We start from the raw sequence: 225,282 nt of genomic DNA on the forward strand, positions 1-225,282 counted from the left end.
TCCTCCCCCTCCAGGTGTTTTTAGGCAATTGCTCTTATTATCAGTTCGCGTCAAACCGTCTGCCCTGTAATGCGTCACTAAGATGCTTGTCGGCTATTGGTCGGCGTCACGATGTCACTTTCCTGCTTCTGTGTTAAAGAGTCACGGGAAATGAAGTCAAGCTAACATTTTTACAGCGGTTAGGACCACAAGATATGTTATGCCGCTTGATTTTAAGTTTCGGTCCGTGTCCTTGCGCACATTTCAGGGAGTTCATGAAAACATTGGATTTTTTTTCAACAACCCAAAATGAAAACAGCTGCATATCAACTCAAGTTGCCAGGGGAAGCCAATACAAATTTTCCACAACAAGGTTGAATAATGCGTGAGTGCATGGACTTGTTTAGCGCTGGAATTCTCATCCAATGTAACATTTAGCATTTATCTTAAGTAATAACACAAGCACCGGCAGATTGCTCGGCAATTAAATGTAATAATTAGTCCCTGGGGAGAATCTTTTGCATTTTCGGTGCAATTGTCGTCTCTAAGCTTTTAATTTGGAAAATCTAGTACTGGACACGTCACTCATTCTTGTTAACTACGTGAAGGCAATTTGTATATTGTAATACATTCAGCAATGTTGCCTTTACGGAATGACCCTCTGACTTAAAAAAAAAAAAAGTCATTAAAAAGGAATAATCATGTTTTGCCTTGGGCCCGCCGCTAGAAAAATGCTTACAAGTAGAATCAGTGCTGAAGAATCCAAGGTTTTTTTTCCATGTTGTCTACATGCCTTAAAGCAGTGGTTTTAATGTTGAGAGGAAATGAAACCCATGTGCTCGTTTTGATCCCGCACCAGGTCCGCGCGGCGTGTGGTGGGTTCCCACGTTTAGGAGGGAGGGGATAGGCTACCTACTAGCCCGAAGACGCAATGAAGTCTGATTATTTTGCCAAGATAGTCCTTGTATGATATTAAAAATAAATGAGATCAAAATAACAAATAAAAAATGATTGTGTCTCCGAAATGACAACTCTTCCCTCGCTAAACACTCAACTGTTGCTCAGACTTTCATTTCTTCTGGAAGGAAAGCGGTCTACATGTTTGAAATGAGCATGTTTTCCCATCCGATTAAATTTTGGACTGTGGCTGGATGGAAAACTGGATTATGCGTAGACCTAGCTGGTTTGTGCTGGTTGTCAAATGGGCGTACATGAGGCACTTCAGGTGTGATTTGAACAAGTTTTCTGCAGGTATGAGCAAATGAAATTATATGTTGTTTTTTTTAATGCTGACAAGAACAGTACAGCTTTCTTTTCAAATTGAGGGTAAATTAATTGAAACATGAAACAATTTATTGCTAGATTGCGTTATAATGAGCATTTTCCAAAACATAGGCTTTATTTTGTGAAGTTTTACTTAAATGCTGCAACTTTCTGATAAAAAAAAAAAAAGCCATAAATAAAACAGACACAAGATCCATCTTCTGGAGTAAATAAATCTTGAGATGCTTCGACAAATGTCGTTAAACATTTTATTAACTCAGATAGCGCAGCTCTCCGTTTTAGGTCCTTTTTTTTCGAATTCGATTTGCTCTGATTGAAAAAAATATTTGGCACTGGGTTCATCGTGGAAAAAATGTTGAGGACCACTGTTAAAAAGCAGCGTTCCTCAAACGGGGGTACATGAAGGCTCTTCGAGCGTATGTGAGATTTAACGGGTTTCTGCAGGTATCAGCAAATCCAAATGAATGCTTTATAATGCTATGAAAGGAACTGTATGGCTTCTTTTCAAATCGATCGCAAATTAATTGGAACATGAAGCACCATATTTCTAAATCCTGTTTTGTGAACCCCTTTATAATGTCACACTATCTATTTTCGGAAGAATAAATCAAATAAGATGAGAGATATCACTAGAAAATGTCATTTGTGCTGGCTAGGCTGAAAAAAATAATCTCAGGGGTACATCATTGCAAAATAATCTACAAGAATCCATATTTTAAGTAAGCAAAACAGGACAGCTCCAAAAGTCATCTTGTAAATAAAACCGTTAGTGCAGGGAGCTTTATGGTCTTCTTGCTGCAGCTTTTGCCGCATGTGGCGCACGTTTGAGCTAACAACGTCTAATTTGACACCCTTTTTGGAGAGGGCCCCAATTTGGAGCTTCCTTAAGCCGGCGTTTAAGTAAACAGCCGTCGACAATGTGACTAATCAGAGAAGCAGGAGGCGAGCGCGGGCGGGCAGATGCGCCTCCGCATTGCAGATGAAGACGTGCCGGCGTCCAATCAATCGGTAATTAGCGCCATTTCACCAGCAGCTGTTATGGAGACACGCTGCCGTTTAACCCCACCAACTCCTTCCTTAAAACGACGTCACGCGCGTGTTTTGGAGAGCCTCTGTCATGATTTGACTTTCTATACCTTTTTGACGGCAAAAAAACTGTCAGAAATGTTCACATTTTAGCATAACACTGTTAGCATGGTTGCCTTTTAGTATGGACACAATTAGCATGGTTGTGTTCAGAATTACTATTGGTAGAATTCGCTTCCCGTGATTATGTTTAGCATGGTCACATTTTAGCATAACTGTTAGCTTGTTACATTTAGCATGGAGGCGGTATGGTCATGTTTAGCATGATCGTTATTAATACCTTTGCAAATAGCATGATGTTTGCCCTGGTCACATTTTAGCACACCATCGTTAGCATGGTCAAATTCTTGCATGGTCATGTTTAGCATTATTACTATTATTATTATCATTTCTGCATTCAGCATGATAATGTCTAGCATGTTGCATTTTAGCATAACTCTGTTAGCTTGTTACATTTAGCATGGAGGTCGTATGGTCATGTTTAGCATGATAATTAGTAATACTCTTGCAGTGATGTTTGCCCTTGTCACATTTTAGCACAACACTGTTAGCATGGTCAAATTCTAGCATGGTCATGTTTAGCATTATTATAATTATAACAGCTTGCATTTAGCGTGATGATATTTAGTATTGTCATGATTAGCATAACACTGTAATCAAGGTTTCATTTAAGCATTGTTACTATTAATATGCTTGTGTATAGCATGATCATCTTTAGAATGGTCAGCTTTAGGCTAATACTATTAGCACGGTTGCCTTTTAGCACATTTAGCATGGTCCAGTTCAGCATCATAATTATTACTAATAATCTTGCTTTTATCACAATAAAGATGTTAGCTTGGCTGCATTTTAGCATAGACAGTTAGCATGGTTGTGTTCATTATTATTATTATTAATATTATTGTTGTTATTGCATTTAGCATTTTGCAACATGGTCATATTCTAGCAATGTTGCATTTAGCATTGTCTGGAAATGAGCTTTTACAGTTTTTACTGAATATATACTATATATGTGTACGTGTATATCTGAGTGTAGAATGGTGGCAAATAAGATGTGATTTTATTTTATTTTTTGCTGTCATCTATTTCCCGTCCTCGTCTCTCCCGTTCGTTGTCTCTTCTGATCGTGGAGGAATCTTTGAAATGCAATTCCTTATCAGGCTCGCCGAGAAAAAGTATCAAATGAAAAGTACAGCGTCAGCTGACTGCTGACGCTCCGCTGATTTGAAGATTAGGCCCTCTGGATCAACGGAAAACATTTGAAGATTAGGCCCTCTGGATCGACGGAAAATAGAGCTGGTCGGACCCAAGAGCTGTTTTCAGCTTGGTTCTGTTTTACGCTTTTCGGCGGCTATGAATTTGTGATAAAAATGCGTGTGTTAAATGTCTACTTTGACACGATAAGTGTCAAATAGTTTTGGGTCAGACGAGTCCACCTGTTCCGGAGGCCTATCCGTCTCCAGATTCCAAGGACTAGAGTTTGAATGAATTTTAGTTGTTATAACTAAAATTCCAGAGACACGGATGAGTTTGAACCTTCATTGGCTATTTAGTTAGCAAATCCATAATCTGAGTTGTATCCACGTGCAAAAGTGGCTGAAGAGTGGCATTAAAAATACATAGACGAAAATACAAACGCTGTAAAAAAAAAAAAAGTTGTTTTTGTTTAATTGCAACAAAATAAGAATTTTCATCTTTATTTTCAGACACTTTGCTGCACTTTATTTTTTTCTGTTTTAGACTAAGCTGTAACCTGTATAAACGCTGTAAAAAATAATTAACCATTGTTGAAAGTTGATTTATATTGCTTTTTTTTGTTAATACTAAAAAAGATACAGGTTTAGGAATATGTATACAATTTTTCTAGATAATAATCTTATTTATGGTCGGCAGGCCAAATGTGTTTTTGCGTTTTCTAGATTGAGTGAGTGTACCTGGCGTCTTTACGGCAATGTTACACCCAGCCTAGCGGAACTGAGATATAACGTGCGTGCTCCCCGTCCGTACCAACACCACCAGAAACAGGCCCGTGAAACTAAAAGTATTGAACAAAAACAGCAGCTTTTATTGTCTTCAGAGGGAAAGCAAACAAACAAAATAATAAAAGATCTTCTGAATCCCTCACTAACTAGCCAAACAAAAAGGAAGCGAATGACAATTGGCTCACTATCTACCTAACGCAAAAACAGGAGAAAAAGGGTTCAACAAAAACGGCGTCTCCCTCCTACTACTGCTCGATCCCCATCAACTCCTTCCTTAAAATGGCGTCACGTGCGTTTTTTTGGAGAGCCTCTGTCATGATTTGACTTTCTATACCTTTTTGACGGCAAAAAAAACTGTCAGAAATGTACACATTTTAGCATAACACTGTTAGCATGGTTGCGTTTTAGTATGGACACAATTAGCATGATTGTGTTCAGAATTATTATCAGTAGAATTCTCTTCTCGTGATTATGATTAGCATGGTCACATTTTAGCATAACTGTTAGCTTGTTACATTTAGCATGGAGGCGGTATGGTCATGTTTAGCATGATCGTTATTAATACCTTTGCAAATAGCATGATGTTTGCCCTGGTCACATTTTAGCACACCGTCGTTAGCATGGACAAATTCTTGCATGGTCATGTTTAGCATTATTATTATTATTATTATCAATAGATGGGAGACAGCGAACAACATCGATGCACACTATTTCGAACAGTCTCTGAAGTGGCGTTTTCTGGCGGTGGGATGACTGGAGAGCGAGAGAAAGAACTCGGTCCGTGGGCTGATTAAATAGGGCGGCAAATCAGGAGAGCCAGCCAATGGGATGACACCACCTGCAAACAATTGACACACTCCAACCAAAAGGCACTCACACACACACACCAAGGAGAAAACACAGCAGAACGCATACAAAAACTACAAATGAGCCACGGGTCATAACAGGCAAAGATGGCCGAAGGTGACATTAGCCGCTGATGTGCCAAACATGTAACAAAAAGGAGGCGAAAGAAAAAAATCGGGAGCCGGTGTCGAATGCGAAACGCGCGAAGCTTCACAGCCCAGCGGCTTCCATCAGGGCTGGCGATTCATAATGAGCCATTGTTTGCTGGTTGCTGTTTGCGGGCTCATCAAATTAAATCGCAAGGCTCACTGATTCCGCCGACCGTTTTTTTCCCTCTGATTTTTCTCATAGCAACACTGGGAGGAAACTAAAAAAAAAAACAAAAAAACATACAAATGAGAAAAACGGTCATATTTACAATGCCAGCATTTAGTAAAAATACAATCAAACTAGTTCACATTATGTTTATTTATTATTGATTCAGATATACAATATGGCGCTCCTTGAATATTAGGGGTGGGGTTGCATTTTTCTCATAAAAACACCCACAATTATTGGGCAAGGGCCAATAGAATGGAACCTTTGGGTGAATTTTTTTGATTGTCGTACTTTTGTGTGTTTTTTTGTTGTGATTGTTGTACATCAATCAATCAGTCAATCACTCAAATGCAAAACAAACTTTTGCAGCGCAATATTCATCATAGCGAACTATGACCCAATGTATCAAATATGATACAAATTAAAACATGTATTTGGACATTGATATTTCAAAAAATGTTTTGTTTGTTTGTTAAGAAGGGCCAATATAGGCTCCAGTTTCAAAGAATCAGAATTTTCTGTCAATTATTTATTGGTGTGGGCTTTATAGGGTTAATGCATTACCACGTTTTCACATCTCTGTTTGACAAGTTGACCAAATAAAGAAAAATGCACCAAAAACAAACCAAAAAAATCTGTGACACAAGGAGTCGTAAACAAGGAACCACAGTATAAGGAACAACGTAATCAAATGTAAAGAAAGGCGCTGCGCCCACGGGAATTTATCGAGCCGGGGAGTCCACAGTTAAGTAAGAGGCTTCAATCGACAGCGCATTAACCTTTAAGCCTGTCGATAGACAACACGCACGCGCTAGCTAGTTTACTCCGCATCACCATTTGCGCTTGATTTCATCGGGGTCCTTTCACACCGTACCCCGCGTGCGGTCAAAGGGCGCTCCGATCTAGATGTATCCCACGCGGCAGAACGCCGTACGATCTCCTAAATCCATTCCGACGTCTTTGCTCTTTGGTCCCGCCGCACTTTTCGATTTTTGCTGACTTTCCGTTATTTCCAAGAAAGGAGGGGGGAAAAAATGACGAGCAATGCGGCGTTGTCGTCGCGTCGCGTCGCGTCGCGTCGCGGCGGCCAATCTCGACGTGTCATCACGTTGTTTAATTTCACACTCGAATTGAGACCTCGTGATGTAACGCCGTCGCCGCATTGCCACGTCCGGTCTAATCACGCTCACGCCGGCGTCGACAATACAGAAATATATTTGGGAATCATTTGAAGGTTTCAGGGTGATATTTCTGCTAGCATCGGGGACCGCGGATTATGATTATTTCTGTAATAGAGACGCCGAAGATAGTCCGCCTGCATCCCGAGTCTGAATGTGTTGCCATTTGCGAGATTTACCGCATCTGCAGTTTTGAATGAGGAAAAAAAATCCTTTCCCCAGGAAAAAAAAAGGGGGGAAGCGTTAGGAATGTCGTCCGCACTCATGGACCATAAACACGAGAGCAAACGCAGATCAATGAGATTCTATTACCGTCCTATCTCATTTCCCCGCCGCTGAATTGGAAATGGCCTGGAGATGGATCGCGTCATTAACAATTCCTGCCGATCCACGGGAGCTGCGGACGATTGCGCGCGTGTGAAGGTTTGTGGCTTTTAGCGGCACGCGAGGAGGTGAGTGGGAGTTCAGACCGCTATCGCAAATGCTGCCCATCCCGTACGCCGTGCGGGCTGAGAGAAGGTTGATTGTCGTGCCGGATAGGGCTGAAAACGGAAGGAGGCTGACACTATTCGAAAAAAAAGCCGACAATTGCCACCATAAGCAGGAATGTCAAACATTTCTTCATGAAGTACAAGACGAAATAATGATCAGAAGTGGGCGGGTTATAACCAAGACTTATAACCGGTATAACAATCATGAACCATTTTTTCGCGCCAGATGAAACTGTAATTAACTCTCCGTCAGTCCGACGTTTGATTTTACGCGTATTTTTACTGGTACGTCATTCGTTGTCCGGAAAACAGGTGCCAGTCCCGATGAACTACCTACATCTGCTGGTGAGTGACAAATATAGTGATGGATCAAACCCGCTTTCCGTCACTAAGTTTGTCTTTTTTTGTGGGTGTGTGTGGTGTTAATTTTATGTACTACTAACTTCTAGCTTCATATATCATGTTCAAGGCAATTAAGTGTAGAATTGGAATATATCAAAATCCTAATTGATATTATCAGAGACCAAACCGGCCATCGGTCAGCACGTCCGCCTCAGGGTTCAGGAACCAGAGGGTTACGCGGTCCTCGGTTTTGACTTTACCGCGTCTTTCCCGCCGTTTTCTCTAGAGTAAGACAGCAGTGTAAGCGTGACTGTTTCTGCTCTGTAATTTTTTCGGTATTCTCGCCGTTTTTACCCTCCTTTTTCACACCATGCCCCCAAAAAAGAAAGCGGAATCCTCGTCCGGTCGAGAGGAAAGCCATTACGGTGGAAATGAAGGCGAATATTGTCAAAGTTTCGGAGAAAAGCGAGACGCCGACGTCTATTTGGATACTTGGACATTTAAGGGAATTTAGGGGTATTAATTCGGACTAACACGGAAATTCGGGTCACGTCGCCAGAGTGGAACTCTTTTGTAAAGACCCCGTCAAAAGTCAGTTAGGTTTTCAAATATGGCGGCAATGATTTCATAGATAAGCGTCCGATAAGTGGCAGACATACATCTGACCACCAGATGGCGCCTAAAAACGAAAATCCATAAATTGCGAATTTTAAAAGCGTCATCAGTAAGGTTTTTTCGATTGTAGGAATCCCTTAGGAAAGACCGTGACTAGGATAGGCTGGGAAGTGTCAGTACAGTCGACACAACTCTTTTTGGGCGAAACATACTTTGGTGACATCAGTCGAGCAAATGTATTGTCATTTAACGTCAGTGAAATTTCAGGAGCCTGATAACGGCCGCGCTGAAAAACGAAGAAAAATCAGGCGGCGAGAAGGACCCAAGTTGAAAACGCGCAGCGCCATACATTACCCCCATCAAGTTTCGTTTGCGCCATTGTTAAGCCGGGCCGCCTAATGACGGGAAACTGATAAGCGACTGTAGCGTGTCATCGGCCATGTACAACCGCAAGAGATTCAATTAATCATTTGAATGGGCAGGATAGAAGAAAGGGAGAATATGGGAGGGGCCTAATGAAGAAGGATGATGGCTGAATTATTAGTTCTTGGAATGAATACGGCGGCCAGCTTCACAACTGCTACGCTTTGTGGCGTGTGCTGCAACGTGCTAAGGCACCTTTACCTTTGATTAAGGTGTGAATGCTGAATCCATACCTACAGTTTGCGCACCGTGTAATATTTTAGACTGGAAGGTTCAAGTTTCAAAAGTGGGTTTGGCCTTCAAAGTAGGCTTTCAAACTCAGTTTAGGGTTTCATTTTTGAATTACGGTTTAGGTGTCTCCAAACTGCCAAAGAAGGTTTTTAAACTCCTAAGGCTTTCAAAGTAGGGCTTCAAACTAGGCTTAGGTTTTTAAAGTAAGGATTCAAACAACTTTTAGGTTCAAAGTAAGATGTTAAACATTACTGTAGGGTTTTAACGTCATGGTTCAAACATGCGTGAGGAATTCAAAGTATGGATTTCAATTGACGTTGGGGTTTCAAACTCGGGATATGGTTTCAAAGTGGGATTTTAAACTAGGATTCAATATGAAAAATCAGTCATTAGAAATCATTTACATACATGTGTGTATATATATATATATGTATAAAAGGCTGATTACTGTAGTCCGACCCCATTATCATTTTCGGTAAAGATTTCACGCGCAAACGTTCTCCATCACGGTTGCGCTCCGCCCACTCGAAGTCGGCTTTTGTTGTGTGGGTTGGCTGGGGTTAACACGTCGCTGCGCAAGCTCATTTGAGTCCCTGCAGCATTGCTCTTTTGCTTTTCACGGGTGCTATCTTGCTTCTACAGAGGCCAAATAGAAAACGCCGTCGCGGGGCCGGCTTCCAAGCCTCGCGCCATGCCAAGCGGCCGACGCGCTTGCTGCCGCAACTTCCAGTCTACTTTTTGACACGTTCGGCGCCCGCCGGCGGCCGCTTAACCGCGAACGACTCTTGCGCGCCGCCAAAATGAAGCCCGCGTCAAATGTGAAGTTGTCAAAGAGAACACGCACGCAAAAGGCACCTTCGCCTTCCGCTCCTCACCCTCCTACTTGTTCATTTCACAGACGGTTAATCGTTACGAAGATTATTTCATTAAATAACCTCCTGTACGGCCCGATGACGGCAAACCCCCGATGCGACGGACGGAGAGCAGCTCAATGACTTGGCCGATGACCACGCGGCGTCGTTAATAAAAGCATACGACAACGAGATGTGTCTCTTTGTCAAACGTTCCGGATTTTTCCAACCTTGAGGCGCCCGTAAGCTTTTAAAGTAAGGTGGTCTCATTGAATATATCTATTTTGGGAAATTATGATAGCATACATCGGATACTTTGGGTAACAAAGTGTGCGGGGTTATAGAGCGCACCGGGTTTTAAGGGGTAGAAAAGAACCGAGAGAAATTTCCCACGTCAAAGTTGTAGTAGTGGCAAAGTTTCACCTTCACATCCGGTTATTATACACTTTGGGGGGATGTGGTCTCACTGAGGAATGCGTGTGTGCGTGCGTACGTGTGTGTGTCTGTGTTGGGGCGGGGGGCGCTGTCTTCAGAGTCTTTCATTCGCAGAAGATTCTCGTTGAGGGCGAAGAAGTCAAAGAGCCATCAATCCTGATTGACAGCGTCTTCTGATAGCAGCGGCCGGCCTTTTGTTCACAGTCGGATGCTAATTCTCTGTCGGAGGAAGCCTTTTGTTTCTTTTGTAGGAGACAACCGGTCTCGACGTCTCCGTTTTCCTGATACGTTTCATTTATGAAAAACACATATTTTCATTCGTGTGCACAGGATTGCAAGGTGCAGCGGCATCATAAAGTGCACCGTGTTGTAAGGCGCAGCGGGTTATAAGCTATGCCAGGTTGTAAAGCACATCTGGTTAGAAGGTGCACCGGGTTGTAAAGCACAGAGGGTTACAAGGTGCGTGGCGTTATAAATCGTATCACGTTGTAAGGCATGCCGGGTTATAAGGCGCACCAAGGTATAAGGCACGCTGGGTTATAAGGTGGACGCGGCACCGGTGGGCTTGGTCAAGCGTAGGTGTTACTGTATAAGGAAGACTGGGTTATAACGCACACCCGGTTATCAAGTGCACAGGGTTATATAGCGCAGCTTTAATCAAAGGTCTCCTTTTGGACATTTCCATATATGGGCATACTGAGTTATATAGTGCAGCTGGTTATAATGCGTCATCATTAGGGTGCACCGTGTAATAAGGGTATTAAGGCATGCCAGATTATAAGGCGCACCATGTTATAAGGCTCACCGGCTTGTAAGTAGGATGCGGTTATCAAGTACACGGGGTTATAAGTTTTACTAGGTTATAAAGCGCACCGGCTTATAAAGGTGCACAACCTTAACGAAAAGGTATATTTTTGGACTTTTCCATACATATGGCACACTGAGTTTTAAAGCGCACCCGGTTATAAAGTATATTGGGTCATAAGGCACAGGGTTATATTAAGCACAACGGATTATAAAAAGCAACAGATTCAAGGCACCGTCTCAACTAACAGAAAAAAAAAATCCACATACAGGGTGACTGGGTTATCAGGTACGTAGTTATAAGTTGCACCGTCAAATAAAAAAAATAAAGCGCGCCTTACAGTGAAAAAAAAGTGAGGTGGTATGAGCTGGATTGCGTCTAATCTGTTTCATATAGCCCTCTTAAATTTTCTTCTTCTATGGCCGCCATGTCACCATTTCTCAACCGGAAGACGCGGGTCCATTGTTGGGGCGTCATGAGGCCGCACGCTCGAAAGGAGCCAAATCCCCGCCGGCCGTCACGGCGTTCCCGTTGCGCGGCGTTCGTCTCCGTGTCGAGGAGTGGCGTTAATGCTGACAAACACTGCAGAGTGAGCATCATTTAACTTCACATCCATTAAAGAGCGCGCCAATCGCGCTCCCCGACAGGGTCACTCGCCGTCAGCGCTAATAAGAAGAAGTTAAAAGCTTTGGTCGCTGAATACTAAACAGTATTCCGCGGCATCCGGGGTCAAAACTGGGCCCGGAGTAACGGCCGAGGTTTCGTCTTATACCGCAAAGCAAATTACGCCTGGTTGATGTTGCTGGAGGCCGCCGCCTCGTTTGATTTCCAATTTACGGATTGAAATGATTTCACGCCCCTTTTCAAGTCAGGTATGAGGAACCTGATTTCCTCGTCGCAGCCAATAAGTAAACCGACACTAAATTAGAGGAAGTCCGACGGACGGTCGGGACGTTGGATCGCGGACATGAAATATAAATCCCGGGAAAGTGACACTTGCCGACCCCTTCTCATGTGCGGAGCATTAAAGCTTCTCTTTGAATAGACAGCTCGGCCCTCATAAATATGTCATTGGCGCAACCTATGACCAATCCCGAGAGCGAGGCGGGGGCATCGATAAAACTAACACAGCTAATCTGCACATTTTCATGCATCATTTAAACATGGGTCCAGAGGTGCGGGGAGAAGGTCATTGCAAAGTAGCGTGACGTCAGCGTACGCTAACGGCAGATTTCCCTCCGCTCGCGAGTCTGGCTGCTAGCGCTCGGTATTGTTAAAATCCCGACGACATTTGGCTCATATTCACGTTTATTGCGGTAACGCGCTCAGACGGAGACGCCGGCACGGTAGCCAAGTACATTGCGAGGATAAACAAAGTCTTAAATTTCAGCTGGAGGCAAGCGCATGCGGTCGTGAAAAGGAAATGAAGCTACAGTGGAAGCATTTGCATTTAATGATATGCATGTGAGAATTCCTCTGGCAAACCTTCCACGGACCCGACAATTGATGACACGCCTAAACGATCCCACGATTAATCACGGCTTGGGATACGTGTTGAAATTGTCCGCCTACCAAGACGTTTGCGATGTGTTTCTTCGGCCAACTTTTTGGAAAAAGCTCAAGGAGGCCCCACGCGGCAAATAAAAGGTCAAAAAAGGGCGAAAATACCTTGTCTATCAGAAGGTTTTTTTGTCAATGCACGTGTACAAGTACAAGGGAACTAAATTTCACTGAATAAGCTAACGGCATCCACGTAACATACAATGGTATCGGTGACTACTCTTTTGTCATGCAGGTATCGGTCTGAACAACAAAGTGGTATCAAATATCTCTAAATGATTCGGATATTTGTGCCCATGTGGATATAAATTTTTTTGACAAATGGTCGTGTTTTTGTCCATCAAGGTGCGTAATGTCTAAATGTTCTGATATTTCCAAAGATGATGTATTTTTTTTACAGACGGGCTTCAAAAATCTCTGGTACAACTGTCCACAGTCAAATGTGGACAAATACCCCATTTGGTCAAAGTTTTTAGAAACCTTGATGTTTAAGGAAACAAAATCCAGGAATGTGGATATGACCGCGCAAACTCCAGAAAAATATTTCCCATTTGTAACATAAAATATGTGTAAAACGTGCCAAATAAAGAAGGCTTCAGCACTCAGTATCTACAGCAAAATTTAAAACATAAAAGAATGTTGGAGGTTAAAGTTTGCAATACCTGTCTAAATACTTGAAATAGACATTTCCCCCCACGTGGGCGAGCAACGCCGAGGTGGGCTTCTGTAAAGCTAACAATTAAAACTAGCGTGGAAAATTAGCACCGCGTAAGCATGTCATTAACTGGCAGGGACGCGGAAACAATGTGGGCCTCCAAGGTGGCATCCAAAGATAGGCCTGAAATCCCTCCCTCCCCACCACATCCGCGTAGGTGGCTGCCCTTCACCGCAGCTCCTCGGGGATAATAATCCACAAAGATTTGGCGCCTTCTTGAGATGGGGTTGACACTTGCACAATTTAAAGCTTTGGATGGATTTGGAGTCACAAAGTTAGCGCGCTGAATTTTCAGTCAATCGGGAGCAGGCGTTCGGAAGGCATGGCCGGAAGAATTTGGACATTCTTAGCAAAATGGCGTGCTGCTGCCTTTCCTTTGAACCGCTGCATCTAAGGAACTACTGGCTCGATCTTCACAAATGATGTATCGTTGTACAGGAACGTCAACAGGGATTCCAGATGATCAAATAGAAGATCGGTGCATAGTTAAGCAACTTGAACTTTAGAGCAATGTCAAACGACCTTCCGTTTGACCTTGTGGATCATGCGATTCTTCAAGAAAATGTTATTGAACTTGTTTAATGCCCATCGTACTTCACTGTACTCCTTGAAAAGAAGTTGTACAACCGCATATTTTCATTCCATTGGATATTTGCGGTTGATGGAATTTCTTGATTTATTTCTTGATTCCAGCCCACTTGAGAAGAGATCATCCTCTATGTGTCTCCTGAGCTAAAATTAGCTTGACACTCCTGCTTTAGAACTAGCTAGCAACACTTTGGAATATTGTGTTTTTTGTGACTCCATATATAGTCAACCAAAAAGCAAGTTTCTATGCCTTTACCTTTATTTCTTTATTTTTAGAAATGAATAATATTCAACAATATGTTTACAGTTAGCCACTGCTATTTCCTGGTAACTGGGACCGGGCCAGCACACATAGCAAAAATCTACCTAAAAGTGACACTAATCCTTTTAAAGTTTAATCCGGTGATTTTTCAAGTCTGCCATCGAATAAAACGTGTTTGAAAGCCCCGCTTCAGAGCTAGCTAGCTAGCGACACATTCCGATGTTTGATGTGAGTCCGCAGGGGTAGTTATACATGAATTAGCCCTCAGAGGCGGTGTAATGGCAGTACAATAATTATTCCCCGCTCTCATAGCAAAGTCAGACACTTCTGAGACGTTTGAGGGGAGGTCGGTGCTGTACGTCTTTGCGGTCCAAACCACATTGTTAGCTCCCCTCATGTATGCGATTATTAAGTAATATCACAGGTCTGACGCAAAGCGCTTTGCGCTACTCACTAAATCTTAATAAGGGTTTCAAATTAAAAGACCAACGGATATCTCATTTGCGCTTCATTAGTCTAGAACTCCGCATACAGAACAATCGCCGGCACATAAACGCTACTCGCATTATAGCCATTCTCCTGAGATGCGGCGGGAAGAACCTCCGTCATAATTAGGATCGTTGTCTTGCGCGCATAGCATGAGCCAAAGTGGTCGCAAAGCCATTTTCGCAGTTAGCGTTGGTACGCACGCGTACTTAAGCACTTTGCGGCTCTTGTTTTGGCCGCGCGCTCGGATGGGGAATGCGGGGGAAAAAAAAAAAAAGATCTCAATTTTGCTCCTGACTCTCACGCGCGGCCTAACAATATTTCACCCGAGTCGAAGCGCGTGGGAAGACGATGGGGTGAGTCACACACGGTAGCCCGGCGAGCGCCGTCAAGTGAGTACTTTTGCGGTATGACGGCATCCGGAAACCGTGCGTCTGGAAGCGTGAGAAGTGGAAAACCGCTTTGATTACGCTTATACAAACTGATACGGTCACATATGAAGGGGCAAGGTATCAAAGCGTCGTAATTACCTGACAATTTTGCTGTCAGAAAAGACTCAAACTTTCCCCTGCGGGTTTTTCCAAACAGGAAATTAGTCAACTGACTTCACCACTATTTATCATCCGGTGCCGCAGTTACATGCCTTTAATCGCAACTCCAAGTCAGAGTTCATTTCTGTCCCCGGAGGAACGGCTGGAACCGCCAGTTCTGTTGCGGCAATATTTTGGAGACCGCGCTAAACGCGTGGGAAAGCGTTCTCGAAAGACGGCTGATTTACACGGCCGGCCGATGTCACGCGTACGGAACGTGAGCCGCCTCGTGACCGCTGAGAAAACAGCCGAACGAAAACGGCCCCGGGCCAGGAGCCGCATGCTGCTACACCAGGCTAAAAAAAAATGCCTATAAAGCAGGCCGTTCTGATACAATTCCTCCAAGTACCCCAGAAAAAATTAGATTAATCGCGATTAATTAAGAACATAAAATCGGATCGATCATGATTAACTTTTTGTGATTAATTAGATTAAATAAAATTAATCATTTCAAAGCACTGGTTTTTAGAAATATTATTTGTATTCAAACTTATCCCAATTCAAGTCCTCAACCGTCCCCCCACCCAAAGACAAAAAAATGACAGTTAATCCTTTAAGCGCCAAAGAGCGAAATTGTTATAATTTTTTTTGCTATGTCGCATCTCGCCTCCTGGCCATGATTCAGGTTCGTTGGCAGAGATATTTGATCATTCTCGTCGATGACAACAACTCTAGCGATAAGTTCATTCATGTTCCAATTCATTTGCTCTTAATTTGGAAAACAAAACATACTGATTCTTTCATGGCATTTAAAAGCCTTCTGTCTGAAGAAGGCCCTTTAAAATCTCACACACACTGAGAAATGCCGTTTCGTACCCCCCGGGGGTACTCGTACCCCCATTTGAGAACCGCTGCACTGCTGGTAGCGGAAACAACATTAAGTGCGAAGCCACTCAAGGCCACGGTGAATCCTTCTACTTTCGGCCTCATTTGACAACGGAAGCACCCTCGACTCCATCAAAACAAACCGTTTTACGTTTTAAGGAAAACTACGGAAGGTAAATAGCATAGTCACAGGAAGTTATTTGATTATTTGAGGAGACTTCAAAGGCAGGGCAGGTGGAACAAAATAGACACGGCTGTTTGACAAAGATAAATTCTGTTTTACCCGACTAACCGGAGGCGACAATGCAAAAAAAATAATAGGGCTATTTGCGAGATGGAAGGTTGCCAGATTCGGTGGTGAACAGATGCCGAGTGGGGGAAAAAAATAAAAATATAAATAAAAGGACTTGCAGATGCCAGCGTGGTGCCTCCTGTCATTGACAAATAGCAGCTTATTTTACTGCGAGCCGCAATGAGCAGCGCTCTCGCAAAGCGATCGATAAATCTATGGTCTCCACTCTGTTCGGCCACCGTTCCTGATTGATTTCCCCGCCGGACTTATTGATTCACACACACCTCCGTAGCCATAACTTCTTTTTCCTAATTGCGTGGGGAAAAAAAGCACGTTGATGGTTCCAAAGTCCGAGGCGGATCTTGCGGAAAAGTAGCTCACGGAAATATGACGTCACCAGATTCGCATCATGAAAAACCGGGACCGGGCTGTTTCACGGAAAAAGAAATAGGCAATAAATTCTCACCGGGAACTATTTATGACAAATTTAATTGCTAGTCACTCTGCTGACAGGCGGTGTGTTATTAGTCGGGTCTTCATATAAATCGCCGTGACAACTGTGTTGTCATTGTGCAGACTACAAATAAGATTGCAATTTAAAAAAATAGATCATTATACCGAAAGGTGTATACTTTTATAATTAACATAAGTGATATAAAAGTGATATCAATCAACCTTCAACAAGTAACTACTTTGTTTACAGACTTAATACATGTTACACGTTAGTCTAAAACTGAAAAAAAGTAGATCAAAGATGCCAATCCTTATTTTATTGCAATTACACTTCCCATGGCAAAAACAAAGGGGTCGTCTAGTTACAGGTTGGTCTAAGACTGAAAAAAATTACAAGTGCAGCAAAGCGCCTGAAATAAATAAATGAATATGTGCCAATTATTTCTTTGCATATATGGCACCGGGGACCAGGATTTGCTTTAGCTCTGTATAGTGTAATTGCACATCTATAACACTAGATGGTGGAGTGGCACTTTCATTGTCATGGTCTGAAGGAATTACACATTTTTTTCAAATTTTTTTTATGAATGTCATCAATGGTGAATGTGATTTAGAAAAAAAAAAAACAGCACAATGTTTTCCACATTTTTTTCACGTCAAAATATATAAGATACTACAGCTGCTGTATTAGTGTTCCAGATCAATGTACTTTTATTATTTATTGATTTAATCTTTTTTTTAATCAGTTTCAAACAGTTAAGCTGGCCAAAAATGTTTCGTTTGAATGAGGATCGACATATTTTTCATATATCTGAGGCACTTTGATGCACTTTATCAATTTTTTTCACTTTCAGACTAGCCCGTAACCTGTACAACCCCGTAAAGTTGATCGCTAATGCTTTTGCATTTGTTGATGTTAAAAAGGATACGTTTTTAGGTATACTTGTACAATATTTATGGATAAGTTTTTATTTACAATGAGTGGGGGGTGCGAAATAATTTCCTTTTGCTGGGTGGGGGGGGAGTAATTGAGAAACAACTGGCCTAAATGAGCGCAACTCCAAGGCATCCTTTTGAGCCTCCCTCGGCCACTAGGATAGCGTCGGAAGCCGCAAAAGGTGACCACCTGGGTTGAAAATCGTCCTCACGGAACGAATGACTATTTTGTCTGGGTCCAGCGTCACGTTACGAGGGACTTTTGGGCGGCGAACGGCACGATTGGAGACCATTAGCCGAAAAATGTACCTGGCAGCTAACGAATGGCGATTTAACGGCCGTCTCGGGAGTTTCTGCGTACACTCATTCCGGGTAAACCCGCAAGAAAGAGCCTGATGGAAATCCGGACCGACAGCGAGGACCCAACAGGCGGGGGGAAATCAGGAGACAAAAGGGGATGAAGCAGCCCAGATAAAAGGAGCGCGAGGGTGGCTTGCGGGGGCCGGGTAGAGCGAGGAGATCTCTAAGGCTCATTACTTCCCTCCTGGCACGCCAAGTGCTGAGCCAGCAGCATCGCGGCCCTCCATCCTTCCCCGCGCCCTTCAACCTTGTCCCCCGGCAGGTGAGGCAGGCCCGTAAAGCCGGCCGGGACAGTCGTTCTCCCGGAGCTTTTAAAAGGCCGCCGCTGAATGGCGACGTTACCAGATGACTAGCTTCATTCAAGCGCTGTTTAGGTTTTACTCCGAGGATTTGACCCCTCTTTGGCTAAATGACGGTCCCCCGCCGGCGGGTCGGTCGGGGCCAATCGGCGGCGGCGCTTCGGCATCGGCCGACGCCTGAACCGAGATTACGCTTAGCGCTTATTAAAGCGGGCAGCGTTGACTAGAGGCTGACGACGAGGCGTGAAAGCAAAAGAGAAAAGGGGCAAAATTAACACAGTCAAAACAAAAAGAGCGGGGAGGCTAAATGTGACAGACTTTGCAATATTAAAAAAAAAAATCAACATTCGCGCTTGGTTCAGCCTGAAATTAATCTGACATCATACTGCACTCTAACACACACTCGGATGCTGCTCTATCCTTCGCAAACATCATCATAGCCTTTGGAAAATAAAATATAGACTTTCAATGGGGTCCTTGGAGCTAATGCCAGAAGGCGGCCATCTTGCGTTGCCACTAGCCTGGTTTAGATGGAGCCACGAAATAAACTGAATCTGTATGATCAACTGGAATAAAAATGCTCCATATAAACACCTCCATTGAAATGACCGATTCCAAATGGAATTTTATTCCGAAAAGTAGATTTTTACATGGATACTTTTTTAATGCGGTACGCCTCATGCAACGCATAAATCATGAGTTTTCTTTTTTGTTTTTTAAATCAACTAACCAATATATTTTAAGGTTTTTGGTTGCAATTTGATTTCAAAAATGAAGTTTGATATATAATTGAGTCACAGTTATACTCTTAAATGCTTCATTTTGGCATTGATCTAAACACTTTTAATGTAATCAAAAGGTATTTTTCATCATTCTTCAAATATTTTTTTCCACTAATAATTTGTCTTTTTAATTTCTGACTATCCATTAATTAGGTTTGACTGACTTAACTGATTTTTTTGTTGACATTCCCTCTATCGTCTAGTGCATGCATTTTGCAGGCCCAGTCACTACTGTAGCTTCTATTCTATGCGCTTTAAAATGCGGTGCGCCTTATATGTGAAAAGGGTTTTCAAATCGGCCAATTGTTGAAGGGTTAGGGTTAGTTACAGTGCTAAAATACTGCTAGAATGATGTGGGGGGGGGGTGATCCAAAATTGGTCAAAATACTGCACAAGGGTTAACGTTTTTATATCGATGGCGATTGTTTTCTCGTGTAGATGTTTGGGAAGCGTTGGAGTTTAGCACGGATCGTCCGTTCCGACTTTAAGACGCCTTGAGGGTTTGCCGCAAGGAAGGGTCTGAAGAAAGTGTAGCGGCATGAATATTTGAAGAGATTAAGCTTTGAAAGTTCATTATAGGGGGCAGGTGTGATACAAAGGATTCGGCGCGTGGCAAAGAGCAGGACAGCCCAAGGACACCAGAAGAATTTTGACAAAGTGCGGCCGGCTTTATGGAGTTGAAAAACGCCAATTACTACAGAGGAAATTCTTTTGAACGGAAAAAGCCAAATTGGATTAAAAAGCATCACCAAATTTGGGCCATACTATTAAATGTGGGGGCTAAGACCTGTAAAAGCTTAAACGGGAAGCCATTACGGCTGATTACGCGCCACTCATTAGCTCTGACATTATAACGCACTCACCCCGAGGGCGGGCGACGGCGTCCCCTCCGAGCGGCCCGGGGTGCCATCGGCGAGGGGCGTCGCGGTCTGACGTCCGGCCTCCATCTGCATATTCCCAGAGTGACACAACTAGTTAGCCGGGTAATAAATCAAAGCCCGGCTGCCCAATTTGCCCGCCTAATGTAATTAATAAGTGCTAAAAGCGTTTAAGTGGCCCGTGATTTGCAGATGCCGCTTTGAGGTGAACTTTTTTTACTTTACAAGTGAAACAGATAGAAGAAGCAAAATATACACGTAAAATAAAACTGTGAAATCACGGCAGCTTTCAAATATTTGTAAATCAATCATATTACAAAGTCATTCTACTTGTTTAGACATTTTCGGCAGTAAAAGATTAAAAAAAAATGGATGATTTCAATAGTCAATAAATACCTTTAAAAACACCTTTTTCCACCTGCTGTCGACTCATTGCCTTGGGCAATGACCAATCACAGCTCAGCTGGTGGTCATGTGACATTGGCAAGCTGATCTGTGAATGATCGTTACGAACATTCTACACCTGGGACGTCGTTTTTACTTGACGGCAAGTGACGGAAAGTATTCTTTATAATAGAAAAATAATGGAGTGATGAAACATAGACTTAATAACTTTTATTGCAGAAAATGGCTAAATAAGTGGACTTTCCCTTTAATGCGCCGATCAAAATACTAAATTATAGCAATATTTCCAGTTGAAGCTGAAATTGGAGAATTTGTCATTTGTAATTTTTGCTGATGACGCAGGGTCAGGAGATACCGGGGGTTCGGCGTCTCGCTCAAGGACGCTCGGACGCGGTCGCGGCGGTCGGGGGATGGAACCCACGGCCTCTCGGCTGGGAAACGACCACCGAGCCATGCCGCCCGGCAAGTGAAGGCGCGCTTGCCAGAATGAAGCGGTTCCCGTCAACGCTCGGATTTATGACCAGGGAGGCGGACGAATTGACGGGTGAGGCATAATCAGGACACCGGATCACATCCGAAGGATTGCCATCCCGTCCGGATTTGCCTAACGTCCCGCCCGGTCCTCTTGCGGCTCAGACTCCGTCGACGGCCGTAAAAAATCGTCACGGTTGTCCATCCCGGACCTCCGTCAGGTGCGGCTGCAAGACGAGAGCGGGTCTGGAGGAGCGGCTCCCAATTTGGCGGGGGATTTCCTCGGCTACGATAACAAGCAAGAAGATGGCGACGGCAGATATGGATGCGGCTAAAATGAGTTTGAGAGCTGAGCTTTTTGGAGATAGGCCGAGGCTTAGGCGGAGGAGTCCGCCGAGGCGATGGCGCCGCCACCCGGGATGCCTTTTGTCAGTGAGCGGCACATCAGAAATTTATGACCCTACAACACAAGCGTGGACGTACATCTTCATCAATGAATCAGTCATTCGGGAATGGTGCGGCTGTGGAACCAATTGGTAATCTTCATTCATCTTAGCGAGCATTTTCACTCTTTACGCTGAGAAAGTCATCCTGTGGTACCTCTACTTGCGAAATTAATTCATTCCCGAAGTAATCTTTCTTCATGTAAATAGCCTAATACGTTCCAAGCCCTCCAAAACCCGTTTCATGAATATTAATGAATTATATGAATGCATCAAAAACTGTAACAAATCCATTATAGAATTACAGTAGTGCATCATAATATAAAAGAAAATGTAAATAAACCCTTTAAATGTATCATATTAATTGTAGCAGTTGACAATATGAATGCAGTTCACTTGTCTGCCTTGAGATGGTGCTGGTGTGTTGGTGATGTCTGCAGAGAAACACCTTTTTAGGATGTTTCATTTGTATGTTATTATTTTACATTCACGGAGACCCAGGAATCATTTACAAATCCACATTAGCAATAATATTTATTTTCGTTTTATTTTAAGCATGTTACTTAAGTTGGGGTCATGCAAAGTGCTTCCTGTGTGAAGTCTTTGCTAAAGTGCTAATGACGAGCTAACAACGCTAACATCAGACGAGACACCAAAGTGGTATGTTACATATGTGTTTTCATGTTAATATCTATAATGTTAGCCCTAGCTCATGCCAATTTTAGGTTAGCTAGTTCGTTCTTTGCTGTAAATTGTTGGTGGGAAGTGTGGATGAAATAAGTCAAGTGGAAGACTACAGTAAACATTGGTGCGAAAAACTAGTGTCTCGTTTGCGGGCAAGCCCACATATTAATAAATGAAATAAAATCAAAAACTATAACAAATACGGTAGAAATCACGAGTTGTGACAACATATTTCATAATAGCCTTGTTAGAGCGTCTGTCATAGCATGATATTCCAACAATGTCGCCTTTCTTTTGAATTTTCTCTCGTTACTCGAGACAAAGCGTTTTGTAACTTACAAATGCGCATGAAATCATTTTATCGCCAAATACTGTCAAAAATAATATTTGTATTGCCAGGTTTTCACTCGGATGGGACGCTACATCCTTTTTTGGAATGAGATCGACTCATACAACGCTGTCCGTTTTTGGACCGCAAACTTGTTCACGAATGATGCTAAAATGACAGATAGCTTCCCGGTGTCAAGTATTTTGATGGTATTTGACGGATTCGGTTTGATGCTAATTTGCAAAAAGGAAAGTTTTGTGTTTTTAATGTGAGTTTCTCTCATTCTGAGGAGTGTTTTATAAAAGTATTAGCATACCAACTAGCATGGTTAGATTAAAAAAAAGATTCTCTTTACTTACCATTTTTGCCTGTTGTTGCTAGTTTTCATCACACCTAAATTTTCTATCTCTCTCACGCAGTATCGTCAAAGCAACATTCTCATTTCATATCTAATTAAAATTCAATTCGGGTACCAAAGGGCTCAAATCAGGACTCTCGGTTCTTCATGTCCCTGAGAAAATAGAGGGCATGGAATTTTCCGGAATCTCAAACGCAGACTAAAACACGGGCAGTTTTGTTGTTGTGACTTTCTGGCCAATACTCCCAAATGCAGCTTAACATTCAGACAAGCAAAGTGGAACGCGACCTGGCACTTGCGGACCCACCGGCGCGTGCAAAGGCTTTGGACGGCCAAGTTCAGACGGATTTCGCTGGCAGCGCGCGGCTTCTCACGTATAACTTGTGTAAATTGGCTTGCGCGGGTGAAACGCAGCTGGCAGGCAAGCGGATTCAAAACATGTTCCGTGCCACTCCGGTGAACCCGCACCTCGTTAATGACAATTAGACGAGATCCGGGGAGTTAACGAATTTTTTTATTTTTTTTACAACACCGGCAAATAAGTCTTGAAATTTATTACCTTTGCCAATATTGCCAAGATCGCATTTCCTCACAGTCTTTCGGGAGACTGAATCAGTCAGAAAGTAAAAGTAATTCGATCTGGGATGTTAAATGTGTTAAACAAAATTAATGGGGATTTTGAAATGTAGATCATTTGGAAAGGTATGAATTTTTGGACGGAGAAACAAAAATCTTGAAGGTCTGAATTGTTGGAATGTTGACCTAACCCGGTAAATCATGCCCTCGGGTGACACGTAATACACATATGGGGTATGTATAAATGGAGGTAGTGTTGAAAATTAATCACAAAATTAAATGACTTGTGCTGAACATTTGGAATTTCGAATGGGAACGAGTTTTTGAATTCCCCGGTGGGAGAGAATGGGCCTGTTTGAGCTGAAAAATGTTGAATTGTGGGAAAACTTTGAAGGTTAAGAATGTAAAAAAAAAAATAAAATAGCCTGAGAAATGTGAAATTTTGGAAATAGTTGAATGCTAGAATCGGTCAAAAATGTTGAAATGTTGTAGAATGTCGGAATAGAGTGGAATAAAAACACTACTGACAATAATAATAATAAGAAGAAGAATCAAGTTGTTAAGGACTATGTACATAAAATTATACATGATTATAGCGACTAAATTATTATTCATTATTCATGAAGAAGAAGAATCTAGTTAGTAAGGGCTAATGTATATCCATAAATTTGGCTTTTGACTTGACTAATAACAATCGTAATACACATTAAATCAGAGGTTTCAAACTTATTTTAGCTTGCGAGCCGGACCAATAAAATAATGGTATATATTTATATAACTTTGAAACAACTTCTTTTTAAATGTTGTCCTAAATAGTGCAAGCACAACATCACTATTAATCATTAAGCATAAACATTATTATTATATTCATATATTGAAAAACATTCAGCTCATTTGTATTCTTTAAAAATCGTCTCGCGGGCCGGATTATACTTGTATGCGGGCCAGAAAGGCCCCGCATGCCGTATGTTTGACACCTCGGCATTAAATTAAATGCAATAATTACAGTGATTAACTTTTTTTTGAATGACCTTCGTTGAAAAAATACGGGCGTTATCTTGTGTTGTGTTTGTTGGGGAACGCAAGTTTTTGAGACGGAATGCTAAGGTTTTTTTTTTTTTTTTTTGGATGCTTGGAGAAGACGTAGTTTGCTCACATCATTTAGCATCTCGAGCCACGTGTATCAGCGTCAGCCACATCATAACGTCCACACGCGGCGTGAAGCTTTCAAAACAAGCCGGGCGCGTGTCAAGCGTCCTCGGGGAGGCGGCGGTGAAAAGAGGCCATTTGCGGGAGCTTGCTTTGTGTTTTTATGCGTCTCATCCCCTCTTGATAGGCCGCAATTTGCCGGCGACGCCTTGGCGGAATGACAAATGGCTGCTTCAAAAAGATTAGCGTCCAACGCCTGTCGCTGTGCAAAAAAGAACGGCGAAATGAAAGAAAGGTCCGTTCAAATCGCAACATCGGCCAGCTATTACCGATTTCATTGTTTGGAGTCCCTCGTGGGAAAATCGGAGCACCCTTAATTGAACTAGATAGCTATAGTTTATTAACTATAAGCCGCTGGTTTTCTCAGTTTATAGTTCAGTGCAGCTTATCTGCAGCTTTCTTACTAGCCAACAGAGGGCAATTTCCTTGTAAACAAAAGGTGTATTGATTTTGAGGTTAAACTGTGATATCGCTCACCATCGGGGGCACTTTCCACTAGTGATTGCTATCAGGCATGTCACTGTTGTATTGGTACAGTATTCTAACAAACACAGTCAGCGTTATGTTGGAAATATGTTGGTGTCAGGTGATGGGGTGATGTTGCTGGAAGCAGGCAGTTTGTTCAAAAAGTTGAACAGAAATGGACAAATCTCTTTCTGCGTAAATATTTGACGTTACAACCTGTGGATTATAGTCCGCTCGTGCGTGACAAAAAAACAATTTTCGGTGAAATTTTTGTTGGTGCGGGTTCCAATACGTATATAAAATAGTCTGAAAAATACGGTGTGATTTATTCTTGGTGATTTAGCTGTGTGACCCTAAAAGTACTTTCTTTGAGCGAAATAATTTTTACTGCTTTCCAATCGTGTTTGGGTATTGTTATGGAGGACGTATGCTAGGTGGCGTGGGAATTCTGGCTGACAACATTTAGCGGGGTTGAAAGAAAATATATACAGAATTTCAATATGACGATGTTATGAGCCTTTAAATGTTAGCCCAAGTTGAGTGATGATAATGCCATGATTAATGGGGATCCAGGAAAACATTATTAAACGTTTTTGGTGCAAATATTTCAAATAAACAGTTTATAACAAAATTCATCATGAAATACTTTGACTTGTTGCTCTAATACTTCGAAACGGGTCGGATCGACCCAACGAAAACAAAGTCGTGATAATGAATGATAGTTTCTGATAAAATTCAGTTTTCAACGTTTAACGCAAAATGAACAATTTTATGCCCCCTCGCCCCCACCTCGGCGGTCACCCTGTCAACGGCGGTGGACGAATTGAGCATCCTGGTGTAGGTCAACATGTGCGAAGCTTTGTTGTCATTTTTTCCCTCGTAGGATTAGATGACGGAAGTTCAGTTACAAACTTCAATCGGCACATACCGTTTTACTTTCAATCGAAGAGCAATTTAACTTATCAAAACATATCGATTAGCAGCTTTGTGCTAGCAAATGAAGCTATCTGGGCGTCTGGCTGGATAACAAAAGACTGAACAACTTTTTCCACTTTTTGCATGGAATACCTTTGATCTCGGCCATCTCTGAACGCGGTACATCTCAGATAAATGAAACGCATTCTCGTATAGACAATGCCGGTTTAAAAAAAGAAAAAAAAGTGGTCTGCGGTAATCCGGCGACGTCTACACAAACATGAACATTTTCATTCCGCTCTCATCGCTAACAGCCCCAGGGAAAGCCAACCATGCGTATTCTATTAACAAAACGGCACGCCCAGTGCTCCCAAAGTCTCGCTTTTGATTCATACACATCCGCAAATCCCTTGGCGAAAGCTGTTTGTGTTCACCAGAGCCTGCAAGGGGGGGGGGGGGGGGGGGGGGGGGGCAACACATTTCACTTCAGAACACACATCACAAACGTGACTTTTCACTATGTTAATATTTCATTGCAAAGGCATTTTGTAACTATTCTGGTGGCTGAAGACAACACCCGAAACGTTCAACGACACGCTTCTTCTTTCACATTTTTTGACCGATTCCAACCACTTTAATGTCAAAATATTCCAAGAGGTCATGGCAGGTGTGCTTATATTTTTCTCATTCTAAAAACTACAAAAACTCCAAACTAAAAAAAAATCACCATCAAAATTCTTCTTTCATTCCAAATGAGACCCAAATACCCCCATTAGTTTTCTACTAGTGCTGGGTATTGTCTTAAAAGTGCATTGCGGTATATTGCGATACAGCGAGGGCGTATTATTGGGCAATGTTTGTCCCCACCGCAAAACATTTGTGGATGGAAAAAATAGAAAAAAAAAAAAACCTTTGAGTGCTGTGCCAGCCATATCTGATTTATTATACTTTGGAACAACATTTCTAGTGGTATCTCTAATTGTATGTTATTCACCAAATCCAGAAGACAGCTTGTGCGAGACGGTGTTTGATTTCTGACTCGTCTTCCAGAAAATTGCGACACTAATGACAATGCAGACGCGTGTAAAACTGAATAAAGGCATACAAATATATTTGCAACTTCAACGCGATTTAGCAACATGTTCCAGTTCATTTGCTCTCGATTTGAAAAGAAATATGTACTCGTCGTGCCAGCACATGAAACGCTTTAAATTAGATTTGCTGATACCCTGTTGAAACAAACATATCAACCAAAATGCCATTTTTCGAAGGCGCCACTAGAACACAATTCAGCAATAATTTGCTTCATGTTCCAATTATTTTGCTCTTAATTTGAAAGGGGAAAAAAACTAATGTTCCTATCACGGCATTAAAAAGCATTACAGTTTAGTAAATTGTCACGGCCCGTCTAAATTGTCTTCATGTAGCCCCATTTGAACACAACAGCTGTTTTAATTGCGGTTCGAACAAAGCTTTAATTAGCCACAAATGACGGCAGTACAATATTAGTTTTGTTCTCATGTCATTTTTCAACATTTCTTTCGGACCGTTGCGGCACTACAGTACCTGGAAAGTAACTGCAGAGCGGTGACATCATCGCAAAGTTTGGCGCCATAAAAGTACAAGAAGCGTTTCTCTTTTGGCACCAAGCAACACCGGCTTGGATTTAAGAAAAAAAAAATAGTAGCCTGAGGTGTTTGCATATCCTGAATTTCAAACTTGTATAATGAGCATCAACGCTCATGCAGTGTTTTATTATTCAGTCATTTTCTACCGCATCGTTCTCGCAGTATTTAAGGCAAAGGATGGCGCACTCCTGGTTGTGTCATAACTAAGTGGCCGTGCCATGTTTAACTCTGGCATGTTGTCGCCATCTGGGTGAAATTTCAGCTCCTGAGTCTTTTTTTTTTTTTTTTATCTTTTTGCGTCGCGTCAGATATTTCCACAGCATTCTTGTAATATTTTATCCAAAATATGGCATACTCCTGGTAATGTGGTTGTGCCATTTTGAACTTTGACATGTTGTCTCCATCTGGGTGAAATTTCAGGATTCAAGTGTTTTCCTTTCTACCGTTATTGAGTCAGATATTTCCACATCATTCTGGTAGTATTTTAACAAACAAATGGCACACTCCTGGACATCTGATAAGTAAGTGATCGTGTCATGTTGAACTTTGACATGCCATCATCCGAGTGAAATTTCAGCTCCATAGTGCTTTTTTTTTTTTTTAATCTTTTTTGAGTCAGATTGTTCCACATCAATCTGGTAGTATTTTAAGCACACTCCTGGCAGTGAGTACTAATGAAGCGCTCGTGTCATGTTGAACTTTGACACTTCAACAGCTGGAGCAAATTTCAGCTCCCAGGTGTATTCTTTCAATGCAAAGCATTAGATGTAAAGGTAAAAGGATTGGACAAAATACCGCGCAAGGGTTAAGAAGACCTCATTCCACCCCGTTATGGAGTGCCCGGTGTTTATTACGCTGAAGAAAGTGCCACGGTGTCACAAAGAAAGTCAAATGAAGTGAAGCGTTTGCATCTCTGCAAACCTTTGCAAGATTCCCGCAATCAAAACAGCAGCCAACCGCAGGAAGCACTTTCCGGCATGATGGAAATTGGATGCATAGTTAATTTCGCAGCGGGTACATGTCGAGCCGCTCAGGCGTTGCCGTCGCCGGGGGCTGTTTGCCCAGCAGGTAAGGGAAAACATGGCCGACGGGCGCTCCGGCCCGCTGTGAGCCGCGCCGGGCGGGAGGCGAGCGAGCGGGCAAAGTTGAATAGCCAATCACATTAAAGAGATGGCTTCTCCGGAGGGAGGGTTAGGGTTAGCGTTGGGAGAAACAACACGTATTTGGGAATGGCCTCGCTACCGCCGGGTTTCGCTTTTACCATTTGCAACGTCTACATCGGAATGACCGCCCAAACGCAAACACGAGGAAAAAAGAAGAAATCCTTTTTGCTTTCGGACACCGGAACCACCAAAAAGGAAAAGTCTGATTTCTAAAATGTAGGATCCAAGGAAGAGTACTGCTCATGCACGCAGAGAAAAAGACAGCAGTGCCCCCTATGCGCCGAGAAGGTTATTACGTGCAAACTGGCCGTCTCCCGCAAAAGGGGCCACGCATCCTCATCCAAAGTGAGGAGAACGCTGCCTGTAAAAAAAATAAATAATAACAAATGACTTTTTAAGTAATCCCCATGAAATTAAAGCCAAACTTCAACGATCCACCCGCAGCCACCGAAACCCGCGAACCGAAAACGCCGTCTCTTTTTATCATTTCACGTTAGCATCAGCATCGTGCCTTGTCATGCTACCGCTCAGCACAATTAAAACCTTCGATCCCCCCCGGAGAGATTCGCGACGGGGGGGGCGGGGGGGTTCATCTGCGCCATTACCAGACATTTGGCTTCTCCCCGTGTAGCATTGCAAACGATCGGTCTTGTATTACTTTTTAAATGGATTTTATTTGCAGCTCAGCAGCTAGAGCGTAGCCTTTCTCTATTGGACGTGACATCGGGACTTCTTTGTGACTTTTCAAGCTCTAATACGTCTTATTGTCCAGAATGAGACACTAGCGCACCATTTTATTACTGTCAATTTTCTTTGCACTTCACACTACTCCTTGAAAATGAGGTTTTACAACCACATGTTTTGATTGGAGCCTTTTATTTCCACTGCATAGTTCTGTTTTATTTCATTTATTTATTTTTTTTTACAGTTCATCTTATGTGGTTTATACAAAATATGTATTTTATGAAGAAATGGCTAAACGATCATAGAAAATATGAATTCCTTTCCTGCAATTTGAGGCAAAATGTTATGTTAGGATGTATAGGGGAAATGGAATGTATTTGACTTTAATTATTTTTATCTTATCTTATTATGTGTCCTGTACAAAATGTGTTAAATGAACAAATGGTTAAAATATCAGAGATATATACCAGATTTTCATTTATTTCATACAATTTAAGGGAAAATGTTAAGTTGGGATGCATAGGGGACCAAAATAGAAGTTTTTGTGCTTAATTTATCTTTGTCTTTTTTCTTTAATTATTTGCTTGTTCATTTTGAGTTCATCTTATGTGTTCTATACAGAATGTGTGTTTTGTGAACTATTTTAAAACTATCATAGGGAAATGTCCATTTATTTTATGCAATTTAAGGGAAAATGTAATGCTGGGATTTATAGGGGACCAAAAACGAAGTTATTTTAATCAATCAATCTCTCCCCCCCTCTCTCTCTATATTGATTTATTTTTAGTTCATCATATTTTATGTGTTTTATGATGCACGTGGTATAAATATAGGAAAATCTCCATTTATTTCATACATTTTAAAGACCAGAAAGGAAGTTATTTTACTTGATTTATTTAATTGTTTTTAAGTGCTATACCATGATTTTGGCAGTCTTTTGAACTCAAGAATAGATGTCCTGATCTAAGTTTGCTGTACCCGTACCTCTGCACCACAACTTTGGCCCTATTTGCAAACGTTAAAACCATCCGTCGGCGCACAGCGAGAATCTCAGTCGGGGCAAAAGCGTATGAGGGAAAATGGGAAAAGGCGACAACGGCAGCGTTTCAAAGAAAGGCCGGCTTCCGACGACGGAGGTCGCGAGCGGCAGCTGGCTGCGTTTATGTCAAATAGCACGTCACTGTCAACACGCTCATCGGAGCAGAACAGAAGGAGTGCAACGCACTTGCCAAATGGTGCGGATAAATTAGAGTTCCATCAAGCTGACAGACCCCTCAGCGGCTTTTCTGAAAGGTGTCATCTGCTATAATTTGATTGTTTTTAGCTGACCAATAATATGGCTTTTATTCGGCCCACCTGCGGATCCTTCGGCGAACGGCCACCTGCATGTAAATCACTTCGCCGCTCCGAGTCATCTTCGCGACAAGCTGAAAAACTTTGCCTTTTCCCGCTCCTTCCATCCCACACCTGCATCTGGGTCCAAGCGGAAGCTTTTTACGTGCCATTTGTCTTGTGGAAATCTTCCAAGTCCCGCTTAGTCGCTGTCAAGGAGGCAGGAAGCATGTCACGCACTTTCAAGATTTGTGTAGCACCTGCAAAGACAAAAGACGCCATCAGGGGCTTTTTTTTCTAGTCAAGGAAAAAGCATATTTATAAAAACATCGCTTCTGCGCTTAATGGCGCAATTTTGCCCTGAAGGGCCTTCACCAATCTGTTCTCAAAAAGTCAACTAAATTATAATAAACTTATTTAGCCATTTTCAAAGGTAAAAAGTTCGTATTTGTGATATTTTTCCCGTTTTCCGGATTTGATCCTGTGACTTTTCGCAAGCTATGCCGTGATTGGTCACTACTACAGCAAATGGCAAAATGTGTTTCTGAAGGTAAGATAAGAATTCGATTTCTATTCTATTCTGTTTTCTTTATATACTGGGGTCCTAGAAAAATGCTGTAAAAGGGGGACAAAAAAAAACCCTGAATATTCCACTTAGTAACGTGAAAAAAAACACCTAAGCGAGGGACGACCTAACCCGGGGGTCCACTGTATTATTTTGTCGTTTAAGTTTTAGTTTGAGTTCAGTTTCGGAACTGAAACTAGCAAAGGACATTCGAGCTGATATGTTTTGAATTCACGGGCCGCATAAAATGAAGCGGGGGCCAAATTCTGGCCCCCGGGCCTTGAGTTTGACATCAGTGATCTCAAGGATGAAAAAAATTGAATCACAGCTATCACAGGGTGGGCAAAAGTGTGGGCGTGGTAACCCCGGGCCATCATTTAGCTCCGCCTCTGCTTGTACATGAAAATTAATGACAGGAAGTTATCAAATCCAGACACAACGTTCACTTTTTTACTGCTGAAAAACGCTAAGGAAGTTTATTATCCCTTCAGGTCGACCCACCCCAATAAAATTGGTAATTCTTAAGTATTTCTGGAGTCCTTTGTCAATAAAGTGTATTCCGAAAGTTTCCGTATCCCTGACCTTTCTCCGTAAAATAAATCCAGGAAAAAAAACAGTGAATAATGTGCAGCTTTATGGCCACTGTTTAGCAGCTGGTTTAACGCAATGCCCCCTAATTGCATTCATTATCTAAAGCTGCAGGGCCGGGCCAAGGTTATGACGGGGGAAAAAAAAAGATTGGGGATTTCAGTTATCTCTTGTTTACTGCAAAAAAAAGAATATACCTTTATCTAAGACTAACTGCCAGTAGTGTTTATGATAAGTAATGAGCACATATTGCCGCCGCCCCCCCCCAAAAAAAATAATAATGGAAAAAGACGAGCGAAGGGATTTCCTCCACGTTTTTATCGGAGCTATTTTCCATACAGAAAGGCAAGAAGAACGTTTAGGCCGTCGTGGTTGGAGTCGCATTAAAAACGGAAGGCAAATGGAAGTTTCTTTGTGTGGGCGGGAACACGTGCTGCACTGCATTCTGGGAGGTGAAACGGTGTGATTCTTGTTTCCCTATAAAGTACCGTAGTTGCTAGTTTCACACCTCAAACGTGAGCAAAAGTTGACCTTGTTGATGTTCATAGCGATCAACGTGAACACACACACGCACACACACACACACACACACGCACGTTCAATCAGCACCGTGGCTCTGGTCCCAATTTCCATACGAAGCCATATGCAGGAGCCAGATGGGGAGGCTTGTTCACATCTATTTGTCGGGGACGCCAAAAACAAAAGCACCTGATTGATGAAAGCTGCTGCGACGGAGCCTCACCTGACTTTGAAAATGATGACAATATGTTTGTTCATTCACATTCAAATGGAAGCTTAAGTATTTTTTTAAACACTTGGTTCGAAACAGCCTTTTAATTTAGAGTCGTTCATTCATTTTGGGAGTGAACTTGTTTGTGAGAACGTTGGTTTGTATTCTAACTCATTCAGTGCCATGGATGAGAATTCTCGTCTTTTAAAATAGCAATAACAATGACAAATAGTAAAATTCTGGTCTAATGCGTTGTTTTTTTTAATAGAGGGTAGCTGACACCCTTGACTAATGCTTACCTAATATAAGCATATGGAGGACTGCAGTGATAACTGTGACCATTGGACGGCGTTGGATTCCGACCTCGGTTCAGTATGCTCACTTCTTTTATTGAAATATGTTGTGACAACTTAGATAACATGAGCTGCTTTTAGCTACAACAGACACTTGTTGTCCCGTATTGTAAATAAGAATATGGCCGAACTGTGTGTCAAAAGTGGGCTTATGTTCCTCTTTACAGGATGCACCCATACTTTTGGGAAAAGAGTTATGTCTTATATTTGGGGAATACGGTAAACATTTAGGTGGCGACAGCGGGCAAAAAAAGGTACAGAAAAAAATGCTTTGTTCCAATATCAGATATGCTGTACTGTAAAAAACACTCCAATGAACTATAAAAACAGGGATGTCTCAATCACGTATTCTTGATTTCAAGTAGATGCTAAATTAAGTATAGAACGTTCATGTGACTAATTTATTTCGTTATCAATTTAGGTGTGACGCAAATTTGCAGGCAGGCAGCAATGGCGCAGAAAAAAAAAAATCATCTGGCATTAGTGTTCACATGCTGGTCGCGTTTATTTGGAAATGGAAACATCCTCACCAAAAAAAGAAATCAATAAACGGGATTGCAAAAGCGGCGTTGGTAAGCATGCCTAAATTCTCAGCAAACACACACGGCCGTGTGGGTTGATTCTGGCCGAGTCTACCGAAGTAATAAGAAAAAGGCGGAAAAATGGCATTCAACTTATCGACTTGCCACCTGCTTGAGTTTATAAGTCCTTTGATATGACAGGAAGGGCAGCGGATGAGGGTGGCGGGGGTGGATTTTTATCGCTGGGGAAGAGTGACATTTCCATTAACTGACAATCCGGGACGCCTCGCCTGATCCGAGACTTCCCCAGCCCACCCCTACCCTGGCGCGGGTCTACCCATACACAGGGCGCCCCAATTTTGCTCTATCAAGGCAAGCAGGGGCCCAAATTCATCACGACGCACAAAAATGCATCACGGAGGACTTTTTTTTGTCTCCCTATTCATTATTTTAAATAATAGAAGGCATTGTGTTTATATGGCCAATATATCAACTCAAAATAACAAGAAAAACACACGTTATAAGCACCTGACTGGACACAAGCGAGTACTAAGTAATTATCTTCCGGGAGAACATAAAGTTAAGTAAACACTGTACTTTATTTACAGTATGCGCATATTAGTCACGTTTATATTATAACGTTAGCGCCATAAAATCCGTTTTCACGTCCCCCTCAACCGTAAAGCTAATATCACTGAAGGCTAACAACCTTTATTTCTAGAAGAGCCAGTACAGTTAAACTTTAATATCTATGAATAATTAAAGTTCTTGCGAGGGAGAGGGGACGTCCATTTAACTCGTAAAGATAAAACGGCGGCGGCAGGGAGATTTGGAGTGGGGCTTAAACGTCCGTCCTTTTGCCGCTCTTAAATTACAACCAAGCTTATGAATATTGACAATAAAAGTTTACAGTCGGTCTACTCAATTCCAGGAGGAGATAAATCTAGCACTAAAAAAAATAACACGTAACGCCGACATACTGTACATGATATAACGGCGTGTTCGGCGGCGTAGCGGAGGTTATACGGCATTTATTTAGAGTAAGCATTGCGTACGCCCGCTTCTAACCCCCCATGGGCACCTTTCGCTAATATCCAACTCCCTGATAGCTTCTTATTCCTCATAAGCCGAGTTTTGATATCGCCCGTATTCTTACTTACCATAATGGGCGGAGCCAGAGGCGTGGGATGTCGGTTCGCTGTTAGAATCACGTGCCTGTTGCGGGGAACGGCCGAGGTTGCTACGGCATTATTTTCAATAAAAGAAGCGGGCAGACCTAACCAACATCCGAGTCCATCCTTTTTCGCACAGAGGGAAAACAAAAAGGATTATGTAAGAGTTATGAGGGCTCCAGCTGATCCCATTAAGAGTGTGCCGGTTAGAGCACACGGATCGCCATTCCGGCATCGGCATATACAAACAATCGTAAACTTGGAGAAACACGGACGCTGCTCAACTTCATGTATTTATGTTAAAATGAACACGCTTAACACGCTGATCTGAACATGCTTAACACAGAACAAATACATACCGTATTTTCCGGATTATAAGGCGCACCCTCAATTAATGACATATTTGAAAACTTTTTCAATCACAATATCGTAATACTCAAAGTAATAACAATAATAACTCAAATAATAACTTTAAAAGTAATAGCATAATAACTCAACGTCAATATGAGCAACTTTGTTCAACTGTAAACACACAAAAGAAACTGGTAAAGCTTACTTTATCGCTTCGTTCTCCATCTACCAATCCCAATCTCAATATTCATCCATATGTAAGGCGCACCTGATTATAAGACGCACATATCAGCTTTTAAAAAAATATTAAGGCTTTTAGGTGCACCTTATAGTGCGGAAAATACGGTAATTTAGGGATATGAACAAGAAAATATGAAGGGTTTACATAAGATGATATAAATTCTGTTTTGCTATCGTTTTTACATCGTTGTCAAAGTGTTGATGCATCTACAATAACTTTTACATCCATGCATTCTGCTTGTGTGACCTGTATAAGGCCATAAATATAAACAGCTCCTAATTAAGTCACCATAATCTTATAATAGTTAGTAGAGATGTCAGATTTTTGGTTAGAGTTGTCTTACATGTCACTGGTTCTAAAACTCTCCGTTTTTTTCTTTACTATTTAAAAAAAAGGGTGAAATGTGGAGTATAGCCACTTTTCAAGGGAGCGCACTGGCCGCGTTCAAATCCGACGCAGCGCTTGAATCACCTTCGCCTTATCTCCATTTGCCAATCGCCGCTACGGACAATGTCCCTAGCTTGAAGGCACACGAGCGGGAACCGGAGCCCCCGCCCGAGTTGCCATAAACCGCTCGAGGTGGCGTCCGCGTCCGAGGGCCCGAGACACTCCCCCCCGGGGAGAAAAACCTCCGTTCGGATTTGAAAGCACTCTTACGACTTAATAAAGATTCCTATCACCGCGGGCGAATAAGTGACCCGGTCGGGGCACCGGGCGGGCGGGCGGGCGGGCGGGCGCCATCGTCGGCGAGGCAAATCAATCACGCGTAAACAAGGCGACAAGACGAACCGGCCTACAACAACAATTCCGGAGGAATATTGCTGCATAAAAATCGGACGGTGAAAGCGGAGAAGCCGAGCCAGTAATAGCATCAAGCTAATAAAAGAGATAAGCAATCAAATGGGGAGCCCGAGCGCAGTAAAAGGAATAATATCAGCGGTTCATTCTTTTGGAGCTTTGGGCGGGTGGCTGCCGACAAAGATTCAAAGACATTTTGCTCTCCCAACTTCCAAACGGGATCTAATTAAAAATCCCAAACGCGGTCCGGGACAAACCACGGAATCGTCGAAGGCCACAATAGCCATTGTGAGCAGGCATTAGTCATTTGGATATTTTCAACTAATGGGTCGTTTTTTTCTCCAAACCTTGTGCGGTATTCGGACCGTTTCTCCGACGTTTTCTTCCACATTATTCTCGCGGTATTTTAGCCGAGGGATGGCACGCTCTCGGCGGTGTGATAGCTAAGCGGTCGGGGCCGTGTTGAACTTTGAGACGCCGTCGCCACCAGGGTGAAATTTCAGCTTCCTGTTGTCTATTTGCAATGCTTTCCCCTTGACGTGAAATACATCAGGTGTAAAGGTCAAAATTGTGCACAAGGGGTACGTTTAATGAAAGTGATATGGATATAGCTGGGAAGACAACAAGCTAGGGAAGAGAGACACCAGTCCGGTCCGGTCCAGTCCAGTCCAGTCCAGTCCAGGGGTTAGAAAAAATACTGCAAGAAAGAAATGAAAGCTGTTTGGCATTTGCCATTTGAGAATTCCTGAATTATTTCACAAGAAAAAGGAAGATACGCAAAAGACGGCTAGACTGACGTGTTGCTATCGCTTGTGCCAACAAACCCTCGGACCACCCTGCCATGCAACAGCATAAAAAAAGGCAGAAAAATCAATAACAATTTCCAAACACAATGAATCATCAAATAAATGAAGGCAGGGGAACCGTGACGGCTATTACAGTACTTTTACCAGGAATGGCCTCTGTAAAGTGCACTACCTGATTTCATCATTACACCTCATTGCATCAAATTTCTTTTGGTTTTTTAGTTGAAACCCAAGTGCTGCTGGTTCTATTCACAAGCTTATTGTTTGGAAATCAAACAATCCCGTTAGAAAGATACTTAAAAGTAGGCCTGGCACAAATTTTTATGAACGATATTTTCCCAAATCGTCGCTATGAATCATAGTGCCGTTTTTGTGAGTGTTATTTCCTGGCTCTGTTTTGGTGACAATGTTAGAGCAAAAATAATGGAAGTTCATGTTGGTCAAGTACATTTAAGTATGTTTCAAACGAAAAATAGACCAGCAGGTTTTTTGAAGCATGTTTCTTGAATGATAATTTGGATTTGCATAAATGTTGTTTTTTTTCCAATTTATTTATAGATCTTTGTTGTAAGATTCAAACTGTAAAATTTCAGGGAAATTCCTTTGGACCTCAGAGCGTCTTAAGAAATTAAATCATAACGTAAACAATAGCTTCCTATGTTTGGATGCAGCATTTTCACACTAACAAAATGTTAAACTTCTAAAAAAAAATATTTTGATTAAAAAAAAAAAGATGAAGCGTGTTTGCAGGGTAGGCATGGGACGATATCAGAATCTGATATTTATCATATGATAACCTTGAGCAAAATATCGGTATCAAAATATTGAAATTACATCTCTAAAATAAATGATTTTATCAAAAATGGGGGGTGGCTAAATAGCCATTTTTTTAGATTATATAAACACTTATAGCCGTAAACAAAATATATAATACGGCATTTGATACAATAACAAACATTTACCATGCAAAATAATCCATATAATCTGACATCCGTAAAAGCATTTTAGCCACGTTAGCCAAGGAAGTTAGCTGCAGTAGCTAACTTACAGTGCTACTGAAGATGACAAATCAGGAAGTGGACGTGATTGGCTGCGGCAGCCAGTCACATCGAGATCAGGCTCCCGCTGTGGGCTGCAAATTGCCCGTTAATTCAGACGATGCGGGAGGGGGGAAAAAAAAATGCCGGTTTTGTCAGATTTGGACAGTTTTAAATAACCACCACTTTCAAAATTGCGATATATTTCCATTACGGTTATCGGCCCATGCCTATTCCAGGGTCAGCACAATTTCTTGTAAACTTAACTGAAAATGCAAATAAATAATTGCCTGAACACAGTTTTAAATTGATTTATGATTGAGCATCAGGGTTTCAACGAAACAAAAGCCACTGCCGTCAAAATGGCGCTAATAATTAAATAATTAATAATAATACAAACACAATATTTGATCAATTCTTAATACTAATCGTAACTCATTTAAGAGTAACAAAGTTCCTTCACAATACCTTAAACAAATGCTGGTTGCACAAGAAATTCTTGCATCCAAAAAACAAACAAAAATAAATATGTATGACCATCGGAAAAATTTAAACTCGAAGCGGGTATGTGGTATCGTTCCCCAATCTCTTTAAGTTCCTGGTGGGCGTAACAAGTTTTCTGGAAAGCCATAGCGCATAACAAGCGATGAAACTGGAAGGCAGCAGACTAAATGCCGATGACGTATGTAAACAAACACGCATTCAAATCACCATTCATCAAGACTGAAAAAAAAAAACCTATTATGTTCATTTAAGCTGACTGAGTGTTAAATCGATATAGTAATTATCGTGACAGTCCTTTTGTGAAATAAAAAAAAAAAGAAGTCTATTTTTAGCCATGTAATTTTCCCTTTTCAGGCCATTTGTTGGGAGCACCATGTTGTGGCAGGGCCAGGTGGGGGACATTTAATTGCACGCCCGCGGCTAGCGTGCGCGTCTCACAGCAGGAAAGGGACAATCGCACAAATAGCTGTCAAAGTTGCTTTTGGACATGTGACAAGACACATTTGCAGTTTGAGAGCCTCCAAACACCACTTCCTTTTGCCGTTCCAATCAATTGTTCACATTTGTCATATTTCTGGTTTGCTTGGAAAGTTGAAATTGTGCTCCACCTGGAGGAAATTACTTTTATTCGCTAAAAATTAATTCATGTCTCCTTCCTTCTGGTGGACTCTGTTGGATTCGGGTTAGAAAACGTAGTCTAAGCCAAACCCCTGCTGATTATTGCTTTCTGTTTCTCGGACAGACTGCTGGGAAGTTCTTTCCTTTATTTCGGGAAGCGTAATGTGCTAATATTGTAACACGCTATGGTAACTTTTTCTATCGCAGGTTCACCGGACTATTTTTCTTGCGATTTTTCTTCCTTTTGAGTAGGACTAGACAAAAAATAGTGATTATTTGTATTCGCAAAAATAAAAAAAAACCTCACGATCATGAGTTACATTTTTTAGCTGGTCTGATATTTGTCAGTACATCCGTAAGCGTTTTTAAGCATACATATAGCATACCTATTCGGCCACCATGTGGTGCACCAAGAAAAGCAACGGAGCCGTATGTCAAGACAGTCTTTGCATAGCATGCACCTTTGGAAAAAAAAGGTTGACGACCACTGCCATAACGCACGGCATTATCCGTCGGAATACTTCACTGGCTACTACCAAACGTCCGCAAAACAGTCTTTGTTTTATCGAGCCGAAGGAGGCGCGCGATCCGTCCGTGTCAAAAATCCATTTATCTGCGCCGACAGGGTGGCAGGAGCCCGGGCGGGATTAAAGAAGCGGCCTCCGCGCTCGGCTCTCACCTTCAGCGCTCTGTCTCCAGTCGGAATGAGAGCGCTCCATCATGTGACACCTCGCCTGACGCGGGCCGGGGCAACGGGGCGGAAAGAGCAATGGGGTGTCGCCCTCTCCGCGAGCCTCCTTCCCTCACGGCGTGGCGCTGCCTTTTTTGGGCCGCAACCTCAAAAGACTCACCTTGCCCGATGAAAAAAAACACAGTCGACGTGTTGAGTAATAGCCGGGCACACTACGGAAATGACTACATACAGAATACGACAGTGGAAGATCCGAATTAAACGCAAACCGTTTGGCGCCAGGAAATAATATAATTACATGCGGTCCTCGGGTAACAAACGAGTTCCGTTCCCGCGCTGGCGACGTAACGGAATTTTCACGTAAGTCGAAATCAACCCTTTAATATCCCTAAATACCCCATAAATGTCTAAATAATTATCCAAATATACGTCGGCGTCTCGCCTTTATCCGACCTTTTGATGATTTTCAACTTGGTTTCCATCGTAATGGCTTTGTATTGCTGGAAGGTTCCGCTTTCATTTTTTAGGGCCACGATGTGAAAAATGAGGGTAAAAACGTCGAGGATTCCGAGAAAATTACAGAGCGGAGACGGTCCGCCCCGGTGGGCTACTGAAGACAAAACGGCGTAGGAGACTCAGGTGTCGTAGAGTGGAAACGGTGTAGGTTGAGTATTGCGGATCCCGGGGACTGCCTGTGCAGTATTTTTGGACAATAAGGTGCACTTATATTCTATTACTCTTCTCAAAAATTGACGCTGCTCTTTATAAACAGGTAGGCCTTATGGATGGATGTGAGTCGAAGATGAATAAAGTTGGACTCATTTTGTGTACGGTTTGATCCTCTAATTTGCAGGAATACGCTTGCCGTATGACACGGTGTGCCTTATAATCACCTAAATGGTAAATGGTAAACGGACTTGACGTATATGGCACTTTTCAACCTTGGGTACTCAAAGCGCTTTCCACTAACTAGTCATTTACCTACTGGACGTGTACCCCACACACCACTGTGTGTTTTTGGATTGAGAATTCCTCCCGATTGACAAGCTCACGGCGATATGACGGTCATGAACAAACAGAGTCCGTTGAACGGTTCTGTGGCACTGTGAATGATGGGACTCCGGTCTGCGTAAGGAGTCGTTCATCCCCCACTCTCACCTTTCAAATCCCACCCCACCCTCCGCGCAACTTCTGCCTCACCCCCAGTCACCTTTGTAGAGCACGTTATCTTAGCCTTTTAGAATTAAAGCGAGTAACGGGAGTGAACGAAAAAGAAAGCCGTTTCAGTTCCAGCGTGCCTGCAAACCTGAATCTGAAGACGTTGGGAATTTCACGTTACTATAGCGACACACAGAAGCTGCTTAATATGACACAATGTGTTATTTTTGGCACTTGGTATCTAGAGTAACCTATTGAGCCTGGAAGGGGGCTCCTTCCACCTGCGGTCCCTTCTCAAGGTTTCTTATTTTCCCCGGATGGGGTTTTGGTGTTTTTCCTTCCTCTTCTGGGAGCTGTGGCGATTCCTGGCTTTACGCATACACTTGACTTGAAATTTTTTGGGATAAACAGTAATAAAAATAATGATGGTAATAATAGTAATGAAATATTACCCACAAACAACTGCACGTTTGAGCCAATTCACACTCTATCAAACGAAGACTCGAGGCTGTTGGAAATAAATATACTGTATATGACATTCATTTTTACACATTTTTAATTGCAGTTTAATGGGTAAGGTTTTCAAAGAAGGAATTTATGGCACATCACTGTTAAAAAATATATTTGCTCCGAGTTATAGCGTAGGATGAACTAGTTTTGATATTTAGAAAACAAGAACCTAGATGCTTTGTTTTTTTTTCCCCAATGTTAAAAATTTTACGCGCTTTCAATGTCACCCAGTAGAACAAAATACATTTTAAATCTGGGTTTATTAGAGGAAAGCACTGTTTTTTTTTAATCATAAGATTCTTTGACAATGGACACAAACTAAAGTAGAAGAGCTTAAATCCCTCAAGTAATACTTACACTGTTTTAGGGATTAGTAAGGGAAGGCGGGAAAAAAAAGATAAAGATATAAAAAGCATCGTTTTAAGTCGAGGAGAGACGAATGCCTGCACAGTGTACGTTGGCGCACTCTAAATATATAGAGAAATATGTGCGGGGAGTTCTTTCACACTTGCCCCCAAACAGTCATGTTGAAAATCTACGCCAAATTTTCATTTTACGGCCCGTCAGCTCCGTGATACAGAGCAAATGAATGTGGCGGCAAACAAATCTATCAAATCCTACATCAAATAACCGCACGGTGCCGGCTGCCGTGACTTAAGGACACACCCGGGGGGGCTCGGGGGGGGGGGGGGGGGGGGGGGGGGGGTGAAGGTGAGAAAGGAGGGAGTTGATGAAAAGAAAAGGTATGCAGCGTGGCCGGGCTGCAAGAATGCACACGAAACCGGCTGACTTTAGCAACGCTGACATACATGAATGCTACATGTTCCTCAGACGTCAAAACGTCTGCCTCCACAATATTCCAATTGCGCATTTGCTCATCACTCCTTCATACCGAGTAAAAAGACTTCATGTATGAGAGGCAGCATTATGAAAATACTTGAAAAAATGAAGAGTAGTGCAAGAGGATGGAATCAAAATGCTAGGCTAAAAGCTAACTTGCTTGCTAACTACTGTAGCTGCATGCGTTTCTCATTGTCATGTCAATTGCGGTAAATGACTTAATAATATATACTAACTACTAATAATTCATTTATATATCAACTAAATAATATCATAAAAGTATATGAAGGAAAAATGATATTTTATTTACCTTTGAGTGACGTGACGAGCTTGTTTTGGCATATTCCCTAATGAGAGTAGCCTAGCCTAGCCTAGCCTAGCCTAGCCTAGCCTAGCCTAGCCTAGCTTAGTCTTGCCTTCTTGGTATTTCTTGAATATATCCCGCTTGGTTTCCATATAAATCATTTTCTTTCTTCTCTCTTTAACATCACTAGCAATCTTGGGACCAATTGCAAATCAACTTAAGTTTGAATTTAATAAATAATACAATATTGTAAACACTCACACAAGATCAAGTCTTTACCATATTGGCATTTCAGGGGTGCCGGTATCAGCCAGAATGCGCAGATGCATGACGCCCAATAAGCCGCGCGTGCAGTCGCGGGAAGTTTGACGCGAACTTAAAATAAGAGCAATTACCTAAAAACGCCTGAAGAGGGAGGCAAAACTACAAAAACACAGCCAATCCCACAGGTCATGGCAGAATTGTTGATGCCGCAAAGCAGGAAAAATGCCGTAAAGAGGGGATGAAAAAACTTCGTCACGGGAATAAAACGTAAGCCCCGAAATGCGAACCCAGGGGTCCACTGTACTTAAATCAACCTTAACTAAATTCATAATTAACATTTTTTTCATGTTTTTGTTCAATTTGGCGGAAACAAATTCCGCCATCAACGGGTTGAAACTGTCCAGACGCGCGCTCTCCGTTTCACCCGACTATATCGCTGGTCTCCATCTGAAGAAGTCTTTTTGAGAGCGCTCAGTCATAGCGAGCGGGCCACCGCGCTCAAAATGGTGACTTTGGAGAAATGAATGTGCTGCCAGGTTACTTTGAAAAGGCTCGACGAGGGGCGAGAAATGCAATCAGTCATCAATGGCTGTAAATTTCACAGTGGAGAGAGGAAGGCGACATTTGCGCTGATGCAGCCAAATAGTTTGACATAGAGCACGCCGCTTTTACTATTTTTTTCCCCCCTACTCACAATGAGTTTTCCAATAGATTGCTTGTGTGAATGTACTTGAAGTTTATGGATGTTTATGATATGCATACTGTACATCATTGCCACACTGGCAGGAAGTGGATGGCTGAGGTCATTCCCCGCCTTTTGGAGAAGTGCCCCGGCGCCGTTTAATTTGATTAGCCGTAACTCATTACACTAGAGGGAATGTATAGCGCTTGAAAAAAGGCAAATCAACGCTGTCAGGAGTCCTTCTTTTTAATGGGCTTGTAACCTAAATCACAGCCGCTGCCGCCTTGAGGACAACAATGGATGCCGAAAGCCATCCGAGGCCAGCTCGGGTTCCCTTTAACATAGCTAAATGTCGGACAATGAGCCGCAACTTTTTTTCTCATGATTTGAGCCCTAAAAGCCCCATATAGTCTGCTGCCGTTCTTTTTCTTTGCCATCAGGGAGCGATCCAACAACAAAGCAAACGTGTGTATCTGTTCAAAGTATCAATTTTTGGAACGACAATGAAATAGAGCTTAAAATCTGTCATCAATAGCTGTGCCCAAAAAGAGTTTTAAAAATTCTGTCCAAGTTGAGTAAGAGCTAGTTTAAAAGTCACATTTTTATTGAGAAAAACAAGACTGAGGAGTGACTAATGTAGAATATATGAATATGAATTATGTGCAATGTGCCTATATGAACAAAGAAACAAAGGGACAAAAAAAATAACGATCTACAATTAGCAAGGGAACCCCAGGCCAAATGGAGGAAGAGCGATTCCCAAATGAGCTGGACCATGGTATATATTTATCTAACATTAACTCCTTCAGTGCCGTGGACGAGCATTCTCGTCTTTTAAAATAGTAATTAAAAATACATAAAATTCTGGTGAAAAACGTTTTTTTGTTTTTTTTTTTCAATAAAGGGTAGCTGACACCCTTGATTAGTGCTTATCTAATATGCCAATTGAGGACCGTAGTGATAACTGTGACCATTGGATGGCAGTTTTGCCATATGTACAACATAACTTTATCTACATGCAATTCAAAGTAAGGAATGGAAGTCAATCTTTCATATGATAACACCCACGCTTATATACACATAGCAAACAATATTTTGCCGGCCTTCGAGCGCTTTCCTTTTCCAGTAACGCTTGGCGCTGAAAGACTTAAAACAACAATTTCAAATGTATTATTTTTTTACATCTAAATTTTTTCAGCACCCTTTGATGTTTTAGGTAAAAAAAATCATCTCGCGGACCGGATTAAACCCGTTTGCGGGCCAGAGCCGGCCCGCGGGCCGTATGTTTGACACCCCGGCCGTAATGTAATGATTCTTCCAGAAAACATAGCTCCACCCCATCCAAACAAACACTTTAATCATTTAGATTTCCATTAGGGCTGCTTCCTCGTCTCATTACTCAGCCTGGTTCCCCGGCCCGCGGAGCCGCCAGGCAAATTTTAACCCCGTGCCTTCCGATCGATGCCACGCGGACGGGGCTCCGCTTGCGTATCTTTTGCTTCTCTGTTAAATACATATTCACCGAATCCAGGCAAAATGAAATGGAAATTGGAAAGAGCGGGACTGGATTCAACGCGGCAAAAAAAGGAGAGCGGCGCTATATGACTAAAGCAATTTCACCGGGGCGGGAATGTGTCAACGGGAACTCCAAACCGCCTGTCAGTCAGACAAAGCTGCGGCGGCCCGTTCCCCCGCCCCCCGCTTCGGCAAATTCCGCATCTACCGAGGTGGGGGGAAAAACAAACAAACAACGGCGTGGTCCCTGCGCCGCTCTCTGGATGGGGAGCCATTTTGAAACTTGCGGAATGAGGGAGACAAACTCGCCCGCTGTGAACGCCCACGCAACATCTTCTCTTCCAGTGGTTATTCAATGTCATTATTTTTAAAGCCAAATACTACAACGGTTGGACCCAACTTGTCAGGGGCCACCTCTCGTTACCTGTCAACTTCATGATTTATTTTTGTCAACACATCTACACTGTGATCCCAAAAGTTTTGTTTGTGGATAAATATTTATTCAGAATGATTTCTTTTTGAGAACAGGCCTGACACTTTATGTTGATTATTTTTTTATTTGTGGACAAATATTTATTAATAATGAAGTTAATGATTTATTTTTGGATGCAAATCATTCCCGATGTGATTTGATTGAGTTGCATGTTTCGAATTTCAAATTAAACATGTACTGTTACATGTGACATTGACATGATAATGAATAACAAATGAGGGACGTTCCACTTGAATTGGAATGAATTGGGAATTTGGAGGTAAAAATCTTCCATTTTTGGAAGATATTGGAGGCAAAATGCTGTGAAATGCTTGAAAAAATGAGAAAGGAATGCGAATGGAATATAATATATTTAGCTGCTAAATAATGCAATTTCATAACATTTAATCATTGAAGTACTTTCTTACCATTTGACCACAGCTTTACTGTTTCAATTATTGCCGAGTTTAAGTTCTCCAAGTACATTTCACGGAATCTTACATGTATAAAAAGTGATTGTGTCTCATGTGCGCACTTCTTTGCAGTTTGAATTATGGTTGCGACCGTGTTCAGCATCTTGGAGGAGAGTTCAAGTCAATTTGATGACTCAGTCTGAAGTGCTTCAATTTGAGTGCGAAGATAAATGTAGTGGGATACCTAATCCATTTCTAATGCACAAAAATTACAGCCTTTTTTTTTTAAATCATTGAAATGTTTTTTTTTAATAAAAAATTGAAAGTTTTAGCCAGGATGGTTATTACGGCCAGATAACCAAGATTACTATAACAGAAAAGACATTTTTTGAGAGTTTCAGCTTATTATTGTAGCAAATGTACATTCGTTATTAAACACAAAACAAGCAAACAGGAAATTGTGAAAAGATGGGCTGAGAATTCCAAGCGTGAGTGAGCTTGTTTGCTCCTCTCTATCAAAAATTGTCACGGCATAATAGTGAAATAGGATTATCATTTTTTTTCTCTCCTCCCCTTGGGGCTAACATTTTTTTTTTTTAAAATGATGCTTTAGCATATAAATCTAGAAAGAGTCTCCAGAGGGGTCAAGACGGCGGCGCAGGGGGGAAAAAGATAATTGGGAAACTCTGGGCTACATTGTGTGATTGTGACTTTCATCAATGACTGAGGAAACTCATTAGCGGCGCGGGAGGCGGACCCTAATTGCGTGCCACTTTGTAATTGGGTGCGGTAATTGACAGCTGGATGAAGCAGGTGTGCTGGGAGATACGCTGGCACCCAGTGGCCGCAAAAGGAGAAAAAGGTGGCATGGCGGTGGAAACGGGGGTGGGAAAAAGCTCTTTTTGATATACCGTCATTTACACAACATATGGGATTATAAGACGCACTTTCAATGAATGACCATGAATTTAAAACTGTTGTCACGTATAAGCATTACAAGGCGCATAGAATAGAAGCTACAGTAGTAGTTATGCATCCACTACCGTTAATCTATCAGATGGCTTTTATTTCTAAACATGAAAAACCTTAGGAAGTTACCGGCAATTTTCAGGAATAAAAACATAGTTGAGTCAGTCCAACTATGTACCGCATTCTCCATACCATAAGGTGTAAATAAAAGCTTTTACATTTCCCAAATATTAATAGTGCACCCTATAATCCATTGAATCTCATGTGTGCACTGAGTCTCAAAAACTGTAAAAATGTGACTATGGCTTTGGTAAACCCTGTGACACGGTATGTACGCACAGTACCGTACACCAGCAGCAATAAACCAATCAGAGATCGTGACCTAATACGTGCGGTACGCACACTGGTAGTGATAAACCAATCAGAGGAGGGTAGGTAATATGTGCAATTCTTACAGTATGCTAGCAGCGATAAACCAATCAGAGAACATTGTGTGATCCGTACAGTACGTATGCTGGCAGCGATAAACCAATCAGAGAACGTTACGTAATACGGGCAGTTTGTATGCCGGCAGTGATTACCTAATCAGGGATGCTTATGTATCACATGCAGTACATACGTGACGAAAATCAAGACCGATTCATATGTTGCCTTTTTCCGTTTTCGCCGTCTTAATACGATGCGCCCTATGTATGGGTAAGTAGACCCTATGATCGAGACTGAGCCCAATAATGCGGTGCGCCATACGATGCGGAAAATACGATATTTTATTCTGTCGGATGACAGCGCGTCCGAGTCGAGTCCGGGACAGCAAAAAAACCTGTCGTCCATGTCTGGATTTGAGTACTACGACCCTTGATTTTCAATCATTCGGCGGCAGTGGCCGAAATAGGATCAAAAGCTTTGACGTTTCGAAAACGGGCCGACGGCCTAGAACGCCGCGCGCCACCGTATTCAGATGCACGACCGTTTTGGCTTTTAGACGTTTTCCACCGTGACCGAAAGTAATGGCGACAACTCCGAGCCAGCCCGCAAAGGCAGCATGCATGAAGTCCATTAGCATTAATTCAAGTCGTAGGAGATTAGGCTCGGGCCTGTGAGTAAGCGCGATGAAGCTTGTCATGTGGATATATAGAAAGTAAACAAAGCCTTTGCACTCACTCAAGCAACAAAACGAGGTCTACGTGCGCTTCTAGCCCTTCGGCGAACACTTGTCGGCCAGGGGCAAACATGTTGAACTCAATCAGGCGGGCCGTAACTCCTCGCGCTCTACTCCAGGCGGCGTCGCCAGCTTCTAATGGCCGCTCGTAATCAAGCACTGCGATTACGCACTCGAGAAGTGGGCGCGCGCGCGGCAAGTGGCCCTTTTTGGAGACGTCCTTTCCCTCTGAGCCAAGTGCACTAGCGACTGAGTGAGAGGACGCGGCGACGGGTGCTTCATTAGCTTTTATGCGCGCGTACTCGTCTTTGCTGTAAGACTTCCTGATTTCCGTAGAGAGAAAAGAGCCCCCGAAGAGCCCTCGATTGTTAGCGTTAGCGGGCGGTTGGGCCGCCTTTCGCGGCACAGAGGACGCCTGCGGCGATTGCTTATTTTGTCTTTTCACTGGAACGTAGGGATGTGGCGGTTCACGTAGGGTGAAAACAGACACAAAAATTCTAATGAAATGTGCAATCAATCTTACTATTTCTTACAAAGTGAAACCCATGCCAATCTGGTGACCGGTGCTTGTGTTATTACGCCAGTTAATCCCTTGGGGAAATGTTGACCCAATTTGCTCCTTTAGATGTTTTTGATATGTGATATCAAAGGAAAAGTATACAAAAACAAAACCAAAGGAAGATGAAATACTGCGCGGATTGTCAAAACGTCGACTTTCAATATGGCGCACTGTCGTCCTTTCTACATTTTTTTTCCTTCATGTCTTTTGTTTATCATCAGCTGTTAAAATGATAAAGGCGCCACACCACCACAGTGGGCCCCCGTGTTACGAGAATAATTCGTTCCGCGGTTGCGCTCGTAAGGCGATTCACCGTATGGCGGGCGATCTAAATGTTAAATAGCTAATGCGTTGTTAGCTATGTTAAATAGCTAATGCGTTTAGAACCCCAAGTAAAAATATCAACATTGTACATACATATTAAAAATTGCAACCAAAGTAGTATGGTAAGAACTACGTATCTATAACATACATGTATGCAATCAGAATACATCATAAATAAAATAAAATAGAAAGGATTTATTTACCTTTGAGTGGAGCTTGTTATGCCCATATTCCCTAGTAAGGGTAGCCTAGGCTAGGCTAGCCTTCTTTGTATTTCTTGATTATCTCCAGCTTGGTTTCCTTATAAATCATCATCTTACTTCTCTCTTTAACATCACGAGCAATCTTGGGACCCATGGCTAACCCATTCAACTTTGAATTAGGCGGTAAAATGCACTAGAAATACGCTTTTGTATCCACTCGCGATAGAACAAACCTTTACCATTCCGCCATTTTGAAACGAGTGAGGCCGAACAATAGCAGACCAGCATCTCCGTGAGGAAACGCCGACCAATAGCAGACCAAAATTGTAGTGACGCATTGCATGGAAGCAGTTTGACGGCAACGAAAATAAGTGCAATTACCTAAAAACGCCAGAAACACAAATTCAGCCAAGCCCCTAGGGTCATGACAGTTGTTTTTTTTCCCCCCAAAGCTGGGAAAATACTGTATAGAGGGGATGAAAAAAACTCAGTATTCCACATCGCAACATGAAAAAAACGTAAACCAGGGGCGCTGTAACACGGGGGTCCACTGTACCTGGTTTGGTATCGCAATTAATTCGTGTATCGTGTGACTGTATGCACGGTGAAAAAAAAAGTTACAAGTCCAACCACAAAAGAAAAGAAGTTAAGGCATACTGTGCTTTCCTACAAAGGCATGATGGAGGATTCATTGAAAACATTCTCCAGGCTGTCAAAAAGAGCAGACGGCATGCGGCGCCCTCCGCATGGCGAGTGACATCGGATGAGCAAGACAGATGCTTGGCCACAGCCACTCATTAGAGAAGGCCGCAGAGGTTCTGACCGGCTACGACGACTGTGACTATGCTGCCATCTGCCAGCTAAAAATCATCATACATGCTCCGGAGGGTATTAGGGAGTACAAATTAGAAACACCTGCACTTTAGTAAACACGGAAGGAGTGCCTGTTATCAGACTGCCAAAAATTGAGATGAACCCCAAAAAGACATTCTGGTTCGAAGGGGCCATTTAAAAGTATATCTTTAGATTGCAATGAGACCTTCTGAAAGGAACTTTTTGTGGCTAAAAGCCATTTTAGAAGTATTACAACGAGGTGGATGATGCCAAATAGTGAACATCGGGTATGGGACCGATTCGGTGAATCGTTTGTGAAGGTTTATGTCGCTATTTTTCTTGCAATTTTGTTTCATATGTTGTCAGACCAGTCCAAAAAAAAAAGATTTTTCAAAGCAAAAAAAACCTTTGCTACGTGGATTTTCATTTACAACCATATCTATTGCAGGTTTACCTTGCTGTTTTTCTTGACTATTTTCTCCTTCTATGCCAGACTAAGATTTTTGTGTGTGTGTTTTGTGTGTTTTAACAAAAGAAGAAAAACAACTAAAAAATTGGACTAAAAGAATAAAAATAATACTCTCTCCTTAGCAAAGTTTGGTTACCACGGTTAATTTTATGAATATACCGCCTGAAATAAACGAGGGAACAATATATAGTTACATAAAGTATAGTGACATAAAGTATAAATAGCTATATTTTACGCAATCTATGAATGTGAAGTTCATGGTAAAAAAGGAATAAAATTAGTATTCATTTTGGAAAAATAAATACTAATTGTATTAGTAAACCTAGTACAGCACATGTAAATTAACTGGGGTTTTTTTGTGTGGGGGCGTGCCTTTTCAGAGAATATTTTGTCTGATATCTGCAGCACTACGACGATTTCTCAACATATCTCTTTAGTTTTATCTGCTACTCGGGGATGCCTTTGTCTGATTGGCAGACGGGTGAGCCCGGAAGGGTGGACCTCCCACCTGCGGTCCCTTCTCAATGTTTCTTATTTTCCCCAGATGGGGTTTGGAGATTTTCCTTCCCCTTGTGGGAGCTTTGTTCAGGGGAGCTGTTGTGTATTTATGATGTTGTGTATGACTTCTTTTTCACCAGCGAAGCCCTTGGACACTGCGCTGATTCAGGGCTATACAAAAAAAAAAAACTCGACTTAAAAAATATCCATCAATGATCTCCTACGGGCCAAAGTCACAAAGTTGACATCAAATTGTTTGTGTCAGTTTAAATAGCGTATCCCGCTCTAATACTCCACTTAGATAGCGCAAATGAAAATTTATTGATGAGAAAAGCAATGTGGGAAGTAAACTTTTGTTTGTTTTTTGGGGCCAATGTTTTATAGAGGCTTTTAGAAGCCGACAAATTCACCGGCAGCCACTCATCACTTTGCTACTTTCGTCTCTAATTTTCGTTCTAAGTCAACGATGCAACTTTGTCATGAAACCGCAGTCATCTTACAAACGTGAGCTCGGATGCGATACGCTCATCAGTTTGCCTTTTTTTATTTAATCGCTCGCAAACGCGTCCGCGCGCGCAAGGCGGGCCGGGAGGCGCGAGGGAAGATGAATTGGCGCTAAGTGCTTGGCCAATCACATTACAGTCCATAGATTATAACTATTTGAGGTAAACCCCGCCGGCAACAAAACGGGTGTGATGATTCGGCTCTTGGGCTGTGCCCGTCTCTGCTTGGACACCTCGCTGATGCATGGCCTCTTTAAGAAAAACGGGGCGAAGCGAGCGGCGCGCCGCCCGCCTTAATAGAGTGCTTGCGTCTTTCAATCTGTTTATCCTTGTCATCGTAATGAGACTGGAAACGCTAAAAACATGCTCCCAAACCCTTCGCTTAGCATGAGCGTACGACGCTCCACGGCACGAAGGACCAAAATCGCCAAAAGAAAATTTTGAATATAAATACATTTTTAAAAAGTTAAAGGAAAAATAAATATAAATAAAAATTGGGGGGAAAAAAAGCTGGAAAATTACATGAGTAATTAAATATGAGTAAAATAAATACGAAAACAAAAAATACTTGAAAATTTTTAAAAAATTTACAAATAAATGTGGAAATAAATGCAATAAAATGCAAAACCATGAATACAAATCAATGAAAACTTAAAAGTAAAATTGTCTAATGTCAATAAAAACTAAAACCTCAAACTCCATATATATATATATATATATATATATATATATATATATATATATATATATATATATATGCAGACATGAAGCACGCACGTGAGCGCGCGCAAGTCATCCAGCGTGTGGGACGAATCCAATCTATTATCCGGCAGCGCCGAGGCCAGCCCAATCGATGGCGCCCTCAGCGGCCGCTGACGAACTTCCCCACGCGACAAGGTGTATCGCTCAAAGGCGTCACAAAGCAGCCCCGCGCTCTGCATTCCAAAACACTCGGGCAGAAGAAAAGCATAAAAAAGTCAAGGCCCCTGCAGCTAACACAAGTCCAGAAGCGCTTATAGCGAGTAGCCCGTTGAGTAAGTTAATAGTTGCAGACGCCATTTAAATGCTAACGGGGTCGAAGCCGAGGAGAAAAACATTTCGCTTGTGTTTTTCTTGTCACATGTCACTTGAGGCCAGCAGCTAAATGCGCATTTGAAGCAGCGTTGAGCTGTAACAGCCGCCATACATTACAGACCATTAAAAGGGGTGATCTTGTGTTGCCGTGGCAACAACAGAGCAGCACTTTGCTTCATTAGAGCCCACTTCACCCCATGTCGTCGTTATTCCAAAGGTCAATCCGTTTTCGCGCCGTTGTTTAGCTTTATGATGATTGAAAAATCTATATTGTTACCGGACCCGCGAGTTTAATTTGTTGGGTGATTTTCATCGTTCATTTTACGCTCATGAAAAAAGAATATTTCCCAGTGAAATTTTTTGCGTGTTGTGCAACAACAGACACATTCGCATCAAACCAAATGCAGTCAAAAATATGTTACGCCAATGACTGTTTGATACATTATTAATGCACATATTAATTTCTATAATTTCTACATGGATCGGACATCGTATCAGGGACACAATACCGTTTTTATTTTTAACCGCTAAGACCGCTAAATGTGTGACCAGATCAGAAGGAGATCTGAGAAGGTCAAGGTCCTGTCTGCTCTCCTCGTGAGAAAAAGAACCTCGTTGCCTTCCTTCCTTATTGTTGTTTATGAAACGTTCTCGGTTGCCTGAACCTGACAACTTTTATTGTTCGTTGGAGTTTTACAACAGTGTTGCTGTTATAAGAATTCTAACTTCTGGAAATAACTTATAACATCAATAATATAATCTCCTGAGATACCTGATATGGATATAGGTGTTTTTAAAAATATCTTTTACCATTGTTGTTTCTACTTTGCATCATACCCAAATTCAAATTTAATTTATGTGCTAAATTTCAATTAACATTAATTACCTCAATCTGTGTCAGCATTTTCTTGAATTGTGGCCCTTCTTGCCCACATGAGTTGGCGTGAACAGAATTTGAGCCGCTTCTGAGGCGTCGTCTATACCGTAGGACTCCCGCCGTCGAGGACCAGTAACCTGCATGTTTTCAGGTTTTCTCTCCTCAACGCGCCTGATTGAAATAATTAGCTTATTAGCAAACTCTGCGGGAGCTTAAGAATCATCCTAATCATTTGAATCAGCTGTGTTTGAAAGAGAGGGTTAGAAAACATGCAGTATGTCGGCCCTCCGGTCCCGAGTTCAACACCTGTTGTGTACACGTGGTCGGGGTTCTTGCGGAAGCATCTACCGCCCATCTGCTATATGCGCCATTTTCTTATGTTTTGATTTCATTAAAACCGAATGTCTCACAGGGAAGATTTGCCAAATTCTCTTTTAACAATCATAAACCAGAGTTTTATGTCATCGCTCTTCTCTATTTCCCGCCAAAGTCGGCAACGACGTCATGAGACGGACATTCTTTCTGATCGGACAGAATTTGGCGAAACTACTGCCACCTAATGGTTTGGCATGCATGTCGATGGATAAAGCAAACTACGCGCATTCGTGCGCGGGGGAATTAAAATAATGCATTTGCAAATCCAATATGGCGACATTAGTTGGTAAAGAGGCAAAGTTGAATAGGCTCCAAAACGTGTGGGGCAACACACTCAATTAAACAAGGTAATTGTTTGACATCATCCCGTATAGGATTTCTTCATGCGAAATTAGGAATGCGGCGTCGATTCAAGCGTGAAGAGCCGTTACACGAAAGGGGGCCAAACACGGCGGAAGGCCTCGGAGCCCAAGAAGCGAGAGGGATGACGGCGAAGGGGATCAAAGTGGCAGGACGCTTATGAGATGCCTTTTGAAAACGGGGCTGTTTTGCCCGCCGCGCCAGTCAATCACAATTACAATGGCGGGGGAGAGACGGGAGCGGCGGCGCAGAAAGAGCATCGGCGATAATTACAACGCCGGGGACAAGATAATGGCGAGGCGCCTCGCTCGTCCAATTGCTTAACGTACGGCGACCCGCGCAAAAACCCCGCCCGTGACAACCCGCAATCACGGCTCATATCGGCGGGATCCGAAATGAATTGATGCGACCGACGCGCTCGCTGGGTTGCGCCGTCGTTCGGGGAGGGTCAGAGAAGATTCCTTTGTACTTTGTCAACGCCGGACGTCAACAGCAAGACAAATATCGCCTTTGACGACCAAGCGCAGTAACGTTTCTATTTGAATACCAAACGGAACTCCAACCAATATTCACATTTGACCACGGCATCTGTCACATACACGACCAGTAAAACCAGCTATGCTGATGTGTGTTTATATGTATGTCTGTTTTAACGCTGTTGTGGTCAAAGTACTTTTGCCCAAGACAAATTTCCCCCTGGGGAAAATAAAGTTGATCTTATCTGATCTAATCTTATCTTATAACAAAGTTTTGCTGATCTTAATGTACGAGACGATGCCTTTAAAAACTTCTATCTTGCATTTCCTGGGTAAGAGCCAATCAGGGTGAGTGAGTCACTTTGCAATGTGCCCACTAGATACTTAAATGGAAAGACCTCCCCAAACGTTTGCCTAGCTATGTGCAAGCGATTTATTCATTCAAATAATATTATCAAACGCAAAATAAGACAAAAATCTCTTCAAACACAATTTTTGATTTTAGGTCTGTACATTAAATGCGCAATCAATATTGTGTGCAGTTAATGAAATCGTAACTCTGCAAGCCAGTGCAAAAAGGATGCTTTCCCTCTGCTGCATGTTCAGTATTCAGTCAGTTATTTCTGGGTGCAAGTATGTATGCTCGCTGCCTATTTAGACTGTAGCTACAGCAGAAGAAAACTCACCCGAGCGCACCTTATTTAAAGCAATAACGTATGTTTGCGCATGATTGAGTACCTGTGCACACTTTGCTTGAACGCTTGGCGGCGGTCCCCAAGGCTCCCATCGCTCATCTTCGGCAAGGAAAGCCACCCTGGTAATCAAGCGCATCATAAACAACTTCGTTTTCATTAAGCCTCCTTTTAATGCTTTATTTCACCGAGATTAATAATCAGACCAAAAGGGACGACGTGCTCATAATATAAAAATACATTTACCGTTGCGATGCTACGTTCAAATAAACTACGTATTTTTATATAACTGAGAGTGAATGGTTTTGCTGAGGACCAAAACGTTTCTGCATTAGTTTTGTTTACCTCCAGCAGATGGGGCTGTTGTGACAAAAATTCTGTTACCCTCCTCGGGAGGTTCATATTGTCCCTTCGTTTTTTAAATGCAAAAAAAAAAAAAAAAAAAACAGCGACAAAAGGAATTGCCTTGTTCTCTTCTATTACATCATATTATACTATGTATATTAACGTGACCTGGTTTAGAAAAAAATACTACCTCCATTCATTTGGTGGGATAATATATACATATCTACATTTATACACGCTAAAAACTCACTTTTGCTTTCAATCATACTGTGAGTCATACTAACGGAATCAACTGTTCAACAAGACGTGTTTTTAACTTCTTTTGAATGCTGTTCCAAATGCTGTGTTCTCTCGCTACATTGCAGTTGGGTTTTCATTTATGACCATAACTCATTACAGGTTTACGTCGATATTTTTATTGCAATTTTTCTTTCCTTTAAGTCCGACCATTCAAAAAAAGCAATTATTATTTTTTAAAGGCAACCTCTATTACATGGATTTTTTTTAGCATATCTATTGCAGGTGTAGCACGCGATTTTTCTTGATTTTCACACAAATGTGAAACATAGGAACGAAAGCTAAAAAAAAAAAAAAAAGGTTATTGAATCTTTTTGGAATGTAACCCGTGATAAACGAGGCAACACCGTATGCGTGACGTCTGTTGCAAACTACACTAGCTTAAGCACAATTTAACTTAAAAAGAAAGAAAAAAAAGGCAACAACAACAAAAAAACCCTGTAAAGCCATTATTACTTTTCTCCTGGCTGAGACAAAAAAAATTAAAACAATTTCTTTAAAATGACAAAAAGAATCAGGCGATATGTCACGAAAGAAGAAATAATTGTCCAGTTACACATAGAGGGTGAGTGAAAAAATGCATTATAATAATTAGTATTTAAAAAAAAAAAAAAACAAAGATGTAATTTTGAGATTCAAAACTCACCTCAGGCAAAACAAAATAGCGGCAGAAGGTGGCCAATTTCCGCAAAGCACCCCTAAAACACAAAGGAAGGCTCCAGTTTTAAACTAAACTCTAATGAGCCAAATTCTCCAAACAAAAAGCTCTCAAAGTATGCAAAGGACTATGCACAACTTACTTAAAAATGGCTTTGGTAGCGTTGTTACATTTCATATGTTTCCAGCTGGAAGTAGAAACAAACTAAATGAGCACAAAAGAAAAAACATATCACAGACTTTTAAAAATAATTAGTTACGCACCTGTATTGACTTTTACCTTACGCTGTGGCAAGGTGACGCACCGGTGCTTTTACGTGTCCTGGGAAATTCTGGCATTCAAGGTTCAAGTAATTGGTCCAAAGCTGGGCTGTATGGATTGCGGACGTGTTATTTTGTATTATTTTTGTTGAATACTCTATATATTTTCTGTCGTGTAACTCGTTTTGATTTTTGTAAATATTGAAAACGAATGAAAATTTAACGTATAAATAAATTAATAAATTCTACTTTAGATTAAAGGCGACTTCAACCACAAGGGTGTAATTGTGTGCACCAAACAGCAGATGGGAGCAGCACATTGCGAACGCTTTAAATCAGTTCGTGACAACTGTATCTTGGGAAAAATGCACCAAAAAAAAAAACGTATAAACAAGGTTAATTAAAACTGTTTATTTTTACTCAAAGACTTGTGATCAATACAAATAAAATAAAAAATCTCTGGAATTTAAACAAAATACAACTGATTCAAACCTTGCTTTGGCACAAAAAAAAAAATACAAAAAGGCACTGCGTCACTTACTAACCATGAACAAATACTACATAAATTTAAAACATTTTATTATGACTTGTACCCAGAACAAAAAGCTTGCGTGTCTTTCTACAAAAAAAGTTTGTACAGATAAGAGTGTCATCCAGTGCTAAGACTTTTGTGCCACATACTTGCCGCCAATAAGAATGAGCCATCGCCGAAGGGGGGCGGGGTCGATCCGCCCGACCCCTGCTTATTATTAACACAAAAGAGACGGGGAAGACATTCACAGAGGATTTCACCTCGGCCCCCAAGTTAGGGAAACCCTGCTCGCCGGTGTGGCGGTACGCACGCATACCTTTGCGGGAGTACCCATGTATCCGGATCCCTAGGATCCATTAAAGTACCGGGAAAGGACAAAACTTGCTCGGTAGTCGCCGCAGCCTCGACTTGATAACCCTGAAAAGAGGACGGTTCTTTTTTTTTGTACCATTCTGGTTGTGCAAATGACATTTTCATCCCATGGCGTCCCGAGGAGCGACCCGCTTGGCTGCCGCGTTGGTCTTCCAGAAATTCAAACAGTGCAACAATTGTAATGCATAGTGATTTTTGTGTTATCCCGACAAAAGCTTGTTTTCGCTTGGACTCCACCTATAGGAAACCGTGCTCGTCCAGTCCTTTCGGGGTCACTGGATTCCACTTGGCAACGGGCTTGGGGGAAGACGAGTAGCCTGAAAAAAAAGAATGTATTTCAACACTGATTGCCGTCGACGTGAAAGGAAGTCAAATGGAACCCAACCAAAGCGTGCCAATGACGTAAATTCACGTTTTGTTTTGTTTTTTTTTCCCAAAAATGAGAGTGGGCAGTAGGTTTGTAAGCATTGATTTAATCATCCATTTATTTTCTAGAGGCGCTTATCCTCACTAGTGTCTCACTAGTCCCAGCTGTCAGTAGGCGGGGACACCGAACTGGTTGCCAGCCAATCACAAGGCCCACTTATACAAACGACCACCGACCCTTACAAATACACCGAAGGGCAATTCAGAGTGTCCAATTCACCTGCAGTACCGTGCATGTTTTTGGGATTGTGGGAGGGAACCAACGTATCCGGAGAAAACCCATGCAGGCATGGGGAGAACATGTAAACTCCATACAAGAAGGCGAGAGCTGGAATCGAACCCGGGACCTCAGAGCTGAGAGGCGGACGTGCAAACTAGTCTCCCGCTGTGCCGCTGATATAATCATTTAACAGGGAAATTTTTTTAAAATGACGCACATAAGCTAGCCAGTTCTCACTTTAACTCTTTAGTGCCACGGATAACAATAATATCTCCTAAATAAGACAGCCCTGTAATAAAGGCTCGCTTGGTTTCTGGCCTCCGTGATAATCGCCATCGAAACGGCAGTTCTAGAGGTACCTGTTTGAGGGCGGTCGGCGGGGAGTTCCGCAACGGGAAGCCCTCTGGCGTCCACGTCGCTCTCCCCCCCCGAAGACGCGTGCTCGTCGGCTCTCAAGTACAAGGCGGGCCTTTTGTGGTATTTGGCCCGATAGGTGTCAGTCATGCAGTTGTCCACGGAGAAGAAAGTGGTGGGCAGAACCACGTCGGGGGAGTCGGCGCCTTCCCGGTCGCGGTCGGGAAGCCCGTCTTCGGCCTCGCCGGCCGACAGGTCGTTGCGGTCCCGGTCCGAGGATTTGTTGGAGCCGGCGTCCGACGGCGGCCCGCGCTCGGCGGGCGTCTCGATCCAGCGGATCAGGGTGTTGTGCGAGAGGGCGGGCGCGGCGCCGAAGGGCCGGCGGGCCGGTATTTCCGGCGGCTCCGACGGGTCGACGCGATTTCCGGGAAAGGGTTTAGGGGGTCGAGGGGGCGGGGGGTCGTGCGGTCGGGTATCGCGGCGGGTCTCCTCGTGTTCAGAGAAGGGGCCGGCGAGGTCGTCTGAGCTGATCCACTCGGAACTGCTAGTTTTTGTCAAATAAGACGGGACCGGGCTCACCGGACTATCCGGATTGTCTTCTCTGTCGGTGTCCGGGCCGCCGTATTCCAAGACTCCGGGGGTGTATCGAAAGGCTCGTTTCCTATTTCAAAAACAAAAGTCCGACTGTGAAATTCAGTACAGAATATGCGTCCTTGTATAATACGCTGCCTCAAATTGACCTCTGAAGTGAGTTTTCTTTAGTTTACGTGTAAATTATGGCCCCCTGATTTGCTGGCGTCCATTATGACAGTGGGGGGAACTTGAAGGAACTTCAGGGGGCACTCATTTGAAATAAAACAAGCAAACATGATCCTTCAAAAATTATTAGTGAATTAATTACATGTTTCAGGAAACTATAAGTTCATAAGACAATGTTTATGTCATTCTTTTGAACAGATATCTAATGTTATCCCCCGCTTTATGTTAAATATTTTTCAGTGGACAAATATTTATTTATAATTATTTCTTTTTGGGCACGGGTCTGACACTTTATATTAATTATGTTTGTGGAGAAATATTTATTAATAATGAAGTTATTTCTTTAAGATAACAGATCTTTTCCATTATCCAAAAGAGGACACTTTATCTTGATTATTGTTATTATTATATACATTGACGGCATGTTTTAAATGTTTTTTTTCTTTTTACACTAAGTTTTTTTAATGCCAAAGATATTTTAATGATTGAGTCACAGTGCACCATTAGTGGTGACCTATGTTTAAGACCTCCTTATCCTCAATGGAGGCCAAAAAAAACCAACCTCAAATTGTCATGTCATTAATTTCAGAGGGGCTTACTGAGTCAACTCTGCAAGCACTAGTGATACCATATCACCAAACTGCACCAAGTTTCAAATGTCCTGTAAAACGCTGATTTATCAAAAAACAAAACTTCAACTGTTATCGCTTGTAATCCTTCAAATGAGATAGAAAGCAACTTTGTTTGTCTTTGATGAAAACAAAGAGCATTTATGTGTGCCTTTTTTGAAGTCTCTTTTTGAGAGCCGTCTTGTCAGATCGAAAAAGAGGATGAGGGCGTGCTAAGCACCACGACTTGATTCTGATTGGTAAAGCTTCGTCTAATCATCTCTCAGAAGTGAGAGACCGTCAAAATTCTGCGTATTTATTGGTTTGGATGTCCTCAGGAATGCTGCTTGGGTCCGAAGGGGTTAAGGCAAAGACCTCCCATTTATCCTCTGTGTGCTGCCAAGGTTTTTGTTGTTTTTTGGTTTTTTACATCTTGGTATCAGTGCAATAAAATGTAATTTTCTTTTATTTTTTTAATGTATTTGTGTATGATTCGGGTACCATTTTGCACCATTGTATCGTAAAAAATAGTAACAGCATTTGACAGTATTCAAGTGCCGCATATTTAAATGAATGCATTGCGATGGGATTTACCTCTGTAAGAGTTTGTTAGAGTCACGCAGATCCGGAGACCTTTTGCCTTGGTCACCTAGATAAAAAAAAAAGAGAAAAAAATGTTAATTCCAGCACAGAACAGTCCAAAATCAAGCTAGCAAACATCTGTCACAGCTTTAGCTCCGGACAGGAAATATGACGCGTTATCTAACAGGGGTCACCGCGAGGCCCTGTGACGAGAACGGAAGTATCAGCCTCGTGTGGCCGCGGGGAGGGGAGGGGGGGAGCGAGGGCTCTGTTCTAGTGAACCGGCGCAGACCGAGGGGATCTGGCACCTTACCCGGAGCCCGTTAGCTTGGAGCTAATAAAGAACTCCGGCAGATTTACAAGTTGGAGGCAGTAATGAAAAGAGATTGAATCAAAGCATGAATCCATCAGGGGTTGGCTAACACCATTTTATTTTGGCCCCAACCAAATAGGTTGAAGTCCGCAGAGTGCAATTTTGTCTGACAGCGACCAAATTTGAAACCACGTACACCGAAGCAGATATACGTCCGTCGATCGGGGCGAGTACAAACGATCCTCCTATGTCCGTGAATTTTTCGAGGCTTCTTGCAGAACGTGCTGGCCGAAAATGTGGACATGTTTGTTGAAGGTGGGCGCTCAGTCGACGGCGGCTGATGCAATGACCGTTTTGCCCAGATCCGTTCATTTGAAATTGTTCGGTGAAATCAGTTGCACCCATACACATATGTAGGTTAAATTGACGCAAAAAATTTTGAAAAATGGTAGGGTTTGTCTGTGTAGTCTGTGTCGTGATGATGACTCTAAGACATAGCCATTAACTGATCTGTACCGCCACCTACTGTCTCAGATAAAACACAAGTCAAAGAATTTTTTGTTTGCTGACATAGTTTGACCGCCGCCCAACGGAATGTTGCAAAAATCGCAGGAACATCAATGTCATAAAACCTATTCAAATGCATCTCAAAGATTGTAATTATAATGGATTTATATGGTCCAAAATTTGGACGATGATTATTTTTGCACACAATTTTGGGATCCGTACTTTTCGGTCGAAATTGCACCGGTCTAATATGCATCGGATTATAAATTGCAGTCTCAATGAACAAGTCAATTGAGGTAAATAAGGTGCACTGTTGATTTGCGATGAAATGACACAATGTTAACAGCTCAATGTCAGTTTCGACCCAAATTGGGCCGTTGATCTAAGTTCCTTATAGTCCGAAAAATACAGCAACTCCACTCAAACAAACATCCTCTATCTAAAGCACTCAAATGCCAAAGTTGGATGGATTTGGCTTTTAAGCATTAGATTATCCGTTGCAGAATCCCGAGACACGGTTTCACATTTTTTGTCTCGCCGTCACGTCTCCGGCTGCATCGGCGATGTAAGTTCGAAAAGGTGAGAGCAAGAGTAGCTGAGCAAACCAAGGAGATGAAGGGAGAGCGTTGCCATCTGCGATGCATCAGCACACTCTCTCCAAAGCATTAGAGGCTAAATCCTTTGTGATGGCATGCAATTACACCGGGGTCAGCCCCACCCACCCAACAACGCTATTGCGGTTTTAAGCCGCTAAGTCCATGAGGCAATTCACAATTTTTCTTGATCTGTCATCCTTCAAATTAAAGACACACCCCTTTGCCTTCAAAATAAATAGATGCCGACACACCTCTTTGCTTCAGGCTAAATATTGCCATAATAAACACAAAAACTAAAGAATCAAAGAGAAGAAAGAAATAAACATCTCAAGCGTTGACGTGGTGAGAAAAAGCTTGGGGACCATTGCTATACATGGTAACATCAAAAATTTGAGCAGAATTTGACCGTAAAATTAAGGGTGCGCTTGTTGACTTGAAAGAAAGTATTCGATGTGTTTATTTTGAAGGTGGCAGCAGCCTCAAACATGGTGACCGTTCAGTACGACTCGCACATTAAGTAAGGAAACCGGCGCCCTTAAAAACAATTTGGGACTGTTGGCTTGATTCTCAGTTTAGCAAGTCCATCTCTTTACATGAGGCGCAAAATCCAAAATGTACAAGTCAAGGAGCAGTATTTGGAGCCTTGTAATTTCTCGTCATTTGTAGCTTCTCTTCTACATCTCAATGATGCGCACTAAAACGTCTGCCCGGGCGAGCGCCAACGATAATTCGAGCTCGGCCTCGGTTTGCAAACTCAAGGGCAGACGATTATGCAAACAACGCGGCGAGGGAATCCATTAGATTGGCCCGTAGGTTCAAACTCATTCCAACAATATTTGTGTCACGCACGAGGGCTGGCGGGTCACGCGGTCAAGTGCATCCACCGGCGTTAACGGCCTCTCCGCCGCGTTCCCATGAGACGTTGCTGGAGCGGCCAAGGATGATTTAGCGGCGACGGCGGCGGCATTAAGAGTCCACGCCGCACCCGATGTCTGTCCCACCGTGTTGGAGCCCCCGGTAGCCATCAATTTCAATGTTTTGCACATTCCAATGCAAATGCCGCCATCTCTCTGTCTGTGTCTTAAAAGGGCTTTCATTGTTAAGCTTGTCAGGAGCACGCTGGCTTTTAAAGTAACAAATGCACAGGACACAACTTGTCTCTTTCCAAATCAAACAGGCAGTAGCTCTGTCTCTTACCAGCTGAAATTTTCTGAGAACTGGGCAACTTCAAAAATGTCCTCTCCAGAAATCCAACAACACAAACAGCAAGTTACTCTTAAATGCAGCAACAACAAAACTAGGAAGTGTCATGATAATTGTAGAGATGTAAGCAAAGTTTATTTCATTAATAGATTCATATGGTGATAATTTGCCAGATTTTAGGAATCTGAAATAACTAACTTTAGTACTAAAGTAACGAGCTAATCAATTGCTTTACCGTATTTTCCGCACTATGAGGTGCGCCGGATTATAAAGCGCGCCTTCAATTATTTGCCTTTTAAAACCTTTCATATATAGGGTGCACAGCGTTATAAGGCACATGGAATAGAAGCTACAGTAGTGGCTGGTGTTGCGTTATGCATGCACTAGATGGAGCTGCACTAAAGGGAATGGCAACAAAACTAGCAGTCAAACTTTTCAATCAGAAGTTAAGAATAAAGATGATTTGTGGAAGGTACTATCTGAAGAATGGGGAAAAAAATGCCCCTTGATTACATTAAAACAAATGCTTATACCAATCAAGACTTTAAAATAGACACATAAAAAGATTTTGTAAATGAAAGTGATTTTATTTAAAAAAAAAAATCCAGAAACTGTTTTTAAATCAACAAAACAATTTATTTTAAGGTTTTAGGATGCACTTTGTTTAAAAAAATAAGTTTAATATGTATTTGCATCATAATTATATTCATTTAAACTCTTGATTTGTCTTGGCATTGATCTAAACACTCTTAATTTAATCAAGAGGTATTTTTCCCCCCATTGTTCAAATAGTTCTTTCCGCAAACCTTCTATATTCTTACCTTATTGAAAAGTTTGACTGACTTATCTGATTGTTTTGTTGACGTTCCCTTTAGCGTAGCACCATTTGGTGGCTGCGTAACGGAACCCAAGCTACTACTGTAGCTTCTATTCTATGCTCCATATAATGCGGTGCACCTTGTATATGAAAACAATGTAAAAATAGGCCATTCTTTGAAGGTGCGCCTTATAGTGCGGAAAATGCAGGGCCTGGGATTCAATGTCTGGACTATTAAAAAAATAATAAACATAAAAAATATCTTTGGAACTGAATGAGTTCAAAGCTCATGTTACCCCCTAAAGAGCTGCTCTGGTAATAGCGTTGTTATTGCTTAGTTGTACTACATATACTCGTTGAAGCAAGGTACACCAAAATGTTATAGCATTTGAAGGGGGTGAATTGCTGTGTGCCGGTGGAAGAAGGGCGGAAACGTTTTCAAGCTTGCTGAAATTTAGCCATGCTAAAATGTCATTTAGGTGCGCGAACAAACAGCGAAGCCCCACGCGCTCCAAATTTTCCACAAGTGGAAAGTGGCTGGGGGAGGTCTATTTGCTGCGGCGTGAAGGGGGGCGAGGCCAACATATGGAATAATCCATCCATCTATTTTTCTATACCGCTTATCCTCAGGAAGGTCACAAGTGAGCGACGGCCTATCCAAACGGACTTTGGGCAGGATGCGCAGCGGACCCCGAATTGGTTGGCAGTCAATCAGGAGGCAGAAACACAAAGGCGGCCGCCTAGTTCAAGATCTTATTCTGGCGCGGGTAGCGCGCACGCCTTGCACCTTCCCAAACAAGTCGGACGAGTTTGGAGAGGGTAGGTCGAAGCTTCCCGTCTCGCTGCATGTCTCCAATCCACCCCGGATTTGAAACAAAGCGAGACTACCACCGGTATGCTGACCTCCACCAAAGGCCTGGAAAATGACGATACTCCTCGACCCAACCCAGATGGAAACATTCCTGTGTTTGTGCTTCATTTTGGAACTCGCCATGACCTGGCAAGAAACGCGCCTGCAGTTTGTTGGCTTCCCGTCTGAATACCACCTTCTGACAGGCCCGGCCGTGGCATTTTCTACCCGGCTGAGCACAGCTGGGTGGCCCTCACAAGCTCGCTCATCATCATCATCATCATCATCATCACCCGCCTCTTACTCAAGATAAACTCAGTGTTTCCTGTTGACTGTTTTTACGTCCGGGAGCTCAAAAGTTGGATCCCTCCCTGAACTTATGTATTAAATAAAGATTTATTCCCGCTAAAATCAGGCACAACTTATGAAATGAATGAATGAATTAGGGAAATGAATGGGTTGCTCTCTTTATAGATTTAAACCATGAGGACAAAAACGAGAGCTTGTTTCCTCAGATTGTTGAGAAGATAAAATGCAAATATTCTCAAATGCTTTTTTGCAATGAAGGTGACTTACCGCTTGAAAAGCTGGCTTGCAATTTCTCATCATCACTTGCCCTTGGAGGGAATACATCCCTAGAACAAAAAAAAACAAAGTGAATAAAATAATCTTCAGTGGCACGTTACGCAATTACCAATAATAGTTTACGATAATATGATGCCATGAGTGTAGCAACGGGGTGGCATTTTGTGCTAAGGCTTGAAGTAAAATCTTTAGGAGAATAAATAGATTAGTGCCAGGTTAAGAAAGAGTCGCGCGGCCTTTGTATAGTTTAAAAAAATAAAATAAAATTCTAGCAAACTCAAAATAAATGTAAGCTCTAGGCTTAAAAACATTTTTTTCCCCAAAAATTGACTTAAGCATTTGCATACCCGGTGGCATTATTTAAAAAATAACAGCGATCATAATGAAACCATAAAAAGGACTAATACGTAATATTTACATACTACAATTTTGAACACGTTGGTAAAATGTAGGCCAAAGCGTAATTGCAAATAACGCAAAAGTGTATACCGATAAACACGCTCGAAAGTATTGAAATGAATTTTGCTAGCCCCCTCAAACAAATTTCCAAATGTGTTTTTTGCAATTATTTGCAAATGGTTGGCCTATATTTACAATAAATGCATTCAAACATACAGTAAATGCATTTGAATGCATTTCCAAGTACGCGTGAACGTTACGTGAAAATAGGCTTAAAAACTTGCAATTGCGCTTGAACATACAGTAAATGCATTTGATTGCATTTCCAAGTACGCGTAAACGTTATGTGAAAATAGGCTTAAACACTTGCAATTACGCTTGGCAAATGACGTCATTGTGAAAATAGGCTTAAACACTTGCAATTACACTTGGCAAACGACGTCATCCGTATTGAGCGCCCTTGCGTTCTTACGACACTAAGAGCATGGCTCCTGCATTTATTTACCGGGTGAGATGCAGCTCGGGGATGGGCCGTAGTTCTTTGGGGGGAAAGTTCTCCACAACGGGCGAGTCCATATTCGCGGAGCTGTTGCTGATTCTGTCGCTGCTCTCGTAGCCAGATTCCGTTCGCTGGATCTTCCAGTTGTCGTTATAGACTTTAAGCGTCGCCGTGCCCTTCGACCCGTCTTTGTCCCCGCAGCCGCCCCGGCCAAGCGAATCCAGCGAGCCGCGGCTGCCGTTTTCCTGCTTCTGCTCGTCCTCGTAAATGGTCATGAGGCTCTTGAGCCTGCGCTCCTCCCGGCCTCCCGCGGCGGGCTCCCAATCTCGCTCCCGCGTGGGCGACTTGCTGCCGGGCCACCTTCGCGGGTTTTGCCGCCGTTCTGGACCGGCCGCTTCGCCGCCGTCGCCGCCGCTTAAGACGCTGTCCACATTCAGCACCTCCCGCATGGGCTTCCAAGGGCGACCGGATCTGCTGCGGCCGTCCCCCGCGCCGCCGGGACGCCCGCGGGAGTCTTGGCTGCTGTCGGTGTCGTAGCCGTTGGCGTCCGGCCTCCTGCCGTCGTGAGCGCTCCTCACGCTGGGCAACACCTGCACCCTGGAGTTGGAGCGAAAGGAGTCCAGAGGCCTGCTGCTAAGTTGGGGCGGGCGCTCATTCCGCGTGGGACCTTTCCCCTGGCTGCCGTACAGACGAGTCTCCACGTGTTGCTTGAAGTTGTTTTCCGGGGGGGAGATGGAACGGGAGTAGACGCGGTCTTGACCCGGATCTGTGTGAATAAAGTTCATATTGTCAATGTGGGGCTGGGCCATAACGACAAAAGATGAAATCTTGATTTTTCTTTCATCGTCCTGGATATGATTTTGACCGATTTCAATCCGTTAACAATCCGGGTTTAAATCCTGTGGAAAATATGGAAAAAAACAATGAATACTAATTAAAAATCAGTTTTAATGTAACCTCAGCATTAATAGTTCGTGCATAAATTGCTCGAAGGGCTAATGCATTTATGTTCCCATTTTTAGCAGTTAATTTGATAAGTATTTTTCAAGTACAATTAATGCTTTTAAAAACACATTTTTCTCATTTATTTGAATGTCTTGGTCTAAGCTAGCGACTTGTGTCTTGACTACAACACTATAGTATATACTATATGTGCAGGTGTGCATCATGTTCGAAGTACAGAGGCAATAGGATATCGTGTTATTATACATGGGATGTTCTAACAAAGAACACAGCAGGTTGACAAGGAAAAAACGGAACGGCAAAAAAGGAGGCAAACAAAAAAAGTGTTAATTACAGCCTACAGGAGTCCAGTCCCCAGTTTTTTTCCTCTATAAACATCTCAGCTTGAACAGGACAAAAAGTGCAGCCACTTTTGAGGCAATACGGCATGTAATAGATAAACTTTACTGCAGCGGCGATGTCCAGCAAAAAAATAAATAAAATCCGCAATATAAGTGTATTTTTTTTCATTGATTTGTTTTTATGCGTGGTTGTTTTTTGTATATTATACTGTTTTTGTTATTTTATTTTTAGCACTATAAAGAAAAAAAAAAACATAAAAAAGATCAATAAACGATGATACGCAAAAACCAAATCACGTTGTTGCGAAGGAACTCTGTACACCAGTGGCTGTCAAATGGGGGCACGTGTACAGTACGTGTACATAAAGGTATTTTAGGAGGTATGTGAATTTTAACAGGGTTTCTGCAGCCATTAGCAATTTTAATGTAATGCTTTAAAACCCCTGGCGGAAACAGCATATCTCTTTTCAAAAAAAGAGCAAACTGATTGGAACATAAAGCAAATTATTGCAAAAATGTGTTCTAATGACTCCTTTGCAAAAAAAGTTTTCTTTGTTCAATTTTATGCAGATGCGTTTTGCCATTAGCAGAATCTAAACCGGATTGCTGGTGATGGACCGATATCTGTCACTTTTTTGCAAGTTTGGCAATCGTCTATAATGTCTGATTTCAGTGACCAGTTACGCAAATGTTATCTGAAAGTTTTGAGGTGCAAGCACCCTCAAACAAATTTCCAGCTTATCCGTAGAAGCATGGTTATTAATGTTAAACTATGGCAAACAAACTTTATTTTATGAATATATTAGGGCTGTTGATGCAGGAAAGTGGCAACTGAAATCTTGGCCCAGCCTTAGGATTAGATCAGCCGTGCCCGGCCGGCTTTTTGTTATGCCTTGTATCGCGTAATGCTTTGCTGAATAAAAAAAGCCAGCGAGGGCGACTGAGCTCTGACGGCTCTGAGGCGAACGCGAGAGCGGGAGCTTCGTCGTCCCTCGCTCGCAAGAACAGTCAATCTAAGCTGGTCTAAGTTACTATTTTACAGCCTAGTCTGGGCCTGTCTTAGTCTTCTTTATAGATTTCTCTGACAACAGTATAATAAGTAAATAAACAAGTTATTGAAATAGACATACTCCTACATCTCGTGATCGGATTGGTGATTGGTTTTGTGTGTTTTAAAAAAAAAAACGCTTTGTACTTGTTAGGGGGAAAAATATATTTGCATTAATGAAAATAAAAAGTTTCCAGACCATAATACTACAAGAGATACGTACACTACGCGTCGCGTGTTTTGTTTGTCGGCTGCGAAGAGGTGAATGGGAGAATTCCAGCTCGAAGAGAGCTGGATGAAAGAAAGCTCGGATGGACGTCAGCAGTTAATCCCCTTTCTGACACGTTGCTCCCTAACCGACGCTTACATAAGGCTCGCGGGGAAGGGAGACGAGGGCCGCTCTCATATGTCATAAAAGCCCGGGAATTCTCTCATGTTTTATGCGGCGAGTCACATGTGCAGGCTGAACGCGAGAGTGTGAGCGACCTCTGTAGCGTGATTCCGCCCGCCGCTGACCGCTTCGATCAGACTCTCTTCCGAGCGGATGCGCCTCTCCGCCGGCTCTCTGCGCGACTTCCCTGAAGATCTCTCGGAATTGACGCCTTGTTTCGCCGCCGCCAATTTTTACTATAGAAAAAAAAACATACAACGACAATTCATGCGCCGGCAACCGCGACATTGGATATTTTACGGGAATGATAAAACAGAAACGACAGGGCGATGAAACAGGTGTGATTAGTTAGCTAACTCTCGGCAGGTTCCAACGATGCGCACTGATGTGGACACGTTACTCCTAATTTTTGTTGCTCACAATTTTTTGACGCGGATCTCCACATAATTCATCTCATCTGATTCACATCTTTGTCATTTCAACCTATTCCAAAAATGTGTGCCTATAGTTCTCATTTCAAATCTTCATGGTTTTCACACCATTCAATATTTTTCAGCCCCAAATTTCCCATTCACTCCTAATGAGGCTGCGTTTCCCGCAACGGCTGTTTGTCATTCATTCCGGTGGTACAAGAAACATCAAATATCATTCTCATTTGAAACTTAAATAATCAACTTCATTCCATTTTGCCATGGATGTTTGTTGGCAAAAAAAAAAAAAATTGAAAAAAAATTTTTTTGAAAGATTTTGAAAAAAAATTCACATTCAACAAAACAAATTCTAAATCTGTTGTTTTCTTCTTTATCAGACAGTAAAGGCTTTAAAATTGAAAAGTGACATGTTTTCTTTCCCCTCCTTCAGAAGAAGTCGAAAGAAAACGCCGAAACCTGTCAGGTAAAAACTCTTAGAAATGTTAAGATTTTAAAGTTTTTTACTTTCGAATTTTAAAGTTTTTAAGCCTTGCTACTGTCTGATGAAGAAGAAAACAACAACGGATTTTAAACTATAGAAAGAATGAAGGTTGTTCAAGTACAAATTCTAAATATTCATCTTATTCAAGTCACGGTGGAAATAATTGAACGTGGAAAAACTTCAAAGCCTTCAAAAACCAAAGCGAGTCAAATATTTTCTAGCGTACCTGGCCCACGCCCTCCGCTAGTTTGGGCACTGTTGCGGCTAAAGGCGGAAGGGCTTTTCCGATTTAAGGAGCGCTGAAGACCCAACAGAGCGTTCAGGTTCTCCTTGGTCAGCTCCAGCTTCTTCGGGGACGGGAGCGGAGATGTCGCAGCTAAGCGGGGAAAGGGAAAAGACGCCATTTAGATAAACATCAAGCGCTTCTGCCAAATATGAGAGCACGGGTGTTGCTTCCATCACTCCGGCTGCCACCCGGTTTGGACCTGGGCGGCGGCCAGCCCGGAGGGTTTGAGGAGGATTCTTAAACGGGGATAAAATCTCCCGCAAATCCTGGGGTGTATAATCCAGGAGGGAGATGTCCATGTCGCTCGCTCGCTGCCTGCGCGAGCTGCTTAGCGTGCGTGCAAAATAGTATTTTGGAGCTTGACTTCAGTATGTCAACAATTCCATCGATAACGCTCGTGCTGAAATATTTTTTTAGCCAAGCACAAAGCATTTGTGCATTTAAAAACAATAAATGAAAATGTGCATCTCTAGGTGCATTTTATGATGATGAAGAGTATTCTTATTATTATTCAGCATCTCTAGAAGAGAGATGGTGTAACCATCTTTCTTTACTTCTGGCTCTGCTGCTAGAAAATTGCCACGAATGACAACTCACATTTCTATAAACCTTAATTGAATAAAGGAATAAATCATTTTGCACAATTTAGGGATTATTTGATTCATGTTCCAATTAATTTGCTCTTAATTGGAAGAAGAAAAGTAGATAGTGTAACCATCTTTTTTTATTTCTGGTGCAACTGCTAAAAAAAATGGTCACAAGTGACAATTCACATCTGTACAAACCTTGACAGAATAAAGGGTTAAAACATCTTGCACAATTTAGGAATCATTTGTTTCATGTTCCAATCAATTTGCTCTTAATTTGTAAAAGAACTAGAAGGTGTTTCATCACAAATGAAAATTCTGTATGAATCCATACAAATCCTGACAGAATAAAGGGCCAAATGTTTGGCACAATTTAGCAATATTTGCTTCATGTTCCAATTAATTTGCTCTTCATATTTGCTTATACCTGTAGAAACCCCATTAAAGTCTCACGTTCCCCTATTTGAGAACTTAACATGACTTGCCTTCTCCATTCTCAAGGTTCTTATACTGGGATTGGCTCAAGTTCTGCTGTGACGCATCCTCTGCCGTGATGGCGCTGCCATTCGGGTTGGCGTAAAACAGCAGAAGAGGCTGGAAGTGACCTTTTATACATTTGCTGACCACATCTTTCCACCTGGAGCCCACCTAAAATAAAAACAGCGGAAGAAAGGCCAGCGCTTGATTGTTCACCGTGAAACGAAGCACGAGAAATCCTCTCACCCCCTCATTTAAATTAAACCTACGAGCACCGGCAGATGTTGTAACAGAAGCCAAAACGTAACTTGGGAAAAAAAAATAAAAAACGAGGGTGAACCGCATCTCGCCGCCCGATTGGCAAGCGCGTGGAACAATCACATTAGCTGGGCTTCGTCAGGTGCCGCCGCAGAGACGCCACAAAGGCAAGCTGTGGGCTAACAGATGCCCCTGCGTTTCTTCATTAAGCAAATGAAGATTGCAGCTGAGAGATAAGCAGAGATGAACAAATAGAAATACTGTACAGCAAAATCAATGGGGGGGGGGGGGGGGGGGGGGGGCATTTTCAAAACTTCAGTAGTTTTACTTCATTTCAGATACATTGAAATTTATGTGTGCCGTTAATCTAAATTGTCACTATAAAGGTCAAAGATCAATTTTTACTGGGCTGGCGGGGAATGATTTAAATGAAAACCGCTTGAAAGTAAAGCAGCATCTCAGAACGAGTTCAACTCTTATGGTCCTGCTGTATCTATGGACGATTTGGCGTCCGTCCAAATTAGGATTGCGCGGACTTGGCAGCGGCCCGAGCTCTGCGCAGTTTCGACTTGAAGTGAACATAAAATGTTGAGCTACCGTTTTCAAGATGTGACTGTTTTTGCTACACGGGAAGGGCAAAATCAAACGCTGATTGAGTGTAGCGCCGTGGTCACCTCTTTGACGGTGGCGTCATCGAAGAAGACCCATTTGGAGGACTTGGTGTGGTAGGCGAAGGCACAGTAGTGGCGGCTGGAGTAGCAGATCATCCCCACGAGCAACAGCTCGCCCTTTTTGGCGTGCTCGTCCGTCACCCTGTAGAAAAGCTGCACGCGCAATAACAGCTGCTTTATTGGAGTCTCATTATGATTAATATGGCGTTTGTGCTACATGAAATTCACGTTTTTGACCCATCTCTAGTGGCGGCTATTTTGTCACTTGCCGTTGACTGAAAATGACATGACCCGTCACCGCTCACATTTTTTGGGGGAGATTGGTCATATGATGCTTGAAAGCTGAGCAGTAATTGGTTGTTTTCTTTGTTCTCTGCATACCAAGTCAGAAACTATCAAAACGTCAAAAGAAGAGCCTCCAACTTCCCAGATCGGATGACATAGTGCAACATTCACAAAAATAAAGGTCCAATAAAGTGTACTTTTAATTTCACCAAAAGCACTTCTGTTATTGAGTTGCTATTTATATTAAGAATACATTTTTGTTTATCATTTATACCTGTGCATTTGTGGCGGGAGAGCTGGTGTGCACGCCGGCTGGACGATTGCACGGTGAGGTCATGCTAGCTATGTGCACATGCCTCCGCTATAGCTCTTTTGCTAAGATGTTTTTGTTGTCATTTCAATAATTAGAGCAATAAATGTCAAGTTTCAAATATGTTGCATGGTTTTGGACTTATGTTGTAGCCGTTAGGTGACATTTTGGAGCCGCTGTTGATGCAAGGACTAAGCTAATATTGCTAACGCCGATTAGCGTGCGTTCTACTCATTTGTGGTGCCGAGCTGTATGGCGCAGCCCGTAGTTTCAGTCGTGTTAAGAGACATGGCCACTTTGCCGCGGGCTGAAAAAAAATGTTGCGGACCAACTTGACCAAAACATGAGGCAAAACATTTCCAGATGAGAACGGCAGCAGCATGGCAACAAAGAGGTTTTGTTCCTCCCTCGTGCGCTTCCCGCTCCAGCCGGTTCTCACCCTCGCCAACAATAGATTGCAAACAATTGGGGCGGTGGTGGTGGATCTGCCTTTAACACCCAATAATGTCACATTAAACACTCTCAAGTGAATCGAGGCTTTTGTGGCGGGAGCCGGAGAAACATGTGAGAGGGCGGGCTGTCAAATCAACACGCTGAACGCTTTCGCTGCGGAAGTTATGTAACGTGTGAGGAGCCCACCCCGGTTTGATTTCCAGCAGCGCCGCGCTACTCGCCGGTGGCTCTAAAGCTCGTCTGGCGGGGGAGGGGGATTTGAACCGGTTGACACTGACTGGTGTGGTGTTTTTTTTTTTTTTTTTTAATAATAAGCGGGCCAGGGAGACCCCGACGGGTTGCTGACTGCTTACGCAACGGGCGCATCCGACAATAGACCCGAGCACCTCGCGGCCGTGGCGCGCGCGGTGTCGGCTGCTCTCACCGACGACAGGCTGAGGTGAGGTCCCAGTGAGCGGATCACATCCTCCGTCAGGTCCGACTGGTCCGAATCCCACACAAAGCCGATGGTGACAATCTCCGGGGAGTTCATGAGCACGCGCCGGATTCGAATCCTCTGACCGCATTTGCTCTAGAACGGGAAAGGGGAGAAACCGGGGTAGAACCTGACATTATTTTGCACTTACTAAGACTGTTTTCCTACTTTATTAAGAACAGAAGCATGGAGCGACTACTAACATGCAAGCAGGTACAAATGTATTCAAAAACACATCTGAACCCTGAGTATTTATATTATAGCTAAATCCTAGAAATCAAGTATCGGGCAGGGTACTCCGAATATCCGAACATAGCGTGTGTGTTCAAGGAGTCGGTTTATGGAAAAACTATGAGATAGAACTGAAAAGATGCCATTAGTTTGTCACAGCGGATCACTGCGAGAAATATCGCTAAGTCTATACTGCGTACTGACACGACCGATGAACCCGTATCAAATCGCTCCTCTGACTTGCTGAACGAAGGTGACACCACCACTTACGGGACAGTTGCGAAGATCTCCCACCGTACACGCCGCTTGTAACAGCTCACCAAAGGAATCGTCCTTGCGCTGAAGCATCTGTTGGCTGAGGGAGAGTGAGGGCGGGGGGCCCGAAAAAGATAAGCGAGGCAGACGAAAAGGGGCGAACTCGGGGCGTTTGTGTTGCCGTGGTTTTACCAGAGTGCGGTGGTGGAGACATAATGGACCAGCTCTATAAACGGCAGCGGGTCAGAGGACGCCCCACAGCTACGGCACACGGACTGCGGGCAGAGGGAATAGCAAAAATGTTTAGCATATTCACGCTAGGTTCAATGCGAACAGGCGAAGTGGGAGTTTGAAATCGGAAAATTGCTGAGGTATGATTGGTGGTTACCTGAGCCACATTTTTTTTATTTTTTTTTAACTTGATGTCCCTTTTCATTAAGTGTGCTTTTCCATCTGTGTGTGATTTATTAAAGAACTATAAATGTTGTGGTATCTCTATGCAATTTTTTTCAGTAACAGCAGAACATATAAAACATCCATATGAAAATATACAGGCAAATAAAGGCAGACAACGTTTTGCAAAGGAGTCACTATAACCCAATTTAGTTATAGCGGGTTTTATGTTCCAGTTAATTTGCTCTCAATTTGAAAAGTATTGCACTGTTGAATATTCAATGTACCGCAAATGCTTTTTCTGTAAAAATAAAATATATTCTTGCCTTTGTTCCTTTTATCCATATGTTTTGTTTTTATCTAAACTTGTTTTGATATGTAATAAATAAATACATAAATAAAAACATATTTTAACAGGTGGGCCGTTCAGTAAACACTGACTTTTGTTTTTGATGCGTCAGTCTTATCATTCCTCGTCTTTCATTGTGAGGTCGAACTGGTTTGGGAACGCGAGTCAGCATCACACAAGGCCCAGTGGTGTGTGTGTGTGGTTGTGTCCAGTTACACTCAAAGACACACACACACACACACCATCTGTGATTTACTGGCTTCTGCTGATGCTGCATGGAAGAACCTGAGTACAATCAAATCTGCCTTATTCCACTGAGGCTTTCTGAACGTGACGGATTGGACTGGCAAATCCGGGGACGTGGATTCATACGTGTGCGTTGCGAGCACGGGTTCCGGCAAGTGCGGTGACGTCCCACTGACCTGCTCGTAAAGCGACATGGCAAACTTCTGATGGGTGATGCATGATCTTGAGGTGCACGCATCGGTCTCCTCAGGCACGATGTGCAAGTGGATCCTCTCCAATATATTTTCCTGGCACAAAATATCACATTAAAATCAACAACAACGTGCCACTGACGTCTCATTTCTCACTTGCGCAGCTCAGAACGGGACAGGGCGAGCTCAATTTTAGGCGTTAGGTTTCAAAGCTGGGAAGACTAGCACCTAGCGACTCGGGTGTTGTCAGGCCTCCTTGTGATAAAATATTAAAGACCGCATGCCTGCCTTCAGAGGTTACAGCATCACAGCCAGTTAATCTGATACTAAATGTGCATAAATTCTCTAGCGGCCTGCACCTGCTACCGAGAGCTCAAGGGTAAAGATCTGTGGGTAATTAAGAATATTCTGAAGACAGCAACTACGGGTGTTAAGCTAGCAGGAGATAATTACCTTATGTGATCAAAAAGTGTTTGGTAGTACTTTTTGAATCCTTAACATTTTGTGAGGTTACTGGGAATTTTTGGTTCTTCTAATCTATGGTCTATAATCCTGAAACCGCTCCAAGAGAGTGGCTGACACGAGTACCGGCTTTGCTCGCGGGTACCGATGCATTGAAATAAAGTCGGGTATCGGCATGATACTCAGCCATCCGAATTCACGTGATGTTCTTTTAGGGTAAAAAAGGATCCTATAGCTCAAAAAGTTGATGTGACAGCAAAATATTGAGACCGGTTTTGGATTCGGCACGACAAAATTAGGAACAGTCTCCAATATTCTGAATTTTTTACACACATCAGCACAGACCTTGTAGGTCTCGCAGCCAATAAGACATCCATTGCAAACAGCTGATGCAGCCACATCTCTGTCGAAACAGAGCTACTGAAAATTGGCACTGAAGAAGAACATATTGGATAATCTCCATGGTGAATTTTTTTCTAAATCTCCTTTTTAGATGGTTGAACACCAGCACCAGCGAGTCACATTGACCCCATCCATTTTTGGTTAGATAAGTAGGTGTAACTCAAACAGACGCCAAAGGGGAAATAGCAGTGAAAAAAAAAAAAAAACTGTAGTTCCCACAATTCAAACAGGTAACATTTGGCTCACGAACGAGCGCTTAGAAGCCGGGCCCGGTTTGCTCGGGTTCCCGCTGTTTCCCCGCATTCCTCCAAAAGGAGTCATTTCTATTTAGTCGGAAACAAACACATTCAGAGCAGCGCAGAAATGATGCAATCCCCGGCGCTTACATAATCCGTCATCCTGATATTTAGCAACAACCTGCTAGGGGTTGATGGGAAGGGAAAGAAGGCACAGAAGCTCTTTTCTGTGACCTCGCCAAACAGTTTGTTGCAGTACACGCAAACACGCTCTCCGGTTACGCCCGCCTCCCTCCCCAGGGGGGCGACTTACAAAGCACTCTGCGGCATCATCCATGAAGCCCAGCTGGAAGCGCTGCTCGTCCTTAAAGGTCTCCGCCAAGGCGTTGCGCAGGTTGTCTGATGGCAGCGCCCGCTCCCGACTGTGCTGGAACTGGGAGAAGATGGCCTGAGGTGAAGGAAGGGACAAAAAGTGAGGGGGCGCTGCGCGGACGAATTGAGCAAAGGTTGTTCAGCGACAAGCACGCTTACCTTTAATGCGCAAAAAATGCAGGACTCGCCTAAACAGAAGTGGCCGGGTAGCTGCCTCAAGCTGCGTCTGAAAATGTCCAGCTGCCACAGAACCTACGCAAACGGACAAAAGCAAAACTTATTTGAGCTGTGAGCAACCATAAAGGGCCTTCAAAACTCCAACCCGTTAAAACGTATATTTACATATTTGGCAGGCCTTATGACAGCAAAGTTTCGTGAGAATTCAGCTCAAACTTTTTGACACCGAAAGCTACTTTGGTACCGAGTAATACGAATGGCTACCAGTTTACGTTAAGCTACAGACAACGTTAATCATTTCTCACATTAATTAAGGAACCGCTATAGCAAATACATGTATGTCTATCAAATGCCATACGGGGGTCCTCGACTTACGACGTGGATCGTTCTGAAGACGAGGTGTATCCCGAATTTCAGTGTAAGTCGGAACACCGTACAAATAAGAACTAAAAATAAATAAATAAAATAAACAGATTACCGTATTTTCTATTTTCAAACTTTTTCCATATATAAGGCGCACCGGATTATAAGGCGCAGCCTCAATTAATGACATATTTTAAAACTTTTACAATCACAATATAGTAATACTCAAAGTAATAACAATAATAACTCAAATAATAACTCTTAACTCTTAATAGTAGAATAACTCAGTCAATATGAGCAACCTTGTTAAAGTGTAAATACAAAAGAAACAGGTAAAGCTTATTTCATCAGTTCATTCCCCATCTACCAATCCCAGTCTCAATATTGATCCATATATAAGGCTCACCTGATTATAAGGCGCAACATCAGCTTTTTCAAACAATTAAGGCTTTTAAGTGCGCCTTATAATGCGGAAAATACGGTACTCTATATGTACTGTACTGTATTGTACTATTGTTCTGCTCCTTTCTGCCCCCGCTTTGTCGGATAAACTTTGTTGATGCACTGCATTTTATTTTGTAGAGAACTCTTGTTTTGAAGGGCCATACAACCAATGCCAGCGGGGGCGTGTATGTCCCTTGGGAAAAGGATTTTTTTTTTTTTTTTTTGCAATGTGAAGTGTAATTGTGATAATAAGGATCGCCTATTTTTTTCAGACACTTTAATACACAAGTTTTTTTCGGCTTGAATAAACCTTTAACCTGAAAAAAAGTAGTGAACAGTTGTTAAAAGGTGCACTGGTAGCTTACGAGAAAATTGAACGCTTTTAGGTGCCCCTTACAAATACGATATCACGTTTTTATTCAAGTTTGGTGAATTTTATTTCATGTTTAGTTCCTCAAAATTCAGATTATTTACAAAGAATATTAATAATAATAGTATCCTACAAAACCAATAGGGACCTTGCGGCGTTTGCTGTTCAGGTCCTAAAAAAAACAAATTGTTTTGCTTTTTCAAGGTCCTCCAGAAGAGAAACAATGCCAGAGGGGAAGGGTGCTCATCTGCCGCCTCACCCAGTGAGTCACACGGAGCCGGAGGGTGACCTCACCGCGGGTCGTTGACTGGAAACCACGGGGCAAGTCGGCGGCCAACACCCCACCAGTCACACAACCTTCAAGTGGATTATTACGTGGCTCAAGTAAGGGACTGACTAAGATGTAAAACTGGGGGGCTTAGTGTACAGCTTTGGCATGAAGACACAAACGAACATGCACATAAAAATGCTACTTTTGAGCATTTCCGGAGTGGAGTATTAGAGGGAGTATCAGAATTGAAGGGAATGGCTAATTCTGGCACGGACCGTCACGCTGGGTTTGACACCCAAGTATCACTTTGCTGATGTCATCTGATTCAGAAATTCCCATCTGTTTCGGAGCCAAGATACATATTTGGGATTAGAAAAATTTCTCGGCGCGACACACTGCACAAATGCTACAACATTATATGTCATTTTTTCACTAATCACAGGGGGTACATTCCAGGTAAGACTCAATATTTGAAGACATACATTTTGCAAAGAAGCCAATTTAAAAAAAAAAAAAAAAAATCTTCATAATTTGTTCTTAATTTGAAAAGAAAATTCAGTGTTCCAGTCGCGGCATTAGAAAGTGTTTAATTTGATTTGATGATACCTGCAGAAACCGTGCTAAAGTCTCACGTACCCGTCATGAGGTGCATTTAAATGTTTTTTGCACATTTCAAAATTTATTGATGAATTTATTTCGTGTGTGCGTTCATGTGAAAACTGGGCTTACGTCGTGAAGACTAGTTTTGAGTAATTGACGAAAATGTGAATTTTCAACAGAGATGTCCCTTATATTTCCACAAAACTTTCCTTAAGGTCTCAAATTGAATTTCCCGGCAGCCAAAAGGTTCAAACTGTAACCCAAGTGTCTGAAAATAAGAAATAAGACGACGACGCGCACCATTGAGAGATGAATGAATCAAATTGGTGTATTTTGGTCAATTTCTAAACTACCTCCATGGATTATATCATTTAAAGGGTATTACACCCATTACGGATTTATCTATCAACTAATGCACCTAATGATCTGCTAGTAGTCACTGCCTAATTCAGTTGGTAACAGTTGAATAAGGGGGGTACCGGCACCCCACCACCACCACCACTTACAGCACGGATCAAGAGTCCCATACATGTAGGTGCACTTAAGATGCTTTATCTGCCGTCAATCGGTACTTTGAAATAAAACGGGAGGCTCTCTCGTCGCGCAATAATATGCTACCGCTCAACAGTTGGGAATGACCGATCTAATCAAGCAGGAAAGTTTCTACTTATGCGGCGAGAAGAACTAAAGTAGTACCTGCACAGCGCTGTTGAGAAAGCAGCTGTTCTGGCCCGGTTCGTTGAGCAGTCCTTTGGTGGGGGCCAAAGACATCATGCTTCCCGGCTGGTAGCCCTTCCCCAAATTGCTCCCCGGTTTCCGGAACAACCTGAGCAACGCCATTGTGTCGTGGGGGTAAACAACTTGGAGCGGGTGCTCCTTTTGCCCCTTGGAGGAGAAAAGTAACCCCCCCCAAAAAAAAAAGTCTGGGATTATGTGATCCCGCAGGCTGATGATGCCCTGCTACACATGGGCCACTAGTCCATGTCTTGCGTGCAGGAGGAAGGTTTCAAATATCCAGTGAGGGGAAAAAAAATGATTATAATCCACGTAACAAGTCCGTGAGGTTTACTGGTCCACAGGTCAGATGCCTTCTAAGCACAGGTGACTCTTCTTGCCACATTTTTGTGACGCTGCGCAGGACATTCAGCGGTCAGTCCAAGACGCGTAAAATCCACCCGGTTCCACGTTCGGCTTCTGTCCAAGACACAACAACAATGAGGTCATTTGAGTTTCGCAACCTGACCTGGAATGTAGTAGATCTACACAAGTGTGGATTTGCCAATGTGGGTTCAACATTTTTCAATGTCAATTGCGTATTTGCAAGTACGTTCCAGGGCTAAATACCTTAAACGTAACATTTGTTTCCCATAATGCCAAAGGTAGCAAAAAAAAAAAAAAAAAAATCCTTTTTAGACTGATTTGAGATTGACTTGCGCATGCGAAGTTAAAAAAAAATACATATATATGGCATATATTTTGCCAATACATTTGAAAATTGAATAGACAGTTTATTAATAATTTTCATGGTATATTTTTTAAAATAACACCAGAGTACGATGTTAGGTTTTTAACATTTAGTCGTTGATGCTAAAAACATAGCATTGTTTTCACAAAATGCCACAGGGTAAGCATAAGTTAAAAGTCCGTAGCATTATGGGGAAAAAAAAAAGTTTTTAGAATGTAGTCTAATAAGTTATAACATACTTGCAGAATCTATTCACAGGCTAAATACCAAAAATAGTTTGTTTGTTTTTTCTGCTAATGGTAAGGGGTATGCAAACGCTTGAGTCTATAACCCGTGGCAATGAGGGAAAAAATTGCTACGCGATTAGCATTTAGCCTATAAATACATTCAACTGTACTTGTCCATCTTCATTTTTTAAAGCTTTTATTAGCATTTTGCTTACATTACAACAATATACTTGAATCTTAAGCAAATATTTTTTATGTGTATTAATCATTTTTATGGATTAGTTGTTATGATGGTTCGGCATTTTTCCTCATAACGCCTGTGGCATAACGGGGGAAATATTTTACTCTCGCCTACAAGTATGTTCAAATGTACTTGTAAGTACATTCAAGCATGTTTGCCTGTCACAGATGTTTATACAAGTTTGCTGGTTACATATATTCATAAATTTAGTATGGCAAGACAAATGCCTTCAAAAAATATCCCCTAACCCTGGCTGAACTTAAGATTTGAAGGAATGTCAACAAAGCTTGCACATTAACTTTTACGAACAGCTCTTAAAACGGAGGCCAAGGTCGAGTTGGGAGCGCGTAGCCGGCAACGGCAGCGCATCCGCGTCCGCTTTGCAATTCCACGGGCATTTCAATGAGCGTTGACAAACAAAACTTCGGCCAACCCAAAACAAAACAAAAAAAAAAAAAGGGGGGGGGGGGGGGGGGGGGGACAAACAGTAGCCAGGACATGTAACCAATTGAATCTCATTAAAGTCATTCATTCACGGTGTATGCAGTATATTTACTAAGCCGAATGAAGAACGAAAACAGGCTTTCATTCCAGGAGTCTGCATTTTTTCTGCCGATCAAATCCCACTTCATTGTTCATTGTTATTGGCAAATGTATTTGGAGCTTGGAATGGAAGGCAATCCACACGGGGCAGGAGAATTGAATCATTCTTTCTGTACGCACCCGAGCATAAGTTCCTCGTCAACGGACGCTACAGATGATTATTTTGAAACTTATTTTTAGCAGACGATGAGCATGCCTTGAACAAAGGAGACATTGAATCTCTCCTCTATTATCTAGGATCTCTTCAAAGAACAATGTGTTTGTAGTAATTGTTATGGATTCCTAGACAGGGCCCTCGAGGGCGAGGCCTCGTCGAGAAAAAGTATAGAGTAGAATTTCTACTCCGGTTCTTGGAAAGTTTTCACCTTTGCAATATTGTGTCCAGATAAATATCTGGTGTACAAAAAATGTCTTCTTATATTTAATGTACGAGAAAGAAAATACAAAATGAAAATAGGCTTCTGATCATTTTTATCCAAAATATCTTTCGGCGAAACACCAAAAATTTGAAGACGATTAGAGGTAAAGAAGAGGCTCAAGGTCAATGGAAAAAAAAAAAGTTGTCAGGATTCCTACTTTTCAGGATTATGACTTTGTCTTCAGGATTCGAAGTAAGACTTGACTAAGAATTATTTTTGACACTGAATACAAAGCCAGAAGTCCGATTGTAAAGTGAGAGATCCGAGTAAAGATTTAAATTTGCGCTAAAAGTGAGAATCCAGCCAGTCTTTTTTTTTTCCTGTGGTCCTAAAACTCTTCTTCTTACAGGAGTTCACAAAAATATGACCTCGATAATAACTCGATGAGAACAAATAATTGCGTGCAGGTCCAAAATGAAGTTTAAAACTGTAGACTTCCCGTTAGGTTTAGCATATCCCGCTGAGCTTTAACCTATTCGTGTCCACTCTCGTGTCCGTTTTGTCTGAGCAAAGCAGCAATCAATTGCATCCTGCCCCAAAAAAAAGGGACAACATTGGCCTCGGATAAAAATAGATTTAAAAAAAAAAAACACAATACTCATGTTCATGCTTGGATGAAGACTTTTTTTGGGGGGGGGGGGCGGTTTGATGAATGAACATGCTAGCACGTTGTGTGCCGGTGGCCGTTCTTATGTTACTCTACGCCCCAAGAGGCACACGCAGTTTGGGTCATGCACATTTCGTTACTCGGCATGACGCAAATAGTCAGGAATGTGCGGAACATAAAGTACTTTTTGGACCAATGGCTACTGTACGTGTTTAGACACAAGCAAACACAAACCTTACCGCAAGGTTTCAACCCAACCAGTCAGACCACATTTGCCAAAGGTGGAATTTGAAGAATCGTGGACAGATGACGACACGGCGCTCTTGGAACGCTTTAGGGGCCATTCGAATTTAGTGCCTAAATGCTGCATTTACAGTCATCATCCTCATGCAATTCAATTAAAGAGCGGCGGGATTGCGGGCCCGTACTTTGCAGCTGGCCTCCATGGCAACAAGGATTCCAGAGCAATCACTTAAGCTCAGAGTTGCTTAAGAGCCGTAAGTTTTTTCAGATTAGTTTCGGGACTGGCGGGAGGAGTGGAAAGTAGCCATGTCCTCTCATTACTGTACACAGACCGCATCACTCTAAGGCCCGAGGGATCCAAAGGGATGTGTGAAAACGCCTGCCAATCATTGTGAGGCTCAAATAAAAAGTGTGCTAGAAGAGAACACAAAAATAGGTTTGAAAACACACTGTAATCCAGTTTGGGTTTTAAAATCCGTGAATTGCAGATCACAACTTCCAACTACTGACATTATCAGGAAATACAGATAGAATTATCAATCAATAATCATCCAGAATGACTGAAGAAAATCAAGATTTTTTTTTTTGGCCATATTGGCCAGCCCCAGCTTCTTACTGAACTGACAAATTGAACTGAACAATTTTCAAATAAAGAGCAAATGAATTGGAACATGACGTAACATATTGCAAAATTAATTTTGTTGTTTCATCCGGATGCACATTGACATTTAAGATAAACACTTTCTGGTCGACAAGCCAGAAATAAATCAGAGGCTATAACATGGTCTATCTTTTGGAGTTGCTGAATAAAATATGACAGATAGCGCTGCAAATATAGAAAAGTTTAATAAATCTGACACAGCGCTTTGTTTATTTTGTTTTTAAACCCAAAAATGCCTTATGCAGATTAACGAGTACTTGGTTGAAGAAAAAAAAATATCACAGGGGGTGCATCACAGAAAAAGGGTTGAGAAACACTACGCTAGGAGACCTAATGAAGTCCACAAATACACTTTACATTTCTTGGAAGTGAGCCTCGACATTTTTCATCCGGCATGGACCACGGGCACACATTTTTTTTTTACTCAGGCAGACCAGGTTACAAGTGCGAGAGGTTAAAGTGACACATTGTGAAAGAGCGACGAGCCAGCATGGGCGTTCTTAAAGCATGCCCGAAGCTGCCATTTTATCTTTGTCTAATAAAACCCAATCTCCATGAGAAAACCGATCCTCTTAAAATCCATTTCAACGACGCGGGACACCCGTTTCAAACGTTTGAAACGACAAATGATCATTTTCTCGACTTTCCGACGACATTTTTCCTGAGTGCAAACTGGCGGGATGCCGGTAGATCGAATGAATACGCACCAAAAAAGAAACCATTGATCCCAGTGTGGAAATTGGGTCACTACATCAGCTGGATCGGAACACACCAAAAACAATGAATAGAAGGCAACGGAACAATCGGGCGAGTATCATGCGTCAAAATTTCAAAGGACATTTTGCAGGACCCGCAGCAAAAAAGATTCAGGCAGGCCTCAAAAGGAAATATCAAGAAAAGGAATCCTCTGAGCTGCTCGCTTTTATAAGCAAATATGATTTGTTCCGTTTCCTTCAAGACAGGAAAGGAAGTCCGGAGGTCCGCAAATAAAACAGTCAGCCGAGACGTGTCAAGCCAAAAAAAGTGCAGAGCTTCTCTCCTCCGCGCTCATTTAGAAAACGTACGAGCTAGCGCCTCGGAGCAATCGCCCGAAGAGGCGCGTCGGCGGGCCCGGACGGGGCCGAGGGAGTTGAGGCTTCGGCGCCGAGTCATCGGCGTTCGATCGACTGGTGGACCCAGCTCGTTAGGAAGCTGTGCTTTTGAATTCCCCATGACTCCAACCGAATCGCAAATATCCACAAAACATCCTCTCAATTTTCAGCAGTCATTCCGGACGGTGATGATTTAAACCGATTTTGATTGCCGTAATGAACCCTAGATCCATATCTTCAACGGTTTGATTTAAAAAATACATAAATCCTGTGGGAAATTTAGACTATGATCCTGTATTTAACTTGCTTATGTCACGCTTACCATTCAATCCCAAAGACAATATATATATATATATATATATATATATATATATATATATATATATATATATATATATATATATATATATATATATATATATATATATATATATATATATATATAATTTGTGATTAATTTGAAATTATTTTATTGTTTTCTGTATTCATAGTTCTTTTGTCAAGCAAAACATATTTTTTATGTTCCTATTTAATTGCTATTTATTTATTGCTTAATTATGGAATGTCGTCTGCTGCTTGGGGAAGTGAACAGAATAAGAATTTCATTGTATGGTACAACTATACATCTGTTGGATCTTGAACCTCTAGAATCATGGAGATTAAAAAAAATCCAACTGGTTTATGAAATGATGTCAAACCAACAGTAGTCATTTTTGTTGTTGTAGCGCATTGAATAGCAACTGTGTCAGATGAGTCATTTACATCTGCAAAACGAGTCAGTGCCATGCATGAACACTTGTTGCAGCACTTAGCTTGACCTTTACCTGACTGTAAACTAAACAAACAAGTACACAAGGCAACAATTAATGCCGTGACCACTTTTTTAACCAAAGATTTCAACCACTCGGTCAAGATTCACTTCTGTTTAAGCATTTTGGACAACAATGCAACATTCGGGCCGGCAAAACACAACGGATCGCCCACAGGCCGCTGACTCACCCGCTAGTCCTCACTGTTGTCCAGCAAAGGAAAGGCGATATCAAAAACAAAAGCCCATGTTCCAAGATTCAACTTCCCACTCCAACAATGCGAAATCAGGCGCACATCTTTGCTTTCCTTTTCCCTCTAGAAAAATCTCTGGCCATTCATGTTTAAAAACAACAACAACAACACATCTGTGAACCAGGCTGTGAAAAATGGACCACGTTGGGCGATGACTTGACTTTTGATCTATACTGGTGACACTCATCTTTATGAAAGATGATATGACTCATGATGGTTGCAGCAGAATGAATTTTGAAATCTATAAAAAAAAACATTTTGGCAATTCACACGAAAAAAATGTACATCCGAACTCATCAGGCAAAGCTTCAAAATGTTTAATAGTGTCATTTTTTCAATGCTTAGTTTATACATCTAGATGTAAACAACACCATGAAATAAAAGCTGGAATTTTGTACTTATCATTGATGTTCTTGAGGACTAAACATTCAAGCTATCTAGTAAACAAAGCTCAAAACAATCCAAAAAGGAACAATAACACAAATGAGAAACTTCTGTTTGACAATTTGACCTGTGCTAACCCCTTCTTTCACGCTGCAGACTTTTCACACTTAAGTGCTCGAGTTAGGTCAAATTCAAAACGAATAAACGAAACAGGTTCTTCGACATGCTTCCAATTGCACAATGAAGGATCGAAAACGGCCAGCGTCACGTCATTCGCGATGAGCCATACAGCTTAGCTCATGGAAACACTATTGGTAAATGAGGCCACTGAGATTTTAAGCTATTTTCAAAACACAAGGCATTGCATCATGACAAACATTCACATTCCAGTTTGGAGTCCTAGCACATTTAACTCCAAACACTAAGGCCAGAGCTGACGGCTTGTGGTTACAGTTATTTAAAATTGTTAGTATAAGAACAATTTGGCCATTATGAGCATCCACTTGTTATATTTATATACTTCTGTTTAACCACTTATTTATATTTAATACAAAATAAACAATAGTCTGTGAATAATCTGGGACAAAATGGTTTTGTAAGACACTATTGCAAAATATAATTTTAAAATACTTTTTTTTTTTTTTTACAATAATTGATGGAATAGTTGGACTTGCCTTCCCAATACAACCCACAGTAACTTAAATCCATTAAGTATAGATTATTTTTTTTTAGTGAGTTAGATTTGTTTACTTTGTTTCGTTTGTCAAAAAAGTGCATTTTTTGTGGTATGACTGGTATGACGAAAAAAAACAAGTTAAATATCGGTAAACCTGCAATAGATACGGTCACAAATGAAATGTATGTGTACAGGTCGAAATGTTGTCATATGTTTTACACTTCTGGCCTATAAGGCTGAAAAACTGCAAGAAAAATAGAGACGTAAACCTGCAATACAACAAGTTATGGTCATAAGTTAAATATATTTTTATAAATAATAAATATAAATAAATTCAATGGAGTGAAAAAGCAATAATCGAACCGCGAGGTAGCGAGGGAACAGTGTACTCACCAACTCAACAGTATTATCATTACCAGTACTCATTGTTTATGTTAGGTAAGAGTCAGCTTACCTTTTTTTTTTTTCTGGCTATGAAAACATGTGCTCAAAAACGGAACCACTCTCCTCTGTTTTAATCGAATTGGGAAAAACTAACCGGATGTCATGTGGTCCAAGCTAACTGGTTGGATTTCCATAAACAAAAAGTGTATCAATAATCTTTTGTAAATGTGGTAATATAATTGTGTTGATATGCGCAAAACCGTTAATTTTATCTTGACTGTTCGAGGGGTTCTGTAACCTTATAAACCCCTGCGTGCGTGTGTGTATTAAAAAATACACTTTATTCATACAAAAATGTTCGTCCATATTTGGTCTTTATTTGCTTACTTTTCCTTCAATCTTGCCAGACGAGCGCACATTTGACTGTGACTGAGATGTGTAAACACGCAACTTTTATTTCTTTACAAGTTTGTTACGCGTTTAATGATGTTCAAAGCGAATTTGTTTCATAAACTGGCAGATTCACACTTCCTGATTCTCGCGCGTACCTGAGCCCAGGTACGTTCCCACTCCGCGGAACTACAATTCAAGAATAAAAGAAATATAATAGAAAAATAAAATAATAGAAAAGACCTTGGAAGAACTTACCTTGGCGAAAGTACGAAATATATCCCCGTGCGCTACAATATCTTGAAAAAACAAGAGTTGCGAAATTGCCAAGTGGGAGGAAAAGTACGAAAACGCCGCAAACTTCCGTCCTTGTTTTCAACTCCGAATGTCGCCCTCCTTGTGACAAATAATCCCCTTCGCGGTGCAATTTGAAGCGCATTTGTGTGGAAGGCTGGCTCGGGGAAGAGGGAGAGACACCCACCACAAACGGACGGCTCGCTGTCGGCACCTGAACTAGATCAGAGATGTTTTTTTTTTTTTTTTTTCAGGGGAGACGTCCACGTCAAGCCACGCCCCTTCCTCCTGGACTCGCTTTACTGCGGCGTGTCACGCACGCGCGCGCGTGCACAAGTTGCACGTTGCTTGCACATTTGCTATTTCTGCCTAGTAGTGTGTCAGCGAATGATTACACGGGACGGGGGGGAAAAGGGGCGAGGGGGGTGTTAAATATTGACTGACCATGGCACAGTTGCGTATTTGTTGTATCTCTTTTTTTCTTTTCCACCAGAGGCGAAATTGATGTCCGCAAGCTCTCGTTAGCCAAACGCCATCTGCGATATCAACGGCCGTTACATAAAAGCAAGCGCATCAGGACGCACATTTAAAGGCCAGCACACTTTGCTCCAGTGTCGTCATTAACTCCCATCTAATTGTTTTCTTGTACTTTCTATGATTCAGCGGCAGTTTATTTATTTATGAGATAACCCTTTTTCAAACCTATACCAGTTCGAGTTCTCGCACTAGATACCGTGTACCGATACCAATATTACTTTTGATACAGGTACTTTTAAAGGGAGACTTATCTATTCCAGCATAGCATTTTCCTTAATATTTCATAAACGTTACTGCATTTTTTTATCATTCAAATTTCTAGTCGGGTCTTTTGGAGCAGTTTTACAATGCGCGCTAGAAATTGCAAATGCCTCGTGTTTAATTCTATTGGGTGTATTTCAAGTCCATTTCAATTGCATTGATCAAATGTATTGTTTATGTCAAAACAAGGTGGAATATACTTTATATATTTACTACCCATATTTTTTGGATATATTTTAATGACTTTAATGTACTGTTAAACAATTAAATCCCAACACACTTTGGTATATTGTAGTTGTTAATGTCTATTTTTTTGTTCTACTTCTCACGAATTAGCCACACTGATGTAATATTCTTACATCATATATATATATATATATATATATATATTTTTTTTTTTTTTTTTCATTGTTTTAATAGCTAGGTGAATCCTAATACATATATCTTACATTAAATGACTTGATATTTTAAGATATTTACTTGTAAAAACATAATCGTTATTGACGCCGCAGAGCAACTTGGAACACTTTTGTGTGTGTTTTTTTAAACTCGACTGCATCCCAGTTCATTTGCAAGTCATGCAAATCGGTTTTCGAGTAAATCAAGGCAAAGGAAACGGCGTGCGATGATTTAACATTTGTGTGGCGAGGGGGTCACAAAGTATCAGCGCAGTCCAGTCTTTCCCCAGGAAGTACTTGAAAGGACCCCATTGAAGTGACCGAGTCATTTCCTTCCATGCTTTTCCCTGAGGGATATATAACAAAATAATTTCAAGTTTGGGAGCGTGGCACTTAAATGACTGAAGTCTTCTTGCAAAGTAGCAAAGAGTTCTTTTTATCAGAATATTGTCTTTTTTCATTATGGTTCTCAACTTATTTTTAATAATGTACCTGCCCCCTGTGAAATATTTTGACAGCCTAGTACACCCTAACGGATTGCAATTTTTGGATGAAAAAGACTTAAAACTGCGTCCATGTCTAATTTTGAAATGACATTTTTGATGGTATTTCAAGGCATATTTTATTTGGATACACCAGATACCATAGATTGTGAAACACTTGTTTTTTTTCTTTGTTTTTTTTTCTGGGACATCACTAATGTGTCATTAATAAAAGTGTGAATCCGTAGAAACTTTGATCAAATAAAGGCATGTAGTGTTGTGGAAAGGACTCGCTATAATTGAGCAATAATTATTTTTTAAATACTGTGTACAAAATATATTTGTGGGAGCTGATGACTGTCAGTTGTAATTTATAATAAGCAAAATAGGCTGTGGAAGACGTCTCGTTTCATGTTCCAATTAATTTGCTCTTAATTAGTAAAAATGCTATTATATTTTGTTGCTGTTTGAATTAGTTGCATGTAACGACAAATTGAAATGCAAGACGAGAAGATTTTTGCTCTTGCCTCTGAAGAAAAACGTTTTCCCTGCTTCCATTTGTGGGCCCTACAAATCATGACAGCACAAAAGCTTGCAATTATGTGGCTGCCATGATGGCTTTGCGGATCATTATTTCCTGACTCACCGAGAGAGCGTGCTGATGATGTGATGTGATGATGTACTATTTCCCTCTTTGTACTCTTGCTGCAGAAAAGTGATGACATCAGCATCACTTCCTTGTTGGCACTTGACCGTCTTACTCTGGAGCTGGACTGCAGCCAAAATGGGAGATGGCCCTGTCTCAGCAATGCTAAGCTGTACACACACACACAGACGTGATTCCGACCGTATTTTTACCTTTCTGTGAAAATATCTGATGTTATGACCTGGTTTATAATCCAGTTTGGTTTTTCCATGACAAAAAGGGTTTCTTTTGCTCAATTTTTGCTGGTGCGGCTTATAGTCAGGAAAATACAGTAAATACATATCGCCAATTATTTTAGACTAGTGTTTGGAAGGGCCATAATCGGCTAATTAAATCGCCCGGTGGAATAATTGGTTGGGCCCAAATTTTTGTTGACTTGACTTTTTGATTTGAATTCCTGAAACGTAACATTCGCCTTCAAAATAAACTTGAAATTTCATTTTAGCATATTCAAAATGGCAATTTTTTTGGTTAAGCTAACCACGAGTGCCAAACTCAACATTATTTTTGTACGTTATAATATTTGATTATGCATAAATTGATTATATTATTTGACGCATCATAATGTTGTCATAGTGACCTGAAAATTGTATCTTTTTTGTCTTTAAAGTTTACTCTTGATTTCATATGGAGTTGAAATTGGACTTGGTATCTATAAAAGTGAAATTGACTGCAGAACTAATGTACCACAATAAAATAAAGATGAAGCCAAAATGCACTGTAACATTTATTTAAGTGATTCTTTTGCTTACCACTAGAGGGTGCCACTAACATCTTTGGAACCACACTGGGAGAATCACTGATTTGTTGGAATGGAAAGTCATTTGCCGGAGTCTCTTGAGTAGTTTGCTGTCATGTCACAAGCCTAATTAACCCCTGGAGCTTCTTCACCAGCAATTCTACAACAACAATTCCAAACGACCTCACCGAGCAGTTACGCCTTTTCGCCTCATTCGGGAGCTTGCACTGACACCAAACACCAGACGGCTGACCCTGCATGGTCTGCGTTGTGTATTTTTAGATATCCCAAAAGGCTTTGCACCTTCCCGCGAGAACTGACACCTGCTGCTACCGTCCATCAGCAGATGTCGTTTAAACCGCGTTGAAAGGGTTCGTCTCCCATCCGGACGCCCTACTAAGATGTCACTCGCAGTGCGCCCTTGCAGCTTTGACTTCGCTTGACTTCGTACGCTCGGGGACGGTGTCGTTTAGCCGCCGTCAGCACGCTAGTTTGGCATCGAGCTGCTGACTGGAACCCGAGGGAGCGGAGATGACGACGGGGAAACTGCTGATGGCGCTGCAGGGAAGGGCGGAGACCGGAGGCGGAACCGTGCTTAGATGCCGCATCTCCAGTACATCCACAAACAAATATGACTCAATTATATCATGCTAAAGACAAAAAAACACAAAAATCAAATCCTGCCTGCAATTTAAGATTGGGTACAGTCCAATGAAATGGAACCTTTTGGGGAAATAAAAGATTTTTGTTCTTTGCGCTTTGAGAATGGAGGCTAAACAATGAGAAATCTCATTTAATCTTTTTTTCCTATGAATTTTTGAACATTGTTCTGGGAAAACCGTTTTAAAAAATAAAAAATCATGGCTTGGGGGCTCGATCTGGCCCGCCAGATGTGTAATATGTAATGATTAATAATTTTGATAACCACTTTTGTTTGAAAAGAAGAATTTTTCAAGTGTGTCGTTAATCATGAATATGTGAATTTTGTGGGGTACTGCTATTCTGTCACTTTTAAAATAATTTTTGAAGAGCTAAACATTAAGAATTCGTCATGGAGATGATGTGATGTGTATTGTCGAATGTGTCATTGAGAAGGAAGAGGGGATTTTTGTGTTGGTAGTGATGATGAAAATGATGAAAGTGTTTGATTGTTGCTCCGGGGGAATTTTTGAGCCGATTGGAAATTGTTCCTACGGTGAACTGAATGAGCTGGATGATTTAAACCAGAATGATGTGAATATGTAATCCCAAATGCACTATTGCAATGGATGATTTAAAAAAAGAAAAACTAATATTGTAGGAATCTCATTGGGAATGCACGGGGACTTTTTGGCTGAATTTGGGGAAATCCGTGACTATTATGAAAGCGAAAAATACTAGCTGCCATGGCATGAACTTTTAGAACATGTCAAAAATGGAATGACGTGAATCGGATGAATTTTGCGGAAGGAGAAGCATGTCGAACAAGAGCGAGGAATAAAAAACAGAAATGACATTTGAAGGCCTCCGGCTCTCACTCAATAAATAAATCTACATTTCTTTGTTCTGGCCCAAAATATATAACATGACCTCAGTGCATAAGTGAGAATCCCGGGTCCGACGGCGACTGCGCTGCCTCCTGCCAAGTGAACCGCGCCTGAGGGGAAAGCAGGCAGACACTAATAATCGAATTGTCTGGCCTCACTCCGCCCTTCTTGACCGGTGCAACTACGCCGCACGCAGCCGGCGCCAACGTTATTTCCCGTTTGCGCCGCCCGATAAGCGCTAAAATCACAGTTCAAGTGGAGTTGACGCATCTGTTTTAATGCAGAGGGAAGCTAAATTTATTTCAAAGGCTAGACTATCTTCCTGAGTGACAACGGTGAGAAGGCTTGAATATTGGACAGCGAGGAGTGAGTGAGTGGAAAAGGGAGCGGCTGCATTCCAAAGCCTCTGTGACTGACATTTGGAATGTGAAATGTACATTTCTGACACAACGGAACACTTTTAAACGAAGAGAAGTTAGACATATAGTTTTGCAATCGTGCCTCACCATAGTGTGAGGTGAGGTACGATTATCGCGCAGGTTTTGAACGGGTTCAAAGGTCGTTCGGCGAGAGCAAAGCCTCGTGGGAGTTTGGGTCCATTTTGTCACCGCGGCAGGACAAAAGATCATAATTTGGATCAGCGCAGACATTAATCGCAATCTCACCATTTTTTGGAAGGTCGGATGTGCGTTTGAGCTGATGGGACCGTTGTCTAAATTTAGTTCCAGGGCCGAATGAAGACCCTGCCAGGCGCTATTACTTCCCACAGGTCCGGGAAGCATTGGAGCCTTTGAGATCCAGGAATTACAAGTTACAAGTTCCGTGACCTTTCAGTAGAAGATTGGGTGTCGTCCTTTGTATGTCCTAAGATAATTGAACCAACCCTTTAAAAAGATGAAAATTTTTCCCCCAAACAACAAACAATTGAAAATACAAAACTGAATTTGATGCAATTTTATTGAGCAAAATTAATTCCAGCAAATTTTGAAACATTTACCATCTATGAACGCTTATTTGTGACTAACTAACAGGTTGTCATACCCTTACTCTAATCTCTAAATCTGATATATCTTGTAATTTGTCATTCTGTAAACGATTCTTAAAGAAAAGAATGGGGCTGAGAAAATGTATTGAATAAATAAAGCATAAAAAATGACCATCAATATTTTTTCGCTCGAAACAATTCAAACGTTTCTCTACTGATTCGTGTGGTGGGAAAGTTATGAATCATCTAGTATAAAGATGCTAAAAGAAAAATAATAATTGAAACTTATCATGAACAGGTTCAAAGGTCATCTGACTCAGGGGGGAGCGTGGCCTCCGGGGTCGCGACGAGGACGGGGGCGGCGGCGCCCCACCCCTGAGCGGCCCTGTTGAAGGAGGGGCGACCTCTGAGCACGGGGAAATCGGGCACGGCCAGCTCCGCCTTCATGTTCCGAACGACCGCGGGTCCGAGGGATCCGAAGCCGCCGAACGGGATGGCCACTCTGCGGGCGGGCGGCGACGGCGTGTTAAGCCAACGGGACACTTGGATACCTGAAGCATCTCACCGATTGAAGCTTTTGTAGCCCGGCGCGTCCGCTGGCGTTTCCGGCTCAAACCGGCAAGCGACGGGCGCGTCCGCCAGGACCGCTTCTCTGACGAGCGCTCGGTCCCACGGCGAGTGGTAGGACTTGGGGATGGCCGTGCTGTTGAACTTCTCTGGAGGGACGTCTTTCAAAGGGCCCCCGTAGCCTGGAAGAAGGGGATTACAAACGTATAAAGCATGGGGAAGCTCCGGGTGATGCCGGGGGGGGGGGGGGGGGGGGGGGGGGGGCACGGATGACCTCAGGTAATTGAAATAAAATAAGGAGTGGCATCTTTTTTTTTTTTTTAATTTCAGGCACAGTAATTCGCTTGTTTTTTTTTCAGTTTTAAACTAAGCTGTAACCTGTACAAATACTATAGAAAACTAGGTAACAGTTGTTGAAATTTGATTTAGCATGCTTTTTTCCTTTGTTAATGTTAAAAAAGATACAGTTTTAGGTATAAATAGGCAATTATTAATAGATGATAGTCGTGGGTGTGAGCCAATCACGTGTCTTACGGAAGTGCCAATCTCCCTCTTGAAATCATGTTTAAGTGCCCTGCAAGACAAGAGATTGGCTCCCGGTGCGACCATCGACCAATAAAGACAGGAGGTGTCATCTACTCCCGCCCCAACTCCCGCTTGTTACACCAAGAGGGAAGTTCGGGTCTCAATTACGTGCATGAAAATGCCATTGAGGGGGGAGGGTTAACGTTACTTTGCGGTTTTTCACTTATCGTGGGGGGGGGTGTTTGTAAATCTCTTCAAATCCCGGTTAAAACCTATTCATATTTTCCATACCCATGGTTAAAATCTAAAAAAAAAAACATTAAAAAACATTAAAGTCATGTCCAAAATATGTTCTTGCACCCAGTCTTTAGCAGCGTCTTTTCATTTTTGAATCACCTTTAAACATCGTTAACTCCTACTCTGTTATGTTTTTTAAACGTTTTTTTTATTTCCTGTACTGTAAAATAAAATCTATCCAGCATCGCTTTGTGTGCAAGAGTTGGGAAGAGAGGGAGTGTAAGGAAGGGCTATCCTAAGCACTATCCCTCAAAGTCTGTGTTGCATGGGGGGGGGGCTTACATAACAAGGAGGGGCTTCGTGTCACGTCCTAAGCACTCACAATGAACAATCCTCCTTCCTGAGTTTATGTTTTGCCCTCAGGGTGGAAGCAGCACAGACCAAACAGACCTGTGGGGAAGTCTGCGGCATTTTGAGGAAGAGGATCTCCGCTCGTGGAATATGCTTCATGGGGGAAGGGGGCGGCTTATCAAACAGGAAATGTATCGCACGCCCTTGGAAGACGACGCAAGTTGATTGCGGTGTAAAAGAGAGGAAACCCTGACAATAAAGATGAAGTAAATGTGGGTGAATTGATTGGGGGTTGGGACTAAATCAAAGGATGATTTAATGAGCCCGATCAACTGCAAACCTCCCCCAAAAACTTTCAGTGTACTAAGTTCTTTATAATTCACAAACAGACACTTGGAGCCTTCGGTTATGACTTCTTGAGACTAGATCAACGTTGAATTTTGACTTCTAGATATGGCAAAAATGATCCAAAATAGCTGACTTGCATTAGCAAAGAATAACCAAATGATGCCAAGTAAACTGACTTTATTATTTTAACTTAACTTAAGTTTATCGTGAGAATCCTCAGAAAATTTCGGATACTGGATTCTAAGAATACCTTCAGAGATTTGAGAATAAAGTCTGAATTCTAAGAATAAAGTCAGATCTATCAGTCAAAATTGTCAGTTTAAAGTCAGTAACTCTGAATTCTGACTATTCTCAAAATAGTCACGAGAATTCTGACCTTAAAGTGTGAATTCTTAGAATAAAGTCATATTTATCGCAGTCTATGTTGTCGATTTAAAGTCGTTATCTCAGAGTTCTGACTAGTGTCACAATCGTCATGAGGAATCTGACTTTATCCCCAGGATTCTCATTTTATTCTCAAAATTTGGGCTTTAAATGAGAATTCTGACTATTCTTATTGAGGGGATCCCGACTTTAAAATGAGAATTATGACTTCGTTCCAATTGAATTTTAAATCAGAATACCGAGAGAGAATGCAGAATTCTGAGAATAAAGTCAGGATTCTGAGATCTTTTTTGACTTCTTCCTAATCTTTTTCCATAGAAACGCCCACGGTTATATTAGCTTTGATTGCATTTGTGCCATTGTCTTTATTTGGGAACATGACGTACCAGGGGCGATGCTGTGCGGATCTGGCACCGCCGCACTTTCTGATGCGCCGGCCCGGGCCACGCCCGAGCCCTTCCCGGCAAGCGCCGTTGCAGATTCGGATGCGCCGGCCGGGCCCACGCCCGAGCCCTTCCCGGCAGGCGCCATTGCAGTTCGCGCTGCACCGGCCCGGTCCATGCCCGAGACCTCCTCAGCAGAGCCGCTCTCCTCTGCGGATTTTCCGTCATCGGCGAGCGAGCCCGCCGTGTTCTAGAAGGACATCAAAACAAAAGTTTTTTTTTTTTTTTTTTCCCCACGTGCTGCGGCCCAGCCATCCCTGTCGAGGATTATTTATGATGATTTACTGCAGAACTTCCTCAGGAAATGTTGACAACTTGAACCTAATTCGCCCCGAGCAATAAACAAAGCAGAAATATGCGAATGCTTCTTCACTTCAAAGATAAGAGGGTGTGCAGTGGAGGGGAGGTGAGGGGGAGGGTGGGGGGGTGCTTCCTTCCACTGAAATCTGAGCCAAAATTGACTCACAGAAAGAAAAACAAACATGCAACGCTCACAAAAATGTAAGCGTAAAATGTCTAGAATTGGTTTTGGGGGGAAAAAAAATGCAGAATCTTTTTAAGGAACTATTGGTGATATGCAAATGCATCAAAATATCAAATTTATGTCACTGTTGCAATGATGATGATATCACGATTTAGTAAACACCCTACGAATGAAAATACACATCTGAACTGTGTCACTCTGTCAAGCACTTCTCCTTTCAGAGAAGTGGGCGGGATTGACACATTTATCGGGCAGTAACTATATATATTTTTTTTTAGCTTGTTGTTAGCTTAGTTAAATGAGACTTCGGCTGCCTTCAAGCCACTCTAATTTCGCCCAGCGGCCACATGTTACAAGGAAGCCAGGCGATTGGCTTATTTAATCTGCTAAAAAGCAAATTTTAACATTAGAAACCTGACGAGATGAAACCCACGCCTACGTTTTGATACGAGCGGATGCCGTCGGACGGGACGTTTTCATAGGTGTACTTGTCCGAGCGTTGCTGGCGTATCTTGAAGAGTCGCGAGGCCCGGTTGGAGTCCAGGGACAGCTCCTCCAGCATGATGTCCTGGGGAACGCTCACCTTCTTGCCCAGGTCCATCTCCACGTCTGCAAACAACAAGCAGAGTCGTTTGGAGGCTGTCATCGCTCTATCAGCTGTCCGTGGCATTCAAAGCCTCTCCGCGCCAGGCGGCAGTTGTCCTCGCCTCAAATAACGTGTTCCAGACCACTGCGACAAAGGCATGGGTTGCACTGGGTCTTAAAAGTCTTCATTTATTTATTTATATCCAGGCTCGGGTTCGATGCGACTATCGCTCAAGAGTATACTGTATGCGGAAATATCTCAGTGAGGTCAAAAATTCCACTTTTGACACCAAAGGCAGACTGCTGTATGAGGACTACAAGGGGGCAGAGGTGGCGCTATACGGTGGCCACCCATGTTCTCTTTATGGCCGTCCAACATCTCGTGCTGAATTTGGATTCCTGTGAAAAGCAGGAAGGAACCTTAGCAAAAAGCAGCATTTGTTTTTTTAGATTTGGCCATCGATTGCAGTATGCTAAAGGGTGTCAGCTCTGATTGATTGTTAGCTGGCGGGTATAAATCAGCGCATGAAATAGAAGTAGACTCGAAGCAAAATAATGGCCTAGAAGATGGCATTATCTACTGAGGTGAAATCGACACTTTACTTCAACTTGATCCTGCTTGTAGGATGTTGAACAAGATTCTGGTTATACGTATCTGCGTTTTATGTCATGGAACCTGAATCGATCGATCAAATTTTATTTGTAGAGCCCTGAATCACCCAAGTCTCAAAGGGTTTCACAGATTAAAAAAATGTCATGTCGAGACTTCTTTCGAAAAAAGAAGTCATACAAGAAATCTTTTCAGCTCCCAGAAGGGGAAGGAAATACTCCAAAACCCCCAATTTGGGGAAAATCAGAAACCTTCACAAGGGACCACAAGTGGGAGGAGCCCCCTCGCAGGCCCACCGGTTCAAGTGGATGCTGCATGGACCAAATACAGACATGTGGATACAAGAATTTATATTAAGATACGATGTGATATTTTTGTATCACATGTTTGATACATGATATGTTTTATCATACATGTATATTGCGATACGATTTGCTATGATATATGATATGCAGGCATTCTATTTCCTATGATCTATATAATATATTATCTTGGCTCATGTCATGGTATAGTATTTTATGACATGTCTTTCAATTATATGATTGATATGACATAATGTAAAATATAGGGCACTATATGAAGTTGGGAATGCCAGATGATATGAATGTGAAATATATGAAAGACAAGTCAAGCCGTGGCATGTACGATACAGTATGGTAGGAATGATTTGGTGTGACCGGATGATATGATAGATATGGTGTATGGGTCACTCCAGAATTGAAGGACATTATACATCCCACCCGTCAAATTTTAAGTAATCTACATACACAATACTCAAACATGCAGTTTCCGATGTAATATTTATGAGAAACGATGGGAAAAAAGTGAGGGTTAGAAGCGTGCGTGCATGCACGCTGCCAGTGAGACCTGTCACCATGGCCACCCCTTGAAAAAGCGCTAGCTACGCCCCCCCGGGAGTACCTTCCAGCCCTTGAATCTCCCTGCAGATCGCCGCCGCCTGAGCTTTCCTCTCTCCGCTCGTCATGGTTGAGAAAAGCGACATGGCTGCCCCTGGGAATCAAGTAGCAAACATTAGCAAGACCTGGACAACCCTGTGCGCGGCATCAAGCTGACTTATCGGGGCAAAGAAAAGGGCAAAGTTAGCACATCTCTTTAAATAACCTCGGGCCGTTAAACTGCAAGCGCATGCTTGTCGGATAGTGCGAAGCCGCCAATCGATGCGTGCGGAGGTGGGCCAAAGACACAACTATTTAATTGACACAATTTGCAAGGGACAGCAGGTGCCCCAACCATTCCCATACATATATATATATATATATATATATATATATATATATGAACCCTAACACTACCCTAACCTTAACCCTAACCCTATCAACACACACACACACATTTATATATATATATATATATATATATATATATATATATATAGTTAAAAAAAGGCATAGTCAGTGGTGGCTTACCTGCCTTGAGGACCCTGCCGGCGCGGGGGATCTCCTGAAAAAGGCGGGTGGCGTGAGCCGAGCGGGCACGGGGACGTCCGGGGTTCACGGCACGACCTCGCCAAGTGACCGAATGAGTGAGTGGGTGGGTGTCGGCGTGTTGTCATGGGTATGTCGCTCACAAGTTAGGGGGCCTAAATTTAGAGCAGTACAGTCTTTTGGTCAGCAGGACGGCTCGTACAAAATCAGTCGGTTTCTTTGCGTGGAGGGACATTTTTCATCCCTTAAAGCAGAGGTTCCCAACCATAACTGAAAAAGAAATACATCAAAAATAAAGGGCATAAATGTAAGACTAAAATAATGATATTATCTTATTGTGGCATATGGCCTGTTTAGTTGAACCCAGCGAAGGTTCCACAGCCAATTTCAAATTTAAGAAGTCAACTTGATTAAAAAACTTTTGAGCATGTGAATGAGCTTTATTTGGTGATAAGAGCTGTATGTTGCCACTCCGGGTTGAATTTTACTTGATAAGTAAACTTAAAAAACACACCATTTTTTTGTCTTAATTTTGCACCTGCTAGCTTAATGCTAATTCACAATGGGACACGCTAACTTTTATATTTATTAAAATTTTATTTATATTACGTCAGACTAAAAATGCTGATCATGTAAGTATTCTTCAAGACTTTATTGTGGTTAGTGTGTTTTAGTTTTATTTTTTTAAGAATGTGACATTCAAATGAACATTTCTAATTAGCTACAAGCGCTAGTTTCATTAGTGTTGGGCAAATTCAATTTCAACTTGCTACTGAATGGATATGTTTTCATTCAATAGTATTTTATTCTTTTGTGTCATTTTTGTATATAAACCTTGATCATGCGCAATCTAATTAAAAATATTTTTGTAGATTGAGTGATATTTATTTATTCATTTTTTAAGAATGCTACATTTAAAGAAACATTTGCAAGCTACAAGCGTTAGCCTGACGAGCACGGGCAAAAATAACCTTTCCAACCCTCTATATAGGTCCATTCGATTGGACTGTTTTATAGGAAATATCCGTGTTTAGATTGTTGTGCAGTTGAAGGTTTTTATGACATTTTATTCTTACTCAAGTTCGAAGAATTCTATTGTTAATTCTAATGTTTTATCAGTTTAAAACTTCCCATGGCACCCCTGCTTGATGCAACAAATATTTCACTACTTTCCTTAAAATAAAATGCTGCGTCTGCAAATTTTGTTCAAGGTGCGCCTAAGATCTGTTTATTGGTTTGTCTGCAATTTAAATTTTATTCCCTTTTCGAAGCAACAGGATGATTTTCTGCAGCATAGCGGTTGGGAAATCTGCTTTAAAGAAGTGAGCAAAATCTGGAACGTGGCTAGTAATTAGCATGCTACGTAGGAACTACCAGTGCAAAAATGAACGCAAGAGTGACAAATATCGGGACGCACACAAAGAAGTGGAAAAATCGTGCTCGCCACAATTACTAAATGATTGACTTCAAAGTCTCTACTGTATGTGGTTGTTACGGCATGCAAAGTTTCTGAGAGTTTTTGCACCCTACTGCTGCCACTTGTAGTTGGTGCCGTATGGAGACGCGGCCTGTCCCAACGGGGGCCTATTTCCCTCAGACCGGGCCCCAGAGTGACTCACAGACCTATGAGGCTGCCACTGTCTGGGTAGGGACCCGTAGCCCACACGCTCACCAGCCCGGCCCCACGGGGCGCCCGCTTTTTGCGGGGACGCCCTGGCCGTCCACTGGGCGGGCGGATCCGGCACCAGCTTGCGCTGGGCCGCCAGGCGAACGCTGGAGGCCAGGTCCTGCTGGAGGTCCCGGAAGGCAAAGGCTTCGTCCACCAGCCCCAAGGGATGGCGTGACGCCGCCTCCCACGGTGTGAGAGCTTTGGGGGTCCTCTCCAGCAAGGAAGGTTGCCTGGACATCCGAGCGGAGGAAAACGGAGACTGATGGCCTCTGGAGGGCGCTCTACCTGGAGGGGAAAGAGAGTAGCTCCTGCCAGTTACCTGGGGAGGGGGGAAAAGACCCAGATGTGTTTATTGGGCTTGTTCCGTTACTAGGAATGCAGATGGTGCAATGCTGCTCTCGTGTGGTAAGAAGTTGAGGTGCAAGGGATACGCTGGTGGAAGCAGGGGGATATAAAAATAAAAAAGAAAGCACAATCTGAAAACTATTATTCACGTCCAATAAATGTGGTACAAGGTAAGAAAGAGGATTAAAACCTTGATCTCAGAATTCCGGTTTTATTCTCAGATTTTTCACCGCGAAAGTTAAATCAATAAATGTCGAATTAATCATTCTGACTTGATGCATACAAGCTTATTCTTGCTTTCAAAAATCAGATTTTTGACTTCATCCTAAGAATCAGGTACATGTAAAACTAAAATTTTCACTTCAAAAGTCAGAATTCTGTTTTAAAGTCATAATTTTAACTTCTGAATGAAAATTCTGACTTTTAAGTCAATTTCGTACTTCATTGTCAGAAATCTCATTTTAAAGCAAAATAATCTGACTCCAAAGTAAAAAAAAAACTTCAGTCTCACCAAATTCAAAATTCTAAATATCTGACTTGAATAGAATTCCCACTTTTAAAGTCAGAATGTTCTTTATCCTCAAAATCCCGACTTTGTCATATTTTTTACTTGAGTCTAGTAAGTCTAGTAAGTCAGAATTCTGAGGGTGAAGTAAAAAAAATCTCACTTTCCTCAGAAAATGTCACTAAATTTCAAATTCTGACTAATTTAAAACATCTGACTTTAAATTTGGAATTCTCACTCAGCCAAAATCATGACTTTATTCTCAAACGTCTGAGCGTAGTTTATGAATGAAGTCAAGAATAACATCAAGAATAAGTGAAAATTCTGAAAATGAAGGCAGAATTCTGAACGTTAAAAAGTGAGAATTATGAGAAATAAAACGGATTCAAAGTCAGCTATCTGAAAATAAAGTCAGAATTGAGGGTTATAACAGAATGGCATATTGCATATCATCTTGTTGAGATTCATTAGTTTGTGAATTTGTGTTTATTTGGAAGATAAAAAATAGAAGAAATTCATAAGGCATGCAGAACATAAAACAAAAGAAAAAGTCAAAGGAGCATAAGAGTTTGTTTTAATGGCACTGCAGTGAATGGTACAGAAAGTGCACTGTGTCAAAAAGAAAACACACAAAGGAGAACAAAAGGGGGGGGGGGGGGGGGGAAGGTGTAAAATATAGCAGCTGAGGAGCAAACAAAGCAAAATAAATGCAAGAACATCATTGATAAATTCAGCTAACATCATCGTTTGAATATAGACGTTATATTTGATATTCATCTGGGTCATAGTGGCTCAAGTTGAAATCCAAGCCGGCGATCTGCACTTTAAATATAACGGCCGGCGTGACGCAACAGCTGAAAAAAAAAAAAAAAAGCTTAAAATAAACGGACTTGACCGAGGCCTTGCGGTTCGGAAGCGTGGAGCCGCGAAACTTTTTCGGACTGACAAACCGGTTTGAATATACTTGCAAACGCATTCGAACGTTTTTGAATACTCAGACAAATACGTTCGAACGTATTTGCAAGTGGGTTCGAACGAGTTTGTCAGTCAATAATTTTCACTCCGCTTTGGCAGCTATGTGCCGGCGTTCTGCAGAAGAAGCTGATTCATTTTTCACCTTTGACTGTGACGGTGGCGCCCATTTTGATTTGCGACCTGAGATTTATGACATCATCTCTCCTCAATGTCCGTCTTCAACAAATCTACTTCCAGACGGATTCGTTAGTGCCCTTAACCCATTCAATCCCAAAGACGTGTTTTTACGTTTTTTTTTTAAATGCAGTTAATCCCAGGTTGTTTTTTTTATTATGAGTATTTTTCTAAACGAGGGTCTATAAACGTATTACTATTTTGCTTGATTAGTACCAGCCATTTTTAGACACTCACTTAGAAAAAATTATAACTTGAATGCTATTTTTTTAGCCGTATATATATTTTTAGCCGGACTCGTTAAAAAACGTAAAAACGTATTTTTGCGATTGAACGAGTTTCTCGCCGTTCAACTGAACTACACTCTTAACAGACCACCACTTTGGCGTTTTAACCCTTCCGTCGCAAATTGAAATAAACATCAAATGTACACGCCGACTATCACTCGGTTTCGGCGAGCGTAGGCTTCCACACCTGAGCGGCGCTTTTTTTGGCCGTAAATTTTGGTTTGGGCGCCGCGCCGGCGCTACCGCCGGTCGTGGAGCCGGGCGGTGAAACTACGGGGAAAGTCGGCGCTACGTTAGCAGGAGGCGGCTGCTGGAAGGCTATTGTTGTGGCTGAGAGATAAGGGGGACTCGCGGCCGCTTGGTAGGGGACCTGAGGGGGCGGGTACTGAGGGTCGGCCAATTGAGGGTTTTGTTGGTTATACGGTTGCCAGTAAGGAGCGCCTGGAGTTTGCCGGTACGAATCGGAGGGGGGATGAGCGTGATCGGTTTGCTGGGCGTACGGCGCGCTAAATGTTGCCGCTGGCTGAACCGGGGTTGTTTGCTCATACGCTTGCTGGTTTTGGGATGAAGCGCTAGGCTCCTTCGCAGCTTCTGCAGCAGGACCGTATGTAAAGAGGGAAGAACTAAGTTGGTAGGGTTGATGCTTCATGACGTCGACTACATCGAGCGGTTTTGGGGGAGGTCCCGCTTTGCCTTTTTTCTTGGTTTTGGACACGGGGCCGCTAGAAGGGGGCTGTTTTATGGCGCCCGGCGGGTAAGAAGGGGACTGGATGGGATTAAAACCGCGTGAGGGCGGAGCACGTACGTTGGGGGTGTACTTCCACTCGTTGGGTAAGGAGGCGGTCGGCGAGGTGGCCCGACTCGCTAAGTTGGCCTGCACGGTCTCTGAGTCCACCACGTACTTCTCCATGCGGGACTGCCGCTTGGCAAACATGTCGGCTCCTTTCCCACGGACGGCCGGCATCTCGTAAGATGAGCTGGCGGGCGAGGGGATCAAAACGGTGGCCAGGGGGTTGATGACAGGGGGGGAACCTTTCTGACCGGAGGCGAAGACGGGAATTCGCTGTGGGCCCCGGCTTTTTTGGCTATTCCAAGGTTTGGGAGGAGGCGGGGTGTTGGCCGCCGGCGTTTGCTGGGACTTTGGCGCCCAGGTGGGGTTTTGAGGTTGAGCCGGGGGCCACGCATTTATCTGCGGCTGCGGCGCCGTCTTCGCAGGTGCTTGTTGCCAGGCTGGCTGTGGCTGAGGATGGACAGAATGGTCCCAGGACTGCTGATGCTGGGCTGGACCTTGCTCAGGCCCCCAGGAATTTATGGGACGGTGTACCTGTTCTGGAGGCTGCTGGGTCCATGAAGGTGGTGGCTGAGATTGGTCGGGAACCGGCGCCCAGGGATTCAGGCCGGCCGAAGGCTGTGTCTGGGGTTGCGATTGGACCGGTTGGGTCCAAGAAGGTTGTGATGGATGCCAGGTATTAGCCGGAGGTTGTGCTGCAGCTTGAGCCCAATGCTGATCCGGTTGCTGTGTTGGCTGAGCCCATGTCGTTTGCGGCTGGGATTCCGGCTGAATCCAAGGAGCTTGCGCTTGGGATTTGGCCAGCGCCCAGGTGGGTTGAGAGTCTGCTTGCGGAGGCTGGGCCCAGGAAGCCTGCGACTGCTGCTGTGGCGGAAGCGGTTCTTGCGGTTGACTCCAGGTGGGCTGCATTTGCTGGATTTGCGGCTCTGGTGCGTGCGTCCAGTTCGGTTGGGGTTGAGACTGTGGTGGATCTTGGGGTTGACACCAAGACGATTGGCCGTGTGGCTCCGCTTGATTCCAGGAGGCCTGATTTTGAGGCGTCCAGGTATTATCAGGGGCCTGAGATTGCACTTGACTGTGAGTGGATTGAGAGGTGGCCCACTGTGGCTGTAGAGAGGCTTGACTAAGGGACGGCTCCTGGGCCTGCGCCTGTGCCGTATAAGAGGAATGGGCCGCTTGTGCAGAATCCCAAATCATTCCGGCACTGGTCTCAGGGTGTGGAGAAGAAGTGGCATAACCGTTTCCCTCGTGGACGACTACTTGTTGTTGTTGTTGGGTTTCTGGCGCTGAAGGAGGCCATGTTTGCTCTTGCTCTGCGGAGGCCCTGGCAGGTGCTTCCAGTTGGGCTTGAGGAGGGGGTGGCCCAGGCACAGGCACGGCAGAGATTAGCTCTTGGTCACTTGAAGGGGTGGTCTCGACAGCAGGTGTGGACACGCTATTTTCGGCATGCTGTGGCATGTCCTGGTTGGTGACTTCCATCTGGGGAGACCAAGGGGCAGCGCCGGGATCGATCATAGGCTTCGGGGCAACCGGCGGCGGAATCTTGTGTTTGGAAAGTGAGGACTGGAGGAAATTACAAGCCTCCGCACCAAGGCTGAGGTAGTCTTCCTCGGGTCCGGACTCAAAGCCCATCCTCTTATTACTCATATTCAGGAGGTTCAGCAGCTCGGGATTCGGTGACATCTTCGGCGTCTCTCTAAAGGTGAACATGGGCTTGGCGACGTTTCTCCTCTTTGAATCCAGAAGACCCGACCTGATCGCAGGTGTGGAAATACGCTCGTCACGGGAAGCGATCTGCTCGCCTTGGCCCGTAGAATATTGATCATTCGCAGTCACCGCCGACGTGTAAGGCGCCGCCGCCATATTCTGAACGGAAAAGGGCTTGGCGGTGCGGTTGCCGAAAGAAGCCTGCGCTTCGTGGATTTGCGAGGCGCGCTGGTCTTGGTGATACGTTTGCTGCTGCTGGAACTGCTGATACTGTTGGTAATGCTGTTGTTGTTGGTACTGCTGCTGCTGCTGCTCGTAGTACCGCTGCTCCTGGTACTGCTGCTGCTGCTGCTGCTGCTGGTGCAGGTTGACATCCATGTAGGCGTGGCCCTCAACGGCGGGCTGCGGGTAAGCCGGTTCTACTTTCCGTTCCGCTTCCGCCGGCATCGCCCGGCGTGGCGTTTCTTCACGCTCGGCGGCGATTTCGTCCATTCGCTGGCGCCTCTGGGCGAACATGAGAGCGCCTTTGCCCTTGGTTTCGGGCAAACACTCCATCTGAGTTAGCTTACGCTCAATGTCGAGGAGACTTCTATCCAAGCAGATGGTCAGCACGCTTTTGCCGCCGCGGGCAAAGTGCGTCTCTAATTCCGACGGGTCTCGATCGGCGAGAGTGAACTCAACCACATGGACTCCCTCCCGGGTACGGTCTTCGTCCTCTTCGGCGCTGTCGTCTGGATCGTCCTCTCCGGTGCCGTAGCTCACCAAGGTGTATTTTTTGGCTCTCTGCCGATGTTTCTTGAACATCAACAGGCCCTTGTTGTTGGGGTTGGGCTGCGCGGCGCTAAGGAGGAGCGCGATCCGCTTACATTTGGACTTGGCCTCCTTCACCTGCTTCTCGGACAGACTCTCGCTGCGCCTGAGCCCTGCGGGGAGACGCGTGACCACGTCAGTCCATCGAGCGTCGTTTAGCTTCATTTAGCCTCGTTTACAAACGAATTAGCGACATAAAATACAACAGGCAAATACCAACGTTATGGAACTGCTGTACTATCTGGTTCTCACTGTTTTTTCAATGAGGCACCCCTTATGAAATATTGCCTCGCAAAGCATTATTTGGATGAAAAAGAAGACCCAAGGGTATCCGTATAAAATCTCTTCACTATCAATACAATCACAATATTTTAGCCTACATTACTGCCCAGTACTTATTTAGATACAATATGGTAAAATAAAATAGAAGATGATACAATATCAGCAAGAATGATGGGTCATTTTTTCGTGTGAAATGTTAAAAGGGACTTAATGAAGTGATACCATTCGAAACAAGAAAAATATTGAGCGATATTAGACAAGAGAAAATGTGATCCATAAATTTCGGTTATTAAAATTCTACCTGAAACGTAATAACGTGCTGCACTTGAATAAACTACTGGATAAAACAAAATAAAGATAAGGACCTTTGTATGTGTATACCAATAGAAATTGAACACAGTATATTTTGGGGGATATCGGACGACATCTGAAATCAATATCGGATCTGAACGACGTTACTTAAACATGAGTGTTGTGCCATCCATTTCTGATTTGTTAATCTTTTGGAACTACATTTGAAGGGCTGTCTCTAGGCGTTATTTTATTTGGCAACTCCAGAAGATAGATGGGGTAACATCATCTGTTTTATTTCTGGCTCATCTATGGGAAAATTGTGTCACGAATGACAATGCACATCCATACAAAACTTAAAATAGAGGCAAACACAGTAATCCCTGCGACACAATAGAGTTGCCCCGTGTTCCAATTAATTTGCTCTTACTTTGAAAAGAAACCTGTATTTTTCCTGGCATGGAATTACAAAGTATCACATTAGATTGACGATGCACATCCATACAAAACTTAAAATAGAGGCAAACACAGTAATCACTGTAACACAATTGCATTGCCCCGTATTCCAATTATTTTGCTCTCACTTTGAAAAGAAACTTGTATTTTTCCCGGCATTGAATAACAAAGTATAATATTAGATTTTCCGATACCAGCCGAAACCCTGTTAAAATCTCACATACAAAGTGCCTTCACGTTCCCCCAGGGGCATTGGTATCTCCGTTTGAGAACCACCGTTCTCAACCATCGCCAGCAACGTACTGGCCCTCATTTATAAGTCATAAAGCCGCAAAGCAATTACAAATCTTTGACCCGTGTCTAAGCCGCGGACAACGCGTTGCATTCAATCAGCATTGGCATAAAGCGGCAGCAAATCTTCTCCCGTTCAAGTATTCCGAATCTAATATCTCCATTTAGCTTGAAAGCGTTTAACAATAAGAGACTCTTTTGAATTTGCTGGACGTGAAGACTAACCTGAAGGTGGCGAGGACAGCACAAGTGAGCGTCCAACTCACTCTTTTTAGCTCGGTTAAAGCACGCCTGGCGGACGGGAGGATCAGGTAACAGTTTCGGGGGCGCACATGCTGGTGTCTGTCAAAGGGCCGCACTTCCACAGGCATCCCGGGGGTATTTATGGCCTATGCGACGACTCCAAAAAACACGCCTAGGTGACTCACATCGGGACTTTTCAAAGCTCCGCTCCGTATGATCAATTTAATTTGTTCACGATTTGGACTGGATTCAAACTTGCAGCGTCATTTAAAGGGTTAGGTTTGGGGTTAGGATTAGGGGTTAGGGTTAGGGCCCAATCTCAAATGGGGCTACGCAAAGGCGCTTAAGTGAGATTTCAACAGGGTGCCTGCAGGCATTACCGTATATAATCAAACGGTATATTTTTTCTTTTCAAACCAAGAGCAAATTACTTGGAACATGAAGCAATCGATTACTGAGCTGTGTTGCAACACATTATATGCTTTTATTTTGTTGTTTTATAGAGAAGGCGCTGTCATTAGTGATGCAATTTTCTTGCACATGAGCAGAAATAAAACAGATGATTTTACAGAATAAAAACACCTACACTTGAAAAAAAAACAGTTGGATCGGAAATAACCCAATTAGAGGTCAAAAAAGGACTGAGCCGATATTTGACCCAATGATGCCAATTTTTTTGATTGCCTTGCACAAAATGACCCATTTTTTTTGTTATTGATTTATGGATTTTTAGGGTGTGCAAAACAATTGGAAAAGTTAGGTCAAATCGACCAAAATATCAAATTGGTCCTTTTTTTTTTTTTTTACCAATAATTATTATCATTGACCCAATTCGACCCATTTTTTTAAGTTGTCTTGCACAACCCATTTTTAGTTTATTGGAGTGTGCAAAACAATCGAGAAAGTTGGATCAAATTGACCCATTTACAAGATTAGCCCTTTTTCTTAACCTATAATTGGGTTATTGATTTTGTTATAATCATCCCAACTTGACTCAATATTTGAGGTTGTCTTGCACGAAATAACACATTTGTATCTTCCTTTGGGGAGCGAAACGACACAGAAAGTTGGTTCAAAATGATCCAAACATCAAGGTTGGTCCTTTTTTTTAATCCATAATTGGGTTATTGACCCAAGTATCCCAACTGAACCAAAATTTGGAGGATGTCTTGTACAAAATGACCCATTTTTGTTTTTTTGTGCGCAAAACAATCCAAATTGTTGGGTCAAATTGACTCAAATATCAGGTTGGTCCTTTTTTGGCCCATTATTGGGTTACTGACCCAACTATCCCAATTTGACCCAATTCTTGAGGTTGACTTTCACAAAATGACACATTTTTGTTTTTTGTCTATTTTGATGAGCAAAACAAGCAGGAAAGTTGGGTCCATCGACCGGAATATAAAATTGATCTTTTTTTTAACCCGTAATTGGGTTATTTGTAGCGCATATATTTTTTGGGGGTGTAAGAGCTCCACTAAAAAACGTTTCAAAGTTCAATAAATCAAACATGGATGTTACAAAACAGTTTTTTTAGATTTTTTTTTTTTTTTGCTTTGTTTGTGGGTACTGAGAAAAGATTTTGTCGGGGTTACCCCACCGTAAAAAGGTTGAGAACCAGCGATTTAAAAGAACGCGTGCCAGCTGCAGCGGGCTAATTTTGGAAACAGCGGACATCATGCTTTGGAATGCGCATATGACGTTGTCAAATAACCTTTGCCACCCCCCCACACGCAAGCACTACTGCAAAAACGGCATATTGAAGCAAGGCTACTCACTGGCGTGCCTGGCCCGGTGCTTGTTGGGTTTCTCCGGATCGGAATCGGAATCCTGCTCCTCGGCGGGCGTCCCCTCGTCCGAGGCGATTTGGAAAGCCGCGCCGAAAGGGAGCTCGGGGGACACTCCTCCCGCGCCCGGGGGTCCGGCGCTCGCCCCGGGGCCCCCCGCCCCGCCCCTTTCCGGGGACGCGTTCCCTCGCGCCGCCCCGCGTCCTTCCTTCCCAGCGGGGGACGCGGCGGGAAAGCTTCGTTCCCCTTTGACGCCGCTTCCCGGCGAGGCCCGGCTCATGTTGTCCGAGGCCTGGCGGGAAAGGGGCGGCGAGGGATCCCCCCCGCGCAGCTCGGCATGGGAAATTTCGCCCGGAGCCTCGGAGATGTAGAGGTGGCGCGGCTTTAAAGGTTCTTTCCATCTGGAGGAGGAGATGGGATGCTGCCATTAAACGGCGCGGAACAAATTTCATTCCATACGTCCGTTCGCGATGGTGCGTGTCCTCATTAGGCTTGAGGAGAAACCCTCGACCGCTCACGTACAGCACACGCACCGACCGGATGCAAAATTGAGGTTTTCAATGACGCTGCCGTGCAAGATCGACGCAAATATCACGCGAGGTATCTAAGGGGCGCGTTACAATGCAGTGCTGAGCATGTTCTGGGACCCGAGTTCAAATCCAACTTGCTCTGGCCTTCCTGCGCGGAGTTTGCATGTTCTCCCCAAGCCTCCATGTTTACAGTTGTTTTTTAATAAATCTTATCTGGCTTGATATTGAGTACCGTATCTTCCGCACTATAAGGCACACCTAAAAGCCTTACTTTTATTTTCATATATTACTTTTTTTCATGATGGTGGTCTTGCACTTCTTTTTTTTTTTTTTAGAGTGGAGTGACCTGTCCCATGTCTATTTTTTCAGATTTATTATCAAATATTCCCAATTTGATTTCCTTTATCTTGGTTTTTTTTTTTGTTTGTTGGGTCGTTTTTTGTCAGCGCAGTGAGAAATTTGGGCAAATTCCCGCTGGACCGTTGAAATCGAGCCAATCACGCAGGTTTAGGTAACAAGCTACACAGAATATTTGGACTTTTTTTAAAGACATTTTATCAAGTATATTTTTTCTGTCTCATAATATTATCACCCCATCCTTATTTTATGACTTTTGTCTTGTTGTAATGTTCTTGTTTTAACTTCTTGCAGCGTACCGCGTGAGTAATCAAGACATTCCGGCGAATTCCCGCCGGGCCCCTGCCAGTGGTTCTGACAAAAAAACGGAGCACGATGCCGTCTAATCGTCTCGGGGCGCTTACCTCTTAAGGAGCAGTCGCAGGCAGGCCCCCGATGCCCCGACGAGGTCACGGGCCTGCCAAAGGCTCATGCCGGCGCAGGGCTCCCCGTTTAGAGACAGCACCTCGTCACCTTCCACTATGCCGGCCCGGGCGGCGCAACCGCCTTCGTCCACCTGCAAATCGCAACGTGTTCACATTACTCGCGCAACTTTCTTCGGTCAATGTTTTTTTTTTTTTTTTTAACTTAAATCTATTCAAGTAAAAAATCATTAACACATTGTCTATATTAACCTGAAATAAGTGATTACTTTAAGAATTAATTCATTAAAACAAGCACTCGCTTCCGGTGTTTTACTACCTCAATTTCTGAAGTCAAGGCTTTTTGTTAAAAGTGATGAGATTTTTTTTTTAATTCACACTTGTAACGGTCTACCATCAAACCTGATCATTTTTTTTTAACACCATTAAGCCACATGCCGCGGGCCGCAAACATGTGGATGGCGGACCGCAAATGGCCCGCGCGCCGACGTTTGGACACCAATCAAAAAATTGTGTTCATCTCTTCAAAAAAGAAAAACGTGTGAATGTGATACATGGGTGAGAGTCGTTATCACAGTGAAAAATGTTTTTGCTCCCTTGTAATTGCTTCCCACACTCCATAAAACGGTTCATTAATAAGACAATTTCAATAAGGGAAGCATGTCATAAATCTTATGAGGCCGCAGGCAGATGTTGGACATGACTCAGATTGGAAAGTGCAGTCTATTAAAAAGTAAATTGGACTATTCTGGCTGCCGCTAACTAATAGCAAGATTTCTAGCTAGGTCTCAAAACATATGGTCCGCGAAGGGGTCCACCAGATGATTTGGTAAAGTATAAAAATCAGTTGATTTAATATCATAAATGAAAAATTCCAAATGTTTTATGGTTAAGAATAATGATTGAAAATAATGACTCATTTTATGATTAATAGTGATGTTGTACTGGTTTTATTTTTGAAAAAAAATACGGCCTTCCCGTAATTTCCACATTTCACACTTCAAAATATTCGGCTCATTCCCAGTCATAGTATAATCATTTAATGTCGTTCAATCTATCTATCTATCTATCTATCTATCTATCTATCTATCTATCTATCTATCTATCTATCTATCTATCGTCTAATCGTTTGCATTTGCAGTGAAATCATTCTGCCACTAGATGTCGTCTTTTCCCCACTTAGCCATGAAGCATTGTAGAGGGCTTGCGCTCAACAGGTCAAATAAATTCAGTGGTTGAGTGTTCGCTCTCCTCCTTCCACTAAGAGAGATCCCACAAGAGCACCTCGTAAATTGAGACAACCCTACCTTGTACGTAAGAACTAATTTTACGGGCAACTTTATAGAGCTGATAAAATCCCCTGCGCGCATCCAGGCCCTACAAGGCATCCCCGTGTGCCTTCTATTTGGATCGGGCTCCAAAAAAGGAGGGGAAACATTTATTGTTGCGACTCTTTCCAAACAGTAGAGCCCAAAGTATAACCAGAAATCCACTTGAAATTCATTTCCAGCTCCTGGCCGTGCCGAACCATGGCAGCTTTAAACAATTATTGCGGTCAAATGTTTCCCAGCACGGCAGCGGCGTTGAAAGTTTGGGGCGGCGTTGAAAGTTTGGGGCCTCCTTGGCATTCTGCTCATTATTACCCTGGCACCGAATAAGGTTACCATGGTGAACTATTGGAAAAGAGTCCTCTTATTAACCCTTGTGCACACATGTTGCAAGCTATACACATTGCATTTTTTTCCTAATTCTGTAAATGCTTTTAAAGGCATGATAATTCAAGTTATTTATGAATATTTTTTTGCCTTCAGCCTCTCAAATCGTTCAGTGCCATCAGTTCTATCCATACATAAGTAGGTTCAAATTATTAACAAGCACAAAAAAGAAAAATGGTATGTTCTCTCTTTGTGGCAACGACACTTTAACTGGTCTCTACCGCCACCTACTGTATCGGGGTGAAACATGTCAACAAAGAATTTTCTGTTTTCGGACATAGTTTGAGCGCCGCTCGACGGAACGTTGCACATATCGCAGGAAAATCACTCTAATAAATCCAGTGAAAATGCATCGCGAAAATGGTAATTTTAATAGTTTTATATGGTCCAAAATTTGGACAATAATTATTTCCGCACACAAAATCTCGCACGTCCAGCTGCAATCACATAGAAATGCCGGAAGTGTTGCATTTTAAATTTGACATGTTTGAGTCAAATTTCAGCTGCCTAGTGTTTTTTCCCATTGATTCTTTTCTGATACCTTCAAAGAAATCCAAGGAATTTCCTTCATTTGTAACTTAACCACAAGGGTTAGTGTGATACAACAATCATCCGCCTGGGTTTCAGTTCGCATTGCGCTTTTCCAAACTCGGCCTCTGTTGCTTTAAAAATAAGGTGACCTCATCAATTTTGTACACAGGTCAGAAGAGGGGAAAACACAAGTTCCCTTATATGGACTGAACTTTTCACAGTGGATCCATCGAGCTCCGATGCCGTGTCAGAATTCATGCTAACAGTCAGGAATGCGGAGTGCACGTTGATGAGAAACAGGACTGAGTTTTTTTTCTCATCTTTCGGTAAAATCCAATTGTTCATGCGTGTTGCGAGAGTTAAAACTGGAAAGATACACACTTGTTGCTTTTTTGTGTTTGCGCAGGAATCCCTGCATAACCTGCATACCTTTCACCCCTTTGCTTCGGTTTGAAGTCTTGGGAGCCATAAGAAATCACGGCACGCTCTCCTGTCTTAGGCCTTGACCATATAAGGGGGTGCTGAGGAATCTCAGGCGCCCAAAACACGGCCCGAAAAGTCACTCTAGCGTTAAAGTGCGTTCCGCTTGATGATATTCTCTAAACGTGCATGAAAATGAGAGTTACCTGAGAAACGAGCAGAGGCGTGTCGGCGTGGCCCCCAGCCCGGTCCAGGGCGAACCCCCGGGGCTCGCCGCCTCGCAAAGTGATGCGGATGCAATCCCCGGTTCTCATGATGTGTACGGATCCGCATCCGGAGCGCTGCGGTGCGGGCGGCGCAACAATCGGGCGGGGAGGCAAGATTTGAGAAGAGCACCCCCGCAATTTAAGAGCCCAGTCCGGCCCGTTACGTGACGTCATCGTGGCTCACGGGAGGTAGGGAAAGGGCTGTGTTTGGTTTTGGGGAGGCAGGGCCTGCTTCGGGAAATGGTGTGTCTGTGTATGCACACACACACACACACACACACACACACACACACTCACACACACACACACGCACGCACGCGCACGCACAAGGTTTTTTTCTATCATAGTGGGGACACCTTATTGACATAATTCATTTTCTGGTCCCAAACCCTAATATCTTAAGCATCACAGCAGATTGCCTAAACCAAATGTCAACCAAAATCCAATGCAAAACTAAATGATAAAAGTAAGTCTTGACCCTCCAAAAAAAACCTCTAAACATGTGGGGTCCACCAAAATGGTTCCCACAAGCAAAAACTAAGGGCACACACACACAAACATTGATACTAAAAAAATTTGAATTTCACCTATCGCTCGAATTTACACTCGCAGTGAGGTCATTTTGCCACTAGATGTCGTCTTTTCTCCACTTTGCCTCGCTTCCAACTCTCGATGGATGGATGGATGGATGGATGGATGGATGGATGGATAGATAGATAGATAGATAGATAGATAGATAGATAGATAGATAGATAGATAGATAGATAGATAGATAGATAGATAGATAGATAGATGCACTGCTTGTATCCATGAGTGACTCCAGAGGGACAGAAAGTGAGAGAGAGAGAGAGAGAGAGAGAGAGAGAGAGAGAGAGAGAGAAAGAGAGAGAGAGAGAGAGAGAGAGAGAGAGAAAGAGAGAGAGAAAGAGAGAGAGAGAGAGAGAGAGAGAGAGAGAGAGAGAGAGAATCTCTGTCATGTAATTTTGTCGTCAAGGTTTTTTTTTACGGTGCTGACGTGTACTGGCATCCTCATCCATGCCTGTGTAGCCGAAGGGGGAAAAAAAAAACCAAGAAAAATATTTATATTTTATCTGGACTAACATTGAGGACCAAACATACAAAAAAAATGTATATTATAATCGCTTTTTATGTTTGTGCTCAGTGTCGCGTTGTCGTGTTTGCGATGTTGACGTCACAAGAACGAGATCGCTGCGTATACGCGCAAGCGCATCATTTGCATAGTCAAGCTAACAGAAAACGACTAAAGCAAGCTTCCGTGTCATGTTCATAAAAATCAATTGCAGTATTTTTTTTTGCTGCGACTCATTTATACACAGTCAAATAAAATAAAAAATACGTTTATGTTTTTTATGAATTTCTTGACGGAATACCGCTTCTAATATTTTGTTATAGTACATTTTGGTTGTCTTTGTGCTATTGTGAAACCGGAAACGGATTGTTCCCCGCCCTCCTCTTGGCACACGTCTTCGCTGACGTCACAAGACCGCCCGGCAGCTTTTGGAGTTTGACGTGGCACTCCGCATTCCGCGAAGCCCCCAGACGAGGCCAGCGCAAACCAAACCGTCCAGGTAAATAAAAAGCGCAACACTTTGACACGCGTGGACACCTCGAACGCCTGCGAGGAAACGACTTTATTCGTGTCGTGATCGCGCGTCTTGCTTTTTTTTTTACATAACGGCAAACTTTACGCTCAAAGGGGCGCGGAGCAGCTAGCAGGATGCGCTCTATGAAAATAAAACAATGTCAATCGAACTGGGATAAACATGTTGATCTGAATATGCAAATGAAACGAAAAGCGTATTCGTCCGCATTTGTATTCGCGAGGAATCATTTGTAAAGGTCCAAGGAGTGTTTGACGTGGCAAGTGTCCGTTGTGCGGATGAGCCGAAAGGGCGTTTTGAACAAAAACGTTGCAATTAGTCTGCTTTTTTGTGGGACTCTCATTTAGTTTTGCTTTCGGTTTTGGGGTGCGATTGTCGAAATGCTCTGCACCCCATGGCCACTTCGTTAGGGACTCCTACAGGCTGCGACCACTGTCAGTTTGCTCAAATGTTCATTACAAGCACCACGGTCCTATAATATTGATTGTTGTTCGTTTTTTTTTTATTATTATTATTTATACTATTTACTAAGTGCACAACGTTACAATACCAAGTAGGGTACTGGGTATCGCTAAAAAAAAATGCAACAGGAAGAACAAGAATCAAAAAACAAATCGAAAAACAAAACAAGCAACAAGAACAATATAATGCTTCAATAATGGCGTAACTGAGCCTATGGAGCCCCAAAACACGACTCGAATTCAATCATTTTGCCATTATTAACTTATTACTATGTCACTACTATGTAGCACAGAACTGTGAAGTCCAAACTATGGCCCGGGGGCCATTTGTGGCCCGTTTTTCATTTGTTAGGGGTCCTCAACATACACTAAAAATAGCATTTACTACCATTTTTTTAATATAATGTAGAGCAGGTGCCACCAACTTTTTAAAAACAGGAAGAACAAGAATCAAAAAACAAATCGAAAAACAAAACAAGCAACAAGAACAATATAATGCTTCAATAATGGCGTAACTGAGCCTATGGAGCCCCAAAACACGACTCGAATTCAATCATTTTGCCATTATTAACTTATTACTATGTCACTACTATGTAGCACAGAACTGTGAAGTCCAAACTATGGCCCGGGGGCCATTTGTGGCCCGTTTTTCATTTGTTAGGGGTCCTCAACATACACTAAAAATAGCATTTACTACCATTTTTTTAATATAATGTAGAGCAGGTGCCACCAACTTTTTAAAAACTTTGGTACTAGTACGACCACCAGGTTCGATATACGCTTCTGAAATGACGAATTTGCTCAAAGTATCTGTCATAATTCCTATTGTTTATAGGTTAATTAATGTTATATCTTTCTATGTGAACACACAGTATTGTTAATGTTTTCTTACAATAATGAAGACGCAGCTGTAGTAAAATATGCAATTTAAAAGTGATAAATGTACGTTTGTAAAATTTCTTCCTGAATATGAAAATATTAAAAGGAGTTATTTAAAACTAATAAACATTTCAGCTTGTTTTCAGAGCACATATTCTCTAGTGGCTTACAGGTTCTTTAATCGCCCCCAAATCTTGTGAAATTCTTAATTATTTTCCTTCCAGAAAGCTGTTCAGTTAGCGATTAAAACATACAAACAATATACAATTGCTTGATGGGCTGATTTTGTGATGCTTTTTGGATTATAGCAACTATATTCCAAAAGTCTGATTTTTCTGTTTGTGGCCCTCGGACAAACATAATGTTAGAGTGTTACCACCAAAGTAGAAAAGTTTCCGTCACAGCTGTAGTTACTTTTAGGGGCTCCTAGTGGTTAAAGTTTGAAATTATGAATGAACTAATGTGTTTCTTACTATATTTCTAAAATGCAGGCGTGTTCCTATGCGTTAGCTCCTCTCATAGATAACAAAAGATAATTTCCACGCAGATACGCGCGCTCGCTTTATCTGCCAACGAAGAAATCTCAAAGGTCTGTGTTGCACATGGACGCACGTGTACTGTAAAGTAACAGATGTTGTTATTGTTGCCGTTGACAAAAAAGCGGATTGGAAGTCATTAAAACTAGACTTTAACCCTTAAGTGATTGTTCTATAATTAGCATAGCATGTCAAAAAAGCAAATCATCATTTCAATGAACCATACCAACCAGCTGTGTTATTTAAACTAAAAGATATTCCTAAAGTCCTTAGAAGTGACAGTTGTTTATTTGTGATGTTTTATTGTTATCTCACTCAAGCAGTGGGAAACTTTAGGGTGTCTGCTGCTATGTGCAAATCTAATCTGATGCTTTTTAATGCCATGACTAGAACAGTTCGGCTTTCTTTTCGAATTAAGAGCAAATTCATCGGAACAAGAGGTAATACTGATTTGCTAAAGTGACTTCTTCGCGTAACATTTTATGCCTTTGTTGAGTTTTATACGTATGTGTATTGTCATTAGTGAGGCAATTTTCTGCCGGATGAAACAGAAATAAAATGCTGAGTAAAATACGCCTGAGAGATCATTAGCTCTTTTAAGTCAAATTTATTTGCGCTAGTTGGGGTTGTTAGTTGGCTTAAAACATATTTCGCAGGGGTTACATCTTTAAAAAAAAGGTGACAAAGATAAAAAAAAAAAGCCGTTATGATGCTGTTCAGAAGCATGCTGGCCATTGGAAAATTCTAGAGTTTCCCGAACGGCTGGTCCTTATACAGGCCCGTTAAACATCCCCCTCCACCTCGTCGATGAATAGTAATAGTATGTCTGTGGTTATACGTCATATTTTCTGCAATATTTTCACATATAACGGACAATTCGCTCTTATTGAGTCTTTGATATTTCTCGGTTTGGTTTCAATTTACGCTTTTACTTTCCGGCAGATTGTAAGAAGCCGATGGTTGGCATGAGAAGAGCGTCCAAATGAGTCAGCAGGGTTACGTCGCCGCACCCCCGTACTCCCAGGCCCAGCCGGGCTTGGGGGGTTACCAAGGCGGATACGGGGCCGCTCCCGCGCAACCCCACTACGGACACTACGGAGGAGCGCCTCAGGCGTACGGGCCGCCTCCCGCAGGTGAGCAAACCTCATGTGGAGCACGTCGAGGAGTGAGAAAAGATGACATGCATGCATTTCTTAAGGGGATGCTAAACTTTGGTCATTTTCATATTTTAAAATAACTGTAATGGCAATATATTGCGATTTTGCAAGTCACGGTTATTTAAAGCCGTCCAAACCTAATAAAACTGGTAAATTCTATTTATATTTTCATTTTTTTGCCCCCCTCATGCCTTGTCTGCCTTAACGGGCAATTGGCCGCTTGTAGCGGGAGGCTCCTCTCGATGTGACTCGTACTCTTTGGCTGCCGCAGCCAATCACGTCCACTTCATGGTTTGTGGGCTTCAGTACAACCGTAAGATAACTAGCGCGGCTAACGTGGCTAACATGTTACTTTTACGGAGCGTTTTATGGCAAGAAGGCGAACCGTCGTCCACATGTAACGATGGTAGCAAATGCCGTATTATAGATTTTGTTTAAAAACAAAACAGATCATATAAAAATGGCTACCAAACAAATAAAAGATTGGAAAATTATACATTTTAAAGCTGTATTTTCAATACCGCGACACCGCAATGTTTTTGCTCAAGGTTATCATACCATTAAATTGTGATATGGTCCCATGCCTATTTGAAAAACTAGAGACATTCAATCCCAGGTACTTCATCTCATCTTTTTCCATTTTTTTTTTTAAGTAGTAAAGTCATTGATTACTTTAGGTGATTAAGTACCAAAGCAATCAATTACTTTATACATTGAAGTGATCGATGACGTTAGTCCACAAGTAATCAATTACTTTAGCACGGTTGGCTAAAGTAATCTGTTAGTAAAAGTATCTAAAGTAACTAACTACCTTAACGCTTAATTCATTAGTTACTTTATCATATGGACTGATGAAACAAAAACAAAAAACATGTCTTGAGGGTTGATTGCGTTATTATTTATTTGTCGTGTACCGTTCATGTTCTCAAAGCTCAGGTCATGGCCAATCGCGGTTGAGCCGTTTTCTGGGTTGGGTCTTGTGACGTTAAAATGAGCTGTGATTGGTTGGAACCTGGTGAATTTTCGGTTGAATGCGTGGGAAAAAAAACTAATTTTAAAGGTATTGACTGGAAAAATAGGGCTGAATAAGTTTAGTATCCCTTTAGGAATAAATAAAGTAGGAAGTGCGACAGATCGGCTTCCCTGTGTGTGCTTAGCTGCGGTGAAGCCCCCGGCGCCTTCAGGTCCTGGCCTGCCTCCGCCTCCCGGGTCGAGTCCTTACAGTCCCAACAGTCAGCAGAACGGGGCTCATCTGCAAAGGTCTGCGCAGTTCCTCCTGAGGAAATCGTAAACGCCGATTACCTTCACGTTCCGATGGAGATTTTTTTTTCAATCGCCGCGTTCAGGTACCCCCCGGCCGCTTACGGGCAACCTCCGCAATCGCCGTACAACAGCATGGCCTCTCCGGCTCCGCCCCCGCCGATGCAGCTCGCCAATCAGATGAGCGCCATGAACTTGGGCAACTACGGTGAGCCGTCCCGGACGCGTCATCGGTCGCCCTCGGGGGGAATTAACACGGGGTCGCTTTGCTTCTCCAGGGCCCGTTCAGAGCCCTCCGTCGGCGACCGGCGCCGCGGCCCAGCAGCAGCTTTTCCGGGGACCCCCTCCTCCAACCGCCGCGCAGCAGCCCATGCAGGCGCAGATGGCGCCTCCCACAAGCATGTCCGTGGGTCAGCCCTTCCCTGGACAGCCTTCTCCCGCAGCTCCCGGAGGCTTCCGTCAGCCTGGACCGGGGGCCGCCGGTCCACCTGGATACCCTCAACAAGCAGGTGCATCGGTTGTGACTTAAAAAAAACACACACACACACACACACACAACAAAAATAACGTTTGTGGACGTTTTTGAACAGGTCCATATATGGGAGGCCCCATGGCAGGACCTCAGCCAGGAGGCTTCCCTCCAGGACTGGGCCCACAACCTGGTCCACCTCAAAAGAAACTCGATCTGGACTCCATCCCCAGCACGGTGAGTGGATTGTTCATGCAGCGTTTTGCTTTGAGTTCATTACCGTCATTTCTCAACGATAAGCTACATCCCTCCCCCGGAAATAAAGACCCAGACGATGAAAGCGTCCTATAAACGGTAACTTTGAGATTAGAATCTGTTTATCCGACAGCACCGAAGGAAGATTGTTCATGTTAGCTGAGGTTGTTACGGCATTATTCTCAATAACAGAAGCGAGCAGACTGAACCACCGTACGAGTCCATCCTCGTTCACACGCAGGAATATTACTAAAAACAAAGAGGATCATGTCGAAGTTCCGACGTCGCCGGCCGATTCGATCCGATCCCTTTTTTTGATATCAGACCCAAGTGATCGAGGACGACCGAGCCAAATACGGCGGACAGGTCTTCGGCACCAACATCCGAGGGCAAGTCCCGCCTCTGGTCACCACCGACTTCACGGTGCAAGACCAAGGTACGATGGCCTTTTCCCTCCACCCTGCGAGAACGGAGATCCTGTTCCCGTTTCCACTTTTGATTTTTCATCCTCGTTAGGCCACGCCAGTCCAAGGTTCATCCGCTGCACCGCTTACACGTTACCGTGCACGGCCGAGCTGGCCAAACAGTGCCAGGTGCCCCTGGCCTGCGTCGTCGCACCGTTTGCTCGTCTGCGCAACAATGAGGTAGGCTCATTCCAATAGTACGTTTTGGGCTGCGGCTTTCGAATATTTTGTCAAATATCCTGTTATTCCCATAAAAAAAAAAACAATTAAACAAAAACATATTTTTTGATTGGTTAAAGAGCTGTTTGCAGTACAGAGGACAACAAAATACATTTCCACTTAACTCATTCAATGCCAGGACGTTTTTTTTCATGTTTTTTAAATCCCAGATACTTAAGTATTGAATCGATACTTAAGTACATCGAATGTCTGGAAAAAAAGTGAAAATAAATCTGGTATTGAATGAATTACAGATAAATTTATGTTTCCTTTTTGGATAACATTTTTTAAATTTATGTTTTAATTATTTATTTATTTATTTTACATATCTTCCGATTTGTTTTATGGAAGGAAGTAACGTCAAAATGACAGTAGCAACTCTTGCTGCCTGAAACAGCATATTAGACAAAGTCAGGTTTGTTAAATATTTTCACTAATTCAGATATTTTTAGCATTAAAAAGTTATCATTTTGATGCAACACAAAGATAATCAGTCTACATTCATACAGGAATCTGACTTCTGATATTTAGACGATTTTGACTTAAAAACGGTAACTCAACAATGATAATCGATTGATAATCGATTCATCGTTGCACATCTGCTCCGTTTCATGAAAGAATAAAGGAAACCGATACTGACACGGTCAAATTCTGAGTTTTTGTACGATTTTTTGAGGTCTCGGCGATTAATAGATTATTAAAAGTAGTTATCGTTGAAATCGATTAGAAATGACTTAGTTCTCAGGCCTTTACCTGTGTTGTGCTTTACAGAGATGTCGCCACATGTTGCATGTATAAGTGCTTCTTGAACACTTTTTCTTTTTCTAAATCTGGAAGCAGTCCATTTTTTGAAACAATACGGGCAAATTAAAAATAATTTTGCGGTCTCTATTGTATCTTGTTTTGGACAAAGCTCTCGTGCCGAGTCTTATTTGGTGCGGACCTGCTTTTCGATCCTATGCGGTCAAAGCGTTCTAAAGGAGACCGCACAGCCCCGCGCGCGCACACACCCGTCTCGAGCTGTCATCGTCCGGAAGCCTTTTTAGGCAACGCTAGAATGACTCAAGCGGGAGAGATGAGGCTGACTTTGGAATATGTCACTTTGCCGTCAGACGCCGTTGTACCTGGTGAACCACGGCGAGAGCGGGCCCATCCGTTGCAACCGATGCAAGGCCTACATGTGTCCCTATATGCAGTTCATCGACGGCGGGCGCCGCTACCAGTGCGCTTTCTGCAGCTGCGTCAATGAAGGTGCCACTCCCCACCCCCCCAAAAAAACAGCGTTCCCTCGTTTTTCGCGGGTAACTCATTCAATCCCAGAGGCGGATTTATATGTCTTTACGGTGCTAATGCCCAATCGCGGTAATTTATAGGGGTTTTTTTTGTATTTAATATTTTATATATTAGGTTAAAAGACGGTCTTAAAATAGATTTTTGGATAAAAATAGATGGATGTGTGATAGATGTTAACATTACTCGCTAGCTAGCTTGATAGATATGTAACTAGCTAGCTAGCTACGTGATGAGAAATTAACATAACTACTCAGAAGATAAACAGAAAAATATACTCTGGATTGAATGTTTAAGACTCTTTACTGATGTACGTAAAACTACGTTTTTGGGATTGGATGATTAACTCTTTCAGTGCCAAGCGTTATTGAAAAAGGAAACCTCTCGAGCGTCAGTATATTGAGCATTTTCAGTCACCTTTCAAGGCCAACAGAATATTTTGTGCTATGTCTATGTAAATATGGGCCTGCCATGAGAAGATTGACTTCCATTCTTCAGTTACACTTGCATGTAGGTAACAGCTGTGTTACACTGCCATCTAATGGTTACGGTTATCACTACAGTGCTCATTTGGCTTATATTAAGTAAGCATTAGTCTCTTCTCCATAAAAACGTATTTGACCAGAATTTTAATGGTTTATCATAGTTATTACTATTTTAAAAAATTGAGAATTCTCCTCAATGGCACTGAATGAGTTAATGGGGACCTAAAACCCCCCAAAAGTGAAATTTGCAAAATATTAGAGCGAGAGTTGTAATCCACGCCTGACCTTATAGGTCTATGTCGCGCCGCGAGCCAATCGTGCATCTTGTAGGAGTGCCCGTGCCATGTACATTAACAGTCAACTTATCTCGCAGGAAACTTTCACAGTGCGTCTTTTTCTAATGAAAAAAAGGCAGAGTGGCGAGGGGAGACTGTAATACAAAAGTAGATCATTTTTGATGCCTTCAAACCAATTGTGTAACTCGCTCCAGTACCCGTCTTCTACTTCCAACATCTGGATCACATGGGGCGGCGGGTGGACTTTTACGAGCGAGCCGAGCTCTCGCTGGGATCCTACGAGATGGCGGCCACGCTGGACTACTGCAAGGTATTTCGAAGGCGGAGCGGGGAGATGTGCGTGACGCGTCCTCACGTCCTCGCGTCCTCACGTCCCCGGCAGAACAACAAGCCTCCCAAGCCGCCAGCTTACATCTTCATGATCGACGTGTCCTACAACAACATCAAGAGCGGGCTGGTCAAGCTCGTCTGCGACGAGCTAAAGACGCTGCTGGATAAACTGCCCAGGTACAAAGTGGATATCAAAATGTACTTTCACGGCCTGCCCGCTAGGTAGTGCTGTTTCACTCAAGCAATTTGAATGGTGACAGGCACTTTTTGAAAAAGTGGTGGACATCAAAAATGTACTCACTTTGTGTATGTAACAGCTTCATCACATTTTATGACTTGACTACAAGTTGCGATGGGGTTTTAAAGCATAAAGAATTTTAAAATAATTTAGTCATGAAATTGATTATAGACAAAAATATATTTTTTTGCTGCTGAAAATGGGGAAAAATAAGAGGACTACTGTATTGCTTTAACGTGGTGGCAGGAACATATATTTTGTTTTCGAAATAAAAGCAAATTAATTGTAACACGAATCAACTGGAAAAGGCGCTATGCTTCAAATATCTTAAGTTTTATACGGATGCATGTTGTCAACAGTGATGCAAATTTCTGGCAGGTGAGCGAGAAATCAGGCAGATGATATTTCATGGTCTGTGGAGATGACTTACACAATCAATTTCCTCAATTGATTGACTAGGGAGGAGGGGGCCGAGAGGTCGGCCATCAAAGTGGGCTTCGCCACCTACAACAAGACGCTCCACTTCTACAACGTCAAGAGCTCCCTGTCGCAGCCGCAGATGATGGTGGTGTCCGACGTGGGCGAGATGTACGTGCCGCTTCCCGACGGCTTCCTGGTCGACTTCCAGGAGTCCAGGGCCATCATTTGCAAGTGAGGAATGCCTCCCGCCTACGGAGAAAGATTTGTATCAAAATTATTCACACCATTACGTTCGCTCATATTTCGCTTCCCAGGCTCGTTTTCCGTTGTTAAATTTCGAATTTTAACCGACGGGAGGCAGCTCATGTTTCTTTTCAATGGGGACAGCAACACTGCCTCCTTGTGGACAGAAGAGGAACGGACCATTAGTCGCATGAATATCCGAGGACCTTTGGGGGGGTGGATGTTTTTCTCGAAAATAAATGCCCGTGCACATCGATCCACAAATGCGCAAGACAACTCGCGAGCCGAATTGGACATTGATTGAAAAGCATACGAAAACCACGGACATATTTGTAAATCTCAAAACATAAAAATAGCAATTTTGGCAACATTTTAGCAAAATTGTGAATATTTTTGTGGGACTCGGACACACGACAAATCGTAAATATATTTGTAGTTACGAAAAACGTGAAAAATCATCAATCTCTAAAAAAACGTGAAAATTGCGGATAGATTTTTGGATCCATAACGGTGAAAATCACCGCTATTTGTCGAGGATCAGAAAAACGCGAAACCGGCTAGTAAATTTGTGGATGTGTAAAATATGCGAACATCCCAAATCCATCGAAAAAATGTAAAAATCAGGAAGGCATTTGTGCAAATGATTTCGAAGCAAACGGCTCCCCATAGCCGCCCTCACAAGAACGGGTACAAAATTTTTCCTGGTGCGCCCCGCAGCCTGCTGAGCCAGATCCCCGATATGTTCGCCGAGACCAACGAGAGCGAAACGGTCTTCGCGCCCGTCATCCAAGCCGGCGTGGAGGCGTTCAAGGTCAGTCGCCGGGCCGGGAAATCTCCGCGTCGGTCCCCGTCCTGAACGGGAGCGTTGGTCCCCGGGCTCCAGGAAGCGGAGTGCGGCGGCAAGCTCTTCGTCTTCCACTCGTCCATGCCCACCGCCGAGGCTCCCGGCAAGCTGAAAAACCGCGACGACAAAAAGCTGCTCAACACGGACAAAGAGAAGACGCTGTTCCAGCCGGCCAAGGGCGCGTACGAGCAGCTGTCCAAGGACTGCGTGGCGCAGGGCTGCTGCGTGGACCTCTTCCTCTTCCCCAACCAGTACGTGGACCTGGCCACCATGGCGGACGTGCCGGCGCACACCGGCGGCTCCGTCTTCAAGTACAACAACTTCCAGGTCCGGCCCCCTCCCGCCGCCGCCGCCGCCCGCCGCCCTTTCGCTTTTTAACGCGCCGGACGGCGTGGCAGATGGAGACGGACGCCGAGCACTTCCTGCGAGACTTGAGGAAGGACGTGCAGAAGAGCGTGGGATTTGACGCCGTCATGCGCGTTCGGACCAGTACGGGTGAGAGAGACATCCGTGTTTTGAATCCATAAAAGCAAACCCGCATTCGTTCCGTTGCAAATGCGCCTACGCATATTTGAATACGTGCGAACGTACTTGGGAATACATTCAAACGTTCTTGCCGATGCGTTCAAACGTGCTCGCCAAGGGGTTCGAATGTACTGGCAAATTTGTTCGAACCTACTTAAAAATATGCCCAAACGAGCTGGAGATGCCATTCAAACACACTTGCGAATGTGTGCGAGTTTATTCGAACGCTCTTAAAATCATGTTCAAACGCGCTGGAGAATACGTTCAAATGTACTCGTGGGTACGATCAAACGTGCTTGCCAATATGTTCGAACATACGTAAAAACATTTTCGAGCGTACTATCAAAGGCGTCCGAACAGATGTAAAACTTTCGGAGGTACTTTCGCACTCGCAAGTATGTTTGCCCATTAAAATACGCTCGAGCGCTTCATGCGTCGATGCACTTGCCAATACGTTCAAACGTACTTGAACACGTTCCAACGTACCGGCAAAAGCATTTGAAAGTACTCGCGCATTCCTGTCGTCAGGCTTCAGAGCCACCGACTTTTTCGGCGCCATCCACATGAACAACACCACCGACGTGGAGATGGCGGCGGTGGACTGCGACAAGGCGGTGACGGTGGAATTCAAGCACGACGACGCGCTGGGCGAGGAGACGGGCGCCTTCATCCAGGTGCGCGCCTCAAACCTCGGCGCCGCAATCGGCCTCGGCGCCGCAATCGGCCTCGGCGCCGCAATCGGCCTCGGCGCCGCTCACGGCGTGCTCCTTTGCAGTGCGCCTTGCTGTACACCACGGTCGGCGGGCAGCGGCGCCTGCGCATCCTCAACCTGGGTCTCAACTGCAGCCCCCACTTGTCCGAGCTTTACAAGAGCTGTGAGACCGACGCGCTCATTAACTTCTTCGCCAAATCTGGTGAGTTGGACGTCCCGTGTAATAGCACTCTTCCGGTTTTAGCTTCTTTTTTTTAATACGTATACTATATACTCTATACAGTATATATATTCGGTAATCCCTCATTTTTCGTGGTTATCGGGGACCGTGACTCGCCTCGCGATAAGCGAAAAACAGCATTGAAGTGATCCACAAATGCGCAAAAAGTAGCATTACTCCCTCCCTTACCTATTTTACATGAATGTTACTCTAGGACACATATTTACCAAAATCTTAAATCCTTATACAGCTACAGACTTGATTCTAATTAGACTTCCGGGCGGCGTTAATATAACCGCGGCTCTACAGCCAAAGGGATGGGAAGGGATAACAGTATAGTTACTGTGTAAGGTTTAATAATATTAAGATTTACCATATTTCTCCATGTACAAGTTGAGTTTTTGTCCCCTCGTTTTCAACCCCCAGTCGGGGGGTGGACTTGTTGAGTTGAAGATTAATAGTGTACTAGTGCTGGTACATGGATCCCAAGCTTGATAGGAAGAATAAGGGGTAAATGTTGAAAGTGCACCGTTGCTTTTCGTGAGCTTGTATGTGCGGTCCACGCAGCCTACCGCGCCATCCTCAACCAGCCCCTGAAGAACGTGCGCGAGATTTTGGTCAACCAGACGGCCCACATGCTGGCCTGCTACAGGAAGAACTGCGCCAGCGCCTCGGTCGCAAGCCAGGTGAGCTTCTGGAGCTTCTGTGTCCGTATGACCCGGGGTCATGCGGAATAATCTCAAAGTTTCAGAAAACATTTCTGCTGTGTAATCCTCCCCCGGTAACAGTAAAAATAAAAATATGCCTGGGTCATTTTGACCCGAATATTTTTATCATAACAAACTTCAACTCTCGAATAGGTCAGTTTGACCCAAAACAGGAGGGTTGAAATGGCTCAAAATGACCCAAATATTACTATATAATATCACTATTCCTTAGGGTAAAAAGGAATTGCAAGTTTGTTCTTTGACTTTACAAAAATGGCATTCCACATCAAAGAAAAAACACTGAAAGAGGACAGCAGGGAGCTGAAATTTCACCCAGATGATGACACGTCACTCGGTTATCACACTAGCGGGAGTGCGCTTTCCGTTATCTAGAACTACCGTGAGAATGATCACCGTATTGGACATGGGTCAAGTTAGATTTGCTGCTTCCTGCAGAAATTCCGCGTACCCCCCGCCGTGTCTTCCAGTAGCCCCATTTGAGTTTTGAAGTTGTCTTGAAAGGAATTTGAGTCGGCAAAAGCACACGTGACGCGTGAGGCCTTGTGCGCAGCTGATCCTGCCGGACGCCATGAAGGTGTTCCCGGTCTACATGAACAGCCTGCTGAAGACGGCGCCCCTGACGGGCAGCGCGGAGCTGCCGACGGACGAGCGCGCCCACCAGAGGCTCGCCGTCATGGCCATGGCGGTGGAGGACACCCAGCTGATGCTCTACCCGCGCCTCATCCCGCTGGTACGCCTCCCCCCCCCCCATTCGCCAGGCCGCGTCAAAATCAAAGCGCCAAACGTTTGCGGCCCTTTCCAGCACAACATGGACGTCGGCAGCGAGGCCCCGCCCTCCCCGGTCCGCTGCTCCGAGGAGCGGCTGGCGGACGACGGCGTGTTCCTGCTGGAGAACGGCCAAGCCTCGTTCGTGTGGCTGGGCCAGGCCAGCCCCCCGGACGTCATCCAGGCTCTCTTCAACGTGCCTTCGCTCGCACACTTGCAAGCGCACATGGTTGGTTGAGCCTCTGTTTTGCTAGCTTCCTTATCCATAGATAGCCTTTTTTAGCATTATACTTGCACAAGGCAAAAAAATTGACACAAAAAGCTCAAAGCATCCAAGAAACATACAATTGATTGGGGGGCAGATGGCAAGGCACGTAGGGTTGTGCTCCGAATCGAGCAGAAAAAGGTTGCATGAGGTGAGAGGAGGAAAAAAAAAAGTCTTCGAACATGCCCCAAACAAGGACATAACATAAGCCTGGAAAAAAAAAAAAGTCAGTCTTTGGACAGGCCCCAAACAAGGGCATAGCATAAGCCTGGAAAAAAAGCCCTCGCACATGTGAACAAAAAAACAATACCACATATTTCAAACAACGTGTAGATGGTTGGGAGAAGGAATGGTGGGGGAAGGGGCAGGGGCTGACACAGCTGGATGGCTCAATTATGAATTTTTGCCAAAAGCTAACAATGCAGGTTCAATTTCTTTATCATTAAAAGGGCAAACAAGGCGAACAAACAGTGACGATTCTCAAGACTTTTTAAAAATAACTAATAGCTTTCTTTTTCAAGATTTTGAAGTGAATTCGCAAGACCAAATAGACTTACCAGTTTATTTTGTCCTCCCTTTTTTAGAGTGTGCTGCCGGAGATCAACAACCCGCTGTCCAAGAAGGTTCGCTCCATCATCAACGACCTTCTGGAAAAGAGGCCCAGATCTATGAAGGTAAGACTCCTGCGTTTGGCTATTCGTGATTTGCAAAAACCAAATTTGCAACGGTGTTTTTCATCCCCAGCTTCACATCGTGAGGCAGAAGGACAAGCCCGAGATGACGTTCCGACAATTCCTGGTGGAGGACAAAGGCCTGCACGGCGGAACCTCCTACTTGGACTTCCTTTGCCACGTTCACCGGGAGATTAGGCAATTGCTCACCTAAAAAAGGAAAAAAGAATCCGCTCGAAACTCAAACAGACTTTTCACATTTCGGGACCAAACGCCGAAAGCCGAGCGACCTTTAACTCCGCAAGCGCCAAAGATGCCTTCCGCTCGATTGACTCCGGACAAACGGGCCGCCATGCTGCAGTGCAGAATTTCACATTATTGTACTTTAGTCAATTTTTGTTACTTTTACCCTAGTCGATCCAGAATAACAAAATAATTTTTTAAGGGGATATCTAAAAACACCTTTCATTTCATTATCTGTACAAGTTGTCCACGTCAACATTCCTAATTGAATAGTGTCACACGTGCTGCCTTCAAATGTTTTTGTTTTTTGTATCAGAGATTTACGACTTTTGCCGTCTGCCTTTATGTTGAAATTTGATTTGACAGCCTATATGGTTTGTATTAAAACATAACCTCAGGTCATTTGAGTGTCTGTACTTAAAAAAAAAGCACAAACTTGTTTGATTTGATTTCGGTAGACTTGTAACCACTTGACCAGGGTCGCAGTCACTTGTTTGCAGGCTCACTTTCATCCATAGAGCAGTTGTAAACAATCGAAATATATATATATACAGTATATATACCTGTATATATATATATTTAATAAAAACGAGAACGCCACAGTATCTTCACCTTGACGTCACTAGAGGGCAGCAGAACACAAAAAAAGATGAAACAAAAACCTTTCAATGAATGACTCAAGTTCTAGCCCGAAATACTCTTCAGGAGATCGTTTAGGAATTAAATCGGAGAAGCATAAGTTCATCAGTTTATTTTCACCTTGTGATATATTTACAGAAATGTAAAAATGTATCATGATGACTGTGAAATGACATGTCAGGATCTGAAAATAAATACAACACTCCTATGTCCTAGACAGGAATACAACAGCATTTTGAGAAAATCAAATAAACATACATAGCTTTTGCCGTAGTTAAAATTCAAATTGGTCTCCTTTAAAATTACAATAAACATACGTCCTAAAAAAATAATAATAATGTTTGAAAGGGAAAAAAGTCTAATTCGAGTGTGTTATTGTCATCTAATATTCTATACATCCATTTAATAGAAACTATGAGTGTGCTTGGGAGGGACTAACGCATTCAGTCCAATCTTCCAGCGTTCCGTATCTACACGTGACCGCAAGCGCATACTGTACATCAGCGATTCCCGAAAGTGCTATGGCAAAGAATGTCAAGTCCATTTCTTATGCACAGTTCATTTGTACTAACTTTTAAAAAAGTTAACCCAAAAATGATCTTCCCATTAATATAGTCTATGCGCTCCCGCTAGTCTAAACACGACATTCTAATTAGTGTATCCATTTGTGACGTGGCCATTTTGATATTTGTCGTTGATGGAATATGACATCGCAGAGCTGAAGCAAGTCCCAATCGCGAGCCGTCCGGTCACGTGACGAGGCTTGAGCGACCGACGCCGTTTTCGGTTGACAGCGGGTATCAAAATGGCCGTCCTCTATTTAATTCATATTCCAAAAACGCAATATTAACCAGAATACTTTGGGCTTAACTTTCATTGAATCACTCTTTAGGTATAGATTTTTATTTTTCTATATTCAAGTTGCCCGCATGATGATTTATTTGAAATGGTAAAAAAAATAAGAACCACCACTATATACAGTTGAAAACAATGCACCAGCCACAGAGGAGCACTCTGGAAATACAAGGACCGGGCGGAAATCGGGTGTAAATCAAGCAGAGGGCAAAAAAAAAAAAAAAAAAAAAAGTGAACGGTAAACATTTCCAGAGTGTTCCTAGAGTCCACATAATAAGTTGCACTCCCCCCAGGGCGGAAAGTTAAAGTACGTTTTCAAACAGGTGCATGGAGCGCATGATGTTTTCATCCTGGCGACAAAACAAAGACAACGCGCCGGTTAGACGCGCGCGAAAAATGAGCAAACGTCACCGGCGCCGTACGCCGCTTACATTTTGGCAGCAGTCGATGAACTCGTCGATGGTCACCACGCCGTCTTTGTTCTTATCCATCTTCTGTTTTGGGAGGAGAAAGAGGCCAACATGACTCAAGTGTTTACAGACACTTTGATTCCATTAGCGGCCAATGTGGTTGAAAAATGTTTCAAGACACGTTCACCATTGTGAATGCAGGCTAGAAGATACTTAGAACTGCAAATAGGTTGTTTTGATCACGGGCCACATTGTAGTTGCACTTTCTGTCAAAGGGACGGACAAACTCAAATCAATTCGAAGTGTGCTTGTCACACACTAACCGAGTTTTGAAATCAGTTCAAACCCGTTCAAAAGCGATTGTGAGCAAAACAATGCTTGTTTTTTCCCCTCATCATTTTTAAAATTTCAAGACAACTTGCAAATTTGGTAGTTTAGCCAGAAACTCAAATCAGTATTTCGCGGGCCACATACAATGATGCGGTGGGCCGGATCTGGACCCCGGGCCTTGAGTTTGACACCCGTGGTTCAGACGTACCGTATTTTCCGCACTATAAGCCGCACTTTTAAAAAGGTGCGCCTTATATATGGATCATAACTGTATCTGCAAATACGTTGGAGCGCATCGCCGAATACGTTGGAGCGTATCGGCGAATAATTTCGAGCGTATCGGCAAATACGTTTGAGCGTGTCGGCAAATATGTTTGAGCGTATCGGCGAATAATTTCGAGCGCATCGGCGAACACATTTGAGCGTATCGGTGAGTACGTTTGAGCGTATCGGCGAGTAATTTCGAGCACATCGGCAAATACGTTTGAGCGTGTCGGCGAATACCTTTGAGCGTATCGGCGAATAATTTCGAGCGCATCGGCGAACGCGTTTGAGCATATCTGCAAATATCTTCGAGCGTATTCGTTCGAGTGTATCTAAGAATACGTTCGAGCGTATCTGCGAATAAGTTCCGGCGTATCTGCAAATACGTTCAAGCGTACCTGAAAACGCGTTTGTGCGTATTCGTTCGAGCGTTTCTGCGAATACGTTCAAGCGTATCTGCAAATACTTTCGAAAATATGTATTTTCAGCAGTAATATCCAAAATATAACCCGACTGTCATGTGACATTCACAGACTGAGCCGTGATTGGCCAATACCCAAGCATCGAACACATGTGATGTCTTTTTCAGATAGCTAGTGGGACAATGTGTTTCTAAAACTAAAAAAACATTTAGTCATAAAATGATACACTAACTTTTTATAGCTGAAAATGGCTAAATAAGTGGACCGTACCTTTAACAATGACAAAAAAAATAAACTTTTGTGAATTTTGGTCTTTTACGCAAATTAAGATTCGCCAATGTGTCAAACTGCTAAAGCAGAGCGCCAACTAGTGGCAAGGATGAATGATTCTACGTGAAAGTATCGCTAGCCCGCGTGATATCCCAAACCCTAAAATAAAGCCGTTATCGGTAACAAAACCGATACCTGGTATCGGTACTCGCCAATTAATTCCTGAAGAAGAGGAAGATGTGAAACTCGCCTGAAAGAAAATTTCTACGTGCTGGCGCGGCGTCTCCTCTTTGAGCACGGGATACGTGCATTTGCCCATCATGTCGTAGATGGCCTTCATGATGTCCAGCATCTCCTGCGGGACAACATTGTCGACCAAGAATCCAGAAAACCCAACCATTTTTTTGGGGGGGGTAAAGTACCTCTTTGGTGATATAACCATCCTTATTGATGTCATAGAGGTTGAAAGCCCAGTTGAGTTTCTCCTGAATGGTGCCCCGAAGAAGGATGGAAAGACCCATCACAAAATCCTCAAAGCTCACAGAGCCGTTGTGATCCGTGTCAAAGGCGTTGAACAGGAAGTGAGCGTACGTCGACGCGTCTGGGAGACAGAAAGGGGGGAAGCGGGGGAATCAGCGGCCGCCCGTGTCCCAATCGGCTTTTCCGGCTCCAAAAGGGATTTAAAACCAAGGAGCACAAACCTCCCTGTGGGAAGAACTGAGCGTAAATGTCTTTGAAGGTGTCCTCGTTGACCACGCCGCTTGGACATTCCTACCGGAAGAGAAGTTACCTTTTATTTTTCATTCATAACCGTGACACAAATCCCATTAACTCATTCTCTGCCATTGACGGCTATTGACGTCAAAGATTCAGCACGCGTTGATATTTATTTGTGTCCACTGTAGTGGACATTTTATACTGGACTTTATTGTTGGACTCATTGGAGCTATCCTAAAATGTCCTGATGTCTTTCCAACGATGTCTCATATATTTGACCCCATCACTTTGCTCTGCGGCTGAGACAAAATGGACACAACAGTGGACTCAAATGAATAGGCCGACTTATTAGCCTTTAAGAGGCGGGGCCTGTTGAGGTAGCACGACAAGTTTGCGTTGAAACCTGGATGTGAGTTGTGGCTATACATACACAGTGGCCCCCCGTGTTACAGCGTCCCTGGCTTACGTTTTTTTCATGTTGCGATGTGGAATACTGGGTTTTTTCGTCCCCTCTTTATGGTATTTTCCTGGATTTGTGACAAAAACAACTGTCATGACCCTAGGGGGTTGGCTGTATTTGTGTTGTTTTGTCTCAATCTGCCAGCGTTTTTAGGTAATTGCACTTATTTTCTGTTACCGTCAATGCATCCATGCAACGCGTGACTACAATGCTGGTCTGCTATTGGTCGGCCTCACTCGTTTCAAAATGGCGGAACGGTAAAGTTTTGTTTGATTGCGAGTGGTTACAAAAGGTTAACGTAGGTTTGGATTGCCCGCCATACGGTGAATTGGCCTTCCGAGCCCAACCGCGGAACGGATTCATCTTGTAACACGGGGGCCCATAGTGTATATATATCTATATATATTTATATGCACACATTGCCCATACATACATACAGTACACACAGTATATGGTGCAGAGTGTGACTCACGTTCTTAAAGCCGCGGTAAAGGATCTGCAGCTCCTTGCGGGAGAAGCGCGTCTGCGCCTCCAGCTGTCCAAGACCTTCGGGGCGGTGGCGCACAGCCGACAGTTCCAGCTCATCTTCAACACTGTCTGCAGGAGGAAAGCTGAGGTCACGACACAACTTTGAGCGGCTACAGTCCTCGGCTAACCTCACGGTTTACGACCATTCTCTTCGGCAATGGCAATTCCGATGCCGCGCCCCGTTAATTTTCCAGGTGAGTCATCCACTTGAATGACTAAAGCTCACAACATAAAATGATTCCTCTTTTTTCCATGCGGGTAACATTTGGCGCCACTAATGCAGCCGGGATTTACCTTCGCTTCCGCAACACGGATTGCTAGCAGAGCACACGTAGCATCTGTAAAGCTGACTTTTACAGTGCAGGGTGAAGCCATGTACATTTTGGACTTTGCGCTTCATGGAAACACATGAACCTGTGAAACTCTTTTTGATTGACAGTTCATTTGTGCTCAAGAGTACCAGTTTTTGCTTAAGTCAGTAAGTACAGAACAATCACCATGGTTCACAAATGTGCTACTTACCAATAGCAGACCAGTACTTTTGTGACGTATGTAGTGACGCATATAGTGCGGCCAAGTTTGAGTTTTGTGATTGTGGTTGATGCCGTAAAGCAGGAAAAGTGCAGTAAAGAGGGGATGAAAAAAACGTAGTATTCCACTTTGTAACGTGAAAAAAAAAAACGTAAACCCGGGACGCCGTAACCCGGGGCTCCACTGTATAAGACAATTGAGCACTGTAGTGCTAACTGGGACCATTGGATGGCAGTGTTTCCACACTTACAACACATCAATTCTAACTGAAGAATGGAAGTCAATCTTTCAAATGGCAGCAACCATATTGACATAGACGAAACAAACAATATTATGTTGGCCATGAAAAGTGAGCGAAAATGCGAAATATACTGGCCCTCGAGAGCTTTCCTTTTCCAATAATTCTTGGCACTGAAAGAGTTAAAACTTAAATATCTGTTCAATCCACATTGGAAGCAAATCACCTCAGGTAACGTTTTCATTTTCACTGACACGTCAGGCATTCAAACCGGACGGCTAAAAAAAATGCATTCAAATACTGTCAAAAGTTCCGCCTTGGTCTTAGTCACATGTGAGGGTCTTGTACGCGGCCTTAAGGATTGTCCACAAACATACGAAGAAGAACCACTTGCTTTCTTGGGCGACCAAGGACGACTTGGCGGCGGCGCACGGGAGCAGCCTCGCGAGGCGAGCCCTCACCCCGCGCCCGCTGACAAGCCACGGGTAACCTAGGGAGCACAAGTACACCGAGCGGTTACCGAGACGACGGGACGGGACGGGACGGGACGGGGATCTTTCTTCAGGGCAACAACACGCCAAGGCCACACCCGTTTGGAAAGAATGCGAGCATCCCGGTGTAAAGCGACACCTGTAAACAAGTTGAGGGGTGCCATGAGCGTGACATCAGCGCTGGCCATGACTTATTTAAACGTCCGCCGGTGGGTCAGTAGAACTCGAGACCGCTGACCTCCTCTCACGTAAAAGGCGCCGCGGCCAGATCTCATTAGGCCGCGCGACAACCGACGACACATCGGGCGCCATTCGCAAACGCTCCGAGTTTGGAGTTAAGCCTGCGCGATTATGGTCAAAATAATCATCATAATTCGGTCAATTTTGAACTCGCGATCATCAATCACGATGATTCGTCATGTTTGGTCAAACATGTCTATTTATTGTCCTTTTTTTTAAACAAACAGATTAAAAACAAGGCTTCAAGGCGTGATACTTACAAATAGCAATCATAAACTAAAATAAATAAAGTAAATAATGATAGAAATAAATTCCCCCAAGACATGGCAAAAACTTGGCACACAGGGCAACACTGCTAACGTGCTTGCTGAGTGCAAACCAATGAAAAACTTGAAGTCTACTTAGAAGCAAGCGCATTATTTGCTTTTAAACAAATTTGAATCAATCAGCGGTCAAATTGTCATTTTCGGTCAATCCTCACTGATTTTACTGCAGAATTTTTCAAAATGGGGCTAGCTTGCACTGTATATATTAGGAACCAGGTGAGAAACTTGACACTGGTAAATATTAGGGTGAGAAAAGCAGAGGCTTTTGTCAAGCAAACTTGTGGGAAACATTGTCCCCTGGTGGTAGGATGACAAAGTGCTTGATTTGACATGTAAGCGTAGCCGGCTTTTTAAATGTTAAAGGATTTAATGTAAGTAACCGAGTTGGGAAAAGTTTTGAAATGATTTGTCACTTTTTTAATTAAAAAAAAGCAGACATTTGAACAAGGGTGTGTAGACTTTTTACACCCGCTGTAATTGATAGTTAAAGTGCGTGAGGCAATTAAAAAGTGTGGCTGCTGCAAGTCCTTTAAAATAGCCTCATAAAAGGGCAAAAACATCAATGTGGTTGTTTAAAAAAAAAAAAAAAATCCCAATCAACTTTTTATTGTTCGTCCTTGGACAGACTGACAAAAGCTACCGTTCCAAAACTATACTGCCAAAAGCATTTACCCCAAGTTAGCGGCGCATGCTAATGGCGGGGGGAAAAAAAATTGTGCTGAAAAATTTGTGCTGCGGCGCATCATTGCCGAGCACAGATGGCGGCCATTACGGCGCATTTCTCACCGATGAGGGAAACATTTCCTTGATGTCTTTGGGCCAATTTGATATATCAATTTTACCTGGCCTTAACCTCCTTGCGCGGCTTTGGCTAGCTTTGCTAGCAGGCGGATGTGAATTTGGAACCTTGCCTCGCACCGTGGGGAGTCTGCCGTTCCGGCGAGCAGCCTGGAAGATAAACTATTTGTGGATAAAGAAATACTTGACAAAGGAGCTTCATCGCACAGTTGTTATTGCGGAGGAATTTAAGGAAATACGCGGGACTTTAACAGGGTTACTTCAGGTATCACCAAATCTAATTTTATTTTCATGTCGTGACACAAACCGTCCGTTATTGTTTATGAATTAAGAGCTAATTAATTGGAACATAAATGAAATTATGGCTGAACAGCGTTATAGTTTGCAAAACGTGGTATGTCTTTATTTAGCAAAGTTTGATATGGTTGCGCAACCACACGAGTGAGGCAAATTTCTGGCAGGGGAACCACAATTTAAACAGGGGATGAAGTTTAGCGTTAAGAAACTGATCGAACAGAACCGCTTTTTTTTTTTTTATCGTTCAAAAATACCCTGAAATCGGGGATACTTTGCAGGAACAATTTTTCCCACGGGGTGTATAATTGCAAAATGGTGGACAGCACCGGCTTATACGAATAGCTGAAATCACACACACAGCAAACGATAACCAATAAAAAACAATATTCAATAATTCAATATCAAACATTCGTAGAGTTGTTGTTTTTTAGTTTTTAAAAGGCGTTTAACATGAAGACACTAGGGAGCTGAAATTTCACCCAGATGGTGATACAACCAACTTAAAAAGTGGCAAAAATACCGATAGTAGTTTGTGGAAGAATTTGTCCAAGAAAAAAATGGACACAAAACTGCACAAGGGTTAAAGTTGTGGCAGGGGAACTGGATTCCGTGTTGTTGTCCTGAAGAATCAAGTAAGTACACAAAACGGGCCATTGAATGGGAGGTTGCGCAACATCCATTCCTCATATACAAGAGAGAATATTCTCACAATTTCCTAGTCCGTAGTCCTGCTGCAACTTTTGCCTTCTTTTCTCTCCCGAAGAAACCTCGCGGTCACGCTCGGCGAGATGATGTCACCCCCCCCACCCGCCGTCTCGCAGCAACACAGAAAGGGATTATTAAGATTGAACGCCGCGGCAGGGTTTATAAGCGCAAGACAAAAAGCTCAGCAAAACGGAATTACCATAGGACGCGCGGGCAATTTTGCAGACCGCAGCACAATGCGTCGGGCGCTTTATCAATTACAAAACGAGTGAACGGAAGGAGCGAGAAAGGATCAAATAACGGGCCGATGGCCTCCGGGTTTGTCATTTATCTGGAAGTAAAGATCAAACCTCGCTGACCCTGAACAAACCGGCTCCCTCAACCTGAAAAGGAGCCGCCGATAAATTTTGGATGAGACCGCGTGACCTAGAAACACGCGCGGTGACCACCGATCGTACTTCGGCGTACCTTGAACTCACTCGATCCCAAAGTTGGATTTTTACTTTTTTTTTCGGATTACTTTAGTAACTGATTCGTTTGACCTATAGTCTTCGAGGACTTCAGTACTTCAGCACCTAAAGTAATGATTACTTTAGTACTTCAGCAGCTAAACGGTTGATTCCCTTGATACGTCATCACCAAAAGTAATTATTTTTAGATCGCCTTTGAGCAAAATATTTGGATAGGCGAAATAGGCGAAAAACATAACTGGGATCGAATGTCTGCACTGAATGACATCAGGGTCATTCCTAAAAAAACCACGTGGCATTTGTAAAACAGACATTTAGTCAGACTCAAATAAAATCAAAAAATGTATTTGAGATTCTTCACAGGTGTCAAACTCCGGTCCTCGAAGGCCGGTATGCTGCATTTTCTTCAGGTTTCTCTCCCCCTAAAAATGATTCTAATAATTAGCTCATTATCAACCTCTGCACGATCTGAAAACGATCCTGATCATTTGAATCAGGTGTGTTTAAGAGGATAGAAAACATGAAGCATACCGGCCCTCGAGGATTTAAGTTTCACACGTTTGAATTAGCTCATCAGCAAGCTCTGCAGGATCTCAAAAAATCATTTGAAACAGGCGTGTTTGAGAGAGAAGCATCGAAAACATGCAGGATACCGGCCCTCGAGGACTGATGATTGACACCTATGAATTAGCTCATCACCAAGTTCTGCAGGATCTTGAAAACAATCCTAATCATTTTAATAAAGTTTGTTTAAGAGAGGACAGAAAACATGAAAGATACCGGCCCTCGAGGACTTCAGTTTCACACTTATGAGTTAGCTCATCAGCAAGCTCTGCGGGATCTTGAAAACGTTCCTAATCATTTTAATACAGGGTGTTTAAGAGAGGATAGAAAACATGAAGGATACCGGCCCGCGAGGACTTAAGTTTCACACTTATGAATTAGCTCATCAGCGTTCTGCGGGATCTTGAAAACGATCCTCATCATTTGAAACGGGTGCGTTTGAGAGAGAAGCATCGAAAGCATGCACGATACCGGCCCCTCAAGGACCAAAGTTTGACACCTATGAATTAGCTCATCACCAAGTTCTGCAGGATCTTGAAATGGATCCTAATTATTTGAAACAGGTGTGTTTGAGAGAGAAGCATCAAAAACATGCAGGATACCGTCCCTCGAGGACTGATGTCTGACACCTATGAATTAACAAATCAGCAAGTTCTGCGGGATCTTATAAACGATCCTAATCATTTGAAAACAGGTGCGTTTGAGAGAGAAGAATCGAAAACATGCATGATACCGGCCTTCGAGGACCAAAATTTGACACCTATGGATGCGCTCATCAGCGAGCTCTGCTTTAGCCAGTGAAAACAGTTACAGGGTGTAACTATGGTATTTTGTTCCGGCCTATTTACCTGACAAAAGTAGGACAGTAAGATGGAGTTACACGTAACCACACCCAACAGCTCAAGTTATTTAATAACCAGAAGCAAGTCGGAATTCCAGTGCACCGCGACTCACAGTCACCGTGCAAGATGTCGCACGGGTAACGACATATTAAGTTCCACCGCGCTCAAATCACAGTTGAAACGCGGCAAGCAAAGCCGGCGAGAGACGCTCGGCACCTGAACGCAACCCGACACTTGATCTTATCTGGACGCCAGCTGTGCAGCAGCGCGTACACTCCTAATATAGGAGCCCGTGTATCAGCCTGCTCATCTCCATGGGAGGAGCGCCGTTATTAACACACTGTCAACGGGCTGTCAACAGGTGTAAAATGAGAAACGTTGGGAACGTCCTTGTGGGAAAACTTACAAGAAACTACGTCCTTCTACGAGTGAACCGTATTGCCTTCGCCACATAACGGATGAGATTTGGACAAGGTGTCGCTCCTGATGCCAGTTGGTCGGTTGTGGGATTATCCTTGTCGCAAAAGTTCCAGGATTGATGCTTCAAAAGTTTAACCAAAGTTGTACCGCATTATTTTCATTAAAAGAAGCAAGCAGACCGAACCGACATCTATTTCCTTCCGATTTCACAAACGGGCATTAAGATGAGAGTTATTCAGTGTGAAGACTTCTTCAAGCGTTCCGGTTTGTATTGTTTACTTGACAGCGTTATCTTATTTTGAAATATCTGCTTTTAATCAGGAAGGCGGCACTGTATTTCCTGTTTACCTTCTCTGTTCGTCATTTAGCATTTAGCGGTGTTAGCCAAGATCGGATTCAAGAAAAGAACGAGCAGACTGACCCAACGTTTGAGACTAAGGATTCTTCTCGCGCTTTAGTTTTGAATGTTCAGTTACCTCTTACTTTGAAATGTGTGCTTTTAATCTGCAAGGCGGCGCTATATTTCCGTTTCCTGTTTTTACCAAAACCGATCGGCTGTCTCGCGTCACATTCGGTGTCCCGCCGCACCCAAATCATCCTATAGATTTCGGCCAATCACGCAAACGCCATTGACTGCAATTCAAAAGCGTCGCTTGTACGCCGCCCACGCAGTTGATCTAAACCTAACTTTCGTTTTTTTTTTCCCAAACCACGGAGGGCCGCAACATAAGGATGAAAGAGCCACACGCGGCTCCCGAGCCGCAGGTTGCTGACCCCTGTGCTAGACAGTAATATCTGGGAGGATTTTTAATGACAGGCTACAACAGAGTTGTTACCATTTAGTTGTTTATTATATTATTTTATTTCTATTATTATTATAATGAATGAATTACTATGATTTTTTTATTTGTATATTATATTATATTATATATTAATATATTATATTATGTTGTTACTTCTATGAAGGAGTATATAACAGTTTTAGGACAAGGACAGCACCGTTCTAGCAGAAGAAATCAGAACTCAGGATCAGTACTATAAGCGATCCATTTCTTTGGGAGGAACTAGAAAGTACAATACGACGAGCAATTCAAAATTCTACGACAGGTACAAGACAAACTGGCGCAGTACAGAATATCGAGTGCGAATATCTGAATGAAAATGATTGATCGCTGCAGCAGCATAAAGAGGACTCGTGCTGATTAGCATCCACGCGAACTCAGTCAATAAAAGCAGAAGAAATCCAAACAAAGTCCCCGCTGTGTAATGAAAAAAGACCCCCCCCCCCCACTCCCCCGCACCCGGACCCAATCAGATAAGGCGCACGGAGGATTCTGGAGGTGCGTGCGCAAACAAGCCCGAGTCGGCATGAGCCATATGTCATCGTCGTTATTTAATAAAAGTGCCTGTCGTCTTTTACGACTGACGGGAAAGCGTACGCGAGGTTTCGCAAATAAACATGCGGCGGTTAATACTGTATATGGCTTGACGGAGACAGACTTGCCAGCTTGAATTATAAAAGTACCCAAACAACATTTCAGTTTTCGTCCCTTCAAAGGATGCTGAACTTATTTTGCCATTTTCAGCAGTAAAACGTTCATATTTTGTCTACCAATAAATCGATTATGGAATTTTTACGATACTATTTTTCACGTACAATTAACTCATTCGCTATCCGCTTTTTTCAAGACCCTCCGTTTCCCTAATGTTTGAAAAACATGCAGTAAATAACCCTGTGAATAAAAATATGTCAATGATTCAATGAGTTAATGCACTTAAAAACAGATTTTCCCACCGCTGTTGACTAAAAATGACATCACTCGTAATCAAGGCTCAGGTAACGACCAATCATAGCTCAGCTAGTGAATGTCACACGATCAAGCCCGGAAAACTGATTCCCCGTGACTGGGAGTTATGTCATATTTCGTCAAAATAACTATAGGCAAAATATTTGCTTTTTACTGCTGAAAATGGCTAAAACTGGTCAGGAACCTTTTAGTCGTATTTTTGTTGTAAAATGTGTCACATGTCAATAGTTTTTATTTATTGAAAAATTAGTCAAATTAAAGTCCATTTTTATTCCAAGATCAATTATGTGCAATAGGCTTACATGCAAAAATCCAAATAAGAAGAGGCCAACAAGCAGTTTGGTTACATTATAGGACCCGTGAGAAACGCCAACACACACAAAGCTCATTTTAATATTGAGATTTTAGAACCCATCAGCAAAAACACTTGCCCTATTTTGCCAGTGGAAAGCCGGCTGTCCGAATACTTTTGTCAATGGGGGTACGTGATGCCACTTCAGTGTCTAGGTGAGATTTTACCAGAGGTTCCGGCAAGAATTAGCAAATATGATTTATAAGGCTGTGAAAAGAACAGTGCATTTTCAAATTAAGAGCTAAATAATTGGAACATGAAACATTGCATTGCTTAATTGTGGCATTATAAGCGAGGTCCGGATTCCGATAAGAAATCGAGTCTGAACACAACGCTTTTTAGCTTATTGGAATCGGGGGAAAAGATCTGGGTTTGGAAAATATATTCTTAATCTTAGTATTTTTCTTTTTGGTCGACAAAATGAAGTAGAAATTGTCCAAATTAAAATTATATTTATGTGCAACACAGGCAGAAACATTAAGTACACACAGCTGGGGGGAAAAAGATCTTTTTTTTTTTCAAATTAAGAGCAAAATAATTAAAACTAAAACATCTTATTGCTTAATTGTGTTATAATTAGTGATGTCCAGATCCCAATTATGTGATCAGAAATCTGACATGTTCAGTTGATTGGAATCAGGGCAAAATATTTGTGTGAGGAAATGTCATCTTATATTTATTATAATTGTTTTCAAGGCCTACAAAATGACGCAGAAATGATCAAAATCTAAAATATATTTAAGTCTAACAGACGGAAATATCCAAAGTATACACAGCAGGTGGGAGCGCGATAAAATATTAGAGAGTTTCAGCAGCTATCACAGAATCCTATTTAATGCTTTTGAATGCAGAGGCCGGAAAAAGAACTTCTTTTTCAAATTAAGTGCAAATCAATTCGAACACTGAGTAACTTATTGCATAATCTCGCTTCTTCACAGAAGGATGAATGCCTTAATTTTGTTAAGTTTAACACAGACGCACAAGAGTAGTTCCAAAGTTTCACCAAGTTTTTTTGGGGCGCAGATTAGGATGTCTTGGAAGAAAAGTTATTTCAAAGGGGGTATATCATCAAAAAAAAAGAGATAGAAGAGTGCCAATCATCCCCTCTTCCTATCTGTCTTCCCTTATTCCCCATCAGCGGCGCTATCGTCTCCATCGCAATCAATTGCCGGTGATGCTTTCATCCAAAGCCATCGTGTCTTACTTTCAATCCGCCGCCGTCTCGCTTGAGCGTAAACACCCCCGAGAGACAGCAGCAAAAAGGTCACGTCAATCACCCCCGTCCCGTTTCAAAAGGCGTTGAGGAAAATAGCCGAAGGGCTAACGCCGCCAAACGCTTTGAATTGATCTCCGAAGCAGATACTTGATTGTAAAAAAAAAAAGAAAAAGGGGGGGAAAAATAATGCACCGACAGAAAAAAAAAAAAGACGGCAATTAAGCGGTGCAACCAAAATGATGGATGGCACTAAAGTGGCCGAGTCAGCGCAAAGTGGAGCACTTCTGCACTACGCGCGCAAAAAGCGACAAGCATGTGATATTTTGCTTACGGTGGATTCATAAACATTGATGTCTAACGGCGTCCAGATGGGGCTGCTCAGGTGCTGGGTTTTTTTTTTTCTTTTGGGGTGGGGGGTGGGGGGGCATCTATGGATGCGTATTCAACCAAGTGTGCAATCTTAGGGAACAACTTGACGCCTCCTAAAATCAAACCCAGGAGAATAAGCAGACTCAAGGGGAAAAAAAAAAAAAAAATCAAGGATCTAGCGCCATTATTTGTGCATAGCAGTTACAGTAGAGTCCAATAATGAACTACGAAATGTCTAAAATAAACTCTGGTAGACCCTGAAAAATCTGTTATGTTCTCAAAAGCTGTCGTATTTACATTTTGGAAATACTGCCTATTCATCATGTACTCTTACTAGCTAATGCGCTAATGTAGCCACGTCAACCTGAGGAATTGCTTTTAAATTTAGATTTGAAAAGCACAGGTTCGATTTTTGTACACTTTTTTACTTTGAGTCAACTTTGAAATCAATTAAAGTCGCGACCGTCATCGTAGCTAGCTTAGCTTTAAGCTAAAAAAGGAGGAATTTGTAAAGGATAGCTAGACTTACGTTTGTATCGCGCTTTTCTACTTTTGCTAATCAAAGCGCTTTGTCAGGAGCAACAGCGTGTTCAGTGTATTGCTCAAGGACACTTTGGGGATCAAACCCACAACCTGTCCTCAATAGAATGCTCACTAGCCTGCTAAAACCTGCACCATCATTCATTACATCCCTGATGACAATATGTTATGACGCATTTGAGGCAAATGGGAAAAATCTGATTCGGCGTTCGTTTCCAACATTCAACTCGCAACTCAATTCAAGTTAGGATGGATTCGTTATCAGTTCATTTTTTAGGATGGGGACTTGGGTTATTTTTTAACATGAACATTTGTTTGACGGCTACTACCGTATTTTCCGTACCGCGAGTCACAAATGAAAGCCTTTAAACTTCTCAAGAATCGGCAGTGTGTTGCCTAAAATTGAATATGCGTCGTATGTGCAATAAGGCCCAAAATATGTCAAAATTGCATTGTGCGACTTTGGTAAGCCTTCCACTTGACAGTGTTGGACTATTTCACCGCTAACACCGAGACGAAAGGGGAGGAACACACACATATGTATGCTAGCTGCGAGAAACCAATCAGAGAGCATTACGTAATACGTACATTGCGTACGTAGGGAGCGATAAACCGCTTTTATTGCCGACTCGACATACCCGTCTAGTTATTACCTTACGAGTCAAAAAAACGTCACAGAATTGTCCGATACAGTTTGGGTTAACTATGAAAGTGGACCCCCATAATTGAGACGAAGCCTAATAATACGCTGTACTGTAAGATGCGGAAAGTACCGTACATAAATCCACACAACAGTGCAAAGGTAAGATACGGAAAATACCGTACATAAATTTACACAACAGTGCAAAGGCAGTTGCCTCATGTACGGTATTTTCCGTATCTTAGCGTACAGCGTATTATTAGGCTTCGTCTCAATTGTGGGGGTCCTAGTTAACCCAAACGGTATCGGACAATTCTGTGAAGTTTTTTTGACTCATAAGGTAATAACTAGACTGGTATGTCGAGTCGGTGCAACAGAGTCCTTCTGACATGGGAAGAGACCGTTTTGTACCAGGAGACTTTTCCAGCAGACAGTTGTACCAACTGGCAGGATAGTAGAGCGTTATATAAGGGGATAAAACATAGCAGAAAAATAGATAGTAGAAAATACCGCCGCAGGGTAGAAAATAGTTGTAATTGTACGACAGTCACGGGACAGAATTAAAAAATGGTTATATGACAGTAGCAAAACCGTAGGGACAAAAAAGTAGCCAGTTCTCTGAAGGGGTATTAGACAGATCTAGCCTGAAAAAACGTGATTAAATCCGATCCTCAGACTGGATATTTGATACTGTAGAAGAACCATATACATTTTCAGAGTTTGATTAGTCCTGTCTGAGGTCATTTTCGAGGCAAAATAAACATTTTTCTGCCATTATTGACCCTCGCGCCAGTTCCATAATTGTAAAATGATTTTTTTCCACGTCTCCGAACATCCCGCTCGGGACTGACAAACTCATCAGACACTTGATTTTCCCGCAGCGATTATCCCTCTAGACACCCGTCTTACTGATAACGACACGCGCAGGTCGTCTGGCCTCATCGATTTCCGTCGGGGAAGCAAAACTCTCGGCCAATCTGCGGCAAGGAAGCTCGCGTCCCAATTAGGCTGAGGCAAATACGAAGGTTTGTGAATGGTCATGCTAATTGGAAGCGGGCGAGATGCGTCATCGGTCCAGGTTGATTTAATGAGACGACGGCGGTCGGGATTAAAGCGTTTGCTCGGGCCCGACGCATTGACTGAGTTTTACAGTAGCCTGGCTAATTAGACGGCTTTTCCTTGAGATGCATATCAGGTGGCGTTCAAGTCGTACCGCTGCGGACTCGTTCCCTCGGCAGATTTTAATAATTTCCTTCTACACCGTTGTCTTCAAAAAATACGGAAATAAATCGCTCTTAGACTGTCCACTATTTGCATATTTTGGGGGGTTGCAAACATTACCATTTCTAAGACGGAACATCCGCTGTCAAAGTCCAACTTGACGCACAAAAAACTCAAGGAATGGCATAGGCTGTTTGGAAGCCAGTAGGTGGATTCAAAGCCTAGAATTGGGGAACCAGTGGACTCTATTTTAATGAGGTCTCAAAGATAAGGTTGGTAGCACAATTTAAGCTCATCCGTCATTTGTCCGCAAGCCCGGCCCCCTTCCCTTCCGCGACGAAACAAATGACCGGATTTTTCGGATTATAAACCGTGACTTTTTCATCGTGACTTTGAGCCCTGCGGCTTCTAGTCCAGTGCGGCTTATCTGCTGGTTTTTCCCAGCGGTCGGCAAATGTGTGTTCAAGGAGTCCGTTTATGGAGCGACTATGAGATAGAACTGAAAAGATGTGAATCTACGGCTGTGCTCAAAAAGAGTTTTAAAATATATTATTAAAAATATATTTTAAAAAAAAGGTCTAAATTGAATAAGATCTTGGATTAAAGTTTGTGACGTAAATTTGCTATATGGTATATAGTATATATATGATTGTATTTATAAATTCATGATTGGAGATATGATTTATTTGCAGTGTGCAATGTTCACTAAAATAATCTATCAATTGAACAACGGAAGACAGAATGCGATCAAAGTATTGATTTCCAGTTTGAACTGCTATTTAACTCTGTAGTATTCTGTTGGTAATATCCATCCATCCATTTTCTATAAATATAATGTTGGGACTAAATATGCAGGCATGTTAAGCCTGTTAAAGAGAGGATGTTGCAGTTGGTAGACAATTACAACAAATATAAAGAAAATTGAAGTTTCATATTACCACCATATACATGCGGCTTATGGTCCAGCGCGGTTTATCCGTGGCAAAAGATGTTTGTTTTTTTTTAAGTTCAATTTTTTTGCTCAATATTGGTGCGCCTTATAGTCCGGAAAATACGGTCAATTTCAGTCACTTTGTCACCACAAGGAGTCAGCATTTTACCAATTTTGGTCATCCATCAACAAAATGGCCGTCTGTCAACGATGGACCAAGAGACAATCCCTTGGTCCCCGACGGAAGAAAAGAAAAGAAAAAAAAGAAAAGAAAAAAAAATCCACTTTTTGTCTTGTCAATGCTTAGTTCGTAGGTTTTTGTTTTCTGGTCATCATTTGGCAAAACATGTCCCCATCAGTGACGGACCATCGCACACCTCTGAAAAAGTGTGAGAGTCATTGAGTTGAATAAAAAAAAAAGGAAGAGTTGAATAAAAAAAAAAAAGGAAGACTGTCTCACAGTTCCAACAGAATAAAACGAGAAGTCAAACCCAAAACCTTCATACACTAAAATTAAGCACAATTCAAACCTTGATCTCAAATAAAAAGTAGTGTACAGTTCAATAACAGGTGACCCGACACATTTATAAACAGTTCCACAGTCAACATTGTCTACAGACTCTCTTTCCCAACGGGAGTTTGAAAGTTCTACATAACAAATAGGGGACAATTTGTCCTCAAGAGTGCTAAAGAGTTCCACAACAGTGTCCAAGAAAGTTACACACAATATTTAAAAAGAAGTAGTAGACCAATGTGTCGATCGGGATCGACTGTAATATCGGTAGATCATAGGACAGTTTTACCCAATGAGACTGTTCTTTGTGAATTCAACAGTAATGTGATTTCCACATTGTACTGGAGCGTTCTTTAAAACGGGACTCTAAACTTACAGACAAGATACTAAAGGTCTATCTAACAGGAACTAGGCGAGTCATTTTATTGAGCGTTTTGAGACACTCTGCGACCTGAACAAGACTCTTTTCTCCCTATCAAATTCATCAATGTTATAAGTGATTGGAAAAACGATGGAAACCAGTTTGAAAAGTACCTTTTATGGGATTAAATGACTTTCATCCTTCATTTAGCTCACCGAGGTTGTGTCGCGTGATGATAAAAGACCTCAATCAAAACGAAGATGAAGTCAATCGATTCGGGACAGCCTGCGTGTGGGAAGGCCGGCGTCTAGGGGTCTTACCCTCAGAGAAGTTGAGGATCCCCAAGACGTGCAGCAGTTTGATGGAGGCGAATACCAGCACCACGATGCCCACCGTCTGGAGCCCCTCCGTCTCCCAGACGGCGCTCAGCACCGCGCCGCCGTCGGACCACTCGTCGCCCCCTTGCCCCGAGCCCGAGCCGGAGCCGCCCCCTTCCTCGCCTTCAAGGCCACCGGCGCCCGCTGCCGCGCTCCAGTTCCCCCGTGCCCACTCCAGCGCTAAGCCGGGACGGGCGCACAAGGCGGGCGCCCCCCGGCACCAGTCTCCTACCCGCCCTCTCCCTAAATCCAGGTCGACGGCAAAACCTCAAGGCCGTCGGGTCACCAACGCGATGGCATGGCGCCGGGGAGGACGTGAAGTGGATCCGGACGACGACAAGGGGAGAGCGGCGGGAACAAACTCTGCTCTTGCACTTGAGTGAGAAAACCACGGTGAGGGAGGAGGTTGAGGGGAGGATATGTGAGGAAGGGAGGGGGGGGGGCAGGGGGAGTGACGCTAAGGGAAAGCAATACTCTGGAACACTATGCTACCGTTCACCTTTCATGCGGGACCTCTTCCTGACAGGGCGTGCATGTTAAAGACGAATCGAAAAAAGTGTTCTGACCATTTTATTGAAGGGAAGTATTATTAAGATTTACCGTATTTTGATGTATTTGATCCACTGTGGCAAAACATTTGAGTTTTGAGCAAATGATGAATATTGACGGAATGATCAACAATGATGATTTTTATGGTTTCCCCCATGGCCTTCGGGAGGTCTGCGTTTTTCTTTAACACCCCAAAAGTTTAAATTGGAGTCAGAACGTATGAATAACGTGATGTCAAAATGCTAGGGCTACTTGCTACATGCGATTTGTAGCTAGCTGCCTCTGGGAACTCACCAACTTAGCATGTCGACAAGCTAGTGCTACTTGCTACTTGTATGTCACAAACTTAGCACGTCAAAACGCTTGCACTTCTTGCTAGTTTAGCTAGCAATCTCAGCGGACTCGCAGACTTAGCGTGTCAACAGGCTAGCGCTACTTGCTACATGCTACTTGTAACAATTGCAACATGTTATTTAATTATTTTGAATATTTGTGAGTAGGCATGGGACGATACCAGAATCTGACGTTACACGCTTGAACAAAAATATCCTGGGTTTGAAACTACGGCTCTCTAATATAGCATGTAGCAAAATCTTTTGGTAAATAGCATTTTTTCACAAAAGTTTTGTTTACGGTATAAATGCACAACAGTATTTTGAAAGACGAGCGATCCTGGAGATCACGCCACTCCGTGATATCAGTAAATATTCTTTATTAAAATGGTAGGTCTAGTAGATGCCGCAAGACTGTGACAAAGGCCTACTTTTGTCTATACGGAGCTCCTCAACCCACTTCAACTCGTCTCCCATCCGTGCCGAGGAAGAGCAGCGAAAGTGTGAAAGGCGACTTTGTCTTTTGTCCAATCACCCGGAGTCCCCGTCAACGCTTCATCAGAATTTTCATTAACTGGCGTCAAGCTGACCATGAATGGTGCGGCTCGCTCGCTCGCTCACTCGCTCGCTCGCTCATCAATCAAAACTGCTTGGCACGTCATTTTCAGATGACAAGTAGGGGGACACAAATTAGGGGATGCAATTAGGGGACACCTGCAGCGACTTTGCGTGCTGCCGAGTGAAAACGGGCCCTTGCGTTTAGTGACGCGCTGGAAGGCCAATTACAAGGAAGGAAGTGCCAGCGTGGCGACCAAGTCATTTCGCACCTAACTGTGCTTTGTGCTAAAACTATTATCGAAAAGAAAAAAAGGAAATAAATCACTGTGGAAGTGAAATTGGATATGTTGTAGTATAGTGATTTGCAACCTTTTTCCAATAAAACAACCTCTGTGGAATGTTAAAATATTACAAAGTATTTTAGGACAGAAAAAAAATAAATAAAAGAAAGTTCCATGCTGTCCTCATCTGATTTATTACATTTTGGAAGTAAATTTGCAGTGGTATATCGATGGGTATTTTATCGATCAGAAGATAGATCCTGTCAAAAATGACAATGTGCATTTGTATCAAACTTTACTTAAATACAGACAATAGTTTTGTTCATTTATGTTTACTGTGGTCTTCCACTTTTCATTTTTTCATCCATGCTTCCCATCAGCAAATGACACCGTAGAACTAACAAACATGAAATTGACATTAGCTACTGCTATCACTGTAGATTATTAACATAAAAACACATTTATAACATACCACTTTGGGCCATCTCGTTAGCACGTCGTTAGCACTTTAGCAATGACGTCACACAGGAAGCGCTTCGCATGACCCCAAACTAAACAAGTAAACTGACATGCGAGAAATAATGCAAAGAATAAATATTATTGCTCCCTGGACTTGTAAAAGACTCCTGGATCACTGGAAATGTAAAATAAAAAAGTACAAATAAAAGGTCCTAAAAAGGTGTCTCTCCGCACTCATCACCCACCCACCGGCACCATCTCAAGGCAAACAAGTGAACTGCATTCATATTGTCAATGGCTACAATTAATAAGATTAATTTAAAGGTTTTAGGAGTGTTTTTCGTTATTCTTTACGTGATATATTTTGATTACTATTCACTAATGTAATTTGTAATATGTTACAGTTTTTGATGCATTTTAATCATTTAATAATATTCATTTAAAGTGATTATGAGCATTTTTAGGGGCTTGGAAGGGATATTCACAGGTAAATTCAGCTCTATGAATGAATTTTGTAAGTAGAAGTATAACTGCATATATATATTTAGAGACAAACGAGAGCCCCCCAATGAAGAAAAAGTTAGCTGGAGCCTTAACAACTTGGTGACATATGCTAACAGTGCCCCCTACTTTCGAATCAGCGAATCCTATTCACGCGGGTCAACTCAACGCGGGAGAAAATAAACGAGTGACAACGTTACAAAAGCCGAGCGGGCCCGCGTGCGGGAGCTGATAACATTCAAGAAGCGCTTTGATTTACGCGGCGCCGTTCGTCAGCGGGCGGGCGACCCAACCGACGAGCGAGCGAAAAGGTCAGCCGGCCGGCGAGGGATGACAGGGACACATAAAAATGCAGTCGCGACTCCAGTAAGGTCGGAGCCGTTGTCTGGTCCGTGTGAAATACGACCGGCAGAGCTCATTAGCGCCACTAGGAGAAGAAAAAAAAAAAAAAAAATCGATGACTTTATTTTTTTTTTACACTCTCAAAACTACAAATGCAAAATGTCATCATGGTGAAACAATGTGTGGCTGAAATCCAATCTCTTCAATACATGTTTTAAAGGCGCTCCCGAGAGTCAGCTACTCATTTGTGTCCACTCTGCTGGACTTTTGTTGTAGGTCTCGAACTTTGGACTCATACGAGTTACCTTACGAAAAATCTTGGCGCGCTCAATCGAGGGCATCCCGACCTTTTAAATGATGTTTCGCGCGTTTGGCTAGGATGCGATCGACCGCGCTGTCTTGCCGAGACAATGGACACAACAGTGGACGCAAATGAATCGGCGGGAGAATATAAAGCTTCGAAGGTGCAAAAACCTGCTTTTAAATGGCCCATCGTTCGAACGTTAAGCATAAAAATGAAGAGAAATGAATCTATACAGAGCTACGTATACGATGCCGTCTCCCGCGCGTCTTACCGGCGTAGCCGACGTCCAACAAGCCAAACTGCTCCAGGACCTTGGCAACGAGGACCACCACGGCCAGAACGGCCATCATCTCCAGACCTTCCAAGTTCATGTCAAGGGGCCATGAAAACCCTGGACGGACTCTCGCGTGTGGCACCCGTGGACCACAATGACAAACGGGAGGAGGAGAAGGAGGAGGAACGTGACGGGGCACCCAAGTTTAAGCACCGTGTTTATTCATCAAGCATTGAAATGCAGATAAGGGATGGAAAACAAAAGAAGAAAATATAAACTATTTATAACCCCCCCGCAAAAAAAAAAAAAAAAGATCAGTTTTCACACGCATTAAGCCAGCGGTCCCCAAATGGGGGTACCAGTTCCCCCGGAGGTACGTAAAAACACGACATAATAAACATAAAAATAAGCTGATTCCAAACATATCACTGGTAACACTAATGAGACGTGCCCCTATCATAGTGTCTTATTGACTGCAGTGTCACCTTTAACCAATAGAGGGCGTTAGTAGGCAGTGAAAAGGTCATGAGTGGTTTAGCTCATCCAGTGGTTCTCAAATGGGGGTGCGTGAAGGCACTTCATAGGGTATGTGAGGTTTTAACAGTTTCTGCACGTGTTAACAAATCAAACTGCTTTTTTAAAGGCCGTGACAAGAACAGTCTATTTGGAAATTAAGATCAAATTAATTGGAACATGAAACATCTTTTCGGCAACTCGCGTTATAATTAGAGACGTCAAGATCCAAATCACGTGATGGGGAATCAGGAGAGATTATTGGCAGAAAAAGTTTGTAGTTAAGAAAATTCCGTTTATTATATTTTACTTATTTACTTATTAAAAATCGACAAACATATTGCATCTCAATCTCTATTGTGTGCATGCTGCATTACCTTAGTTCACCATTAGATGTCACTAAATCCCCCACACTACTTTTTAACACATCGCCAAGGTATCAAATCGGGACCGCATATCTGCGAATTCTCAAAATCAGGTGACTCGGACTTGGGTGCAAAAAAAAAAAAAAAGACGCAATAGTCACTGATTTGAAAAACAATAAATGACTTTTCATGGCATTTTCATGGCCGCGCATTGCTATTAGCGATTGATTTTCCGCCGATGCTTTGCGGTGCTAATGGGCGACATATTTCACAAGGCACGTATTATCGGAAAAAAATGGTTGGAAAACCACTTCAATAAACACAAACATGAATTCTTTGTCCTTGGCCCAGCCTATTTATTTGCGTCCACTGTTACACACATTTTTTTTTTGTTCTCGATCGTTTCCCTCAATGCGGCAACCCTGCTAAATCCCAGCGTGCTCAGAAGAGGACATCTTGGTCGTACCAATGACATCTCAGGCATTTGGGCGGGATGCAATTTACTTTTCCGTCTTGCTGAGACAAAACGGACACAGCAGTGGACACAAATAAATAGGCTGGCTCTCAGGAGGACATACTTCATATATCCATTTGTTTTCTCCTTTAAAATGTAAGCTAACACGTAAAACGTTCTTACGCCAGTATTTCACGGCCAATACGTTCCCTTTGAAGAAAACGCTTTCCCGATCGCACTTTTTAGACGGAAAAATGCAAAGCAGTGAGCCAAGGCCACCGTTTAGCATTCTCATCAGCTCAGGTGTTTGCAAGGGCGCAATCAAGGCCCGGCAAATCATCAGCGCGCAGTGTGTCGTATCAATCAGTGTGATTGGTGGCGAAGCTAATTATTGAGTGTGTACGCGTTGACACCTGCACGCCGACGAGCTCCATTATCGCCACGCCATTCCATACACTGCCGCCACTTCATGCTAATGAGACATTTCAGCGCCGCTCACTGGTAAATTGTCTCAAGAAACGCGAATTATACTTGAGGAACGCTGACTTTTGATTGGTCGTCACAATTGTTTCAACTTAAGCTTTTGAAATGAGTCTATTTACTTCCTATTTCAAAGGAATGATATTTTGAGTTTTGAGGGGAAAAAGCAGTGTTTAAATGACTTTTTTTGTTTGAAGATCATTTTTACGGTTTGTATTTCATAATGGAAGCCAAATCGTGCATAAATGCAGCGCAAAATGCAAAGTGTTGATTATGATCACATATTTGAGGTTAACATTGCGTTACAATTTAGAACAAGGCAGAGTACAAGCGGTCTTGTATTATGTGGCGTTGTCACCACCAAGTGGACAAAAACAGCAACAGCAAACCGTGGCCAAAAAAAAAAAGACATTTGTATGGAAGAGAATTAGGAGTAGCGACTTTTATTTATCAGAAATCTACCTGAAACGACTTTTACTTTTAAGTCTTAAGTCTGACTTTTAATGTAAGATTTCTGAATGACTTCAGTCAGATTTCTTTCTTGAAGTCCAAATTGTTCTTGTTCTTTTGTCAAAACTATGATTTTATTCCCAGATTTCTGACTTCTTTTTTCACTAGTTCACTGAAAGTCAGTCAGTGAGAATAAAGGGAGGATTCTGAATGATCAGAATTCTGACGGTCAGTAAATCAGATAAGGGATTGCACACTCATGGAAGTTTAATAACTAAGTGGTCGTGCATTTTGAAATTTGACATGTCACCATCTGGGTGAAATTTCAGCTCCCTTAGTGTGTTTTTTCGATGCCTTGATGTGAAATGCCAAAGGGTTGGACCAAATACCACGCAAGGGTTAATCCTAGAGAGATTAGGGAGCTGAAAATTCACCCAGATGTCACTGGGTGAAATTTCAGCTCCCCAGTGTCCTCTTTCTATGTCTTCCTTTTGCTGTGAAATGCCTTTGATGTAAAGAGTAATGGGCGGCAGAGAAAATACCGCATAAGGGTTAATCCTAGAGAGACTAGGGAGCAGAAATTTCACCTGGATATTGCCATCTGGATGAAATTTCAGTTCCCTGGTGTCATCTATCAATGCTTTCCAACTGATGTGAAATGCCTTTAGTGTAAAGATCAAAGGCTTAGACAAAATACCGCACAAGGGTTAATCCTAGAGAGACTAGGAAGCTGAAATTTTACCCGGATATTGCCATCTGGGTGAAATTTCAGTTCCCTGGTGTCATCTTTCAACACTTTCCAACTGATATGAAATGCCTTTAGTGTAAAGATCAAAGGGTTAGGCAAAATACCGTACAAGGGTTAATCCTAGAGAGACTAGGGAGCTGAAATTGCACCCAGATATTGCCATCTGGTGTCTTTTTCAATATTTTCCCTTTGCGTGAATTGTAAAGATCAAAGGATTGGACAAAATACCGCACCGGGGTAAAAGGAGTCTCCCAACGGGTCAACTTGAATTGCATAACAAGAGCGTTAAGAAGCAAGTTTGCCGCGCCGAACATCGTGACGAACGACGGGAACGGCCGGCAAGGTTCCCCGCCGCTCGGGTTGCTTCGTCCCGCTCGTTAGCGCGGCTCCTAATGGCCAGCGAGACAAAGCGACGACGGCCATCTGGGAACAAATCGGAAACATTTGCGGCCCCGGCCATCAATCGGTCCCGAAAGGAGCGGCGGCCGGGCTGTCGTTGTCACATCCCATCTGGTAGCGCTGAACAAGATGGACGCGTGTGGCGGTTGGAAAATGAAAACCCATCAGCGCCATCATCAACAAGGCCACTTTTCATGATTTCTGCGATAAGGGGCCCGGCCCATTTGAGATGTTGGGTTCCGACGTTTAAAATAACTAAATCCACCTGTCGATCCCCATCTCAGGGGCGCACCTTCCGTCGACTGAAAATGACATCACGATAGGGTTCGAGTAATGACCAATCGGGGCTCAGCCTGTGGCGTAGGTGAGCCACGATTGCTTGTTACCGAGCCCTGAGCCCCTGTGATGTCGTTTTCAGGTGGCAGGAAGTAACAAAAGGGCTGCCCTCTCACAAAGGAAGAAAAAGAGATATTCCACAAATGCAATATTAGTTCAAATGGCATGTATTATAAATTTATAATATTATCATTATAAAGATTAATATTTAATCCATTTTATTCTTGAAAACATATACATTCTTTCTTTGCAAATACAAAGGAAAATGTATAGCTTTTGTTAAAAACGTATTCATTGTAAAAAAAAAAACGTGGGTGATATAACATGAAAGATTGATTCCCATTCCTTACTTTGAATTGCATGAAGGTAATACCGCTGGTTGTAAGTGTGGAAACACTGCCATCCAATGGTCACAGTTAATACTACAGTTACTCAATTGGCTTATACAGTGGGGCCCCGTGTTACAGCATACCTGGCTTACGTTTTTTTCATGTTGCCATGTGGAATATTGAGTTTTTTCGTCCCCTCTTTACTGTATTTTCCTGGCTTTGCGACAAAACCAACTGTCATGACCCTAGGGGCTTGGCTGTATTTGTGTTGTGTTGTCTCCATCTGCAGGCGTATTTAGGTAATTGAACTCATTTTCCGCCGTCAAACTGCGTTCCTGCTATGCGTCACCACAATGCTGGTCTGCTACTGGTCGGCCTCACTCCTTTCAAAATACTGGAACGGTAAAGTTTTGTTCGATCGTGAGTGGTTACAAAACTGTATTTATGGTGCATTTTACTGCTCAATTCAGTTGAATGGGTTAGCCAGGGGTCCCAAGATTGCCAGTGATGTTAAAGAGAGAAGTAAGAAGATGATTTATATGGAAACCAAGCTGGAGATGATCAAGAAATACCAAGCTAGCCTAGCCTAAGCTACCCTTACTAAGGAATATGAGCATAACAAGCGCCACTCAAAGCTAAATAAATCCTTTCTATATTTTTTATTTATGATGTTTTCTGATTGTATACATGTATATTATACATACATAGCACTTACTATGCTATTTGGGGACCAATTTTTAATTTGTATGTACAATTTTGCTGTTTTTACCTGGGGTTCTAAAGACACTATTTAACATAGGTTTGGATTGCCCGCCATACGGTGAATTCTCCCTTTGAGCCCGACCGCGGAACGAATGAATGTCGTAACACGGGGGCCCACTGTATTAGGCAAGCATGAGTCAAGGGTGTCGGCTAACCTCCATAAAAAACCTATTTGACTAGAATTTTGTTATTTTTACTATTTTAAAAGAGGAGAATTCTCGTCCACGGCACGGAAAGAGTTCATTTTGACGGCTCTACTCTCACGCCTTCATTAGCGTATTACCGATGGTTACCGATGTGCGGTATAATCGGCACACCGATTTACCGGGAAGCTCTCTACCTGTGGCCCAGGATCGCTTCCGGAAGGTAACCATGGATACGGGGTAGAAAAAAACAAAAAACAAAAAACAAGACAGCTGCTCTCCCCTTCGGTGGCGTTCTCCGCTGTTTTTTTTCCCCAAACAACAGAAGGGCCGACAAAGACACCCGCGGCCGACGTCGGGAACGCGGCCCGCACAGGCGCGCCCGGAGGAGGACGAGGCGAGCGAGCTCCTCCGCGCGCCTCTCTCGTCACAAACAAGTCGTTTGACCAGTTGGTCGCCTGAGTAAGCAGCTTACTCCCACGCCGCAAAAAACACAAACATTCAGATCCCGAGCACGCGGGCGCTGCGCGAGCACCTGAGGGGGCTCGCGGGACGCCCGCCTCTTGTCATGCAAACCGCGCCGATAAATGGCAGGCTGCGGAGAGCCTAGTTAAGTGCCTCTTTCTATTATTTGCCGGATGGAGAGCGAGCTCGCGTTGGAAGTACACAAAACCGAGAGCGGGCTTACATGACAGTTACTCTTGTGAGAAAGATTTCTTTGTTTTAAACGGTGTCGGGAAAGTTACTTTAAAACTGTAATGCATTATTTATTACTGTCATTTCAAAGTACAGTACAGTACGCTCATTACACAGCTAGCGAAAGGCTAAAAACAGTACAGAGTGATCCCGCGCTACTTCGCGCCTCGCCTATCAGTGCATCATGGATTTATTTATTTTTTTGGGTGGGGGGCGTGCTCTGATGAATTCCTGCATGCCAGGGAGACGAGGTAACTATAAATGCGCTTGCCACGGATGTGGAAGTATTGCAGTACACATATTTACTTCAATATTAATTAGTTGGCAAAACGGGACTGCCCACATCTGCGGCGAGTGACGAATACAATAACGACCAAAAACCCACTTTTCATCCGTCTTTTTTATATATATTTCTTGTCATTCCAATGCAAAATGGGTGTCCATCAATGACAGACTGACAAAGTGCCCAGTGTCGAACGCAACGGCAGACGAAAACACTTTTTTTATTGCCTACCTTATTATTTGCTCGATTATGGAACGTAGACTGCTCAGGGAAGTGAACAGAATAAGAATTTCATTGTGTGGTATTATGATATATATGACAATAAAACTCTTAAATGATTTGTCTATTTTTGGCCTCTCGTCATTTGTCTGCAAAACGGACGTTCGTCAGTGACGGACTGACGGTCCATTCCTGCCGGTGGGTGGATGAAAGCCTACTTGGTCTTTTTTGGATTTTAGATTTTGAGAAATTGGCGTCCATCAGTGACAGACTGACGGAGTGCCCAGTGTCGAACGCAATGGTAGATGAAAAGACTCTTTTTTTTAATTTATTGCCTACCTTATTATTTGCTCAATTATGGAAACTAGTCTGCTCGGGGAAGTGAACAGAACAAGAATTTCATCGAGTGGTCTTACTCTGCATATGACAGAAAACTCTTGAATGATTTGCCTTTTTTTGGCCTCTCGTTATTTGTCTGCAAAACGGACGTTCGTCAGTGACGGACCGATGGATCGTCCGTTCCAGCCGGTGAGTGAGAAACACAATAATGGATGAAACCCCACTTGGTCTTTTTTTTATTTTAGATTTCGCACGATTTCTCTAAATAACAGGCGTTGGTGAGTGCTGACAGACCGCCTCCGTTCAACAAGTGCGTTCGAACAAAACCGCGAGTACATTCAAACGGGTTTGCCGTTTGAAAATATGGATTCCGCACTGCTAGCACAACGCTTCCGCAAATTAGCGCACAGTTTGCGCTTGGAGAAGGCCAATCCACTCGTGTTCAGTCTCGCACTGAAAAAAAGTCAGTTTGACCCATATCCTACCGCGAGGGTTAAATAGATCACACGTATAGCCGAAGGGAACGGAACATCCGTCTTATCCGAGTGTATCCGCGCCGTATCGGAGTTCGCCTCCCATGTGGGTCCACGAAAGAAATGCTTACAGTGCACATGCAGCAAAACCAGGCTAGCGCGCCTGGCTTGCATGCTCGCCACGGTCCCTTAAAAAAATATAGCTACGACTTTCATAATCATCTCTGCATCTCTCTTCTTCCAAGCCAATTAAACCACCTGGACGGCTCGGCAACAGTCCGAGGCAAAGCGAAGAATCCGGCCACGCTCGAGATCCAAAAGCCAATGAGAATTCGGAAGCAATTTTAAGATCTGCTGCTCCGGCAAGAAAACGGAGAGCACGAACACGTCCAAAATCGCGGTGAGCAACAGCTGAAATTTGTGGAGCCACACCAACGTGGAAAGGAGCTCGGAACGGTCAAGTCGCCCGAGGGGCCGCGCGCCGTCGCTCGCGCAAACGATCAAGTCCGTGGATCCGCCCGGCTTCCTACCTGTGGGCTTACGCCTTTGTTTGGGCTGAAGCGAGAAGATGACCATTAATGCTCCCATGATGCCCCGCTAGGCTTCCTCGCCACCAATGATCTGAAAGTCCTGCTCAAATTGCGCACACGCGCGGGCGCAGACACGCACACACTTTTGCCTCCCACGCTCGCTCGCGAGCGAAGCCTCACATTGGAGTGAGTGAGAGAAAAAGAGCGACGGCCAACTTGCTTTCCTGCTACCCCGGCTCGCTTGGAGTTTGGACGCAAGCCCCCATGACCCCCCCCCCCCCCCCCCCCCCCACACACACACACACACACACACAAGCATTCCTTCCATCTCGAGCGGGCCGAAGGATGGCGCCGAGATGAATGTGCGCACTCCAGAAGAGCGGAGATGAATAAGCATGAGTTGGTGCTTCTGTGTTGCAGGTGTGAATGCAATGTGCGTCTTTTGTTTTGTTTTTTTCACATGCGCTGTGATTCTATGGCCAGCTACGGCCTCCTAGGCATTGATCCCCGAGGGAAGATTGCGCGGATTAAGCCGAAGGTCGCGCATGTTCAATCCGGCCGATGGGAAAGTCAAGAGAAGATTTAGTGGAAAAGAAATGAATCACTGAAATAAAAGAATTATAGAAAAGTTTCTCTTCAAAATGGCCACTAGATGGCCATAAGGTATTGAGGTAAAACTTGTTAAATTGACCCTATTTTTTTTTTAATGAAAATTAAACCTACTGGGCTTTGGTTTGTTATTTGTTGTTGTTGTGGTTTTTATATTATACATTTTATTTCTTAAAAAAAAAAGAACTGTTTTTTAATTTTTATTGTATTAAAAATCCATCCATCTCCTAGATCTGCTTCTCACTAAAATAATTATATACTGTACATATACTGAATGTGTGTTACGTTTTTTTTTTTTTTTTTTTTTTTTACAAAATCGGGCTCTTTATTCAACAACTGTGTTTTTAATTGTTTAATATATTTATTCATTTTAAAAATCATCCATCCATCCATTTTCTAGAACCACTTCTCAGGAAAATAATGATATACTTACTGAAAATAATGATGTTCTTACTGTACATGTACTGTATGTGTGGTGCATTTTTTTTCTACAAAATCGGGCTTGTGTCTCCGAAAAGAGAGACATTATTTTAATTCTACACTTAATTCTCTTTTTCATTGAACGCAAAACAAATTCTCGCAACATAAACCTAGTTTTGAGAAAGCTCTCTCCCTCACACACATGCACACACACACTCACATACCACATATATACTGTGTGAGTGTAAATATATATAATATATATATATATATATATATATATATATATATATATATATATATATATTACACACACACACAAATATACTGTACATACACTGTATACACATACTGTATACTGTATATACACATACACACGCACACATATACGTAATACAGTATATGTAATGTTCTTTAAGTGGTCCCCATTGTTCCATCCACCCATCTCTATCAAAAAAGGATTTATCAGAGTTTACTGGTGATAGTCTCTAGAGGTCGCAATTTCTCCGTTTTGAACAAGTCGACAAGTCCAAAAGCTCTCTCCTCTTCTCGGAGTTTCGCTCCTCCACTCCAAACACTGTCAGGCTAAAGAGCATTCCGTTGCTGGAAGAGGAGCTCGGAATAAGATGAGACATCCAAGGAGCCAGCTGTAAATCAACTTTTTTTTCCTTCTTTTTTTTCCATGATGTAACAGAGCACCACAAGTGCCGTGAAAGCCTCTTTCCTCAAACAATTCCTTTTTACATTTTGTACTCGCACTTCGTTGGCAAAAACCGGCAGTGAAGCATTAGCGTCTTCACTTTTATTCCACTTGAGGTAACCGCAGAGTCCTCATGACGTGATATCGTAGCCGGTAACTATTACATATGCACGGCTGGAGCGCTGCGCCAAGTTCCAGAAAAAAGAGGATTTATCCGGAAGATTGCATTTGCGGTGGCACAATTGTTGATGCTAAAACTAAGACGTGACGAGGATAATTACGGAGCTTCGGCAGGCTTTGCTGATGAGCAGATCTTTGGAAGGGAGGGTTACACCGGAAACATGTGGGATAGGTGCCCCGGAGTTGGTGAGCCCTGGTTTATAAACTTTGTTTGGGATGGATCTTTATGGCATTTTATAACAGTTACAGCAGAACTATTGCTAAAAAAAATGACTAAAACCAAATAATCGGAGGTGGGGAACTTACAGTAGTCTGCTGTTCCGACATTCGTCAGAGCACCGCCCCCCTTTCCGTCATCGTCATTTCTTTCGAGCCAGGCAAAACTGTAATCGTAGTTTCGTCATTCTGACAGTGTATTTTTTCCTACCCTTCCGTCATTACTTGAGGGAAAATGTGCCTTTTTTACGGTCCGTCATTGTATTTTGCCCACCCTTTACCCATCACTAGAGGGCAACATTTGCTCATTTTTTTTCCATCCTTCCACCACCACTAGTGGGCAAAATTTGGCAATTATTTCTAAGTCAATGTTCATTTGGCGCCGATCTTCTGACTGCATTCATTCTATAATTTGTTCAGTTTTTGTATCTTCACTCAAAAATAACATCAGCTCTGTGATGTTACTCTACAATTTAAATACGCTATAAAGCCTTGTATAGTATCCCTCATTTGAGGGAAAAAAGACAGTCAGAGAACAATCGTAAATGGCTGTGATTTGACGTAATTCAGCTCTCTCTTTATACCTATCTTTCTTTTTCAGAAGACTGTTTCATTATCCTTTGTCTGAATTTCAACTGTCACATACACTACAAGTAAAACAAAGTGTATCTGATCAGTGACAGTCCATCAGTGCTGACGAAGTTCCCACCTCTGCAAATCACATGCGCCACAATGTAGGATCCAGAAGCAACTTCCGGGATGTAGTTAATTTCTATAATTTATTAACAAAAACAAAGCAGGAATGGAGCACAAACCTCCGAAACGGTCATGTCTAGGAGAGTACTTGTTATAATCTGACAATGATTTCACAGAAGGAATTCAACCTATATACTCAACACCACATGAAGGAGGGATATAGTACATCCATTAAATGACTTTTTTTTCCTTTAAAGGTCAGGGAGCAAAGAATGAAAAGTTGTTCTTGAGATCTCTTGAAGGCCTTTACAAAGTAACATTAGATAGTAGGTAGGTTTCTAGCACTTTCATCACACGATCTTATCCTGACTGTCCTCTGACTCGTGCATCCTCGCGTCTTCGGGTATTTCCAGAGGTGTGACATCACAATCTACATAAATAGTGATTTTGTGGTTGGCTGTTAGCACCTTCTGCCGACAAAAATTTTGAGGTTTCTGTCAGGTCCCGCGTGTCAAAAACCTCCTCCTCAAATTAAAAACTTGCAAATTATTAAGTATTCCGTGTAGCACACAGGAAATTGTGCAGCATCTCTATGGTTTATTCCGCTTTCTAGCTATACTAACGTCACCTCCGGTAACCGTGGTTATATTACCTACACCGGTGATGCCGCGACCTTGCTTAGTTTTGGGAGCACTTAGAATGCGAAGTGAAAACCTGGCTTTTAAATTGTAGAAAATATTAGAAAATATCAAAAAAAAAAAAGCAAACATGAATTTCAACAGATTTTGATGAAATTCAGCTTTTTGACCTTTTAGGTTACTGTGAGGCCGAAACCGATCCTAATTCAACAAGAGGTCGACTGTCCTCATCCCTAAGGTAGGTTGTGACGCAAGCTCCTGTTGCCCATCGTTTCAATCATCGTGTGACTCTCCGAGCGAGGCGGGCAGCTAATCCGACGCCATCCTGAAGCCGCGGCTCGTATTTTTAGCATCTCATTTACAAGCTGAAGCGCAGCCAAACGCTTTCGCTCATTAATCCCGACAGATTGAGAGGGAATACTTGTGCCGCTCTGCTTCCGGAAAGCGGCCCAACGCAGAAACAAATGAACAAAGTTGAGTAGCGTCGTTATTCAAGGGCCAAAGGCGAAGTTTGCGCCCCAAAAAAGTGAGGGACGCGCTTATAAACGGCATAATAACGGTTCATTCGCCCACGTCATCGTCCACAACATGAATTCGGCGCCGGAAGCTTTTAATGGAGGACATTAATCATGCTGTCGCACAGCTTGAAACCTGGAGCTATAAAAATGTAAAACTGTTTGTAAAGGGGATTAAAAGCCAATTAAGAGTCCGAGTCATCGATAAACAGCATGAGCGTACGGCTACCACGGCAGAAAATTAACAACAGCGACAACGCCGAAAACACAAAGATGCATATAGCTTTCAGCGTGGTAATAAGACTCTGCTTGCATTTCCATCAAAATTAGCCTTCCGCCCACTGTCTTTGACACGCTCAATTACAGAAAGCTGATTACGGTCAATGCGGGGTCAAAGCTTTTGAAACGTTTTCCACTGTTGCCTTTGATAGTTGGATATAGGTAAAAATACGTTCCACTGTCTTCATAAATACCATTCGGGCATGGTCCGAGATGCCCTTCGGACTTTTTCCAAACTGTACCTACGGACGTCTTGGAAATTTTTTTCCAAAATACAACTTCGGAAGTTTCCGAAAATACATCTTCAGGCGTCTTGGAAAATACACCTTCGGACGTTTTCGCAAATACACCTTTCCGAAAATATACCTTCGGACGTCTTCGAAAATACACCTTCGGACGTTTCCGAAACTACACCTTCAGACGTCTCGGAAAATACACCTTCGGACGTTTTCGCAAATACACCTTCGGATGTTTCCGAAAATATACCTTCGGACATCTTCGAAAATACACCTTCGGACATTTCCGAAAACACACCTTTGGACGTTTTCGCAAATACGCCTTCGGACGTTTCTGAAAATATACCTTGGGACGTTTTAGAAAAGAATCTTCTCGACATTCTCGAAAATAACTTTAGATGTTCTTGAAAATACCGTTGAGTGTACTTGTAAATGCTAATGGTAACTTTTTTGCCGATGTCCCAGGGTATACTGACTTACACGGGCTGATGAAATCATTAAAATACTGACAGATCATGTTTACTTCACTTATATTTCAAACGTATTTGTAAAATAAAAAATCAAATTTGTTTTCTTTCACATGCGCGAGCCAATAATGCGTAACGTAGTAGTAAAAATAAAGGTTTTAGCATCCAACCTACAAGAGCAGTACGTAAGAAAGTATTTGTAAGCACGCGCAAATGTATTTGCAAATATGCTTAAATTAGTTTGCCGGGCAAAAACGTTCACAGTCAGCCAGCCGCAGGCTCCTGTCGAAAAAATATCACGGCATTATCGCATGATATAATCGCGATATACAGTAAACGCTCGTCACAACTATGACAGCAGAACTGCCAATAACACAAAAGGTAGAAACATTTGCTTTGGAATGGGGACCTGGTGTCTGTCTTTACTCTACAACTGGTTCACGTCTGCTAAACGGCGAAACCTCATTTCACGGTGAAACTGCGGCGTCACGGAGCAAAAATCAATGAATTTCATTCTGCCCCGGCGACACAAACGGGCCAAATTGGCGGGCTTGACTGGTTATTGCTCACGTGGAAATTCTTCCTTCCTTGCAAAGGCCTCGCCCTCGGAGTTCAGCATCAATTATTCGCATGGGGTCATCCGCAAGTGAATTTAAAGCCGATCGAGTGTTCGCGGCCCCTCGGAGAGCGTTTTTTACGACACCCCGGACATGCGAGGGGGAACGTCTGGGCGCGGCCGCCTGGGTGGCTCCAGGCTGCGACATCACCGGGTCGCCCATTAAACACGCCCCTCACGAGGGGGGGGGGTGTCTTCAGCATCTCCTTGCTTCACGCCAGCAGTCACGTGACGCAAATCGACGGCACACTTCATCTCCGTTCATGCTCCGGCGGTCGCCCGCTGAGCGCCCGCCATGCTTTTCAATGCATTAATCCTCCGCGGAAAAAATTGCTTTGCTGAAACTTAATTAACAGCTTTAATACAGAAAAAAAAAGGATTCAATGTTGCTGTGGGAAGTGGCTTTCCGGATGTTTTATTTATTTTTTTTAGTGCTGTAATCGGAGCCTTTGTTTTTGAGTGGACAAATATTGGCTCGTCCGGGCACAAGGAGCACCTTTAGGAATAGTTTTTCGGGCACTCAAAAACATCCCGCCGAGGACCGTAATGTGCAAAACAAACATTTGGTTTGACTGCGTCTCTATTTACTGCTGCGGCTTCTCGGCCCGCTCTGCTCTATTTACGACAGCAAATCTGCAATTACAGTTATTTGCTTTCTTTTTGTGTCCTGTAGGCCATATGAAATTGCATTAGGAGGCGGGAATCCCGCGGCTATGCGAGACGCAGACGAACTGCGGAGGATTGAAAACATCTCTCAGCAGGCCAACATTGGCCAATTCCTGTCATTCTGGCCATCAATTAAGGTGTCCTAAAAAGCCTTTCACAAGCGATATAAAAAGGAAATTGAGAAGTGACGACGAAGTGACGACGAAGTGCGGAGCCGACGATGCGGACTACACATTTTGGACTGGCAAACATGAATTCGTGCGCACATCTATTTCAAAGTATTTGCATATAGTTTTGAAAGGACTTGCATGTACATAAAGTACATTCAAACGCACTCGCGTCACTTCGAAAGCACTCCAACTCACGTTCAAAGACGAAAATAAGTTTGAACGCATTCGCGTATATGTTTCAAGGTCCATTCAAAGATATATGCATACTTTTCAACATATTTCCAAACGTATTTGTTTATACTTTTCAACGTACTTGCATATACGTTCGAATGTAGTTGAACATACATTCGCTATTATTTGAATATACATTTAAACATACAGTGGACACCAGCCATCTTTGTGACGCCGACCAATAGCGGACCAGCGTTTCAGTGACGTACAGTATGCAGTGACGTCGTAAAGCGAAAAAAATGCTGTAAAGAGGAGACGAAAAAACATAATATTCCGCCCAAAAACATAAACCGGGGACGCCGTAACCCAGGGGTCCACTGTACTTGCATATATGTTGGCGCATACGTGCGCATGCACTTGCATATACGTTCAAACCCTGTTCGAACGTAAAATAAAAATACTGTATAAGTAACAGTCAAATGCATTTGAACATATCTGCAAATGTTTGAACGTACAATATAAATTCAAACGTGGTTGAAAATATGTTCAAAATGTACCTGCATATACATTCAAATGTATATGCATATCCAACCTGCATGTCATTTTGAATGTACCTGCATGCACTTTTCACCAGAATGTACATACATAAATATTAAAACACAGTTGGAGGCCAAATTATAGAAATGTTGCATGTTTTTTTCCCCCGAATGTCACTGGGTATTGACTTGCAAAATGTACACCGTATTACTATGGGCAAAATGCCAGACATAATTAAACCATAGAATTACTGTCAAATATTTACATTTTTTTTAAATGCTAAAAAAGTTTTTTCCCCTAACATACTTACAAAAAAGTTCAAATGTACATTCGAACGCAATTGTACGTACACTTGAACAAGTCTGCCAATGCAATTGCCAGTCCACGCTTATCTATACTTTATACTTATAAAGGGAAAAAAAAAAAAAACAGCTCCCCAGTTTGGGACTTGTGTCACCGTTTTTGCTCTAATTACTAAAAATCTCACCATTATTAATACGTCAATTGAAACTACACGAAAGAACACTTCCCTAACTGTACTTAAATTTTACAGGAAGTTTAAACTGGCATCGCTGGCAAAGGTATCTCCTTGCAACACCGATTGGCCCGGCTGCCACTTGAAGGGTTACCGCAGTGGGGCGGGAAAAAAATAGGGCAAATAACCCAAAAAGAGGCCATCCGGAAAATGGCCATCCATCCTCATTAGGCGCGAGCCAAACCGATGGGAGGCGGCGGCGCGTCCCGTGCGACGACGCCCCCGCCTCTGCGACAGAGTCGGGGTACAAGCCCGGCCGCGCGCCGGGCAACTAAGCGGCGCATCCCATCTTGCTTTGCATTTAAATTGAATTCTCGGCGCGCTCGGCGGCGCAAAGACAATGCCGGAAAGCGGCGGGAGCGATTCCAAATCGCGCGACCGCTTCTCGTCATCGCCATGCTCACGCTAGTTCATAATCTTCGTGGGAAATTTGCGGATGGACCTCACCTCATCTTTGGTGACTTCCAGCTGGGCAAAAAAAAAAAAAAACTGACGCAAAGGAAAAAACAAATGTTATTACCGAATTTTCCGGACTATAAGCCGCACCGGTACATAAGCCGCAGCAGCAAAAATTGAGCAAAAAAAAAACAAAAAACAAATGTTATTGCCGAATTTCCGAACTATAAACCGCACCGGTATATAAGCGGCAGCAGCGAAAATTGAGCAAAAAAACAATTTTTGTCACGGATAAGCCGCACTGGACTATAAGACGCAGGTCATAACATCAGATATTTATGCAAAAAGATGGTATATGGAAGTTTTTGTTGTCATTTAAAAAAAAAAAAATTGCCTGCCAAAAGCAAGATCCTCCGTTTAACATACTCAACATGCCTGCATATTTAGCACCGACGTATTTATGCGAAAAGGGACGGATTATTTCCAACAAAACGGCAATAGAAAACTGCAGTTAAATAGCAGTTCAAACTCAAAATCAATTCTTCAATAGCATCTTCTTCTGTCTCCCAGTGTTTAATAGCTAGATTATTTTAGTGAACATATAAACACAATGCAGATAATTCATACATACAATCATTAATATTTAAATACAATCATATACGCCTTATCAACTTTACACGTCACAAACTTTTATACGCAATCTTTCAAGGGGGTCCACTGTACTTGAATATACCGTATTTTCCGGACTATAAGCCGCACTGGTATACAAGCCGCAGCAGCAAAAAATGAGCAAAAAAATGATTTTTGTCACGGATAAGCCGCGCTGGACGATAAGCCGCAGGACTCCAATCATGAGGAAAAAGTTGCGCCTTATAGTCCAAAAAATACGGTACTTTCGAACGCGTCAGCAGAAAAGTTTAGAAATTGAAATGGACTTGTTTATACTTATGTGTGAACAAACCTGAATATGTGTTTGAATGTATCTGCATTCATGTTCGAACAAACTAGAAGGCGTCTTGATAAAAGCAGCATTTTTCCTCTTATATTGCACCAGGGAAACCAAAAAAAAACCCATCACATATAGTGTGTAGTTTTTTTGTTTTTTTTTTAAGAATTGGTATGATGTAGGTCAAATGAATATAGAATTTTTCCAAAGTACTTGTAGGCTAAAAGCTAAAAATGAAACGCAAGCAATTCTCTCACACAAAATGAGCAAGTTATGCGCACGGACAACAGCGAATCATTAACTTCAAGTCGAACGACTTTCCCGTTACGACTCGGAGCCGCGGCCTGCCGGTGGCACAGATTTGGCCGATATGCGACGCCGGCTCAGTTTTGCGCGGGGTCGGCCGTGACAGACGTTCCCGGGGGGAGGGTGAGCGATGGCGCCCGTTTACGACGCGGGAGGCGGCGAGATGGGATACATCCGTGGGAAGGGGGCGGGGCGTATCAACGTCCTCGGGCGGCGGTGACATCTTTTCGTCCGGCAAACCGGAGGGAGTCTATTTTCTACGCTTGACCTCTGGAGGATGCCGGCGTAAAACTCCAGTAAAGGCCGCACAGAGGTGCCTTTGCCACACTAGAAATTGCTCTTTATCCTTGCAGCCCGCACTTACGCAGCGACGTCATAATGTGATTCTTATTTTCAAGTCTTTTAGATTGGGAAAGGAGAGCCACAGTTCTTTTTAGCTGGACCTGCTGTAGACCACAGCTCACACTCAGATACTCTCACACAGAAAAACTCTGGCATCACCTAAATAGGCCCCGCCCCTTAAAGAGGAAGTCAAGTTAAGACATTTCTTGACAATAATACAGCATTCTCTAAAACGTGGACTCTTTTCAATAAATTTGGAGCAACAAATGTGGTATTTTGACAAACACGTTCATTAATTTAACAAATTAATAGAATCGATTTTTTTTTTCTATTGTTTTCAACATGGCCAAACAAACACCTTTTTTCCCCGGCAACCCTGACATCCTTTCCAAAAGTATTATTAAAATAAATAAATAAATAAATGGAAAAAAAAATCACCGAATTTTTGCTGTAATAAACTTCCAGACGGACAATGCCAAAATAAATGACCTTTTGGACGTCAGCATTTTGTCATCTGCTGTCGCCTGAAAATGATATCACTCAAATAGCCAATCACAGCTCATCTTAGGTCATGTGAGCTTTACAAGCTGAGCCATGATTGGTTGTTACCTCAGCAACTGTGATGTCATTTTCAGTTGACAGCAAGAGGCAAAATGGCTGCCGAAAGTGAGCGGATTTCGCTGCTTAATTCATACACCACAAATGTAATATTCTTCAGAATATTCATTATTTGAGGCTACATTAAAAAAAAAATATTCATAGTTACTCTATGCGGCCACGATGAACGAGGATTCGCTGCATCAACGACCAAGTAGGAATGAACGAGAACGGCTTGTTCCCGTTACCCCCACTCCACATCAATTTCCACCATTTTACGGCAAACGCGCCCCATGATTGATCCGTCAAGAAGGTCCCCCGCGAGCGGCCAATCAAACGGGACATGAAAACCATTTGCGAGCTGTCACTCAACACCGGTCAGCAGAAAATGACAGGTGCGGAAGCGGGATTTTGAAAAGTCGGTTCAATGACCCGCGCGAAAGGTATCGGAGCTCCCGGGAGGATTCCTTCTGACCCCTCAAGGAGGTATCGATTCCCCATTTGTTCTTCGGAAGCCCGCTCGGTAATTGCCGGCTAATCATGCGCGGAAAGGACACCGGATCTCCTGTTGCCGTGCCGTACGATTTTCGCTTGAAGTCGGAAAGCTCTCGAGGGGATTTTAGCGTAAGCCACGGAAAAATTGAGGTTGAGCCACCGTGTAAAAAAGCACTGAGCAATAAACGGTCATTCGATTCATTCAACATTTAAAAAATACAAAACATTTGAGAATACGCTAAATTATGACAATAGTTGGCAAAAGTAGCGGGATGCTAGACGAGTGGTTTACAAGACAGTTTTATAAAAGTCCCTAACTACTTCACTCATTCAGTGACAGCCATTTTGATAACCCGGACCCCTAACCCTAACCCCCCCTTAACCCTAACCCTAACCCATAAGGCGCATAGAATAGAAGCTACAGTCGTGGCTGGGCTTGCGTTATGCATCCACACTAAAGGGAATGTCAACAAAACAATCAGACAAGTCACTCAAGATTATTGACAATGAGAACTTATGAATAAAGATGATTTGTGAAAAGTATTATCTGACGTCTTGATTACATTAAAATATTGTTGGTTACTACTAATCAAAAACACGTTTTTTTTTTTACATTTAAAAACAGTTTCAGGGTTTATTTTTAAAACAGTGTGCTTTACAAAAACGTGTTTTTGCGCCACGTCCCCATAAAAATTGCTTCGAAATTGGAGCATATATAGCATATAAAAATTTCAGACCGGGTATTATAAATCTAAAATTAAAAAAAAAATAGATTCATAACTGAAATGCAGACGTAAAAATGGAAGAATTTACATGGCGATTTAGTTATTTAATTGTTCATTGCTCCGAAAAAGAAAACTTTAAAAGTTTATGCGCTGTATAAGGCGCACCGGACTATTAGACGCACTGCCGGCTTTTGAGAGTATTGAAGGCTTAAAATACGGTAAAATCAGTGTACATTATTGTTGTTTGAATATTTTCCACAGGACAATGTATATATACATTTTTAACAAAGCAAACCTTTGGATACCTTTCAATTCATTGTTTTTATTGCTTTAATTCAAATCTATGAAAATTGTAAATGTCCAGAATAACTGGTGTCAAACAAATCCAGGTTTTAAAGTTCTTCCACATGGCCCAGCCCTACCGCTCACTATCATCTGGTAGAAGGACAACATTTGAGAATTAAATCACTTCAAGTGTGAGGGTGACATCTCTTTGGCAAGCCCATCATTTTCTAATTATTCCTCTCCCACGTGACGATTAATCAAACGGGAACTTTCCACACCTGTCTCTCCCCGCCGTCTCGTCTGGCGGCATCGCAACGGCGCGAGTCCCTCAAGCCAGGACGGGCTCCTGCTTAAGCGGCCCCCGTGCGCTCGGGGGTATCAAATATTCAGTGTTTACGGTACGGTCTGCGGAGGCCAAGTGGAACATGACCTGACCTGTCGGGAAAGCAAACAAAGAAGGGGGCCCCCTTATGTCAGAGGTAGGCCCTCTCCTGCGTTATACAGTCCAGAACTCCGAGGCGGGACCGCCGTGACGTAGAGGCGTCGGATCGGATCACGGGGGGGCGGGTCGCCGCGGGCGCCGGGCTCGCTTGGCGGCCGGACACGCGCGCCAGCGGCGGGCGCGAGATTTTATCACCTGTATCGACGTGATCACCGATGGAATTGAAATGTCCCTTCAAAGCGCCGGTGCGGAAATAATGAATCAAATAAAGACGTCGACTGCTGTGCGCTTCAGATGTTGAATAATTGCTGACGACGCAATCATCAGCTAGGAGGCTGTACGTCTGTGCTTTGCGGTCTGTAGAAATCCAACCAGGACGAGGCATATTGGGCTGTGATATTTGACGTGCTACCTATTACGCTGGTTCATTTTTTAATTATTTGGACGCTAGGATTGCGTACCCCTGGAATTTGTGGGATTTTCACAGGGTTTCCCTTGATATTAGCAACGCCGTGAATGTAACAGTACATTTATCTTTCTTCTCACCCTCGAAAAGTTTGAGTCTAAACTTGGCTAAGATCTTGGTCTTGTCTGTATTGAGTCTCTTGACCCGCAAAATGTCTTGGTCTTGTCTTGGAGTCTCTCTACCTTAACATCTCTGTCTTGTCTCGGTCTTGACCTTGAAAAAGTCTTAATCTTGTCTCGGCCTCAAACTCGAAAAGGTCTTGGTTTTGTCTTAATCTCGACTTTCAAAGGCTTGCATTTATCTCCACCTCGACCTCCAAAATCTCGGTCCCGTCTCAGTATCAACCTTGACAATCTCGGTCCCGTCTCGGTATCAACCTTGACAATCTCGGTCCCGTCTCGGTATCAACCTTGACAATCTCGGTCCAGTCTCACCCTCGACCTGCAAAAGTGTCGGTCTCGTCTTGGTGCCGACCTCCAAAAGAGTTGGCCTTGTCCCCGTCTCTCCATGATGCCTTGGCCTCACTCGGTTCGGTCTTGACTTCCCCGCTCCAAACTGTACGCCCAACGAAACAATGGAGCGTACAGCGTATCGGCATCGATAAAAGCGTCTGCGTAATCAACACCGATAAATGGCCCACTGGTCGCTATGGCGACTAATGGCTAACTCCTTCGGGCCAACTGATGGATTCCTCCAATCTTGGCATCTGCCGCTAATCCGCTTTTATTGCTTTGGATTCAAAAGCCTCAGCCGTCCGCACTTTGCCCCGGCCACCAAGACCACAGCGAAGCGGACCGCGGCGTGTGCGTGACGCCCCGCGGGGGTGCGCGGTCCGAAAGAATATAAAGGCAATTTGGAGCGGCCGCCTGCACGGAAGCGCCCTCAAGTTCATTAGCATCACGCGGCACGTCCCGGGGGGGGGGGGGCGCTATCTCCTCGGTGCAGCCGGGGCGCAAGCGAGCGTCTTGACAGCAACACTCAATTAAAAAAATTGCCGTGCAGTAATGTAATCCGGCGAGCCACAAGTGAGAAAAGAGCGGGTTCTTTGGCGGGGCGACCCGCCCGCCGAGGGTCTTACCGGTGTTGAGCGAGCCGGTGATGAGTCTGTACAGGTAGTGGGCGAACTTGAAAACCTGCCGTTTGCACCTTTTCCTGCAGCTCATCTTGACCGGCGGCGAGAGGGCTTTCTCCTTCAAACGAGGTCCCGTTTGCGGGTCCGGCTGCGTCAGCGGCGCACGTTTGGCGGCGCGGCGCTCATTGGCGAGCGGCTCCAGCGTAAAGGCTCGATCTGTCTCTGCGACAGACTTTCTCAACGGGCGGGGAAAGGAAAAAGAAAAGTCTTCTACCGGACGCGAGCGCACGCCGCCGCACTTGACGTGGTCGTGAGCGCGCCTCTCGCTCCGCTCGGCACCATCTGTGGATGTTTTACCGTCGCTGACGGTTGCTATGGAGGCGGGGCCTGATTGGCCCGCCAGGAGGAGGAAGAGAGAGGAGAGGCAGGGAAAGCACATCGCGCGTAGTAGCGCTCAAAGGCAGTGGAGGGGAAATACTTTTTCGGCTATCACTTTTTTTTTATATCTTTTACTGACTGCGTTCACAAATAGAAAAAAAGAGGAGAGGGGGGGCAGATGACCTGAGGGGCGGGACTTTGTTTTTGCTATGTGGAGTGTGATTACAATAAAATAACGATTGGCATCTTTTTTTTTTTCCCCCAAGCACTTTGATGTACTTTTTTCACTTTTAGACTAACCTGTAATCTATGTAAATGCTCTAAAAAGTACTTAATTGTTGTAGAACATTGTTTTATATTGATTTTTTTTCTTCTACTGTTAAAAAGAATACAGTTTCTGGTATACTTGTCCAATTTTATAGATAATAATCTTATTTGTAATTGTGTGTGAGGGCGCAAGAAGCACTGGATTAACTAATACATACAGCATACAGGTAAAAACATGTATGTATATATATATATATATATATATATATATATATATATATATATATATATATAAAATAAAGCACAGGATTTAAGTGTATAAAACACTAACACATCAACTGAGAAGTTTTCTAGCTGTCCAGTTAAAATTGAGCTTTCCACATCGTCAACGGCACTGAATGAGTTAATTGGGTTGATGTTTATTTCCGCTAGAATACCGCACATCCGTGATTTAAAGTCAGTGGACAAGTGAGGCAGCCGACTCCCGGTCAGGCCGGTGAATCATTGACAAGCTCCGCCCGCCCATGTAGGTGCGCTTCATTTACCTTGAGCATGTGTGCTACCATTACCCCGACTCCTGCACCGCACCCAATAGCTAAGGTGACAAAGTGCTGTCTAATTAGGAAAGTAGTACAATCGTTTCTGTCAAGAAAATGTCTTCATTGAGCTAGGATTAGACACAAGCGGGTTGTGAGATGAAAATCTGGAATCCGGTTTGAATTGATATTAAACGACTTTTGAGATCACTCATATATTTTTTTTAAATAAGAATTTTTTTTCCATTAATATATTATATACTGTCTCTTAGTCTAATCAATGTAATCTGATTAATATTATGTTTGTGAAATAGGAATTAGGAATCAAAAGCTGCGAACCCCTCCATTTCAGACATTTTCCACTTGCTGTCGACTAAAAATGGCATCACAGTGGCGCAAAGCTCAGTTAGCCACCAATCACGGCACAGCTGGCGCGCGATTGGTCGTTACCTGAGCCCCAACCAATTCAAAATGGCCACCCCTGAGAAGGATAAGAACAGGTTTATTTTCCTGTTTAATTTATTACCCACTGAGGCAATATTTGTCACGTTTGAACTGGGGGGGGGGGGGGGGGGGGGGGGGCATAGAATTCCGCATTGTTTAAAAAAAAAAAAAACGCAAAAAGATTTGATTTTCCCTTAAACCCAAGGATGGGCAACTGGCTTTGACTAATTTAAAAAATCTTCAAAAAATGCCGATAAACACTAATTAGACAAAATATTCAGAATTGGATGTAAAAATAAATAAATAAATGAAAATCAATTTTCAAAGCCCCGTCTCAATTAATATTCAGGGCAGAGCTTGGTCCCGAGTTTAATGATGGCTAAAACCATATCAAGTGTCTCCGAGACTAATCGGCTGTGTCGCTGCCTCCTCTTCGTATTGTCTGACACAGCATGTTATTAGCGATAGCATCAGCCGCTAATAGGATGAAGGTGGCTGTTATTGTATTGATAAAATCCGTTTGCACAGCTGGTTTAACCCTCGCGCAGTATTTCACGCAATCCTTTGAGCTTGAAATCCAAGGCATTTCACATCAAAGGGAAAACATTGAAAGAAGCCACATGGTAGCTGAAATTTCACCTGGATGGTGAAAATACGTCAACGTTTAATTTAGTTATTACTAGGGCTGCACAATTAATCGAATTTTAATCACGATATTGGCCGCCACTATTAATTAAGCTAATCCTTGGCGATATTAACGTTTAGAAAGGCGGCTACCATACGTGTCAAATCAAGCACTTGACATGACAAAAGCCAATGCTTTTCCCACCCTAATATATTATTTACCAGTGTGAAACAGCATTGAGTTTCTCACCTGATTCCTAATACTGTGTATACTGTGCTAGGTGTCAAATGAGACCCATTTTAAAAAATCCCCCTGGCAAAAAATTGGAATACGTTCAGTTTGAAATGACGTAATATTATATTTTGACTCACTGATTAAAATTTGCTTAAAAGTAGATCATGCGCTTGGTTCTAAGTAGGCGTCATTTTTTTCCATTGGTTTGCACTCAGCAAGTAAGTTAGGAGTGTTGCCCTGTGTGCCAGGTTTTTGCCATGTTTTGGGTAAATTTGTTTGTTATTTATTTCTTTATTGGTGTATTATTATTTGAAAGTATCAAGCCTTATATATATACTGCTAGTTTAATCCTTGTGGCATTATGTTGACATCATAAAAGAATCAAAGGGAAAAACCCCACTAGGGAGCTGAAATTTCCAGCAGATGATTAAAGCTTGTAAAATTTTAAAATGCCATAATTTTGACATTTTTATGTGATTGCAGTTAGATGTGTGAGATTTTGTGTACAAAAGTAATCATTGTCCAAATTTTGGACCATATAAAAACATTATAATTACAATTTTTTGGATGCCTTTTAATAGGATTCATGACATTGATTTTCTGTGATTTTTGCAACATTTCGTTGAGCGGCGGTCAAACTATGCCGGCAAACTGAAAATTCTTTGTCGATTTGCGTTTCACCTCAAAACAGAAAGTGGTGGTAGAGATCAGTTAAAATATCATCGGCACTTCACAGGCTACAAAAAGACCGTACCATTTTTCAATATTTTTTGGGTTTTAATAAATTGAACCTACATATGTATGGCTAGAACTAATGAACTGAACAAGGCGTTTTAGAAGGAAAATTATTTTTCATGAATAACTAATTATTACACCTTTAAAAGCATTTACAAAAGTAGGAAAAAAATACAGTGTGTATAGTCTGCACAAGGGTTAAAAAAGAGGCAATAAATAGACACCTTTGACCAAACATGATGAATAATCGCGATCTCAATACTGACCGAAATAATCGTGAATATTACTTTGGCTATAATCGTGCAGCCCTGGTAATCGCTCTACCAGGAGTGCGCCCTCCCTTGGCTAAAATACCGCCAGAATGATGCGGAAGAACATGACTGAAAAATGATCCGAATTTTGCATCAGAGTTACATGACACACCTTCAGTTTAGCATTCTAGCATCTCTAAAGAATAGAAAAAAAAAAGTGGTGCGGTCGTATACGTCAGGTATTTTGTTTGCGTTGCTAGTCCTTACAGCAAACAGCCTCTCATGTTTACAAGTCACTATAATCCCGGTATTCAATTCCCAGAACATTTCATCTGCGCATGCAAAGCAACATTTGGATGTCAGTGTGACGTATGGAGCAAATCAGCACATTCCAAGTCCTTATAGAGTCTGGGGAAAAATGTATGTTTACTCAAAGTGATACCGAAGCTTGAGGGGAAGTTCCCGTCTTGTGCGTCTGTATCTGCACGTGGTTGGGCTGAACGCAAACACACGTATTGACAGCTTGAAGAGAAGAAAAACAGCCGGGAGAAACGGAAATCTCCGAAGCACGGCACAATTGTGAGGATTGGGGCTGGGAATGCGTCCGGCTGTAAATTTATTAACTCTGGTAAAACGAGCGGTTTTTAATGGATGGTTGGCCGCTTCGTTTTGTACCGCCGGCGCAGAAAGCCATTAAAATGATGCGCGCGGCGCTAATTGAGCCGATTCAAGGTGGTGCTCATATCGGGCATCTTCACAGCACTCGGGCTGAAGTCTCAGAGTGTCAATCAAGCGCTGATTAAAAAGCTGTGATGCACGCTGAAAATATTAGCGCCTTCCTGGCGTGGAGACGGAGCGTGCGCCAAACAGGACATTCTGCAGAGGTGCTCGAGAGCAAAATTAGTACGATTGTAAAAACGGTCAAATGAGTTTGTCTGTCCAAAATATTTCTTTGCGCTTGTGGAGGGCAATGAAAAATGCTGTCTTTTTAACAAGTACAGTGGACCCTCGGGTTACGGCGTCCCCGGCTTACGTTTTTTTCATGTTGCGACCTGGAATACCGTCCCCTCTTAATGGTATTTTCCCCGCTTTGTGACAAAAACAACTGTCATGACCCTAGGGGGTTGGCTGTATTTGTGTTGTTTTTGTCTCCGTTTGCAGGCGTTTTTAGGTAATAGCACTCATTTTTTGTCGCCGTCACACGACGGAGATGCCGATCTGCTATCGGTCGGCCTCACTCGTTTCAAAATGGCGGAACGGCAAAGCTTTGTTCGATCGCGAGCGGTTACAAAAGCGTGTTTATAGTGCATTTTACCGTTTAATTCAAAAGTTTTTGGGCTTAGCCGAGGGTCCCGAGATTGCTCGTGATGTTAAAGAGAGAAGTAAGAAAATGATTTATATGGAAACCAAGCTGTACAGTGGAGTGTCCACTAAAGGACTTTCAGCAGAGGTGCTCAAAAGCGGAACTAAGACTTTTCATCTTGTTTCCATGGCATTTAAAAGGAGGACCGATTCCCCGCAGTTGGGTCCGGGCTTCGGGCCCGGCAATTTCAATAGTCTTCCCTAAAGAGATGTCGCCAGCAGAGCGAAAGCGCCGTCGAGTGATCTTCCTTCCAAACAATAGGCCGTTGGTCGATGCCCGACGACGGATGGGCCGTCCGGCTTTGCTGACGAAGGCCCGCTCAGCACACCGGGGGGGCTTTTCCCGCCCGCCGGAGAGCTATTAGGCGCATTTGCATGAATTAGCCAAGTCCCGCAGAAGCGGTGACAGAAGAAAATCGGCAATCCGGCCAAGTTTATCGAGGCGGATCGTCACGTTGCAGACAGACCCGAATGGCTGAGAATTTTTGGACACGTGGAGCAGCCCGATAATGATTTTTTTTTCACTGGCAAACCCGCTCAAACATATGGAAATTCCCCAAATATAAGACACACCTGTGTATAAAACACACTCTTCAAAACCTACATATTTTACTAAATATTTGAACATTTTGGTAAAATGTACTGCTTTGTACTTTTGCTATGAATAATATATGCTATATTTGAATGCATACATGCTCTAAAGTCCCATGAATAAACCTTGCGCGGTATTTTGCCCACACTTACACCAAAGGCATTTCACATCAAAGGGAAAGTATTGAAAGAAGACATCAGGGAGCTGAAATTTCACCCAGATGGTGACAACATGTCAAATGTTTTTTTTTAATTTATTTATTATTACTAGTGCCTGTTGAAGTCAACACCCGATTATGGGGAAAAAAAAGTTGACTACATCCTTCCCAAACACTGAAAACATTTGTATGAATTTTTTAACTTGCGTGAGAGTAAAATGAAATCAACATTGTATTTGTACTGAGAAAATTCATAATCCCTCCTCGCCGTAAAGCAGACGCCGGCGATGGGACGAGTCCGCGGAAAAGCGATAAAAGCCAATCGGGTGCTTTTGCGGAGATGGTCGAGGGACGGCTGCGCCGCTGCGGGAGGCGGCGCCGCCGATAAGAGCTCACGGCTTGATACCCGTAGACAAAAATGAACGGCTGTGACACGGCGCGTACGGACGCGAATGCTCACTGGGGGCCGGGCTAAAAGGCGCACGAGACGCCTTCCTGCTCGCCTTCTTTTCCTGCCTCGATTGCGCCAACCTGGCCTTTTCTTTGCCGGACCGGAAGGTAATGAGCGTAAAGGGGGCGCGCTTTGCAAAAGGTCAAGACTAAAGGAGGACGTTCTGCTTATCTTTGCAAATCTGCCGATGTTGATGAGTCTAGCAAAATTCGCCGGGGTGTTCTGGGAGTACGGCACCCCGTCGCCAAGCTCTCGAGGCAGTGCCGCGCGCAAACAAAAGGTGGCGGTAAGGAACCCGCCGAGGGGGTAAGAGAGGGCAGGCGCGACTATTATATTGCGATCTGTCGCATGATCTCTCACTGTGAGCGCCGGGCAAAACGGCCTGGAGAGCATCAGCGCCAGCGGATTTACTTGAAGCCTCGCGCATGATGAATCGCAGTCTTCCAGGGGAGTGAAAAACTTTTGTTTTGAACTATTTATAGCCTTACTCGACTTTGGACACATTTTATTGCTTTTACTTTTGCTAGATGAATTATATATGCTATATATGAATGCATACATACTCTAAAGTCCCATGAATAAACCTCGTGCAGTATTTTGCCCGTATTTACACCAAAGGCATTTCGCATCAAAGGGAAAGTAGAAATTCGCAGAAATTCTTTGAAAACTATTTTTTGTATAATATACATTAAATTTAAAAAAGAATGATATAATCAGTACCCTATTCTATTTCATCGTCCTGAAAACTCAGTCTCCATCATATCAGAACGGTTGGAACTAAGCTATCATATGCTAGCTAGCATTAGCAACCACGAAAACGTAGTTTGAAATTAACTTGATTTCTTTTCGAGGAAAGATCTTTACTATGACTACAATGGAGGACATTTATATTAATACATTGATAATTTACCGCTGCACGATGTATTCACATAATACGTTACGCTATAATTATATGTTGATAATATACACCTGCGCGCATATTTACCTATAATACCTTATCCTATAATAGTACAGTGTTTGTTTGTTTTTGTACATACTGTACAGACGATGATCCAACTGGCATTCATTCATACGGTACGGCATCACAAGTGATTCCCCGTTTTACCCGCACACCCCTGAGGGTTAATCACATCTCCGAACCGGCCCTGAAAAGAAATTTGACAGCCTTTGCGTGAAGCGTATATTTTATTTATATTTTTCCACCTGCTGGGAATTGATGAAAAAGAGCTTTTCTAGGACATTGATCTCGACATGTCGACTACGCGCTCACACCGGCATACTGATGAGAGCTTCCCGAAGCTCCAGCCAACAACGCTGTCCTCGGAGACGTCAATATTTCACTACGTGATGCCGCTCGTGGTAAATAGCGCCGCTCCGTAGGTTTTGTTTGCGCGGGAGCCGACGCGCCGCGCCGGGCAACGCCGAATCCTCGGCAGCGCCAACGAAGGAGAAAGCTACATGTTTTGATACGCGCGCAAGCAAACAATAGTTTTGCGTACGTATGACAGATTTCGTCTTCATTTGAAATTTTTAATCATCGTTAGGTTATTCTTGTCCGTCTAGCTACTATTTCCACCGTTTTTTTGATTCAAATCTTTTGAACTTATCCTGCTTCCCTGCATTTTTGGGTCCATTGTCTTCCACCCCTCATTCGCCGTGGCATCTGGATTATTTTGAAACAGTCTTAACTGTTTTCCGTGTCGCAAGGATTGAAAATGTCCTTTTCACTCCATTAGAAAAAGTGGGACACAAACGAATTCGAACATGCTAAAAGTTTTCCTGAAAAAAATAACAGTTCGAAATATCTTAAGAAGATCCTTGGTAAAAGTGGACATTGCAGTGAGTGAGACTTTCCATGTTAAGAGCACGTCTCATTGAAATATTAGACATAGGCTTTACACCTTCTACTATTCTGGTTCCTCAATTATATGATGGAAAAGTCATTGAGACAGTAACAGCAAAACCTCAACATTGAGATCAGTACATCTTGCAACGTAAGGGGCGCGTCTCAATAGGTGTTGCCACAGTAATATATTTAGTAGAGTGGGCCCCCGTGTTACGAAATGAGATGAATCCGTTCCTTGGTTGGGCTCGTAAGGCGAATTCACCGCATGGCGGGCAATCCGAACCTATGTTAAATAGCTAATGCGTTTAGAACCTAGTAAGGGTAGCCTCGGCTAGCTTCGTATTTCTTGATTATCTCCAGCTTGGTTTCCATATGAATCATCTTCTTACTTCTCTCTATAACATGACTAGCAATCTTGGGACCCATGGCTAACCCTTTCAACTTTGAATCAAGCGGTAAAATGCACTAGAAATACAGTTTTGTAACCACTCGCGATAGAACAAAGCTTTACAGTTCCGCCATTTTGAAACGAGTGAGGCTGACCAATAGCAGACCAGCATCTCTGTGAGAAGACGCTGACCACTAGCAGACCAGCATTGTAGTGACGCGTTTCATGGAGGCAGTTAGACCACAACACAAAATAAGTGCAATTACCTAAAAACGCCTGCAGATGAAGACAAAAAAGACAAATACAGCCAACCCCCTAGGGTCATGAAAGTTTTTTTTGTTGCAAAGCGGGGAAAATACCATAAAAAGGAGATAAAAAAAACTCAGTATTCCACATCGCAACATGTAAGAAATGTAAACCAGGGATGCTGTGACACGGGGGTCCACTGTATATGCTTTACGAATACCCAAAAATACTAATCTAATCATTTGCCTCGTCAGACTGCGTCGAGCTGCGTCTGTTTAGAATAAGTGTGATATTTACATCAACCTGGGCCATTCAATCGGGTAGTGAAAAAAAACAGACGACAGCGTTGGCAGCGGCACACTAACGATCACAAGGGCTGTAATTACGGAGAGATTCATCACAAGCGGAGTGCGGGTAAACACTCCGCCATGGATGAGGAAACGCATCACGTGGGTGTCATTTCCCGCCAACCTCCGGATCCAGCCGAGCGCTTCCCTTGAAAGTGCGAGCTGCCTTTGTTTATAATTGTCACTTCGGGACCAGACGTGGGCCCGGTCATGACGACGCCTGTAAACGCCAAGCCTGGCGAGCTGGAAAGCTCTTCTCCGTGACCTCATTTCCTTCCTCGCGACGTGCTTCGTTGACCCAATTCCGGCAAAACGAGACGTCCGCGGACACGGGGTCAACTTAAAAAAAGGTGCCGCGACACCCCGGGGGAGACGATTGAGCAAAGCGGAACATGTGCGAAAATGACCCCGCCGTCTGCCGCGTGTCAAGGACCTTGAGGGTCGCGGATGCCGCGCTGGGACCGGCGGAACACCTTGACCATGACATTGGAAGCTTCCTCGTATGGGAAGCGCTGCCGAATCCTGTCAAAATATTCACTTGGCTCTAAAACCACCAGCTCACAATATATATATATATATATATATATATATATATATATATATATATATATATATATATATACAGTGGTACCTCGGTACTCGACCGCCTCTATACTCGACCAAATCGGTGCTCGACCAAAAAATTCAAGTAGATAATGCATCGGACCTCAAACAGATTTTCGGTGCTCGACTAGCCGAGCCGAGCCGAGCCGAGCCGAGCCGAGCCGAACGCGCTCCTCGGCCCTTCTCGGCCAGCGGGTAAGCGCCAGTTCAACTCAGACCGCCAGCGGAGTAAGACGTTTGTTCGAGTATTTCTTCCCGGATTTAAACTTTTTCGTGTTGCTCTAGCCCTTAATAATGGGTCCAAAGAAAGACAGTGATAAGGGGAAGGCAAAGAGGAAAACAATGAGGACCACTATTGAACCGAAGAAGGAAATTATAGCAAAATATGAACGCGGTGTACCTCGCGTCGCAGTTAGCTAGCGTCATCATGGAAGGAGTAACTCCCTCCCGTCCTCTCCACATCCATTCCTGTATGCCATCAACCACTCTCCAAAACGTAAGTAAATTATACAAAATGGTTTATAATGCTTTATTTATCTTTATCTTTATCATGTACTGCTTGTGCACATTTACTTGTGCACACATACTTTCCATTATTTCTTATGGGAAAATTGATTTCGGTGTTCGAACAAATCGGTGCTCGACCACCACCTCAGAACGGATTATGGTCGAGTACCGAGGTACCACTGTATATATATATATATATATATATATATATATATATATATATATATATATATATATATATATATATATTGCTGTTACTTAAATTACCTCAGTACTTAAGTACCTGAGTAATTGATTACCTTAATCCTCTTATCTAAAGTCATTGCTGAATTTTCTAATTCATTACTTTATTACCAAAAGTAATGGATTGTTAGTACTTATTAGCTAATTTAATCAATTGCCTTATGGTAATTTATTAATTAATTACCTAGGGGGCTTGATTACTTTAAAGTAGTCAATTTATTTAACACTCAAACACTTGAAGTAATTGATTATGTTCATGCTTAATTACCTAATCCGTAAATGTAGTACTTTAAATAAATCGATTACTTAAGTACCTGAGTATTTGATTACTTTAATACTTATACTTAATTACCTAATCCTTAATACTTAATTACCGAATCCGTTACTTTAGTACTTTACCTAAATTTATTACCTAAAATATTTAATTGCCTTACTAGTGCTTAACCATCGAAAGTATTTGATTACCTTAGTACTTAATCAATTACTTTAGTACTTCATTTATCCAGCACCAGCCCTTTTAGATCTTCCTTTGGTCAAAGATTACAGACAATAAATAGTCAGTATAAGAGCGTCTGGAAGCTTAAAAAAGTACAAATAAATCTAGAGTTGATTATTAAAAATTCATCATTTCAATTACAAACAAAAATATATACTATATATATACTATACTTGCGTATATTATTTTGTAAAGGTGAAAATGGCGACATAAGCGGGCTATCTCTTTAATACTGTGCAAGCAGGCTATTTTGGCTCACGTTTACACAGTCAGAATCTCCCGGAGTCTAATTGCAGGTATCTTATTTTTTGTTTGAAATAAGCAGGACAACAAACATGCAAAACATCTTTTGGCATGTTTTTTTTTTCCCTCTAAAAAACGTTTCAAGGCCCGCTGAACATCAAGCGGTCTTCCTTTTGATCAAAAGCGACGTAGCGCACGCCAATCCGGGCTTCAGACATCTGTTGTTTGATTCCGCAAATATGCTTATGACATCTGTCTCCATCACAACCAACGAATCGGCGATAATTGGAAATCCCAAACACGGCCCGCTGCCAAACCTGCCGCGGTGCCGCCACTTTTTTTTTTCAGACTTTTCATCAAACGTTTGAAGCGGGCGGCGGAAGGGAGTCACCGGGGTTCGAGCGCTTCTCAATCGAGGTACGCACGCGTTGAAAAAGGCGTGTTGAATAATGTAAGGGAGGGCGCCCCCGCGGACACAGGCGGCGCCGGCTCGGTTACGGGGCGCCGGCTCGGCTAACCCGCGGCCGCTATTGTCTTTCGGCGAGGCTACTTTGCAAACGAGCCAGCGAGCGAGACTAATCCCTGGCTGTTAGCGGCTAATTCCTTGTTTAGCAGCAACAAAGAAAGCGTTCCTCTTGAATTCATTAGCGGGAGGGGAAACCTTTGAAAAAGTGCAATTTTGCAACCGATTTGATGCCCGGATGAAAAGAGTTTGATTTGTTTGCTTAACACATTCATTGCCGGATTTGAATTGGATAGTTGACTTCTAAAGCTGTTAGTTGTAAGCGGAGGTCATGAAAAATGGATCTTTGGCGTCCATACTCATCAATGGTACTGAGAGAGTAAACAAGGAAGTGCTGGTCTAGTCTAACATATTCATAACCTTGTGAATTTGAAGTTTTTTGTGTGTCTGTGACAGATTTTTTTTCTTAGTTTCTTTGCTAGTCATGTGCGACCAACAAACGAATGAAAACAATACATTATTCGACGGATTTTTTATTTCAATGTGATAGATTTCCAGACAGTTCAATTATGTTCAAAATTATTCTTATCCCTGTCAATAGCGCAACAAAAATTTCCCCAATGTGTACATTTTGATGCTATTTCAAGATGTCAGCAGATGAATAAGTGCATAAAACCTTAAAATTCACAAGGGTATGAATATATATACCGGCTATATCGGATACTGCGCTGGAACGGGCGGAACACCTTGACGTTGTCATGAAGCTTCTTTCTATGGGAAGCTCTGCCGAATCATGTCAAAATATTCAAAATACATATTCAGTTGGCTCTATAACGACCCGCTGCCAATTCAATGAGCTGAAGAGACTCCTAAGCAAGATACAAAATGATACACGTATATATATATATATATATATATATATATATATATATATATATATATATATATATATATATATATATATATATATATATATATATCGTTTAAGAAAGCACTTGTTAAAGATTAGATGCAAATATTAAATAAATACAATTGAATTGTTAAGGCAGTGACCTTTCCAAACCACTAGAGGGAGCCCGCGTTCCGTCACTGGTACTGTACTGTTCTGTCCAAGCATTCAATTATTCTTATGCCTTTGAATCCATCTAATTTCTAGAATATTCCTGTGAGGTTTGCAAGTGGGCGATTAATAGTAGAAAAAATAAGATGACTTACATCCCCCCCCCCAAAAAAAAAAGACTGACACCGCATAATAAAGCAATCCCAGATAACATGTAAATAAGCATCACTAAGTGGCTTAAATGTTGAGATCATCATCTTCATCATCATGTTGATTGTCATCATCAGCAAGATTTTGGTGCAGCATCTCCTCTTTCTCTTGTCTCGGAAAGAAGATTAATGCGGAGAAGCGGGATCGTCATTTTCCCATCAGAGCGTTTCCACAACACATGAATCACATAAATGACAACAGTGCGCCCCCCCCCCCCCACCGCTATGGGGGGAGGCCTCTCCGGGGAGCCTGCTCATCAATTATTGCCTCATTTCCTGCCTCACACTTGACCAGCAGGACTAGCAAAAGTGCCACCTTGCTTGTCTCACCAAGGACAAACGCGGCAGAAATTTCTACTCAACATTAAACTTTACAAACATTAAACTGATGACGATGCTTATGTCTCACATTGCATCTTGTGATAAATAAAAAAATGCATATACATTTCGAAAAATATAGTAACGTGCTTAGGCAATGTTTCAATCACAGCTTAGTGTCTTAGTCCATTCTCACAGACGCGCCAGGAAGGATTTTTTTTCCTGTAATTTGCTACCCTCTACTGGCTGAAAGCTGGAAGTGCAGTTTGAAACCTCACGGTCCAAATGTTTTTTTTTTTCTTTTTTTTGTACTAAGTGGAATACTTCAGTGGACACAAGTAGATATGCATATGGCATATTGGTGCCCTGGTATTATTTGCCCCCATTTTTTCCTTTTTTTTTAATCTATCAAACGGTTGCAACATTTAATAGAAAACATTCTGAGGATATGAGTCAATGGTAATTAATTCAAAAGTATGTCAACTGTAAATGTAAAAAAAGGAGAGAATGTCACATTACAATACTGTACAATACTGCTACATTATTCTAATTGTATAAATTATAGTTGTAAATATTTTTAAATACTAGTAAAATACATTGTGCAGTGATTTATGTTTTGTCATTAGCTTAAAACTGATAGAACATTGTGATTTTCTAGGAATTTCACAAACAATCATACAGACAAATATATCATCAAATATGATCGATGACTTCACATAAAATGGTAGAACAAAACCTAACCTATGATAATAAAATTATGAGAGATACTTTGAGCAAATTTAGCATTTCAGAAAGCGTCAATCAAACTGGAAGCCGTCCGTATTGCTCAGTATGAAAAAAGTAGATCTGGCTTGAAGCAATGGGAGAACTGTACAGTAATCTTCGATAAACGTTGTAAAATGGTTTTACCAGTAGAGGGTGCTAAAGGACATGGATTGATTCTGTAATCTAGCAGTGTGTAATGCGCTCATCAGGCGTTCTCCAATGTCAATTACTTTGTTGAAAAAGTATTTACTTAAAAAAACATACACGCAAATAGTAACAGACAGAATAAAATAATTTTCCATTGGATGGCAGAAGATTTTCGAGACTTTTTAAGAGGGCATTTTCAGAAGCGTATGATTTCACGGGTGAAATTGGCAAATCCAAAGCGAATTTTCGCTAATATTGGCACAATTCAGAGGCGAAGCTATCACGACCCTTTGTAACATTTTTGGCACCATTTTGGCTACCCCCACACCAAGTGGAAAAAGATACTATATGATTTCTCTGCCATTTTTACATGCATGCAATTAGGCTTGGGCCGATATTCGATTCTGTGTGATAACCATGAACACAAATTAAAATCTATCCATTTCATTAATACAAAAAATACTGAATATTTAGTACATCATGAAATGCGTACCATGTCTAATATAAATCAATAAAATAATACATATTTCAAAATTCTTCTCATTTTGTAATTGTTTGAGCAGGTCTGTTCCCTGCCATATAAGCTATTTTTTAAGACAAGGATATAAATAAAAACAAAACAAACCAGAAAAAATTTCAATGATATTATTTTCAAAGAGGCGACTTTAGTCAACTCTGCAAGCACTAGTGATACCGTAGCACTGGTCCTATTATTTTCAAGCTGCAACACGTTTCCATGAATGTCCACTATGAGGCACGTTACTTAATAATAACAATAATAATAATAATCCTCTAAACAACGTGATACCAATCCATTTTCTTAAATGCACCTCAGGAAGATTTGAAGTGCCGAAGAATGTGGGAGGAAACCAGAATACGTGGCCACCCTTTAAAATATATTTCAGGTAACGCCCGTGGCTCAAACAATCATTGCAACACCAGTTCTATTTTTAACACGTAAACAAATGGAAATTTGCATATTGCCTCCTTTATCAAGCGTGACAAAAACAGTTGTTGTTGTTAGCCTGCAGGTACAACAGAGAGAGCCGTCCTTTTTATTGAACAGAAAAACACAAGCCAAGTGATATGGAGCCCAAAACATCAAATACGGACATTTGTTAAGCTATTAAGCTAAAAGCAGAGACTAAGCAAGATCGCGCTCTCATTTTGTAACATGGTGACACTGATGGAAGCATCTTTCATCGAAATGAAGCCAAGCCGTGTGGCCTGAAGTGAAAAAATATGCATTACCCCCCCCAATCGCTCTTCTCAGTCGAGGCTCACCGAACGGGACGTGTGATCGATACCCCAGCAGTGGGACTTGACGTACCCCCCCTCCCCCACCATTAAATCACCCGCCCCTCTAGCCTGCTCAGCCCACTCGGGCCAAGCCACAAAAGTGAAAAATGTGATTGATAGACACCACTCATTTGTCACTTTTTTACAGGAAAATCACACTATCGTAGGTAATTGCCACATTGCGGGAGTTTACTGTGATCGATTCATGTAATAAATACAGCTGCACTCGGTGCTAAAAGCTAGCAGCTAGCAGCACTCAACTGCCTCATGTAGGCTGGTGAGGCCGTTCCTACTGATCACTTTTCAACAAAGCAGGCTACCTCAAAAGACCTTTTTTAACTAGGAAATACCACTACTGGGGTTTTCACCAATTTATTTCATAAACCAAATGGGGAGATAAAAAAATTGTTAAAAAAAATTGTTGCTAGCTCTAGCCCAATAATCCCGGCGTTCAATTTGTCACGGTCTCCAAATATTTGAGCTACCTTTGGGTTTCGGGGAGGCCCAGGCGAGGATGCGGCGCACCAGGCAACAGTTGAGCACCACCTTCTTGGAAAAGCCTTTGCGGAAGGCCGGCGGGGCCTCGCGGCGTTCTTGGGACGGCATGGCGGCGGCAGACCAGCGACCCGCGTCCGCTCTCCTTCACCTGCCCGTACAAAGACGTCAGGATGCGGCGAAACGGTCCCGCGTACCTCGCGGGCTACGAAAGGCGCGCGACGAGATCCCGAGCCCAGGAAGACTGTGGAAAGCGCCGATGGGGGAGGATAAGGAAGACGGGAGCGAGCGCAAGAGAGAGAGCGCTCCAAACGTAAGCGGTGTTTAGCAAAACTCCACCGGGAGGGGGGCGGGGATTAGCACCCCCGTACAACTTGGCATCTATTACCTTCTCAAAGAAGAAGCGCTTGCTTTTAGCGTAATGAGGAGCGCGCACCGAGTTTACGACCATGAACGCATCATCACACTCGCTTAATTAGAGCGCGGTGATGGATGGGAGACGGCGTAATTGCTCCCGGCGAGACGAACGGGGAGATTTGGGGGAGCCCGGGAGGAACGCTAACGTAGCAGAGGCGCAGAGGCGCAGAGGCGCGCTCCGTCTCAACGGCGGGTGAGCCCGCTTGCGAGGCCGCGCTCAAGTTTTGGCCTCTCGCAAATCAGTGTTGGCAGGTCACTCGCGCGGATGCCGTGAGCGGATGCCGTGAGCGCACGCGCGCTCACATACGCGCGGATGCTGACCTTGTCCTCAGACCGAGTGGTCAAAATTAGCCAAGGCACCAGGGAAGTGGCCCTGCCGAGTCAAGCCGCCGCAATGCAGCATTCAAAAAGTCAAGACCAACACAACCAGTGCATTCAGTTATTAGGACAAAATCCTCATTACCAAGAAGAATCTTCTATACATTCAAATAATTGTTTTAAGGGTTAGGGTTATGGTTAGGGGTAGGGTAGGGTTAGGGTTCTCACACTTTTTTCAAGATTTTGCACCAAGAACCACCTAAAATAATTACCCCAACTCCCCGATTATAAGACGCACGTTTTCGCCCAAAAATGAAAGAAATCAAAAATGAAGCCAAAGTTATGGATACGTCCCATAAACAGTAAAACAAAGATGAGATTTGTTTCTCGAAGGTCAGTTGGCTGTTAGCAGCCAGTGCCTGTTGCAGCTAACAGCAGCTCGTGTTAGCTGAGGTTGTTACGGCATTATTTTCAATAAAAGAAGCGAGCAGACTGAACCGACGCCCGAGTCCGTCGTCGTTCACAGAAATACGTTTTAAGAAGAAAGCGATTCTTCTAGCGGAGCTGGTTGCAAACCGAGAAGCTGCTACGAGATATGAGCTAACGACCCATGCACGTCAACCAAAAGTCGACCTCCGGCCTGCAGCCAACCAGGCAGGATAACAAAGAGTTACAATCGGCATTCACATTTATCTCACTCACTATACCTGCAACAAATATGCGGTATATTACAGATATGAATTCAAGAACATATGAAGAAATTACAAAGATTTTTCCCTCTGTTTTGCTATAGTTTTTATATTGTTGCCAAACTGTTGGTATGTCCTATAGACTGTGACATAGAAAATACCAGCATTTGACCCTAAAATGAAGCGTGCGTCCAATTTTTGGAGCGTTTGGGTACTCAATTTAACACGACAACGACCAACATACTGTGGAAGCCCGGAGCTGCCGTAGTGGAGTTCAACTTTTTTGACTGTCAAATTTAAATGCGTAAGTTCATACAAGTTTGATTACATTCAAATACATGCGTAGGCCGAATGCAAAAAGCTGCATTTTCTACTGATTTGTGCATGCATGCACGCAAATACATTCAAACATACTTGCTGTGTACGTTCAAACATTGGCTCATTTCAGCTCAAAGACATAATTTTATGTTCATATTCAATCCCATTTTGTGACTGGGCAAGTTCACCTTTTTTTCCCCATTTTCCTGGACGGTTTTCAAAATAAAAGTTTTTTCAAAATACCTTATTTTCCAGACTAGAATATGACATAAGGAGGAAATAATTCAATATTTCACGTGCGGCCCGGTCCCACTTGATCCACGGACCCGTACTGTGCAACGGACACTCGGTTTCCTCTTGGAAACTGGACTAAGTTCTTCCATCACCATGGCAACCGCCTCTAAGCTTCTAGAGTTTTATGGCACCCCCCCTTCCTTTTCCAATTGCGTGCATCCAAAACCTCCATATTTTCCGAGCGACCGTCCACCTTCTCCTGGCCCGGGTCCAACGGCAGATGGTCCACGAGGGCCCACCTGCCACGACACACATTCCCGAAGGGGACAAAAAAAAAAAAAAAAGCTGCCCTAGTGACCAGAAAGTCACGTGTCCAGCCTTGTCCTAAATGTCTCCTATCAAAACGTTCGCCCTGTCACACTAAATTCCATCAGTTCAATAATGACAGGATTTTACAAAGACATAATCGCCTGCTTTAGATAGATGGCGGTTTTGCAACTTTCGTTTTTTTTTTTCCACACACTTATCATGAGTGACGTCAAGATTCTGATAGTGGGAAGTCTCTCATAGAGACTTCAAACAGGGAGGGAGGGAACAGATTAGTAAACCGAGGGAACAGATTAGTGAATTGAGGGAACAGATTTGTTTTTAATAACGTGGCATCAGAAGGGCTCCGAAGACGAGTTACTGGAAGTCAATTGTACGTAAAAAACAAAAAAAGGCAAAAGTTGCAGCAGCACACAAAAGTCCGCCAAAGGAGACCCACGAAAAGAGCAATTTCAGGAAGCTTTTGCAAACATTGACTTTGCTAATGTGCTACACTGGGAGACTGCAAATCAAATAATTACTCACATACGATACTTTCCAAGTATTTTTTTTTCCACGCCGAAAAGATTGGCGGGGATGAGTGAGAAATTTTGTGGAATTTTGCATCGTCATTGACATCGCAGACAAATTTCTTTGACAAGTCTTTATCGCTCTTTTCTCCACCTGTCCCCAGAAATCAATTCCGACATGCAAATCTCACGCACGCGCACGAAGGACACATGAGAGAAGAGGACGGGACACACAAGTCCTACCAGCAGACGAGACGGCGGCGTCCACGCGCTCAGAAATGCTCAACACGCTTCGTCTCGTGTCCATGATGAGGGGAAAGCCACAAACACTCCTCGCGGGAACAAATGATGTCAAGCTGCAACCAGTTGCTGCAGTTTGAGTCGTTTGCGAGCGCGCGCAGCTCGCGGGGACGAGCAGAGCCAGTGCAAGCCAGTGCGCATGCGCAGGACATCTACATCTCATTAGAAGATCGCTGGGGGTAGTGTTGGAATTTTGCTCCTTTCCTTAATTGGACGCGTCATATTAAAGGCATGAGGAATAATTCGTTTGCTGTTGTGGACTGAATGACGTCATGTTCTTAATATAACACTTAGAGCTGGTCCAAATATAGAGCAATTTAAAATAGTGCTGTTTTGAAGAGAGAACATTTTTAGCAACAAAGCTCCCTTGTCGACTAAAAATAGTTCAAATGCTTGCTTTTTCTGTTTCCACAAACGCTATGAAATTATATATAAATATATATGAAATATATATGAATATATTTATATATATATATATATATATATATATATATATATATATATATATATATATATATATATATATATATATATATATATATAATATATTTATAAATATATAAATATATATGAAATTATATATATATATATATATACATATATACATATATATATATATATATATATACATATATACATATATATATATATATATACATATATACATATATATATATATATATACATATATACATATATATATATATATACATATATACATATATATATATATACATATATATATATATATATATATATATATATATATATATATATATATATATATATATATATATATATATATATATATATATACACAGGTCATTGAGAGGCTTGCAATTGTCATGTTGGCCATTTGCGAGTTGCCATTGAAAGGATAAATGGAGGGAAATGCATGATAAAACATCAGGTTTTTGATATGTCCAAAATTGACATTATTTTCAATGTTGAATGGCAGTAAATGAGCCTGACATGGGCTAAATTTGACACCTATAGGGCGTACCTCTCGACCTCCCGTTTGCAAGCATTTAAAATTTACCCCAGGGGTGAAGAATCAAAACGTAAAACTATAATGCATCAATAACCCCTCTTGCGGAGCAATAAATATTTCACAATGCGACACGCAAATATATCATTCTAATCTCCAATTGTATTGACAAAATGGCGCTAGAAAAGAAGTCATTTTCTTTGTTTATCGAATGAAAAACGGAGGCTACTGATGGTGATGAACGTAAAAAGAGCTTCTGAAAGATGTTAAATGAACATGGACAGCGCGGACAGCCAAGCACAACCCAGGCGGCGGCCATTTTGTCGCAATTGCCACCAAAAAGCCGATCTGACAGGTAGCCCCTGGAGGATGCAATTAATAGTCACCTTGGCTCAGCGCACAGGCCAAGCGAGGCAAACGCCCAAGGTCGGCCAAAGAAGCCAATTAGCAGCTTGTCGCGTCGCGTCGGCGTGAAGAATTCCTATCTTCCGGCTCACCTTTGAACCCCACGCTCCAGCCCCGGAGCGGAGAAAGACTGAATCGCATACTTTCATTTATTCGGAAATATCGCTGCTGCTGCTGTTACGAAGAATGCCTCGGGACAATAAAAGAACGTTTATGAGATGCAGATGCGTGGAACCAACGTGATAGTTTGCATTCAAGCACATGTTTAAATGTTCTTCTGGGATTCTGTGTGAGTGTGAGCTGTGGCCAACAGCAGCTTCCGCGCTGGTTGTGTTTTTTGCCGTAGTCTTGTCCAGGGCTGGCTTTTATTAAAAAAAAAAAATCGATGTCGCTGATCTCCAAAGATGGCTAGAATATAATAATCATAATACAATTATAACTACACCGTAACTTCCCGTTTTTATTTCCGCTGATGTTGTGAACGGAGCGGCGACGTCACGGCTTTTATAAAAATAGAACAATCGGGAAAAGACGAGCGGCACTAACACAGCCGCTTTCAAACATGCCATACATGGGGGAGAATACAAAATATATATATATTTTTTCACAGTAATAAGAGTCTTCGGGATGAAACGTGTCGCTACACGGTAGTTTCATGTTTCCACAAGCCAGTTTTGACACCGGGGGCGCCGTCGCCGAGCAGCGGAAGCGCGTTTTCTTTGTGCGCGCCTCCGTTTTGCGTGACCAGGTTGAGCCCGTAGGACTTGCTTTGGCCGTCGTCGGCGGAGTCTTTGGAGGCGGCGGGCGCGGCCCCCGTCTCGCCGGCCTTGCGGGAGCGCCGCGGCAAGCTGGCGCCGTCGCTGCTGTCGTGCTGCAGCTGACTGCGGTGGCGCTCCCTGTAGGCCATGTAGGCGGCGCGCCGGCTGTTGCGCGCCGCCACGTCGTAGTAGTGGTGGCGGCGGCTGGGCGCGCTGCGGACGCTGCCGTCCAGGCTGGTGGGCACGTCGTAGGCGTACTCGCGCAGCACCGTCAGGCGGCTGGCCCGGTGGGCGCGGGAACGGTTCTTGTGGGGTTTGCCGGCGCCCGGGCTGGCGTCCGCGGGCCGGAACTGCACGTCCAGCGGCGCCACGTGCATTTTGATTTCGTTGTCCATCGAATGTTCCGTCAGGCTGTTGTCCAGGAGGGTCATCGCCGGGGCGGCGGCGGGGGCGGCGGCGGCGGCGGGTTTGCACTGGGCGGCCTCGGCGTGCAGATTGGTCAGCTTGCTGCCGTGCGTAGAGTTGCGGACGCTGGGCGCGCTCTTGTCGGTGTAGGAGGAGTCGGCGCTGCTGCTGCGGGCGCCCTTGTTGGATTCGCCCTCGGTTTTCGCCGAGCCGGCGGCGGACGGGGCGGCGGGCCGCGGCAGGAGGGCGTCCTCCTGCGCCGAGTAGTCGCGCCCGGCGCGGCAACAAGCCCGCGACCAAAAACGCCGCATGTCCCGCCTGTTGACGCAGTGGTGCGCCATCATGAAGACGGCGAGGGCCAGCGCCGCCACGCCGAACAGGCAGGTGAAGGCCAGGTCGAAAGGGTGGTCCTGCGACACGGCCGTGGCGCCGAACACCCACAGGCTGGCGTACAAGCCCAGCGCCACCGCCGCCCCCGTCAGCTGAGCGCCGAAGGTGTGCTCGTTTTCCAGCGCCGCCAAGGGCGCGGCTCGGGGAAGGGCGCCGGGCGCCGGGGGGCGCCGCGGCCCGTCGGCCGAGGGCTCGCCGGCCGGGCGCCGGCTCTCGTCCGCCGGCTCCTTGAACTCGTAGCGGCGCTCGGGGTGGCGCCGCAGCTGAAGGAGGATGCCGAGGAAGTACGCGCAGTCCACGAAGACGATGAAACCCGCCGGGCCGTAAAAGGCGCCGATGCTCGGCTCCCACGCCATCCAGCAGCTGGGGAAACCAAAGCTTCTTCTGTCACTGCCCGCGCTTTGTTTCAAGGGTAGACCCCCGTGCTGTTTTTTCAGACGCGATTACCGGTATATGAGGCGCACCGGCAAAAAAAGACGGTATATTTTTCACGTTATAAAATGATAAAATAGAAATGTATTTTCAAACTCGCAATCATATATGGGTGAAAACGAAAGGCTTAACGCAAAGTGTCCGGTTTATTAAACTGCAAAAGTGCATTTGAAGTGGTATCTCTTGGGGTATTTTTGTATAATACATATATTTATTTTATTCCAGGCTTCTCTGCCAAAATGGTCCTTATAATGAGTATGCCCATCTGGAAAAGTAAGGGATACAATGTTTTGCAGAGGAGTCGCTCAAACAGTTTAGCAACAAGGCGCTTGATGTTCCAATTCATTTGCTCTTAATTTGAAAAAAACAAAACAAAAAACATACTGTCGTAACATAGGAATCATTCAATTAGATTTGGTTAAAAATGCAGAAAATCGGTTTAAATCTCACCTAGCCCCTCTCTCGGGAACTCCCATTCCGCAAGAGCCGATTTTCTCACTTCCAACACAACTGCTTCAAATGAACAGAATTGTCGTCCGCAGCGCTCGCCGATCATTTGAATCAGGTGTGATGGGAGAGGGAAACATTGAAAACCCCGGAATGACTGACTGTAAACTAAAGTCCCAAATCAGTAAGCAACTGGTCCGACTTACTATGGCGCGTTGACTTGGCTTCCGTAATTCTTGATGTTGGCCGCCGCCGTGATGCCACAAACAATAGTTGGTATCCCTCCGCCGATTAGGTAGAACCTAGGGGAAACCCAATAAGAAAGCTTTGGCCTTTCAAAAGAAATCAAGAAGAACACGTGACTTGGGCTGGAAAAAAATTTGTGGAGCGCAATAAATGGTCTACAACATCTTTTGTCCAATCTAAATGCTGAGATTTCCTGACCACATATAAAAATCAATTTTTACAGTATATTACTACCCTCTTGTGGTAAAATGTTGACACTGCAGTCATCGGGAGTTTCTTTACTGGGGACGAGTCTTGTCAGGCGCGTCGCCACACTGATTAAATGTTTGGTATACTTTTCAGGGTAAAATTTGGGGGTAAAATAACAGATTTTTTTTCAACCAAGTCGCCCCACACCATCTCAAAGCATTTTTGAATGTATGTGGACTTCAAACAGAGTTTTGTGCTGTCTGATTTAGCAAACAACAGTGGGATCCCGAAATGTTCTGTATTCGCCAAGAAGGATAGATCTTTTAAATCCAGCTCTCTTATTTCTGGCTGGTCTGCTGGAAAATTGTCATCATTGTGCATCTGTATGAAATTTAACAAAATAAGGGAGTCGCTATCACACAATTTTTGAAAAAGTTGTTTCATGTTCCAATTAATTTGCTCTTAATTTGAAATGAAAGCTGTAACGCTCCTGTCACAGCTTTGAAAAGCATTAAATCAGATTTTCTGATACCCGCAGGAACCTCGTTAACCCATTCAGTGCCAGGGACATATTTTCACATTTTTTAATTTTTTTTAAGAGTTCAGACATTCAATCCCAGATACTTAAGTATCGGTGTATTACTTCAGTATCTGGGAATTAATCACGATTATTGATCATGTTTGGTCAAACATGTCTATTTATTGCCCCTCCCCCTTTTATTTTTTAAACAAGCAGAATATAATCAAGTCTTCAAGGCTTGATACTTTCAAATAATAATACAAAATTAAATAAAGTAAAACAAATCATTAAACAAATGTCACACAGGGCAACACAGCTAACTTTCTTGCTGAATGCAAAACAATGGAAAAAAAAAAATGAAGTCTACTAAGAACCAAGCACACGATATACTTTTGATTTGATCAATTAGTAGTCAAAATGCCATTTTCGGTCATTTCCAACCAAATGTATTCAAATTTGTTGCAAATCGGACTTTTCAAAATCGCCCAGGATCAGCTTAATTAATCGCGGCAGCCAACATCGAGATCGCGGTTAAAATCTGATTAATCGTGCAGCCCTAGCCAATCGGATGCTAGCGTTTGTGAAAAGTCGCTATGATAGTCAATTCTGCTTACCTTAGCATGGGGCGAGGCGGCGGGGGCGGCTCATCCGGCTCTTCGTAGCGCTTAGCTTTGCGCGTCACTTGCTTGTAAATATTACGCGCCGTCACGCCCACCCACAGGGCGGTGGCCAATGTGGAGTAGTGCAGTAAAATGCCCACCTGGGGTTTATAAACACACTTGTCGTCAAAAGGAAGAAAAATACGATATTTTGAAGGCGCAAAGTGAGGTTTTACCGCTTGGCAGACGCTGGCGTAACGCGTCTGGTTGATGCCGCCCGCAAAGACGGCGCACGTGAGCGAGATGTGGAAGCAGAGGTTGACCAGCATGTGCCAACATTTGCGACTGACGCGCACCCGCCTGGAAGCGCAAACCACGCCGCTGCATCAGCCGGACGGCGGCTGGAGAAGCCCAGAAGTTCAGAAGTAAGGGAAAGGCTTACTTGTGGTGGTAGACGTAACTGACGATGATGGTCAGAAGGCAGAGCAGGAGCATGATGCTGGTGGCGTAGATGACCGGATGCAACGGCTCCGTGCTGGGAGTGAAATAGTCCACGGTGCTGAGGTCCTGCGGTGGAAAAGGCCGCGGGTTTGTTTTACCTCTGCTCACAAGCAAAACTCATGTCCCCGTCGCATTTTTTTGAGTCACTGCATTTTGAGCGTGTGTGTGTGCACCATATATATATATATATATATATATATATATATATATATATATATATATATATAATATATATTTAAGCCGCAGTATAACGAGGAGAAAAAACAGGAATGGAAAAAAGAACCTGTAGGTTTGAACTTTTATATATATATATATATATATATATATATATATATATATATATATATATATATATATATATATATATATATATATATATATATATATATATATATAATCTATGCTCAAATATTGATCATTGTTTTCAGAGGTAAAAGCAGAGGATTGCAAGTGTGATTTAAAACGTGATTTAAAAATATATCTATGAAATCATGAGCATTTGGATGGTTTTAATTCTTTAAATGATATGACTATCAATAACAATAACAGACAAAATAAAAAATATTGTTTTTTTTTTTAATTTGTTCAAACAAAACACAAAAAACATACCATTAATCTGTTTATAGAAACATTTTTTGCTCACCAAATAATTTTGTCGATATTTCTTTATAATAACAATGACTTTGGTAAACGATAAATACCTGTACTGTATATATTGTTTCTAATATATACATAAATAATAATAACTATATAGTATCTAAATAATGGTAAACAGGTAATAGATAGGGGGGGTGTTTCTAAACTTTTGACTAGTACTGCAGAAAGTTCCTGACAGAAATCAAACATCAATTCTGTGTATTAATCTATGGAAGCGTATGTAGGAGTTTGAATCCTGTCCGCCTGTACTCAAAGTTCCTTAATCGTCGATAAGAAGAAGGTCAAAGAGCGAAAGCGGGCCGCCTACCATGAGCAGGCCGTAGTTGCCGAGCGAGTTGCAGGAAATGGTGGTGAAGTTGTCATAGTGGCCCAGGATGCGGCAGCCGTCGCTCTGCCAGCCGCCCTGGCCGCCCGCCAGGCTGAAGTTCCAGCAGGCCGACACGGCGTCCGAGCCGCGGGCGAAACGCCGCAGGGTGATGTTTACGGGCGTCCGCAGCATATGCAGAGAAATGCCGTCTGGATCCCGGGGGAAAGCAATTTGAGTGAGTCGCCCTTCGTTTTTCGATTGTTACTGAACCAGATGTAGAGAAGTTTAAAAAAAAAGACAATTCCACCGTACGTATGCAGTAGTAAAGGTAAAGGTCACGCCACTTGCCTATCTTTGCCATGATGACCGGAGCGGCCACGCTCCTCCTCTTGCTGCCGTCGGCCAGCTGGGAGGAGTTGGCGGTAGACGGGAAGAACTTGCCGTTGCGGAAGCCCAGCAGGTGAAGCTTGTAAACCGAGTCCTCCGCCTGTCCGGGCAGCAGCGCCGCCTGGGTGAAGAGCGACTGGGGAAGCTGCAGGGACGCCTCCACCGTGGTGCTCTGGGGAACCCGGGCAATATCGTCACCATACGGGTGATGAATACGTACTAGGACAAGCCACGTTTTACACGTCCGCGCGCACGCTTTACAAACACGGCGAGCGTAAAATACTCGACATCAAGAAAAGTGCTGTGTGCAGTGACTCCCTCTAGATGGCGGTAAAGCTTAAAGGATGGCCTTCCAGTCAGTTAGAGTAGAACGAAAAGAAATTGGTCTCACTCTTATTACTATGACTGTGTAAGTGTTGTAATAGTGAGATTAATCATGAGAAAAACTAATAATGAAAATATTATTGTGAATAAAAAGGTGATGGAAGAGCCAAAGAAAGAAGAAGTTAAAAAAGAAAGAGGAGACGGAGAGGAGAAGAAAGAACAAGAAGAAGGACGAGACAGACGATGGAGAAAGACACAGGGGAAGAAGAAGGAGACAGAAGTTGAAGAAGAAAAAGGAGACGGAAGAAGATAGAGGTAAAGATGCAAAAAAAGGAAGTAAAAAGAAAAAGGAATAAGACAGAAGCCGGATGAAGAGACAGGAGGAGACAAGTAGAACAAAAATGAGGAGAAGAAGACATAAGAAGAGAGCGATGGTGATGCAAGATGAAAAGGAGAGAAAAGAGAGACAGAAGAAGGACAAGACAGAAAATGGAGAAAGACACAAGAAGAGGGAGGAGATACAAGTAAAAGAAGAAAACGGAGGAGGGGGACGGATGGAAGAAGATGGATATAGATGCATAAAGAAAAGAAGGAAAAAGAGGTTGACAGAAGGATGAGACAGAAAATAAAGAAAGACACAGAAGACGGAGGAGACATAAATAGAAGAAGGAGAAGGAAAATGAGACGGAAGAAGAGAAAGATGGAAATGCAAGAAGAAAGGGGGGGGGAAAGGGAGCCAGAAAACGGAGAAAGACACGAGAGGCAGAAGACAGAAATAGAAGAAAAAAAGGAGGAGAGTGAGACGGAAGAAGATAGATACAGATGCGATATGAAAAGGAAGGAAAAAGAGCGGGAATAAAAAAAAGGAGGCGGCGATGGAGACGGAAGAAAAAAAAACCCAAGAACGAATCCCACTAACCTTGAGTAGAACGCTGGAGAAGGAGCCGGTCGTGTTACATTTGAAGGTGAGCTGTCGGTCCTGGCCGGGGGTCCGTTCGGGGCTGGGCCTCTGGAACAACATGCAGGTCATGCCGTTCCACTCGTTGGCCTTGACCGAGTGAGCCTCCAGCGCGATATTGGGCGACGTCTGTCGACGTAAACGCCGTCAAGCTCGCGCGTGTTCCAGCCCGCCCAAAATCCGTCCGACCGTTTTTGCCGCGCGTACCGACCAGGGAGAAGGCCTGCGCCGAGGCCAGGCGGTGGGCGGCGATCTTCTGGAGGCAAGCGATGATGCGGGAGCACGCCGTGGCCTCGCGCTGCGCCATCCACAGCACCCGCTCGTCGGCCAGCATCAGATTACTGGCCATGCTCACCATCACCTCGCCCAGCTGGAAGACAACAAAGACATCTGCCACTTTCCAATTTGACCCACAAAGGTCCTAGCAAGAACTTTGCAAGTCCTAAACTTACATGCTCAAAATACCCCCCCCCACTGGAAATGTAAAAAGCAAAAAAAACCCTACAAATAAAATGACCTAACCAAAGTTATCTGCACGCAACACCAACACACCAGCGCCATCTCAAGGCAATCAAATGAACTGCATCCAAACTGTATTATCAACTGCTGCATATTGCTTTATTAATTTCAATAGTTTAGGAGCGTTTTTTTTGTTTTTTGTCTTGGAATAGATTACGACATTTACATGTAAAAAGCATCCCTACTGCCCAAAAGTTCACGTTACGAAACGACTTCTGGACCAAATTAATTTCGTAAGTACAGGTACTACTGCCAACAGTCACCAAATGTGAAGTCACCAGATGTCGCAAACATGACAGGATCAAAACCTTCGCCCCTCAGTGGGATGGATTATATTAAATTAGATTTATTGGCTGGGAAGTAGCGCTCAAAGTCCTATCTGCGAGAAATCATTATTTCAAGTAGGATTCCTGGTATTGCCTCTTAAAAGCTTTCTTTCTCTTTGAAGTTGTAGGCTCGTCTCCTGTCTCTCGACCGGGCCTTTTTCCCCTTCCCGAAGACGTCTCTTTCTTCCTCTTTTTACTTCTTTGCGAGTGAAATTTTGGCGCTCAAGTGACCGAAAGAAATCCAAGACAATTTGGCCAGTTTTCGAAATAAAAGTTTTTCCAAAATACAACTTCTTTCGGACTCGCATAATATATAAAAGAGAAATAATCCATTATTTCGGGTACGGCACATGCGGCCCGGTACAATTTGATCCGGGGGCCGGTGATTGGGGACCCCCGACTTGCCACTCACATCTTTGAACTTGTCCACAAACTTGGCGAACTTCTCGATCATCTCCGCCACGAAGATGATGTCCATCTTGTCCGAGAAGTTGGCGGCATCGATGGTATAGACGAGGAGGCGGCGAGCCCGGGGCACCACGTTGCTTTCGTTCAACGGCATCTGGTAAAACGGGAACGTCGTCACGGGGTGCGAAAATAGCAGGAATCCCAAACGGGGCTCACCTGGTTGATGACGTAGAGAAATCGCGTGACGTCTTTTTGGAACTGGCAACGGGAGTAATCGTCCTCCGCCCACAGCCCGTTCCGATTACAGTCTCGCCACGCGCGCTGCTCGTCCCCGGTGCCGCCCGAGTAGCTTCCGCCGCTCGTTTGCAATCTGTTGCAGGGGAGGAAGGCCCGGATCCCGGCCAGGGTGCGCGGCCACCTGGAATGTTGTCGGAACGGCTCTTATTTCCTTGTTACTCTGCGCCAAATGAATCAATTCTTGTAACTGGGGTTGCAAAATGACATTTAGGAGCCAGTGAAGAAAAAACAAAAGACTGGCGGGATTCTTACTTTGATCTCAGAATTTGGAATTAACATCATAGAGCTAAGTGACAAAGTACCAAAAGACTCCATCAATATTTAATATTGGTGACTTAAATCCTAATTTTTAAATCACTCATTCGATCCCAAAGACGTATTTCTACGTCTTTCTACGTCCAGGCTAGCTGATAAAAAAAAAATCCTGAAGTAATCAATTACTTCATTACTTGGTACCTAAAGTAATTGTTACATTAGTACTTCTATACCTACATAGTTGATTACTTCCAAAGTAACGGATTACTTACCACCACCCTCCTTTCGAGAGATACTTGAAAAAAAGAAAAACAGAACTAACTGGGTTGTCTGCACTCTTAAAGAGAAGGAAAAAAAAAAGTAAAAACACGTCTTTGGGAGTGAATGAGTTAAATTACAGGGTGTTTCCGAAAATTCAACCGGTATTGTGTACGGGAACCAACCGGAAGTCTCCTTTGTTGTTGGAGACGCGTTCAGGGGCGCAGTATTTGGCGGAACTCTCCAACACAACAATATGGACCGTCCTGGTGGTGTTTCCTCGACTCGTCCTGACCCGGCACTCCCAGTTCCCGGTAAAACCCGGTTGGATGTTCGAGATGGTCAACGCGCTGCCAGAAGACGTATTTCAATAGACGCGCAAAGATTTGTGGCATTAAGGCTTTTTTTTTTTGGTCTCATCACCTGGCAATCAGGGAGCAGTTGTGCACCATGTGTTTCTCGATGTAGATTCCTTGGGCGGCGTCAGGCGTCACCATGCGCCCGTTCTGGTACCACAGCACCTGCATGTCCTCGGCCACGAAGGAAGCCTGACACTGGAAGGGCAGACTGTCTCCCTGGAAGACCACTTGGCGCTGGGACGGAGTCAGCTGGAATGAGGGGAGCTCAAGCGGGGCGTCTGCCACGGGAAGTCGGCCAAATTGGAAAAATCGGTCATCTCGGAAGCCGTCGTGAACACTTTCAGATGTCGCGCACAGTAATTAGGGTGTCTCGTCGCCTACCTAATAGAGAGACTTAATGCTAACGCAAGTCATTTAGCTTGCCAAATAGTGAGCCAACATGTATTGCGAGCTATTTAAATGCAGCTTGAAGGATACTTTGAAAGGTCCTGATAATACAATCAACAAAAAGATAACTAAAAACGGAAAATAGTGTTCACCAAAAATGAAAAAAAACAAAAACAAAAAAGGAAAAAGGCCCAAATAGATGATAGAAGTTCAGGGGTTTAAAAACAGTATGCAAATTATTCCACCAAACATTTAGAAAACATATATAAAGTATGAAAAATAGAAATAAAATTGTTCCAAGAACAGAAAACATGGAAAAACAAAAACAAAAAATGCTAAAAGACAAGACAGAAAAACGAAAAGAACAAAAGAAGGAAAAATCTGAAAAAAAAAACAAAAATCGAAGAATCTAGACCAAAAAAATATTCCTCAAAACACAAAATAAAAACACAACAAACCAAACAACAAAACAAATAAATTAGAGGAAAACAGGGAGTTTGAATGAAATATGCTTCGAGGGGAAAAGAATTCCAAATGATTCTAAAAACAAAATCGAAAAAATTGAAAATTAAAAAAAATACTGTATTTCAAAAGGCAGAAAATAAAATAATCATAAACAAAAGCATTTTTTGTCGCAAATGCGACCGGCAGAGAAATCCACCTTGTCACGCTTTTTTTCCTTTCGTGTTCTTTCTGAGGCCTATTTCTAAAAGCCCGCTCAGCTGTGACGAGCGCTGAACCGATAAGGCACGAGCGAGCGTAAACAGACGCGGGCGCCTCTTCCTCCGCATGAAGACAAACTGAGAGACGGCCGGACCGGCGTGGGCCTACCGCACGTGAGGAGCTCCGGTTTGACGGCCGTGACCAGCTGGCCCTGCAGCGACTGCGGGTACGAGCACCTGGTGCTCTTGGCCGCCACGTTCCTGTCACGGAGCCAGCGCAGCAGCCACAGCAAGTTGCAGTCGCACAGCAGGAACGGCGTCTGAAAGTCCCTGCGGGACACAAGCCGTCGGGTGAGGGACGGATTGCCAATCCGGCGTCCCGCCCGCCGAGCTTTTTGGCCCAATACTCACAGCGATTTCAACGACGCCAGGCTGTCAAAAGTCCCCGGGGCCAACGAAGAGAACAGATTGCCGGACAGATTTCTGCGGATGTGATTGAGCGTGGCGCGGGGTATCGTACAAGGTTAATTTCATCACTGAGCTAATCGACAGATAGGCAGCCATTAATATCATTACACCTGCACAGGCACAAGGCAATCAAACTTTGACTTCATGAGCTCCAACTGTCCAAAAAACATACAATACAATTGACTGACAGAGGGAGACTGAGAAAAAAAACAACAACAAAAAACGAGTTTTTGGGCATGCCCCAAACAAGGGCATAGCACAAGCCTGGAAAAAAAAAATCATCGCACATGTGCCAACAAGAGTAAACACCACATATCTAAAACAAGATTGAATGGCGACACTTACAGTCGGATGAGACTTGTGAGGCCCTTGAAGATGTCCACGTTGAGGCAGCCGATGCTGTTGTTCGATAACTCCCTGTCGCAGCAAGAGGACCATTTAGCACAAAATTCTTCTATCACACACCACAACTGACACTTTTCTCCACCCGTTCCAGCCTGCCTCGGACATTCCTATTTTCATCTGTGATCAATCTATGAGGTTGCATGAATTCAAAGTGATTAATAAGAAATCTTGGCGCATATTTCACTCCGCTTGACCGTGGCTCTTGGTCCTACAGTGCGATTGAATGACAATGGCCTACAACCCCTTAGCCAATCAGGACGCAGAACAAAGAGCAAGTTGGACGTAGAACACACACACACACGCATATACATTATATATATATATATATATATATATAAGTTCAAACCTACAGGTTCTTTTTTCCATTCCTGTTTTTTCTCCTCGTTATACTGCGGCTTAAATACAACCATAAAATAGTTGTCTTTTTCTTTTGTGAATGGATGCTGTTTTTTGAAAGACTTGGAACAGGTTTATTTTTATTCTTATTCCCTCCAGTCATACTTGAATCCAAATAAAAAAAGGAAACGCTTAAAAGAGGCGTGTTGAGACAGAAGTACTTGAAGGTGCTTTTTCCCAAGCATGTTAGTGTGCCTGCAGGTGGGTGTCTGCACTTCAAAAAGGCAGACGGAGGTGATTCATCACACGTGATTATCCGGTGTCAGGAGCTGCCTGCCGGTGCCAGTGTCCACCATGTAAACACTCAAGTGTGGAAGGACACACTAAATGCTGCATGTACAACACAACATGAACATCACACAACCCTTCTGCTAGGTTGCGGGTCAAGTAGCTCATTTTTATGTTAAAAAAAAAAAAAAATTGGTGGGACTGTTTGCACTAAAGGTAACGGTGAGTTATAACGGATTTGGAGGGATTTTTCTTTAGATGTGACAAACGTTGGATGAATTGATTATTGCCGTTACAATGTTTAATACCATCACTTAAAAGAAAGTTACAAACAAGTGTCTGGGATTACACGTCTGGACTTTTGATAAAATGTAAAACTATGAATTTGGGAGTGAATGGGTCACAGAAAAGCAATGTAGAAGGAGGGTAAAAATGGTGAAAATGAAAACGACTCTCGTCAAGGAAAGGATGCGCGCCAAGGGATCTCGGAGGTCAGGTCGCTTTTCATTTTTTTCGCATCACCGCGAGCCGCGGCGCGAACAAGGGGTTCTGCGGGGGCGTGGCAAAATACCACAGTTGCGACGAACACCGCGCAGAGGGCCGGAAGGGGAAGTAAAAATAGCCCGATGTGACCGTGAGGCCTGAGCTGGGAGCCTTCAGCTGTTTTGGGGGTTGGGGGCTTGTGGGAGGTCAGAGGAATTCATTGTAAAGCTGCAACTAACAATTATTTTAATAATTAAATCAGTTGTCGATTAATGGATTCATTATTTGTAGAAATAGCATGCTTTAATTTCGATATATATGTGTATACATATAATGTTTACTCAAAAAGAGGCCCTTTTCTCCAAAATACAATGTATTTTGTACGTATACTGGTTTGGTCCACAATGTCAAAAGCATGATTGCAAATGTCTTATTATGATTGACCACAAATCACTTTGTTTTCACTTTAAAAAAAAAGTACATGAATTTGTGAGCATTTGGACAGTTTTATATCCCTACACAATTCGATTATTCCAAAATATGATCAACTAATTTGATTATTGATTCATTGTGAATTATTGGTTGCACCTGTGAAAACAATGTTTTTCTGTTCACAACGCATGCCTTGTGGAATTTTTCCCATTTGACCACCAGGGCAAAACGGATGCGTTTTTATTCAGTTATGGCATTTTTTTGGAACACACAGGTCCACCTAAGCTGGTGTCAACAGGGCTCTTTTTTCTTTTTTTTTTTTTTTCAAATATCCAGGGGGCAGTAGAGCCCCTTGCGCGAGAGCGAGCCCCGACTATGCAACACGCACAAGCTGAATGCCTTCCTGTCTGGCTGGGCCAAACTCAACTTTGGCTTGGCAGCATCTGGCCACGCTTGATTCCATATCACGCTGCGTTCAGGGGACACGCTGAATTCCCGGCGAACCCATCGCAAAATATTCCCTCATTTCCAAACGCTACACGCCCATCCTCGCGCCGCCGGGAGCGTGTGAACGCGTCCCGGGGCCCCAGCCGTCGCTGGCGCGGAGCCAGACTAAACAAGGCGGCGGAAAGAAAATAGCACTTGACCGATCGTCCTCCCTTATGGACGCATAGCGGAGCTGCCGAATACAAACAGGCGGCGCGCCGCAAACGGAGATACGTGCGACAGCTGCTCTCGACGTGGAACAAAGCCGCCAAAGTGGAAGGAAAAAATGCAAACGTGTGAGAAGGGCGCTGGAAAGAAAACTTACAATCTTTTGAGAGAGGGCAGTCCAAGGAAGGCGCCGGGTTCGATTTGACTGATCAAGTTGTTCCGCAGGTCCCTGCAAAACAAGAAATGAGAGTCAAGAGAGATAGTTTCCTTTTTATAATCTTGTTATTAAACGTACAGGCTCCCACACAGAGACTTGAAAACCCCTGGAGCAGAGTTTTCAATAAAAGGTCAAAATCAAGCCAGTTCATTTAGTCATTGAGATTGATATCAATTACACATAGTTGCTGTATTTTCAACGACAGTAAAACTTCTTTTTTGTGAGTATCTAGTGGTGGTTTTTTTCCCTTTGGAAAAAATTGCTTCAGTATTTGTACAGCTTTATTTTGGTTAGAGTTTTGTTTCTTAAAAAAAATCTATGACAGAAACCGAAAATCCGCGGCAGAGCCCACGTTAGGCATGAGCCGATAACCGGCTTGACGGGTTACCGTGGTTTTCAAAAGTGTTGGTTTCTAAAATCGCTAACACTGTCTGTCACGAGTAAAGAGCTCCAGTTTTTTTTTTAAGGAATATCTAAACAGGTTGCAATAGGATTGGCTACTTTTAGAGTTGAGTCAACGAGCTGCCTCTTTAAAGATTGCTGTTTTTTCTCCCCTTACGATGGGCGGGGGGAATGGGTCTGTTCGAAGAGTAACCAAAAATGCTAGGAACACTAGCTAAGAAGACTTACAAGAAGAATCTTAACATTTAAAAATGTATTCATTGGTACAGTAAACATTTCTTAAAGGAATGGTCCATTTTCTTTTCCTAAATAGATAGTTTTTTCTCTCTTATTTAGCCATTTGCTGCAGTAAAAAGGTAACATTTTATTAACAATTAATTTACTAACTAAATTATTTTTCATGTGCAAATAATAAAGCCGATTTTATTCACTATACGCTATTTTAAAGAAATAAATAATACAATGAATAAAGTAAATAATAATTCAAAAAATTCACCCAAGACATGGCAAAAACTTAGCACAGAGGGCAATATAGCTAGCTAACTTGCTGAGTGCAAACCGATGAAAAAGATTAAGCCTACTTCGAAGCAAGCACATTTTTTACTTTTAAGCCGATACTAATTAATTGGCAGTCAAAATGTCATTTTCGGTCATTTCGAACCAAATTTATTCATATTTTCAGATTTTCTAAAATGGGTCTCAATTGAAAGCTAGCGCTGGATATATTAGGAATTCTGTGAGAAACTCAATGCCGTTTCACACTGGCAAATATTATATTAGAGTGAGAAAAGCAGCGGCTTTTGTGGGAAACAGGCTTTTTAAATGTTAATATCGCCGTGGCTCATCGTGCAGCCCTAATACCATGATGTCCTTGCACAGTGTTATGGTACCATCATAGCGTAACATCGGAACTTAAGGACCTGTTTGATTAAAGCCCAACATCTCCAACAAACAACAAGAAATCCCCTTGCCGCCGAATGACTTTGACCGGAGTGATTTCCACCCAGTTCCTACAATGAGCATTCCTCCAAAACAGCAGATTTACTGAGGAATTAGCATGTGACCCTCTGCTAGTCCGGCTCCCGTTTCTATGGGCGGCGTAATAATGGCGACTGTGTGTTGCGTGGACGCCGACAATGCGTCCTAAGTTATTCCGAGTGGCGTATCCGATTCTCCGAACTCGCTTTTTGCCGTCTTCGAGTTCATGGCTGGATAGACAAGACTTTCCTGGCGGACAAAGGAGTGGGGAAGGGGGGACACTGGAGGCTGTGGAAAACGCGGGTGGGGGTGGGAGGAGGGATAGGAGTCTGTATTTTATTTTCACTGGGGCGAATTTGATGAAGCTTGGGAGGGGGATTGTGTTGCAGACACCTTCGACCTCTGCTTGGCTTCATTACAATGACAAAGCGGGCCAGTGGTCCAGCTCCACTCACCCTCCGGGCGCTAAGGGGACCTACTTTTGGAGCTAAATTCACCCCTGGATTCAAACGGTGACGGCCCGAGCCACTTTTTACGACCCGATTGTCTAGCCGCCGCGAGACAAAAAGCACGTAAAAGCCTTTGAGGGGCTTTCTCGGTGAAGATCAAAGTTTGCCGGGACACAAACGAAAGCAAACGCGCTTCAAACTGTCCCCCGAGCAGTAAAAATGAGTCAAACCTTCAACGCTACATTTGGAGGAACCTCTTAAAGGCCACGCTTGCATTTTTTTACCCCCACAAAATAAATTAAAAGGAAATGCAACCCCCCAAAATCTTTATAATATGCTGATGCGTCCACATTAATCTAAGCTATAGAAAAAACACATATACATATATATATATATATATATATATATATATATATATATATATACACGGCCCCAACAAGGCTCATTTTCCAAAGAGCGAATAGGATTAAGGGTATTTACGCGGGTGTCCCGATTTCCGAGCTTTGACCGATTCTATAGGAAACATACCTCTAATTCCCTCCCGACGCGGTCATGTGTTATGGTAGCCTCGGGAAAAAGAGGGACCATTAACGGAGCGGTTATTCAATCTGCGAGGAAGCCATTCCCCAGTGATAAATCATGCGTGGCCCGTACGCGCAGGCAGGCCCGCGGCCACGCTTTCTCCGATGAATCCGTCCCTCGGAAACCCGGCCGATGACGTTTGAAAAGCGGCGAGTGACAGCTTGAGAACTTGAACCGTCGGCCAAAGCCGGGCCGGGATGTTGACACCCCAGAAGGCTTATTCTGACCGGGGTCGGTCCCCAAATGAGCCTCGCTTTCAGGGTTACGAGTAAGGCCGGGCAATATGTCAAACTCATTTGATGAAAAAAATCGAACGTTTGAAAATGAGCTAAATCGAAATATCGAGGTTTTGCCCAAATTGCTGTGATATTTATATTTTGACCATTTTTTCTTTTAAAGTTTAGGAAAAAGAATTGCTTAAAACTCAAATACTTTACTTAATTACTTACTTTTGTGCTTGAAGTAATTGTAGTACATAATTACCTAAAATAATTGATTACTTTAGTACTTACTGATTACTTTAGTACTTACTCCCCCAAAGTGATTTAGTACCAGTCATTTTTAGCCCCTCCCCCCTTCACCATATGCAGCATAGTGAAAAAGTTACTTACAATTTTTCCAACATTGACAATCCAAGAAATGAGCCGTTCTTCAGTTCTTGAATTTTATTGTTGTTCAGAATTCTGTAAAGAGGAAAAAAAACGTTATTGCAAAGAGAAAAAAAAAAACATACATTTTATTGATGCTAACCAGGACAGAGATGTTGTATAAAAACTAAAAAATAAAAAGCAAAGTATTATTCTAGCATGATATTTAATGTCTGACTACAAATGAATGTAATATAAAGGACCGAGTGAAAAAAAAATGTTCATTCAACGTGGCCGAATGACGCATTCAAATGCAGTCAGTAAAAAGTAAAAAGCCATCATGCATTAACTTTTAAGAGCTGTAATAACAAAATTGATAACAATTTTTATTAATCACGTGAAACTCTTCAGGTCCCTGGAAAAACACTAAAAAATGCTCCCAAATATTTGAAAAAAAAATATATATATATATATATATATATATATATTTATATTTATTTATTTATTGTTCCGCAAATTAAGTCAACGATTCGCAAGAATGCGCTGCAAAAAATATCTAAATTTTGAGTCTTTAAATATAGAAACAGAAAAATGTTTTTAAGGATAAGTTTTGAGGCATGTTATGCATGGGATTTTCCAGCATTTGTAATGTGTTTTAGAATTCTGATGTGAGTCTGCACGGAGATCACAGCTACCCCAAATCCTCCACCCTCAGGGCGTCTACTGCCAGACGGGCAGCTGGCTTCCTCGCAGTCCGCCTGGGGACGAAAGGATCTGGACTTGGTATTGGGGGTGGGCCGTTTCACTTATCTTGACACATTGATAAGTCCCGCTTGGACTCAAGCCAGGAACAAACGGCGAGAGGTGGTCCCAACGAGGCCCACATCCTGCCCGGTGATTGCAAATGGCCACACAACTTCCACAGTAAACCAACACATTCCATGGGTCTTGTATCTTGTGCCGTTTACAAATATTGATATTTTCTGTGACGTTTTTGTGCTGCCAAAGATTGGCCCAAGACATGCCTTGAATTTACAATACCTTTTGAAACAAAACTCGAAAACAAACCATGACAAAGTGTTAGTTTGGTTGGATTTTGTTTTTGTTTTTTACTAGCTTTTGAATCATAACTTCTTAACATTCAAAACTTCTTTAAATCCTAAGATATTAAACAGAATTTGCTTCCATTTTTCAAGCTCTTTCTATTTAATTGAGTGTGAATTAGAGATCTGCCGAGATGGGTTTTTCAGAACCTTTACCCATTATTAGTAAGTATAGGAGGCGGATAACCGATATTTGCAGCTGTTATTCATTTGCAGTAAAAGTGTAAAAATTGCCGTAAAAATTAACTGCAAACAATGACCTTCATTGAAATACTTAAAACATGCTTATTGAACCACATAAATAGCTCAAACGGAAACGCGTCATCAACAAAACCGGAAGTACTTCTATCGACAAAACGACGAAAATATACCTTAATATCGATACTCATATGTTTGAAATATAACAGCATGAAACTTGCGGCATTCCTTTCTGATAATTCACCGAGGACGGCGTCAGCTAGCGTGCCGTTCGATTCGCGCGGACGTCTGCAAACCGGAAACGGAAATTGTTTTTGACTCATTCAAGCTTCCCTAATCAGTTCTACTGTCCTAAATAGGGGACATCACGGTCTCTCCAATGATATGATGTGTTTGGGCGGGATGTAATTACGAGAGCAAAAATTGACAAAAGTGACATCATTGGATTGAAAACTGAAGACGGGAAAAACTGTTTAGAGAGTTGGGCACGTAGGCCAGGAGTCTTGTTCAAAAAGATGATCCGCACGGGCGAAATTCTGCCAAGTGCAGAGACGAACTGTCAGCTGGAAAAGTCACTTCCTTCGCTATTTCAAAATCTCATCATGCGCGACCTCCACAATGTAGTTGTCAATCACATGGTGCGAAACCCAAGAAAAACCACAGTGATGTCACCCCATTCTTACCTGTCCACCCGGGTATGTCATGTCACAAAATCAAACAAAACCATTCGGGCCTTTGTCAAAAATCCTTTCAACCAATGCACAATGTGTGACAACAACCCACTCCAGGGGTAGCAGCAAATCCTCCTCTATTCATTTCTAGGCCCCTGGGTCTATTATTTCCTTTCCCTGCCCTGGTGTTCTCACGTTGCTGCAATCACTCAACACCACCACAAAAGCATACGCAGAAAAGAAAAAAAAAGCTCAACTGCACTGTGGAATTTCTGCAAGTAAAGTTGAACGTTCCTGCATTGGAAAACTACATGTATGATTATTTTGGTAAAGTGGATTATTCTCAAAGTCGTGAGTAGTTTTATTACTTAGTCATGAATTATTCGTGAAAAAAATGCATCTCGGTCGAAAACCTGTTGAAACCTCGCAGGTAGACGTGTTGCGTTCGTGCAGCGTCGTAAACCGGAACGCCCGGCGCTTGTACTCACAGTGTGACAGTCCGATTCGGGAAGGAGTCGGGCGGCAGCGTCTCACGGAGGTCCATGTTGCTGCACACCACCTTCCTGTCGGACGCTAGGCTTTTACCGGTGCTTTTTGAGTGCTCGTCGTATTTGCAAGCAGACGCGTCCGTCGCTGCGCGGCCGCCGCCAAAGCAGAGCAGCAAAGTCACAAACTGGAGATAATGAGCTCTCATTTTCCCCACGGGACCATAAAGTAACCGCAGTGAAAACCGATAAAGCTTATGAATCGGATAAAAGTTGCTTTTCTTTTTACATCCAACGCGGACATGTTACTTTGGCTCGTAGCTTCTTTGGTTGTCGTACTCCTCCATCGTCCATTTCTCCTCTGCTTTCAATGCAACCGAGGGGTTCTTTGTTTGTTTCTTCATTTAAAATCGCCTTTCCAATTCGCGTTGCGTTTGGAGCCCATTGCGTGAGTATATTCTTTTCCGCGGCAGGCGACTGCGGTCATCCCAAATTATCCACACTTACTCAAAGAAAAGGTCTCGGGTTGTGGTCGGATCCAAACCCGTGCCAACAAAAGTCCCCTTTCTCCTTTTTTTTTCTCAACAGGAAATCGGCCAGGAAAACACGAGCGACGAGAGCAACAGTAGCCTAAAAGTTTCGACAGCTCCAAACGTCAAATGTGAGAAGCAACCATTTAGATGAGAAGTGTCCGAATTTATTGTAGCGTCTCTCGAGTTTCCTTCGCGTCTAGTAAAGAATTCCAAGCGAGTTCTTGTCCATTGAGAAGTCTTCGCTTTCGCCCGCACGGGGCTGAGTTGGCTACAAGCTTCCGCGTACGTATTTCAAAGTAAGACACATAACGGAAGTAGTATTTTTAATACCCACAATTAGTCTATTGTTAACTATATACTCTTATTACCAAATAAGTGTTTTTTCTTATTCTATGTACAAAATTAAAATGAAATATGGAAAATCACCTTTGTTTAATAAATGCTTTTTTGCCTGTTCGACACCCGGAAGTAAAAGCAACGTGTGTACACAGCGATCCACTTTCACCTTACCGCTAGCTTTCGTCTCTTGGCAAATTACTATAAAAAATAAAATTCTTACATTAAAAATCACCTACATTAGTATCCTAACACAACAATTAAAGTATTAAAATACTAAATGCAAATACAAAGAAACGATGGTATCAGAAATGATGAATTTATTTTACAACGTAAACCGGAATAACATCATTGCTCACAGTCACACTTGACCACGCGGTGGCTAGTTTGTGTGACGTAGCCGGTAAACAGACGGCGAGTCGTGCAAGTCTTCCATTTAGAACATTTCTTGAAGATTTTCGGATGATAAAATGCAGTCTTCTCGAAGCGAGAGTGACTGGCACGGCCTGGTGAGCGAGGTGAGCGCGCCGTCCACGAATGCGCACACGGGCATCCTTTTTAAGGCGGTTCTCTACCTTAACATATGGAGCCAGCAGGTGGGAGTGATGCTCAACTTTTTTTGTACATATATTTTTTTAATGTGTTTCTTGACCGCGATCGAAAATTATGATCCAAACACTCCATTACTTGAGCATCGACTGTTACTTAATGGGGCTTAGCGCAATTTAATTCTTAATATTTTCACTTTGCTCTCCTGACTCCTAATGTTTGTCTTTCTGCTTGCTGGTCAGGAAACCACTGTTGACATTGTCACCTAACCAAATGTTGGTATTACCCTTATATGTATATATTGAAAACTGTCTAAAGTATGAAATGCAATGTGCAACTCACAATCACTTTCAATTGTCAGCAAAAATCATCATTAAGTACAGTACAGGCATTTGTATTTGGTTATTTATCTCAAATGATCATCATACGGTATGTGTGTGTTTTCCTAGTTCCTGGTGTGTAAGCGCAAGCTTGAGAGCAAAAAAGAGGCCCTGCTCATACTGTCCAAGGAACTGGACACATGTCAGCAGGAGCGAGACCAGTACAAGCTGATGGCCAACCAGCTCCGAGAGCGCCACCAGGAAGTCAAGAACAAGTACAGGGAGCTCATTGTGAGTGTGTGTGCAAATGTACGTGTGTCGACAGCTTTCTGGCTTTCTTGACGCTGTTTGCTCATGGCCTAGGACGGCGACCCGTCTTTACCACCAGAGAAACGCAATCAGGTAAGACCTCGTCATAACGTTGGCAGGGGCGTGTTTACAAAGCATACTCATGTTTTTCTGTTTGTCCTCTTCTTATTCTTATCATTTTTGTGTATTCGGAGTGTGGAGTTAGTTTAAATGTCTTGTGTTTGACGACAAATATGGTTCAGGTAATGTTCTACAAAAAAATTCTATCTATCTATCTATCTATCTATCTATCTATCTATCTATCTATCTATCTATCTATCTGTCTATCTGTCTATCTGTCTATCTGTCTGTCTGTCTGTCTACTCATCCATCCATCCATCCATCCATCCATCCATCCATCCATCCATCCATCCATCCATCCATCCATCTACATATATACATATATAGTACTTTCCACATATCATATTTATTCTTAAATTCTGATTGCCTGTTAATAAACACAAAAACTCGTGTTTTTTTTTTGCCTTGTCCCATATAAATTGCTTCAAAATTGGAGCATATATAGCTTACAAAATTTTCAAAAAGTTGTTTTCAAAATTTTAATTGTAAAAGATACATTTATAACTAACATGCAGAGGAAGAAATGGAAGAATTTGCTAGGGGATTAAGTTGTTTTACGTATAATTCGCATAGTGTGGAAAATACGGTACACTAAAAAGCACTAAATGATATTTGCTGATACTTTCTGGAAACAAGTCTCACATACCCCTGAAGTGCCTTTACATACCCGTAGGAGTGCATATACCCCAATTTTAGAACTTCTGCCCTCGCCAATCACCAATCGAAGTGTCTCTAAATTTCGACTTCTTATTGAGGTGAACTTGGCCCAGCTGCTGCGAAACTCCAAGGAGCGCGTGAGGCAGCTGACCGAGGAAGCTAAGGAGCTGACTCAGCGATTGCTTGAAGCTCAGGGAGACAACAAGGTGAGTGGCCACGCCGCGCTTCCCTCCCCGTCCACCAGATGTCACTAAAGCCAGACTTGTTTATCCCGGGGTCAGCTCCTGCGAATGACGATCACGCGACAGCGGCTGGGGGACGACGAGGTGGGCGTGCGCCACTTCCACGCGCACGAACGCGAAGATCTGGTGCGACGCCTGGAGGGGGCGGGGCATCAGGTGGGGAAGGCCTCCGGTCGGGTCTGCAAATCGCAGGCCCGTATTTAGGGGTGTGGTTTTGGCTCTTCCAGATGGAGGAGATGGCGCACAACGTGAAGGCGCTGACGGACGAGCTCCACGACGTGAAGGCGGAGCGCGGCGTGTACCGCGACAAGGCCGAGCGACTCAACGTGGAGCTCAATGGCGTCCTGGGCAACCGGGACTCGCGCATTGTGGACGTGGACGCGCTCTGTATGGAAAATCGGTAAGGCGCACAAGTTTGCCATTTCGCTTTTTGCTTTTGGTTTTTGAAGTCATGTCCTGCCTTGAAGGTATTTGCACGAACGCTTCAAACAACTGCAGGAGGAGGACAACCTGCTCAAGTCCAACATCATGAAATACAAGGTAAACGTATTTAGTAGTCTTCTCATGGTTTTGGAGTTTAAAAAAATACAGTGGCCCCCGGTTTACGAGATGAATCCATTCCACGGCTGGGATCGTAATGCGAATTTGCCATATGGCTGGCATGTTAATTAGCTAATGTGTGTAAAACCCCAGGTAAAAACATCAAAATTGATCAAAATTTGGAACAAAATACTGCATTAAGTGCTACTTGTATATAATATACATGTGTACATGTGTACAATTAAATAACATCATAAATAAGAAATATAGAAAGGATTTATTTACCTTTGAGTGACGCTTGTTATGCCCATATTCCCTCGTGAGAGTAGCCTAGCCTAGCCTAGCTTTCTACATATTTCTTGCTTATCTCCAGCTTGGTGTCCATACTAATCATCTTCTTATTTCTCTCTTTAACATCACTGGCTATTTCGGGACTCGTGGCTAACCAATTCAAGCACCGAAATGCACAATAAATCCCATATTGTAAGCACTCACACAACAGAGACTTTAGCATGTCACCATCTTTGTGACCCTGTGACACTGACCAATAACAGACCAGCATCTTAGCGACCCCGTGACACCAACCAATCGTAGACCAGTTTCTTCGGGAGGCGCGCAGTCACGCACACACACTGATCGCCATGTTTGAGAAGAGAAGTGATTGTTTTTGATGTCGTAAAGCGAAAATATGGAGTGAAGAGGGGACAAAAAAAACACATCGCGGCCCACGTCGTAAGGTGAAAAAAACGCAAGGCAGGGACGTCGTAAACCGGGGGTCCCGGGGCATACTGACGCCCCCGGTGTAAAGTCTACTTTTTAAGCTGATCATTGTAGACAATTTGGCAAAAATAAATGCAGTAATATTTGCAGGCCGCGCTGGCGAGGAGGAAAAACTCCAGTGGTTACGACAAGTCACACAGCAGTCCCATCACGGGGGTCCTCTCTGCGGAGCAAGGTAACCAATTAGTAACTTGCACAAAACCGCTTACTTGACTGCTTATTATTTCATTAGTTTTCAGACATAATTGACATGGTATTTGTTTCCCCCTACTGAGAAATCCTACCTAGTTTAAGTCATTCAATCCCCAAAACGTATTTTCAGAGTTCGGGCATTAAATTCTGTGTTTCTCCGAGTACAAGTCGACTGTGCTCATAAGTCCGCCCCCCCTATTTTCCTTCAATTTGGGGGAATTTTATCAAAAGCACGAGCCACCCAAAGTAATTGATTTGGTACTAAAAGTAATAGAGTAACTGAAGGTTATAAAGTGAACAATTATTTTCAGTGTCTAAATACTAAAGTAATCAGTTAAATTAGTTACTTAATGAACTAATATAACAAATTGCTTGAATGTATGAAGTGATTAATGACCTTGATATTTAAGTACCTGAGTAACTAAAAGCACTAAAGCAACTGATTACTCTTGGGATTAAAAGACTAGAGTAATTGATTACTCTACTTTAGGTATTAAAATATTAAAGTAATTGATTGCTCAAGGTACTAAATGTATAAAAGTAGATTATTAGGTACTAAAAATACTAAGGTAACTGATTAGATAATAAAGTAATCAATGATGTCAGGTGACAAAGTAATCAGTTAAATTAGTTACTTAACTAATGTAACCAATTACTTTAATGTATCCAGTAATTAATGAATTAGATACTTGATTACTGTAGGTACTAAAAGTACTAAAGTAATTGATGAGGTACTGAAAGTATGAAAGCTGCCGATTACTTTTGGTAAAAAGGTTATCACATATTTTAGGTATCCAAATACTAAAATATTCGTTTAAAATGATTACTTAAGTACCTAAAGTAATGAAATGCTTTAATGTATCAAGTAATTAATGACTTTGAGTCATTAAGTAATAAAGTAATCACTTATTTGAGGCATCTCAATACTAAAGTAATCAGCAGAATTATTTACTGAACTCTGGACTCTTAAAAAAAAATTGTCTTTGTGATTGAATGAAACAACTTCGGGCCAATAAAAAGCTCTCGCTTGGCATTCCTCGCAGTGGAGGAGATGCTTCTGGAGGAGCGTGGCTGCAGCCTCCCGGCCACGCCTCAGTCCATCTGTGAGCTCAAGTCCCTGGCGACGGCCCTGCTGGAGACCGTCCACGAGAAGAATCTCGTCATCCAGCACCAACGCCACACCAACAGGTGATTGGTCATATATAAACCTTAACTCATGCAATCCCATTAAACAAATACATATATATATATATATATATATATATATATATATATATATATATATATATATATATAATAAACAACTTTCAACAAGTGTCAATTTTTCAGTGTTTATACAGGTTACAGCTTAGTCTAAAACAGAAAAAAATAACCATGTGCATGAAACTAAAACCAAAACAAAAAAAATAATGGAAATTCTTATTTTATTGCAATTACACCACATGACAAAAACAAAGCCTTTTCCTTGAGGTCATCCGTGCCCCCTGGCATCACCCCCCCCCCCCCCCCCTTAGTATTTAATCACCTTAAATAATTGAGTACTTTGTGCATTACCAGCGAAACATTTGAATTTTTGGAAGGACTCGTGGTGAAAAAAATCATGAAAATATGTTTTCAGGATTAAAAGGGTTAATCACCCCAAATAGTTAGGTACGCACTACCAACCATTTTAGAGCCTCCTTTATCAAAATACTTGGAAAAAATGAAAAACACAACTACCTGGGATTAAATGTCTACACTTAAAAAAACAACAAAATAAACGTAAAAACACGTCTTTGGGATTGAATGAGCTTCAGTCACATACTATCCTCACTTCATAGGATCCTCGGGAACAGAGTCGCGGACTTGGAAAGAAAGTTGAAGACGTTGGAGCTTGCTGGCTTTTGGTGTCTCCCAGGTGCGTTTGGTCTCAACTCCGAAATTCAAGCGTTGCGCACATTCACCCGCTTTTCCGGTGTGTCTTTGTCTCCTCTTTGCGGCGGACGCGTCTCAGGCCTGACCTACCGCGTATCCGTGGGAATTGATAGTACGTATTCCTTGTGCGTCACTTCCGTTTTACCAACTCCATCAGCCATCAACCGTGCAGTTCCCTTTTCTCCCGCTGGGGCGCGGTGTTGCGCCACATATAAGGCTCCGGAAAAGAGGGCGGGGGGAGCTGCCCGCCTGTCACCAGACCATCATTCCCCGCCATAAAACTGACAAGCGTCCATTATGGAAAATGATTGCCCACATTACAAACACATTTAGGGGGGAATGTGGCGTTATTAGGGGATTTGTAGGCGCCCAAAAGAGAGGTGTGGGCTTGATGTGTATTAAACAGGACGGAATGAAACAGGCAAACTATTTGTTTGGAGTGAAAAGCGCGTGATTGACATCCCCCAGGGCGGCCAATCACCCCAAAACAAAAGCATTTGCGCGCATCCATTTCGGGGCGTTGTTTTGCGGCGCCGGCTCACACTCCAGCGGTCGCTCGTAAAGGTTGATGAGCGCATTTGGCAGCTTTGTTGTGTGTTTGTGACGCCGTAAGTAGCATATGGTGTCAGGCCAAGAGGCGCGCAGCCATCGCTAATGAAGACGGATGACGGCCGAGTTTTGACTGGGGAGGGGGGCGCGCGCACCTTTATGGAAGTGGCGCTAAGGCTTAAAAGAGATTTGCTCACACGCGAACAACCCCGTGCAGTGCAACTTTGACTTCCTCGCTGATTATTACGTATTGGCGCGTGAATGTCGCCGCGGGCGTGTTTTGCTAATCAAATTTGGCCGGGGCAAGTTTTGTTCAAAGGACAGAAAACTGATGATGTCCTCAAAGGCCATCAAATGAGACAGATTTGACATCTGACTGGTTTAATTAAAAAAAAAAAGTCTGATCGGTAATATAAATTAGAGTTAATTATTGTGAAGGCCATGGGCAGATTAGATTGACAGGGCAACACGTAGAAGTTAAAATCTGATTGGACAAGAGACAAAAAAAACCCTCCAAAATCTACAGTCGCTTACCGGAAGCAGCCAAGACAAACACTGTTGCCACTGATACATTGTAACTTAGTTACTTTAACTATAAGTAAGTAAGTAAAATAAGGAACTGTAAGTATAAATATAAGTAACTATAACTTCATTAATTACTTTATTTGTTACTTTTATCCGATCCTAACAATTCCACTAAACATAAAAGTGACAAATGTTTTTTTCAAATACTTAATTTGAAATACATTTTCAACAATAAATTTAAGGGTAAAAGTTTTCTTTTTTTTTAAGTAAATTGATAAAAATGTTGGGCCAATTTGTTGCAATTTGATCAACTTAATTTTGCTGCAATTACCTCAAAAAAGTAACTCGATGAACTTACTGAAAACTGGAAATAAAAGTAACTGATTACAAGTTACTGTGAACTACTTTGTGCAAATGCAGACTCCCGCAACATAAAAATGAACATTGGCTTTGGAAGTTCATTTTTTACTAATGCCTAAGGATTATGTTTTTATTAAAAATGTACAATAAAGACAGCTTTTTTTAAAACCTAGCATAAATAGTTGATTTTATTTCAAAAATAAAAGTCTCTTTGCAGTTCCTGAACAAAAATGGTCCACAGGTGATTGTTCTCATTGAAAACATGAATAATAATAACAATGACAATAATAATAATTTGAGTGGTTCTCATCATTGAAATTCATTTAAATGTTATAATATGAAGTTTTTTTTCTTTTACCTGACATATCCTCTCGTGACTCAGCTTATTTTTTGTACAAAAACAAATTTTCAGTGGCTAGATCTACAAAACGAATTGTACACCAATCTTAATATTTTCACCCCATCCCATAACGCTTCACATTTGTTGATTTTAAATGTTTTCTTTTATTACTTTTGTGGTCAATAATGCACCGTTGTTTGTTGTCTGACTGTTTGTCTGTTTTCATTGACCGCTTAAATTGAACAATATTGACTTGAGAGGCTCCTTTTCCCAGTTAACTTTTAACCAAACTTTCAACTCATTCAATCCCAAAGATGTCTTTTTAAGTGTTTTTTTTTTTTTTTTTTTTTTTTTTTTAGAAATCCAGACATTAAATCCTTAGATTATTTACCGGTATTTACAAAATCAAGTACTGTATGAGGCTAAAGAAGGTTCTAAAATGTACCTAAATGAAATAAGTAATTGATTACTTTGATTACTTTGTACTTAATTACCTGAAGTATTTGGATACTTTAGTACTTAAATACCTTATGTTATCGATTACTTTCATACTTAATTCATCTCGTACCGGGACACTCTCGTAAAGGGACACTGTGTAGACTGTTTTTCATTAAAAAGGAATATGTTAAATGATTTTAAACGTCAAAAACGTGCAAATGAATGTGTACTTAATGATCAACAGTATGTTTAAAATATAATCATAGGTCTAGTTATCATTAAATTGTATGACATGGGAGGTAGCACATTTCTGGAGGCGGCCATGTTTATTATAGCAACGGACAATGGTAAATACAGCACCCGCAGCACCTCCTGCTGGCCGTAATGGAAAAGGGTGTAAATCTTATACACTGTCCCTTTAACCAAAATTGAGAAGAAAAATGAAAAAAAAAATATTATAAATCAGGACTGGGGGTTGAACGCGTGTACTCTTGAAAAACGGAAAACTCTGTCTTTGGGATTGAATGAGTTCATTTTTTGCGATTGTCTTCCCTGGAGATGGACCCTGCATTCGTATATTTTCCCACCTCAGTATGATCACATTGCATCGAATATTTGCGCAGTAATTTTAATCCGGTGAGATAAAATACTTTGGATTACTAGTTAGTCAACATGGCGGCCGTTATTGAGTCCTGTGTTTTTTTTTGTTTTGGGCGGGACAAATAAACCAATTCAATTTCACGGAACAAATTTCGTATTGTGAATGTAGGTCAGGTGGGCTCCCCGCTTAATGATGCCGTCGCTCGGGCAGGAGGTCAGAACCAGGCGGCGTCCCACGAGAAGCTCCCGCCGGGGCTTCGTCCCACGCGGGCGGCGTCTCCGCATCGGCGTCCGCCCGCAGGTAAGGCGTTTAATCGTGCGTAAAGCCGGCCGGCTGACGAGACGGCACGAAGAGCGCCATTAGCCCGCCGCCTCGTCTCCTCCTCGGCGCCAGTTGCCCAAATGCCGTGGCATTTGGAAAATGGGAGGCAAATTCTCGCCCGCTGACATTCACAAACTTCTCTCGAAAGACGGCCGAGTGTGAAATGCGCAAGGAAGAGGGGACATAAATATGGATGGCGGACCCGAGTAACGTCCTTCTTCTGCGGCGCCGCGTCGGCGTGGGCCTTTGAGAGTCTTTAACCTTCTTTTTTTTTTTTCACGCGTGTCCGCAAATATGGGTCAGCAATCCCCCAAAGTGCGTCCGCGTTTTGGCGAGGAGGCAGAACTAAGCTGTCGCTGTCACGCGTCCCCTTGTCGCTGTCGCCGCTGCTAAATTTAGACTGTTGCCATGGAAGCGCTCCAGTCACAATTGAAATAACACGTTTGTCAAACGCGGAGAACGAGGGGCTATCGGGGTCGTGGCCTATCGGGACGGCAGATGGCGCTGCTGCCATTTTACCGAACTTTCCGTAGTACGGTGGGCCTCCGCTTTACCAGATTAACCCGTTCTGCGGTTGGGCTTGTAACGCCAATTCGCCATACGGCGGGTAATCTTAAATAGCTAATGCTAAAAACATCAAAATTGTACGTACATATTACAAATTGCTAGCAAAATAGTATAGTAAGTGCTACATATATATAATATACATGTATACAATGAGAAAACATCATAAATAAAAAATATAGAAAGGATTTATTTAGCTTTGAGTGGCGCTCGTTATGCCCATATTCCCTAGTAAGTGTAGCCTAGGCTAGGCTAGCTTCGTATTTCTTGATTATCTCCAGCTTCGTTTCCATACAAATCATCTTCTTACGTCTCTGTTTAACATCACTAGCAATCGTTGGACCCATGGCCAACCCAGTAGCAGTAAAATGTAACCACCCACGATCCGGCCAAACTTCCGTTCCGCCATTTTGAAACGAGTGAGGCCGACCAATAGCAGACCAGCACTGACGTAAAAGGTGACGCGTGAGCTCTGACACATCCAACATGGCGGTCACGCACGCACACTAACTGCCATGTTGGATCTGTCGCAAGGCCAAAGAAATGGCGTAAAGAGTCCACATCGTAAGTCGAAAAAAAACGTAAGGCAGGGACGTCGCGGACCGGGGGTCCGCTGAAATCTGTAAGGTAACTAAGTTACTTTTAAATGAAAGTCATTAAAAGTAACTGAGTTACTTTTTCAAGGTAACTGTGGCGACAACGCACACTACGCAAGCTCCCTTGAATCATTGTGGGAGTGCCGCACGGCCGCCGGCGACCTCGGCACAGATGGCGTGCCGAAGACCAACGGGATTGACGGCGGAGGAGGCGGCCCGACGACCCCGACGCAAGAAGACGGGCGAAGTCCCGTGGAGGAGGCGGGGCGGGAGGTCCGAGAGGAAGACGCAACGGCGGCGGCGGCGGCGGTGGAGGAGGGCGAGGAGGCGGCAGTGGCGCTGGACCCGTCGGACCCGTCGGACCTTGACCGCACCTCCGATGCGTCGGAATACCGCCAGGATGGCGTTCAACGTCATCACGTGGCGTGAATGTGTACCAAGATCTCAACTTCGTTTCAATCCTTTGTTCTAAAGGAAGACATTGTTTCAATTTGACTGCATATACAGTATGTTGCTGGTTTATGACATATGTGATTTTCAAAATAAAAGCATATTTTTGCAAATGTCCTTTTTTATACCAGAACATCCATCAGCTTTCAATGACGCCCGCACAAATCGGACAATACTGACTTGACAGACTGCCATTCCCAGGATCTGGACAATATGAAGGGAAACAAGGTTTAGAATAATTTTCAATTAATCGATTAATGTTATTCATATTCTTTACTGTTTTTTTTTCCAATGATTTTACCTCCTCTGAAGCATGTTTTCAGGACCCTATAATCACCGCAAAACTTTTTTGGATAGGAAAATAAAATGACCATCCATGTCTATAAAATATATTATTTCATATATTATTAAAACACTTTTATAATTGGAACTATTTAGAAATAATGTGTTGTTTTGAAAACGCCGTAATTGCTCCAAAAATAAAAATATCTTCAAATCATTGATGTTACGGAGTAACAATATAATCATCTCAATTACTCCATTTGGGAACTTTTGGGAGGGGACAATACACTTTTTTTTTTTTGTTTAAGCCTTGAAAACAGTTTTTAAAAACGAAAATACAGTGTAAAAACACAAGAAAAAATTGTT

At 42.9% G+C, this 225,282-nt stretch overlaps 7 protein-coding genes and 1 long non-coding RNA gene across 22 annotated transcripts; 3 read left to right on the forward strand and 5 right to left on the reverse strand.

Moving 5' to 3' along the window:
- Positions 1 to 57,014: 57,014 nt before the first annotated feature.
- On the reverse strand, positions 57,015 to 88,015 carry usp53a (ubiquitin specific peptidase 53a). Of its 2 annotated transcripts, none has more exons than XM_088414255.1 (17): positions 87,771 to 88,015; positions 79,756 to 80,253; positions 76,994 to 77,086; positions 76,776 to 76,910; positions 75,348 to 75,458; positions 74,376 to 74,458; positions 74,199 to 74,283; positions 73,647 to 73,793; positions 72,178 to 72,327; positions 71,254 to 71,416; positions 70,122 to 70,271; positions 69,079 to 69,219; positions 66,247 to 67,006; positions 65,334 to 65,392; positions 60,484 to 60,538; positions 58,528 to 59,183; positions 57,015 to 57,839 (listed from the first exon to the last, which is right to left on the reverse strand). In XM_088414255.1, exons 2-17 carry the CDS (start codon positions 79,897 to 79,899, stop codon positions 57,760 to 57,762), a joined length of 3,012 nt encoding a protein of 1,003 aa, XP_088270381.1. In that variant the 5' UTR covers positions 79,900 to 80,253; positions 87,771 to 88,015; the 3' UTR covers positions 57,015 to 57,759. The 2 variants fall into 2 exon arrangements, with proteins under 2 accessions (XP_088270381.1, XP_088270388.1); XM_088414262.1 differs by having other exon boundaries at positions 87,994 to 88,012.
- LOC148428516 (uncharacterized) lies at positions 62,131 to 65,199 on the forward strand. 3 transcript variants are annotated; one of them, XR_015865539.1, is made up of 3 exons: positions 62,131 to 62,229; positions 62,740 to 62,904; positions 64,538 to 65,199. It is a non-coding gene; the product is annotated as an uncharacterized LOC148428516 (long non-coding RNA). The 3 variants fall into 3 exon arrangements; XR_015865537.1 differs by having other exon boundaries at positions 62,183 to 62,263; XR_015865536.1 differs by having other exon boundaries at positions 62,214 to 62,263; positions 62,355 to 62,904.
- Positions 88,016 to 93,394: 5,379 nt separating the features above from the next.
- On the reverse strand, positions 93,395 to 99,550 carry myoz2a (myozenin 2a). 2 transcript variants are annotated; one of them, XM_088423086.1, is made up of 6 exons: positions 99,402 to 99,550; positions 98,896 to 98,985; positions 97,219 to 97,388; positions 96,239 to 96,485; positions 94,006 to 94,189; positions 93,395 to 93,942 (listed from the first exon to the last, which is right to left on the reverse strand). In XM_088423086.1, exons 2-6 carry the CDS (start codon positions 98,975 to 98,977, stop codon positions 93,741 to 93,743), a joined length of 885 nt encoding a protein of 294 aa, XP_088279212.1. In that variant the 5' UTR covers positions 98,978 to 98,985; positions 99,402 to 99,550; the 3' UTR covers positions 93,395 to 93,740. The 2 variants fall into 2 exon arrangements, with proteins under 2 accessions (XP_088279212.1, XP_088279201.1); XM_088423075.1 differs by having other exon boundaries at positions 99,406 to 99,547.
- On the reverse strand, positions 99,543 to 114,549 carry synpo2a (synaptopodin 2a). 2 transcript variants are annotated; one of them, XM_088423048.1, is made up of 6 exons: positions 114,213 to 114,549; positions 111,323 to 111,474; positions 110,023 to 110,432; positions 103,562 to 106,794; positions 100,945 to 101,407; positions 99,545 to 99,689 (listed from the first exon to the last, which is right to left on the reverse strand). In XM_088423048.1, exons 1-5 carry the CDS (start codon positions 114,444 to 114,446, stop codon positions 100,946 to 100,948), a joined length of 4,491 nt encoding a protein of 1,496 aa, XP_088279174.1. In that variant the 5' UTR covers positions 114,447 to 114,549; the 3' UTR covers positions 99,545 to 99,689; position 100,945. The 2 variants fall into 2 exon arrangements, with proteins under 2 accessions (XP_088279185.1, XP_088279174.1); XM_088423059.1 differs by having other exon boundaries at positions 99,543 to 101,407; positions 104,180 to 106,794.
- Positions 114,550 to 115,772: 1,223 nt separating this feature from the next.
- On the forward strand, positions 115,773 to 130,271 carry sec24d (SEC24 homolog D, COPII coat complex component). Its single transcript, XM_088415399.1, has 22 exons — positions 115,773 to 115,861; positions 118,713 to 118,903; positions 120,085 to 120,187; positions 120,274 to 120,395; positions 120,466 to 120,696; positions 120,778 to 120,893; positions 121,236 to 121,347; positions 121,428 to 121,555; positions 122,707 to 122,845; positions 123,860 to 123,975; positions 124,048 to 124,172; positions 124,693 to 124,884; positions 125,614 to 125,707; positions 125,780 to 126,067; positions 126,139 to 126,235; positions 126,794 to 126,939; positions 127,041 to 127,179; positions 127,765 to 127,883; positions 128,476 to 128,655; positions 128,728 to 128,919; positions 129,540 to 129,629; positions 129,700 to 130,271. The coding sequence occupies exons 2-22, from the start codon at positions 118,753 to 118,755 to the stop codon at positions 129,838 to 129,840; spliced, it is 3,021 nt and encodes a 1,006-aa protein (XP_088271525.1). The 5' UTR covers positions 115,773 to 115,861; positions 118,713 to 118,752; the 3' UTR covers positions 129,841 to 130,271.
- Positions 130,272 to 130,581: 310 nt separating this feature from the next.
- Positions 130,582 to 192,788, reverse strand: kcnip4a (potassium voltage-gated channel interacting protein 4a). 5 transcript variants are annotated; one of them, XM_088415411.1, is made up of 8 exons: positions 192,620 to 192,788; positions 135,928 to 136,023; positions 134,709 to 134,833; positions 133,761 to 133,830; positions 133,482 to 133,660; positions 133,310 to 133,414; positions 131,795 to 131,857; positions 130,582 to 131,713 (listed from the first exon to the last, which is right to left on the reverse strand). In XM_088415411.1, the coding sequence occupies exons 1-8, from the start codon at positions 192,681 to 192,683 to the stop codon at positions 131,666 to 131,668; spliced, it is 750 nt and encodes a 249-aa protein (XP_088271537.1). In that variant the 5' UTR covers positions 192,684 to 192,788; the 3' UTR covers positions 130,582 to 131,665. The 5 variants fall into 5 exon arrangements, with proteins under 5 accessions (XP_088271537.1, XP_088271546.1, XP_088271560.1 ...); XM_088415420.1 differs by lacking the exon at positions 135,928 to 136,023 and adding an exon at positions 189,555 to 189,715 and having other exon boundaries at positions 192,620 to 192,713; XM_088415434.1 differs by lacking the exon at positions 135,928 to 136,023.
- Positions 192,789 to 194,516: 1,728 nt separating this feature from the next.
- Positions 194,517 to 214,189, reverse strand: adgra3 (adhesion G protein-coupled receptor A3). The gene is made up of 19 exons (XM_088431524.1): positions 213,402 to 214,189; positions 210,966 to 211,037; positions 207,884 to 207,955; positions 205,474 to 205,545; positions 205,072 to 205,143; positions 204,830 to 204,990; positions 203,676 to 203,889; positions 203,438 to 203,602; positions 202,659 to 202,860; positions 202,447 to 202,596; positions 201,401 to 201,559; positions 201,151 to 201,318; positions 199,869 to 200,079; positions 199,521 to 199,729; positions 198,498 to 198,622; positions 198,292 to 198,415; positions 198,071 to 198,216; positions 196,708 to 196,803; positions 194,517 to 195,985 (listed from the first exon to the last, which is right to left on the reverse strand). Exons 1-19 carry the CDS (start codon positions 213,605 to 213,607, stop codon positions 194,710 to 194,712), a joined length of 3,900 nt encoding a protein of 1,299 aa, XP_088287650.1. The 5' UTR covers positions 213,608 to 214,189; the 3' UTR covers positions 194,517 to 194,709.
- Positions 214,190 to 214,633: 444 nt separating this feature from the next.
- LOC148428522 (coiled-coil domain-containing protein 149-like) lies at positions 214,634 to 224,747 on the forward strand. 6 transcript variants are annotated; one of them, XM_088432434.1, is made up of 13 exons: positions 214,634 to 214,785; positions 215,266 to 215,427; positions 215,500 to 215,538; positions 216,321 to 216,428; positions 216,504 to 216,620; positions 216,692 to 216,864; positions 216,932 to 217,004; positions 217,875 to 217,959; positions 219,020 to 219,164; positions 219,797 to 219,873; positions 219,970 to 220,002; positions 222,872 to 223,003; positions 224,273 to 224,747. In XM_088432434.1, exons 1-13 carry the CDS (start codon positions 214,738 to 214,740, stop codon positions 224,611 to 224,613), a joined length of 1,533 nt encoding a protein of 510 aa, XP_088288560.1. In that variant the 5' UTR covers positions 214,634 to 214,737; the 3' UTR covers positions 224,614 to 224,747. The 6 variants fall into 6 exon arrangements, with proteins under 6 accessions (XP_088288560.1, XP_088288552.1, XP_088288583.1 ...); XM_088432449.1 differs by adding an exon at positions 215,059 to 215,091 and having other exon boundaries at positions 214,653 to 214,785; positions 219,797 to 220,002; XM_088432426.1 differs by having other exon boundaries at positions 219,797 to 220,002.
- The last annotated feature ends 535 nt before the right edge of the window (positions 224,748 to 225,282 follow it).

Source organism: Hippichthys cyanospilos, chromosome 1, assembly GCF_059441005.1.
Source record: "Hippichthys cyanospilos isolate Australia breed blue-spotted pipefish chromosome 1, RoL_Hcya_1.0, whole genome shotgun sequence".
Lineage (NCBI taxonomy): Eukaryota > Metazoa > Chordata > Actinopteri > Syngnathiformes > Syngnathidae > Hippichthys > Hippichthys cyanospilos.

What these genes read in the sequence shown, in the direction of transcription:
- usp53a (XM_088414255.1), bottom strand. Translation starts at nt 79,899, where the DNA reads ATGGCGTTGCTCAGGTTGTTCCGGAAACCGGGGAGCAATTTGGGGAAG. An exon ending in GCATTTTTTGCGCATTAAAG is followed by an intron (nt 76,911 to 76,993) that starts GTAAGCGTGCTT and finishes CCTTCACCTCAG; the next exon opens with GCCATCTTCTCCCAGTTCCA. An exon ending in CCCGAGCTGCATCTCACCCG is followed by an intron (nt 65,393 to 66,246) that starts GTAAATAAATGC and finishes TTTTTGTTCTAG; the next exon opens with GGATGTATTCCCTCCAAGGG.
- myoz2a (XM_088423075.1), bottom strand. Translation starts at nt 99,547, where the DNA reads ATGACAACACGCCGACACCCACCCACTCACTCATTCGGTCACTTGGCG. An exon ending in GGAGATTCAAGGGCTGGAAG is followed by an intron (nt 97,389 to 98,895) that starts GTACTCCCGGGG and finishes TGTTGTTTGCAG; the next exon opens with ACGTGGAGATGGACCTGGGC. An exon ending in GCATCCGCTCGTATCAAAAC is followed by an intron (nt 96,486 to 97,218) that starts GTAGGCGTGGGT and finishes ATGTCCTTCTAG; the next exon opens with AACACGGCGGGCTCGCTCGC.
- synpo2a (XM_088423048.1), bottom strand. Translation starts at nt 114,446, where the DNA reads ATGACGTCACGTAACGGGCCGGACTGGGCTCTTAAATTGCGGGGGTGC. An exon ending in CGCCTCTGCTCGTTTCTCAG is followed by an intron (nt 111,475 to 114,212) that starts GTAACTCTCATT and finishes TGCGATTTGCAG; the next exon opens with GTGGACGAAGGCGGTTGCGC. An exon ending in CTGCGACTGCTCCTTAAGAG is followed by an intron (nt 110,433 to 111,322) that starts GTAAGCGCCCCG and finishes CTCCTCCTCCAG; the next exon opens with ATGGAAAGAACCTTTAAAGC.
- sec24d (XM_088415399.1), top strand. Translation starts at nt 118,753, where the DNA reads ATGAGTCAGCAGGGTTACGTCGCCGCACCCCCGTACTCCCAGGCCCAG. An exon ending in TGGACTCCATCCCCAGCACG is followed by an intron (nt 120,894 to 121,235) that starts GTGAGTGGATTG and finishes TTTTGATATCAG; the next exon opens with ACCCAAGTGATCGAGGACGA. An exon ending in TCAAGTACAACAACTTCCAG is followed by an intron (nt 126,068 to 126,138) that starts GTCCGGCCCCCT and finishes ACGGCGTGGCAG; the next exon opens with ATGGAGACGGACGCCGAGCA.
- kcnip4a (XM_088415411.1), bottom strand. Translation starts at nt 192,683, where the DNA reads ATGGACACGAGACGAAGCGTGTTGAGCATTTCTGAGCGCGTGGACGCC. An exon ending in TCAGTTCTTCCCACAGGGAG is followed by an intron (nt 133,661 to 133,760) that starts GTTTGTGCTCCT and finishes TCTGTCTCCCAG; the next exon opens with ACGCGTCGACGTACGCTCAC. An exon ending in ATGGTTATATCACCAAAGAG is followed by an intron (nt 133,415 to 133,481) that starts GTACTTTACCCC and finishes GTTGTCCCGCAG; the next exon opens with GAGATGCTGGACATCATGAA.
- adgra3 (XM_088431524.1), bottom strand. Translation starts at nt 213,607, where the DNA reads ATGAGAGCTCATTATCTCCAGTTTGTGACTTTGCTGCTCTGCTTTGGC. An exon ending in CCGAATCGGACTGTCACACT is followed by an intron (nt 211,038 to 213,401) that starts GTGAGTACAAGC and finishes TCCTCTTTACAG; the next exon opens with AATTCTGAACAACAATAAAA. An exon ending in GGTCATCATGGCAAAGATAG is followed by an intron (nt 199,730 to 199,868) that starts GCAAGTGGCGTG and finishes CCCGGGATCCAG; the next exon opens with ACGGCATTTCTCTGCATATG.
- LOC148428522 (XM_088432426.1), top strand. Translation starts at nt 214,738, where the DNA reads ATGCAGTCTTCTCGAAGCGAGAGTGACTGGCACGGCCTGGTGAGCGAG. An exon ending in AAGCTCAGGGAGACAACAAG is followed by an intron (nt 216,429 to 216,503) that starts GTGAGTGGCCAC and finishes TCCCGGGGTCAG; the next exon opens with CTCCTGCGAATGACGATCAC. An exon ending in CACCAACGCCACACCAACAG is followed by an intron (nt 219,165 to 219,796) that starts GTGATTGGTCAT and finishes CTCACTTCATAG; the next exon opens with GATCCTCGGGAACAGAGTCG.